Here is a 288,358-nt window from a genome sequence, read left to right as displayed (position 1 = left end):
AAGAGTCAATGAGTGGGTATGTAGTTATTGGTATTGGAGTATCTATGGTTTTGAGAATGGAAGTCTGAAATTTTGATTGAGTATATCAAATGGTGTGAGAAGATGCACTAATTTATCACATGGATGACATCATCAGTGATGTCATCAGTGATGTCATTTCAGATGTCATCAGTGATGTCACTGACCATGTCATGAGTGATGTAATATGTGACGTCATCAGCAGTGCATTGCGGGGGCGCGAGTTATAGTTAGCTGAACTAACTATAACAGGGGAATTTCTAGGGTTTTGTACGAGGGAAATGTCCAGCTAACTATAACGCCCCTGAAACCTATGGTTTTTTCAGTGAATTTCTAAGGTTTTTTAAATGCCAATTCCCAACAATAACGCCCCTGAAACTTATGGTTTTTCAGTGAATTTCAAAGTTTTTTTAAATGCTAATTCCTAACTATATCAGGCCTGAAACCTATGGTTTTTTCAGTGAATTTCAAAGGTTTTCTAAATGACAATTTTGAATGTATTAATTGTTATACTGATTTTTTTGATACTGATTTACTACATTTTTTAAACTATTTATTTTTAGATATATTTTTTTAATTACATTATAATTACATTATACATTACAATACAAAATATACTTTCTAAGAATTTATTTATTTATTTATTAGATTTTTAAAGCGCGACAGCTACCCAAAAAGGGTTTCCCGGCGCTAAAAGATATTAACCACTTGAGCAGATCTAAAAACTCAAAGGACGGGGCTGGAGCAAATTACTGGCAGAAGAGCCAGGTCTTGATGGCTTTGCGGAAGCGGGTATGGCTGATTTCCAGACGTAGAGGCTGAGGAAGTGAGTTCCAAAGCTTGGGACCCAGTAGGGAAAAAGATCTGCCCCCCATCCTCGCAAGGCGAACTTTGTGTACACAGAAAAGACCTTGATATGAAGATCTCAGACAGCGAGCCGGAGTGTAAGCACGCACAAGGGCTTGCAGATAACTGGGGGCATTGCCCCATTTGATTCTGTGCATAAGGCTGAGTGTTTTAAATTTAACCCTATTTGCGATAGGTAGCCAATGGAGAGCCTTAAGATGACCGGACATATGTTCCCTTCTATTGCACTTGCAGAGCAGTCTTGCTGCAGCGTTCTGCACCAATTGCAGGCGACGCATGATTGCTTGTGAAGACCCCAGGTAAAGAACATTTCCGTAGTCTAAACGGGAGGTGATTAATGCATTGACAACGGACTTTTGAGTGTCGTCAGGTAGCATCCAAATGATTTTCCTAAGCCACCTCAAGATGGTGAAACAGGTGGATGTCAGGTTAATGACTTGGGGCTCCATGGTTAGGCCGTTGTCAATGATAATGCCTAGATTGCGAACTTTTTCTGACGGCGTGGGTAGGGAGCCCATTTCGGATGGCCAGTGTCTTAAGTTCCAGAGGTTTTGATTTGGGCCCAAAGTCAAAACCTCCGTTTTGCTACCGTTAAGTTTGAGCATGTTTTTACTCATCCAGGTGGAGATGTTCCTAAGGCCAGACTGCAGAAGGGAGGAGGAGTCATGATCTCCATTTGAGAGTGAAAAAATTATCTGGGAATCGTCAGCATAGGTAAACATGTTTAGACCTGCAGCTTCAGCGATCTGGGCAAGCGGAGTAACGTATAAGTTAAAGAGCAGAGGGCTTAACACCGAGCCCTAAGGGACACCGTGAGGGGATGGGTGGACATTTGAGGTCGCAGTACTGGAGGTGATTTGAAACGTCCTGAGAGTTAGGAAAGATGATATCCAGTCTAATGCTTTGCCCCTAATGCCCATGGTGGAAAGTGAGTTTAACAAAATGTCATGGGAGATGGTATCGAACGCTGCGCTGAGGTCAAGTAAGATCAGCGCAGCGGAGTCACCTCTATCGACTAGGAGGCGAAGATTTTCCATCACACCAAGCAGAGTTGTCTCCGTTGAAAAGCCAGGGCGGAAACCCGATTGGGAGGGATGTAGTATGTTGTTTGCCTCCGAGAACCTAGCAAGGTGTGTGTGGACATGTTTCTCCATAATTTTGGAGAAAGCGGGTAAGAGGGATATTGGGTGGAAATTAGCCAGGATTTTCGGATCCGCCGATGGTTTCTTAAGGAGGGGTGACACCATGGCATGTTTCCACATGGCTGGAACCTTTGCTGTGGAAAGGGATAGATTTAGAGCTTGGCAGATGATGGAAAGTTGAGGGGTGTCAAAAAGTCTAAGTACAGAGATTGGGAGGGGGTCGCTGGGAGAACCAGATTTAACTTTCCCTAAAATGTCTTGGAGACCCTGGTTATTCATCTCAGGCCAGACTGTAAGTGGCTCGTAAGACAAATAAGGCGCAGGAGAGATGACATCCATCTTCGGGTCAAGTTCCCGATCTAACCCTGCTTGGGTCTGATGTTGTTTTACTATGTCCTGGTGAATTGTATCGATCTTATCTGTGAAGAAACGCGCCAATTCTTCACATTGGGCGTTATTTAATGAAGGGGGTTTGGCTGAAGCATTTGAGCCCGCTAATTCTCTTACAAGATTAAACAAAATTTTGGATTTGTTGGTGGCATCTGAAATAGATTTCGCCACGTAGGTAGCTCTAGCCGTGGAACATGCTTTATGATAGAGTTTGAGTTCTTTTCGGTAAGTCATGCAGGCTACAGGGGAGTAGTCTGTCCTCCAAAGGCGTTCCAAGCGTTTACACTTGGATTTAGCTACCTTCAGTTCCTCGTTGTACCAAGGCGCAGGAGCATTGTGAGATGTAAATTTTGTGCATGCCAACGGGAGACAGATGTTTAGAGCTCCAAGTAGCCATTTGTTTATATTTGTGGCTACAATCTCTATGTCCTTAGTGTTAAATAATTCTTCCAAAGGAGCAGAATCTAATACAGACATAAAATTAGTTATGTCCAGTTTCTTCCAGTTCCTTTTGCCGGACTGCCCTATCCTGCCGGAGGGACTGAACGTCAGATGGTCAGACACACTAAAGTAAATAAGAAAGTGATCTGACCAGTGTAGGGGCACGGCTGGATGGCAAAGTGACAGGGAAAAACTGGAAAAAATTGGATCCAATAGGTGACCACCTTTATGTGTAGCTCCAGAGTTCCACAAGGTGAGGTTCATGGCAGCCAGATCGTGAATTAAATTTTTGCCGGATTTATTCAGATAGTCATCTAAGTGTATATTTAGGTCTCCAATAATGGATAAATTACTATAGTTTACTCTGACCGAGGCGACCCAGTCCACCAGTTGCGTGGCCCAGGATTGCAGCGGGCCGGGTGGTCGATAAATCAGGAGACCCGTGAAAGAAAAATTCGGATGAAGTAGAAGTTTAAAAAGAGCCATCTCACAGGCGTTTAGGGAAACGTGTTCAAGGGTGCATTGCAACGATTTTTTAAAAATTACTGCTATGCCGCCCCCTACTCCAGTGGGTCGATCTTGTCTGACAATGGCATAGTTAGGCGGAAGGGCTTCAGCTGTGTCAGGGCCTGAGCTGGCGTGTAGCCACGTCTCAGTGAGAAATAGGGCATCCAGTGAGTTGTCGGACAAAAGGTCGTATATATTTCTTTTATGTTTGCCAAGGGATCTGCAGTTTAGGCTTCCGAGAAGCCACGTATGCTTCGGCTTATGGCCTTGGCAAATGGGCCGACAGGGCTGGGGGACGTCGAGATGGAAATTGCAGTATGAACACGAAATGGAGTTTTGCCTGTCATTTGGTAGGATCTTGCAACTTTGCTTAACAGGGGGTCGCATGGAGAATAATAGATCAGACGAGTAGACCCTTGATCCAGAAGCGTGACCTCCAGGGGTGGAGGGCCCTGGGCCCGACCTGGCGCGGACGGGCGCAGACGGGCTTCCCTTTGGCGCGCCTTCGGCGCGCATACGGCGCGCCCGCTGCGCTCGTCCGCTGCGCGTCCGAGGAAGGCACATTGATATAGGGAGGAGGGGGGCGTGGCCTCAGGAAGTGGGCGTGGCCCGGATGTTTGGCGCGCGATGGCAGCGATGTTTTTCCCTTCCCGAGCAGCGATAAGATCCGCTGTGCAAGGGCGATTCCAGCAGCTTTCGGGGGGTAAAGTGCCACAGGTGAGTGTAACAGTGAGATTTATAAACACAACAATACGAAATAAAATCAAGCTACGTGCGAGACAAACTCTCCCGGCTTCCGCCTCAGGAGTGGTTAGAGTATCTGTAGCGCGCTCGCAAATCAGCGCGACTAAAAAGGTTTGAAGGTCGGAGTGGGCGTGGCCTCAGGAAGTGGGCGTGGCCCGGATGTTTGGCGCGCGATGGCAGCGATGTTTTTCCCTTCCCGAGCAGCGATAAGATCCGCTGTGCAAGGGCGATTCCAGCAGCTTTCGGGGGGTAAAGTGCCACAGGTGAGTGTAACAGTGAGATTTAAAAACACAACAATACGAAATAAAATCAAGCTACGTGCGAGACAAACTCTCCCGGCTTCCGCCTCAGGAGTGGTTAGAGTATCTGTAGCGCGCTCGCAAATCAGCGCGACTAAAAAGGTTTGAAGGTCGGAGTGGGCGTGGCCTCAGGAAGTGGGCGTGGCCCGGATGTTTGGCGCGCGATGGCAGCGATGTTTTTCCCTTCCCGAGCAGCGATAAGATCCGCTGTGCAAGGGCGATTCCAGCAGCTTTCGGGGGGTAAAGTGCCACAGGTGAGTGTAACAGTGAGATTTAAAAACACAACAATACGAACTAAAATCAAGCTACGTGCGAGACAAACTCTCCCGGCTTCCGCCTCAGGAGTGGTTAGAGTATCTGTAGCGCGCTCGCAAATCAGCGCGACTAAAAAGGTTTGAAGGTCGGAGTGGGCGTGGCCTCAGGAAGTGGGCGTGGCCCGGATGTTTGGCGCGCGATGGCAGCGATGTTTTTCCCTTCCCGAGCAGCGATAAGATCCGCTGTGCAAGGGCGATTCCAGCAGCTTTCGGGGGGTAAAGTGCCACAGGTGAGTGTAACAGTGAGATTTAAAAACACAATAATACGAAATAAAATCAAGCTACGTGCGAGACAAACTCTCCCGGCTTCCGCCTCAGGAGTGGTTAGAGTATCTGTAGCGCGCTCGCAAATCAGCGCGACTAAAAAGGTTTGAAGGTCGGAGTGGGCGTGGCCTCAGGAAGTGGGCGTGGCCCGGATGTTTGGCGCGCGATGGCAGCGATGTTTTTCCCTTCCCGAGCAGCGATAAGATCCGCTGTGCAAGGGCGATTCCAGCAGCTTTCGTGGGGTAAAGTGCCACAGGTGAGTGTAACAGTGAGATTTAAAAACACAACAATACGAAATAAAATCAAGCTACGTGCGAGACAAACTCTCCCGGCTTCCGCTTCAGGAGTGGTTAGAGTATCTGAAGAATGAATTACTTTAGTTTAAATACTTGGCAAATAGGCAACAGACTTTTAAGTACAGTAGTTACAGTTGTTGAAATGGGCAACACAATTTCAAACACAAAGCAACATTGAGCTCAATGTGAATTTCTAGTTAAATGCAATTAGTTACTTTAGGGATTACTTTTCTAACCACAAGACTGGATCCTAGATTCAGTCCTTGGACATCTCCTGTAAACAGTTGAGTAAAAGCGCTTTGGTTACAGTAGTGATTTTTAAGGAATATTATTGCATTTTAAAAGTTGACACTTAGAAACTTTTTCCCATAGAAACACCAATGTTATCCTACGGCAGAAAATTCACTTAGCTGGTAAGTAGTGTTATCGTTACTTTTTCTTACTCAGTGGTGGATCCTGGATCCAGCACTGGCCAACCTCCTGTAAACAGTTGAAAGAATGTGTTTAAGTCACACAGACGATTTTTTAGGAATATTTTTAGTTTGTGAAAATAGACACTTATAAACTCTTCTGGTGAAAACCACACAATGGATTCCTATGAAAGGAAATACAAGTTACTGGTAAGTACGCTTAGAATTACTTTTCAGGGTCAGTGCTGGGCTAAAAGATGCAGCACTGGGTTCTCTCCTGATTACAGGTGAGTAAATCAGAATTCGTAGTTCGGCTGATTTTAGAGGAATATTTGTACAATGGTGAAGGAAGGGGAAGGGGCCCGAGGTGACGTGTGCAAACACGCCCTGTGGCGCATTTTAAGTTGGGGAATTAATTCCTATTCAATCCTGTGGTCCCCTGGGGGCCAACTAGCCCACCAGGTACCTCCAGTATGCACCAGGGAGCTGCATTGCATAGAGGTATTCAGAGGCCATGCCCATTTTTACAACACTCTGCAACACAGCTCCGTGGTGCTTACTGAAGGTACCTGGTGGGCTAGTTGGTCCCCAGGGGTGGAGATAGAGTACAAAGACTACGGCGACTGGAATCCCGTTACATAATAGATCTACATACCAAAGCGCCTTATGGTCTTAATAGTGGAGAGGAATTAGCTGTACATCTTGGAAGATAAATCAGGACATATCTAATACGTATCCCCGAGTCATGTGGCTATGTGCCACATTTTCCAACTTTTACATTTCTGCCACTTCTCTAGTTTTGCGGTAATTTAGACTTTCTTTTCCGACAGCGACATGTTTCATTATCACATTTATTCACATTAGTATAGCAATGAAGCATTAAGTCAAATACATGTCGTTATTGAGGGTAATTGAATGCCGATACACGGCGAAATGTGAAAGTATCCTCCTTTTTTGCAGATCAATAGCAATTAATCCCCCAATATCAAATATTAATGAGAGTATAGCAACCAAAAAGGGAGCCAATAGTTGGTGGGATTCTGGACAACCAATTGCCGATACACGGCAGAATTCGATGGGGTTTCTACACTACAATTTGTAGGGCTGCCATGCAATTTAACCAACATGTGTAAATTGGCGCTTATACCCTTATAGAAGGTGATGAGAGCAGAATGCTATACAGTGTTTCTATACTTGCTGTTATGAGGAGCTGGATGTCATTGATGTAAATACGCTGTCTGGACATTGATGAATGCAATACTTTGTTACAATGTAAATAGTTTTCATGTTGTCCACACCGTTGTAAGATGGCCGCCGTAAAATAGCATCTCATTGAGGCATGTATGCCCGTCATTTGTTTTGTTACGGCGGAAGTGATGTCAATGAATTTGATTTTTAAATGTCCGTGCGCGGCATCTGTAATTAGACACTGAAGAAGGAATTTCCGAAACGCGTCTGTTTGCTGTTTTGTTCATCTGCTGATTAAAGATAAACTGATACGGAACCTCCCCGCGAGTGCTGAACTTTGTTGCAAGACAAGGACTTAGTTGGGAAGCGTTGATATCGAAAACGCGGGACACCGCCGCGTGACAGCACCTGCCTGCGAGTGCCTTGGCTCATCTGGTGTAATCTTGGTAGCTGAATCTATATCCAGGGCACTACTCCAGGACACAGCAGTCGCATATGCATGCACGAGTGAGGATTGGAAATCAAGCACGGACCGGCTTTCCTACTGATCTCAGCGGGACCGGGTAAGCCGTGCTACTTAACTCTTTCAATCCTCCTATTAACTGCATTACGAGTCTGGTGTAAGGCGTGTGGGAGGAGGTATTGTGGGAAGAGCGGACGGTCTTCCCTTAGCAGATTACAAACAATGTTCGATGAAACAGATCGCCGCGAGGCAGCGCGCGACATCTTTAAAAAAACTACAACAAAGACAACGGCAGGCTCTGAGGATGTACTAAATGAGCCAAATACCCGCAAAATTCTACGTATATTATTTACCAAACTTGAAAGGCTCTATGAAAGGGAGATGAGAAAGTGGTGGGAAACCCCTCTCTCCAAAATTACATGGATGTGGATAGGGGGCCAAGGGGCCTACGTATCTACACTGTGCCCGCCTATGAGAACCCGGATCCACATCTCTTAGAAGAATGAGCTGAATATACAGCAGCATCCTGCAAAGGCATGCTGGCCATTCTGGTTAAATTTGCATGGAGTGACAGAGAGAAAGCATTGGCGTAGATAGCAAGTTTGGAAAAAGAAATAGCTAGTGACGCCGATAAATCCAAACAAGAAGAACTAAAAGAAGAAATGAGGAAACGGTTACACAAATATGAACTGACGATACGGCAAAGAAAGCAGGATGAATTTGAGCTTGACGAACGAAATTATGCTCAGGGAAGGATTCTGACTTTTGCCAAGAAATTCGATGAACCCCGCAAAGAATTCTATATAAAGAAACCTCCTGCACCCACGGAAAGAATTGAAACCTCCGAATCAGAAATCACGGAGAGTGAATTATCAGGAGAGGAATTGACTGCCCCTCACAGTGATCAAATGAAAACTCCTTTTCATCTGGAGTTCAATCTCATCCGTCAAACTTGGCTCAGAGGTGGGAAGAGCAAGCCACCCGAAAACGAAGACGGACAAGGAGAGGTGGCTGGTGGCGGACGAGGCAGAGGAAGGGGCAAAGCTGCATCTCGAGCAAAACGCAGCAACAGGGGCAAAAGATGGTAGATGTGGACGACCTTACCATCATTAACCTCACATCACGAGTATTGACAGAAGCGGAAAAATCTGCCCTTAAACTGGGACTGTCATTTTGTCCCAACGACCGCATGGAATACACACAGACGAGAATAGATCTGTTCAAATTTATACGTAAAATCAAACTGCATAAATTTTTTAAACTCAAACCATCGATAACCGAAGCAAGGAGACTCAAACAAAAATTCCACCAAAAAGAGACTGATATCCTAACGGTCCAGGATCTGAGCATGCTTGAGATGCTTGAAGAGTTGCGAGTAGAAGAAGAGTGGAGGAGCAGTCAGAGCGGAGATTTAGTTCTGATAGCATGCCGGGTGGGCATCGAACAGGAAACACCAGTTACCACCTTCAAGCCTCCTTCACTCTTCAATCCGCAAATGCCATACGATGCGATTGATTCTTTTTCTGACGCTGTACTACAGGACCTCCTGAAATTTAGAACTAAGGCTATACCATACAAGCCTAAACAGAAAAATCTGACTGATGTCCAAGAAATGATCCTTAGAGATTTCGCAATGGATGACCAAATAATTTGTAAACCTTCAGATAAAGGAGGAAACGTAGTACTACTTACCAGAGAACAATATTGCCGTGAAACCTATCGTCAGTTAAATGACAACAGATACTATGAAAAAACGAACAAGGAACAATATCATCAAAGTATCACCCTGTACCATAACCTCATTTCTAAATGGCGTGACAAAGGGATGTTGGACACTAATGAATTTCACTTTCTGCGCAATAGTGACCCAGTGACACCAACGTTGTACCAACTTCCAAAAATTCATAAGGATAAAGTTGATCCACTTGGGAGGCCGATAGTCTCCTCCAAAGGAGGTCTCACAGAAAACATGTCCACTTACATAGATGGTTTTCTTTTTCAACTGGTTACACAACTTGCATCTTATGTTAAAGACACTAAAGACTTCATCATTCAATTGACTGACATTCAATGGGAACCCACTTTTTTATTAATTGCCCTAGACATTACTAGTCTGTATACCTGTATTGATCACAGTCAGGGTTTAGAGGCAATGAAATATTTCCTTAACAAGAGATCCCTGAAATTCACGGAACACAATAACATGCTGATTGAATTTATTCAATTTTGTTTATTTAATAACATCTTTTTATTTCAGGGTCAGCTATACAGACACATCTCGGGGACAGCTATGGGCACCTGCTTCGCCCCCAGCTATGCAAATCTTTTTGTAGGCTGGTGGGAGGAGCAGGTGGCCCTTAGCAATGAGAGAGAAAATGGGTGGAACATGTAGTTGTCTGGCACCGCTACATTGACAACCTTCTCCTAGTTTGGAGAGGATCGGTCGAGCAGGCGGAGGACTTCATATGTGAACTTAACAGTAATGATCTTAATCTTAGGTTCACATATGAAATGAGTTCTACAGCAGTCAATTATTTAGATCTTAAGGTATACGTGAGAGATGGAAGTCTTGAGACTGAATTATATTGGAAATCAACTGCCGGCAATTTCATCTTGCATGCCGGCAGTAACCATCCTCCCAAACTCATCAGCAGTATACCTTACGGAGAGCTTCTCCGTCTCAAGCGTAATTGCTCTAGAGAGGCTGATTTTAAAACCGCTGCTGCGAACTGTATCACAAGATTTCAAGCAAGGGGCTACAATCAGGAAGTGCTGACATCTGCACTCCAGAAAGTGGAAAGAATCCCTAGAAAAGAACTTTTAACTAAAAAACATGCTAATACAGTTGAGAAAAAGAAAAAAAGCAATGAGGCTAGCAAAATCCGCATGATTACAACTTTTTCGGATGATGCCAATGTCCTCAGGAGAATGCTGCAAAGAAATTGGCATATTCTCCAGACTGATTCTGTGATAGGCAAAGATATTCCAGCGGTGCCACTAATAGCATTTCGTAAATCACGGTCACTCAAAAATAAACTGGTCCAGAGTCATTTGCCATCTATCACACAGACAAGAGGTACACTCAAAGATATGAAAGGCTTTTTTCCATATGGAAAATGTAGGGCCTGTACTAACAGTAAAAAAATTCTGAGTTACAACATCGAGGGAGTGAAAAGACCTAAAAGGATAGATAAATTCATTACATGTTCTACCACACATGTGTTCTACTGTCTGTTATGCCCTTGTGGGCTGAGATATATTGGAAGCACCATCCATAATGTCAAAATGCGCATCCTTGAACATCAGCGCGCCATAATGAACAAAGATGGCAACTACCCAGTGGCTAGACACTTTGCCCTTAAACATCAGAGTAACAGGGAGCTGCTACAATATTTTGGGCTGGACCATGTACCTATAAATCCCAGGGGCGGAGATAGAGTACAAAGACTACGGCGACTGGAATCCCGTTATATAATAGATCTACATACCAAAGCGCCTTATGGTCTTAATAGTGGAGAGGAATTAACTGTACATCTTGGAAGATAAATCAGGACATATCTAATACGTATCCCCGAGTCACGTGGCTATGTGCCACATTTTCCAAATTTTACATTTCTGCCACTTCTCTAGTTTTGCGGTAATTTTGACTTTCTTTTCCGACAGCGACAAGTTTCCTTATCAGATGTATTCACATTAGTAAAGCAATGAAGCATTAAGTCAAATACATGTCGTTATTGAGGGTAATTGAATGCAGATACACGGCGAATTGTGAGAGTATCCTCATTTTTTGCAGATCAATAGCAATTAATCCCCTAATATCAAATATTAATGAGAGTATAGCAACCAAGAAGGGAGCCAATAGTTGGCGGGATTCTGGACAACCAATTGCCGATACACGGCAGAATTCGATGGGGTTTCTACACTACAATTTATAGGGCTGCCATGCAATTTAACCAACATGTGTAAATTGGCGCTTATACCCTTATAGAAGGTGATGAGAGCAGAATGCTATACAGTGTTTCCATACTTGCTGTTATGAGGAGCTGGATGTCATTGCTGTAAATACACTGTCTGGACATTGATGAATGCAATACTTTGTTACAATGTAAATAGTTCTCATGTTGTCCACACCGTTGTAAGATGGCCGCCGTAAAATAGCATCTCATTGAGGCATGTATGCCCGTCATTTGTTTTGTTATGGCGGAAGTGATGTCAAAGAATTTGATTTTTAAATGTCCGTGCGCGGCGTCTGTAATTAGACACTGAAGAAGGAATTTCCGAAACGCGTCTGTTTGCTGTTTTTTTCATCTGCTGATTAAAGATAAATTGATACGGAACCTCCCCGCGAGTGCTGAACTTTGTTGCAAGACAAGGACTTAGTTGGGAAGCGTTGATATATATATGTATATATATATATATTCACTGAAAAAACCATAGGTTTCAGAGGTGTTATAGTTAGCTGGACTTTTCACTTGTACAAAACCATTGAAATTCCCCCGTTATAGTTAGTTCAGCTAACTATAACTCGCGCGCCCGCAATGCACTGCTGATGACGTCACATATTACATCACTCATGACATGGCCAGTGACATCACTCATGACATCACTCATGACCTCTCAAATGACATCACTGATGACATCACTGATGACATCATCCAGTGAATGTCTGTTTTTCTGAAAATTAAATATGTTTTATATATGTATATCTCAAGGTCGATGGAAGAATAAATGGGTATATAAGTGTCTAAATGGATGATTTGTTTTTGAAAAATTGATTGTGTAACTGACTGATTAAGTGTATCATAGTGAATACATGGCTTAGTGAGTAATGTTTAAATATGTAAATATCTGTATCAGTCTCTCACTTTGTGTATAAGTGGCTGCATGGGTTGGTGAGTAGCTACATGGGTGTCAATATAGGCTATTGGTGTATATAAGTGAGTATATGTGAGAGTGAGAGATTGAAAGAGTTCCTGTATGAATAAGTATGTGTTTCTATAAGTGATTGTTTAAAAGACTAAGTATGTGTAAGTTTCCATTGAAGTAAGTGTGGTGGTGTGTGTATAACTGTATATGCAAGTAAATGTATGTTTGATTCATTATTAGCATGAGTGACTATGTGTGTGAGTAACTCTATGGATGAGTGGCGCTGTGTAACAGGATGTATAGGTGTATGAGTACATATGATGAGTGAGTACATGTATGAGTGACTGTATAGGACTGTTGGTGAATGAGTATGTGAATTACTGAAGAGGTTGTTGTAACTGGTATTGGTATGTCCATTGTTTTGAAAATTTTAGTCTCTATTTTTGAATGTGTGTATCAAAGGTTATATTAGGGTGAGAGGAGGTCTGCCACTCTATCACAAGGATGATGTCATCAGTGATGTCATTTGAGATGTCATCAGTGATGTCATGAGTGATGTCACTGACCATGTCATGAGTGATGTAATATGTGACGTCATCAGCAGTGCATTGCGGGCGCGCGAGTTATAGTTAGCTGAACTAACTATAACGGGGGAATTTCAATGGTTTTGTACAAGTGAAAAGTCCAGCTAACTATAACACCCCTGAAACCTATGGTTTTTTCAGTGAATTTCTGAGGTTTTTTAAATGCTAATTCCTAACTATAACGTGCCTGAAACCTATGGTTTTTTCTGTGAATTTCAAAGGTTTTTTAAATGCTAATTTCTAACTATGCCTACAGATAGGACATGTGAAGAAAGAAGAAAAAATGCACAGAAAAAAAAAAAAGATGTGCAGAAAGAAGCAACAGAAGTTCTCAAAGACGAAGAAAAGTGCAGGAAGAAGGATAACGTGCAGAAAGAACAAAAAGAAGAGCAGAAAGAATCCTTGTTGCAAAATCATCCTGTACCCTCAACTTTTTCAGACGGATACTGGTGGTAACTGAGTCTGACTAACCAGTCCTAGAGCCAGTGCAATGTTAAAAGACACTTAGAATACAGTGAAAACACCTACATACACTAGGGAACATTATGCGTTGGGGTCCCCCTGTGATTAGCATGAACGCCTTTGTAAGCCCCTAGTATATAATAGGGCAGGGGGATTAAAACTACCTCTTAAAACAGGCCACAGGGCGTTTTTGCACACGTTAATTCAGGCCCCGTCCCCTCCCTTCACCACTGTGTAAACACGCCCTGTGTCCGTTTTTAGTTGGGAGATTAAGTTCATTTGAATCCTGAGGGTCCCTAGGGTCCAACTAGCCCACTAGGTACCTCCAGTAAGTGCCACAGAGCTGCGTTGCAGAGAGGTGTAAAAAGTGGCACAGCCTGGACCACCTCTCTGCAATGCAGCTCAGTGGCGCTTACTGGAAGCACTTGGTGGGCTAGTTAGCCCCCAGGGGCCCTCAGTATTGAAGGGAAATTATATCCCCAATTTAAAACGTGCCATAATGCGTGTTTGCACACGTCACCTCAGGCCCCGTCCCCTCCCTTCACCACTGTGTAAACGCGCCCTGTGGCTGTTCTAAGTTGAGAGATTAAGTCCCCTTGAATCCTAAGGGTCCCTAGGGTCAAACTAGACCACTAGGTACCTCCAGTAAGTGCCACAGAGCCGCGTTGCAGAGAGGTGTAAAAAGGGGCTTGGCCTCAAAACACCTGTCTGCAGCGCAGCTCCCTGGCGCATACTGGAGATGCCTGTTGGGCTAGTTGGCCCTCAGGGACCCTCAGTATTGAAGAGGAATTAATTCCCCAACTTACAACTCGCCAGGGGGTGCGTTTGCAGAGTGCTGCAAGGAGGGGGCGTGGCCTCCGGCACGATGCCAGTCTTTTATTTATTTTAATTTTTTAAGAAGGGGGGCTGTGTGGTTCCCCTTCTTATTCTAATTTATTGGCCCTGATGACCCCATCCCCCAGGGCCTGTCTCCTAATTATATGTTTTTGACCCCAATCCCCAGGGCCGGCCACTGTTTTTTATTATTTTTAAAAAATAGATATTTATAGACACACCTAGGACATGCTGGACAAACCGTACGTACCTATCACCATGACGATTTGAGTGATATTCATTAAAAGGCGACTATGCATACAATGAATCCACGTGGAATGTATTTACACCACTAGTGAAGCTCTGACATGTCTGATGCCCTACCGTGCCTAATCCCGGTAGACACCCTTGTCGTTTATTTATACAAACATGGGTAGCTATTGACGGGCATATTTAATACAGATGCACACCAAGCCATTCAAAGGGGATTCGACAAAAATTCGACAAAAACTATGTAAGAAACCCCCCTCACGGTTAATAAAACACACATCCACTGCCGGATGTGTAATACTTTTTATTTTACTCTCTGGAAAGGGGACGAACATCACTTCAGAGTCACAGCGCGCTCCTGGCAGAGCCCAATGCTGTGTTACACCCACCATTGCCTGCCGAGTGCCACACACCTCTGTGTTGTATTCCACCAGCTAGTGCATATGCTATGACACTCTCTAGCCCATGTGCACTGTAACACCACCCCGTGAATATGTCATGCCACACTTGTCTTCGCATGGGTTATATTGCCCCATCTATCGTGCCTTCCTCGATGCCTATGTTATAACGCACAGTGCTATGCCATACATATTACAATCTGGGATCCATATCTTTGTCACAGTGCATATGCAACGTTACACTCCCCAGCACATATTTTATATTACAACTTTAGAGACTAGTTAGGTTACACAACACTGCCCTGTGCATATTACACTCCAAGGCGCACATCGCATAGCACGCGCTAGTGCCTGTGCTATCTCGCGCTCTCCAATGAATCTGTCATTGCGCACAATGTATTGCATATTATATTTCACGCCCGGTTCATCCTCTATCACACTTTTTGGTGCATAGTTTATACCATACACTATATCTAGTTTTTATTTTCAATCGTGCTCTCAGGACTATGTTCTATATAACACTGTGTTCACCTACCCTTTTCACGGGCATTACATTTTGCGATAGGGGGTGGAGGGTCAGGGGGTGTTTCTGCCAAGTGAGCCCGGAGTCACAGTCACAAACGTCCTCTTCTTCCTGAATAAAAGTGAGATTATGCTGCATACTTGTTCATATTTTAAGTAGTTCACACAGACACACGTTTTAAAAACAATAAAGTTCCTAATACCCGCCTTCTCTGAACAGTTAGCTTGCTGCCCCATCCCCCTCCTCCCTATCCTCTGTTGTGTGAATCCATGGACTAGCCTCCTCCCTCCTGCCATGCATGGTCTGATGTGCTGCCACTGCCCTCAATTTAGTATGATGTACCAGTCCCCTCCTCCTGCCCTCCATTGCCCAATTCTATGCCCCATCATTGACCTCCTGCTTAAACTCTGTGCTTAGCTTGCTGCCCCTATTCTCCTTCCCCCTGCCCTCCGATGTCTTTGCGCATGCCCCTGCTCCATCCTTTTTGCCCACCATGTTCCATGGACCTGCCACTCCTATCTACTCTGAGTGTTCTGTTGAGCTGCCGCTCCCCTCCCACCTGCCTAGCATTGTCAGATGACTGTAACCTGTCCCTGCCACCTCCACCCTGCCTGTCCACATGCCATGCCCCTATCCTCTTCCTCCTGTCCTACATGATCCATTGTACTGCCACACCCTTCTGCCCTCCCTGGTCTGTTGTGCTGCAACTGCTTCTCCTGCCTGCCCCGTGCGGTCTGTTGTGAGGCCCCTTCCCGTGAACTTTCTTGTCTGTGCACAGGTCCTGGCCCTCCCTTCTATCCTCCATCGTCCTTTGTGCATTCCCCTGCACCCTCCTTCTTGCCCATCATAGCCATTGTGCTGCCACTAACCCTCCCACTTGCCATGCATGGTCTTCTGTGCTGCCATGGCCCCTCCCACCTTCCCTGTGTGGTCAGTTAGCTGCCCCTGACCCCCTCCCACCTTCCCTCCATGGTCTGTGTGTATGCCATCACAGTCTCACTGTTGCTCTTCATGGTGTGTCTTGCTTCTAGTGCCCATCCTGCCTGACCTCCATGGCTATCTTGCTGCTCCTGCCCTGCCCCCTTGCCCCCAGCCCTCTGTTTACATGTGCAGACCCCTACTCCCTCCCTCCTGGCTTTTCTGTTCCATTGTAATGCCCCTGATCCGTCCCTCCTGCCCTTTATGGTCTGTTATGCTGCAGCTTTCTCTCCTGTATGTCCATTATGGTCAGCTAGCTACCATTGCCTCTTGCCCCTCTGTTCTCTGTTGTCCATGTGCATGGTCCTGTCCCCTCCCTCTTGCTTTCTATGGATTGTTGTGCTGCACTCCCGTCCCGCATGCCCTGTGTGGTGTATTGTGCTGCTGCAAACCCTGATGCCTGCCCTGCAGGGTCAGTTTGGTGCACCTCTCCATGTCCCTCCTGTCCTCTGTTATCCAAGTCCATGTCCCTACCCCATTTCCTTCCATGATCCAATGTACCATACTTGCGAACATTTTGAACTTGGTAAGAGGGAGATTTTGAAAAAAAACTGTGGTATTGATTTTCCCCTTTGAGTTACATTGAAAAAGAGGAGATTGTAGACAGGAGACAGATCAAATAAAGCCCATTTGAGCTTAAAAACATTGGACGTTTACTGGCTGAATCGGGTCTGTTGGCATGTATGGTTGTACTACCATTGCCTCTTCCTTCTGCCCACAATGGTCTATTACATTGCCACAGCCTCTCTTGCAAGTCCTGTATTGTTGGTTTGTTGCCCCTGTCCCCCTTTCCACTGCCCTCCATAGTCTGTTGTGCTGCCACGGCCCTTCCTGCCTGCTCAGTGTGGTTAAATTGTTGCCTTTGTACCCTCCTACCTGCCTTCAATTTTCAGAGTCCGTGCCCCTGGCCTCTGCCTCTCAACAGTATCCTAATGAACAACTAGATTGCTAACATTCTATATTTATTACAAAAGTGTGGAACGCCTGACGTCATCTTGATGTAATCAAAACTGTAATACCTAGAGCATTTCCTTTAGAAATTACATATATGAGAGGGTCTTATTGGCATCAAAATTATGGTTAGTGCTCTAAAAGACTAAAATAAGGACATATTTTCTGAGTTTTCAAATAGCGACAAAGCACTTTTAAATTATTTGTTATCTTTATGTTTTTTTATCCAGTTGACCACTTGATTAAATGTTGCACTTAGGGGAGAGGATGTGGTGTTACTTCCAGAACTGCAGACTTTGCAACTGGGGAACCAGGTTGGAGTGTCTGCTTTAGCTCGACATTCTGTGATTTTGGTCAAATCACTTAGTCTCCCCATGTCTACATCCAAAATGAATGTATTCTTGTGTGATGTAACCAATGCTCATGTAAAGCACTCCAATACCTGACAAGTCTGCACTATATAACCCTGCAAAAACACAAAAAAATAAGTGTTTTGCACACTTCTGTCATTGGGCTATATTTGGGCTACATCTGGGTGATTTGGGGCTACATTTGGGCTCTTTTGTCTCCGGTGGCCATCTTGGGAGATTTATTTGTTATGAAGTTTCCTAATGTCCTCATGTACTGCAGTCTCCTCAGTAGGAAATGCTTTCAGTTGTTTACTTTGATTCCATCATGAAGGTATTCAGATATGTCACACATTTGCCATAAATTCTGAAAGTTAGCACTCTAGTTGCTCATTAGATCACTGTAGTAAAACTACTGTTCACCATGGAAGTCTGCTCCTGGTATTAAAAGTGCATGTTTCAGTCTGCATGTCAGAATTTTTTAATGAAATAGAAGAGGATTTGAGAAGTCACTCAAAATGTGCCCTCATTTTCTTTCTTCAGCATTAATCATAATTTCTATGGCAAAATAAACCCCCTCATTGTGTTCCTTTTTAAATTAAATGTTTTAAGTGTTACCAGTTTATTCCAATCAAGATGGCTTCAGGTGTGCCATACTTTTGTCATAATAAAGACAGTAAGCGCTCTAGTTGTTTTTAAGAACACTCTGGGACATTCTGTCATTGGGCTATACTTGGGCTACATCTGGGTGATATTTGGGCTACATTTGGGCTCTTTTGTCTCTGGTGGCCATCTTGGGAGACTTATTTGTTATGAAGTTTCCTAATTTCCTCATTTACTGCACTCTCCTCAGTAGGAAATACTTTCAGTTTTTTACTTTGATTCCATCAAGAAGGCATTCAGATGTGTCACACATTTGCCATAAATTCAGAATGTTAGCACTCTTTTTGCTCATTAGATCACTGTAGTAAAGCTACTGCTCACCAGGGAAAACTGCTGCAGGTATTGAAAGTGCATGTTTCAGTCTGCATGTCAGAATTTTTTAATGAAATAAAAGAGGATTTCAGAAGTCAAAATGTGCCCTAGTTTTTCTTTCTGCAGCACTAATCATACTTGTTATGGAAAAATGAACCCCCTCATTTTCTTCCTTTTTAAATTAAATGTTTTAAGAGTTACCACTTTAATCCAAGCAAGATGGCTTCAGGTGTGACATACGTTTATCATAAGTAGGACTGTTAGCGCTCTAGTTGTTCTTTGGAACACTCTGGGAAGCTGCAGTAGAACACAAAGGAATCAACTGACAGTCTCTGCCCTTGTTGGATGTACATGTTTTACTGAGAATGTCAGACTTCATTCTCACATGACTGAGAAAGATAATGTGAATTTACAGAAAATAAGCTCTCAGTTTAGCTTATAGATCACCTTCCAAACCTCTGTGGGAAAAGCATGAGAAAATATTTTTCTCTCAATCATGATATCCCAGCAGAAGGCTTTTTCACATGGTGAAATCACCTTAGAACATACCACAATTCCTAAAATGAATATGGTACCATCAACAAATGATTTATAATGTAACTAAAGTCTTAAAACCTTCCATTAACTGCAATGCTTTTTAATGAGGTGCTATCATGTATATTGGTCCCAAGATGGCTGCCAACACTTCTTGGATGAAGTGCTGACAGCCAATCCGATCTCAAGATGAGATGTGTGGTTAGGCTCCGCCCACATATATATATGATTTTACTTTTGATTTTCTCAGGAACTACTGAACAGATTGACACTAGACCTGCAAAAGGCACTTCCCTGAGCTGAGGACTACCTCTCTGCCAAATTTCAAGTAATTCTGTTCAGCCGTTCGGGCTGTACCTTGGACTAAAGGTCCCTATGGAAAATTGCATGGGGAAAACGCATTTTGGGACCCCCCTTTTTTCTCAGCCCCCGCTTGACGAATCCCCCCCGAGACTTTCAGGGTAGGAGCGGAGCAGAGCCCCCACCTATTTTGAACATTTTGCGAGGATTCGTCAATCGGCGCTAAAGTTATTCCAAATAGAATGTTGCGAATTTCCTATGGAAACACGGTCCTAACTATAACTATCTACTGGCGACCGCCAGTAGATAATATATATATATATATTACCTACTGGAGTTACCTGGTGGGCTGGTAGGCCCCCAGAGGACCGCAGTATTGAAGAGGAATTAATTCCCCAAACTAAAACGCGCCACAGGGCGTGTTTGCACATGTCAGCTCAGGCCCCGCCCCCTTCCTTCACCATTGTACAAATATTCCTCTAAAATCAGCCGAACTACGAATTCCGATGTACTCACCTGTTATCAGGAGAGAACCCAGGGCTGCATCTTTTAGCCCAGCACGGACCCTGAAAAGTAATTCTAAGCGTACTTACCAGTAACTTGTATTTCCTTCCATAGGAATCCATTGTGTGGTTTTCAGAAGCAAAGTTTCTAAGTGTCTATTTTCACAAACTAAATATATTCCTAAAACATCGTCTGTATGACTTAAACACATTCTTTCAACTGTTTACAGGAGATTCACCAGTGCTGGATCCAGGATCCACCACTGAGTAAGAAAAAGTAACAATAACACTACTTACCTGCTAAGTGAATTTTCTGCCATAGGATAACATTGGTGATTCTATGTGAAAATACTTCTAAGTGTCACCTTTAAAATACAATAATATTCCTTCAAAATCACTACTGTAACCAAAACGCTTTTACTCAACTGTTTACAGGAGATGTCAAAGGACAGAATCTAGGATCCAGTCCTGTGGTTAGAAAAGTAATCCATAAAGTAACTAATTGCATTTGACTAGAAATTCACATTGAGCTCAATGTTGCATTGTGTTTGAAATTGTGTTGCCCATTGCAACAACTGTAACTACTGTACTTAAAAGCCTATTGCCTATTTGCAAAGTATTTAAACTAAAGTAATTCATTCTGAGAAAGTATATTTTGTATTGTAACGTATAATTTAATTATAATGTAAGAAAAAAAAAATATCTAAAAATAAATAGTTTAAAAAATGTAGTAAATCAGTATAAAAAAATCAGTAGAACATTTAATACATTAATAATTGTCATTTACAAAACCTTTGAAATTCACAGAAAAAACCATAGGTTTCAGGCCTGATATACTTAGGAATTAGCATTTAAAAAACCTTTGAAATTCACTGAAAAAACCATAGGTTTCAGGCCTGATATAGTTAGGAATTAGCATTTAAAAAACCTTTGAAATTCACTGGAAAAACCATAGGTTTCAGGCCTGATGTAGTTAGGAATTAGCATTTAAAAAACCTTAGAAATTCACTGAAAAAACAATAGGTTTTAGGGGTGTTATAGTTAGCTGGACATTTCACTCGAACAAAACCATTGAAATTTCTCCGATATAGTTAGTTGTACTAACTACATCTCGCGGGCCCGCAATCCACTGCTGATGATTTCACATATTACATCATTCATGACATGGTCAGTGACATCACTGATGACATCTCAGTTAATTTCTAAGGTTTTTTAAATGCTAATTCCTAACTATATCAGGCCTGACACCTATGATTTTTTCAGTGAATATATATATATATGTGTGTGTGTGTATATATATATATATGTGTGTGTGTGTGTATGTATATATAAATATATCGGTAGTAGGTAGTTACAGTTAGGACCTAGTTTCCATAGGAAAAGAGTTTTCTTTTTTGCCAATATCTTTGGCGCAGTTTGACGAATATTTGAGAAATTTTCAAAACTAGTGGCCCGCTCAGGTCAGCTCCTGTCTTGAAGGTTTTGGGCTGATTCATCAAGCGGAGGCGGAGAAAAAAGGGGGGTCCCAAAACGAGTTTTCTCCATGGTAATTTCCATAGGAAACTTTTGTCGCAGCTATAGCCCGAACTGCTAAACGGAATTACACCACATTTGGCCGAAAGGTAGCTCTTGGTCCAGAGTGCACTCTTTTTGGGTAAAGGTGCAAATCCATTCAGTAGTTCTTGAGAAATTCATATATTTATAAATATCAATATCTGGTGACCACTGTGGATCCGTGAACCCTCCCGATCTCAAGCTTGATTGTGATTGGCTGCCAACAGTTCCAACTAGGAAGTGCTGGCAGCCATCTTGTGACTCGGTTGAACCGAGTCACAAGAAAAATGGTGAAATAACAAGAAATGGGGGCAGGGTAGAAATCCTTCAACCCCCCTGGCCTGCTTTGCCTCAGGGGATCCCACAGGGACCCCATGGGCCAAAAAAAGCATTTTTTTAAAAAGAAATTCAGCTGGAGTCACGTACAATGCGCGAACCCTGTGGAAATAAAAAAAACAAAGCGCGGTCTCCCGCGCCTCATCTTCAAGCCCCTGGGTGGGGCAGGTCCCTGGGGCAATGTTTAATCATAATGCGGGAGCAATGCGGGCCCCCCCCCACCTCCCAAAGATTTTTTAAAAGAAAATAGTGTGGGGGGCTCCTGCCTGTCCCCATTCTGCCCCAGGGACGACCACCTCCCTGGGTTTTATCAATGGGTGGGGGCACCTTGCGGGCCCCCCAAGCCCTAGGGACCGCCACCTGCCCGGGATTACTTTAAAAAAATGAAGTGTAGGTGGGGCTTGAGCCCCCCACACTGCCCCAGGGACCACTACATCCCCAGGGTATACATCAATTAAGTGCGGGGGTCCATTGCAGACCCCTGGGGACTATCACCTCCCTCGAGGCTACTCAGAAGATGTGAGGGAGCCCTCCTTGGCCCTGGGGACCACCACCCCCAGGGACGGCTCCAGCAATGTCACGGGTAGCCCACCCCCGGGACATTGCAGTTTGCTATGTGATCCCAAAGCAAACTCTGTTTTGCTTCATGGAAGCAAGAGCAAGAAAGCTGCTCTCGCTTCCATGAAGTGAAGCAGAATTGCTTTTGGGCAAAGGGAGCTGCATGTTAGCAGCTTCATGTTAGCAGCTCCCTTTATCCAAAAGCAATGCTGTCTCCCTCAGGAGGTGGGGAGCCAGCAGGGACCGCAGGGGCATTGGGGCTCCCCTCACGGTACCCAACCAATGGCCAAAATGGTCCCCGGGGCCCAAAATGGCCCAGGTAGGAAGGCCACGCAGGCCCCCCTATTCATTTAAAAAAAAAAAACATTGGTCAAGCCCAGGGGGATGGCGTCCCTGGGGCCAAAAATGGCCCGGGAGGGGGGGTGACCCAATCTCAGCTCTCAGCACAACCCCCCAGTGTAACGTCACAGTGGATTCGCGGATCCATCTCAAATAAAAAATGTCTTAGTATATAATTCAGAAGGTAGTGTTGCATTTGCGAACTTTTTTATAGAGCTAGTGAGATTGAAGTTAATTATTACATTAAATTTGATAGCGTTAGAAACAATATATAACATACAAATTAAAAGTTACATTTGAAAAGTTACATTCTCTTCTAGTACATTGAATTCATGCTTTTGTTTTGCAAATTTGCGATGGGTTCACAAATCAGGAAAATATTTAAGAGGAGTATGTAAAAAGAGTATGTATGTTAAAAAATAAATAAGATTCAATGAGCTATAGGGTGGCTCTAAAAAGAGCTGCTGTTTTCATTATGACTTTGTTGAAGCTATATATAAGTGTGGATGCACAGCTTAAGGTTGTTGAGAAACACTGTTTCCTTCATCTGTGAAATGAACTCCATCACTTCTGTAGATGTCATGCATATCAAAACGTAGATTGTTGTTATAGATGGAGACCATCCTATGGTCTCTGAGGTAAGCAGAAACAGCTTACTGACATTCTTCCTGGCTTTCTCAATCTGTGAACAGAATGGCTGAATTTCTTTGGTTTTGTATGAGTGAACTGTCAGTCTAACTATAACGTCCCAGAAACTTGTGTTTTTTTCAGTGAATATAAATAAACTGTTCTATTGGGTATTCAGAGCCATTGGTACTAAACCAAAAGAAGGTTGAGCTACTTGAAGCGTACAATGTACTTGGCATAAAAAGGATAAGATGCAGAGTACATTTAATGTTTTTTTCTGCACAGTCTCTTGAGGGTACCACACCTAGGATGTAACAGCAAATATACCCATCATTTTAATTGAAATTTGAAAAACTGCGAATTGGTGGTATAATGTCCCCGTCATTAATTACTCAACGAATGAATTAACTACTGAGTTATAATCAGATAAATTAATTGTTTTTATGCGCAAAACACCTTTGTAGAGAAAAAGTTATGTTTGTTCTGTATAAAAATGCTAATGAAAATGTCATGCTTTTAATAGGATAACATGTGATGTTTTGTTATAAACTACAACTCCCATCATGCATCATAATGAGCAGAGGATGGAGAGAGTATAAATAAAAAATAAGAAAAGACCAACTCACCGTGAAAAGTGAAAAAGACCCATGTGAGGTCAAAACGTGTTGGTGCAGTAGCACTGTTTTGAATTATATCGGTATACAGGAATCACTGAGTGCAGCGTATTTTGTATTTTATATATATAAATATATATATATATATATATATAGACATATATAATCCAAATCTTATACTCCAATAGAATCCAGGAATAAGAAGACAGCACACCAGGAAACCGCACAAATCCTTTATTGTGCGCTAGCTTTAGAAGGACGACGCGTTTTCGGCGTTTGCCTTTGTCAACTTGACAAAGGCAAACGCCGAAACGCGTCGTCCTTCTAAAGCTAGCGCACAATAAAGGATTTGTGCGGTTTCCTGGTGTGCTGTCTTCTTATTCCTGGATTCTATTGGAGTATAAGATTTGGATTATATTACAGTGGCTGCTGCCGCCACTGACAGCACCAACGTTGCAGGCCTGGGGGCTGCTTTTGCAGCGAGCTACGGACATATAGACATATATATACATATATATATTCAAAGAAAAAACCATAGGTTTCAGGGGTGTTATAGTTAGCTGGACTTTTCACTTGTACAAAACCATTGAAATTCCCCCGTTATAGTTAGTTCAGCTTACTATAACTCGCGCGCCCGCAATGCACTGCTGATGACGTCACATATTACATCACTCATGACATGGTCAGTGACATCACTCATGACATCACTGATGACATCTCAAATGACATCACTGATGACATCACTGATGACATCATCCTTGTGATAGAGTGGCAGACCTCCTCTCACCCTAATATAACCTTTGATACACACATTCAAAAATAGAGGTACCACTAGGTACCTCCTGTAAGTGCCACAGAGCTGTGTTGCAGAGAGGTGTAAAAAGTGGCACGGCCTGGACCACCTCTCTGCAATGCAGCTCAGTGGCGCTTACTGGAAGCACTTGGTGGGCTAGTTAGCCCCCAGGGGCCCTCAGTATTGAAGGGAAATTATATCCCCAATTTAAAACGTGCCATAGTGCGTGTTGGCACACGTCACCTCAGGCCCCGTCCCCTCCCTTCACCACTGTGTAAACGCGCCCTGTGGCTGTTCTAGGTTGAGAGATTAAGTCCCCTTGAATCCTAAGGGTCCCTAGGGTAAAACTAGACCACTAGGTACCTCCAGTAAGCGCCACAGAGCTGTGTTGCAGAGAGGTGTAAATAGGGGCTTGGCCTCAGAACACCTGTCTGCAGCGCAGCTCCCTGGCGCATACTGGAGATGCCTGTTGGGCTAGTTGGCCCTCAGGGACCCTCAGTATTGAAGAGGAATTAATTCCCCAACTTACAACTCGCCAGGGGGCGCGTTTGCACAGTCCTGCAAGGAGGGGGCGTCGCCTCCGACACAATGCCAGTCTTTTATTTATTTTAATTTTTTAAGAAGGGGGGCTGTGTGGTTACCCTTCGTATTCTAATTTATTGGCCCTGATGACCCCATCCCCCAGGGCCTGTCTCCTAATTATATTTTTTGACCCCAATCCCCAGGGCCGGCCACTGTTTTTTATTATTTTAAAAAAATATATATTTATAGACACACCTAGGACATGCTAGACAAACCGTACGTACCTATCACCATGACGATTTGCGTGATATTCATTAAAAGGCGACTATCCATACAATGAATCCACGTGGAATGTATTTACACCACTAGTGAAGCTCTGACATGTCTGATGCCCTACCGTGCCTAATCCCGGTAGACACCCTTGTCGTTTATTTATACAAACATGGGTAGCTATTGACGGGCACATTTAATACACATGCACACCAAGCCATTCAAAGGGGATTCGACAAAAATTCGACCAAAACTATGCAAGAAATCCCCTCACGATTAAGAAAAAAACACATCCACTGCCGGATGTGTAATACTTTTTATTTTACTCTCTGGAAAGGGGACGAACATCACTTGAGAGTCACAGCGCGCTCCTGGCAGAGCCCAATGCTGTGTTACACCCACCATTGCCTGCTGAGTGCCACACACCTCTGTGTTGTATTCCACTAGCTAGTGCATATGCTATGACACTCTCTAGCCCATGTGCACTGTAACACCACCCCGTGAATATGTCATGCCACACTTGTCTTCGCACGGGTTATATTGCCCCATCTAACGTGCCTTCCTCGATGCCTATGTTATAACACACAGTGCTATGCCATACATATTACAATCTGGGATCCATATCTTTGTCACAGTGCATATGCAACATTACACTCCCCAGCACATATTTTATATTACAACTTTAGAGACAAGTTAGGTTACACAACACTGCCCTGTGCATATTACACTCCAAGGCGCATATTGCATAGCACGCGCTAGTGCCTGTGCTATCTCGCGCTCTCCAATGAATCTGTCATTGCACACAATGTATTGCATATTATATTTCACGCCCGGTTCATCTTATATCACACTTTTTGGTGCATAGTTTATACCATACACTATATCTAGTTTTCATTTTCAATCGTGCTCTCAGGACTATGTTCTATATAACACTGTGTTCACCTACCCTTTTCACGGGCATTACATTTTGCGATAGGGGGTGGAGGGTCAGGGGGTGTTTCTGCCAAGTGAGCCCGGAGTCATAGTCAGAAACGTCCTCTTCTTCCTGAATAAAAGTGAGATTATGCTGCATACTTGTTCATATTTTAAGTAGTTTGCACAGACACACGTTTTAAAAAGAATAACGTTCCTAATACCCGCCTTCTCTGAACAGTTAGCTTGCTGCCCCATCCCCCTCCTCCCTATCCTCTGTTGTGTGAATCCATGGACTAGCCTCCTCCCTCCTGCCATGCATGGTCTGATGTGCTGCCACTGCCCTCAATTTAGTATGATGTACCAGTCCACTCCTCCTGCCCTCCATTGCCCAATTCTATGTCCCATCATTGACCTCCTGCTTAAACTCTGTGCTTAGCTTGCTGCCCCTATTCTCCTTCCCCCTGCCCTCCGATGTCTTTGTGCATGCCCCTGCTCCATCCTTTTTGCCCACCATGTTCCATGGACCTGCCACTCCTATCCACTCTGAGTGTTCTGTTGAGCTGCCACTCCCCTCCCACCTGCCTAGCATTGTCAGATGACTGTAACCTGTCCCTGCCACCTCCACCCTGCCTGTCCACATGCCATGCCCCTATCCTCTTCCTCCTGTCTACATGGTCCATTGTACTGCCACACCCTTCTGCCCTCCCTGGTCTGTTGTGCTGCAACTGCTCCTCCTGCCTGCCCCGTGCGGTCTGTTGTGAGGCCCCTTCCCCTGTACTTTCTTGTCTGTTAGCTGCCCCTGACCCCCTCTCACCTTCCCTCCATGTTCTGTGTGTATGCCATCACAGTCTCACTGTTGCTCTTCATGGTGTGTCTTGCTTCTAGTGCCCATCCTGCCTGACCTCCATGGCTATCTTGCTGCTCCTGCCCTGCCCCCTTGCCCCCAGCCCTCTGTTTACATGTGCAGACCCCTACTTCCTCCCTCCTGGCTTGTCTGTTCCATTGTAATGCCCCTGATCCGTCCCTCCTGCCCTTTATGGTCTGTTATGCTGCAGCTTTCTCTCCTGTCTGTCCATTGAGTTACATTGAGTTACATTGAAAAAGAGGAGATTGTAGACAGGAGACAGATCAAATAAAGCCCATTTGAGCTTAAAAACATTGGACGTTTCCTGGCTGAATCGGGTCTGTTGGCATGTATGGTTGTACTATCATTGCCTCTTCCTTCTGCCCACAATGGTCGATTACATTGCCACAGCCTCTCTTGCAAGTCCTGTATTGTTGGTTTGTTGCCCCTGCCCCCCTTTCCACTGCCCTCCATAGTCTGTTGTGCTGCCACGGCCCTTCCTGCCTGCTCAGTGTGGTTAAATTGTTGCCTTTGCACCCTCCTACCTGCCTTCAATTTTCAGAGTCCGTGCCCCTGGCCTCTGCCTCTCAACAGTATCCTAATGAACAACTAGATTGCTAACATTCTATATTTATTACAAAAGTGTGGAACGCCTGACGTCATCTTGATGTAATTAAAACTGTAATACCTAGAGCATATCCTTTAGAAATTACATATATGAAAGGGTCTTATTGGCATCAAAATTATGGTTAGTGCTCTAAAAGACTAAAATAAGGACATATTTTCTGAGTTTTCAAATAGCGACAAAGCACTTTTAAATTATTTGTTATCTTTATGTTATCCAGTTGACTACTTGATTAAATGTTGCACTTAGGGGAGAGGATGTGGTGTTACTTCCAGAACTGCAGACTTTGCAACTGGGGACCAGGTTGGAGTTTCTGCTTCAGCTCGACATTCTGTGATTCTGGTCAAATCACTTAATCTCCCCATGTCTACAACCAAAATGAATTTGTTCTTGTGTGATGTAACCAATGCTCATGTAAAGCACTCCAATACCTGACAAGTCTGCACTATATAACACTGCAAAAACACAAAATAATAAGTGTTTTGCCCACTTCTGTCATTGGGCTATATTTGGGCTACATCTGGGTGATTATGGGCTACATTTGGGCTCTTTTGTCTCCGGTGGCCATATTGGGAGATTTATTTGTTATGAAGTTTCCTAATTTCCTCATGTACTGCAGTCTCCTCAGTAGGAAATGCTTTCAGTTTTTTACTTTGATTCCATCATGAAGGTATTCAGATATGTCACACATTTGCCATAAATTCTGAATGTTAGCACTCTAGTTGCTCATTAGATCACTGTAGTAAAACTACTGCTCACCAGGGAAAACTGCTGCTGGTATTGAAAGGTCATGTTTCAGTCTGCATGTTAGAATTGTTTAATGAAATAGAAGAGGATTTGAGAAGTCACTCAAAATGTGCCCTAATTTTTCTTTCTGCAGCACTAATCATACTTTTTATGGAAAAATGAACCCCCTCATTTTGTTCCTTTTTAAATTAAATGTTTTAAGAGTTACCACTTTAATCCATGCAAGATGGCTTCAGGTGTGCCATACGTGTATCATAAGTAGGACTGTTAGCGCTCTAGTTGTTCTTTGGAACACTCTGGGAAGCTGCAGTAGAACACAAAGGAATCAACTGACAGTCTCTGCCCTTGTTGGATGTACATGTTTTACTGAGAATGTCAGACTTCATTCTCACATGACTGAGAAAGATAATGTGAATTTACAGAAAATATGCTCTCAGTTTAGCTTATAGATCACCTTCCAAACCTCTGTGGGAAAAGCATGAGAAAATGTTTTTCTCTCAATCATGATATCCCAGCAGAAGGCTTTTTCACATGGTGAAATCACCTTAGAACATACCACAATCCCTAAAATGAGTATGGTACCATCAACAAATGATTTATAATGTAACTAAAGTCTTAAAACCTTCTATTAACTGCAATGCTTTTTAATGAGGTGCTATGATGTATATTGGTCCCAAGATGGCTGCCAACACTTCTTGGATGAAGTGCTGACAGCCAATCAGATCTCAGGATGAGATGTGTGGTTAGGCTCCGCCCACATATATATATGATTTTACTTTTGATTTTCTCAGGAACTACTGAACAGATTGAGACCAGGCACTTCCCTGACCTGAGGACTACCTCTCTGCCAAATTTCAAGTAATTCTGTTCAGCCGTTCGGGCTGTACCTTGGACTAAAGGTCCCTATGGAAAAATGCATGGGGAAAACGTGTTTTGGGACCCCCGCTTGACGAATCACCCCGAGACTTTCAGGGTAGGAGCGGAGCGGAGCGCCCCACCTATTTTGAAAATATTGCGAGCATTCGTCAACCGGCGCCAAAGTTATTCCAAATAGAATGTTGCGGATTTCCTATGGAAACACGGTCCTAACTATAACTATCTACTGGCAACCGCCAGTAGATAATATATATATATATATATATATATATAAATATTGCCATCCTGACAGTCTTTCAGCAAACAGGCATCAACTACGTGAGTAATTCTGGCACAGAAGGCGATTTATTGAAACATAGTCAGACGCGTTTCGGCAGCAAGACTGGCTTGTTCTTTTTTTTTTTTTTTTTTTAAACCTTTATTTGGAACTTTTTGAGCAAACATACAGCATCAGTCAAAAGGTGCGACAACGAGTACACACAGCCAGCATAGGTAGGACACTGGAAGTAGGGAGAAAAATAGCGAGATCAAACAGGCAGTGTTAAGGTGGTCATTAACATCAAAGCAGTGCAATACAGCAAGCAGTTGGTAGTCAATGGGGTCTAAAGTATTCATTCCGTACCCTATCGGGCCCACCCCATGCACCCTGCACATCACCGCGAAAGTTCAACACTGTAAATCCCAACCGCGTGTGGAGACCCTCAGCGCACAGTGGCTACCCAATAATACCCAGTGGGAATGTCCTCAGGTACCCCTCACTCAACAGTTCTCGAGGGCACCCGCAGAAGGCAGCTATGTGGTCGCCCCGACACCTGCGTGAGTCTCCCCTGCCAGGAGGTAACAACGTAACGGAGCCCAGATATCCGCAGGTCTCGAAGCCATTGGCAAAAGTTCGGAATATATGCTTATTTGGTCTTGGCAGAACGTGAGGTCCCGCATCCAATCCTTGAACTTCGGGGCCCAGCCCCTACCCCAACGACATGCAACTCTTCTCTTAGCGATCAATAAAGCAAGCGCAACGAATTTGCGGTGTACAGCTTGTAGGGGTTCCACATAACCCAGCAGAGCGAGGAGAGGGGAGGGCTCCACCACCGCGTTAATCATTTTAGAGAGTGCTTCAAACACCTGGCACCAATAGCGGTGTACTGCTTTGCACTCCCACGCTAGGTGAAGAAAATCAGCCCCAGGGGCCCGGCACCGGTCGCACCTGTCACTGTCACGGAGCCGATACCTGCACAGTCGGGCAGGGGTATAATATAACCTGTGGATGAACTTGTAGTGTATTATTCTAAATCGACTACTGGAGGAGATGCGTTCCGTTTGTAGCAAGCAGAACTCCCACTGCTTGTCTGTCAGCGGGGGCTGCAGCTCCAGATCCCACTTTGCCCTGGCTGCCAACCGCGGCGCGGTTGCCAGTGAGTGCACCGACTTGTATATTTTAGAGACCAACCGGGCCGGGGTGTCGTCCTGTAGGATGCGTTGCAACGGCGCTATATGCGGGGGCTCCTGCGGAAAGTCGGGTGTGAGCGCCCTCATCCCCTGTCAAAGCCGAGGGTAAAAGAAAAAACATCAAGGGGAGAAGGCTGTAAGCCTGCATATAGGTGGTCCATGGAACGGAACACGCCATTGTAATACAAGTCCCCCCATGTCGAAACATGGATGGCGTGCAGTAGTTTCCGAAAACCCGCTTCCTGCAGTAGGGGCATACTAGGATGGTAAGCAAGGGGCAATAGCGGCGCATACAGCAAGTCAAACCCCAACGTGACCGCCAGTTGGTTCCATGCAGTCACCGTACTAATCACCGTCGTCGGTGTTTTATCTCTTCCCTGCACCGGGATATACAGTGCGCCCTCTATAGGGATCGGGTGCGCCAGTCAGTGCTCGGCCGCCAGTTGGGGCATGTATCTGGGTTGCCGTATCCAGAAATAAGCGTAATGCGCTTGGGCTGCTCGATAGTACAGCTCAAAATGTCCGCCGCTTTCCCGGGTTTAAGGAGCGACGTGATGAGGGCCATGCGCATCGAAGGGGGGAGATGACCCACCTCAAGAGCATCCTCATACACCTCCCGCAAGACCGGCGCCATAAAATCAATGTATGTCTTGTAAAATTCGATCGGAATCCCATCGAGCCCGGCGGCCTTACCTGACCGCATGTGCATATTATCCTCCCGTACCTCGTCTAATTCAAAGGGGGAGCTCAGAAAATCTCTTTGCGTATCGCTGAGCCATCCCAGGGATACATCCTCCAGGTATTCATGCAAGTGCAGTTCCCCTACTCTAGACGACGTATACAAATCTTGATAGTGCGCCACGAACGCGTTGAGAATTTGCATGGTATCTCTGTATAGTGCCCCGTTCCCACCGTCAAGCTCCACGATAGTGTTAGCAGGACGCATCAACCTCATCGTTGCTGCCAGGGCTTTCCCCGGCCGCTCGCCCTCGCCATAACGGCGGGCGATCCAGTATTTGCCTCTAAATTTCGTCTCCCTAGCGGCTTCGTCTGTATATTCGGTGACCTTGTCACGGATGCGCGCAAGTGTAGCTTCGTCAGGGGCGTCAGCCAGTGACGTCTCAAGCGTCATAAGTTCAGATTCCAGAGTGCGTAGCCGCGCTAGTATGCTCTTCAGCACACCCGACCCCTTGGCTATGCATACGCCCCGCAGGGTCACTTTAAATGCGTCCCAAATAGTCTCGACCTCCTTCACAGAGTCCTTGTTACGCTGAAAGAAATCTAAACAGTCTTCTCGTAGCTCCTCCTGAAAAGAAGCATCCAACAGCATCGTGGGCTGCAGGCGCCAGGCAGTCAGTGGGGGGCCAAGGTCCGCCGCCCTCAAGGTAACGCGGACCGGCGATTGATCAGAAAAAGTTCTTGGGAGATGGTGGGCCTGAACAAGCGCCGCGTGGAATCGTGGGGCTAGGAAGACATAGTCCAGCCTTGCCCAGGAACGTGCATGCGCCGTGAAGTGTGTACCTTCCTGCACTACGGCGTGTAGGTGTCTCCATGTGTCGATCAAACGATGTTCCTCTAGTATCTCTAAGAGCGCCTTCCGAGATTTGGTATAATGGTGCGGGGCCGGGTGGGACCTATCCATTGGCGGATCAAGCGTGGTGTTGAAATCACCTCCCCAGATGAGATGTTGTGGGCCTACACCTATTATGAGTGCTCCGAGGTCTGTGAAGAAGTGCGGGTCGTTTATGTTGGGGCCATAGCAACAAACCAGGGCAACCGCCAAGTGCCCAAGTCTACCCCACATCAAACAGTACCTGCCTTGGGCATCGCTTTTACTGCCTGCCATAACGAAGGGGGTCCCCTTTTTTACCAGTATTGCAACTCCTCGAGAGTATGAGGAAAATTAGGAAAAAGCAGTGTATTGAGCCCATCTGCCGGCAAAGGTTGGAATTGTCTGCGCCTGAAAGTGGGTCTCCTGGAGAAAGGCTATGTGTATAGTATGGCGGTCCAGATAAGAGAGGATTTGTCTCCGTTTTCTAGGGTCCCCCAGGCCTCTAACGTTCCATTTAAGTATGTTTAAGTTAGTGTCCCCCATAGACAAGTGGATGATAAGAAAAAAAAACAGTGCACTGGTGAGGGGCCAACGAACCCGCTACCCCTAAGGGTCATGCGCGACGCCCACCCCACCCCTACTGCGCAGAAGCGACGTATTCTGTGCCCCACGACAATATCCAGGAGAAAGCCTCCACGTCCGCCATTGAACGTGTGTACTAAAGGCCCCACGGGGGGACCCCCTCGCAACCTTACAGTATTGTACCATGTCAATTCTGTGAATAGTATCCCAGTGACGTCAGCTGTGCTCAACATTATAACAACATATACAAATATCATTATCCCCCCGCCCCTCACTGCAGGCACCCCCAACAAGCTCCGCATACCATTTGTAATCACAATTCCATCTGAAACTGCAGCATCGACAAACCCATAAAATGTGGAAAAAGGAATTCGATTCATCCAATAATACCCAATGCTCAGGCCTAGTCTCCCCATCCCAGTGCCCGGGGTCATATCCTTGGAGGAAGCAAAGTGCCCAGCATGTACATTCATCATTACGAAATCATAAGGGGTCAGTTCCCCACCCCTCCCCAGGCCAAACGTCCCCCCGCCATAGCTGTCATACACAGCCAATGCGGCAAAGGGCCCCAGCACAAGTCTTGGAGTAGTCTCGCCAACCCCCCTCCCGCGGGCAACCAAGATCAACAAGGCTAAACGGAACTGCACTTTGGCCCAAGACTGAGGCACAAGCTGAGCAGCCCTCCCTAACCCCCGACATAATCCCGCAAAAAATGCCCACATCATACCTCCCAGGCAGATCACTATGCTATTCGTGGGCAATGAGACAGCAGTACCATGAAAGGAAATGGAAGATACCAGAGGCGTCTCGGGACCCCCTACCCCACCCCCAACCCACTGAAGCAGCCCCAACTTGCCAGAAATCTCCTCCCACCCCCCTCCCAAAATAACCACCCAACAGCTCAACAGGAGCAACATAGTCAGTTTAGTTATTGGGGTACACCCTATGGGGGTCATCTAGGGGACACACACATCCATCCTCCACGCCTCGCTCCTCATCACAGACAAGGGAAGGGGTGGGAGAGTGGTGCCTGGAATACGTTACCAGCCACTGTCCAGTACCCGACCAGGGCACTCATGTTCAGCCTCGGTGACGTCCCTCAATTGGGCACGTGCGGTGGGCCTCCAGAATAATGACAGCCAAACCACCACCACGTCCAGAGGCCCAGCCAAAGAAATCAGCAGACTAGCAGTCACTGTTCATCTTCATTTTCAGCTCTGTCCTCTACTCGGTGCTCAGCCCGCGCAGTCCTCAGCGTCTTCAAAAAATCGCCCACTTGCTGCGGGTTCGTAAAGAAGTGTTGCTTAGCTTGATGAGTGACTCTCAACTTCGCCGGATACAGCAATGCATAGTCAATTTGAAGGGCCCTGAGTTTTTTCTTAACTTCAAGGAATTTACGCCTCTGATCTTGGACGACAGGCGTGAAATCCGGATAAACGGCAAAGCTTACACCATCACATGTTAGTTGCTGGTTTGTGCGTGTGGCCCGCAACGCAGCATCTCGATCACGGTAGTTTAGGAGCCTTGCAATGATGGGCCTGGGTGGGGCTCCGGGTCTGGGTCGCAGCCCCAGTGAGCGGTGCGCTCTCTCGACGATGAATTGTTTAGAGAACTTTTCCGATCCAATGGAGGCCAGGAGTATCTTCTCCACATATTCTTCCATGCGACCAGTGTTGGTGGACTCTGGCACACCCACCACTCAAATGTTATTTCGCCGGCTGCGAGCCTCTAACTCCTCGTTCTTGGCCGCGATAACTCTGAGGACATTGTCCATTCTCGACAGTTGCGTAGTATGCGAGGCGGTAGTGCCATCATTATCAGAGATCCGTCTCTCGGCTTCCGTTATACGTTCTTCATGCACATCTATTTTCTGCACTATAGCATCCATGCGCGATGAGAGGCGATCCACCTTGTCAACTATGGTAGCAAAGCCCTGCCGCATCTCCTGCATCAGCTGTTGTAGGTCCGGCGGCGGAGAGCCCAAGCTCGCGTCGGGTGCCGGCTGGCTGTGCGAGCCCCCCGCATCCTGTGCGTTCCGCAGTCCTTTCTTAGCCGCAGGGGCATCAAATGTAAGCTTAGACTGCCTACTGTCCTGTTTCCCCATCGTGGGCCTGCTGTAAGGGAGACCGGTTAGTTATGAGGAGGAGAGGTCCGCGGTCCACGTAGGTAGGGCGAAGCCCAACAAGCCCCGGTGCAGCACAGCACAACCGCACGTGGCCAACGACCGCTCACAGGACGGCCCAAGCCGCTACACGGACGTAGGGCCTGGCCAGCGGGGAGTCAGCCGACCCCAGCATCCCCAGATTAGTGCCAGTCGCCACAGCTCCTCTACCACCGCATCAACCTCACTGGACACGTATTCAGTACTCGTCAGCGCACCTCGGTGCAATAGAAGTGCCTTCGGGGGGACAGATGAGCGATCAGGAGACGAAGCGTGCACCTCCCGCCAAGAATCGTGGACGGCCTGTCTCACTCCAGGCCAAAGGACCAGGGCCAACCATCAACCCGCCGCGGCAGAGGAAGCAAAGCCAGGGCACAGTCGCAGGGAACGGGCGACCCCTACGGGAGCAGCGATGTGGCGAGTCGCGCCAGGAAGCCACACAGGGCGCATCAGTCAGCTGCCAAGTACGCCCGCACTCCTAGATCTGCACCCCTGCGCCATACCCTCATCACGAAGTCCTCGGCGTCGCGCCGCCACCACCAGGCCACCGCACCTCACCTCAGTGCTCCCAGTGTGGGGGGGGGCCACAGCGCATACTGCCCGTGAACACGGGGATCCAGAGGTCCAGGTCCGGGCCGTCCCCAGCACACCGTCGTCCAGATGCCAAACCGGCTCAATCAGCAACGTGCAGCTCAGCAACCGGACTCCAGGCATCCAGCGGCTGTACGATTCGGCTGCGCGATCAAACGGGAAGGTGGGGGGGGGAGCCGGGCACCAAACTATCGGCCCAGTCTCAGTATGCCCTCCAGGCCTCGGGCGCCATGCGGCGGGGGCGGGGGGGGGCAGGAACCCCCCACTGGTATCGCCGCTCACCTCGGTCTCCAGGCCACTCCGACCCCCGGCAGCAACACACTCGCCCCAACGGGGGAACAGCAGGCCCAGGCCGTGACAAAAATCTTTGCGGCCTCCGCCGCTCGCAGCTGCCGCTCAGCTCCCGCTCAGCTCCCGCCCCACAACGGGCTCCACATCAGCGACTCGCCAACCAGGGCCCACCTGCCTCGTGGTGCGCCCCGGTGTTGCGCAGCTTCGGGGCCCGGCCGCACGCTCTGCCTCTCCTCAGTCCAGGACTCGGCAAATGTTACGCCGCCTCTAGTTCCGCAGTGGCCGGGCGTACTGCATCCAAACTTCCACTGAAGCTGCCAGATAAGTTAAGCAGCAGCCGTAGCGGATTTTCATCGGGAGGACAGGCCGGTCAGCAGGATAGATGTAGGATTTTCGTTCCAGGCAGCAGGAGCCTCACATAAGTGCGGCCATACTGCTTGTGCGCCCTCTAGCGCCCCAAGACTGCCTTGTTCACTGCACAAACAGTTCTGTGAATGTCAAACTTAAAGAAAACAACCACCATTATCCCTTGGTTACCATTGCAACCAGAGTTTTTCATAGACATAGAAGCTCCTCAGCGACTATGATACATGACAGTGCATAAATTAAAACACAGTGGGGAAAAGAATATATATACACAAACAACATAATAATGTATAGAACAATAGTGTTCCCCTAACATTGTAAATCGAGTTAAACTAATCACTCATGTTAAATAAAAGGAGATATGTCTATACTATTTCCTAACCTCCATAGTGGATGTGACAACGTGTGTGAAGTAAATAAAATGCCGAACATAGACATAAAAGTTACACAAGTAGTTCATGTGTAGCGCCCCTTCCTCTATTCATATAATTGTTAAATTATCCATCATATCTCCTGCGCACATACTCGGGAACCTATAAATATCAGATGCTACATCAGGAATTGCAAAGAGAGTTTGCTATTGTAATAACGCATAAATGTCGTTCCTGATGCAAAAGAGGCAAAACTCCCTCCCTATTGTTATTATTCCTTTCCCATACTCTGGGATGTGAATCTAGATTGATATCTAAGGATTCCACCTGTCTGCTCCTGGAGTGCGAGTGAGAGACCATAGTGGGAGGGCGGGTTCTGCTCTGAGATGTGCGCATACTGGATTAGAGGGTGAGATGGAGGGTGAGGACATTTTTATACCGCAAGGGCTGTCCTATATATATACAGCATATTTTGCCCAGCAAGTCCAGCTCAACAGGTACAGACTAATACGGACCCAAAAGTTTGTGCAAGGTTAGTTTATTTAGTAACACCCAGCACTACCGCCATGACGCGTTTCGGCCTTCAGGAGACCTTGATCCCATAACCCTGGGCGTAGTTCGCGTAGCCGCGCTTCGCGAAGCTTTGCGAACATGTACTTGCACTACGCGACCTTCGCGTAGCTTCGCGAGCTTGCGTAGTTGCTTGGTGCCCCCGTTCGCGATGGCTTTTTCTTGTTCGGGAGCACGGTGAGCGTGTTCGGGGAGCTGTTTGCATGCTCGGGGGATATATCTCGCGATCTTACCCATGCGGTCGCCAACGGGCGTGGCCATCTTGTTTTTCTATTGTCCCGCCCGCTCGCGATGCCTTATTTCCTGTTCCGGGTCGCGGATAGCGTGTTCGCGATGTGCATTGACGTGTTCGGGAGCGCATTTTACGCGAACTTACCCACGCGGTCGCGAATGGGCGCGGCCATCTTGTTTTTCACTCTATTCTATGGTTCTGGGTAAGCCTGGGCGTTGAACTACGCTCCGTTCGCGGAGCTTGCAAAGTCTAGGCAACTTCGCGATTCGCACAGAGCGCGAAGTTGCAGATTGCTACGCAATCTAGCGCGTAGCGTAGTGGTTTAGCTTCCTCGCGCGCTCAATATTCATTCTCGCGTGTGCGGTAACGTCTTACCGTGATTCTGCGATCGCCAACTTGCTTTTCTGTCCGTTCGCGAGCGCCACGAGATTTGTAATATGGCTGCCCAAGCCCGCGAGAGTGTGCGAACGCGAACACGTCATTCGGGCGCGCGAGCTGACTTCCGGCAGCTGTCTTGGTAAGATCGCGATCCCGAACATGCAAAAACTACAATCTGGCGAAGAATATCTTGCGATCTTCATAAAACCTTCTCTTAAATGATCATTTTGCTCAGAAAAACTCCTCAGATTGTGATTTTGCTGTAGTCTTTTGTGTAAGGAGGAGTCCTTTAATTTTTTTAACTCTTTTTTTCAAGAGGAAGGAAGTGCCCCTGAGTCTACAATTTCCTGTTCCTGTCCAGCAGGCTCCTCCCAGTTCTTTGTGCATGTGCTGTTCACTTTCATTTGGATTTGGAGCTGGAAGGATCACTTTTTGTGTCTGTCTGCTGCATCATACCATTGAATTGGATTTATTTGAGGACTTTTTGATTTGAGATTTAATTTACTACAAGTAAGTTGGAGAATTGGTGTGTTTGTTTCATTGGGGCTTGTATTACCTACATTTTTCTGGGTTTTTCATAGTTTTTTAAAATTATTGTTGTGGCGGGTGGCCTGTGCTTTCAATAGGGGCCTAGTTGTTTTTCTCTGCAATTTCAGCCAGTAGGGTACCCATGGGTCCATGTTTCGTGGTGTCGGTAGAATTTTCAACATCATGTAGGGCATGGATGGCATAGGATTATTTGAAATGCTAAATGTGGTTGTGGTGTATTTCACTGTTGGTGTGTGTGTGTGTGAAATACCTTTGTTGGATGTGTGTGCTTGATGTGTAACTTCTTTCCAATCCTTTCATAGCCCTGTTGATTTTCATTTTTGTATTAAAGCTGTGTTGTTTAGCAGGCCTCCTTTGTCCGGTCATATATTAAAGGCCTGCTTCAGTTCATTGTTTTCCATGGCCTGTTGTGACTGTGAGTGCCCATGTGGCTTGTGGCAATTTTGTGGTGGTAGTTTAGTAGTCTGTGCTTCTTTTTCCATAAAGGCCTGCATTTCTTTTATTTGTTCCCCTTGGCTTATGCTTGTTATTGTTGTGTCCTCCTGGCCATGTATGTGGCGGCCATTTTGTGAAGGCAGGCATTGTGCTTTTGCCATAGGTTTACATTGACTGTTCCAAGCTTGTGGCCTAGTCTGGCAGTAGGCCCAGAGGTAGTCATCCTCAAATCTTTGGTGCGTTATTTAAATTTACAGTTTGTGTTGTCTGTTGATTTTTTGTTTTTACACCATGGATGGCTTTGGATTTTATTGCAAAAGGTGTTTTTTTGGGGTGGAATAGCATTTTTTGGGTGTGTGTTAAATAAATTGGGCTTTTTAGCCAGTAGGTAACCCTAGGGATTCAGCTCGTGTACTTTTGGTAACTCTGCACAGCGCGACAACGCGGACTTACAGTTTTCGTCAATGTTCGCGCTCCCAATATGCGTGTTCGTGCTCGCGATAAAGACTTTTTGTACAGTTCGCGATCCCGAACACGCAGCATTTGCAATCTGGCAAACAATATCTCGCGAGCAACATAAATCCTTCTCGAAAACGCTTTTTTTGTGCATTTTGCTAAAAAAACTCCTCAGGTTGTCATTCAGCTGTAGGTTTGGAGCACGGAGAAGCTTTTATTTTTTGAAAATATTTTTATGAGAGGAAGTAAGTTCCACAGACACTACAACTTCCTGTTCCTGTCCTTTGTAATCACTTTTTGGTTATTTGTGGTGGGTGGCCTGAGCATGTGTGTGGCGACCATTTTAGGAAGGCAGGCATTGTGCTTTTGCCATAGGCGTACATTGACTGTCTTCCATTTCTTGTTGTTGTGGGTGTGTGGCGGCCATTTTGTGGAGCCATCCAAGCAGTGTGCTTGCTTTTGCCATTCTTCTGTTCCAAGCTTGTGGCCTAGTCTGCCAGTAGGCCCAGAGGTAGTCAGCTTAAATCTTTGGTGCATTATTTAAATTAACAGTTTGTGTTGCCTTGTCTGTTGATTTTTTTTTTTTACACCATGGATGGGTTTGGATTTTATTGCAAAAGGTGTTTGGGGTGGAATAGCATTTTTTGGGTGTGTGTTAAATAAATAGGGCTTTTTCGCCAGTAGGTAACCCTAGGGACACAGACACTACAACTTCCTGTTCCTGTCCTTTGTAATCACTTTTTGGTTATTTGTGGTGGGTGGCCTGAGCATGTGTGTGGCCGCCATTTTAGGAAGGCAGGCATTGTGCTTTTGCTATAGGCGTACATTGACTGTCTTCCATTTCTTGTTGTTGTGGGTGTGTGGCGGCCATTTTGTGGAGCCATCCAAGCAGTGTGCTTGCTTTTGCCATCCTGTTCCAAGCTTGTGGCCTAGTCTGCCAGTAAGCCCAGAGGTAGTCATCCTCAAATCTTTTGTGTGTTATTTAAATTTACAGTTTGTGTTGTCTGTTGATTTTTTGTTTTTACACCATGGCTGGCTTTGGATTTTATTGCAAAAGGTGTTTTTTTGAGGTGGAATAGCATTTTTTGGGTGTGTGTTAAATCAAAAGGGCTTTTTAGCCAGTAGGTAACCCTAGGGATTCAGCTCGCGTACTTTTGTTAACTCTGCACAGCGCGACAACGCGGACTTACAGTTTTCGTCATGTTCACGCTCTCAATATGCGTGTTCGCGCTCGCGATAAAGCCTTTTTGTACAGTTCGCGATCCCGAACACGCAGCATGCGCAATCTGGCAAACAATATATCGCGAGCAACATAAATCCTTCTCGAAAACGCTTTTTTTGTTCATTTTGCTAAAAAAACTCCTCAGGTTGTCATTCAGCTGTAGGTTTGGAGCACGGAGAAGCTTTTATTTTTTTGAAAATATTTTTATGAGAGGAAGTAAGTTCCACAGACACTACAACTTCCTGTTCCTGTCCTTTGTAATCACTTTTTGGTTATTTGTGGTGGGTGGCCTGAGCATGTGTGTGGCGGCCATTTTAGGAAGGCAGGCATTGTGCTTTTGCCATAGGCGTACATTGACTGTCTTCCATTTCTTGTTGTTGTGGGTGTTTGGCGGCCATTTTGTGGAGCCATCCAAGCAGTGTGCTTGCTTTTGCCATCCTGTTCCAAGCTTGTGGCCTAGTCTGCCAGTAAGCCCAGAGGTAGTCATCCTCAAATCTTTGGTGTGTTATTTAAATTTACAGTTTGTGTTGTCTGTTGATTTTTTGTTTTTACACCATGGCTGGCTTTGGATTTTATTGCAAAAGGTGTTTTTTTGAGGTGGAATAGCATTTTTTGGGTGTGTGTTAAATCAAAAGGGCTTTTTAGCCAGTAGGTAACCCTAGGGATTCAGCTCGCGTACTTTTGTTAACTCTGCACAGCGCGACAACGCGGACTTACAGTTTTCATCATGTTCGCGCTCTCAATATGCGTGTTCGCGCTCGCGATAAAGCCTTTTTGTACAGTTCGCGATCCCGAACACGCAGCATTTGCAATCTGGCAAACAATATCTCGCGAGCAACATAAATCCTTCTCGAAAACGCTTTTTTTGTGCATTTTGCAAAAAAACTACTCAGGTTGTCATTCAGCTGTAGTTTTGGAGCACGGAGAAGCTTTTATTTAAAAAAAAATAATTTTGAGAGAGGAAGTAAGTCCCACAGACACTACAACTTCCTGTTCCTGTCCTTTGTAATCACTTTTTGATTATTTGTGGTGGGTGGCAGGCATTGTGCACTTTGCATAGGCCTCCAAGCTTGTGGCCTAGTCGTACAGTAGGCCCAGGGGTACTACTCATCAATCATCACGGGTGCATGGAATTTAAACAACAGTTTTTGTGTTGTGCGTTAAATTTCAACATCATGTATGGCTTTGGATTGAATTGTAAAATGTGGCCTTTACTTTTTATAGGGGGTAGATTTCACTTTTTGGGTATTGTAAATAAATGCTTTTAGTTTTTGTGTATATGTTTGTTGTTGTTGCTCCCTGATGCTGCATCCATCCCATAAGACGCACAAATTTTTATTTAGGGCAAACAGGCTAGACTACATTTATGTTTTTGTTCTTTGCTTTTCTTCTTCGTGAGTGTACACAGTACAAATACAACAGGATCCCTGGCCTTGTCAGTCTCTTAATGGCTGGCTATACTGTTGTTGTTCACTGACTTCATAAAATTTAATAATTGTGACCACCCACCAGACACTAGTAAGTTATATATTATATTATGGATCTTTTGACTGATGTTCTTCTGGCTTTTTTGCTTTTGCTTCTGAACTGGGGTGGCAGAGTGGGCTAAAGAACGGTGATGGATCAAACCCAGATCTGTTGACTGGGTGTGAGTGTTTGATTGGTACTGATGCTCTGTCCATCACCACCCCCTTTTGTACCGCTTTTTTGCTTTTAGGTGCACAAAAGACAGAGGAGGTGTGTCATCATCATCCACCGTTGTGGTGCCAGACCGACGTCTTGCTGCTGTACACAACGTGACGTGTCAGTGACCTGACCAGGCATCTCTGCAACTTGTGCAACTGAGTGCTGTTTTGACATCTGTTGAAGATGCCCCCAAAGAAAGCAGGTAGCAGGTCCTCCGGTACCAAGAAAGCTGCCATGGAGAAGAAGGAACAGAAGAAGAAGGAAGTGTTACTTAAGTCTGGTGTGCCTCCCAAAACCTTTTTTGGTACACCAAAAATGACGCCTGCAGCAGCGGTGTCGGGGGGCCAAGCTGGGGGCAGCACCTTCACATCAGTGGGCCCAACCCACTAACCCAGGCCCAAGCAGATGAGTGTGGAAGAGGTAGCCAGCCTTATGGTGGAAAGCAGTGATGCTGAGCCTGAACTAAACTTATCGCTATCTCAAAGTAGTACACAATCAACGCAGGAGGGAACACAGCAGATAATTGGTCAACAGCCGCAGCCACTGCCCGCAATAGCTGTTGTGACTCCCGAAGTAGGGGCAGTTCAGAAAATTGAGCCTCATGCAGAGGAAGAAGAGGAAGCCACTCCTTTAGAAGTTCCATTGGCTTCCAAATCCCCAGCAAGGAAAAGGAGGGTTAGTACATCAAGTTCTTCACCAAGCCCCCCTTCTGATGATCTAGATGCCACTTGGAAGCCACAAACTGAGTCTGAGAGGGAAACATATCACAAGAGCAGGCATGGGAAAAGGATGGTTCCAGAAAGCCTTTCACTTATGGATGTTGATGTAGAAGAGCAGGATGATGATGATGATGATGATGAGCCAGTCATCACAAACATCACTCCCGGGCCTGAGGAGATGGAGACCAACATTTTTACACTATACAAAATGGCTGCGAGGGATGTAGCACGCATACCAACAACACAGGTAACACCAACATGACCTCCAGCTTCCATATTTACATTAGCAAAGGGCCGGCAGCGTCCTACATCCAGCACAAGCACCACCTCAGCAGAAGTAGGTAGTGGTACTGCACAGAGTCAAATTCAACACACACCCTCCAGTTCACCCGCCATTGGAAGTGGGAGTGGCACCTCCAGCAGGAGACAAAAGTTAAGCTCCCCAGTGTGGGACTTCTTTACGGTTAGCGGAAAGGAGGAGAACATTGCTATATGCTCTGTTTGTCATACCTCTGTTAGTCGTGGTAAGCTTGGTACAAACTATGGTATCGGAGGCCAAATGAACCATCTGAAAAAACACCACGCAATCCAGTGGGAGGAGCACCTTAGTCTTATCAAAAGTGGAACCATTGCTGTTTGGCATAAACGAGTAGAAAGTCCGCTCACGGTGGAACAGGAAGAAGAGGGAGACATTCTCTGTGGTAGTGGAACACAAAGTAACCCTGTCCCCAGCACTGCAGTGGTAACGCCCACATCCTCAGCCACATCTCATTGGCACAAGAGTAAGAGTCAGCCTGAGACACCAAGGAGTACTGCTGGCCCAAAAAGTGTGACGTTGACCACAGGAAGGAATACCATGCAGCCTACCATTCTTAGAATGTTTAGTAGGCCGGAGGGGCAGTACGAACGCAACCACCCGATAGCACGTTTGTACAATGCAAAGCTGGCTAAAATGTTAGCACTGGACCTTCTCCGTTTTTCTTTTGTTGAAGGGGTGGGTTTTCTTGAATTTGTGACCACCATCTGCCCAAAATGGAAAGTTCCCAGCCGCTACTATTTCGCAAGAGTTGCTGTTCCAGCACTACAACACGACGTGCTGGAATTGCTTGGAAAAGCCTTAAAACAGAGTGCTGTTCAGAGTATACACCTGACAACAGACATGTGGACCAGTTGCCAAGCCACTGATTACATGTGCATCACGGCACACTGGGTCTCTTTTTCGGGTGTTAAAGATAAGATATCTGACGGTGTTTTTGACACCGCTGAGATTTTTAAAGACACTCGCAAACATGCAACTGTAGCCATGTTTGCTATGGAGAAATCTCATACTGCTGCAAAGATTTTGGATGAGTTTAACAGCAAGGTGTTTGAGTGGCTGCGACCAAGAGGGCTTACCATTGGTTTTGTTGCCACGGACAGTGGCAGTAATGTAGTTAGGGCCATGAAAGATGGTGGCTATTTCAGGGTGCCATGTTTGGCACACTGCATTAACATTGTTGTTCAGGACTTTCTGAAAAATGAAAGCAAAGTCAGCAGCTTACTGACCACCTGCAGAAGAATATGCACACATTTCAATCATTCTTTTAAAGCCCGGAAGCAGCTGAGGGTCATTAAACGTGAGCATAAAATGCCAGTCAAAGCACTCATCCAGGAGGTGCCAACACGTTGGAACTCAACGCTTTTACATGCTTGAGCGTCTGTTTGAGCAGTACATACCACTTAATGCTTATGTCATGAAAAGGTCAGGGGATCCTACTGTGAAAGGCATGAGAGTTGAGATGGCCCAATGGGACCTCGTCAAATGCCTGACAGAGATGCTACTTCCTTTTGAGGTCTTCACACGTGAAGTGAGCAGGGAGGACTGTACTATGGGCCAAGCTATCCCATTGTTGTACATGCTAGAGCAAGAGCTGAAGGAGGTGTTAGAAATGTACGCAGGTGTGGATGACAAAGTAGACGCATATTATTTTGCAGACACCTTAGCCGCTCGCTTATCTGACAATACAAGGATTCAAAATAACATTGTGTCACATCCACATTACATTACTGCCTCAATTTTGCATCCATGTTACAAATTATTGCTGCGCAGTAATGAAGTAATTCCTTTTTCAGAAGTGGATGTTGCCCAGTACAAAACTTTGATAGCTGAGGAAGCCACTGACTTTGAAAACAAAAGGATCTTAATTAGAGGCCCGCCCCCAGGGCAGAAAAAGTACTGCAGGGCACCCACAGTCAAGTTCTACTTCAGAGTCCAAGAGCAGTGCGTTTTTGCCTCCCAGCAGTCAACAACACTGCCAGCAATAACATCAACAGCACCAACAGAGTCATCAGGCACATTTAAAAAAACGGCAGGTGATTGGTTTCTACGGAAAGGGTATTGTACGTCCATGACTGATGCAAAGGCCCAGGAAATCGGAGCACCCCTGAACATTGAGCGGATGGTTCAGGCCTATCTAGATGACACAACAGAGGTCTTCATGGAGCAAAGCCCATTGGTGTATTGGTATGGGAAAAGAAGCCAATGGCCAGTGCTCAGCAGGCTGGCGATAAAGTATGTGGCTTGCCCTGTTGCAAGTGTCTCTTCAGAGCGTGTTTTCAGTGCTGCTGGTGCCATTGTTACTGTCAAAAGGACCAGTCTCTCGCCCAAAAGCGTTGAGAGGTTAACCAGGATCAAAATTAATCAACACTTTATACCACCGGATTACAAAATACGTGAATCACAGCAGGAAGAGGAGAGCGACTTCGATGACATAAGTAGTGGGTTGTTAGACGTACTTCTGTCCGAACCACCAGAGTTTGAGGACGAGCTCCTCTTCCCTGACAACTAGGCTTTCAAATTGTTCTCCCTTCCTTTATTTGTGTGTGACTGTGTATCTGTTTTTCTGGTTCAAAATCTAATCACAACAAATCCATCAACAGTCTCCTCTTTTTATTTCCCTATTGGAGTTGCACGTCTGTGCATAACTGTCCACTCCACTCCTCAGGGTCCTGCTCCATCTTCCTTACTCTCCCTAAGTACATTTCAAGCAAGCCAGACATTGGATGGAGATGGAGAATAGTACAATACATGTTGCCTCTAACAGTCCCTCCATAAGAAGTGAAACGTGACTCCAGCTATATTCCATTTTGTTTCCAAGCCGAAAGAAACTCATCACTGACTGCCAGAAGGCTAGGCAGGCATCAGATCAGACAGCCAAAGAGAACACCAAGACAGGTAATGAGTGATTATTGTGAATGATGGTGGCATGCATTGGGTGTGGTGACCGTTAATCTTTCCTTGTTGTTTAATAATAACCACATTGTACTCCTACCACTGCAGGTGCCGGCCAATATCCGTTGCAATTTTGTAATATGGAATATATTATAAACTTAATCAGTCACTACAGACTGAGTTGGTGTTGGAGAATACGTACCACACGGTCATCATCATGATGCTGCTGAGCATACTATCTTTGCACACAGTCAGTTGGATCAGAGAAAATTGATGGAATAACTGCGTTTCATGGCCTGCCTTAAAAGGTAAACAGTTTGAACAAGAACCACAGCAGACCTAGGCTAGATGTGCGTGTAGTGTGTGGACTGGAGTAGAGTGTAGTGGTATGAGGGACAGTGGCGCATTGATTTAGTCACTTCATTTGGAAAATGCTAGGTTGCTGCAGTGCATATGACATTTCACTGGCTCGGTCAAAATGTAAGCAAGAGGTAGGGTGCCTGGCCTGTGCCGCGGTTCTCCTGTTCTGTGGCTGTGCTGACTCCTGAGTCCTGTCCGGTTGTTGTTGTACCTTAATGCTGTAGAGTAGAGACTATGTATCCTATCCAAGCTGCCTCAGTCTGAAAGTGTTCTCTCCAGAGTGTTGACTTCTCGTCTTGCACTCCACTGTAATTGAGTTTATTGTTTTAAATGCAGTAATTTTTCAATCTCCCGTTTGTTTTTCCGTCTACACTTACAGGCCGGCCTTTCACCTGTGCTATAGTGGGAGAAACGACTCACACTTACCTTACCAATCCGCATCAGGCAGGCTGTGGTACCCAAGATTGATGTGCGGAGTGTCCATGGAAGGGAGGACCAAGAGGAATGACGAGAATGATGCAACTCCACATTTGGACCAGGATAATACAGTAACTTTAGTATCATTCATCATTCGTCTTTAAATTTATTTGATTGCTTTTTTCTCTTCAATCATTACGACTGTGTGTTGTGGTTTGTTTGGTAATTGATCCCTACAACTATTTTTTAATTTCCTTTGCTAGCTTGAAAAATAAAAGTAAGCCCGGTACAGCATGTAATTGGGTTCGGTCTGAGCTCTGAGGGCGGCAGACAGGCAAGGCAAATTTCAATTTCTTCCCTGACTGTACTGTCTCATTGGGTAATAGTAGTTATTGTAAGTACAACTCATTATCACTAACCATCAAGTTCTCTTCCTCAGCATGCATGCATTTGCTTTTTCTCACTTTATACTTTGATTTATTTGATAATGGATCATGGTCGTCTTACAAGATTGTGTTTTACTTTTGTTGTGTCCATGCATACTGTCTGTTTTTCTTTCTCAAACCTTTCCCAAAACCCCACTTCCCATCCATTCATCAATCCCTAACCCTCTTCCCCCGGGCTGTGTGATTTATATTGAGGTGTGATGTCATGCTAAATGTACACCAATTGATCACACGCTTGCTGGGGCAGATGTGGTGAAAGCAACACGAATTGAATTTCCACTAAGGCAGGGCAAGGATCTTCTTCTGCTTGCCCACCCATGCTGTAGTTTACTTTGTGTTCTGTTCTACTACTCCTCCCACAGTCTCTCAGTCAAGTGACTTTCTATTTCTTTTTTCAAATGCTATTAACAGTGTCTACTACTACCACCACAATAATGGCATCTTGTCCGTTAATTTGGGAAACCAACCATGCAGCCATCAGTGTGCCGAACTTCATCATCAATCACAGGTAAGATAAGTTTGGTGGGAGGTATGGACTAGGAGGAGAGACTGACAGTACTATTATGACAATTAAAAATAAGTCAGTGAGGGGTACTGCATCTATCGGTTTGTGTGTTACAAAATCGGCAGATCTTTTAAATCAAACACCTGCTGTGGGCATGCAGCAGCACGGAAACAAAGTAACAAACCATGTAACTTAGATTGAATTCTGAAAACTGTAACCCACCACAAAACATTAACATCGTATAAGTAAATAGAATAACATTTAATCTCCCCTAACAAAAATAAACTATCCCACTCTGACCTAAACCACCCCACTCCCTAACCCCAACCAATGTCCAAAACGAAACGAAACAGACAGTTGAATAGTCCCAAATGTCCAAAAGAATCCCCAACGCCCAAAAACCCACCCACCAACAAAAGGAATTAAAAAAGGGGCAAATGACGAGGTCCTCTATTGTCGGCGGGCCTTAAGGTGTTTGTCGACCAGGATCTTTACCCGCTCCTCCATGTTCTCCTCTAAACGGGCCATCCGGCGGAGCAGCTGGCAGCGAAATGCCCTGCAGTTACATGCAGGGTGGGGGGCAGTAGTGCTTGAGATCGAGGCGCGGCGGCGGGCGGATGCCGGACCACGGCACCATGAAAGTGGAGGCAGGGCCTTACTGGGGCCCGGGGCATTGGAGGAGGCTGCAGCTGCAGCCGCCTCCTCCTCCTCCTCCGCCTGAGCCACCAGCCGGCGATAATGTTCGCAGATGGCCTCCAGTTTCCGGCGCCGGGCCCTAGCGGCCAACTCCTTCCTTGATGGTTTATTGGATGTGGAAGGAGTATCTATATCAAGAAAGAAAAATAACATGTTGTAGCCAATACTTTTAGCAAAACAGAAACACTAAAATCATTCAACACATAGTGTCACAGTATCACTAGCAAGCACAGTTCATAACAATTGTGATTTGGTGGTAAGTATCTCTACTCCTACTTCCTTGGACTCTAACATTTGTGGGAGTTTCCGACATTATAAATATAATCTTACTATGTACTCCGGTACACCAGTTGTGTTGTTCTTATCTGTAGTTTAGCCCAATTACATAACCTTGTTGTAGCCGGCATGCCAGCTCAGTCAGCTAAGCTTGCACCCAAGAGAAACAGATACGAGCCACATGATGCAGACTCACGTTAGTTTTATTTACTACTACTATCTGCAGGTGGGGAAGCTCATATTTTTGTATGCCGCCTTATGGCCGTTGGCACTGGCCATACTCTGTTACATGAGGGCAAATGGCATGCACAATTTCACTTACACCCTGCCATGGGTACTACAAAAAGGCTGATTATGTATCTGATCCAATGATCATTGCTTATATATTCAGATTATAGATGCTAATACTATACGACATCAGGTCAGTAGCGGTCGGTGGTGGGAGTGCTGCCGGGCGGTGAGTCGGTGACGTGGGAAGGTGCAGGGTGGGGATAGTAAACTATGGATTAAGGACAATCACAGGTAATTAAACAATACATTAAAAAAAAAATTGTTGCACGCACTGCATCGCATTCGGCGGTGCAGTGCGCACATTGAAATTAATTTTCTTTATTTTTATGTTGATTATTACCTGTATCTGGCCGTAATGCACAGTTTACTCGCCAGTGCCACCCACCAGTCCCCTCCCCATGTCACCGCCTGCCAACACTCCCACCACCAACCGCTACTGCAGAGGGTACTTTGCTTTCATTGATTGTGTAACCAATAACCATAAACAACAGATAGCCCACCCTTTGCAGGCTGGCTGCCCCAATCGAACATACATTAATAATAATAGGTAGGAAGTGGTCCCCAGAGTGGGAGGAAGGGGCTTCCACTTGATAATAGATAGATATATATATATAAATATATATGACGTGCTTGCAAACTACTGCAAGTGTACTGTGTTCTGATGAATACTACCTATATTCCCCTAGGCTTTGCTATTGTCGCGCAGTTTCTTTTACATTTTCTTCAAAGTAAGAATCTCCAGTGACACTTTCCACCTATACTGTCTATATTGATGATAGTAAATCCAAGCATACATCCATTAAAGTAAATGTTTATCCTTTTTTTTATATCTCTCATACTTAGTTGGTTTCACCAACAACCACCCATGCTTCCGCTCCTTCCTTGCTTGCCTTGGCTTTGAATTTGAACCAAACAACGCTGATTTTTGCTATCTAGCACTATCCACCCATACTGTGTCGCCCACCCAGGCAGGCATTCTTTCACCTCCCACCCATCCTTCAACAACCCATGCATCTGATCTGATTACTATCAGCCACCTATGCATGCTTCCAACATTATATCCTTCTCTGCCAGTTAGTCATATTTATCTCGCCCGTCCTTCCACCCTTAGTTCTAACTTCTTTCCCTCTTTGTTCAACACATCCATCAAGGTCATCTGATCTGAGTTTGTCTTCTCCATAAAACCTTCACAGCTGATTTTGGAGTCAAATAGAAGAGGCCATTGGTTACTCTACTCACGCTGCTAATGCTAAGTAAAGGGTGTCTTCTTCAACCGTTGTATAATAATAAGTCGCACAGTACAGTGAAATAGTGAACACACTTCCATCCAGTAGTAATGTCAAGAAGTAATGAATACTGCTGCTGGATCCCCCCCTGTCTCTCCTGCAGGTGCCGCCAGTTCGCCTGCCCCCTCCGGAATGGTCGCATCGCTGGCCCCGACGGCACTGGTGGATGGTAGTGTGCCTAGAAAAAAACATCACACATTTTTAGATGCCTGGAAACCTCCCCCTATTTTAAGTGTTCACTTGGAACATTAAAAAAAAAGTTAAAACAACATACATCAGCACTAGACAGTAAGTACACTCAGTAGAAATAAAATGCAAAATATAAACTTAGGCAAAGAGAGAGATAGATAATAACTAAAAAAAAGTCAGAATAAATGTTTTAAAGACAAAGGATTGAACAGATAAAGGGAGGATACAAAAGTAGGCCCAGAACCCTGGGCGTACTTCGCATAGCCGCGCTTCGCGAAGCTTCGCGAACATGTACTTGCACTACGCGACCTTCGCGTAGCTTCGCGAGCTTGCGTAGTTGCTTGGTGCGCCCGTTCGCGATGGCTTTTCTTGTTCGGGAGCGCGGTGAGCGTGTTCGGGGAGCTGTTTGCATGCTCGGGGGATATATCTCGCGATCTTACCCATGCGGTCGCCAACGGGCGCGGCCATCTTGTTTTTCTATTGTCCCGCCCGCTCGCGATGCCTTATTACCTGTTCCGGGTCGCAGATAGCGTGTTCGAGATGTTCATTGACGTGTTCGGGAGCGCATTTTACTTGTTCGCGATGAATAGTACATGTTCCGAGAAATATCGCGCAAACTTACCAACGCGGTCGCGAATGGGCGCGTCCATCTTGTTTTTCACTCTATTCTATGGTTCTGGGCCTACTTTTGTATCCTCCCTTTATCTGTTCAATCCTTTGTCTTTAAAACATTTATTCTGACTTTTTTTAGTTATTATCTATCTCTCTCTTTGCCTAAGTTTATATTTTGCATTTTATTTCTTCTTTTACTGTGTTTTTGTTACTTTTATAAAGTTCTTTCTATCTTCTTCCCCCTAACTTTTTTTTCCCCTTCTATCTTTTTTTTTCCGCCTCCCACCCACCCCAGAACCATGGCCAAGGGCAGACCGAGTGGCAAGGGCAAGGGACCTGCAGGAGCAGAGAAGGGCCGCCTGCCTTGCGGCAGAATGCGTCCTGCAGGGGTGCAGGCCCGGCAACTGTTTGGGGAGGAGGAGGTGGCCGCCCTTGTTTTTTTCATCTAGCGCCACCTCCCCTTGACCTTGGCAGCAGGCGGCAGGCCCGGCTCCGGGTACGCTACCCAGGAGTGGCACCGTCGGTGGGCGAAGGTGCGCCGGGCCGTGTTCCGGTGCTCTGGGGTCCGGCGCACCCACAATCAACTAGCCCACCGGTGGTCCGACATCCTGGACCGGGAGCAGGACCTGTTGGACCTGCTAGGTGTCGAGGTCGTCGGACTTGGTGAGTAACTTATTGTGTATATTATTATTAAATTTGATGAACAAGATTACTGCTGCGTGCCAAGCGTTGCTGGTAAATTAAGTTCCAAAAAGCAAAATGTTCTTTGATTTAACTAGGACCCAGGTGCTCGGTGGTACTCTTACTTGTTTGCAACTTAGTTTGCGCTAGCTTGTGCTGATGCTGATTATATAAGAGTTTATTTTACAGACGGGGTCGGAGTCGACGGGGGAACCAGAGGACCGCTCCTCTACCGAGGCTCTTGCTGCTGGCCCCAGTAAGTCCTCCAGTGGTTATATTGACATTTATATTTCCCTAACTTTTACTGCATCTTTTTTTTCCGAACTATAAATTATGGTTCCACTTTCTAATTCTATTTTTTAGAAAAGCTTACTTCTTTGACCTTGACTATCTGTTTCCAAATTCTGTTTATCCCTGCCTCTAACTAAGTTGCTTCTAACTGCCTCTGCTTTGACTCTCTGTACTACTACTACTACTACTACTATTATATTACTCTGTCTGTAGCGAAGCTTGCACAGTTGCCCACTCTTTATAGAAGGTTTTCTTTGGAATAATAAAACTCTGATTGACCAATAGCTCTAGCCACTGTGTCCTGTCCTTTGGGTTGTCCTCTTCAAGTCTTCTCAATGTTGAGGCTTTGACAATTACCACAAACAAAATGGGCAACCAGATATTTGACTAGTATTTTTGATCGAATAGTACATGATACTACTCTTGTCTAGTGATTCTGCAGAGCCACATACAGAACTATGCACAACAAAATAGGATGTTGCTGATGGGAGGTTGGACCTTACTGATCACACCTCAGTCCGAAGAACCCAGGATCCCCTGACCGACTAGCTATAGTGTGAGTGTCTCACATTAGGGTCCCACTCCCGACCCCCCCACGAAGAAGATACACAATGTTGATGATGACTGAGACAGACAACCCAGAACATAATAACACCATTTTGCTCACTCACTTGTGTAAGTCCACCCCACCACACCAAATACCACAGAGTCTATGTGTAAGTTCAAAAGGTTTATTTGAAACAAGTATCAAACTCTGTACATCGTTAATATGAAATTTAATTTACTACAGCCATAGTCAATAAGCCAGCAAAAAGCCAAAGATTAAAACAGTAAACATTTACAAGTGCATGACAACAAGAACAAAAGCCAAGATCTTTAGAATTCTGGAAGACCCCTCACCGTAGAACGTAGAAATACTGGTTACATCATCTTGCATCATAACATGTTCTGTCAATCTCTGGTTTGTAGAAAGGAATCTTCGGCCTATTATATGAGAAAAATGCTGCGAGTTAGCCGTTAGATAGTATACTGGTGAATGCTAGCATTTTGCAGTCATGGCAAAAAGTGTAACATGTATGTGATGGCTAAGCAATATGAACTAAACAAACTCAATAAGTGTTTTTTTTTCCGACCTCTTCACTTGTACGCAACAGTCAAGTGGCCTCAAAGGCATCTACTGCACATGTCAATAAGCTGGCAGGTATAATTAAATATGCGCAAAAAGAGTAGTAGTCGACATGATGAATCTAAAAGGGTTACACATGGCTCAGGCTAACTTTCAAAAGAGTAGAGTAGGACTAGATGACCCTAGGAAGTGGAACCATATCACTACTACTAGTGTCTGTCTACTGACTGTACTTACTGTCTAGTGCTGTGTATTAACTTTTTTTTTAATGTTCCAAGTGAACACTTAAAATAGGGGGAGGTTTCCAGGCATCTAAAAATTTGTGATGTTTTTTTCTAGGCACACTACCATCCACCAGTGCCGTCGGGGCCAGCGATGCGGCCATTCCGGAGGGGGCAGGCAAACTGGCGGCACCTGCAGGAGAGACAGGAGGGGATCCAGCAGCAGTGGCCGGCGGCGGTAAGTTATATTTATTACTTCTTGACATTACTACTGGATGGAAGTGTGTTCACTATTTCACTGTACTGTGCGACTTATTATTATACAACGGTTGAAGAAGACACCCTTTACTTAGCATTAGCAGCGTGAGTAGAGTAACCAATGGACTCTTCTATTTGACTCCAAAATAAGCTGTGAAGGTTTTATGGAGAAGACAAACTCAGATCAGATGACCTTGATGGATGTGTTGAACAAAGAGGGAAAGAAGTTAGAACTAAGGGTGGAAGGACGGGCGAGATAAATAATATGACTAACTGGCAGAGAAGGACATGCAAAGCCTAGGGGAATATAGGTAGTATTTATCAGAATACAGTACACTTGCAGTAGTTTGCAAGCACATCATATATATTTTTATATATATATGTCTATTATCAAGCGGAAGCCCCTTCCTCCCACTCTGGGGACCACTCCCTACCTATTATTAATAATGTATGTTCGATTGGGGCAGCCAGCCTGCAAAGGGTGGACTATCTGTTGTTTATGGTTATTGGTTACACAATCAATGAAAGCAAAGTACCCTCTGCAGTAGCGGTTGGTGGTGGGAGTGTTGGCGGGTGGTGACATGGGGAGGGGATTGGTGGGTGGCACTGGTGAGTAAACTGTGTATTACGGCCAAATACAGGTAATAATCAACATAAAAATAAAGAAAATTATTTTCAATGTGCGCACTGCACCGCCGAATGCGATGCAGTGCGTGCAACAATTTTTTTTATGTATTGTTTAATTACCTGTGATTGTCCTTAATCCATAGTTTACTATCCCCACCCTGCACCTTCCCACGTCACTGACTCACCGCCCGGCAGCACTCCCACCACCGACCGCTACTGACCTGATGTCGTATCGTATTAGCATCTATAATCTGAATATATAAGCAATGATCATTGGATCAGATAAATAATCAGCCTTTTTGTAGTACCCATGGCAGGGTGTAAGTGAAATTGTGCATGCCATTTGCCCTCATGTAACAGAGTATGGCCAGTGCCAACGGCCGTAAGGCGGCATACAAAAATATGAGCTCCCCACCTGCAGACAGTAGTAGTAAATAAAACTAACGTGAGTCTGCATCATGTGGCTCATATCTGATTCTCTTGGGTGCAAGCTTAGCTGACTGAGCTGGCATGCCGGCTACAACAAGGTTATGTAATTGGGCTAAACTACAGATAAGAACAAAACGACTGGTGTACCGGAGTACATAGTACGATTATATTTATAATGTCGGAAACTCTCACAAATGTTAGAGTCCAAGGAAGTAGGAGTAGAGATACTTACCACCAAATCACAAATGTTATGAACTGTGCCTGCTAGTAATACTGTGACACTATGTGTTGAATGATTTTAGTGTTTCTGTTTTGCTAAGAGTTTTGGCTACAACATGTTCTATTTCTTTCTTGATATAGTTACTCCTTCCACATCCACTAAACCATCAAGGAAGGAGTTGGCCGCTAGGGCCCGGTGCCGGAAACTGGAGGCCATCTGCGAACATTATCGCCGGCTGGTGGCTCAGGCGGAGGAGGAGGAGGCGGCTGCAGCTGCAGCCTCCTCCAATGCCCCGGGCCCCAGTCAGGCCCTGCCTCCACTTTCACGGCGCCGTGGTCCGGCATCCGACCGCCGCCGCGCCTCATTCTCAAGCACTGCTGCCCCCCACCCTGCATGTAACTGCAGGGCGTTTCACCGCCAGCTGCTCCGCCGGATGGCCCGCTTAGTTTCGTTTTGGACATTGGTTGGGTTTAGGGAGGGGGGTGGGTTAGGTCAGAGTGGGATAGTTTATTTTTGTTAGGGGAGATTAAATTTTATTCTATTTACTTATACGATGTTAATGTTTTGTGGTGGGTTACAGTTTTCAGAATTCAATCTAAGTTACATGGTTTGTTACTTTGTTTCCGTGCTGCTGCATGCCCACAGCCAGTGTTTGATTTAAAAGATCTGCCGATTTTGTAACACACAAACCGATAGATGCAGTACCCCTCACTGACTTATTTTTAATTGTCATAATAGTACTGTCAGTCTCTCCTCCTAGTCCATACCTCCCACCAAACTTATCTTACCTGTGATTGATGATGAAGTTCGGCACACTGATGGCTGCATGGTTGGTTTCCCAAATTAACGGACAAGATGCCATTATTGTGGTGGTAGTAGTAGACACTGGCAATAGCATTTGAAAAAAGAAATAGAAAGTCACTTGACTGAGAGACTGTGGGAGGAGTAGTAGAACAGAACACAAAGTAAACTACAGCATGGGTGGGCAAGCAGAAGAAGATCCTTGCCCTGCCTTAGTTGAAATTCAATTAGTGTTGCTTTCACCACATCTGCCCCAGCAAGCGTGTGATCAATTGGCGTACATTTAGCATGACATCACACCTCAATATAAATCACACAGCCCGGGGGAAGAGGGTTAGGGATTGATGAATGGATGGGAAGTGGGGTTTTGGGAAAGGTTTGAGAAAGAAAAACAGACAGTATGCATGGACACAACAAAAGTAAAACACAATCTTGTAAGACGACCATGATCCATTATCAAATAAATCAAAGTATAAAGTGAGAAAAAGCAAATGCATGCATGCTGAGGAAGAGAACTTGATGGTTAATGATAATGAGTTGTACTTACAAAAACTACTATTACCCAATGAGACAGTACAGTCAGGGAAGAAATTGAAATTTGCCTTGCCTGTCTGCCGCCCTCAGAGCTCAGACCGAACCCAATTACATGCTGTACCGGGCTTACTTTTATTTTTCAAGCTAGCAAAGGAAATTAAAAAATAGTTGTAGGGATCAATTACCAAACAAACCACAACACACAGTCGTAATGATTGAAGAGAAAAAAGCAATCAAATAAATGTAAAGACGAATGATTAATGATACTAAAGTTACTGTATTATCCTGGTCCAAATGTGGAGTTGCATCATTCTCGTCATTCCTCTTGGTCCTCCCTTCCATGAACACTCTGCACATCAATCTTGGGTACCACTGCCTGCCTGATGCGGATTAGTAAGGTAAGTGTGAGTCGTTTCTCCCACTATAGCACAGGTTAAAGGCCGGCCTGTAAGTGTAGACGGAAAAACAAACGGGAGATTGAAAAATTACTGCATTTAAAACAATAAACTCAATTACAGTGGAGTGCAAGACGAGAAGACAACACTCTGGAGAGAACACTTTCAGACTGAGGCAGCTTGGATAGGATACATAGTCTCTACTCTACAGCATTAAGGTACAACAACAACGGGACAGGACTCAGGAGCCAGCACAGCCACAGAACAGGAGAACCGCGGCACAGGCCAGGCACCCTACCCCTTACTTACATTTTGACCGAGCCAGAGAAATGTCATATGCACTGCAGCAACCTAGCATTTTTCAAATGAAGTGACTAAATCAATGCACCACTGTCCCTCATACCACTACACTCTACTCCAGTCCACACCACTACACGCACATCTAGCCTAGGTCTGCTGTGGTTCTTGTTCAAACTGTTGACCTTTTAAGTCAGACCATGAAACACAGTTATTCCATCAATTTTCTCTGATCCAACTGACTGTGTGCAAAGATAGTATGCTCAGCAGCATCATGATGATGACCGTGTGGTACGTATTCTCCAACACCAACTCAGTCTGTAGTGACTGATTAAGTTTATAATATATTCCATATTACAAAATTGCAACGGATATTGGCCGGCACCTGCAGTGGTAGGAGTACAATGTGGTTATTATTAAACAACAAGGAAACATTAACTGTCACCACACCCAATGCATGCCACCATCATTCACAATAATCACTCATTACCTGTCTTGGTGTTCTCTTTGGCTGTCTGATCTGATGCCTGCCTAGCCTTCTGGCAGTCAGTGATGAGTTTCTTTCGGCTTGGAAACAAAATGGAATATAGCTGGAGTCACGTTTCACTTCTTATGGAGGGACTGTTAGAGGCAACATGTATTGTACTATTCTCCATCTCCATCCAATGTCTGGCTTGCTTGTAATGTACTTAGGGAGAGTAAGGAAGATGGAGCAGGACCCTGAGGAGTGGAGTGGACAGTTATGCACAGACGTGCAACTCCAATAGGGAAATAAACAGAGGAGACTGTTGATGGATTTGTTGTGATTAGATTTTGAACCAGAAAAACAGATACACAGTCACACACAAATAAAGGAAGGGAGAACAATTTGAAAGCCTAGTTGTCAGGGAAGAGGAGCTCGTCCTCAAACTCTGGTGGTTCAGACAGAAGTACGTCTAACAACCCACTACTCATGTCATCGAAGTCGCTCTCCTCTTCCTGCTGTGATTCACGTATTTTGTACTCCGGTGGTATAAAGTGTTGATTCATTTTGATCATGGTTAACCTCTCAACGCTTTTGGGCGAGAGACTGGTCCTTTTGACAGTAACAATGGCACCAGCAGCACTTAAAACACGCTCTGAAGAGACACTTGCAACAGGGCAAGCCACATACTTTATCGCCAGCCTGCTGAGCACTGGCCATTGGCTTCTTTTCCCATACCAATACACCAATGGGCTTTGCTCCATGAAGACCTCTGTTGTGTCATCTAGATAGGCCTGAACCATCCGCTCAATGTTCAGGGGTGCACCGATTTCCTGGGCCTCTTTTGCCTTTGCATCAGTCATGGACGTACAATACCCTTTCCGTAGAAACCAATCACCTGCCGTTTTTTTAAATGTGCCTGATGATCCTGTTGGTGCTGTTGATGTTATTGCTGGCAGTGTTGTTGACTGCTGGGAGGCAAACGCACTGCTCTTGGACTCTGAAATAGAACTTGACTGTGGGTGCCCTGCAGTACTTTTTCTGCCCTGGGGGGCGGGCCTCTAATTAAGATCCTTTCGTTTTCAAAGTCAGTGGCTTCCTCAGCTATCAAAGTTTTGTACTGGGCAACATCCACTTCTGAAAAAGGAATTACTTCATTACTGCGCAGCAATAATTTGTAACGTGGATCCAAAATTGAGGCAGTAATGTAATGTGGATGTGACACAATGTTATTTTGAATCCTTGTATTGTCAGATAAGCGAGCGGCTAAGGTGTCTGCCAAATAATATGCGTCTACTTTGTCATCCACACCTGCGTACATTTCTAACACCTCCTTCAGCTCTTGCTCTAGCATGTACAACAATGGGATAGCTTGGCCCATAGTACAGTCCTCCCTGCTCACTTCACGTGTGAAGACCTCAAAAGGAAGTAGCATCTTTGTCAGGCATTTGACGAGGTCCCATTGGGCCATCTCAACTCTCATGCCTTTCACAGTAGGATCCCCTGACCTTCTCATGACATAAGCATTAAGTGGTATGTACTGCTCAAACAGATGCTCAAGCATGTAATACGTTGAGTTCCAACATGTTGGCACCTCCTGGATGAGTGCTTTGACTGGCATTTTATGCTCACGTTGAATGACCCTCAGCTGCTTCCGGGCTTTAAAAGAATGGTTGAAATGTGTGCATATTCTTCTGCAGGTGGTCAGTAAGCTGCTGACTTTGCTTTCATTTTTCAGAAAGTCCTGAACAACAATGTTAATGCAGTGTGCCAAACATGGCACCCTGAAATAGCCACCATCTTTCATGGCCCTAACTACATTACTGCCATTGTCCGTGGCAACAAAACCAATGGTAAGCCCTCTTGGTCGCAGCCACTCAAACATCTTGCTGTTAAACTCATCCAAAATGTTTGCAGCAGTATGAGATTTCTCCATAGCAAACATGGCTACAGTTGCATGTTTGCGAGTTTCTTTAAAAATCTCAGCGGTGTCAACAACACCGTCAGATATCTTATCTTTAACATCCGAAAGAGAGACCCAGTGTGCCGTGATGCACATGTAATCAGTGGCTTGGCAACTGGTCCACATGTCTGTTGTCAGGTGTATACTCTGAACAGCACTCTGTTTTAAGGCTTTTCCAAGCAATTCCAGCACGTCGTGATGTAGTGCTGGAACAGCAACTCTTGCGAAATAGTAGCGGCTGGGAACTTTCCATTTTGGGCAGATGGTGGTCACAAATTCAAGAAAACCCACCCCTTCAACAAAAGAAAAAGGGAGAAGGTCCAGTGCTAACATTTTAGCCAGCTTTGCATTGTACAAACGTGCTATCGGGTGGTTGCGTTCGTACTGCCCCTCCGGCCTACTAAACATTCTAAGAATGGTAGGCTGCATGGTATTCCTTCCTGTGGTCAACGTCACACTTTTTTGGCCAGCAGTACTCCTTGGTGTCTCAGGCTGACTCTTACTCTTGTGCCAATGAGATGTGGCTGAGGATGTGGGCGTTACCACTGCAGTGCTGGGGACAGGGCTACTTTGTGTACCACTACCACAGAGAATGTCTCCCTCTTCTTCCTGTTCCACCGTGAGCGGACTTTCTACTCGTTTATGCCCAACAGCAATGGTTCCACTTTTGATAAGACTAAGGTGCTCCTCCCACTGGATTGTGTGGTGTTTTTTCAGATGGGTCATTTGGCCTCCGATACCATAGTTTGTACCAAGCTTACCATGACTAACAGAGGTATGACAAACGGAGCATATAGCAATGTTCTCCTCCTTTCCGCTAACCGTAAAGAAGTCCCACACTGGGGAGCTTAACTTTTGTCTCCTGCTGGAGGTGCCACTCCCACTTCCAATGCCGGATGAACTGGAGGGTGTGTGTTAAATTTGACTCTGTGCAGTACCACTACCTACTTCTGCTGAGGTGGTGCTTTTGCTGGATGTAGGACGCTGTCGGCCCTTTGCTAATGTAAATATGGAAGCTGGAGGTCGTGTTGGTGTTACCTGTGTTGGAGGTATGCGTGCTACATCCCTCACAGCCATTTTGGATAGTGTAAAAATGTTGGTCTCCATCTCCTCAGGCCCGGGAGTGACGTTTGTGATGACTGGCTCATCATCATCATCATCCTGCTCTTCTACATCAACACCCATAAGTGTAAGGCTTTGTGGAACCTTCCTTTTCCCATGCCTGCTCTTGTGATGTGTTTCCCTCTCAGACTCAGTTTGTGGCTTCCAAGTGGCATCTAGATCATCAGAAGGGGGGCTTGATGAAGAACTTGATGTACTAACCCTCCTTTTCCTTGCTGGGGATTTGGAAGCCAATGGAACTTCTAAAGGAGTGGCTTCCTCTTCTTCCTCTGCATGAGGCTCAATTTCCTGAACTGCCCCTACTTCGGGAGGAACAACAGCTACTATTGCGGGCGGTGGCTGCAGCTGTTGACCACTTATCTGCTGTGTTCCCTCCTGCGTTGATTGTGTACTACTTTGAGATAGCGATAAGTTTAGTTCAGGCTCAGCATCACTGCTTTCCACCATAAGGCTGGCTACCTCTTCCACACTCATCTGCTTGGGCCTGGGTTGGTGGGTTGGGCCCACTGATGTGGAGGTGCTGTCCCCAGCTTGGCCCCCGACACCGCTGCTGCAGGCGTCATTTTTGGTGTACCAAAAAAGGTTTTGGGAGGCCCACCAGACTTAAGTAACACTTCCTTCTTCTTCTGTTCCTTCTTCTCCATGGCAACTTTCTTGGTACCGGAGGACCTACTACCTGCTTTCTTTGGGGGCATCTTCAACAGATGTCAAAACAGCACTCAGTTGCACAAGTTGCAGAGATGCCTGGTCAGGTCACTGACACGTCACGTTGTGTACAGCAGCAGGACGTCGGTCTGGCACCACAACGGTGGATGATGATGACACACCTCCTCTGTCTTTTGTGCACCTAAAAGCAAAAAAGCCAGAAGGACATCAGTCAAAAGATCCATAATATAATATATAACTTATTAGTGTCTGGTGGGTGGTCACAATTATTACATTTTATGAAGTCAGTGAACAACAACAGTATAGCCAGCCATTAAGAGACTGACAAGGCCAGGGATCCTGTTGTATTTGTACTGTGTACACTCAGGAAGAAGAATAGCAAAGAACTAAAACATAAATGTAGTCTAGCCTGTTTGCCCTAAATAAAAATGTGTGCGTCTTATGGGATGGATGCAGCATCAGGGAGCAACAACAACAAACATATACACAAAAACTAAAAGCATTTATTTACAACACCCAAAAAGTGAAATCTACCCCCGTAAAAAAGTAAAGGCCACATTTTACAATTCAATCCAAAGCCATACCTGATGTTGAAATTTAACGCACAACACAAAAACTGTTGTTTATATTCCATGCACCCGTGATGATTGATGAGTAGTACCCCTGGGCCTACTGTACGACTAGGCCACAAGCATGAAGGCCTATGCAAAAAGCACAATGCCTGCCACCCACCACAAATAACCAAAAAGTGATTACAAAGGACAGGAACAGAAAGTTGTAGTGTCTGTGGAACTTACTTCCTCTCATAAAAATATTTTAAAAAAAATAAAAGCTTCTCCGTGCTCCAAACCTACAGCTGAATGACAACCTGATGAGTGTTTTTTAGCAAAATGCACAAAAAAAGCGTTTTCGAGAAGGATTTATGTTGCTTGCGAGATATTGTTTGCCAGATTGCAAATGCTGCGTGTTCGGGATCGCGAACTGTACGAAAAGGCTTTATCGCGAGCGCGAACATGCATATTGAGAGCGCGAACATGACGAAAACTGAAAGTCCACGTTGTCGCGCTGTGCAGAGTTACCAAAAGTACGCGAGCTGAATCTCTAGGGTTACCTACTGGCTAAAAGCCCTATTTATTTAACACACACCCAAAAAATGCTATTCCACCCCAAAAAAACACCTTTTGCAATAAAATCCAAAGCCATCCATGGTGTAAAAACAAAAAATCAACAGACAACACAAACTGTAAATTTAAATAACGCACCAAAGATTTGAGGATGACTACCTCTGGGCCTACTGGCAGACTAGGCCACAAGCTTGGAACAGTCAATGTAAGCCTATGGCAAAAGCAGAATGCCTGCCTTCACAAAATGGCCGCCACACACATGGCCAGGAGGACACAACAACAACAAGCATAAGCCAAGGGGAACAAAGAAAAGAAATGCAGGCCTTTATGGAAAAAGAAGCACAGACTACTAAACTACCACCACAAAATTGCCACAAGCCACATGGGCACTCACAGTCACAACAGGCCATGGAAAACAATGAACTGAAGCAGGCCTATAATATATGACCGGACAAAGGAGGCCTGCTAAACAACACAGCTTTAATACAAAAATAAAAATCAACAGGGCTACGAAAGGATTGGAAAGAAGTTACACATCAAGCACACACATCCAACAAAGGTATTTCACATACACACACCAACAGTGAAATACACCACAGCCACATTTAGCATTTCAAATAATCCTATGCCATCCATGCCCTACATGATGTTGAAAATTCTACAGACACCACAAAACATAGACCCATGGGTACCCTACTGGATGAAATTGCAGAGAAAAACAACTAGGCCCCTATTGAAAGCACAGGCCACCCGCCACAACAATAATTTTAAAAAACAATGAAAAACCCAGAAAAATGTAGGTAATACAAGCCCCAATGAAACAAACACACCAATTCTCCGACCTACTGGTAGTAAATTAAATCTCAAATCAAAAAGTCCTCAAATAAATCCAATTCAATGGTATGATGCAGCAGACAGACACAAAAAGTGATCCTTCCAGCTCCAAATCCAAATGAAAGTGAACAGCACATGCACAAAGCACTGGGAGGACAGGAACAGGAAGTTGTAGACTCAGGGGCATTTCCTTCCTCTTGAAAAAAAGAGTTAAAAAAATTAAAGGACTCCTCCTTACACAAAAGACTACAGCAAAATCACAATCTGAGGAGTTTTTCTGAGCAAAATGATCATTTTAGAGAAGGTTTATGAAGATCGCGAGATATTCTTCGCCAGATTGTAGTTTTTGCATGTTCGGGATCGCGATCTTACCAAGACAGCCGCCGGAAGTCAGCTCGTGCGCCCGAATGACGTGTTCGCGTTCGCGGGCTTGGGCAGCCATATTACAAATCTCGTGGCGCTCGCGAACGGACAGCAAAGCAAGTTGGCGATCGCAGAATCACGGTAAGACATTACCGCGCGCGCGAGAATGAATATTGAGCGCGCGAGGAAGCTAAACCACTACGCTACGCGCTAGATTGCGTAGCAATCTGCAACTTCGCGCTCTGTGCGAATCGCGAAGTTGCCTAAACTTCGCAAGCTCCGCGAACGGAGGGTAGTTCAACACCCAGGCTTAAGCCAAAGTACTGCATCTTAGAGCACGTAACTAAAAATAAACATTTTAAACTTTTCCGTGTCTTTGATTACTCACATTGTGGACTGATATGAGAATAATAACGAAAAGGTGTTCTTGACTCCCACCATTCCTGAGAGTACTCTAAGTCCCTTGTTCTGGGTTGTCTAATTATTGGTAGTTTCGATATGATACGGAGAACGAATGAGACACTGATGCTAGTCGGATAGGGGTTCTAAGTACTGAGGTGAGTTTTTTGGTACACCACAATTCACTGAGGTCCTGGTTTCCTGCGTATAGTTCTGTGCATATGCAGAATCCCCACAACAGGGTAGTGTTGCTAGGTCGACAGACAGGGACATCCACAGGAGCTGCAGGTTGTGATATATTCAAGTTACTACTATTCATCGATATTCCATTTCCAGCCCCTCCTAATGAAAGACTCCTTTCTGTAAGGGCAATTTATTTTGTAATTACATTTGTAGCCATAGCAAGAAAGGAATCTAAAGTTAAAATATTTACCTCCTCATGCTGGTTACGCTTTCTGTTTCCTATAGTATTCTCCAGTTGCATTCTGTGAAGATCAAGACATTGAGGGGGGGGTCCAGCTACACTCGCCGTGGGTCAGCGTCACGCTTTTAAGCATGTGCAACAGGTAGGCGCTTGATGAGTGCTGTAGTCTCCCAAGCAGTGCTTGGTGGTCCCAGGGCACAACTTCTCCCACTTAGCAGCAGATCTGCCAGGCAGCTGAAGTCAAGACCTGTCGTTCCCACTAGCCAACAGGCCAGGGAGGGATGTGAAGTCCCAACAACTAGGTTGCTACTCTGCGCCAGATGATGGAGGACACTCCAGAGCTGCACTGTAGTGTAAACAGTGAAATGGTGGAGGGCCCCTCTGCTTCACTGCACAGGTAAAGAATCCCACATAGAGGGGGGAGGTGCTCCCAACCAGTCAGAATCCCAGGAAGCGAGAGGGATGGGGCAAATCACAGTGATAAATGGAGGGCCCGTTGTCCCCCCTGAGGCAAAGTAGAAGACAATAACCCTAGGGAGGCACGATAAGCCCCCCGCATCATGAGTGTATCAGGCTTTGAGGCCTCACCTGCATGCCACCAACCACCTCCAGGCAGCTCAGTACGTGGACCAAATTGTGGGCTCTCACTTTTGTCCCTCCTTTGGCCACTCCAGGAAGGCCCCTGTTGCCTCAGTGCCCCTGCACTCCACTTCAGTGAGCGGCTACACACCTCTACGCCGGGGAAGGTAGCTCACCTTCAGCATCACAAGCCAGGCCCTCAGTATTGCAGGTGAATCGCTGCTGATGCAGTCTTTCTTACTGCCCTGGAATGCAGACACACCTCTCCGTCGGGGTGGAGGGCATAGCGCTGCCAGCAGGCGTGGCCCATGCTCCACGCAATGCTGGTCCTCCTCCACCGATGCAGCCTATGCAGTCTGCGGCACTGTCCCGGGGCCTTGAAGAGAGAACCTCTGTCTGGACCCACTGGTGACCATGCCCTGCTAGGCTCCCGCAGTCAGCTGCTCACTTCCCGAGCCTCACGCGGCCTCAGCTCCACGACACAGGCCCAGCAGCTGATTCTTCCTGATGGGTGCCCTTTCACGCATCCCCTGCCATCTCCTCCAGTGCCTGTTTGTTCGATTACGACGGATGCTGGATCTCCTTGCAGGGTCAAATTCTGTTCTCTGTGCGAACATTTATGTACAGAGATCGGAATTACAAGTTGTGTGATAATTAGCACAGACTCACACTTTTTTCCTTGAAAAATTTGAGAGTGAGAAAGGCTCCTAAAAGAGGCACAACATGTGGAATTCGCTGAGTTAAATACCGATTCTGCATGTTAAGCCTCATGTGCAAGTTAACACATCGAAATGGGAGGTACTTACCACATGCGGAAAATACCTCACTCTGGGTTAATGGTATTTACCTAGTCTGGTAAACACCTCATGTAACTTGCAAATAGGGCCTTATTCACTGTGCTGAAATATTGGTCAAGTCCCAGGCTATGGTTATAAATGTTCATAATTGCCAGAGCTGCAGACCATTTAATTCGGGAAAGAGGTTCCAGTCTTGGCATTGGCACAACATCTTGTTATTCTGGGCAAATCCCTTAATCTTCCTGTGCCTTAAAAAACATCTCACCTTCTGTAATATAAGCTGGTGCTCCTGCAAAGTGCTTGAATACCCTTGCCCCAATTTCTCCTCTCACCTGCTCCCTATTTCAAGTGTGGGCATTAACTTTGCTTTCATTTTAATACTAACATGTTTTTGAGCCAGGGATTAAAATCTTACATGAGCTATAACCTGCAGCTTTCTTTAAATAGGGCTAATGCTTGCCATCCACGTTAGTGGGTCTACAAGGTCCTGCAACCTTGTAATGGCAAAGTTTTACTTTGTTAACATCCTGCAAAGTTATTTTTCATAATTGTTTTGTGGCTGCCCCAGCTAGCCTGGCTGATGAAGGGTGTTACCCAGAAACCGGTCCCAGGATCCTTGTTTCCGGTTCAGGGAAGACCTGGCTTGGCAGTTCAGGGTGGACTGTTCCCATGAGGCACAGGGTCAAAACTGATTTGCATATAGCTGGGTCTGAACTGAGGTGGCAAACTGAGTTAAAGAATGATGATGGATTCAACCCAGATCTGTGACTGGGTGTGAGTGTCTGAAAAGTTTCTGCACTCCTTCCATCATCTCCTTGTGTTTGCTTTGTTCACCCTAAGTTGGCAGGGTATGCCCAGACGTAGGTACCTTGCTCACTTTGCCACTGGATTCAAACTAGCCTGGCTGATGAAGGGTGTTTCCCAGAAACTGGTCCCAGGATGTTTGTTTTCGGTTCAGGGAAGATCTGGCTTGGCAGTTCGGGCTGGACTGTTCCCATGAGGCACAGGGTCAAGACTGATTTGCATATAGCTGAGGTGGCGAAGTGAGCTAAAGAATGATGATGGATTCAACCAAGATCTGTGACTGGGTTTGAGTGTCTGAAAAGTTTCAGTGCTCTGTCCATCATCTCCTTGTGTTTGCTTTGTTCGCCCTAAGTTGGCAGGGTATGCCCAGACGTCGGTCCCTTGCTCACTTTGCCACTGGATTCAAGCTAGCCTGGCTGATGAAGTGTGTTAGCCAGAAACCGGTCCCAGGATGCTTGTTTCCGGTTCAGGGAAGACCTGGCTTGGCAGTTCGGGCTGGACTGTGTCCATGAGGCACAGGGTCAAGACTGATTTGCATATAGCTGGGTTTGAACTGAGGTGGCGAAGTGAGCTTAAGAATGATGAGGGATTCAAACCAGATCTGTGACTGGGCATGAGTGTCTGAAAAGTTTCAGCACTTCGTCCATCATCTGCTTTTGTTTGCTTTGTCCCAGCATTATAACTTTGCCGGATGTTACGATTCCGTCCCAAGTCCAATATTCCTCAGGATTCGAGTGATGCTATAGGGTGTCCACCTCTCGACATCCCCAACTCCCGCACTAATGGCACGGAAGGTTGGAGCAATCAAGCAAGGGAAGGGAAGGAAGGGAACAGCGGAGAGTAGAACCTGTAAAAGAAAAGTACACATACACAGACGAAGTACTGAGGCATATAATGCTACGCTCATAAGTTCTCACTAGGGACAACGATACCTTCTGTTTGCTATCAGTCTTGTGATCCGTATCCTATCTTTGTTAGCTCCAATATTACATCTTATTCATACCGACAAATAAACCAGATCCAAGCCCATGCACCTCACATTCATACGTGTAACAAGAACAGCGGGGAAAAAACACCACCCCACCTTTCCTTTTTTCTGTACTCCTTGAAGGAACTGTGAGTATGTTAGGTTCAACAGGAACCCCCCTAATTACGAGTCCCGCAATGGCAAAGTCTGAAGAGTCTCAGCAAAGCATGAGGTGAGTGAATACACGAGTCACTATGGCCAATAGTAGCCACCACGTTAACTGGCTTGACGCAGAGTTCTGATAATGTCTGATAATCCCCTATGGTGTCTCACTGTAGTTTGTAATATTTTTCCACCGTGGTTGCTTCACCGCTCCTTGGATTGAAGCCCACTAAGGAAAAAGGAACACCTTAACCCCCAGCTTCCCCTACTTGTACATCAGAAGGGTGGAAAGTACGAGCTGGGTCACCTATAGAACGCTAAAGGCAACAGCGCTCCCTACGTCGGAGTACGCTATGCAAATGCTGGGAGAGACACACAGTAGAAGGCGTCCGGTCCGGAGAGGAGGCTCCGGTGAGTAAATACCTTGACGGACCTCCCTGTTGGTCCGGAAGCACAAAACACTGCACTGGCCTCCAACGACGATGTCTCCTGGGTAAATATTGGCAGAATGTTTGTAGCAGCTGACAGGCTGCTTCGAAGTGCACGGGAAAGCAGGCAGAGTCCACTATGAGACCGTCGGAGCGAGGTCTCCAACCGGTGGCGGGCAAACTATCCACGGGCTCCTTTCTTCTCGGAAGGGGGTCGGGGACGGACTCGCTCTCGGGAATTGTGCACAGCGTCCTGTGCGCGTCACTTCTCTTTTGTGCTCGCGGCTCCTCCTTCTCGGTCCTCGGGCATTCTGGGGATTGTAGGCAATGCAGGTGCGCGATCCCTGATCCCTGACGCCGGGGTTTGTAATTTGTGAAATCCAATGTGCCACATTTTATTGCTTTCATGGCCTTGATTTAGTTTATGGTGCTTTGTTTCACCTTCACTTCTTAATGTTATTATAACAGAATTTTTGTATTCCAGATTGCGGCCAGTACCTTGGTAAGCGCTACAGTGTATAGTTCCTTCCCAACGCTATATGAGTAATTTGCTAGTTTCAGGTCCTGTCTATATTGTAACACTGGATCAAAAGTAGGAGAATTCTCAAGTTGCTGCAAGTTGGAAATGCATGGACTTGTCAGAAGCATTTGGGTGAACTTTCTTTTTACAGGAGAAATGTTTTTTTCTTTCTCACATTATAATTTAGACTCCCAGTATTTTTACAGATTTTTGCCCTGATAGTACCGGGCAGATCAGTGGCAACTGTATCTGGTCTGGACTTTGAGGATGTTCTTTGTCTGACAGCCTAAGAGTTTCTAAGTGACCTTTCCCGAGGTCCTGGGGGCCTTAGGAGAGTAGGTGGCTGTTCATACACCAGAAAAAAGTGAAAAAAGTTTGGAAATTTTGAAAAATATTTCCTCCGGAATTCCAGAACTGCAGGAGGGCCTGCAGAAAAAATATCCAACTGGCAGTTCCACAATATCAGATTGCATGGCAGCTTTGTCCCGGTAAAGATTCCCAGCAAATACGAAAAAAAGGCTGAGGGATCGATTAGGCTGGTAGAAGGACCGCCACCGCCAGCCATGCGGTGGCGGTCCTTTCGTCCGTGAGTTTCCACCCCACCAAATTAGGATGGCGGGGGGAATTGTTTCCTGACCGCGACGGACGGAAAGATTGTCCACCACTTGTCCGCCAGAAGCAATCATTCAGATTGCCTGGCAGACGGTCCAGGACCATAAAATGATGGCGGTGCCTAGCAGGCACCGTCCACCAAATTATGATGATGGAAATTTCAGGCCTTTCCATGGCGGCAATGCCGCCATGGAAATTCATGTGGGGATTACTTAGGGGAGCCCATTGTGGGCCTCCATGTTTTGGGGGGGAGGTGAGAATGTACTTGGGGGGTAACCATGGTACCCCCCTACATTTCACAGCACTACTTGGCAGGCACCGTGTGGTGCCTGCCATGTAGTGCAGTGAAATGCACAACATGGTTTTTCGCTATGCAGTGGGTGCTGCTGTGAGCAGCATCCGCTGCAATGTTAAAAAACATAATGCCACCGCCATGGTTGTGGTTGCATCCTGATTTGGTATGTGGGACAGCCGCATGTATTGCGGATGGTCCCGGTTTACCACAGGAATCCTCCGCTGTCCTAATGACCCCCTGAGTCCCACTCAGACAGAAATTTCCTAAGCTCGACGGCTCCAATAGTACCAAACTGCTTCAAGTATCTGACCTTTGGTTCCACAGTAGCAGCTACAATTTCAGCAGAATCCCGCTCAGGGAGGATTTTTCTTCTAAAATGTGAGAAAGTTCCTTTCTGCGGTTTAATCCCCTCAGGCTCCGAGAGGCCTTTGTTCACAGCAGCAGCACTGGAATATTGCTCTGCGGGCTTCTACTGGCCCGCAGAAGCCCGGAGCACTCTATTGTATCCAATGGAGTGCTCCACATCCCAATGTTCTAATTTCAATTACATAAAAAAAAATCATTTCTGTGGTTCCCCTTACTGGATTTTTGTTATTCTGGTCTTTTTGACAATATTGTTCACTTTGTTCTAAAACTGGTTGTGGAATTTTAGTCTGTTTTGTGGGACCTTTTCTATTCTGTATGTCCTGCTTAAATAACTTTCACATTGCCTTTGATTTAAGCCTGACTGCTTCATGTCATCTTACCATGAAATACAAAGTGGTTTATTTTATTATATTTATGTGAAATCTAGCAGGTGGTGGCCTAATCCTTTGAGGTGGTCACTGCCCATCCAAAGAGTAATCCACATTCCTACAATTATAATTTGAGAAAGACAAATGTTGCCTCCCGCATTCCAGTATGATAATGCTTTTCACAACTGAACCCTCTTTAAAGCACAGTAAGCAGCTTTTCTTTTCCTCAAATTATGACTAAAATGTATTTCTCGTTTCATGTTTACTTTGGGGGCTATGCATGTATTGTCCTGTTACCCTAAGTGTGCAAGACACAATTGCCCCACTCCCACCCTCCACAATCTGCTGCATTTTTTTAAGGACAGTAGCAGATTTAGGAATTATTTTAAAGTACATTATTTGTTGTTTCTTTCACACGTAGGTGGAGTTTTTTGCCAAAGGAGAATAGATCTTCTTATCGCAAAGCATAGGGAAAAATAAAAAAGTTTACTAACCTTGAAATAAATTAACACAATTTTAATGTTAAATACGATGTAAGATAATGTTATGTAAGTATAAAAAAATAGAAAAAATGTAACAAAATATTAGTCTTTTGTAATACATTTTTTTGGGGAACAGGGTATACATACTGTTAGACAAAATAGCCACACACTCTGTTTCAGAGATGCAAGTACAGAGTTATAGATATTACAGTTACTATGCATTTTTTTGTCTTGACATTGAAGCACCACCATACAACGCCCAGGTAATCTCTTACACTAACATCATCTAAACTTCAATCAATCAGGGAATTGTAAGCGCGCTACTCATCCGAGAAGGTCTCAAGACGCTGAGGGGGGGTCCGCAGATCTGTTTAGCCGAAGAGCCAGGCCTTGAGGGTCTTCTTGAAGGTGTTCAGGGAGGGGGTTTCGTCTGATGTCTGCCGGTAGCTCGTTCCAGGTCTTGGCTACAATGTGAGAGAAGGATCTTCCATCTGCTCTGGCTCTGTGGATGGGGTTTCCGCCAGTGCGAGGTTGGAAGATCGGAGGTTTCTTTTGAGGACGTGGAAGTTGATACTGTCATTGAGGTATTTGGGTCCGTTGTTGGATAGGCATTTGTAGGCGTGAGTGAGGATTTTGAAAGTGACTCTTTTCTCCTCGGGGAGCCAGTGGAGACTTCGTAGGTGTTGACTGATGTGTTTGTGTCGGGGGATGCCGAGGACAAGTCTGGCAGCGTGTATTGTCTGGAGTTTGCGGAGTAGGGACTTGTTGATGCCGGCGTAGAGTGCGTTTCCATAGTCCAGTCTGCTGGTGATGAGTGTATGGGTGACTGTCTTCCTTGACTCAGGGGGGATTTACTTGAAGGTCTTGCGGAGGATGCAGAGGGTTTTGAAGCAGCTGGAGGTGATGGTGTTGACCTACCGGTTCATGGTGAGTGATAAATCGAGTACGATGCCAAAGTTTTTGGCAAGGTCTGAGGGGGTAGGTGGGCTTCCGAGGGCGGTCGGCCACCAGATGCTGTCCAATGCAGAAGGGGTGGTATCGAGGACAAGGACTTCTATCTTCTCAGCGTTGAGATTCAGGCAACTGTTGGTCATCCAGACTGCAACGTCTTGCATTCCTTTCTGCAATTTGAGTTTGGCAGTGGTGGGGTCTTTGGTGGGGGAGAGGAAGAGCTGGGTGTCATCGGCATAGGATACGATGTTGTCGGATGATGACTGCGAGTGGGGCCATGTAGATGTTGAAGAGGGTGGGGCTCAGGAACAAACCCTGTGTGACTCTGCAGGTGATTTTCATGGGGTCGGAGAGGAAGGGTGGGAGTCTGATGCTTTGGCTTCTTCTGGTGAGTAATGGACGGATCCAGTCCAGGGCTGTTCCTTGTATGCCTGCGTCATGTAGTCTGGCGCGCGGTGGGAGATGGTGTTGAATGCCGCTGATAGGTCGAGTAGAATGAGGGCGGCAGAGTGGCCTTGGTCCAGGAGGGTGTGGATGTCATCTGTGGCACCGAGTAGGGCGGTCTCTGTGCTGTGGTTGCTTCGGAATCCGGATTGGGACGGGTCGAGGACGGCGTTCTCTTCAATGAATCTTGCCAGTTTCCTGTTGACTGTTTTCTCTGCAACTTTGGCTGTGAAGGGGAGGAGAGAGATGGGCCGATAGTTCTTGAGGTTGGTAGGGTAAGCTGTGGGCTTCTTGAGCAGGGGTCTGACTTCTGCGCACTTCCAGTCATCTGGGAAGGTGCCTGTTTTGAAGGTGGTGTTGATGGTGCATTGTAGTTTGGGTGCGGTGGCAGCTGTGGCTCTGTGGTAGAGGTGAGGGGGCAGGGGTCGGTTGGGAGCCCCCGAGTGGATGCTTTTCATGCTCGAGGTGGTATCTTCGGTGCCGTGATCGGTATCCAGTTGGAGATGGTGGGCTGGCTGGTGTTTCTGGGGGGCGGGAGGCCATCTGTGGTGCCTGGTGGATGGTCTATGAAGTTGTCACAGAGGTTTTTGATGTTGAAGTGGAAATAGGTTCCAAGCTTGTTGCAGAGGTCTTGGGATGTGGTGATGTCTGTGGCTTTGCTGCGTGGGTTGGTGAATTCTTGAATGACACTGAAAAGTTCCTTGGAGTTGGTGGAGTTGGCCAGGATATTGTTGTGGATGAAGTGTTGTTGTGGATGAAGTTTCTTCTTGGAGGCTGGTATCTGGTTGTGGTAGTCCGTCATGGCATCCTCATAGGTGGTGTCACGGAAATCTGGAACCTACTCGACTATCTCTCACCCGACATCATCTTCTTTACAGAGACCTGGACCAACGCATCCTCCATCCCCGACATTAGCACCGCCATCCCAGACAGATACAAGATCCAGAGGAAAGACTGCCACAACCAATCAACCAGGAGGGGGCCTCGCCATTGCCCACAAGAGCACCCTCTACCTCACCACCGCCAGCGAAACCTTCCCCTCCGCCGAATACCTGCACTTCCAGATCCGGACCATCCCCCAAAGCCACACTCCGAGGGACTCTCATCTACAGACCCCCCGGCCCCCGAACACCCTTCACTACCACCATCGCCAACTTCATCGCACTCCACGCCATCGCCTCAACAAACTACATGCTCATTGGAGACCTGAACTTCCACCTCGACAACCCCAATGACCCCAACTCCACTATCCTTCGTGACAACCTCACCAGCATTGGACTTAAACAACTCGTCAACACACCAACCAACAGAGTAGGACATACCCTCGACCCCATATTTGCGGCAGGAAACAGCGTCCAATTCAGCCACCAACGCATCCGCCATGGATCGACCACCACTGCGTATACTTCGCCATCAACAAACCCAAGGCATCCAAACCAGCCCCACGCCCACCAAAAAGGAACTGGAACAAGGTTACCGACGACCAACTTAACTCCACCCTCACCCGACACAACCACACCTGGGCACCCGACGCAAACGACGCAGCCAGAGAACTCCATACCTGGATCTCTGACTGCGCAGACTATGCAATCCCGACAGAAAACACCCTAGGAAAGCCGCCTGGTTCATCACCGCTCTCCAAGAAGCCAGGCACACCTGCAGACTCCTGGAGAAGAACTGGAGAAACACCAAGACAACCAAAAACCACACCACCTACATATCTAACATCTTGCTCCAATAGTGGGGTCATGGTACAGCTGCTGCATGCAAGGGGTTTTAGATTTGTACCAAGTGCTTGTGTTGTTAGCTAGCCTAGTTCTTGTCTCAGGATTGCTCTCAATGACTATTTATCTGTCCAATGAAGTCTGAATCAAAATCTTGCAATGGCAGCATTCTATTTAACAAACTGTTTCTGCAGGGCAAATTCCAGGTGAATTTGGTCTTGTGAAGTTGAGCATAGAAGACAGAACAGTGTTCTAAAAAAATAATTGCACTGAATGCTTGATCAGTTGAGCAACAAATTGCTAGGGCTATGCATCCAGACAGTATGTTAATGCAGGCAACAATTTGGCTTTTATAAGTTGCAGCAATGGAATAAAAGGGACCTAGGAGGTTTTTTTGAGAGCTTCCTAACAGCCTGTGTTAGTGGGTGAATCATGTTTTCCATATATGCCAATTGTTTACGCATCAAGGACCACGAGCATGTAGGTCTGCTGTTATTTACCAATGTAACCCCTTTCGCTGTGAGGGGTAGTATTCGTCAAGGCAATTTCTGGTGCATTGCAAATCTAGCCTGGTATGGTCCAGCAGACCCGTACTGTGTGCATACCTCACCAGAAAAAGAGGGCGGTGATTGAGTTTTGGCTGGCTCACATGCTGATTTACTATAGCCAGACCGATATCTGAGAAATGAATTGTACAGGAGAGATACAAGGACACATCCTTGAATTGGTCCTTGATTGGTGTAATGTTTCCTGATATGGGCAGGTTAGTTGCTGTTCGATCTTCTTGCTATGATGGTTGGAGTTCATTTGTTTTTTGCATTCTTGTAAATGGTTTATCAACTTACCTTGTTTTTAACATATGGCTGATTAACTGCAGTAAAAATCATTATGATGACTTCACATTCATGAGTCCTATCCCCTGAATTTGTTTGACTACTGTGCTCCTACATGTTCAGCATACATTCACTTCATATTTGTTTACTTCAGCTCTTTGTTACTCAATGATGGGGATTTTTACTTAAAGATCCGATTTGTGACTGGTTAGTGTGTTAATACTTTAGTGGTGGTAACTGGGTGTTATTTTGTTCAATCCACTTTTGTAGAATGCTGCAAATATGATTAATTGTAGTAGTGTACTTGATTCTTTCAGTAGAATTATTGATTCATGCTACTTATTTAATAATTATTTGAGCATTTCCTTACATACTGGTACTGTTTTTTTTAGTTTATAAGGATATTGACTTCTAATCTTTGTGGAATTGTATGTTACTACAGGAACAGGTGAACTCTTTGTACACGCGCCACAGCTTGTCTTACTATCCACTCTTGGGGTTTCCCTGAATGATTTTGACCTTGGATTTTGGTGTTGATTTCCCTGGTTTGTCACAACAGCTGGATCTTTGAACATGGATATTGACATGATTCTGGTCTATGTATACAGTATTATCATAATTATTCTGTAATCAGTCCCTCTTAATCTTGACTTTGCCTCTTTTACACCTAGTTGTAACATTGGTGGTGTTTTTTGTTTGTGAAATTATATATTAGTTCCTAACTTTATTTTGTCTTATGTATTTATTCCAGCCCTGATGAAGTTGAGGCAAATTTGACCAGTGACGAAACATGTGTTAGCTAGAGATGTAATAAACTTGAGTAATAAGACAATAAAGTACAAGAACATTTAATCTAACTTCAAAATGTGGAACTTTTTGGCATGCTCGGGGACCATATGTAGAACATCTAGAAGGGCCATTGCTTGATAGTTTCCAGAATGCATTTTGAACCATTTTGTTGATTAGATGCATTAGTGAGTCTTTCCATGATTCAGGGATTGCTTCATTTATAGAGCTTACTATAAAAATGGCATGCAATATAGATGTCCAGTATTCTGGCTTGATATTGAAGCCTGCTGTTAGAATACCATTAGGGCCTGGAGCCGCATATTTCTTGCTAGACATGATGATCCTTATATTTTTTTCTTGATCTAGTCAGTCTGGGTGATTAGTGCATTATATCTGTGGGCAGGTGATAGGGCCCACACAGTTTAGCAAATCTTTTAGAGTTGAACTCTGACAGTAATACAGGTTTTTGACATACAGTACCAAGTTTGACACATTAATGTTATTATTGGGTATATGCACCTTTGGGCCTTCAATTTGGTTGATGTAATTCAGAACAGTCACTGATTCCTTGGAATGCTGGTCGCATGCAAGTCTCTCCATTGTTTTTCCTCAAGATGCTGCTTTGTGTTCCAGAAAATACATTTAGAATCCTTTCAGAGCAATATAACTTGCTTTATCCCTTCTCCTTGAGTACTTTTTGTATGTTTCTAATGGCTGTATTTAATTCCTGTTAATTCTGTTTTGTCTCCAAGATTAAAAGAGAGCCAAATGCTCATTTTGTGTTTGCCTTTTATACTTTTTGGTGTTTTCATACTAAGTGGTTAGAACTGTATTTCAGTAAGACTCCAAGTTTGTTGCATGTCCACTGTTGGCCTTCAGATTTTGCAATCCTTCATAATCACAGGTAGATTTGATCAAATGTTTCTTATCCACAATTCAAGTTTGTTAGTGTTATGGATAATCCTCTTGATGCGCCTCAGGTTTTAGGTAGTTTCTGGACATCTAACCGCCACAGTTTTTGGGTCCCAGGACTTTGCAGTACTGAAATGTACATTTTGTGGAAAATGGCCATTCTCAACCAGGTGTGAGATTTTAAATTCATGAAACTGGCTGAACAAAGCTACTGATAAAGACATGTAATCAAAGGCTGCAAGTCTTGACTTTTAGGTTTGAATATGTTTTATTGAGTTATCAGATGGAAATTGACTATTTAAGACTCGTAGCCTCATTTTGTGTAGGGCTGATGAAGTAATCTTGCCCTGTTTACTGTTTCATTGGTTGTCGCTGCAGCTTTTAGAATTTTCTATAGATCTTTTTGATTTTTTGATACAGATCAGATAAATCTTTATTCGGTTGACATAAAGTATAACCATAAAAGATAGAATACATTTAAATCGAGTAAAAACAGTATAAAAAGGCAACACAGTAATTGTTTTTATATAGTACGCATATATTCAAATGCCTTTATCATAAAATCCATACTGATATACTGATTTGCAGGGCTTTAACAATTGCTGCTGCCCCGCCGGTGCGATGACATGAAATTCATACACGAAAACTGTACAGACGTATAAAATAGCAAAGGTTTGACAGTTACCACTGCTCAATTGTTGAAAAGCATGCCAGAGCATCTTGCTCACCACCAGCCTATACTAAAAATATATAATTGCAGAATATATCAAGCACAGCCAAAGGCCCAGGTCTCACATTATATTGTGTTTTGTACAAAAGTAGACTATAGATTAATTTATAGAGGGCCTGCGTCTATCGTAATAAAGTGTTTTATGCAAGTGCAAAGACCAATAACATAATATACCTTGTCCATCATAGAGAACTATCTCTAGGCAAAATTGCTGTACTTTCTACCGCATGTAACATTAGGAGTCTTTATTTTCCCACTGGCTTTCTCAAACGAGCAGCAGTAGAAATGTATATGTAGACCATCACCAAATGTATTTTGTTTGAAGGAACTACAAATACAATAGGGCTGGTCTGCATAGTCTAATATTCAGCAACTTCAGTAGTGGTGTTAAAAACTCTTTCCTCTGTACGATATATAACTTACAGAAGAAGAAGAAGTGTAGGAAGGATTGGCTCATGATTGAGTCACATGGGCAGGCTTCTAATAGGGAATCGTGGTATGCAGTGCTGGGATATGAGACCAAATATTGGGCTATATCAAACCTAAATCTGATTTTAAAAAATCTTTGTGAATGGGAGAGTGGCAATATAAGGTACAATTCCATGGAGGTAGTAGTGACAAGAGGGAGATATCCATTTACCCTCTTTTCCCCATCTCTTTCCCTTGTAGGTATTGTGCAAGTACAACTAGGAAGTCTTGTTTTAATAGTTTTTTTGAGATATTAGCCAATAACAATGGATTCTGATAGCAGTCGTCTCTCCCTGACACAGCAAGTTGCTCCTTCATATATCACAGCCAACAAATATTCTGGGTGTTGTCTAAAGACTTACAGTCATTAATTTTAGCCTGATTAGACAGAGTTTCTTGTAAGCCCAGATTGCATTAAGGGTGCTAAATTGATGTAGTCATCTAACAGCACTAAGCCCAGCTCTATGTGACAAAGAGATACACGAAGGCTATTTGGAACTGACAGGGGTCTTCTTAGAAATACATTTTCAGCAACCTGTAAATCAGTTGCATCACGGTATCCCATATCCCCTCTCCATGTGTGACCGTAGAGGAGCATTGTGCAGAATAAATATTAACCATAGCATCCAGTGGTTTAGTGCCCAGATTCCCAGCAAATCTAAAGAGGAACTCAGTAGTTTGGTCAGACCGAAACTCTCTGGTCTTAATCAGGTGTGACCATCTACCTTTTTGATAAAAGGGTATTGCTAGGTAGGAGAAGGTTGGAACGTTAAAGAGTTTATCTCCATTAATGAAGTGAGATTTTATAGTAACGTGGTATTTGGCAGTGTTCGTTTTTAAGCCCCGATCATTGATGACGAGATCAAATCTGTATAGTTGTTTTTGTCAGCTCACGCCCTTTCTTGATATTTGGACACAGTTGTCTGCATACAATAAAGCGGGTAACCTTTGGCGTGTCAGCCGCTTCTAGGATGAAGAATTTCTCTAGGTCTTTTATGTTTAAAGCAGAATGATATGGTGTCAATAAATAACCTTGCCTCATGCCACATTCCATGTAAATTTGGTCAGTACGTTCTCTGTTTATCCCGTACCTTACCCACCATGTCACTTCCTCATGAGCCAGGCTAAAAAATGAACTAATGCGGAGTGAATTCTCATTTGAAGCACCTTAGACCAGTTTCCCTCTATCCTCCCAGTCAAAAGCTGAGATTAGGTCCATAAAACCTAAGTGGATAGTGCCACTCTTAGCCACTGTGTATTTAGATATGACCAGATGGAGATTAAGCCACTGTTGCAGAGTGCAGAGGCCTAGTCTAACCCCGTACTGTACTTCAGAGAAGGACCCCATGTTGTCCCCCACACATCCAGTCTCTCAAGTAGAATTCTACCAATGAGTTTGCTCATGGAGTCAATCAAAGATATTTGGCAGTAGCATCCGTGATCTGAGCTATTCTCTTTTTTAAAAATAGGTATGATATTTGCAGTTAACCACAATTTTCATGATATTAATGAGCAGTGGGGCCCATAAATAGAAATTGTCTAAAATGATGTTGGCTTGTACCCTGTCAGGGCCAGGGGCCTTTTTTTCTCTTCGAACATTTCAGTGCACTGATGACCTCCCTATACGTAGGCAGGTCTATCACCATACTGGCACTGATCTTTTTATTTTGGGGGGGGGAGGTGGGGGGAGGTGGGGGGACCTGGTTCAGAATGACAGTCAATTCTGTTATTACTATTGTATACCCTGGAGAAATGCTAAACCCATTCTTGTGGAGAGATGGTGACATCAGTGTGTGTGCTGTGGTCGTCATTGAAGTATGAGTCATTAACTGTCCTCCAAAACAAATAGGGATCCTTCTTTACTCTTGCATAATGGCCTGTTTGTAATTGCAGTATAAACCAAAGGATATCCCCCACATGTCAGTCTCTAAACCGGATCCACACAATCATACATCAATTCCAACCTCACAAAACTCTGATCTCATAAAACTGAACCCAGATATATGCAAAAATGTCTAATATTTATTGTATTAATCCAATGTACATGTACAAAACAGTTAAAATCCTTAAAAAAACATTTGGTTAATTTTCACTATACACATGATCTCCTATATCCCTTTTATGTCAGTGTACTCGTACAGTCTATAGGAAAAACACCTTTTATTAAAACAATACATTTTCTTTAAAATTAGCTTATTACTTTTCCCATACAATGTGCAAATAAGCAAGATGACATAAACATTTTTTCCTGTACAAATATCACATAAAATTAAAAAATGCTATGCAGCATGTAGTTGTCTAGGCAGAGTTTTGGTGGAAGGAAATCGATATATCACCTTCTTCAGGACTCTAGTTAATGACAACAATCATCTTTCATATGATTGTCCAAGATTAGCACTTAGTTAATTTCATGCTTCTTGTCTAATGTGGGTTCTCCAGACTGGTGCTCATATATTTGACCTTAGTTTTCACAGGCAAAAAGATTCCCTCTGAAATCAGTGTGACCTTTATTTTAAAAGCCTTTTTCACGTTTTCAATTCTTTTGTGGTTGAAAAATGGTAGTTCCTTAAAAATAATTTCAGAAGGAAGTCGCCAACTTTCTTTTCAATTTTGGCAGCGGCACACTTTTTTTAAATCGCGGGCGCTGTTACAACTGGCCGACTGATCTGGCTTCAGCTATTTAACTGAGTTTGGAATTATTTCTGCAGAGTGTCACTAACCCTCTATTCCTAGGAGCCTGCTTTAGGGCACGCATGGGTTTCTTAGGGCCTTTGAACAATTTCTGTAAAAAACCACCTTTGTAACCTAGTTTCTCTTTTCCTACTTTGGGATATCAGGAGGTTGGTAGTTTTATGGCAGATTTCCTCAAATGCCTTCAGCATGCATTTGGGTTTTAAGTACATCATTCAGGCAAGCTAAAACCTGACCCCCACTTTTCTTTAGCACTTACTCTAAAATGGAGGGTGAATCTACAATGACCCTCCTGCGTATAATTCCCTTATTTTTGTTGAATGTTACTTGGTTAATGGGGTCTGCAACTGGATACTGTATTTTTGAGCCTGTCCTATTCTCTGTAGCAGTTGAGCAAAATCAGATTCTAGTCTCATCTTAAGATGAGAGCTGTGTTTTTTAGCTTTGCTTGAAAATAATTTAAGTGTTGATTGAGATACTTAACTCTATTGAGTTAGAGTTCAAGTAGACGATTAATATTCAAATTTGCTTTAAATTAATCAATCTTTTTTAACTTTATATTTGCTTCCAGTATCCAAGGAATTACCAAGTCATCTTTCTTTATTTCAAAGTTGCTCTTAGTTTAAATAAATGCAGCTCTGCCTCCTGCTGGTCTGCCTTTGGTTGTGTGAAGGGTTTTTAAAAGTCTCAAAGCCAGGAGGGTTGATGGGTTCAAGTCTCCACATGTCCTGGATACAAATATCGTCAAATCTAGATAGGTAGTCTAAACACATCCACATAGTAGTTATGTTAGTAGTTTTCCAGCCCATCCTTTTCCATGAGCAATCCCTCATTCTAGTGATTTCTTTAGATTTTTTTGGGTTGCATTACATTTTGGTATGTTGTTTAGTTAGGCTGGTAAGTTTCAAGTTTGAGTCCTTAAGCTGACCTCTTTATTCTTGTGAAGAGTTGTGGAGGGACAGGACCAGAAATTCATCTGACTGAGATAAGGTTTATCAGCAACACTACAATGGTGGAGTCCTTTAGATGTGATTATTGATAAATCTACATTTGCATCAAAGATAGATGATTTAGGCCCTGCGGTTGCTCTCAATGCTGCCATGTGTTCCACCAGGTTTGCTAATTGCAGTGTATTCAGTGGTATTAAATGAACAGGGTACAGGTCAGGCATCAGATTTGCTATTATTATACCCCATTCTGATAATTGGTGCTTGTCACCCAAAAACAATTTTACCTAATTTTTGGTTGCTGAAGTTAATTTGGTGCAGTCATTCTTTTCTCCTGGCATTGGCCTGACAATTGCAACACTAACAAGCAAGGAGATTGTTATTGCAGTTGACCGGGGAATGGCTTTCACCAGAATGTTAGATCTCTTTAGAATTTCTAAGGGGCCTTATGAGGTATGTTGTGGAGAAGATTGGGGTGCCACTCTGTTCTTTGGTGTGTATTGAGGCAATAGGGTTTTGCTGGGGTTTCGATGTCTGAAGTGTGAATTATAAATGGGATAATAGCCATTCGATGTATATGGTTGTCTTACACTATTGTCGCTTGATTGAAAGGTTTTTTTCTGGGCCTTTATTGACAAGTTCCAAATGCTAATTAAATTGAGTTTGTATGACTGCTGCCACCTTCTTCTTTTCAAGTAGGAGATCACTTAGAGTATGGCTTGCACCAGATGGTTAATTCCTGTGAACAGACATCAGTAGTGTAATTGACATTTGTGTTTGCACTTTAGGCATCAAGTGTGTAAGTGTGCATGTTCTTTGTGCTTCTTGCAGGTTACCATCGTAATCAAGTAAGATGGAACTGGTACACTGAGAGCCATACAGGTGGACTATTTTACAACTCTTCATGAGGCATTCAAACGTCGAAGTATTGATGTCTTAAATTTGTTTTAGATTGCCAGTATATATTTGAGTGATTCTATATGTCGCCATCTCCTCCCCCACGGATGATGCCACCATGGCATATGATCTGAAAGTTCAGGTTGTTTGTTCTAGTTTTTGCAACATTTCTTCTATACTTCCAAGCTGGTATGTTTTGTCTCATTGTATCATAGATGGTTCTTTGCTTCCTGCTTAATTTGTTTTATAGCTGCCTCCTTTCTCACTTTATCTTCTCCTGAATGTGGTCTAATTTTATCTTAAGTTCTGTTACAACCAGCGTGATTGAAGACATTTTAATACAATGTGGGCCGGAAGCATTTTCATTAAAAATAGATTAGATTTGCTTGTCTGTTGTTGATTTGAAATTACACTGCAGGGTTCAAAAATAGGGTAAATATAGAGTGTGTTCAATAATTCCGTACTAGAACATGTTTTCTTGGCAACATCCAAAGTGTATGTTCAGTTTTTTCAGTATCTTCATATTTTATTTTTATAGATATGTGGCAAAATTGCAGACATTTTCTTGGTGGATGGCCCAAAGTAGCTACTGATTGCAGTAACTCGCTTTCCTAGTCTGTTAAAGCTATCTTTTCCTTAAGGTGCCTGGGAATTTTTCATGGGAATGTGATAGATTTCTGCACTCACTAGGATGGTTTTGGGGACTTTGGGGGGAAAGTTTGATTCCTCTGATTGGTTTTAAGGGTTTGTTCCATTTTTCTACTTCATTGTTTGATATTTGTTTCCGTGTTTGACTCTCTATTAAGGTATAAATATGTATTTATCGATTTTTAAATTATACAAAGTTTAAATAAATAGATAATGACGTTGTTTGAATTTGTTTACACAAATATGTAGACATACTTTTAATATTACATAAAATTTAATAAGTTAATTTATGTTAATATTATTTTATATGGAGTTTTAAGTCCCTTTCTCCATTATGTTTAAAGTAAGGGTGTTGCTATTCCAGTGGGTGGTCATATTTGTAAATATCAATGGGTTTACTCTTTTTTGGTGGGTTTCTGTCCCTTCCTTAAAAACTCCTTAGCCCCCCTGAAATCCCCTGTTTACTACTCCCTATACTCCTCCCTATACCCCTCCCATTTAGTAGTAGGTATTCCAAATTTTCCTGCAGCTCCCCTATGCTCCACCCACATGTACTACTAAATGTAGGCTCTCCTGTGGGGAGATCTCCACAACCTGAGGGGAGATCTCCTCATGGAAATGATAGGAGCGGTGGAGGCAGAGATCCCTGTATGTAGGTTGGTAAATAGCATTTTGTAGAATGCGAGTAGTTCTATTGTAGTACTACTAAATGGACTACAAAGTGCAGTTTCAGTTTGGTTATAAGCCCCGTATGTCTAACAATGCTCTGGTCAAAGCCCTATGAAGGAACAATGCTCTCTTGTGATTACTGGCCACAGTCGGACAATATTAAATAAAAATCTATATTAACGTTGCAAGTAAAGAGACACGAACACCTCCTAAACACAATCAACAGCAGAAAAGGAATACAATGAGTCACACTGGATTTCATGTTAACATTTTTTGCTTCTGTAGCCTGCTATTAGAATCTCAAGATGGCTTACAAACCAATGGCTATTTTTAAATAGGCGGACGATTTACTGCCGGTGTTTGTTTTCAGGCCCCTGGTATTTGTAATTGCAACCTTGGCTTTTGTTGACATTCAACAAGGTTGTTACAAGCAAATCCTAAACGCTGTGTAGTAGACATATAGCTTTATAAATGGACTAATGTGTGATAAAGCCATGATTGTAAGTGCACCAATTACAGCTATTTAACTACAATACACTAATCATTTGTCTTTCTTTTTATTACTTCCTTAAGGTAGGAAACAGATGGTGAAAGCATTTTGGGAATCTTCAAAAGATTCACAGTTATCATCACAGTGAAGGAAATGAAAACGTTTACAATGCAATAGAGCAGCAGGGCAATGAAAGTTAATTTGTACTTTATTGTTATCTCTAGAACTTGCTTTTCATCTCAGGATGGGTAGGAACCTGATCATGATAAAACACTTTATTATTGTGTCCGTATAGAGCCTTAGTGATAAAGATATATATGTGTGTGTAGATATATATATATATACATTTATATATATATATACAACATCTTTTCCAATTCGAGTAGAACAGGGGACACAGCGGGGATTCAAAAACAATTTATTGAGCGATTTTGGCATGACGCGTTTCGTTGCTAAGCCTTCATCTAATGCCACAGTTCAACCCAGGAACTCTTGTTAGTCCTATTTGTATGCTGCTCCCTCCAAAGTGATGAGGCGCACACCTGGTCCACTTTACCATGCAGAGTAATCCAGCAGTTAGGGATTTTAAACTACCAGTCCCATTATGCAGTGTGTTCAACAGGTAAATGCTGGAATTGTTACGTGGTTCAGGAAGAGTCCTGGTAAAATTTAGAAAATAAAATGTCTTTGCCCCCTACTCCCAGCCTCCCTACTGGCTGAGGCCGAGTTCTGGATACGTCTGTGCAATGACTGCGTATCACCATGCAGTCATGGTCCACCAAATGGCAGCAGATGCTCCGCTTTCAGGGTTCGAGTGGCGGATTGTTGGCGGCCGAAACCTCAGCAAAAAAAGAAAGAGTGAGTGAGTCCACCCGTAGCCAATGTTGTCCACGACCTCCAAGTGGAAGGGTCCCCCTTATGGGCAAGTATTAAAAGAAAACTCTCTTGGATAAGCGTAGAAATCTACCTATAATCAAGTATGCAATCAGCCAAACTCGCGACCAAATATACACTGTTATGTCACACATACAGGTCCACATGAATAGAGACACAAATCTGAAACCAAAAAGCAACTATATATCACACAAAGATAAGAGACTCAAATATATATTAGAATCGGGGTTTATTAAAAATAATTTAAAATAAAAATAAAGAAGTGACACTAACGAAATACATAAATTCGCAATTATTTTTTTTTTTAAAAACATCATAAAATATTTGTGAGAAGGTTATTCCCAACAGGAATCAAATATAATTATAGACACCATCAGTCCATTCGCTCGTGTTTGCATTAGTGGCCTCTCTACCAACCTGCTAAGAACTCGAGAGCGACTCGTGAAGAACTCGAGTTAAATCCGATAAGTGTGACCTCTGAACCCCGCCGTCTCATACATACACCTACTCGCCCTAATGCCCATTGACTATGTAGAGGTTCAATTTTTGCATCTCGATGGCAAAATATTCCCCGATTTATCTTCTCCATGGAGTAAGGCGAACTGTGTTGAAATCCCCTAGCCGTGAAATCTTCCTTGATCAAAGCCGGTGCTTAAAAGTAGGCAGAAAGCGCCTAGAGTCAACATGTGCCCCAATGCGCGCCAAACAAAGCCTTTAATATATTAGTGCCGGGGTGTGCCTAAAGGGGAATGTGCAACACGTTATAGGAAAGGAGATTAGACAAATGGGACAATCCTCATTCTCCTTGCGAATCCCCACTGCCCCCGTGTGCCATCGAAAGAGCAGGGCACCACCAAGGGCTCTGCACCCTTCAAGTAATGCGGCTGCTCTGGTGCCCGCAGGGTGCCCTCAGGAGGGCTGGCCTCTAGTGCCAGCCCACCCCCCTTTTTAGGTCTCGCCTGACCAGCGCTTTAGCGCTGGCTCTGGCGAGACTTATAGTAAGCGCGTTTTGGAAGTGCAAACGAGTGCTTTCAGGCCTCCAACTACAGTGCATGTGCCCCGGGCGCGCGCACCATTTGGCAGCCTGAAAGCACTCGTTTTCTTTCACTTTCGGGGCCCCTTTGATGTCCCGCACCACTGTGCCCGCCCCCACTCCCCCTCCCACTCCCTCCTCGTCAACTTCAGTGCGCGCTTGTCTTTCCGCCCCCACTCCCCCTCCCACTCCCTCCTCGTCAACTTATAGCAGGGTTTTGCATTTTATAACTAGTCATGTAATACCTGATTTAAATCATAAAATAAAGTACATGAAACATTTTTAATACGTTTTAACGAGGTACTGTTAAACTCTATCGAGCATCTCAATAGTGGGTTACTTTTTTCAAAATATAAATGCATTTTAACGGCGTGTGCGTCGCGCAGGCCCCATGTATCTAAAGCATGTAATGGGGAGTTGGAGGTTGGAGTCTGGAGTCTGTCCCTCACGCGAACGTCCCCATGACGTCAGCTTCTTTAGTGGTTCTTACACACCTCTGTAGCCTAGTTGCTGGGTTCTGTGTCCCTTGACCCTTCTTTTGACCTTTCTCTGCAGGAGTGGAGCCTGGCCAGGCGTGCATTATGGCACCTTATTCTAACAGTTTGCCCCCCTCTGCGAGCACACGCCTCACTGTGTGATCACATTTTCCAGTCAGGTCGCCTGCTGCGCCCTTCAGTGTAGAACGCAATCCCGCCATCGTCACCGCCCCTCCCCCCCCGAGTCAGAAATACTTCCCAAAGACAACAAGCATTTGCAATGCATTAGGTCTCGCATTTACGCGAGTTCGTGCTATTGACATTGCAAATAACAATGCCTATTGGCATTGTCATTTACAATGCCAATAGATTTAACTCGTGTAACTGCGAGACCTATTGCATTGCAAATGCTTGTTTCTAATGGTGGGGACCCCTCGGGGAGGAGAACCCCTACTCTGGCAGCCAGGGGCTGTGGCGCGCAGGACGCGTCATTTCCGGGGCGCGAGGAACGGGGGGTGTATAGGCCTCCCCCACTCACTGGCCTTCCTCTTTGGCGCCCTGGACACGCTGTCTGTGTGGTCTGGTTACTGCCTCCCCCTTCTTGTTTTGCAGGCACGATCTCAAAGCTCGGCCATTGCCGTGGCTGCAGTCCGCCAGGGGGGGCAGGGCAACTCCCGGGGTGCGCAGGGCAGCGGCCCCCTCCCCTGGTGGTTGTCAGCATATGGCCAACCGGGGAGGGGGCTAAGGGTGTACGGAGGCCACGTTCGCATTATGTGAAGGGGCGAACCAGTCAGCGCGTAGTCCCCCGGGGGTTTTTGCCCTTCTTTCAAACGTACCTTGCCGGTACCGGGCTGAGCCGCCAGATGCTGTGTGTTAGGACCAACCGTAGATGTGAGGAGCCTTGGCCCACACGATACCTCGCAAGCACCGAGGAGGCGGGAGGGGCCTCAGTGCCCCCGGCAGAAGAGCATTCGCTCCTCTCCCCCTCCTTCTCAGCACGGCCTAAATGCCACTTTCACCTCCCCACCTCTCTCTCTCTGCTCCCGCGCAAGTTTCGGTTTCGGTTGGTGATGAGGGAGTTGGGGGCGGGGCGGGGCAAGCTCCTGCCACATCGATATACGGTTATGGCAATCTGGGGGCAAAAAGAGCACCAGGTATGGGGGCCTGCAGCCTGGGTGTGCCTGGGCCCAGAGGGGTTTTTGGGAGGCCGGGGCAGCCTGCCGTGGGTCAGCCGGGGCCCCGGGATAGTAGCATGGGCTTCTTTGGCTTTCCTTAATGTGGGGGAATGAGGCAATGTGGACAGAAAGGGGGGGCGCGCACGTCATTCCCAGTGCCAGCTGAATAGAGGATGGCCTTCCTCAATGCTGCTTTTTGTGGCTCTTCGTCGTCGCTCTCCCTTGTTCCTCCATGGGATGATGTTACCCAGCGTAGCAGGGGGAAGGGCGCATTGTGGAGAGTACCGGGCTATGGCGCCGCTGTTTTAATGGCAGCGCGGCACACAGTCAGCGGGCAGCTCTGTCTGCTAGCCATCTCGCGGCAGTCAGCTGCTTTCAAGGATCGCAAGGCGCGCACACGTAGGCATAGGGTACCAACATGTGAAACTCACCCCACGGGTTTCGATGCCAGGCTGTAGACCTAGGTAAAATTCGCATTAGTGTCCCACTTGACCAATACTCGGCACCATTAACTACAATTACGTCGCCGCTTAGAATGCCTGCAGTCAGCGTCCCCGGGCCCCAATTTTGGGCTCTTTGAGTCCAATTTTTAAAGCATTTGCTACTGTCAAGACCCATGAACGGCGAGCATTTGCACAGAGGTTCTCCCAACGCCCGATGCCCCGGCGGTGCGTTGCTGCACAGGATGCAAGGGGTCTTGTGGCGGTATGCAGGGTCGGATTTAGGGGAGGTCGCTCATCCAAGCAATTAGGAGTTTGATCAGTGCTGAAGCGCTTAATGTGTAACACCTCGGTAGACCCTCCCTTGGGAGTCAAGCAGATCAACAACTAGTATGTGCGTGCCTGTGAGTATTCTATTAAGATAGGCAGACATTTAGCACAATAACCATACCCGCATAACAAGCAAACTGGTTAGCGTTAACAATGTTTGTCAACAGCAGTAAAAGCATCAACAATTATTATCTATTTTGCTGTGTAATCTCCTTCATCACAGTCTATACTGGCATCCCGACGGGTATAGCAGGGGCATGGGTATTCATTCCTGTGGCAAGCCTCGAGCAAAACATCTTGTGCTTGGGTCATGGTGCCATTGCAGAGCTGATCGGATAGCCATGCTTCGTGTAGCTGTTTATTTTCCCCCTACGCGCTTGGTGAAGCTCATGCGGCCTCAGTCACCCACTTCTCACGGCGACCGTCGGGGCTGATCGCATGTTTTCAAAGAATTGGCTCCGTCGCTGGTTTTACCAACTTCTGAACAGTGTTAATACACTGCCATGTGACGTCTGCCTGATGGCGGGGGGGAGAATTAACTCGTTTCGCGATGGCGCATTGCGCGCTCCAGTTAGGCACAGAGTTCATTGTAATTTTTAAGCATACATGGGGCAGTTATTAAGTTGAGCAGGTGCTTTCCCTTTGCCCTTGGATCGGCACCTACAAGCGAGCGCCAACACTTAGGATTGCTGCGCATGTAAAATGAGCAGAAATTAGTTTTTCGATAGTTCTACACTGTGCGAAACCACTATTACCTGCCACCCAGACAGTTCTTAAAGCCTGGGGAGTTCGACCAGTCTGAATTGATACACTGGTAGCAGTGTGATGGTTTGTAGTTGGGTACGCTCTGTCATTGGCAGCTCTGGAAAATTGCGGTGGCCTTATCAGAAGGGCTTAGGCACTTATTCCTTTACAAATTATGCTCTGATGTGGGGCCGTCGGGTGACTGTGCCACCAGATGACATCGTAGCGCAGCATATGTGGATGGTCGGCTGCCGAAGCAATGTACCTCCTCTCTGGCAATTCTCAGCCTTAGGCAGAATGTGTTGGGGGCCCTGGTGCTTTTGACAAGGCATCCTGAAGGTTGGCGGTCAAGACTGGCCACCCCTTTGCAGTCGGATCGAACTGTAAACCTTGTCAGCGCTCACTTGCTCAGTTAAGATGTCATATTTAGTTGTTGTAAGGCCAGTCTGTGGATCTCTCTTCTCCGCTTGAAACTCAGTATTATTGATGGTCGGACGGGGAAGAGAAGACGTGCTTGAGGTTGCCCGGGCGCACATTGATTCATTAATCCTTTTCTCTGTTGGCAATTCACAGCCTCCTTCAGGATGCGTGGGGCGGCTTTGGCGCGCTTAACACGGCATTTGGAAGGTTTGAGGTCAGGGGGGCATACTTGTGCACGACAGCACATGTGGTAGTATTAGCAGCTGCCCTTGGTAGAAACGTATTTGGGGGCCCACGTTTGGAACCGCCTTGAATGTGAACAGTCCAGCCCTTTCTTGCCCCCTTGGGGTAAGTTACGGTTGGTGCACGGACATACCCTTCCAATTTCTAAATGTGTTTGCATACAATTTTGGGGGATGGTGACGCATTTTAACACAGTAACACAGCAACGGCTCACTAATTTAATATCACTGGAAATAATAGGTGACTCCACTACTTAGCAGATAAGAGGTTCTGTCTCGGATCTAAAAGAAACATTTTAGTGATGTGGTAAGTGTGGAACTCATGGCCCTAGCGGCGCAGGGTGAAGCTTTGCAGGTAGGCACACCGGGGCCGGTAAGCGGAGCGCTGTGGTGCGGTAGTGTGACCATTGGATAGTTTGGCTCTCACACTGAGAAGAATAAAAGGAATTTGCACCTGTGCACTTCACTTAACTGTCACAATGGCACTTGTGACAGCCTGCCATGAGTTGGCACTGTCTGTCTATTTTAGAGATGACCGCAACAGGCATTGTTCAATTCAATTTACATCACTATGGCCTGCTGCCCAAGCCATTCTTATAGCTTTGAGGGCCTTGGAATAGGCGGACTTGTCACGCTTGCACGGGTGTCAGGGTTAGTAGTTGTGGTGATAATAGGAGGGGCAGCACGGCAGGAGCAAGGTATGGTGCAGAGGAAGTGGCCGCCTGACGTGAGTCATGGCATATTGTGGCACTAGTGTCAGGTTGTCTGTTGCACTGCCTTGCGGTAAGGTAGCGCAAGAGTATGCTGATTCTAGTTTCGCGCAATATTGGACGTCTATGTAGGCATCAACGCGAGCAGCTCTAGGCCAGAACTTGCTATGCTGCCTTCAGTTGGCGTTGCGGTGCGACCAAGGACATCTTAAGGATGTTGGGGGCCCTGGGCCAAACATATTTTGGGGGCCCGTGTTCGGAACAGCTCTGAATTGATCATCCATGCCCCCTGCGTCCATTACCCTGTCAGTGCACAGGCACACTTGTACAAATTCCTAATGTGTCTACAGCTAATATCCAGGCATAGTGAGGTATGTTTTCAATTTGGAAACACCAGCAGCACCCCAATATTACTGCAAAAAAAAAAATTCTTTGACACCCTCCAAATTTTCAAATGTGAGGTTCTGTTTTGACCAAAAAAATAAGAGGTTTTATGGAGGTTACATGAAGCAAACACATTTCACTGATTAAAGTCTAAGTCTGCCTTCAATTGGAGTTGCGGTGCGCCTTCCTTAGTGGTAATTGGACAGAGTGCCCGGGGTGGGGCTAATTCATATATTTAGCTTTCAGGGCTGCAGTCCAGAGTTTTTTCATTTTCCGTTAGGTTCACAGATGATGCAAAGGCAGGTAAAGAAAGCGCCTTATTGGAGGTTCCCTCTGATAGCATGAGCCTTTGCACAGTGGGGAGCTGTCACAGTGATATGCCTTTTCTAGGTCACCAGGCATGTTAATGATTATCGATTATCCGATGGAAGGGACAGGTTGCCTGGTATCGGTTACGTCTCTACACTGCCCCAGACAAACTACGTCTATGGTTTCGCCTGGCCATGGCTGGGTTTCACACATATTTTACCTGTTTTACAGGGGGGTATGGTTGATTTCTGTCGATTGGTGGTGTTGCTTAGTTTAATGGTCCCATTTGCGATTGAGATTGACATTCATCGAAGGCATTGTTCAGGGGTGGATCCTTCAGCGGTGCCTCGGTGAGTGACTCGTGCTGGGGTTTGGGGTGCCTTTTCTCTGGAGTTGGGATGTTAGGTGTAAACCTCGGTGTCCTCCTTGGCGCCTGGGTGGCATGCGCTGTGAGAAGTCTGTTTCGTATTGTTGCATTGAACAAAGATTTCGCCGCTTGGCCAGCAAGGTCCTTTGGCCACCAGGAGTTATGCATGTGGCCCATCTCAATGTCCTATTGATGAATGTGCTACTGATGACAAATGGTAAAATGGTTTTCGGTTCTCGCCGGAGCTCAGCAAGTATGGTTTCATCTTCACGGGGCTCTGGTCACACCTAAGTGGGCCAAGATCACACAAAGCATAGGCTGAGAGTGCGGTGTCAGTCATATATGGCGAATTGAGAAACATGCCAGAGGTAGCGAAGAGGACATCACAGACTTGGTCAGTGATAATAGCATGGTTCATCTTTTGTCCCGATACAGGCAAAAGATACGGACAGGCTCTGTTTTGCTAAGAATAGTTATTTTGTCTCCGCATGTGGCATGTGGCTCGTTCGCAGTACAACAAGGTCAATTTTTGTCTCCAACGTGGGATTGTGCGCCGCTATTCCGTTTCCAAAGGGCTCCTGCTTTCGGTACCTGGCTTACGTGCAGGTGACCTGTCTGGCTGTTGCAGAAGTTGATTAGGGGAATGGTCCCAATTGTGGTTAAGCTCACTACTCTTCCTAGGGAGACAATTCATGCTATGTTCAACACGTTAAGGTGACAGTGCCACCAGTTCTGAATGGAGGCATGTTCAATATGCTACGCAGCGATGCCGGAATTGTGACTTCAGTTATCTTATGCAACTAACAAGCATTGTCAAGCCAATGGTATTGGCATGTTGTAGGTGTACTGTGGTTTTGTAGTAGTTACACAGCGGCCATGTCAGAAGCCACAAATTAACAGTCTGCCTTTGCCACCGGTTTCCTGCCCAATGGTGGGAAAGTATAATTTTATACTTACTTAGGAAATTTCAACGCAGTTACAAATAATGACTGCATTGTACAATTGGCTACGAGGGCCTCCATGGAGAACACCTGCGGGCACCTCATAGAATCGGGTACCATGTTCACGGGGTGGCATTCGTCTGCAGCTAAGGGCAGGTATCAGGTCCCTTCAGTTAAGATATATTCACCCACACGTTAACCAGGGCAGAAGGCAGGTGGTAGTAGTTGTTAGCAAACAAGTGTGCTGTGGCACAGTAAAGTTTGGTTAACACTGAATTAGTGCCATAGGGCATCAAGGTATCATATCCCTTTTGGTGTCCCAAGGTTCAGGAGAGGGCAGGTTTTTGCACAGTTGTCCCTCCCTGGTTCCCACAGACTTGTCCGCTCCCTGGTTATCCTTCTATGGGCTAGAACCTGAGACTAGAAGGGGCATCTTCTGCGACCAGTGTCCCAAATATGTTGATAGACATTGCTGGGGTAAGTGCACCTTGAAGGGCGTGATTACTTCGTGGCCTGTCCCAAGTTTTGGGGCATACTGGGTTGGAGTATTAAGTCCACAGTCCTTAGGAATCATCCAGCTTTCCTTCAGTCCAAATAAGGGCAGTTAGCGATTCATCAGCGAGTGGGTAACATACCCGGTTATCAGCGACTTCATGTCCCGGGGGCATGCGCGCTTCACATAAACACAGAGCCGCAACCAGTAGGGAACCAAGTGGCAGAATCCAGTATATCGGTTGAATATTGTGTCCCTCTGGCCAACAGCTGTGTGGAGCCGGTCCCATTGAGGGGTACGCCCAGGTGGTAATTGTGTGCTTCTTAAGGTTCTTATTACCAATACGGCTTGTGGCAGCACACCACGTGGATTGTTTAAGGGTCATCCTGGGACGCATTTACTCAGCCCAGTAGGAGCGTTACAGCTGGGTGGAGCCAGTCCCATTTAGTGGTACGCCCGGGGGAAATTGGTGTGCTCCTTAGGTTCCCATGACCTAGGCAGTGTGTGGCATCTCCCACATCAAGTGTTAGGCACTGGATTACAGACAGTGCGCCCTGTATCGTATCGGACAGATTCTCTGAGCGGGTATGCCTAGTGAGCTTCACCGAAGGGAGCTGAGCGTTTGAAATTCCCATAAGGAATAAGGGATGCAGGGCAAGTGCTGGAGGGCAGCTGTGCTCATTGTCTCATACGCCTGTTATGGACATCCCTGTGCGCATGGATTTAGCAAGTAAAGGGACCGTGCCAGGGTTAAGCATAATCCCCCTCGCCCGCATTGCCTAAGCTGGCAAGCGGGGGTTGGGGCGGTCTCCTAACATGTGAGCTGCTGTCCCAGAGATGCGAGACACATGTGTCCAGCCACACACAGTACTAGATGGGCGGCTGACAGTGTGATCAGCAAATAGGTAGGGCATGTGGTGGGGAGTGTTGCCTACTGCTGGTGCTAACATTAACAGCTCAACTATCCCAGAACCGCGTTCATGTCTGAGGGGCATTTTATCTTGTTTGTTTTTATTGTTTTGTTTTGCTCTAGGTGATGGAGGTAGCTCCCCCTCCTGCCAGACTCGCGGTTCGTGGAAGAGAGATCGGCCCCACCGCGCCTTCTCACTCTCCAAACTGCTACATGTTTAATGTTTCTTTCTGCGAAGAATCGATCGGCTTTTGAAGTGAGAAACGAGAGCTTCCCCCTTACTGCCCCCTCTTAATCCCAGGCTGCCCCAGTTTTCTGCTGGTTTCCGCGCAGCCCGAGCTGCCCCCTCCCCCTCCGGCCCCATTCACTGCCAACACGTGGGCAGGAAAGTGACCTGAACTTCCCACCCAATGGGAAACCGTCTGCATTCTTCTGTTGTGAAGCCTATAGGCGCTTAAAAAAAATCGTAGTATTGTCCCCATTTTGGGTGTGTGCAAACCTGCATTTTTCATCAACCTTTATGCGCCAGTGATTCAAGGTCGGCAGCTACAGTCACTAGATTTACTGGCCCACACTGGTGTGGGAAGTGTGTCCCCCTTTCTTGAACTATGGCCGCTCTCGTATTGGGGAGGAAAATAAATCCAGACTTCCGTCTCCACAAGTCTTTGAAGGGCAGCATCGTAGCAGGCAGCGTTTTATTTTCGGCTGCCCCTTCAGAGTTCCCTTGACGTTTTAGCTCCCGTGGTTTGCTGGAGGTTTCTGATCCTTGCATCTGCATCTCCAGCAGGTCACACGGGCACTGTTCAGGCGAGGTCATTGCTCCAGCCCACCCCAAAGGAGGCTAGGCTGCGGTAGACTATTGCAAGCCGACTCAGCAGACGAACGCTGTGGTGAAGGTGGAAGGACGCAGAGACATAACTTTGGAAGTGCAATAGGATTAGCAAAGTGAGCAGAAATTAATTTACAGCGAGGCTGGGATTCTAATAACACTGATCACGCACAGGGGATCAGGAGGTTTATTGAAAACGCGATACTGAATTTCAGCTCATTAAAGCTAACTGAGTTTTAATCAGAGGTGGAAGAAACGAAAAGCATGGGACCTGTGATACTAGCTGCAAAGGGGACAGTGTTAGATATATGGCTGAAAGCAACAACATATTCTGTAACTTCTTTTGATAGCCTTTCACCTACAGGTAACTGATATGAAATATAATGCACACATCTTAAATGAACAAGCATTGGCATAGCCAATAGGTCTCGCCTTTGGGACCTTATAAGTGTTTAGCCATGCAACAGTTGATGTTCTTGCACCAAGGATATTGTGCTGCATAACTAAACACTTATAAGGTCCCAAAGGCGAGACCTATTGGCTATGCCAATCAGGCGCGCAACACCCATTGGGCTCACCGGGCTTCAGCCCCCCCCCCCCGTCGTGTGTGTCAGCCCGGCTGAGACAGCCTCGCGGGCTGGTGTCCGTGTAATTGCAGCCGGACCCGAGTACTTCACGGGTCTTTAAAAGACCATTTACTCGTTAATGAGGCTTTTGTTGTGGTTTCACTCCTTCTTACAGCCACTCTGCCTATGGCTCAAAGACTTAGCCCCCTCTCGAAATCTTTTTCAGCCCCCCCCGAAATCTTTTTCAGCCCCCCCCCCCCCCGAAATTTTGCTCTAGTTGCCCGCCTGATGCCAATGCTTGTTTTTTTCTGGCAACTGTCTCTATTTAACTTTCTTGATAGAAAACGACCAGCAAAGGTCAGTAAAATACCAGAATCACTTTAGCATTCTCTAGATTCCAGTCCATAGAAATGGTCTTTAAAAAGCACCCATAGACAATAATATTTTTTTCAAATCTTGTATTTTCAGTGATATGACCACCGAAGGCCCTGATTTTATATTAAAAGCAGAGCTTTGGACTAAAGCGTTTCCCGCTGAAAGGCAATTTTTCTCTCCATGTGTTTTCATACCTGGTGTGTCATGCAGTTTGGTGCTTACCTTCCATCCCTGTTAAAGGATAGTAGCTGTGTCAGCACCCAGGCTAATGTGCTGCATAGATAAATACATATAAGGTCCCAAAGTCGAGACCGATTGCATTGCAAATGCTTGTTTAAATTTCAAGCTGGAACTAACGCGCCCTCTCTCCCTGCCTTTTTCTCTGCCTAACAATACCCAGCCCCTTCGGAGCCGGCACTCTCTCCACCCCACCAAAAAACCACAACTGGCATAAATTACTCCGCCGGTGTGACCAGGAGCATGGTGGGCGCTGAGGCAGGGGGGGGAGGGGGCTCGGTGCCCAGACAGCCTCGTGCCCACATTGCTAATTATGCACCCATTTGAATCAGAAGCCACAGTCATGCTAACGGCATATCTCTCGTTTTTTTATTTCTCCTTTCGGAGTCAATTACCCGAGTGCTTGCCCAAATTTCTCCCCCGCTACGAATTGCAAAGCAGCTGCCAGCCTGAGCAGAGGTAGCAGGCAGCTTGCCGAACACAATCACATTTCCTCATATAAATGCAGGCATCCTTTATATGCACGTTTTACACCCCACTTTTTACAGCCTTTACTGCTAGGTATGGCGAATCCCTTCACATATTCAGACTTGCTTAACTCATAAAAGATGCATATTCTCGTCTCCGCTGCCCTGTGTGGCAAAAATAAAGAAGACGCAGGCACACGTGTGCGCACAAACAGGCAGGCAGATTCACAGACATGTCTGTAGGGGCGCGCCTTACAGACCTGCCAGGGAGGTGTTCTGAATTCCTTGCACCCTTGGACTGCTGGCTGCCGGGTAAGTGTATCTAAATTGCCTTTATTCTGCTTTTAAAACGCACATGTTGTCTCTCGGCGATCTGTCCCTGGGCTTAACTTAAAGCACACATATTTTAAATCTAGTTTCTGCAGCCACATCGACCTCTGATCATTTGACAGAAGTCCGCTCAGACAGGGGATGTCGTTACCAAATGCTTGCTGTTGTAGTTTGCAAAAAAAGGTTTCTTTGTATGTGTTTTCTTATTTAAAAAATGTTTTGTTTTGGTTCAGCTTAATGTTGTATTCGGGTGGGACCGGGGACCTTGAGAGATTCAGTTGAAACATCAGTGAGCTCAGCTGTCAGGGGGGTAAAGGAAGGGGTTGGGGCCGCCTAGCCAGGGACATGTTTGGCATTTATTTCAGTGTTAGGCCCAACCAGGTGTGCATACATAAAATAGAAGAAATAATAAAAGCAACGGTCGCAAAACGCACAGAGCGTCATTTGTGAGTGGTTTTCTAGGCATACAAATATTCAGTGCTTAATTTGTATAATATTAAGTGCAGGTGCTCAGATTTATTTTTAGGAGACCACCCCCACTTCCCCGGGCTCTGCCCACTTTCTCCAATGGCTCCACCCACTTCCTTTATTGGCTTCACCCACAAGCCACAAAACATCAGAGCCTCCTCCTCACTTCTTGAGTTTCGTAAGATGCTGAATACCTAGCTCTTTTCATATGCACCACGGGGACCTCACACTTACACACCTGCCCAAGTGCCTGGATACCCTCTCAGGTGATTAGTGCACTATATAAATCAATATAACATAACATATGGAAAGCCTATGAAAACAACTCTAAAGTGAAATCAAATTTGAGAATGTGTGTACATCTCAAAATGCAGCTTCAGGAAAGGTTCATTTGAGGACTTGAGACAACTTGGCACATTGAAGAGAATAGGCTTGTACAGTGCTGTTTAAAAGAAAGGAAAAGATGAAGGAAGGAATACATTAAAGAAGGCAGCATCAAATGCAGGCAGGAAGGGGAGTAAAGGAGTGAAGAAATAAATAAGTAACGGATGAAAGATGGAGGAAATAACAACAGAATGTGAAAGGCAGAAATGAAGGGATAGAAGGAGAAAGGAAATGAACGATGTGTGATGGAAGAATAGAAAGAAGAAAGGATTACAGGAAGACAAGCACAAGGAAGGGTGAGGATAAGAGAGGAAGAAGTTAAAGAAGGGATGAAGGAAGGATCAAGAAAAAAAAGTAAGGAACAAATGGAGGAAGGAAGAAGATATGCACCAAAGGAGGAAGGGTGGGGAATGAATGACGATGTAAGGAAGAAAGAATGAAAAGAAAAAAGGAGGCATGGCTTGAGGTGCTGAGGAAGAGAAAAATAGAAAGAAAGGAGGTCTGGGGAATGGATACAAGCATGAAATGTACTGGGTCTAGGAGGGACAGAGGAAATAATGAGTAATATTGCATATAAATTGAGAGTAAAAATAAATTAAAGTACATTTCTGTGTCCTTAACACACCATGTATGTTTGTAAGTCATACATACGCCAGAGGAGGCCTTGCAACCGAGTTCAAATTGCTGTTATCCAACTCAAAGGCACTCATTTTATCCACCTCAGAAAGATGAAAGGCTGAGTGGCCACACCAAGATTTAAATTTATGACCCAGAGATCAAACATTTCACCAAGAATTGTTACATACACCCAGACAAAAACGCACACACACTCTCTCCCTCTCTCTGTTTTGAAACTCTTCAAAAATATTGAGTATTTTACAAATTATTGTAATTTATCTCAATTAGAACCCCTACCAGTCCATATTCCTTTTTTTCACCACTGACTCTTAGACCCTCTCATGCACCCTGTTTTCCGTATATTGTGTCTTAACATTATAGGCCAGTGTGATTGTTGGGAAACCTGAAGCTCACTCTGCAATCTTACTGACCAACTACTCCCCTGGTTCATGCGTACCATGAGCTGCACGTCCAACAGGCGATGGCGTTCAAGCCAGTGGCCAAATTAATGTATGCAGGGTAGAGGAATGAGAAGGGAAATAAGGGAGTAAAACAGGGCAAAAGGGGGTCCACTACTTCAAACGTGAAAAAAACAATTGTAACAATTGGTAAATATTTTGATGGTCAGTAACATTTGATGGAATCTTTCAGCTTTGGTGTGATCTAAAACTCTTGGACCTAAACCTTTTATATCAATAGAGCATCATGCCTTCTTCACCTGTGACTTTCAGCACTCTGTTGTTTTAAGGCTTGGTCACCTTTTGAAACATTCACTTTTGGGACCCCAGGGGCATGGGCTGTCATTTGTGCAGCCAATGCAGTGGCTGTGAGGGCCCCTCTGAACTCCAACTATTGATGTTTTTACTGCCCAACAGGAACATTTAGGCCCCAATTTCTTTGCTAGCATTAGGGTCCATGGGAGCCTTGCTATGCCACTACCCACCCCCTCTTCGTTTTTGTACCCTTTTCCTGTAAATTTGGGCCTGTGTGATGTACTCCCTCTGTGTACACCGGTCTCTGTAAAGCGCCTTGTTCATTTCTGTTCACTTTGCGCTAGATAAATACCCCACAGACATGCACATGCGTAGAATATAAATCTGAAACGTATAAGTCCACTGTGTTTTAATGTATGAGATAGGAGAGCAATGTTTTTCATCTTCCCTCGAGTCGGACCTACAGCAAACTGAGTGTCAAAGTCAAAGAGCAGGGCCTCCAACCACATCCAACAGCGGGATTGCTGAGATGTGGTTGGAGGCCCTACCCCCTTTCTCAACCACTCGGCACAGAGGCCTCCTGGTGCACTACTGGTTGCCTCCTAGTGCACTACTGGTTGGGTTATAAATAGGGGTGGGCGGAATTTGCGAAAGTGACTTTCGCAAATTATCGCGAAAATGTTAAAAATCTCCGCAAACACGTGGAAATATCGCGAAGATGCGGAAGTTTTTTTCCTGCCCGTTCGCGGTATTTTTTGTGTGGTCGTGGCTCGCCAACTTACCCATGCGGATGCTCGCGGGCGCGGCCATCTTGTTTTCACTCTTCTCGCGGTGCATGATCGCGAGAAGAAAGACGTGATCGCGCGACCAATGAAATTACTGCGGGCGCAAACTGTCGCGAGACAGCGCGAATGGCTACCAACAATCCAACATCTCGTGGAGTACGTGACCGGATCGGGAAAACTTGTCGGCGAACGCAGGGATTCAGGTAAGGCGATCGCGCGCGCGAGAATGTATTATTTTACAGCGCGAGCAAGAAACAAATTATCGCTAAGCTGCGGAATGCGGAAATTTTGACATTTTCGCTCTCTCCGCGGAACGCGAAAATGTCAAATAATCGCAATTTCCGCGAGCGGAACGGAAATTTAGCCCAGGCCTAGTTATAAATTCCTTTTGACTGCTGAGGGTCGTTGGGGGCCAATAACCCCTATTGTCGTCACAAGTAGGTTCCCCACAGTATGATTACTGAGACAACATTGGAGGCCTACCCCCCTTTCTCAATCACTCTGGAAAGGAGCCCCCTGGTGTACTACTGGTTGGAGGTTGAAGTTCCATTGTCTGCTGTGGGTCATTGGGGGCGAAGAACCCCTATTGTCACTACAAGTAAGTCTCCCACTGCGGGATTGCTGAGATGTGGTTGGAGGCCCTACCCCCTTTCTCAACCACTCTGCACAAGGGCATCCTAGTGCACTACTGATTGGGTTATAAATTACTCTTCGCTGCTGAGGGTCGTTGGGGGTCACAGAACCCCTATTCTTGCCACAAGTAAGTTCCTCACAGTGAGATTGCTGGGACGCCATTGGAAGCCCCAGCCCCTTTCTGAACCACTCTGCACAGGGGCCTCCTTGCACACTACTGGTTGGGGAGGAAGCCCCCATTGCTGCTGCGGGTCATTGGGGTCAAGAGATCCTGTTGTTGTGACAAGTAAGTCCCCCACAGCAAGATTGCTGAGACCTAGTCAGAGAACCCACCCTGTTTCTCAACCACTCTGCAAAGGGGTCTCCTGGCGCACTACTGGTTGGGAAATGAAGTCCCCTTGACTGCTGAGAGTAGTTGGGGGCCAAGAACCCCTATTGTTGCCACAAGTAAGTCCCCAGCGGGACTGCTGAGACTAGAGGTGAGTGCACTGGTAAACTCCCCTCCACAGTTGGGTTGGTGGAGATTTTGCTGAACTCTTTCTGCAAATTCTGCGAACTCTGCCAGTGGAGCAGAGGTTACCACACACCCCTAGTTGTAATTCACAGATACATTCAGAGACTCATGCACCCACTCCCTGACCCACTCAGACATTTATTGACCCTTTCAGAGACTCACACAATCACTCATGGACCCACTCAGACATTCATGCACCCACTCTCTTACCCACTCAAAGACTCACACATCTACTAAACAACATATGCAGCAACTCACACACCCACTTTCAAAGGTTACAGTTTGGAAATAAAATGTAAATGAATGTCAATATTCACTGAAAAAAACAAAGGTTACAGGAACATTATAGTTAGGAAATAAAATAAAATAAAGGTAGAAATTCATTGAAAAAAACAAAGGTTGCAGTGACGTTACAGTTAGGATATTATGTTTTTAAAAAACCTCAGAAATCGATTGTAAAAAACAAAGAATACAGGGACGTTATATTTAGACTTTCATTTCACTCATACAAAACTAGGAGATTCAGCAGGTAAGTTACCAGAGCTAACTATAACTGACACCCCTGCAATGCACTGCTTATGAACTCACATATTACATCACTTATGACATGTTCATCCCTAATGTTATCACTGATGACATATATACCTATAAATGCACATGCATATATATATATATATATATATATATATATATATATATATATATATATATTTCCAAAGAAGTCGTTATCCCAACTCCAGAATAACTTCCAGCGGCACACCAGAGGACGAGTTCAATATAGGTTTATTGACTCAAAAACAAAACAGTACGACGCGTTTCGGCGAAGCCTTTGTCAAGCAATTTGACCTGTGCCCAATTCCCCATAGAAATAGGGGTTACCATTAGTAAACAGAAAAACAATACTTCCCACAGATCAACATGATTAGAAAACAGACTAAAAAATGCATTTCATGAACTTAATAAGTAAAGAAATCAAAGGACAATATCCTATAATACGTTAGCACTGCATCTTAAAGCGCCAATGTTTTTCAAGACGAAATTATACTCTGAAAACACAATGCGTTGGAAAATATATCCCACGGAGCTCTCAGCTATTCAGTACTGTTCAGCTGTGGGTCGCAAATGTCGACATAAAATTAAAATTAAATCAAATGTTTGCAACCCTCTCCCACGTGCCTAAAATAAACGTAGATAAATGCATCGGGGTCGAGTCGAGCTCCTGTAATGGTAATGTACCCATTATGTAGTGTGAGTTGTCAATAGCGACATTGCAAGGGGTAGTGTACCCAGCGCATGGCGTGCAGTGACAAGATGTATCTCATACAATAAAATCTGCAGTTGATGGGGGAAGCGTTATAACCTTGCATATATGGCAGGATATGCATAGAACAAACATACAAAATAGTGGACCAGAGATTACCAGGGGTAATGTACCCTGTACTTAACCAATAACATATTATTATGAGGCATGACCACTTCTGTTGCATTCCACTGCCATTCACATAGACATGTATGTTTTTCTGTATGGGCAAAGGTGTACATTTGTTCGTGATGAGAATATATACAGTGATACTACGATATGTGAAGCGTTGAGTGATAAGTGTGTAATAAGTATAAAAAAGAGATAAGATAAAAGGGTAAGGAGGAATGTGATCGCAGTAAGGCCGAATAACCAAATTACCGGTATACATGCCTGTTGCACTCATCATGGTGCATAGGGCACAGAATCTGGGTCACTATATAGGACTAATCCGAAACTGCCCCATAGTGCGATCACTGTCAAAACTACCCCTCATAAAAGTGCAATCAAGTGACGTGTAGCAGCGAAAGTGCTGACACATACAGAAATGGAGAACGAGAAAAATGAGGGAAAAATTATTTATGACCTATGTGGGTTGCCAGTTCTTCCCCGTAATTCATGCCATGTGGAATTTTTGTATTCAGATCTATGATATACTTGGATTCCATGATACGTAGGAGTTTCTCCCGGTCCCCCCCTCTAGGGTGAGACAGGGTCCTGTCAATGCCGAAGAATTGGAGAAGATTTGAATTACCCTGATGTTTTTCATGAAAATGTCTCGCGACAGGATAATTCAAATCGGCATTGGTTACTGCCCTCATGTGTTGTAACACACGTAATTTGAGTTGAAGTTTTGTGCTTCCTACTTATCGTAGGCCGCAAGGACATTCCAGGATATAGACACAGAACTCACTAGTGCAAGTTATGAATTTGTTGATTACTCTTTTCTTCTTTTTTCTACCCTGTCCGGTGAAATAACTGTCTCTGTTGGTACTATTCCTGCAAGCCTTGCAAGAATTGCATTTTTTGAAGCCCTTGGCCGTTCCCAGCCAAGTGGGGGGGGCAGGTATTTGCTGGTAGCTGTGGACCAAACAATCTCGGAGTGATTGGGATTTCCTATAGGTTATAGCTGGAACTTTACCTACATGTTGCCCAATAATAGGATCCATCTCTAGGAGTCCCCAGTGCTTTTTCATAATTGTCCTTAACTGATTGGATCTGCCATTGAAAGTGGTAATGAATCTCGGTGGTCCACTGCTGTCTTTCGACTTATCTTTGGTTGAGAAAAGTGCCTCATTCCGGGTAATTGCTTTAACTTTTTTGCTAGCGGCTTCAATGATCCCATCCTTGTAACCTCTCTGCCTAAATCTGTCCATCATGATGGTATGTTCTCTTTCAAAATTACTGTCAGTGCTGCAATTCCTTCGAGCCCGAAGGAATTCCCCATAGGGAATACTGTTTTTTAGTGGGGCCGGATGGTTGCTATGGGCGTGCAGCAAGGTATTGCCAGCCGTTTTTTACGGAAGAGGTTCGTGGTCATTTTCCCTCTATCAATGGTAATGGCAACGTCGAGAAATTCGCAATATGACTGACTGATGGACTCAGTGAACTGGAGATTAAGGTCATTGTTGCCTAATTCCCGTATGAACTCCAATGCCAGATCCACCGGACCATCCCAAATCAGGAACAGGTCGTCGATATACCTGATCCAGATGGGCATGTGTTCGGTGTATCTGTCATTGACCTCAACCCAGACTATCTGCTCCTCCCACCAGCCTAGGAAGAGATTGGCCAGACTGGGGGCAAAACAAGTACCCATGGCAGTCCCTGCCTTCTGGCGGTAAAGTGTCTTATCAAAGAGAAAGATATTTTCGTTTAGGCAGTACAACATCATTGTTTTTAACATTTGTGTGTGGTCCCATAGAGATATGTGTCTCTCCCTAAGGAAATACATGCACACTTCTACTCCCTTCGATTGTTCAATACAGGTGTAGAGTGAGCACACATCAAGTGCTATCATATGATAGCTCTCCTCCCATGTTATGTCGTGAATACGACGTAGAAAATCAGTACTGTCGCGACAGTAGGATCTCAATCTGGTTACGAATGGTGACAGAAAATAATCCAGGAAAATTGAGGTGTTTTCTAGCAAGCCTCCATTAGAGGATACTATAGGTCTACCTGGTGGTCTAGTGGGATGTTTGTGTATCTTAGGGAGTAAATAAAAACAGGGAATTCGTGGGTTATCAGTTTTTAAAAAAAGATATTCAGCCCTGTCTAGCATCCCTATTTCCCACCAGGATTTTAACATGTCATGATATCTTGAAATCGATGTTCTATATGTGTCCCAACTGATTTCTTCATAGCAAAGGGTGTCTGATAGTTGTCTGCATGCTTCTTGATTATATTGTTCCACATTCATGATGACAACATTTCCACCCTTGTCAGAGGGTTTGATGATGATACTCTTATCGTCCATGAGCGTCTTTAGTGCATCCCTCTGAGGGCCAGATAGGTTATCAAATTGTGATCTTGGTTGTTGATCTCTCATTTTCTTGATTTCCTGTATTATCACATTGCTGAAGGCCTCGATGTTATCATAGGGCACATTTGGGTTGAAAGTCGATTTGGGTCTCATTCCTGTATGATAGTAAGAACCTGGTTGTAGACCTAGTGTCGTTAATGTGTTGGTCTTTTCCCTGTGAGAGCAGTCATTGATATCTTCTTCCATCTGATGCAGTTCCAGTAGAAGATTGGCATCTTCCAAGTTCAAGTTAGATGTTTGCTCGGTGAGATCACAGCCTAGTCTTGGCATATTCGTTTTAGTAGCGGTCTTATATAATTTCAATAATTTGAGCTTTCGAATGTACAGAAACAGATCAATACGTGTTGAGACAAAGTCCATGTCTTTTTTGGGGCAGAATGATAGGCCTAATTGCAACAAGGTCTTTTCTTGTTTCGTGATTTCCCTAGATGAGAGGTTGATGACCGACAGATTGGTCGCAATGGAGGATAAGGCTGATGTTCCGTTTGAGACGGTTCTGCCTCCCCTCCTATTTCTTACTCGTCGTTTTTTCTGAATGCTCCTCTTCCTCTTCCTCTTCTTGTTCCTCTGCCTCTTCCCCTCTTTCCCTGTGGTTTCTCTTCCTGATCCTTCTTCTGTTTCAATAGATGGAACTCGTGAAGGAAGGTGAGGGGCCTTGTGCCTAAAGGGATACTTCGGGCTTCTGTATCTGAGCTCAGTTCGGAACTTGAATCAGTTGATGTAACTGTTTGCTCTCTTTGTTTTTGTATTACATGTAGGTTTCTTTGAGCCCAATCGAATTTCTTGGCATACGTTAGAATACGCCCTTCGGCATAGTCTCTCTTGTCGCGTAGAAATTTACGTTGTTTTTTTGCTTTTATCGCATCCTCATAGTTTTTTAATTTCGTTTCTAGATGTTTCTCAAAGTCAATGACGGTTTTGTCGTTTTTGAATTTGCCCAATTCCTGTCTTAATTCTGCCAAGTCCTTTCTGGTGTTCTCCAAATCGATCTGAGCATACTTAACCAACATTTCTAGCATGCCCCTGCATGTTTTGGCCATAAACGACGACCACTCCTTCAATAGGTCAGGGTTCGGATTTTCGTAGGTGGGGATAATTGAGATTCGAAGTCCCCGTGGTACCCTATTGACCTCGATGTAATTGGTTAGCGACGTAATTTCCCACCATTTATTGATTTCTCTTTTTGTTAATTTCTCGAGCAGAAACAATTTTTGCTTCAATGATGGTTCCGTCGTGCTACTTCCATTACTTAATAGCGGTTCAGTTTGCTCCGTTCCCAGACTCTCATCGAAGAGTGAAAGAGCCTCAACTTTTCTCGTAGTCTCCCAATCACTCATATCAATGTGGAAGATGAATGTAGCTAATAGCGTGTCCTGGGGCACCCTCGCCGGAATCTTGGCGTGGGCGCTGCGTCTGCCCCTGATCTCTCAACAATATGCGTATGATTCCGAAAGGCAGCTGCAGCACTCATGAGAGCATGACTAGTGGCCCCATCAAGGAAAACCCCCACCCTCCGGTGCGATCTCCCGATAAGGCCCCCAATCCGCCCCCAGTGCCCGCAGGGGCAGACGCAGCGCCCACGCCAAGATTCCGGCGAGGGTGCCCCAGGACACGCTATTAGCTACATTCATCTTCCACATTGATATGAGTGATTGGGAGACTACGAGAAAAGTTGAGGCTCTTTCACTCTTCGATGAGAGTCTGGGAACGGAGCAAACTGAACCGCTATTAAGTAATGGAAGTAGCACGACGGAACCATCATTGAAGCAAAAATTGTTTCTGCTCGAGAAATTAACAAAAAGAGAAATCAATAAATGGTGGGAAATTACGTCGCTAACCAATTACATCGAGGTCAATAGGGTACCACGGGGACTTCGAATCTCAATTATCCCCACCTACGAAAATCCGAACCCTGACCTATTGAAGGAGTGGTCGTCGTTTATGGCCAAAACATGCAGGGGCATGCTAGAAATGTTGGTTAAGTATGCTCAGATCGATTTGGAGAACACCAGAAAGGACTTGGCAGAATTAAGACAGGAATTGGGCAAATTCAAAAACGACAAAACCGTCATTGACTTTGAGAAACATCTAGAAACTAAATTAAAAAACTATGAGGATGCGATAAAAGCAAAAAAACAACGTAAATTTCTACGCGACAAGAGAGACTATGCCGAAGGGCGTATTCTAACGTATGCCAAGAAATTCGATTGGGCTCAAAGAAACCTACATGTAATACAAAAACAAAGAGAGCAAACAGTTACATCAACTGATTCAAGTTCCGAACTGAGCTCAGATACAGAAGCCCGAAGTATCCCTTTAGGCACGAGACCCCTCACCTTCCTTCACGAGTTCCATCTATTGAAACAGAAGAAGGATCAGGAAGAGAAACCACAGGGAAAGAGCGGAAGAGGCAGAGGAACAAGAAGAGGAAGAGGAAGAGGAGCATTCAGAAAAAACGACGAGTAAGAAATAGGAGGGGAGGCAGAACCGTCTCAAACGGAACATCAGCCTTATCCTCCATTGCGACCAATCTGTCGGTCATCAAACTCTCATCTAGGGAAATCACGAAACAAGAAAAGACCTTGTTGCAATTAGGCCTATCATTCTGCCCCAAAAAAGACATGGACTTTGTCTCAACACGTATTGATCTGTTTCTGTACATTCGAAAGCTCAAATTATTGAAATTATATAAGACCGCTACTAAAACAAATATGCCAAGACTAGGCTGTGATCTCACCGAGCAAACATCTAACTTGAACTTGGAAGATGCCAATCTTCTACTGGAACTGCATCAGATGGAAGAAGATATCAATGACTGCTCTCACAGGGAAAAGACCAACACATTAACGACACTAGGTCTACAACCAGGTTCTTACTATCATACAGGAATGAGACCCAAATCGACTTTCAACCCAAATGTGCCCTATGATAACATCGAGGCCTTCAGCAATGTGATAATACAGGAAATCAAGAAAATGAGAGATCAACAACCAAGATCACAATTTGATAACCTATCTGGCCCTCAGAGGGATGCACTAAAGACGCTCATGGACGATAAGAGTATCATCATCAAACCCTCTGACAAGGGTGGAAATGTTGTCATCATGAATGTGGAACAATATAATCAAGAAGCATGCAGACAACTATCAGACACCCTTTGCTATGAAGAAATCAGTTGGGACACATATAGAACATCGATTTCAAGATATCATGACATGTTAAAATCCTGGTGGGAAATAGGGATGCTAGACAGGGCTGAATATCTTTTTTTAAAAACTGATAACCCACGAATTCCCTGTTTTTATTTACTCCCTAAGATACACAAACATCCCACTAGACCACCAGGTAGACCTATAGTATCCTCTAATGGAGGCTTGCTAGAAAACACCTCAATTTTCCTGGATTATTTTCTGTCACCATTCGTAACCAGATTGAGATCCTACTGTCGCGACAGTACTGATTTTCTACGTCGTATTCACGACATAACATGGGAGGAGAGCTATCATATGATAGCACTTGATGTGTGCTCACTCTACACCTGTATTGAACAATCGAAGGGAGTAGAAGCGTGCATGTATTTCCTTAGGGAGAGACACATATCTCTATGGGACCACACACAAATGTTAAAAACAATGATGTTGTACTGCCTAAACGAAAATATCTTTCTCTTTGATAAGACACTTTACCGCCAGAAGGCAGGGACTGCCATGGGTACTTGTTTTGCCCCCAGTCTGGCCAATCTCTTCCTAGGCTGGTGGGAGGAGCAGATAGTCTGGGTTGAGGCCAATGACAGATACACCGAACACATCCCCATCTGGATCAGGTATATCGACGACCTGTTCCTGATTTGGGATGGTCCGGTGGATCTGGCATTGGAGTTCATACGGGAATTAGGCAACAATGACCTTAATCTCCAGTTCACTGAGTCCATCAGTCAGTCATATTGCGAATTTCTCGACGTTGCCATTACCATTGATAGAGGGAAAATGACCACGAACCTCTTCCGTAAAAAAACGGCTGGCAATACCTTGCTGCACGCCCATAGCAACCATCCGGCCCCACTAAAAAACAGTATTCCCTATGGGGAATTCCTTCGGGCTCGAAGGAATTGCAGCACTGACAGTAATTTTGAAAGAGAACATACCATCATGATGGACAGATTTAGGCAGAGAGGTTACAAGGATGGGATCATTGAAGCCGCTAGCAAAAAAGTTAAAGCAATTACCCGGAATGAGGCACTTTTCTCAACCAAAGATAAGTCGAAAGACAGCAGTGGACCACCGAGATTCATTACCACTTTCAATGGCAGATCCAATCAGTTAAGGACAATTATGAAAAAGCACTGGGGACTCCTAGAGATGGATCCTATTATTGGGCAACATGTAGGTAAAGTTCCAGCTATAACCTATAGGAAATCCCAATCACTCCGAGATTGTTTGGTCCACAGCTACCAGCAAATACCTGCCACCTCCACTTGGCTGGGAACGGCCAAGGGCTTCAAAAAATGCAATTCTTGCAAGGCTTGCAGGAATAGTACCAACAGAGACAGTTATTTCACCGGACAGGGTAGAAAAAAGAAGAAAAGAGTAATCAACAAATTCATAACTTGCACTAGTGAGTTCTGTGTCTATATCCTGGAATGTCCTTGCGGCCTACGATACGTAGGAAGCACAAAACTTCAACTCAAATTACGTGTGTTACAACACATGAGGGCAGTAACCAATGCCGATTTGAATTATCCTGTCGCGAGACATTTTCATGAAAAACATCAGGGTAATTCAAATCTTCTCCAATTCTTCGGCATTGACAGGACCCTGTCTCACCCTAGAGGGGGGGACCGGGAGAAACTCCTACGTATCATGGAATCCAAGTATATCATAGATCTGAATACAAAAATTCCACATGGCATGAATTACGGGGAAGAACTGGCAACCCACATAGGTCATAAATAATTTTTCCCTCATTTTTCTCGTTCTCCATTTCTGTATGTGTCAGCACTTTCGCTGCTACACGTCACTTGATTGCACTTTTATGAGGGGTAGTTTTGACAGTGATCGCACTATGGGGCAGTTTCGGATTAGTCCTATATAGTGACCCAGATTCTGTGCCCTATGCACCATGATGAGTGCAACAGGCATGTATACCGGTAATTTGGTTATTCGGCCTTACTGCGATCACATTCCTACTTACCCTTTTATCTTATCTCTTTTTTATACTTATTACACACTTATCACTCAACGCTTCACATATCGTAGTATCACTGTATATATTCTCATCACGAACAAATGTACACCTTTGCCCATACAGAAAAACATACATGTCTATGTGAATGGCAGTGGAATGCAACAGAAGTGGTCATGCCTCATAATAATATGTTATTGGTTAAGTACAGGGTACATTACCCCTGGTAATCTCTGGTCCACTATTTTGTATGTTTGTTCTATGCATATCCTGCCATATATGCAAGGTTATAACGCTTCCCCCATCAACTGCAGATTTTATTGTATGAGATACATCTTGTCACTGCACGCCATGCGCTGGGTACACTACCCCTTGCAATGTCGCTATTGACAACTCACACTACATAATGGGTACATTACCATTACAGGAGCTCGACTCGACCCCGATGCATTTATCTACGTTTATTTTAGGCACGTGGGAGAGGGTTGCAAACATTTGATTTAATTTTAATTTTATGTCGACATTTGCGACCCACAGCTGAACAGTACTGAATAGCTGCGAGCTCCGTGGGATATATTTTCCAACGCATTGTGTTTTCAGAGTATAATTTCATCTTGAAAAACATTGGCGCTTTAAGATGCAGTGCTAACGTATTATAGGATATTGTCCTTTGATTTCTTTACTTATTAAGTTCATGAAATGCATTTTTTAGTCTGTTTTCTAATCATGTTGATCTGTGGGAAGTATTGTTTTTCTGTTTACTAACGGTAACCCCTATTTCTATGGGGAATTGGGCACAGGTCAAATTGCTTGACAAAGGCTTCGCCGAAACGCGTCGTACTGTTTTGTTTTTGAGTCAATAAACCTATATTGAACTCGTCCTCTGGTGTGCCGCTGGAAGTTATTCTGGAGTTGGGATAACGACTTCTTTGGAAATATACATAGCGGGACTGTGCTCGCTGCTGGCACCGGCGTCGTCAGGAGGGTGAGCGGCTCTTCACAGTGACCTTTGAAAACCCATATATATATATATATATATATATATATATATATATATATATATATATATATATATATATATATATATATATATAGAACCTTCTGGCGGTCGCCAGTAGGTAGTTATAGTTAGGACCAAGTTTCCATAGGAAGAGCATTTTTTGTTTTGCTTATAACTTTTGCGTTGTTTGATGAATCTTCATGAAATTTTCAAAAACTAATTCTTTGTTCATATCAGCTCCTATGTTGAAAGTTTGGGATTGATTCGTCAAGAAAAAAGGGGGTCCCAAAACGTGTTTTCTCCATGTTAATTTCTAAAGGAAACTTCAGACAAGGCTACAGGTCGAATGGGTGAACGGAATTACCCCAAATTTGGCAGGGAGAAGGGTCTTGGTCTAGAAAGCACGCTTTTGTTTATTTGGTGTACATCCGTTCAGTAGTTTTGGAGAAATATTGAAATTTACAGATATCGATATTTGGGAATTCTGCCATCTGATTGGCTGAGGCAATATGAGCACGAGCTTACTGCTTATTGGCTGTGAGCGGTGCAACTAGGAAGTGTTGGCAGCCATTTTGTGATTCCGTTGAAATGAGAAAGGGGGAAAAAGGGTGCAAAGAGTAGGAAAGAGGAGGATAGGAGCACTGAAACCTCTGTGGGGGATTGTGAAGCGAAGTAGTCACTCCTACCGGACTGAAAGTGCGGTGTTGCTCAGAGTGACATGGTGCTGAGATGAGATACTGCTACACTTGGGTATGAAACCGAGAGCCTAAAACGTGAGGTCAGTGCTGTGAAGTGATGTGTTCTGGTGTTTGTAGCATACCTGTGGAAGTAGTGTTAGTAGGCGTTTATACCATACAGGGAGTTGGAAGCGAACTACTGACCTCTACCATGCGTTTATACTATACCGGAAGTGGGAAGCGAAGTACTCATGCCTACCGGTGTGAAGACTCGGGGATCAAACCAAGCTGAATGTTGTAAAGTGATGGGCTGTGGGCGCTGTAGCATACTGGCCGCTGTAGTATAATTGTGCAAGTAGTGTTAGTATGCGAGTATACTATACAGGGAGTGGGAAGCGAACTACTCACACCTACTGGTCTGAAGACTCGGGGACTAAACCGTGAGTTCCTGTAGCATACCTGTGGAAGTAGTGATAGTTTGCGTTTACACAATACAGGGAGTGGGAAGCAAACTACTCACCCCTACCGGTCTCAAGACTCATGGATGAAACCATGAGCTCATTGCTGTAAAGTCATGTGCTCTGAGTAGTATTCCAATGTAAGTCATAGTAGAATGTTAGTATGTAATGCTACTATAATGTAAGTATGTAATGTTAGAATGTAGGGCTGTCATGAGGGGAATCTTGGGGAGTTTGTACACGGTGCTGGAGAAGACGGTTGCCTTGCTGTCTGGTCCGGTTGGTGGCTGTTTAAGCTGTTTTCTTTTCCTGCAATAAATCTACTTATTGGATCCATTGCTGTCTTCCTCTTCACTACATAAATTTGGCAACGAGCGGGAGAAGGTAAAAAGAAGGCAGCACTCACCAAGATTTTGACGTTGCTTGCGTTCCGCTGAAGACCCGTTTTCTTGGTGAAGCTGTTTCTACTCATCCCAGGGTCGTCGGTTGATCGAACTATGTGATCCTACCTCTGGTAGTTCCAATTCTGTAGTTATGCATTAACCAATGCATCATGGCCCTATGGAGCGCCACCTCCCAGGCGCAGGTCATACAATGTCCCAGGGTGTGCATACGCAGGACATTTATGTTTGCTATTACAGGGCGGGAGCATTGCTTCCACCCTGTGATAGTAAATTCTTGTTTGCCTCGTTGAAGCGAGAGGAGGAAAACCTGGTATCGCTTCAATAAAGCGGATCCGGAAGGTAAAAATTGAGAAAAAAAAAATGAAGCGGGGTCTCACCCGTTCATTTAAATGAGCCCACTGGTGAGTTATGTCCCGGGGCCAATCCTATTATTATATTGCGGCGTCTCTGCCGCACTGGGGACCTTAATTTCACATGTAAATTAGGCGCGGAAGGGCACAGAGACATTTCGCAGACTAGGGGATTGACACCTCCCCGGGTATTGTTTACAAATTGTTCGGGGGGCTTCGAGGCCAACTCAAGACCGGGGATCGGCAACCTCCGGGGCTTTACTTAAATGTGCAGGGTGGGCCTCCCCAGTCCTTGAAGCCTCGGTGGCCCTAGGCAGTGCCTTATTGGTTCTGAAATCACACGGGCAGTACTCATGGTGTTATAAAATGATACACTCACAGAACCCTTGCCATTGGAGAATTACCCAGGCTTCATTTATGTAATAGTCTGTTGTCGATATTTGGTAGGTGCACCGCAAAATTAAAAATGCTTTCCCTCATAACCTACTATCAACTGCCGATTTTCACAATAAACTACAGACAAGTGTTGTCAGAAAAAGAAGACCCATACACTCACTTATTTATTGGTAACAAAGATAACTTTTATTAAAACAACATAAATAAATGGAAACGTAACTTCATTCGAACAACAGTAAAACATGAAAGAAGTGGGTGGGACTCCTCCGGAAGCAGCGTACAAAACCTGCAAGAGAAAAAAGAAACATAAGTGTGTGTGCCATGTCCAAGAGAACAAGCATTTGCAATGCAATAGGTCTCGCATTAACACAAGTTTAAGCTATTAGCATTGTAAATGACAATGCCTTTTATTGATGTTTTAAAAACAAAAACAAAAATAAAAGGCATTGTTATTTGCATTGTCAATAGCTCAAACTCGTGTAAATGCGAGACCTATTGCATTGCAAATGCTTGTTAATTGCTGGCAGGTCTACGACCAGGATGGACCCGGCCCACTTAAAGCTCTGTGCACTGTACGTTTCAAGCAAGCGCCCTCTGCACAAGACTAAAGGCTCCTTCCTTTTGACACTGGCTCCTGCTCACAGTATGAGGTTCCTATCCCTAAAACTCACCACCATTGGCTCACCGTATGAGAGCAGAGGCAGCCTTAAGCCACGCTCATGAGCTAGCATCAGACAAGAGGCAATACCAGCACGCGCCTTGAAGTTCTCGTAAGGCGCCACTTAGTTGCTCTAAAACCGTCAAAATAAATACAATGAAATAACAAACCCCGGAGTTCTGTGCGCGCGCTAAAAGAAAATTAAAAAAAGCACACGAGTGGTGGTCAGAGGCACTTAAGTGAGTGCACTGGCGATGAGCGGTTGCGTGATCTCACATTCTGCTCTTTTTCAAGGCACATACTCATGCTTGTTGCGCATGGCTGCGTACTCTCGCAAGCCGTATGCCGCCACAAGCAGAAGTATGTGCTTTGTAAAAAGAGCTGCACGACGACTAAAGGTCTCCTATGCAGTGCATGCGCACTGCGTAGGCGAGACCTAAAAAGAAAGGTAGTCAGAATGAAAAGAAGAAAGTGAGAATGGGACAGAGAGTGAGTGAGTGGGTGAAAGGGAGAAGGGGAGGGAGAGTCAAAAGAACAGAGGGAGTAGGAGACAGAGAGTAGGCCTACTGCACCCAGCCCTCACTGTTCACCTCTCGTCACCTGTGTGTCTGGGATGCAGAGGTCGGCGAGAAACAGTGCGGTCCAGCAAGTCTTTAAAATTAAACAGAGATATGAATGAGGCCAGAGATTATATTATTATCTATGGCAACATCGCTTGTCTGAACCTGTGCACCCAGGCTGCTGCACCCCAGCCCCTTCCCCCACACTGTGCTCAAATGCAGCTCCTGCGCACCAAGGCATCACTGCTCACCTGCCACAACCGGTGTGCCCAACGACAGCAGAAGAGGTGTCTCTCATCAAACGCTGTAGAGAGAATGACTAAAATGGGTGGGGTCCTCCAACTGTTACAATGGGAAATGTATGAACCAATCAAAAGCTTTTTTTTAAGGTCACATGGCAAGCGCACACCGAGCGCGCAAGGAGGCCATACCCGACACGATTTTGAGAAAATATATTTACTATAATATAAGTTTATTACAGTTAGAAATATATAAATGTGGAAAATATTTTAGATTATCGCTTGCTCTCATATACACTTTCAACTTATTTAGATATAGTTTTGAGACATAAAAAAATAAATGAGGGAATTGCGTACCCGGCGCGATATCATACGTCTATGACGTAACACAGGGCCTGCCAGCGTGCACTCGTTGCATACGGAATGCGCAGCCGGCTCGACCCTATACGTAGATGACATAACGCGCGTATTTGTACCGCGCAGCTGTCGCATACCAAACTAGGAGCTGGCGCGACCTTATGTGTATATGATGTTAGGTGGGACATGGTGCTACGAAGCCGTCGGATACGAAATGCGCATCTTTATTGAGTTTCGCAATATCACGGATAGGATTCTCGTGGTGATGGAGCTTGGTATACTACCGGTACGGGAGTCTAGTTTTCTAAAAAAAAAAATATATATACATACTTTTTGGGGAAGATATAAAAAATTACATAATTTTACAATGTTAAAAAAAGGATAATATGGTTGCAAAATATTACAAAAACAATAGAAAAAATATAGGTTTTTATAAATATTAAAATATGAAATTAACATGTAAAAAAACCTTTGAAATTCACTGAAAAAAACATAGGTTTTACAGACGTTATAGTTAGGAATTAGCATTTAAAAAACCTTAGAAATTCACTGAAAAAAACATAGGTTTCAGGGACGTTATAGTTAGTTGGACATTTGACTCATATAAAACCAGAGAAATTTGCCTGTAATAGTTAGTTGACCTAGCTATAACTCGCGCGCCCGCAATGCACTGGTAATGACACTGACAATGTCATGAATGATGTAATATGTGATGTCATCAGCAATGAATTGCGGGGGCGTGAGGTATAGTTAAAACAACTAACTATAACGGCCACATTTCTCTAGTTTTGTTTGAGTGAATTTCCAACTAACTATAACGTCTGTGAAACCTATTGTTTATTCAGTGAATTTTCAAGGTTTTTTAAATGCTCATTTCTAACTATAACGTCCCTGATACCTGTTGTTTTTTCAGTGAATTTCAATGTTTTTTTAAATGCTAATTTCTAACTAAAACGTCCCTAAAACCTAGGTTTTTTTCAAAGAATTTTTAAGGTTTTTTAAATGCTAATTTCTAACTATGCCTACAGAGGTAGGACATGTACAGAAAGAGGAAGAAAGGCGCAAAAAGAAGCCAGAGAAATGAAGAAAGAGGTAACAGAAAAAGGGACGCAGGTGATGCTGCTAGCGGTGTGAAACGCGCCTCAAGTACTGTATAAACTGCACCTTTGCACATGATTTCTTTTTAAATCACTTTTAACTGGTTTTAATGCTGGTTTTAACACTGTGATTATCGTAAAACTCTTGAAACCTTACTTGCTAATTGTTGGAGCTGCCCTGCACCCCGGTCCGTTGCGGCAAGTGCCGATCATACGGAGGGTGGACCTCGGGCTCAACTCCTCCCCCTCCCCCCACCACTTCCGGGGCACTGGGGTTAAAAGCAATGTTTTGGCGAGCGCGCAGCGGACGCAGGTGATGCTGCTAGCGGTGTGAAACGCGCCTCAAGTACTGTATAAACTGCACCTTTGCACATGATTTCTTTTTAAATCACTTTTAACTGGTTTTAATGCTGGTTTTAACACTGTGATTATCGTAAAACTCTTGAAACCTTACTTGCTAATTGTTGGAGCTGCCCTGCACCCCGGTCCGTTGCGGCAAGTGCCGATCATACGGAGGGTGGACCTCGGGCTCAACTCCTCCCCCTCCCCCCACCACTTCCGGGGCACTGGGGTTAAAAGCAATGTTTTGGCGAGCGCGCAGCCAAAGGCAAGCCCGTCTGCGCCCGTCCGCGACCGGCCGGGGCCAGGGGCTATGCCCCCTACAGGAGTTAAGCAAATTTTCTCCCAATCTATCCATTATTCAAAACAGGATTTACTGGCACTTGCAGGCAAAGGGGGCAATGCTAGTGAGCCCTGTTGCAGAGTGGAACCAGGCCTAGCATACGGGCCCTTTTCCTGCCTTGCCTGCCATTGGTCGAGCATGGATATCTCTCAACTGAGTAACCACTCAATCCACGCTAAGAGCAACATGACGCTAAACTGCCTATATCTTAATGCCAGATCCTTACCCAAACATGCTTTAGACATCTGGGACCTGCTTACTTCAAAAACCCCAGATCTACTCTTTATTACGGAAACATGGCTGTCCGACCATAATGCCCCGGACTTAGCTAATGCTCTCCCCGTCAATTACAAAATCATAACAAAAGATAGATCTGGGAAAAAAGGAGGAGGAGTGGCTGTGATATTTAAAGAGCAGCTAACATGTTTAGTGGAACCAATTATCCCTTATTGCGAACATCAGACCTTATCCTTCAGAATCCTCCATGAGGGCATCAACATACTGGCTGGAGCTGTAATATACAATCCCCCAGGTCAACAAATTAACCTTGGAGCCAAACTACTCAATCAACTCTTACCCCTTTGCCTGAAATTTCAGAACTACATCATTGTGGGAGATTTCAACACCCACTATGAAATAGCAGAAGCCTCGGGCACCTCACAACTAAAACAGGACATGGAGATACTTAATTTGAAGCAATGGATCACAGGCCCCACTCATATTGCTGGTCATACACTGGATCTACTATTTACAAATATTGCATCCACTCATGTAAAGGAAATTCAGCCATTATCCTGGTCTGACCACTTTCTCATATCTTTTTCACTTAATGTCCCCTGCAAACCCCAGAAACCCAAAAACGATCAAACAATTGCCAAACGAGCTTGGAGACTAGTCGAGGATTTAAACTTCAACACATATTTCCAGGTGGCTGACCTCGAATTACCTACCAACGCTTCCGTATGTAAGGACGTTGCATCCCTCGATGCTGCCATTCTGCAAACCTTAGATAAAATAGCCCCCATACGGACAATTAAGGAAAAGGCTCCTACAGAAAAATGGTACACACTCTATCTCAAAAATCTAAAAAGAGAATGCCAAAAGCTCGAACATCTATGGAGGCAATCCAAGGACAAAATAGCTAAACCCAAACTCAAACTTAATTACACCAACAATCGTAAAAAGTACACCCTAGCTATCAAGCAGGCTAAGAAAGACTACCTCACTCAGCGTATAGAGGAGAATAGTAACTCCACGAAAGAGCTATACAAAATAGTGAAAGAACTGAGTAAACCTGCTACCATTTCCCAAACACTTAAACCCTCGACTGAGGCTTGTAACCGCATCAGCACCTTTTTTTCAGAAAAAATTAAGAAAATCTATTCTGATTTCTCTCCCCAAACTGATGATACAAACGCAAAAAAACCCATTGGATCCGACTCACTTTCTTCAGATATCCCTCGTCTATTGGATTTTGAACCCCTATTAGTAGCCGATGTCCTAACAGCAATGCAATCAGTTAAGTCAGGCTCCCCCTTGGACCCTTGCCCCCATTTCGTGTTCTCCAAGATTGCACCTACACTCTGCTCCTTAGTCACTCGAATCTTCAATAAATCGCTTAAAACTGCCACATTCCCTAATGCCTGGAAACACGCAGCTGTTATTCCCCTTCTGAAGAAGGCAGGCTCCGATATCGCTAATCCTGAGAATTACAGACCCATTTCTCAACTTCCATACCTCTCCAAAGTCCTGGAAAAACTGGTCAAATATCTGGAAACCAACTCCCTTTTGGACCCCACCCAGACAGGCTTTAGAGCCAATAATAGCACTGAGGCCACGTTGCTGGCAGTCTCGGACAGTATTAGGTCTCACACTGACCAAGGAGGATCGGTGGCACTAATACTGCTCGACCTGTCAGCGGCATTTGATACGGTCTCCCATCAATGCCTGTTGAATATACTTCAACATAAAGGAATACAGTCCAATGCCTTAAACTGATTACACTCCTTCCTGAGTGCCCGCTCCCAGACTGTACACATGGGTCAATTTCAGTCTAACACCACCTCCATTGACTGCGGGGTCCCCCAGGGCGCATCGCTGAGCCCCACACTTTTCAATGTTTATATGTCCTCTCTGGCTGACATTGGAAGGAAATGGGGTATCGGCATGTGCTCGTATGCGGATGACACGCAGCTAGTAGTGGCCTTAAATGAAAAACCAGCAATCACCAAAACCAAACTACAAGGCTGTTTGGCTGAAATGGCTCAATGGATGCATGCCCACTGCCTGAAGCTAAATGCTGGAAAATCGGAGATCCTGCTATTTGGGGGAGCCAAACGAATCTGAGATGCCTCATGGTGGCCTTCAGCTCTGGGTCAGGCTCCCACCCCTAAACAACATGCCAGAAATCTGGGAATTACTATGGATGATGAGTTATCCATGAAAGACCATGTACAATCTCTTTGTGGCAAAGGCTTCGCCATCTTGAAGCTCCTAGCGAGACTATTCCCATGGATACCACTGAACTGTAGACGCTCAGTTACCCAAGCCCTATTGGTCAGCCGTCTTGACTACGGGAATGCATTATTTGTGGGGATGAACGAACACCTCTTCTCTCGCCTACAAGTACTGCAAAATGCAGCCGCCAAACTGATCTGTGATATGGGCAAATTAGACTCGGCATCGGAATGCCTGAGAACCCTTCACTGGCTCCCTGTGCGCCAGAGGGCTGCCTTCAAGCTGCTCTATCACGCCCATAGAGCCCTGTATAGGACGGGTCCTACCATACTCCAGGATAGAATGGAATTCTATGTTCCTACCAGGAACCTACGTTCCACTAATTCAGCATTGGCAAGGACTAAACGCATATATAAAGTAAGAACGGGCGGCCGCTCTTTCTCTTACCTAGCGGCCAAGAGATGGAACGAGCTGGCCAACGATCCCAGACATACAACCAACTATCTGTTGTTTCGAAAAAAGCTTAAGACTTACCTGTTTCCTTTCCATCATTAAAAAACCCTTTCTAACCGCCCGCTGTTTTCATCTGGTCTTAGCGCCGTGATATCCCTTGGGATGAGTGTTGCGCTTTACAAATACCATAAATAAATAAAGAAATCCAGAAAGACAAAGAAAGATACGGAAAGAAGCAAGAAATATGCAGAAAGAACCAACAGAGGTGCAGAAAGAGGCCCTGCTTCAAAGTCATCCTGTGCCCCCAACTTTTTGATGACTGGTACTGGTGGTAACCTACTCTGATTAACCAGGCCCGTACCCAATGCTATGCTGACAGACACATAGAATACAGTGAAAACACTTACATACACTAGGGTTCACTATGGGTTGGGGTATCCCTGTGATTGGCATGACCTCCCCTTTAAAGCCCTAGTACATACTAGGGCAGGGGGATTAAAACTAACTCTAACTCAGAGGTGCAGAAAGATGCAAGAGTGGTGCAGAAAGAGGGAAGAGAGGTGTAGAAAGAGGCAAGTGAGTTGCACAAAGAGGGAAGAGGGGTACAGAAAGAGGCAAGAGGGGTGCATAAAGAATTAACTGAGGTTCCGAAAGAGGCAAGAGAGGTGCAGAAAGAAGCAAGTGAAATGCAGAATGAGGCAACAGAGGTGCAGAAAGACACAAGAGAGGTGCAGAAACAAGCAAGAGAAGTGCAGAAAGAGCTAAGAGAATTGCTGAAAGAAGCAACAGAGGTTTCGAAAAAAGCAAGAGAAGTGCAGAAAGAGTCACGTGAGGGCAGAAAGAAGCAAGAGCAGTGCAAAAAGAACCAACAGAGGTGCAAAAAGAGGCAAGAGGGATGCAGAAAGAGGTAGGAGAGGTGCACAAAGAGGCAACAGAGGTACAGAAACAGGCCGGAAGGGTGCAGAAAGAAGGAAGAGAAGTGCTGAAAGAGGCAAGAGAATTGCTGGAAGAAGCAACAGAGGTGTAGAAAGAAGCAAGAGAAGTGTAGAAAGAGTAAAGTGAGGTACAGAAAAAAGCAAGAGCAGTGCAGAAAGAACCAACAGAGGTGCTGAAAGAGGTGTGAAGGGTGGAAAAAGAGCAAGTGAAGTGCAGAAAGAGGCAACAGAGGTGCAGAAAGACACAAGAGAGGTGCAGAAACAAGCAAGAGAAATCAGAAAGGGGAAAGAGAATTGCTGACAGAAGCAACAGAGGTTTCGAAAGAAGCAAGAGAAGTGCAGAAAGAGGCGCGTGAGGTGCAGAAAGAAGCAAGAGCAGTGCAGAAAGAACCAACAGAGGTGCAAAAAGAGGCAAGAGTGGAGTAGAAAAAGGTAGGAGGGGTGCACAAAGAAGTAAGAAAAGTACAGAAAGAGGCAATAGAATTACTGAGAGAAGAAACAGAGGTGTAGAAAGAAGCAAGAGAAGTACAGAAAGAGGCAAGTGATGCGCAGAAAGAAGCAAGGGCAGTGCAGAAAGATCCAACAGAGGTGCTGGAATAGGCAAGTGAGGTTACGAAAAAGGCAAGATATCTACAGAAAAAACAGCAGATATACTAAAAGAGGCAAGTGGGGTGCAGAAAGAAGCAAGAGAGGTGCAGAAAGAAGGAAGAGAAGTGCAGAAAGAAGTAACAGGTGCAGAAAAAGGAAAAAAGGGGTACAGAAAGACGTAAGAGGGATACAGAAAAAGGCTAGAGAGGTGCAGAAAGAGGGAAGAAGGGTGCAGAAAGAGGCAAGGAGGATACAGAAAAAGCAAATGAGGTGCAGAAAGAGGCAAGAGAGGTGCATAAAGAGGAAAGAGATTTGTAGAAAGAGGCAAGAGAAGTGCAGAAAAAAAAATGTGCAGCTAGAAGCAACAGAAATGCAGAAAGAGGCAAGAGAGGCACAGAAGGAAGTAAAAGGGGCTTGCACACCATTAGTACCAATTTAACACCCACATTTAGCATTAAGTTACAGGTGACCATTCTAGGTTTGCAGAGGGCCTTCCACCACGCTGCAACACTTGTCGCCGTATTTTTGGTAACGTTTAAGCTGTTGGAGCTAGAAACAAGGCTTTTTTTGTTCAAATCTGCAGATTAGGGAGCAGATGATGAATTATGCGGCTATTGCAGAAAATGTATAATTGTGTGAAAGTTGGTGCAGCCAAACAGTCACATAATTCCAGTGGCCCTGTTCATACCTCTGAATAGGTCCACAAGTGCTCCTCAGTGATTCCTTCTTTTTTTGTCTCACTGAGTTCATAGTTGAGCTTCTATGGAAATGAGGAAGACAAAACCTGAGGTTACCACTCCACAACACAGACTCCCATACCACATAATTACTCTCCATGACACATAATACCACTGTACATAATTCCTATACACTAAATACCAAATACTTTCTAGCCACATAATTTCACTGCACAACATACCACATAATTCCACTACACACAATGTACATCCACTCCACTCTAAAAAACATTAGTAAACAACTTTTACATTTACAACACCAATAGCTCAAACTATTGCAAATGTGAAACCTATTACATTACAAACACTTCTTTCACTAGTAGTCGCATTTGCAGAGTGGTGGAGAAAGGGTGCTTGGCCTTCACCCAGTGCTCAGGAATTCCGCTGCGTAGGATTTACAGGAGGTACCAGAAGGGTCACTTGGTCCCCAAATTCCCTCAGGAGTAAAGTGGACTTCATCCCCCATCCCGTAGTCTGCCAGGAGGCACGTTTGCAGAGTGGTGGAGAAAGGGGGCATGGCCTCTGAAGACGTCTTAGCAATCCAACTGTGTGGGACTTACTGGAGGTAACAAGAGGGGTACTTGGCCCCCAAGGACATCCTTGGCGGCCAACTACCCCTCCTATTACTTCCAATAAGTACCACACAGCAGGATTGCTAAGTTCTCATAACAGGCCATGCCCCATTTGCCCACCACTCTGCAAACGCGCTCCCTGGCACGCTCTTGGATGGGGATTGAAGTCCCCTCCGCTGCTGGGGGTCCTTTAGGGGACAACTAGCCTACATCTTACCTCCAGTAAGCCCCACACAGTGGGATTATTGAGAGATGGACACAGGCCACACCCCCTTTCTCCACTACTCTGCAAACACGCCTCTTGGCGTACTGCTGCTCGGGAGATGAAGTCCACTTGTGTCCGGTGGTCATCACGGTACAAGAGAACCTCATCGCCCCACCAGCAGTGTGCCAAGAGGCGTATTTGCAGATAGGTGTAAAAAGGGGCGTGGCCTCGGACCACCTCTCTGCAATCCAGCTGAGTGGTGCTTACTGGAGGTACCTAGTGGGCTAGTTGGCCACCACAGACCCTCAATATTCAAGAAGACTTAATTCCCCAACTTAGAACGAGCCAGAGGACGCATTTGCAGAGTCATGCAGGGAGGTGCCGTGGCCTCCGGCGAGTTGCCGGTTTCTTTTTCTTACATTTTTTATTTTATGGGAGGGGGCCCCCTTTCCCTGGCCACTTTTGGCCCCGGGGACCCCATCCCCGTGGCCTGGTAGCCTTTTTAAAAAACATTTTTTAAAGAGGGGATCCACGTGGCCCCCCTCCAGAGGCCAATTATGACCCTGGGGACCCCATCCCCCGGGGCCTGGCCAGACTTCTTTTTTTTAATTGTATTTTTGGGAGAGGGGCCACGTGGCCCCCATGCTCAGGCAAATTATTGCCCTGGGGACCCCATCCCCGGGGACGGCCTTTCCGTTTTTTACTTTTTTAAATTATTTTTAATTACAGGGGAGGGGGCCGCATAGCACCCTCCCCACCCACATCTGGCCCCAGGGACCCCGTCCCCCAGATCCTGGCCTCACCATTGGGGACTGTGGAGGTAGCCCAATGCCCCCACGGTCCCAGCCGGCTCCCCACCTCAAGCGGGGCCGGCATTGCTTTTGCACAAGGGGAGCTGCTGACATGCAGCTCCTCTTGTGCAAAAGCAATCTGCTTTTGTTTTTCATCCAAAAACCAAAGCAGAGTTTGCTATGACAGGGCGGGAGCCATGCTCCCACCCTGCCTTAGCAAACAGCAATGTCTAGGGGGTGGGCACCCCGGGACATTGCAGGAGCTGGCCCTGAGGGGTGGAGGTCCCCAGGGCCATCAAGGGCTCCTGGAGGGGGGCCATGAGACCCCCTACCATAATTTTTAAAGCCTGGGGAGGTGGTGGTCCCCAGAGCTGAGAGTCCATAATGGACAACCGCATTTGAATATTTAGTGCCTCAGGGAGGTGGTGGTCCCCGGGACAGTGTGGGGGGCTTGAGCCCCCCAAACTAATTATTAATTATAGCCATGAGGAGGTTGCAGTCCACGGGGCTTGGGAGGGCCCACGCTCTTACTTAATTAAAGCCCTGGGAGGAGGTGGTCCCAGGGCTGTGGGGGCCCTCATGGGCCCCCACACCTTAATTTAGAATTGCCCCAGGGACCTGGTCCACCCAGGGGCTTTTTAACAAACAAAGAGCGGGAGACCGCGCTTCGCTTTTTAAAATAATTTCAGCTGGATTTGTGCACCCAGCTCGAATATGGCCGAAATTATTTTGTAAAAAATTCTTTTTTGGACCTGGGGGACCTTGTGGGACCCCCTGAGCAGGCCTTGAGGTCAGGGTGTTTCTACCCTGTCCCCTTTTCTTATTTTTCAACCTTTTTTCCACTGTTTTCTTGTGACTCGGTTACCGAGTCACAAGATGGCTGCCAACACTTCCTGGTTTGGAGTGTTGACAGCCAATCAGAAGTCGCGACTCCTCCGCGGTGCTCAGATATTGTTATTTTTCTTTTTTTAATTTCTTAGGAACTCCTGAACGGATCTACATCATTTAAAAAAAGGTCGCTTTCTGAACCAAGAGCTACCTTTTTGTCAAATTTGGTGTAATTCCGTTCAGTAGCTTGGGATGTAGCCTGTTCCAAAATTCCTATGGAAATAAACATGGGGAAAACTTGTTTGGGACCCCCCTTTTTTCTCTGCCCCCGCTTGACCAATCACCCCCAAACTTTCAAGACAGGAGCTGAACTGAGTGCACCATAATTTTTAAAGATTTGTCGAAGATACATCAAATGGCGCCAAAGATATTGGTAAAAGAAAAAACAAATTTTGAATAGAAACTAGGTCCTAACTATAACTACCTACTGGCTATATATGTAAATATATAAATATATATTTTACCTACTGGCAGTTGCCAGTAGGTAGTTAAAGTCAGGACCAAAGCTTCCATAGGAAAAGCGTTTTTTGTTTGGAAATAACTTTGTGGCCCCGCTTGACGAATATATATATATATATATATATATATATATATATATATATATATATATATATATATATATTCACTGAAAAAAACTTAGGTTTCAGACATGTTATAGTTAGGAATTAGCATTTAAAAAACCTTAGAAATTAATTGAAAAAACCATAGGTTTCAGGGCTGTTATAGTTAGCTGGATATTTCACTAGTACAAAACCATTGAAATTCTTCCGCTATAGTTAGTTGTACTCACTTTAACTCGCGCGCCCGCAATCCACTGCTGATGATGTCACATATTACATCATTCATGACATGGTCAGTGACATCACTGATGACATCACTGATGACATCTCAAATGACATCACTGATGACATCATCCACTTGACAATCCAGTGTATGTGGTTTGGTTCGTTAGTTAAATATGTATGATAAATATAGCAATCTGCATTGAAGAATGAGTGGATATATAAATATAAATATCTGGATGGAGGATTTAGTAGCAGTGTGATTGACTGTTTACCTGACTATTTTATAGTGTCTCACTAAATATATTGGATAGTGACTAAACTGTGTGAATATCTGTATCACTTTGTCAGTTGTTGTGTAAACTGCTTTACCAGTTGGTTACTAGCTATGTGAAAGTCTATATTAGTTGTTGATTAGTTAACTGAGTATTTGTATGGGAGAGTAAATGTGTGTGTGGTTCGGTGGGGGGTGTGTGACTGCCGAAAGATGTGTGAATAGTTGATTCAGTAGGTATATGAGGTTAAGACTACTTGTTATAACAGTTGTTTGGGTGAGTGAATATCTTTATGGGTGTGCTGATGAGCAAATATATCTCCTAATGGTACATGTCCAACAAACTAGAAAAATAAAAGGCAGTGTATGTGACAGTTGTTGTATATAAATAAGTATACATAGGACTCAGTGATTGTATGAGTGACTGTATGGATAACTGTATACTTGTAATAGTGATTTTATAACACACTAAGTATGAGTTGCTATCTATGTGAATAAATGAAGTGTTGTTTGTATATGTGTGTAGCTGAGTAAATGTAAGTAGGATTTGTTGTTTGCATAAATGAGTAGGATGACTGCATTAGTGAATAGGATGTGTGCTGGTGTGTAATGTCGATATAGGTGTATAAGTATATTTGATAGTGTTCTATTGATCATTGAGAGCATGTATGAGTGAATCTACAGGTAAGTGATTAGATGTGTGTGTAGATCTAGGAATCACTGAGTGGGTTTTTAGAAATTTGTATTGGTGTGTCAATGGATTCAAATATGGTACTCTGTATTTTGCAGTGAGTGATGAAAGGTTATACTAGTGTATGATGAGGTGTATCTGATTGTCACGTGGATGATGTCATCAGTGATGTCATCAGTGATGTCATTTGAGATGTCATCAGTGATGTCATCAGTGATGTCACTGAACATGTCATGAATGTTGTAATATGTGACATCATCAGCAGAGGATTGCGGGCGCACGAGTTATAGTGAGTACAACTAACTATAATGGAGGAATTTCAATGGTTTTGTACGAGTGCAATGTCCAGCTAACTAAAACAGCCCTGCAACCTATGGTTTTTTCAATGAATTTCTAAGGTTTTTTAAATGCTAATTCCTAACTATAACATGTCTGAAACCTATGTTTTTTTCAGTGAATTTCGAAGGTTTTTTAAATGATAATTTTTAAATGTAATAATAGTTATATATATTTTTTTTTATACTGATTTTTACAGTTTTTTTATCTCTTTATTTTTACATATTTTATTTTTTAAATTACAATATATATTTTTAATATAAATGGAAATAAAAATGTTTTTTAAAATATTGAAACTGAAATATTGTTTTTTTGTTGAATGTATAAGTGCAGAACTATAAGTGTGTTGTTTAGTAAGGATACTGCATGCATAGTGGATAGGGGTTTGAGCCAGTCCATGTGCTAATGCCTGGCTCGCTGCATGAGTACTTGGATACAGAGTGAATGATTAGAGTACTGCAAGGAGAGTGCCTGGGTGAACTTATAAGTGTTAGAATTACTTTTCAGAATCAGTACTGGGCGGAAAGATGCAGCACTGAGGTCTCTCCTCATAACAGGTGAGTAAATCACAATTTGTAGTGCGGCTGATTTTAGATGAATATTTTAAAGTTCCAAAACTGCACACTTAGAAAAATTTCAAAGTTAAACCAGTCAATGTTAGCCTATGGAAGGAAATTCAAGTTACTGGTAAGTACGTTTAGAAATACTTTTCAGGATCAGTACTGGGCTCAAAGATGCAGCACTGAGGTCTCTCCATGTTCACGGGAGTACTATTAAACAGGAACAGGGGTGGGAGCACACCTCTTCAAATCCCAGCAAGGTTCGCCTCTGGCATTGTAGTAAATGCAGTTTCAGTTACTTGCTTGCTTCAAGACTGTTCGAGTGTTTCGCCACAGTTGGCGCAAATAGTGCTGATCTTTAGACACATGGTTCTGGTTCTTTAACCGTCATCAGTAGAGATTACAGTCTTTCAAATGTGGAGTTTGCTGAGTAGGCTGCCAAAATCTTTCTCAGGTCAGGTATCTCTCACAGGCATGCGGGTGCTTCATGCACGAGCTCGTCGGCTCACTGACTCACAGGAATACTATTAAACAGGAAGAGGGGTGGTAGCACACCGCTTCACCTCCCAGCAAGGTTCTCCCCTGGCATTGTGGTAAATGCAGTTTCGGTTACTTGCTTGCTTCAAGAGTGTTTGAGTGTTTCGCCACAGTTGGCACAGATTGTGCTGATCTCTAGTCACGTATTTCTGGTTCTTTAACCGTCATCAGTGGAGGTTACAGTCTTTCAAATGTAGGGTTTGCTGAGTAGGCTGCCAACATCTTTCTCAGGTCAGGTACCTCTCCCAGGCATGCGGGTGCTTCATCCACGAGCTTGTCAGCTCAATGGCTCACGGGAGTGCTCTTAAACAGGAACAGGGGTGGGAGCACACCGCTTCACCTCCCAGCAAGGTTCGCCCCAGGCATTGTGGTAAATGCAGTTTCAGTTACTTGCCTGCTTCAAGAGTGTTCGAGTGTTTCGCCACAGTTGGCACAGATAGTGCTGATCTCTAGACACGTGTTTCTGGTTCTTTAACCGTCATCAGTAGAGATTACGGTCTTACAAATGTGGGGTTTGCTGAGTAGGCTGCCAACATCTTTCTCAGGTCAGGTACCTCTCACAGGCATGCGGGTACTTCATCCACGAGCTTGTCAGCTCAATGACTCACGGGAGTACTATTAAACAGGAACAGGGGTGGGAGCACACCGCTTCACCTCCCAGCAAGGTTCGCCCCTGGCATTGTGGTAAATGCAGTTTCAGTTACTTGCTTGCTTCAAGAGTGTTTGAGTGTTTCGCCACAGTTGGCGCAGATAGTGCTGATCTCTAGACACGTGTTTCTGGTTCTTTAACCGTCATCAGTAGAGATTACAGTCTTTCAAATGTGGGGTTTGCTGAGTAGGCTGCCAACATCTTTCTCAGGTCAGGTACCTTTCACAGGTATGCGGGTGTTTCTTCCACGAGCTCGTCAGCTCAATAACTAACGGGAGTACTATTAAACAGGAACAGGGTTTGGGAGCACACCGCTTCACCTCCCAGCAAGGTTCGCCCCTGACATTGTGGTAATTGCAGTTTCAGTTACTTGCCTGCTTCAAGAGTGTTTGAGTGTTTCGCCACATTTGGCGCAGATAGTGCTGATCTCTAGACACGTGTTTCTGGTTCTTTAACCGTCATCAGTAGAGATTACAGTCTTTGAAATCTGGGGTTTGCTGAGTAGGCTGCCAACATCTTTCTCAGGTCAGGTACCTCTCACAGGCATGCGGGTGCTTCATCCACCAGCTCGTCAGCTCAATGACTCATGGGAGTACTATTAAACAGGAACAGGGGTTGGAGCACAACGCTTCACCTCCCAGCAAGGTTCGCCCCTGGCATTGTGGTAAATGCAGTTTCAGTCAGTTGCTTGCTTCAAGAGCGTTCGAGTGTTTCGCCATAGTTGGCGCCGATAGTGCTGATCTCTAGACACGTGTTTCTGGTTCTTTAACCGTCATCAGTAGAGATTACAGTCTTTCAAATGTGGGGTTTGCTGAGTAGGCTGCCAACATCTTTCTCAGGTCAGGTACCTCTCACAGGTATGCAGGTTTCATCCACGAGCTCGTCAGCTCAATAACTCACGGGAGTACTATTAAACAGGAACAGGGTTTGGGAGCACACCGCTTCACCTCCCAGCAAGGTTCGCCCCTGACATTGTGGTAATTGCAGTTTCAGTTACTTGCCTGCTTCAAGAGTGTTTGAGTGTTTCGCCACATTTGGCGCAGATAGTGCTGATCTCTAGACACGTGTTTCTGGTTCTTTAACCGTCATCAGTAGAGATTACAGTCTTTGAAATCTGGGGTTTGCTGAGTAGGCTGCCAACATCTTTCTCAGGTCAGGTACCTCTCACAGGCATGCAGGTGCTTCATCCACCAGCTCGTCAGCTCAATGACTCATGGGAGTACTATTAAACAGGAACAGGGGTTGGAGCACAACGCTTCACCTCCCAGCAAGGTTCGCCCCTGGCATTGTGGTAAATGCAGTTTCAGTTACTTGCTTGCTTCAAGAGCGTTCGAGTGTTTCGCCATAATTGGCGCCGATAGTGCTGATCTCTAGACACGTGTTTCTGGTTCTTTAACCGTCATCAGTAGAGATTACAGTCTTTCAAATGTGGAGTTTGCTGAGTAGGCTGCCAAAATCTTTCTCAGGTCAGGTATCTCTCACAGGCATGCGGGTGCTTCATGCACGAGCTCGTCGGCTCACTGACTCACAGGAATACTATTAAACAGGAAGAGGGGTGGTAGCACACCGCTTCACCTCCCAGCAAGGTTCTCCCCTGGCATTGTGGTAAATGCAGTTTCGGTTACTTGCTTGCTTCAAGAGTGTTTGAGTGTTTCGCCACAGTTGGCACAGATTGTGCTGATCTCTAGTCACGTATTTCTGGTTCTTTAACCGTCATCAGTGGAGATTACAGTCTTTCAAATGTGGGGTTTGCTGAGTAGGCTGCCAACATCTTTCTCAGGTCAGGTACCTCTCCCAGGCATGCGGGTGCTTCATCCACGAGCTTGTCAGCTCAATGACTCACGGGAGTGCTCTTAAACAGGAACAGGGGTGGGAGCACACCGCTTCACCTCCCAGCAAGGTTCGCCCCAGGCATTGTGGTAAATGCAGTTTCAGTTACTTGCCTGCTTCAAGAGTGTTCGAGTGTTTCGCCACAGTTGGCACAGATAGTGCTGATCTCTAGACACGTGTTTCTGGTTCTTTAACCGTCATCAGTAGAGATTACGGTCTTACAAATGTGGGGTTTGCTGAGTAGGCTGCCAACATCTTTCTCAGGTCAGGTACCTCTCACAGGCATGCGGGTACTTCATCCACGAGCTTGTCAGCTCAATGACTCACGGGAGTACTATTAAACAGGAACAGGGGTGGGAGCACACCGCTTCACCTCCCAGCAAGGTTCGCCCCTGGCATTGTGGTAAATGCAGTTTCAGTTACTTGCTTGCTTCAAGAGTGTTTGAGTGTTTCGCCACAGTTGGCGCAGATAGTGCTGATCTCTAGACACGTGTTTCTGGTTCTTTAACCGTCATCAGTAGAGATTACAGTCTTTCAAATGTGGGGTTTGCTGAGTAGGCTGCCAACATCTTTCTCAGGTCAGGTACCTTTCACAGGTATGCGGGTGTTTCTTCCACGAGCTCGTCAGCTCAATAACTAACGGGAGTACTATTAAACAGGAACAGGGTTTGGGAGCACACCGCTTCACCTCCCAGCAAGGTTCGCCCCTGACATTGTGGTAATTGCAGTTTCAGTTACTTGCCTGCTTCAAGAGTGTTTGAGTGTTTCGCCACATTTGGCGCAGATAGTGCTGATCTCTAGACACGTGTTTCTGGTTCTTTAACCGTCATCAGTAGAGATTACAGTCTTTGAAATCTGGGGTTTGCTGAGTAGGCTGCCAACATCTTTCTCAGGTCAGGTACCTCTCACAGGCATGCGGGTGCTTCATCCACCAGCTCGTCAGCTCAATGACTCATGGGAGTACTATTAAACAGGAACAGGGGTTGGAGCACAACGCTTCACCTCCCAGCAAGGTTCGCCCCTGGCATTGTGGTAAATGCAGTTTCAGTCAGTTGCTTGCTTCAAGAGCGTTCGAGTGTTTCGCCATAGTTGGCGCCGATAGTGCTGATCTCTAGACACCTGTTTCTGGTTCTTTAACCGTCATCAGTAGAGATTACAGTCTTTCAAATGTGGGGTTTGCTGAGTAGGCTGCCAACATCTTTCTCAGGTCAGGTACCTCTCACAGGTATGCAGGTTTCATCCACGAGCTCGTCAGCTCAATAACTCACGGGAGTACTATTAAACAGGAACAGGGTTTGGGAGCACACCGCTTCACCTCCCAGCAAGGTTCGCCCCTGACATTGTGGTAATTGCAGTTTCAGTTACTTGCCTGCTTCAAGAGTGTTTGAGTGTTTCGCCACATTTGGCGCAGATAGTGCTGATCTCTAGACACGTGTTTCTGGTTCTTTAACCGTCATCAGTAGAGATTACAGTCTTTGAAATCTGGGGTTTGCTGAGTAGGCTGCCAACATCTTTCTCAGGTCAGGTACCTCTCACAGGCATGCAGGTGCTTCATCCACCAGCTCGTCAGCTCAATGACTCATGGGAGTACTATTAAACAGGAACAGGGGTTGGAGCACAACGCTTCACCTCCCAGCAAGGTTCGCCCCTGGCATTGTGGTAAATGCAGTTTCAGTTACTTGCTTGCTTCAAGAGCGTTCGAGTGTTTCGCCATAATTGGCGCCGATAGTGCTGATCTCTAGACACGTGTTTCTGGTTCTTTAACCGTCATCAGTAGAGATTACAGTCTTTCAAATGTGGAGTTTGCTAAGTAGGCTGCCAACATCTTTCTCAGGTCAGGTAACTCTCACAGGCATGCGGGTGCTTCATCTACGAGCTGGTCAGCTCAATGACTCACGGGAGAACTATTAAACAGGAACAGGGGTGGGGGCACACCGCTTCACCTCCAAGCAAGGTTCGCCCCTGGCATTGTGGTAAATGCAGTTTCGGTTACATGCTTGCTTCAAGAGTGTTCGAGTGTTTCGCCACAGTTGGCGCAGATAGTGCTGATCTCTAGACACGTGTTTATGGTTCTTTAACCGTCATCAGTAGAGATTACAGTCTTTGGAATTTGGGGTTTGCTGAATAGGCTGCCAACATCTTTCTCAAGTCTGGTACCTCTCAGAGGCATGCGGGTGCTTCATCCACGAGCTCGTCAGCTCAATGACTCACGAGAGTACTATTAAACAGGAACAGGGGTGGGAGCACAGCGCTTCACCTCCCAGCAAGGTTCGCCCCTGGCATTGTGGTAAATGCAGTTTCGGTTACTTGCTTGCTTCAAGTGTGTTCGATTGTTTCGCCACAGTTGGTGCAGATAGTGCTGATCTCTAGACACGTGTTTCTGGTTCTTTAACCGTCATCAGTAGAGATTACAGTCTTTCAAATCTGGGGCTTGCTGAGTAGGCTGCCAACATCTTTCTCAGGTCAGGTACCTCTCACAGTCATGCGGGTGCTTCATCCACGAGCTCGTCAGCTCAATGACTCACAGGAGTACTATTAAACAGGAATAGGGGTTGGGAGCACACCGCTTCACCTCCCAGCACGGTTCGCCCCTGACATTGTGGTAATTGCAGTTTCAGTTACTTGCTTGCTTCAAGAGTGTTCAAGTGTTTCGCCACAGTTGGCACAGATAGTGCTGATCTCTAGACACGTGTTTCTGGTTCTTTAACCGTCATCAGTAGAGCTTACAGTCTTTCAAATGTGGGGTTTGCTGAGTAGGCTCCCAACATCTTTCTCAGGTCATGGTACCTCTCACAGGCATGCGGGTGCTTCATGCATGAGCTTGTCAGCTCAATGACTCATGGGAGTACTATTAAACAGGAACAGGGGTGAGAGCACACCGCTTCACCTCCCAGCAAGGTTCGCCCCTGGCATTGTGGTAAATGCAGTTTCAGTTACTTGCTTGCTTCAAGAGTGTTCGAGTGTTTCGCCACAGTTGGCGCTGATAGTGCTGATCTCTAGACCTGTGGTTCTGGTTCTTTAACTATCATAGGTAGAGATTACAATCTTTCAAATGTGGGGTTTGCTGAGTAGGCTGCCAACATCTTTCTCAGGTCAGGTACCTCTCACAGGCATGCGGGTGCTTCATCCACGAGCTTGTCAGCTCAATGACTCATGGGAGTACTATTAAACAGGAACAGGGGTGGGAGCACACCGCTTCACATCCCAGCAAGGTTCGCCCCTGGCATTGTAATTAATGCAGTTTCAGTTCCATGCTTGCTTCAAGAGTGTTCGAGTGTTTCGCCACAGTTGGCGCAGATAGTGGAGATCTCTAGACACGTGTTTCTGGTTCTTTAACCGTCATCAGTAAAGATTGCAGTCTTTAAAATTTGGGGTTTGCTGAGTAGGCTGCCAGCATCTTTCTCAGGTCAGGTACCTCTCACAGGCATGCGGGTGCTTCATCCACGAGCTTGACAGCTCAAAGACTCACGGAAGTACTATTAAACAGGAACAGGGGTGGGAGGCAATGATATCCTGTGGAAGGAAATTCAAGTTACTGGTAAGTGCGGTTAGAATTACTTTTCAAGATCAGTACTGGGCTCAAAGATGCAGCACTGAGGTCTGTCCTGATAACATGTGAGTAAATTGGAATTCATAGTTCGGCTGATTTTAGAGGAATATTTGTAAGTTCCAAAACTCCACACTTAGAAGAATTTCAAAGTGAAACCAGTCAATGTTAGCCTATGGAAGGAAATTCAAGTTATTGGTAAGTACGTTTAGAATTACTTTTCAGGATCAGTCCTGGGCTCAAAGATGCAGCACTGAGGTCTCTCCATGTTCACGGGAGTATTATTAAACAGGAACAGGGGTGGGAGCACACCTCTTCAAATCCCAGCAAGGTTCGCCTCTGGCATTGTAGTAAATGCAGTTTCAGTTACTTGCTTGCTTCAAGACTGTTCGAGTGTTTCGCCACAGTTGGCGCAGATAGTGCTGATCTTTAGACACATGGTTCTGGTTCTTTAACCGTCATCAGTAGAGATTACAGTCTTTCAAATGTGGAGTTTGCTGAGTAGGCTGCCAAAATCTTTCTCAGGTCAGGTACCTCTCACAGGCATGCAGGTGCTTCATGCCTGAGCTTGTCGGCTCACTGACTCACAGGAATACTATTAAACAGGAAGAGGGGTGGTAGCACACCGCTTCACCTCCCAGCAAGGTTCGCCCCTGGCATTGTGGTAAATGCAGTTTCGGTTACTTGCTTGCTTCAAGAGTGTTCGAGTGTTCGAGTGTTTCGCCACAGTTGGCACAGATAGTGCTGATCTCTAGACACGAATTTCTGGTTCTTCAACCGTCATCAGTGGAGATTACAGTCTTTCAAATGTGGGGTTTGCTGAGTAGGCTGCCATCATCTTTCTCAGGTCAGGTACCTCTCACAGGCATGCGGGTGCTTCATCCACGAGCTTGTCAGCTCAAAGACTCACGGAAGTACTATTAAACAGGAACAGGGGTGGGAGGCAATGATATCCTGTGGAAGGAAATTCAAGTTACTGGTAAGTGCGGTTAGAATTACTTTTCAAGATCAGTACTGGGCTCAAAGATGCAGCACTGAGGTCTGTCCTGATAACATGTGAGTAAATTGGAATTCGTAGTTCGGCTGATTTTAGAGGAATATTTGTAAGTTCCAAAACTCCACACTTAGAAGAATTTCAAAGTGAAACCAGTCAATGTTAGCCTATGGAAGGACATTCAAGCTACTGGTAAGTACAGTTAGAATTACTTTTCAGGATCAGTACTGGGCTTAAACATGCAGCACTGAGGTCTCTCCTGATAACAGGTGAGTAAATCGGAATTCGTAGTTCGGCTGATTTTAGAGGAATATTTGTAAGTTCCAAAACTCCACACTTAGGAGAATTTCCAAGTGAAACCAGTCAATGTTAGCCTATCGAATGAAATTCAAGTTACTGGTAAGTATGGTTAGAATTACTTTTCAGGATCAGTGCTGGGCTTAAAGATGCAGCCCTGAGGTCTCTCCTGATAACAGGTGAGTAAATCGTAATTCGTAGTTCGGCTGATTTTAGAGGAATATTTGTAAGTTCCAAAACTCCACACTTAGAAGAATTTCAAAGTGAAACCAGTCAATGTTAGCCTATGGAAGGAAATTCAAGCTACTGGTAAGTACAGTTAGAATTACTTTTCAGGATCAGTACTGGGCTTAAACATGCAGCACTGAGGTCTCTCCTGATAACAGGTGAGTAAATCGGAATTCGTAGTTCGGCTGATTTTAGAGGAATATTTGTAAGTTCCAAAACTCCACACTTAGGAGAATTTCCAAGTGAAACCAGTCAATGTTAGCCTATCGAATGAAATTCAAGTTACTGGTAAGTATGGTTAGAATTACTTTTCAGGATCAGTGCTGGGCTTAAAGATGCAGCACTGAGGTCTCTCCTGATAACAGGTGAGTAAATCGGAATTCGTAGTTCGGCTGATTTTAGAGGAATTTTTGTACGTTCTAAAAATCGACACAGAAACTTTTCTGCTGAAAATCACACAATGGATTCCTATGGAAGGATATACAAGTTACTGTTAAGTACTCTTAGAATTACTTTTCAGGGTCAGTGCTGGGCTAAAAGATGCAGCACTGGGTTCTCTCCTGATAACAGATGAGTAAATCGGAATTTGTAGCTCGGCTGATTTAAGATGAATATTTGTAAGTTCCAAAACTCCACACTTAGAAACTTTTCTGCTGAAAACCACACAATGGATTCCTATGGAAGGAAATACAAGTTACTGGTAAGTACGCTTAGAATTACTTTTCAGGGTCAGTGCTGGGCTAAAAGATGCAGCACTGGGTTTTCTCTTGCTAACAGGTGAGTAAATCGGAATTCGTAGTTTGGCTGATTTTAGAGGAATAATTGTAAGTTCCAAAACTCCACACTTAGAAACTTTTCTGCTGAAAACCACACAATGGATTCCTATGGAAGGAAATACAAGTTACTGGTAAGTATGCTTAGAATTACTTTTCAGGGTCAGTGCTGGGCTAAAAGATGCAGCACTGGGTTTTCTCTTGCTAACAGGTGAGTAAATCGGAATTCGTAGTTTGGCTGATTTTAGAGGAATAATTGTAAGTTCCAAAACTCCACTCTTAGAAACTTTTCTGCTGAAAACCGCACAATGGATTCCTATGGAAGGAAATACAAGTTACTGGTAAGTACGCTTAGAATTACTTTTCAGGGTCAGTGCTGGGCTAAAAGATTCAGCACTGAGTTCTCTCCTGATAACAGGTGAGTAAATCGGAATTCATAGCTCGGCTGATTTTAGAGGAATATTTGTAAGTTCCAAAACTCCACACTTTGAAGAATTTCCAAGTGAAACCAGTCAATGTTAACCTATGGAAGGAAATTCAAGTTACAGGTAAGTAAGGTTAGAATTACTCTTCAGGATCAGTACTGGCCTTAAAGTTTCAGCACTGTGGTCTCTCCTGATAACAGGTGAGTAAATCGGAATTCGTAGTTCGGCTGATTTTAGAGGAATTTTTGTATGTTCCAAAAATCGACACTTAGAAACTTTTCTGCTGAAAACCACACAATGGATTCCTATGGAAGGAAATACAAGTTACTGGTAAGTACGCTTAGAATTACTTTTCAGGGTCAGTGCTGGGCTAAAAGATGCCGCACTGGGTTTTCTCTTGATAACAGGTGAGTAAACCAGAATTCGTAGTTTGGCTGATTTTAGAGGAATATTTGTAAGTTCCAAAACTCCACACTTAGAAACTTTTCTGCTGAAAACCACACAATGGATTCCTATGGAAGGAAATACAAGTTACTGGTAAGTACGCTTAGAATTACTTTTCAGGGTCAGTGCTGGGCTAAAAGATTCAGCACTGAGGTCTCTCCTGATAACAGGTGAGTACATGGGAATTCGTAGTTCAGCTGATTTTAGAGGAATATTTGTAAGTTTCAAAAATCGACACTTTGAAACTTTTTCAGCAAAAAGCAGGCAATGATATCATATGGAAGGAAATTGAAGTTACTGGTAAGTACGGTTAGAATTACTTTTCAGGATCAGTACTGGGCTCAAACATGCAGCACTGAGGTCTCTCCTGATTACAGGTGAGTAAATCGGAATTCGTAGTTCGGCTGATTTTACTTCGGTCCAGTAAATATAGAGCCACTTTCCTACACCATACCCTCCCTTCACCACTGTGCAAACACGCCCTCTGGCGCATTTTAAGTTGTGGAAAAATTTCTCCTTCAATCTTGAGGGTCCGTAGAGTCCAACTAGCCCACTAGGTACATCCAGTAAGCGCCACAGAGCTGCGTAGCAGAGAGATGTAAAAAGGCACACGGCCTGCACCACCTCTCTGCAACGCAGCGCAGTGGCACTTCCTGGAAGCACCTGGTGGTCTACTTGGCCCCCAGGGTCCCTCAGGATTGAAGAGGATTTTTTTCCCCAACTTAAAACGCACCACAGGGAGTGTTTGCACACGTCACCTCGTGCCCCATCTCCTCCCTTCACCAGTGTGTAAACGTGCCCCATGGCGCATTTTGAGTTGGGAGTCCCCTTGAATCCTGAGGGTCCCTAGGGTCAAACTAGCCCACTAGGTAACTCCAGTAAGCGCCACTGATCTACGTTGCAGAGAGGTGTAAAAAGGGGTGTGGCCTCTTAACACCTCTCTGCAACGCAGCTCCCTGGCGCATACTGGAGGTACCTGGTGGGCTAGTTGGCCCCCAGGGACCCTCAAGATTGAAGGGGAATTAATTCCTCAACTTAAAACGCGCCACAGGGCGCGTTTGCACAATGGTGAAGGAAGGGGGCGGGACCTGAGGTGACATGTCTGCAAACATGCCCTGTGGCACGTTTTAAGTTGGGGAATTAATTCCTCTTCAATCTTGAGGTCCCCTGGGGGCAAACTAGCCCACCAGGTACCTCCAGTATGCGCCAGGGAGCGGCATTGCAGAGAGGTGTTCAGAGGCCATGCACCTTTTTACAACACTCTGCAACGCAGCTCCGTGGCGCTTACTGGAGGTACCTGGTGGGCTAGTTGGCCCCCAGGGGACCTTAGGATTGAAGAGGAATTAATTCCCCAACTTAAAACGCACCACAGGGCGTGTTTGCACACATATCACCTCAGGCCCCGCCCCCTACCTTCACCAGGGTTCAAACGCGCCCCGTGGCGCGTTTTAAGTTGGGGGATTAAGTCCCTTTGAATCCTGAGGGTCCCTGGGGTCCAAATAGCCCACCAGGTACCTCCATTAAGCGCCACAGAGCTGCGTTGCAGAGAGGTGTAAAAAGGGGCGTGGCCTCAGAACACCTCTCTGCAACGCAGCCACCTGGCGCATACTGGAGGTTCCTGGTGGGCTAGTTGGCCCCCAAGGATCCCGCAGTATTGAAGGGGAATTCATTCCCCCTCTGCAAACGCGCCAGGGGGAGCGTTTGCAGAGTGATGAAAGGAGGGGGCGTGGCCTCCAGGGCATACAGGTCTTTTTTTTTTTTGTTAAGAAGGGGGGCTCTCTAGCCCCCCTTCTTTTTCTATTTTTTTGGCCCTTGGGACCCCATTCCCCAGGGCCTGCCCGCAATTTTTTGTTATAAAAAAAAATCAGGAAGGGTGCTGTGTGGCCCCCCTCCTGAGGCCATAATTTGCCCCAGGAACCCCATCCCCCGGGGCATGGCCCTTTTAAAAAAAATAATTTTTTATTATGGAGGGGGGCAGCGTAGCCCCTCTCCTGTGGCCACTTAAGGCCCAGGGGACCCCATCCCCCGGGGCCGGCCATTGCTTTATTTTTTTTAATGGGGAGGGGGGCCGCGTGGCCCCCTTCCCAGGCCACTTATGGCCCCGGGGACCCCATCCCCTGGGGCCTGTCCTCCGTTGGGGGCCGTGGGGGGGTCCCCAATCCCCCCACGGTCCCAGCCGGCATTGCTTTTCGACATGGGGAGCCGCGAGGCTCCCGCCCTGCCATTGCAAACAGCAGTGTCCCGGGGGTGGGCACCCCGGGACACTGAAGGAGCCGGCCCTGGGGGGTGGCGGTTCACAGGCCCATCGAGGGCTCCAGGAGGGGGGCTGCGCGGCCCCCCTCCCACTTAATTTAAAGCCCCAGGGGGTGGTGGTCCCCAGGGCTTGGGGGTTCGTAACGGACCCCCTATGTTATTAGTGCCCCAGGGAGGTGGCGGTCCCTGGGGCATTTGGGGGGGCTCGTGCCCCCCCACACAGGGTTCTTTATTTACTAAGTAAGCCCCGGGGGTGGCGGTCCCCGGGGCTTGGGGGGGCCTTTGAGCCCCCCACCCAGATATTTCACAAAAGCCCCGGGGGGGTGGTGGTCCCCCGGGCTGGGGGACCCCTCTGGGCCCCCCATTACTATAAAAAATTGCCCCTGGGACTTGGCCCCCCGGGGGTTAATTGTAAACGAAGCACGGGAGTCCGCGCTTCGGTTTTTTTCCGGAGCGGGATGCGGGATCCTAAGCGCATCCCGCGATTTAAAAAAAAAAAATAATAATTTTTGGGCCATGGGGGTCCTTGTGGGACCCCCTGAGCAGGCCTAGGGGGTCAGGGTGTTTCTACCCTGCCCCCTTTTTGCGTTTTTTGCGGTGGTTTTTGTGCTTTCTTGTGCCTCGGTTCTACCGAGGCACAAGATGGCTGCCAAAACTTCCTGATTCAGAGTGTCGGCAGCCAATTAGCATAAAACTCGTGCTCGGGAGGATCCGCGGCCCTAGATATATATATCTTTTTACTTTTGAATATCTCAGGAACTACTGAACGGATTTACACAATTTAAGCAAAAGGCATGAGTCTGAACTGAGGACTACCTCTTTGCCAAATTTGATGTAATTCCGTTCAGCAGTTTGGGCTGTGGCTGCATCAACAGGTCCTATGGGAAATTGCATGGGGAAAACGTGTTTTGGGACACCCCTTTTTTCTCGGCCCCCGCTTGACAAATCACCACGAAACTTTCAGGATACGAGCGGACCGGAGCTGGCCAAAAGTTTGGAAAATTTCGTGAAGATTCGTCAACCAGCGCCAAAGTTATTCCCAATAGAATGTTGGGGATTTCCTATGGAATATAGGTGCTAACTATAACTATCTACTGGCGACTGCCAGTAGATAATAAATATAATGATTTTTCAATCTATTGTGGATAATGATTTTTCAATCTATTGTGGATTATGTTTAGCCTAGTTATGTGGTATCAGCTTTACGCAAATGTATTAGAGTAAATGGCCCTTTAATTATATATGCACTGTGTCCGTATTAACCAATTGGAACAGCAGTAACATGTGCCTGTTTTGTTTTTCACTATATATTTGCACTGATAGGTCCTGCACGTCATGTGATCAAGACTGCCATGGGGCAGTCGAAACGCGTCAGGCTGGGCACTTGCTTGTAACAGCAACGTTTTTATCTGCAAACAATAAATGAAAAAACCTTTTTCTCTCAGTGTGTGGTCCGTACCTGTCTTCGCGCCCGTGACTGGGATTGTTTCAGGATTGTGGATCTCATATATATATATATATGAAATCCAACAGGCTGTCTCCCACCTCCAAACGGCGAGGAAGAAGCACACGGACACCAACTCGTGCTTCATAGGTTTTTAATGACAATCAGCACCCACACAGCACGCCATTACGTGTTTCGGCCACCAGATGGCCTTGATCACATGAAGTAACTGCTGATTCATTAGCTTTTATATTTTGAGAGCACTCTATAATCTCGTGATGCTTGTGACGATAGACATAGAAAAAATAAATTGGTCTACATAACAAACAAGATAATTTTTTGGTGATGAAGAACATATAACATATACAAATACATTAGTAATTGTAACAGCATGGGTCTGGGACATTTCATAGTTATATCATTAGATATACCTGATTATAACTACCTTTCCTTGTTCACGGAAAAATCCCAACCTTGTGAATACATGGTGGTTTTCAAAGGTTTAAGGTGCAATTGTAGATTGTGCAAATACGCAAATTGTAGGTGCAAATCCTGATATATAAAGTGCAAATAGTGCTACCAAGGTGCAACAAAATGCAAATGTGCAAAATACGCAATAATAGTGCAAAGTGCATGCAAATGCATATGTATACATATGGTAATTGTGTTACTGACCATAATTTATGTCCTTAAATAGTGCACAATCAGAATTCATTGCAACATTTCAACAGATGTTAAAATAGTATCTAATGATAAAACCTATATGTAAGACCCGACATTGCTGTTAAAGCCAATAGCCTATGTAAAAGATCCTAAAGCTAATCAAGAAGAGAGAAAAGTGCAAATAGTAAAATATTGATAAAATACGGCGGGGGTCAAGCAAGGAAGAGGATAGGAGGAACACTCTAAAATGCTAATCAAATGTATGGGGTTCCATATTAACAAATACATATTGAAAACAACCAAACACCTGATCTTTGGCGAAAGTAGGTCCAAAGTTAGAGCGTGTCCCCAAAGCTGCTTGCACCTAAATTGTATTACACCTAAGGGTAAAAGGAGCTTAGCTGAGAGATTCCTCATATATGGAGAACTGGAACACACCATTATATGGAGAAAGCGTTTGATTTTCATTATTTTCTTGTCTTTGGCCTTACCCCTTTAGAATCAAAAGACAAAAATAGAAAAGATATAGAAGGAACAGATTAGTCCAAACGACTGGCTAACAGTTCTACTCTCAATGCAATTAGAAAATAGTATTCATAAAATTGATGAGGATACAGGTAAAACAGGTAAGTGAACAGATAAATTGATCAGTAAGATAGCTTCGGACATAAGAATTTGACACTTTATACGCTGCAGATGTCAGTCAAGTAAGTAAAAAGCGAGTCTAAAAAGAGCATGATTAATCCCGTGTAGTCTGTCAATACTCAAATAAAATTGTGTAGGTCTTCAGTGGTGTTTAAGCCCGTGGGTGTTTTGCTATCGAACTCGAGTATATATTTGGTTTCGAGTTGTCTAAGGGCTTTTTCCCTGTTGCCCCCTCTTCGCTGTGCGGGGACACCGTCGACAATAAAGTATTTCAGGCAACTGAGTTCATTATTATGTCGTGTTCTGAAGTGACATGCTACAGGGTAGCTGGAGTCATTATTCACAATTGCCCTTAAATGTTGTAAAATTCTGACATGGGCTTGTAACTTGGTGCTCCCAATGTAATTCAAACCACATGTACAGGAAAGGACATACACCACAAATTCAGATCTACATGTAAAATGGCCCTTAATTTGTCTGGGGTTGTCACTGAACGGGACTGAATACTGAGTGGTATTTTGACCAAATTTACATGCTCTGCAATTGGTGCATTTGAAAAAACCTCTTTTAGGTTTTAGCCACGAACTGCTAGTCGGGATTGGAATATTTGGTCTCATGAGCTCCTCTCTCATGGTTCTGGCCCTTCTAAACGTCAGTACAGGTTTGGAAGGTAACATGGGGGCCAGGACACCATCAGTCAATACAATTGGCCAGTTTTTATTTACCATGGCTCTGATTTTACGGTGCTGTTTGTTAAATGTTGTGATCAAAAGTGGTACATTGGAGTTTGCATTGTCAGATGTATCCACTGAGCTATGTTCACTCGTATTGACCGATTTGTCTATGAGTAGGGAGTTCCTGGGAGTGGATTCCACTTTGTTGTAGGCTTCCCTAAGGATCCCCTCAGAGTAACCCCTTTGCCTCATCCTGTTCATTGCTTCTTCTGAACATTGATCCCTCTCCTCCGGTATACTACAAATACGTTTAATACGGAGGAGTTCCCCATAGGGGATGCTTTTTATGAGGTGTGGTGGATGGGCGCTGCTGGCGTGTAAGATAGAGTTGCCAGCGGTGGATTTCCTATACAGACATGTTTCTACATGGTTCTCAACAATCGTGACTGTAGTGTCTAAAAATTCAACTGATGTGTTGTCCACCTTAAAAGTGAATTTGAGATTAAAAACGTTGTTATTTAAAACCTCAATAAAATCAATCACACTTTCACGATCGCCTTTCCAAACCACAAAAACATCGTCAATGTATCTGTACCACTCTACAATCTTGGATCCAAACACCTTAGCATGGGTTCCCATGAGAACCTGCTCCTCCCACCAGCCAACATACAAGCAGGCATAGCTGGGGGAGAAGCAAGCTCCCATGGCGACTCCCCTCTTTTGAGAGTACAGTTCATTTTCAAACATAAAATAGTTATTGTTCAATGCCCAGTGAATAAGTTCTAAAAGCATAATGTTGTGATTATAAAATTTGATTGGTCTACAGTCCAGATAGTGTTTAGTGGCGGAAATCCCTGTATTGTGTTCTATGCTTGTATACAAGGACTCTATGTCAAGAGTGACCAACAAGAAATCCTCATGCCATTGAATTCTGGCTAGTTTCCTGATAAAGTCACCAGTGTCCTTGATGTACGTTGGTAAAGCACGGACTAGTGGCTGTAAAAAGTAATCCACATACTTACTCGCATTTTCACTGATGCTCCCAATAGATGAAATGATGGGTCTGCCTGGTACCGGTCTCACACCTTTGTGGATTTTTGGTATCAGGCGGAGCGTTGGGATGATCGGAAACTCATTAAACAAAAAATTGAATTCTTGGCTTGAAATTAATCCCTGCCTTTTGTAAGCATGTAACATTTTCTTCAGGGATTCCTTAGATGTATTGTAAATTTTTAAGCTAATTTTTTCATAACACTCAATGTCCGAAAGCTGCCTTTTTACTTCAGTTCTGTATTCCTCCTTGGGCCAGATGACCACATTGCCCCCCTTGTCAGGCATACAAATTATTAGGCCAGGGTTGCTGTTCAATTTGTGGATCAAGTTCTTGTATTGTAAATCTTGTTGTTTTATTCTCCTGCTGTTAGAACTTGTGGCCCGATAGAGATTCTTTAAATCATTAGTTACCATCTCTTGAAAAATATCAATCGCGTCCTTGGGCATCATGTGGGTGAAGTTAAATTTGCCTCTAAAAGGACTTAGCCCGGCACATGATTCTGTGCCAATGATGGAGGCAAGTCTGTCTTGGGAGGGCCGTGTGTCGACTGACTGGCTAAGGGAATCAGGGTTCATTTTATTCAAATCCGCCAGGGTGAGAAGTAACTGTGCATCGGCAGATTCCAAATTGTGTTCATTGGAAGTTGCGCTGTTGTCCTGAGGACCCGTGTTCGTTTTGCTGCCAGATTTGATGGTGAAAAACTTCTTTAATTTCAACTTTCTTGTAAAATTAAATAAATCCGCTCTGGTTTTGCAGTAGTTGAAATTATTGCCATATATATTCAAGCTCACACCTTCAGGTTCGGGGAGCACTCTAGGACCAAAAATGCCATGCAGACTTCAATAGTTCAGACGTCGCGGCCTGACGCATTTCGCTTGCGCTTTTTCAAAGGCCGTTCTCTTCTTTCACTCGGCAATGCGCGTCCCACATAAATGCAAAAATGCCGCCTGCTGATAGGTTGCAAGTTCCCACAGGATTGTGGTATTTGTAGTGAGTCGCTAATTCACCCTGAATGGGTGCCAGGTTCAGAAGGTCCCTAATGCCTGCCCTGGATGGGCCCCCTGAGCTGAAGAGTCATGATTTCGGCGTCGTTCCTCCCGAAATGAGCTGGGCGATTTCCCAACTCGTCGGCCCGCTCTGATTTCAGCGGTGGTGCTTCCCCCGCGGCAAGGCATGCCGCGTTGTAAATTCAAGCTCACAGGTTGCCCTTCAGGTTCGGGAGCACTCTAGGAACAACAATGCCATGCAGACTTCAATAGTTCAAACGTCGCGGCCTGACGCGTTTCGCTTGCGCTTTTTCAAAGGCAATGCGCGTCCCACATAAATGCAAAAATGTCGCCTGCTGATAGGTTGCAAGTTCCCACAGGATTGTGGTATTTGTAGTAAGTCGCTAATTCACCCTGAATGGGTGCCAGGTTCAGAAGGTCCCTAATGCCTGCCCTGGATGGGCCCCCTGAGCTGAAGAGCCGAGTGAAAGAAGAGAACGGCCTTTGAAAAAGCGCAAGCGAAACGCGTCAGGCCGCGACATCGGAACTTCTGAACTATTGAAGTCTGCATGGCATTGTTGTTCCTAGAGTGCTCCCCGAAACTGAAGGGCAACCTGTGTATATATATATATATATATATATATGTGTTAGAACGTGGTTCTGACACTATGGGCCACCCGGATTTTTCGCTTTTTGAGCACCTAATTGTTGAGCTTTTACTGTGGGGGAGCATCATAAGTTGGGACTCACCCACAGTGAACTCATAATGAAAGAGACTGCATGGGTATTTTACTGGCGTCCCCCTGGCTTGACCAGGCCACTGTGCAGCAGCTGGAGCAAGGGACACCGGGCTGGTTACATGCAGACACATATGTACATCCATGTGCACATGTGTAGGGGCTGCATAGGGGAGATTCCTAGCATGCGCAGCCAAGGAGCAGGTGCAGATAGACTGGTGTGGCAGGACTAATGCAGAGTGGGGTGGTGACACAGAATAGGCTTTATACACTGGGAAGAAACACACCAGGGAAAGTCAGTATGTTTTACTGTGTTTTTCACTTCATTATTCCCTTATGGGGATGTGGAGCTCATGGGCTAGATTAACTTTCTTAAGGCCTACAGATTCCAGACACGCACTAGAGTCCACTGTAACGGGTGTGAGAAGAAGTATTCTGCAGAGTCCAAAGTCATATTTGTACTGCTTGTGGGTCATCCAGAAATGTCATATTTCTCTGAGTCAGCCATAACCAGGGACTGGCTGAGGGCTGATCTCAGCAGGCTGGATTGATAACCTTTCTTCCACGAGCTAAGGCCTCCTCTCCACGAAGAGAAGATGGGTGGGGCTACAGGCTCATCCATCAGAAGCTATCACTGGGTGCCAGGCACCAGGCTGCACCAGGGAGGGAAGGAGGCGAGGGGGAAAGGGGCTTTCAGAGACCATGTGGCAGGAGACCCTGGACGACGCCATCTTAAACTAACCCAGAGGCCTGGGCAGGAAGGAGGGAGCAGGGGCAGAGAAGTGATGTGACGCTGTGTGATAGGGCAAACATAGACCTCCTGCCAGCCCCCTCCCCAACTTCTTAAAATAACTTGCACAGGAAGAGAAGCTCTCTCTGGGGTGTGGTCTGCTGAGGCAGAGGGTGCTGGAGCCTGGCGCAAAGGGCACTTGGAAAGAGGAACCCCCTGACTGCACCAGAATCCTGAACAGCACCAGGAGAAGAGTCCAGGACCAGTGCGCAGAAGCAGGGGCCTCTGCATAGGGAGAAGAGAAGCCCAGGAGGAGAGCCAGGCGAAAGGCTGGCGCAGGGAGCCAGTAAAGACAGCTCCCTGCTGAATCCCCTCTCTCAGAGACCCAGAGGGCGAAAGAGAGTGCTCCCAGTGGCTGGGGAGTGCCACCAGGAGCAAGAAGAGGCCACAATCGACAAGATTGGTACCCTGGGGGCTGAGATCGGGCCCCCAGAAGGTAGGCGACCTTTAACCTTTGGCTGACCGATGACGAAGCGTGTGGGGCTCCACCGCCAGTCTAGAAGATGCCCCCGGGGTGGGTCAGGTCCCGGGGGCTGCCCCCAACACAAAGTTAAGTCAGGGAGCACCGTCGTGCTCCCCTTGAAGTGTCCACCAGAACGGGTGGCCATGAGCCCACCCTGTCCTCTGGCAAAAGCAGAGGAGGTGGGAAGTGCTGTCGTGCCCCCTGCGAAGAAGACTCTGGGGCCCGGGACCCCATCTCTGGGTCCTGTGTGAGGAGGTGGAGGCGGGAGCGTCGTCAAGCCCCCGCAGATGAGCCCAAGCTGGGGAGTGCCGTCGCGCTCCCAGTGAAGAAGGAGAAGGGGCCTGGGATCCCAACTCCGGGCCCCGGCAGAGAAGAAGGCAAGCCGTGGTTCTATGAAGTTGAGCCGTTCTGTGGAGTGTTTGCCAGGAATTTAAAGTGGATATTTCCTGCAGTGACCCATCTGTGGGTTTGAAAGGGTGACATAAATTAGTGCACCATCAGTGGGGTTATCAGCCAGGACTTCATCATCCATAATGCTGTGGGGTTCATGGACCCACCCATCTTGGGGCCTAATATACACATTATGTTTGGAAGCCGGCACACGCATTTATTACAGCGACTGCCTCTGATGAAGAAAGAGTGACTTTCGAAACGCGTAAGGCTATTGCAACTGGCTATCTGATTGAAGCTGTAGTGGGATGTCCACTTGTACTGTTCATTAAAGGTTTGCCACCTTCCACAAACACTCGAGTGCTACTCAAGTTTTGGGCAAATGGAGCAATCATTTAAGGCGGCGGTCCAGCCGCCGAGTCTGCACCACACCACGAAGTGAGGAAGCCACGCGGTTCTATGAAATTGAGCCGTTCTGTGGAGTGTTTGCCAGAAATTTAAAGTGGATATTTCCTGCGGTGACCCATCTGTGGGTTTGAAAAGGTGACAGAAATTAGTGCACCATCAGTGGGGTTATCTGCCAGGATTTCATCATCCATAATGCTGTGGGGTTCATGGACCCGCCTGTCTGGGGGCGTAATATACATATTATGTTTGGAAGCCGGCGGCCGCATTCATTACAGCGACTGCCTCTGATAAAGAAAGAGTGACTTTCGAAACACGTAAGGCTATCGCAACTGGCTGTCTGATTGAAGCTGTAGTGGGATGTCCGCTTGTACTGTTCATTAAAGGTTTGCCACCTTCAACAAACACTCGAGTGCTACTCAAGTTTTGGGCAAATGGAGCAATCATTTAAGGTGGCGGTCCATCGGCCGAGTCTGCACCACCCCGCGAAGTGAGGGGGCCACGCGGTTCTTTGAAGTTGAGCTGTTCTGTGGAGTGTTTGCCAGGAATTTAAAGTGGATATTTCCTGCAGTGACCCATCTGTAGCTTTGAAAAGGTGACAGAAATGAGTGCACCATCATTGGGGTTATCTGCCAGGACTTCATCATCCATAATGCTGTGGGGTTCATGGACCCGCCTATCTGGGGGCGTAATATACACATTATGTTTGGAAGCCGGCGTATGCATTCATTACAGCGACTCCCTCTGATGAAGAAAGAGTGACTTTCCAAACGCGTAAGGTTATCGCAACTGGCAGCCTGATTAAAGCTGTAGTGGGATATCTGCTTGTACTGTTCACTAAAGGTTTGCCACTTTTAACAAACACTCGAGTGCTACTCAATTTTTGGGCAAATGGAGCAATTATTTAGGGCGGCAGTCCAGCCGCCGAGTCTGCACCACCCCGCGAAGTGAGGGGGCCACACGGTTCTATGAAGTTGAACTGTTCTGTGGAGTGTTTGCCAGGAATTTAAAGTGGATATTTCCTGCGGTGACCCATCTGTGGGTTTGAAAAGGTGACAGAAATTAGTGCACCATTAGTGGGGTTATCTGCCAGGACTTCATCATCCATAATGCTGTGGGGTTCATAGGCCTGCCCATCTGGGGGTGTAATATACACATTATGTTTGAAAGCTGGCGCACGCATTCATTACAGCAACTGCCTCTGATGAAGAAAGAGTGACTTTCGGACCGCGTAAGGCTATCGCAACTGGCTGTCTGATTGAAGCTGTAGTGTGATGTCGGCTTGTACTGTTCATTAAAGGTTTGCCACCTTCAACAAACACTCGGGTGCCACTCAAGTTTTGGGCAAATGGAACAATTATATATTATATATATATATATATATTCACAGAAAACCCCATAGGTTTCAGGGGTGTTATAGTTAGCTGCCCATTTCACTCATAAAAAACCATAGAAATTCCTCCGTTATAGTTAGTTCTGCTAACTATAACTCACGTGCCCGCAATGCACTGCTGATGATGTCACATATTGATCATTCATGACATGGTCAGTGACATCACTGATGACATCACTGATGACATCTCAAATGACATCACTGATGACATCATCCACTGAATGTGGTTTAGTTTGAAATGTAAATATGTATTATATATATACCAATCTGTATTGAAGATTGAGTGGATATATAACTGTCTGAATGGAGGATTTAGTAGCTGTCTGACTGTCTTTTTAAGTGAGTAATTAAAAGTGTCTCACTTAATAGATGGATTAGTAACTAAACTATGTGAATGTGTGCAGCACTGTCTCTGTTGTTGTATAACATGCTGCATCAGTTGGTCACTAACTACATGAGTGTGTATATTAGTTATTGATTAGTTGGGTGAGTATGTGTATGGGACACTGAGTTTGTGTGTGGTTGGATGGGGTGTGTGTAACTCTATGCATAGATGTGTGAATGGTTGATTGACTAGGTGTATGGGTTTAAGAGTGCATGTGGAAACAGTTCTTTGGGTGACTGAGTGTATTTATTTGTGTGTTGGTGAGCGAATATATGTTTTAGTTGTACATCTTCAACAAAGTAAAAAAATAAAAGGCATTGCATGTGAGAGTTGGTGTATATAAATAAGTATGTGTAAGAGTCAGTGATTGTGAGAGTAACTATATGAATGAGTGTATAATTGTAATTGTGCTTTTTTAACATATTAACGATGAGTTACTGTGTTTGAATAAATGAGGTGTTGTTGGTTAATTGTGTAAGTGAGTAAATTTAAGTGTGATACATTTTTTTCATGAGTGAGTAGGATGACTGTATAACCGACTAAGATGACGGCTGATGTGTCAATGTCTATATATGTGTATAAGTGCATTTGATAGTGTTCTATTAACTATTGACTGCATGTATAGATGATTCTGTTGTTGAATGGGTAGTTGTGTGTGTAGACTTAGGAATCAGTGAGTGGGTATGTAGTAACTGGTATTGGTGTGTCAATGGTTTCAAATATGGTACTCTGTATTTTACAGTGAGTGATTAAATGTTATACTAGTGTATGATGAGGTGTATCAGATTGTCAAGTGGATGATGTCATCAGTGATGTCATTTGAGATGTCATCAGTGATGTCACTGACCATGTCATGAATGATGCAATATGTGACATCATCAGCAGTGCATTGCGGGCGCGTGTGCTATAGTTAGCAGAACTAACTATACCGGAGGAATTTCCATGGTTTTGTATGAGTGAAATGGGCAGCTAACTATAACACCCCTGAAACCTATGGTTTTTTTCTGTGAATTTCTAAGGTTTTTTAAATGCTAATTTCTAACTATAACGTCTCTGAAACCTATGTTTTTTTCTAGTGAATTTCAAAGGTTTTTTAAATGCTAACTTTTAAGTGTGATAGTACTTATATCTGTTTTTTGTACTGATTTTCTACAGTGTTTTAACTGTTTACTTATAAATATTTTATTCATTAAATAACATTATATATTTTTCTGAAAATTGCAACAAAATTTTTTTTTTTATTAAAACTGAAATATTGATTCATTTTCTTGTTTTTTTATTTTTTATTTTAATATATTTATATTATTTTCTTTAAAAAAAATTCCAATTTTTTTCGGAGTCGCGCACTCAAAGTGTACACATCATGGTGGGTGTGCGCATTCTAGCTGCCATTTTAGGTCAAGTCATGAAGGATCCGCGTATGGTGTGCGACGGCTGCGTGTTTTTCAGTTACATCATATACATTTAATATCACGTGATATGCGCGATTGGTATGCGACCAGTCTGCGACTCCTGCTCCCGCACATTCGCGACACATGCGCATTACGGTACGAGATGTTTGCGCGGTTGCGGGTCCCGCGTGACATCATATACGTGCCGGAGCGCGCTGGGTGCGCGACTCCCGCAAAAAAAAATTATGTTCCAAAATGATATGTATGTTTCTTTTTAGGCAAGAGATTATGTAAGATATTCATCAAAATAATATATTTGTACTTATAATAAACTTATATTATTTTTAAATATATTTTGCCGAGGTCGGGTGAGTGCATCGTGAGTGCAGAAAACCAGGTCAGCAGAGCTGCTGTAGAGCCAGAGAACCAGGTCAGCAGAGCTGCTCTAGAGCCTAAGAACTAGGTCAGAAGAGCTGCTCTAGAGCCAGAGAACCAGGTCAGCAGAGCTGCTGTAGAGCCAGAGAAACCAGGTCAGCAAAGCTGCTTTAGAGGGAGAGAACCAGGTCAGCAGAGCTGCTTGAGAGCCAGAGAACCAGGTCAGCAGAGCTACTCTAGAGCCAGAGAACCAAATCAGCAGAGCTGCTTTAGAGCCATAGAACCAGGTCAGCAGTGCTGCTTTAGAGCCAGAGAACCAGGTCAGTAGAGCTGCTCTAGAGCCTAAGAACCAGGTCAACAGAGCTGCTCTAGAGCCAGAGAACCAGGTCTGCAGAGCTGCTGCAGAGCCAGAGAAACCAGGTCAGTAGAGCTACTTTAGAGGGAGAGAACCAGGTCAGCAGAGCTGCTCTAGAGCCAGAGAACCATGTCAGCAGAACTGCTTCAGAGCCATAGAACTGGGTCAGCGGAGCTGCTTTAGAGCCAGAGAACCAGGTCAGCAGAGCTGTTTTAGAGCCAGAGAACTAGATCAGCAGAGCTGCTCTGTAGCATAAGAACTAGGTCAGCAGAGCTGCTCTAGAGCCAGAGAACCAGGTCAGCGGACCTGCTGTAGAGCCAGAGAAACCAGGTCAGCAGAGCTGCTTTAGAGGGAGAGAACCAAGTCAGCAGAGCTGCTCTCGCTGACACTGACTGACTGACACTGACTTACTGACACTGACCTATTGACATTGACTGACACTGATTGACACTGACTGACACTGATTGACTGACACTGACTGACTGACACTGATTGACTGACACTGATTGACTGACACTGACTGACACTGATTGACTGACACTGACTGACTGACTGACTGACACTGACTGACACTGACTGACTACTCTCTACTACTCTACTACTGACTCTCTACTACTCTCTACTACTCTCTCTCTACTACTCACTCTCTACTACTCACTCTCTACTACTCTCTACTACTCACTCTCTACTACTCTCTACTACTGACTCTCTACTACTCTCAACTACTCACACTCTACTACTCACTCTCTACTAGTCACTCACTACTACTCTCTACTACTCACTCTCTACTACTCACGCTCTACTACTCTCTACTACTCACTGTCTACTACTACTCTCTCTACTACGCGCCCTCTCTACTACTCTCTACTATTCACTCTCTACTACTCACTCTCTACTACTCACTCTACTGCTTTCTACTACTCTCTACCACTCACTCTCTACTACTCTACTACTCACTCTCTACTACTCACTCGCTACTACTCTCTACCTCTCTACTACTCACTCTCTACTACATTCTCTACTACTCTCTCTCTCTACTACTCTCTACTACTACTCTCTACTATTCACTCTCTACTACTCACTCTCTACTACTCTCTACTACTCTCTGCTGCTCTCTACCACTCATTCTCTACTACTCTACTACTTTCTCTCTACCACTCACTCTCTACTACTCTCTCTCTACTACTCTCTACTACTCACTCTCTACTACTCACTCTACTACTCTCTACTACTCACTCTCTACTACTCTCTCTCTCTACTACTCACTCTCTACTATTCACTCTCTACTACTCACTCTCTACTACTTGCTCTCTACTACTCTACTACTCTCTACTACTCGCTCTACCACTCACTCTCTACTATTCTCTGCTACTCACTCTCTACTACTCACTCTCTACTTCTCTACTACTCTCTACTACTCGCTCTACTACTCACTCTCTACTATTCTCTACTACTCACTCTACTACTCTCTCCTACTCTCTACCACTCACTCTCTACTACTCTACTACTCACTCTCTACTACTCTCTCTCTACTACTCACTCTCTACTACTCACTTTCCTACTCTCTACTACTCACTCTCTTTTACTCTCTACTACTCACTCTGTACTACTTACTCTCTACTACTCACTCTCTACTACTCTCTACTGTTCACTCTCCACTACTCATTCTCCACTACTCGCTCTCAACTACTCTCTACTACTCACTCTACTACTCACTCTCTACTACTCTACTACTCTCTCTACTTCTCACTCTCTACTACTCTCTCTCTACTACTCACTCTCTACTACTCTCTACTTGCGAAGTCAAAATGTGCCCTAATCTTTCTTTCTGCAGCACTAATCATAATTTCTATGGCAAAATGAACCCCCTAATTATGTTCCTTTGCAAATTAAATGTTTTAAGTGCCATACTTTTGTGATAAGTAAGACTGTTGGCACTCTAGTTGTTCTTTTAAAAACACTCTGGGACATTCTGTCATTGGGCTATACTTGGGCTACATCTCGGTGATATTTGTGCTACATTTGGGCTCTTTTGTCTCTGGTGGCCATCTTGGGAGACTTATTTGTTTTGAAGTTTCCTAATTTCCTCATTTACAACAGTCTCCTCAGTAGGAAATACTTTCAGGTTTTTTACTTTCATTCCATCAAGACGGCATTCAGACGTGTCACACATTTGCCATAAATTCGGAATGTTAGCACTCTAGTTGCTTATTAGATCACTGTAGTAAAGCTACTGCTCACCAGGGAAGTCTGCTGCTGGTATTGAAAGTGCATGTTTCAGTCTGCATGTCAGATTTTTTTTTATGAAATAGAAGAGGATTTGAGAAGTCACTCAAAATGTGCCCTAATTTTCTTTTTTCCGCACTAATCATAATTTCTATGGCAAAATGAACCTCCTCATTGTGTTCCTTTTAAATTAAACTACTCACTCTCTACTACTCACTCGCTACTTCTTTCTACTACTCACTCTCTACTACTCTCTCTCTACTTCTCTACTACTCTCTACTACTCGCTCTACTAATCACTCTCTACTATTCTCTACTACTCACTCTACTACTCTCTCCTACTCTCTACCACTCACTCTCTACTACTCTACTACTCACTCTCTACTACTCACTTTCCTACTTTCTACTACTCACTCTCTTTTACTCTCTACTACTCACTCTGTACTACTCACTCTCTACTACTCACTCTCTACTACTCTCTACTGTTCACTCTCCACTACTCATTCTCCACTACTCGCTCTCAACTACTCTCTACTACTCACTCTACTACTCACTCTCTACTACTCTACTACTCTCTCTACTTCTCACTCTCTACTACTCTCTCTCTACTACTCACTCTCTACTACTCTCTACTACTCACTCTCTACTACACACTCTCTACTACTTGCTCTCTGCTACTTGCTCTCTACTACTCTCTAGTACTCACTCTACTACTCACTCTCTACTACTCTCTACTACTCACTCTCTACTACTCTACTACTCTCTACTACTCTCTCTCTACAACTCACTCTCTACTACTCACTCTCTACTACTCACTCTCTACTACTCTCTACTACTCACTCTCTACTACTCTCTCTCTCTACTACTCTCTATTACTCACTCTCTACTACTCACTCTGCTACTCACTCTCTACTACTCTCTACTACTCACTCTCTACTACTCACTCTACTACTCTCTACTACTCACTCTCTGATACTTTCTCTATTACTCTCTACTACTCTCTACTACTCACTCTCTACTCTCTATTACTCGCTCTCTACTCTCTACCTCTCTACCTCTCTCTACCTCTCTCTTTACTACTCTCTACCTCTCTACCTCTACCTCTCTACCTCTACACCTCTACCTATACACCTCTACCTCTCTACCTCTCTGTACATGCACACATATGCACATATATATATATGCATATATATGCATATGCATTTATATATATGTATGTGTATATATATATACATATATAAACATATAAATATAATCTGCATATCTATATAAATATAAATGCATGCAAACATATACATATACATATATGCATACATATGCATGGTATGTACACGAAAGTTTGAAAAACTCTAATACAAGCAAAGCACAAAAGCCACCTAATTACAAACAGAATTGCTTTAACTTAAACGGGGGCGAGACCTATTGCATTTTCAAAGCTTGTTTACTTTGATTCCATCAAGAAGGCATTCAGATGTGTCACACATTTTCCATAAATTCTGAATGGTAGCACTTTAGTTGCTCATTAGATCACTGTAGTAAAGCTACTGCTCACCAGGGAAGGCTGCTGCTGGTATTCAAAGTGCATGTTTCTGTCTGCATGTCAGAATTTTTTAATGAAATAGAAGAGGATTTGAGAAGTCAAAATGTGCCCTAATCTTTCTTTCTGCAGCACTAATCATAATTTCTATGGCAAAATGAACCCCCTAATTATGTTCCTTTGCAAATTAAATGTTTTAAGTGCCATACTTTTGTGATAAGTAAGACTGTTAGCACTCTAGTTGTTCTTTTAAAAACACTCTGGGACATTCTGTCATTGGGCTATACTTGGGCTCCATGTCGGTGATATTTGTGCTACATTTGGGCTCTTTTGTCTCTGGTGGCCATCTTGGGAGACTTATTTGTTTTGAAGTTTCCTAATTTCCTCATTTACAAGTCTCCTCAGTAGGAAATACTTTCAGGTTTTTTACTTTCATTCCATCAAGAAGGCATTCAGATGTGTCACACATTTGCCATAAATTCGGAATGTTAGCACTCTAGTTGCTTATTAGATCACTGTAGTAAAGCTACTGCTCACCAGGGAAGTCTGCTGCTGGTATTGAAAGTGCATGTTTCAGTCTGCATGTCAGATTTTTTTTATGAAATAGAAGAGGATTTGAGAAGTCATTCAAAATGTGCCCTAATTTTCTTTTTTCCGCACTAATCATAATTTCTATGGCAAAATGAACCTCCTCATTGTGTTCCTCTCTAATACTAACACTCTACTACTCTCTACTACTCACTCTCTACTACTCTCTACTACTCACTCTACTACTCACTCTTTACTACTCTCTACTACTCTCTACTTCTCACTTTCTACTACGCTCTACTACTCACTCTACTACTCTCTCCTCCTAAATTCGGAATGTTAGCACTCTAGTTGCTTATTAGATCACTGTAGTAAAGCTACTGCTCACCAGGGAAGTCTGCCGCTGGTATTGAAAGTGTATGTTTCAGTCTGCATGTCAGAATTTTTTAATGAAATAGAAGAGGATTTGAGAAGTCACTCAAAATGTGCCTTAATTTTCTTTTTTCCGCACTAATCATAATTTCTATGGCAAAATGAACCTCCTCATTGTGTTCCTTTTAAATTAAACTACTCACTCTCTACTACTCACTCGCTGCTACTTTCTACTACTAACTCTCTACTACTCTCTCTCTACTACTCTCTACTACTACTCTCTACTACTCACTCTCTACTACTCACTCTCTACTAGTCACTCTCTACTACTCTCTACTACTCACTCTACTGCTCTCTACTACTCTCTACCACTCACTCTCTACTACTCTACTACTCACTCTCTACTACTCTCTACTACTCTCTCTCTACTACTCCCTCTCTACTACTCACTCTACTACTCTCTACTACTCACTCTCTACTACTCACTCTCTACTACTCTACTACTCTCTACTACTCACTCTCACCTACTCACTTTCTACTACTCTCTCTATAACTCACTCTCTACTACTCACTCTACTACTCTCTTCTACTCTCTACCACTCACTCTCTACTACTCTACTACTCACTCTCTACTACTCCCTACTACTCTCTCTCTACTACTCACTCTCTACTACTCACTCTACTATTCTCTACTACTCTCTCTCTACTACTCACTCTCTACTACTCTCTCTCTACTACTCTCTACTACTCACTCTACTACTCATTCCCTGCTACTCATTCTCTACTACTCTCTCTCTGCTACTCAGTCTCCACTACTCACTCTCTACTACTCTCTACTACTCACTCTCTAATACTCACTCTCTACTACTCTCTACTACTCTCTCTCTACTACTCACTCTCTACTACTCACTCTACTACTCACTACTACTCTCTCTCTACTACTCACTCTCTACTACTCACTCTCTACTACTCACTCTCTACTACTCTAGTACTCACTCTCCACTACTCACTCTCTACTTCTCGCTCTCTACTACTCTCTACTCCTCACTCTACTACTCACTCTCTACTACTCTACTACTCTCTACTATTTTCTCTGTTACTCACTCTCTACTACTCTATACTACTCACTCTCTAGTACTCACTCTCTACTACTCTACTACTCTCTCTAATACTCACTCTCTACTACTCACTCTCTACTACTCTCTACTACTCTCTACTACTCTCTCTCTACTACACACTCTCTACTACTCACTCTACTACTCACTCTACTACTCACTCTACTACGCACTCTACTACTCACTCTCTACTACTCCCTACTACTCACTCTACTACTCACTCTCTACTACTCTCTACTACTCACTCTCTACTACTCCACTACTCTCCACTAATCACTCTCTACTACTCACTCTGTACTACTCTCTACTACTCACTCTGTACTACTCTCTACTACTCTCTACTACTACTCTCTCCCTACTACTCACTCTCTACTACTCACTCTCTACTACTCTCTCTCTACTGCTCTCTACTACTCACTCTCTACTACTCACTCTCTACTACTCTCTCTCTCTACTACTCTCTACTACTCACTCTACTACTCATTTTCTGCTACTCATTCTCTACTACTCTCTCTCTGCTACTCAGTCTCCACTACTCACTCTCTACTACTCTCTACTACTCACTCTCTAATACTAACACTCTACTACTCCCTACTACTCACTCTCTACTACTCTCTACTACTCACTCTACTACTCACTCTTTACTACTCTCTACTACTCTCTACTTCTCACTTTCTACTACGCTCTACTACTCACTCTCTACTACTCACTCTACTACTCTCTCCTCCTAAATTCGGAATGTTAGCCCTCTAGTTGCTTATTAGATCACTGTAGTAAAGCTACTGCTCACCAGGGAAGTCTGCCGCTGGTATTGAAAGTGTATGTTTCAGTCTGCATGTCAGAATTTTTTAATGAAATAGAAGAGGATTTGAGAAGTCACTCAAAATGTGCCTTAATTTTCTTTTTTCCGCACTAATTATAATTTCTATGGCAAAATGAACCTCCTCATTGTGTTCCTTTTAAATTAAACTACTCACTCTCTACTACTCACTCGCTGCTACTTTCTACTACTAACTCTCTACTACTCTCTCTCTACTACTCTCTACTACTACTCTCTACTACTCACTCTCTACTACTCACTCTCTACTAGTCACTCTCTACTACTCTCTACTACTCACTCTACTGCTCTCTACTACTCTCTACCACTCACTCTCTACTACTCTACTACTCACTCTCTACTGCTCTCTACTACTCTCTCTCTACTACTCCCTCTCTACTACTCACTCTACTACTCTCTACTACTCACTCTCTACTACTCACTCTCTACTACTCTACTACTCTCTACTACTCTCTACTACTCACTCTCAACTACTCACTTTCTACTATTCTCTCTACTACTCACTCTCTACTACTCACTCTACTACTCTATTCTACTCTCTACCACTCACTCTCTACTACTCTACTACTCACTCTCTACTACTCTCTACTACTCTCTCTCTCTACTACTCACTCTCTACTACTCACTCTACTACTCTCTACTACTCTCTCTCTACTACTCACTCTCTACTACTCACTCTCTACTACTCTACTACTCACTCTCCACTACTCACTCTCTACTGCTCGCTCTCTACTACTCTCTACTACTCACTCTACTACTCACTCTCTACTACTTTACTACTCTCTACTACTCTCTCTGCTACTCACTCTCTACTACTCTATACTACTCACTCTCTACTACTCACTCTCTACTACTCTACTACTCTCTACTACTCTCTCTAATTCTCACTCTCTACTACTCACTCTCTACTACTCTCTACTACACTCTCTCTACTACACACTCTCTACTACTCACTCTACTACTCACTCTACCACTCACTCTACTACTCACTCTCTACTACTCCCTACTACTCACTCTACTACTCACTCTCTACTACTCTCTACTACTCACTCTCTACTACTCCACTACTCTATACTAATCACTCTCTACTACTCACTCTGTACTACTCTCTACTACTCACTCTCTACTACTCTCTACTACTCACTCTCTACTACTCTCTCTCTACTACTCACTCTCTACTACCCACTCTTTACTACTCTCTCTCTACTAATCACTCTCTACTACTCACTCTCTACTACTCTCTCTCTACTACTCTCTACTACTCACTCTACTACTCTCTCCTCCTAAATTCGGAATGTTAGCACTCTAGTTGCTTATTAGATCACTGTAGTAAAGCTACTGCTCACCAGGGAAGTCTGCTGCAGGTATTGAAAGTGCATGTTTCAGTCTGCATGTCAGAATTTTTTAATGAAATAGAAGAGGATTTGAGAAGTCACTCAAAATGTGCCTTAATTTTCTTTTTTCCGCACTAATCATAATTTCTATGGCAAAATGAACCTCCTCATTGTGTTCCTTTTAAATTAAACTACTCACTCTCTACTACTCACTCGCTACTACTTTCTACTACTCACTCTCTACTATTCTCTCTCTACTACTCACTCTCTACTACTCACTCTCTACTAGTCACTCTCTACTACTCACTCTACTGCTCTCTACTACTCTCTACCACTCACTCTCTACTACTCTACTACTCACTCTCTACTACTCTCTCTCTACTACTCCCTCTCTACTACTCACTCTACTACTCTCTACTACTCACTCTCTACTACTCACTCTCAACTACTCACTTTCTACTACTCTCTCTACTACTCGCTCTCTACTACTCACTCTACTACTCTCTTCTACTCTCTACCACTCACTCTCTACTACTCTACTACTCACTCTCTACTACTCTCTACTACTCTCTCTCTACTATTCACTCTCTACTACTCACTCTACTACTCTCTTCTACTCTCTCTTTACTACTCACTCTCTACTATTCACTCTCTACTACTCTACTACTCACTCTCCACTACTCACTCTCTACTACTCGCTCTCTACTACTCTCTACTACTCACTCTACTACTCACTCTCTACTACTCTACTACTCTCTACTACTCTCTCTGCTACTCACTCTCTACTACTCTATACTAATCACTCTCTACTAGTCACTCTCTACTACTCTACTACTCTCTACTACTCTCTCTAAAACTTACTCTCTACTACTCTCTACTACTCTCTCTCTACTACACACTCTCTACTACTCACTCTACTACTCACTCTACTACTCACTCTACTACTCACTCTCTACTACTCCCTACTACTCACTCTACTACTCACGCTCTACTACTCTCTACTACTCACTCTCTACTACTCCACTACTCTCTACTAATCACTCTCTACTACTCACTCTGTACTACTCTCTACTACTCACTCTCTACTACTCTCTACTACTCACTCTCTACTACTCTCTCTCTACTACTCACTCTCTACTACTCACTCTCTACTACTCTCTCTCTACTAATCACTCTCTACTACTCACTCTCTACTACTCTATCTCTAATACTCTCTACTACTCACTCTACAACTCATTCTCTACTACTCATTCTCTACTACTCTCTCTCTGCTACTCAGTCTCCACTACTCACTCTCTACTACTCACTCTCTAATACTCACTCTCTACTACTCACTCTCTACTACTCTCTACTACTCACTCTACTACTCACTCTTTACTACTCTCTACTACTCTCTACTTCTCACTCTCTACTACTCACTCTACTACTCTCTCCTACTCACTCTCTGCTACTCTCTCTACTACTCTCTACTACTCTCTACTCTCTACTCTCTATTACTCATCCTCTACTCTCTACCTCTGTACCTCTCTCTACCTCTCTCTCTACTACTCTCTACCTCTACCTCTCTACCTCTACGTCTCTACCTCTACCTCTCTACCTCTCTCTACACGCACATATATGCACATATATGCATATGCATTTATATATATGTATGTGTGTATATATATATATGTATGTGTATTATGTATGTGTATATATATATACATACATATATAAACATATATATAATCTGCATATCTATATAAATACAAATATAAATGCATGCATACATATACATATATGCATGTTATGTACATGAAAGTTTGAAAAACACTAATAAAAGCAAAGCTAAAAAGCCACCTAATTACAAACAGAATTGCTTTAACTTAAACGAGGGCGAGACCTATTGCATTTTCAATGCTTGTTTACTTTGGTTCCATGAAGAAGGCATTCAGATGTGACACATTTGCCATAAATTCTGAATGGTAGCACTCTAGTTCCTCATTAGATCACTGTAGTAAAGCTACTGCTCACCAGGGAAGTCTGCTGCTGGTATTCAAACTGCATGTTTCAGTCTGCATGTCAGAACTTTTTAATGAAATAGAAGAGGATTTGAGAAGTCAAAATGTGCCCTAATTTTTCTTTCTGCTGCACTAATCATAATTTCTATGGCAAAATGAACCCCCTCATTTTGTTCTGTTGCAAATTAAATGTTTTAAGTGTTACCACTTTATTCCAATCAGATTCAAGATGGCTTCAGGTGTGCCATACTTTTGTCATAAGTAAGAGTGTTAGCGCTCTAGTTGTTCTTTAAAACACTCTGGGATTTCTGTCATTGGGCTATACTTGGGCTACATCTCGGTGATATTTGTGCTACATTTGGGCTCTTTTGTCTCTGGTGGCCATCTTGGGAGACTTGTTATGAAGTTTCCTAATTTCCTCATTTACTACAGTCTCCTCAGTAGGCATACTGTCAGTTTTTTACTTTGATTCAATGAAGAAGGCATTCAGATGTGTCACACATTGGCCATAAATTCAGAATGTTAGCACTCTAGTTGCTCATTAGATCACTGTAGTAAAGCTACTGCTCACCAGGGAAGTCTTCTGCTGGTATTGAAAGTGCATGTTTCAGTCTGCATGTCAGAATTCTTTAATGAAATAGAAGAGGATTTGAGAAGTCACTCAAAATGTGCCCTAATTTTTCTTTCTGCAGCACTAATCATACATTCTATGGCAAAATGAACACCCTCATTTTGTTCCTTTTTAAATTAAATGTTTTAAGAGTTAACACTTTATTCCAATCAAGATGGCTTCAGGTGTGCCACACGTTTATCATAAGTAGGAGTGTTAGCGCTCTAGTTGTTCTTTGGAACACTCTGGGAAGCTGCAGTAGAACACAAAGGAATCAACTGACAGGCTCTGCCCTTGTTGGATATACATGTTTTACTGAGAATGTCAGACTTCATTCTCACATGACTAAGAAAGAGAATGTGAATTTACAGAAAATATGCTCTCAGTTTAGCTTATAGATCACCTTCCAAACCTCTGTGGGAAAAGCATGTGAAAATAGTTTTCTCTCAAACATGATTCATGATATCCCAGCAGAAGGCTTTTTCACATGGTAAAATCACCTTAGAACATACCACAATTCCTGAAATGAGTATGGTACCATCAACAAATGATTTATAATGTAACTAAAGTCTTAAAACCTTCTATTAACTGCAATGCTTTTTAATGAGGTGCTATCATGTATATTGGTCCCAAGATGGCTGCCAACACTTCTTGGATGAAGTGCTGACAGCCAATCAGGTCTCGCGATGAGATGTGTGGTTAGGATCCGCCCAGATATATATGTGATTTTACTTTTGATTTTCTCAGGAACTACTGAACGGATTTACACCATTTAAGCAAAAGGCACGACTCTGAACCAAGGTCTACCTTTCTGCCAAATTTGGTGTAATTGCGTTCAGCAGTTCGGGCTGTAGCTGCGTCAACAGGTCCTATGGGAAATTACATTGGGAAAACGCGTTTTGGGATCCCCTTTTTTTCTCAGCACCCGCTTGACGAATCACCATGAAACTTTCAGGATAGGAGCGGACCGGAGCTGGCCAACAGTTTGGAAAATTTTGCGAAGATTCATCAACCGGCGCCAGACTTATTGGGAATAGAATGTTGCGGATTTCCTATGGAAAATAAGTCCTAACTATAACTACCTACTGGCGACCGCCAGTAGGTAATATATATATATATATATATTCACTTAAAAAACCATAGGTTTCACGCATGTTATAGCTAGCTGGACATTTCCCTCGTAAAAAAACAATGAAATTCCCCCGTTATAGTTAGTGCAGGCAACTATAACTCACGCGACCGCAATCCTCTGCTGATGACGTCAGATATTACATCACTGTATTTAGACACCTATTTACCCATGTCTTCTTCCATTAATCTTTAGCTATACATATATTACAAATATTTATTTTTCAGAAAGACACATATGTAATCAGTGATGTAATATCTGACGTCATCAGCAGAGGATTGCGGTCGCGGGAGTTATAGTTGCCTGCACTAACTATAACGGGGGAATTTCATTGGTTTTTTTACGAGGGAAATGTCCAGCTAACTATAACATGTGTGAAACCTATGGTTTTTTAAGTGAATTTGCAAGGTGTTTTAAATGCTAATTCCTAACTATAACGTGTGTGAAACCTATGGTTTTTTAAGTGAATTTGTAGGTTTTTTTCAATGCTAAGTTATGTATTTATTAATTATTTTTTTTGAGGTTTTTCACCGTGCACGCACCGTGCATGCTCTGTGGGCACTCGGAGCGCCCACGATGCATTGTGCGCGCCGTGCGCGCACGGTGCGCGCACCCAGCGCTTTTTCAAAAAAAAAAAAAAATGTTTTTTTCACCCTTGGGGGTCCTTCAGTGACCCGCTGACAAAGGCTAGGGGGTCAGGAACTGTCCACCCTGCCCCCTTTTCACGTTCTCCACCTTTGTTTTTCACTGCCTCAGACTGCGAGAGACAAAATGGCGGCCGACACTTCCTGATTTTGACCGATTCGAATGTTTACTGACATCTAACAACCAATCAGAATTGCACTCGCGCACGTCACCGTGCGCGCACCGTGTGCCCACGGTGCGAGGCTATAGATATGTATGTACTTTTAACTGCAATTTTCTCAGGAACTAATGAACAGATTGACTCCAGATATGCAAAAGGCACATCCCTGACCTTAGGACTACCTCTTTGCCAAATTTAAAGTAATTCTGTTCAGCCGTTTGGGCTGTACCTTGGACTAAAGGTCCCTATGGAAAATTGCATGGGAAAAATGCGTTTTGGGACCCCCCTTTTTTCTCAGCCCTCGCTTGACGAATCCCCCCGAGACTTTCAGGGTAGGAGCGGAGCGGAGCGCCCCACCTATTTTGAAAATTTTGTGAGGATTCATCAATCGGCGCCAAAGTTATTCCAAATAGAATGTTGCGGATTTCCTATGGAAACACGGTCCTAACTATAACTATCTACTGGCGACCGCCAGTAGATTATAATATATATATATATAAGAAAACGAAGAAGAACGAGACGATCGCAGGGGGGCTGGAAGAGGAAAATCAAGGGCCTGGAGAGGCCGATCCAAGAAATCGGGCAAAAGACAGTAGAGGCAATTAATCTAACAGTGGTGAATTTGACCAACAAGAGCCTCACAAATGATGAAAAGGAAGTATTAAGCCTGGGTCTAACCTTCTGTCCTAGCAGTCATCTTGAATATACTCAGACAAGAATAGATCTCTTCAGCTTTATTCGCAAGCTGAAACTGCATAAATATTTTAAATTGAGATCTAACACCAGAGATCCAAAAATTGGAGCAAGACTTACAATCACGGATATTCTAACGGGGAAAGATCTACCGGCAATTGAACTCCTGGAAGACTTACGTAGGGAAGAATCATCTAATTTGGACATCAACAAAAGTATGGCAGAAAGAGCAATAGAAATGGGGATTGAGCAAGAAAGAGAGGAAAGTCCATTCAAACCTACCTCCTTATTTAATCCCCAAATGCCATTTGATGCAATTGATGTTTTCTCAGAGGCTGTGGTAAAAGACCTCCTGAAATTTAGATCAAACAAAAACACTAATAAACATCAAAAAAGAAGTAACATTTCAATTGGACAGAAGAAGGCGTTACAAGATTTAATGAAGGACACATCAATCATAATAAAATCCTCCGACAAAGGAGGTAATGTGGTTCTACAGACAAGGGATAATTACAGAAAAGAGGCACTACGACAGTTGTCAGACCATAAATATTATGAAAAAACAACGAATGAGGCATATCAACAGAGTATCATGAAATATGACGAACTCATTAGAAAATGGTATGACAAGTCAATGCTAGGAACAGAAGAGCACATGTTCCTGCGCAGTAACAACCCAACAACACCTACTTTCTACCATATCCCTAAACTACACAAGGACAAAGTAACTCCTCATGGTAGACCTATCGTGTCCTCTCTAAACAGCTTAACTGAACATTTATCAATGTTCATCAATCATTTTTTGTTTTTCTTTGTAACGCAACTTAAGTCATATGTGAAAGACACTAAGGACTTCCTAAACAAAGTATCAGTTATGAAATGGGACTCATCCTATCTACTGATGGTATTGGACATCACAAGCCTATACACGATCATTGAGCATGAACATGGTGTAAATGCTATCAAGTGTTATCTTGAAAGACGACAACTTCGCTTTGCGGAGCACAACCAAATGTTAATTGAATTTTTGGAGTTTTGCCTACAAAATAACATCTTCTTATTTGAAGATCAACACTATAGGCAAACATCTGGTACAGCTATGGGCACCTGCTTTGCTCCCAGCTACGCTAACTTATTCGTAGGCTGGTGGGAGGAGCAGGTGCCCAGGGCATATACCGGTATGAATGGAGGTAGAGTTGTGGAATGGCATCGATACATCGATGACCTGTTCATAGTATGGCAAGGGTCAATTGAGTCAGCCTATGGGTACATAGATGTCCTCAATGATAACCATCTGAATTTACACTTTTCTGGAACAGTTAGTCCGGTGGCAATAGACTATCTGGACCTACGGGTGTTTATTGAGGATGGAAAGATCCAGACAGCATTATTTTGCAAAGCGACAGCTGGCAATTCGACCCTTTATGCTACCAGCAACCATCCTCCTAGATTGATTCAAAGCATTCCATATGGGGAGCTCCTTAGATTGAAGAGAAATAGCACCATGAACAAAGATTTTGAGGCAGCAGCAGTGCAATGCATAGACAGGTTCACTGTGAGGGGATACAATCCTGATTCTCTGGTAACTACATTAAACAAGGTTAGAAAGATCCCTAGGGAAAAATTACTGGCAGAGAAGTCACAACATCTTGTGAATGTTGGTAATGAGAAATTTCGGATGATTACGACTTATTCTTCCGAGGCCAATCATTTGAAATATTTGCTAAAGAAAAACTGGCATATTTTGAAAACCGACAGTATAATCAGTGATGATATTCCTAACTCTCCCCTAGTTTCCTTTAGAAAGGCTAAGTCCCTAAAAGACATGCTTGTGAAAAGTCATCTCGAAAGAATACCAGAGCGTTGTCATACCCTGAAAGAAATGAAGGGGTTCTTTCCATGTAAACGCTGCAAAGCGTGTTCCACCAGTAAGAAGGTTTTGTCCTACAACATACCAGATACTATGATAATTAGACCTATCAACAAATTCTTAACCTGTAGTACTCCTTTTGCAGTTTACTGCCTGGTGTGTCCATGTGGACTGCGCTATATAGGCAGTACTATACACCAACTCAAAATTAGGATCTTAGAACATCTACGAGCCATAGATAAATCAGATGCAGCCTATCCAGTTGCACGTCATTTTGCAGAATGCCATCAGAGTAACAGGAATTTGCTACAATATTTTGGCCTAGATTCTGTTCCGGCAAATGTAAGAGGAGGCAATAGAACACGCAAGTTGAGAAAACTTGAGTCGAGATTTATTATAGATCTTCAGACCAAGTACCCACGAGGATTAAATAGTGGGGAGGAATTAGTGGTTCACTTAGGTCGATAAACCAACACTCATGAATTGGGCTTCTATGTGTTTTACTGTTTTCCCCATAGCCATTTGATTAAGTGTCTTATGTAGACTTACCTCTCTCCTAGTTTTTGAATTTGAATTTACGCTTTGTTACTGTGTAGAAAGCAACATAATAAGGTGTGCTGATATCAAAGTTATGGCCGATCCACGGCTAAAATTGTGCATTTACAATTGATGAGTAATATTCATAGTTTGTTGAGAATAGTGCTTCATGAAAGGACGTACGCCGATACACGGCAAGATCACTCACGCAAATGCCACGGTATGGTTAAAAGTATTATTGACGTGGTATTTACTTTGAATAATGTAATGATACTTTGAATTGCCTTAGGGTTAAGCCGATACACGGCGGAAAACAACGATTGTAACCATCACAATATGGCACTGACATTTGCGTATAAAATGTTTGTCCTTTCTTTATGTTGGGAGCACTATGTAAACCTTTTTAAACATGCCGACACAAATGTGTAATGAACACAGAAGAAGGCTGACGCCGAAACGAGTTTGTTCTGTTTGCAGTTACCGTTGATTAAACAACAACTGTGATGGTCCCCCCCGGAGTGCGTTATTTCTTGAAAAACAAGGGAAATTGGAGCTTTGATATTTAGCGGTGTCCACTACCGCGAACTGCACCCGTCCACGAGTGCTCCGCTAAGAGGTGAAAGTGGAGAAAAGGAGTGTGATATATATATATATATCCAACTTTTTTCCAAATATACACACTCTCAAAGTATATAGTCTTCCAAAGAAGACTCTTTATTGCTCGTTTCGACAAATTAATGTCTTGATCACACAAACAGAATAGCAGCATGAGCGTGCATATGTAAACAAGAACAGCGACGAAGGACTACATTCGTTTGAACTCAAAACCTGTCCCAAAATTTCGGCTATCTTGTAACATACAAGTAATGCTTATTAATATAAGCGTGTTACTGTCATATTGCATTTAAACAAGAAATTAAGATCAAATGCAGACTTATTCACATATCATTGAGTATGAAAATAAAGATAGAAAGTATCATGGTCGCTAAGAATGGTTATGCGAACATGGACTATTTAAATTAAGTAATGTGTACGCTCTTGTGTAATTTTCTCGAAAAGATAAAAAAGAAAAAAGAAAATGTAATCTATTATTTTGCTAACTACACTTATACGTCGACATTTTAGCCACTAGTGCGATATAAATGTAAAGTATTTATTTTCATACTCAATGATATCGCTACTTGTGTAATGTATTTTATGCAATGTATTTTGTGTACTAATCTGGAAGGTATTGACATCAGGTCGTGACTTACACATTGCTTTTAGGTGGTTTTTTGCACATTTAGGTGGTTCATGCATCAGCGGTAACTGACATCATGTCGCAACTGATTGTGAGACGAACCCGTGAGGTGTATTCGGTGTATTCATTCTGATGACATCGACACTAGGTTGTGAATGACTATATGTATATGTCATACAATCACCTTGCAATCAGGCTGTTTCAAACGTTAGCGGTAAATTACACTATGTCACTATAGTCTATGAGATGCACCCAAGAGGTGTCCACCTGGCAACCCCTAACAGCGCGGCCTGTGCAGCATACACTCCTTTCCTCATACCAAATCTACCCAGGCACGAGGATCATTCACAGCAGTCATTATTGTGTATTGTTGTCTGACTTGGATTACGCTGTATCGTATTCACTACAAAATGGCGACTGAATTGATTTGGTAATCCTCTGTCTATGTCACTTACGACATCAAGTTCTATTGCAGTGTTTACATCCTGTATGCAATGAGGCTCCATTTGTTTTAAACTTTGTGTGATGAAGGCGACCGACGGCCGAAACGCATCTCGTTGCGATTTATGATGCAATGAATCAACAGTTTCTGACATCTCTGTCTGAAAGGAGGTATCATTTCCTCTCATTGTGTGTGTATATATACATATATATTTTCCCCAATTCGTTCGTGATGACGTGCTCTCTCCCACAGTGGGTGCCGGTGTCAAGGGCAAACTGCTCCTTGTAATTATGTATCACCAAATATCCATCAAGGATTCCACTGCACACCAAGGAACTCTTCAATAAGATTTTATTTTAAACGTGCAAACTAACCCATGACCACCACCTACGCATTTCAACCCTGCCGGGTCTTCTTCACAGTAACTGTGAGTCCATCTTTAGTTTCTATTTATAGTCTGTACCCATGTTAGCACATTATGATGCATTATGGGATGTGTAGTTTTTTAATACAAGTTTCAAGTTTGTTGAGAGTTACATCTTCGCTTTGCTGGGTTTTTAAAAATGGTTTCATATCGCCTCGTTATTCCTTTGCAATATATTTTTTTGTTATTGACAGCTATTCAGTTCCTCATTGTGACATTCAGATCCCAATTGGAGTGTGCACATTCAGTTTCCGTTTCATATCATTATTTTTTATTTTTTCTGTCTCTTTTATGGGAATTCTGTACATCATCTCGCCTCACATTTAATTCTAGTTTAGTACTGATTGGGATATTGTGTGTTTCTTTTTTTGTGGGGATTGGTATGCATCTTTTTACCTCAAATTTCTTGCACATCCAGGTTCGTACTGAATGGGATATCATATGTTCATTTTCTGATTTTTTGATTCCCCTTTAACAGCTAAGTGCCTATAACTTTTTCAGTTTGGTGCTGTTGGGGATATTGTCATTTATTTCTTGGTCCCCTTTGTCATGGCTAAGTGCCTGTAATCCCTCTGATTATTAAAACAATGTATTGTACTTTCCTTTTTACAATATCTCTCTAATGGTTGTCTTCAATTTTTGAGGATCCTCCTTTGGTCACTCACTTGATTTTTTGCGCATTACTTTCCGTGGTCTCTATGGCACAGTTATATTTTTTCTGCTTGTCTTTTGATGTGTATTATTAACGTAATCTCTATTTGTCCATCAGGTTGTATAGATGTGTATGCATTTCTTCATCCCCGTTCTGTCCATGTGGGGTCTTTGTCCTGAATCTAATAATCATTCTTGACTCTAACCTTCTCAATGCGATGCTCCTGTTTCCTCCTCTCTCATGTTTTGGAACAGTAACTAGTCCAAAGTACTTAATCTTCTGTCGATCTTCCTTCTTGTGATTTGCCATGTGTTTAGCAATTGCATATGTCAGATCCACATTTTGAATAGCTGGTAGATGTTCCAGAATTCTTTTTTTCAGGGGCCAAGTTGTGTTGCCTATGTATTTCATTCCGCAGTGGCATTCGATCACATATACCACATACGTGGATTCACATGTTTTTTTTTCATCAATTTTCAAGACATTCCCTCTGAAGTCTACCATTTCTTTGACATTCTTGCCAATTTTACACATTTTACACTTCCTGCAGTGTATGAAGCCATTTTGTTGATCCATGAGCCAGTTCTTTTTCGCATTGGCAGTGAAGTGTCTTTTCACTAATATGTCTCTCAGTGATGGAACTTTTCTGTATGTGATGTTAGGTCTCTCTCCAATTTTGTTACCAATATCCAGGTCTTTTTTGAGAATGTTCCAATGTCTATTCACAATCTCTATTATTTTATGATTTTCTTTGCCGTGCGTCATAATTAATCGGATGGTTTCGTCTTCACTCTCCTGATTTTTTGTTTTTTCTTTACCCATAAGTAGAGTTCTGCTGGATAATTGTTTGGCTTTCTCTTTTCCATTTGCCACATCTCTGAATTTGTATCCTCTTTGGAGAAATCTGTTCTCCATTTCCTGTAAGGTTTTCTCCATTTCTAGATCATTTGAACAGTTTAGTTTTGTTCTTATAAATTCCCCATAGGGGATGCTTCTCTTCATATGGTGTGGATGAATGCTTAAAGAATGCTTAAAGAAGCATTCAGTGAATACATGAACATTTTAAACAACAACACTGTGGGCCTACATTTCAAATACCATATCAGCAACAAAGAAGTACAGTTCCTAGATGTAACAGTGTATATCAAAAACAACAAAATTGAAACCAAGATATAGAGGAAGTCTACTTCAACAAACAGTATCCTCCATGGGGAAAGTTCTCATGTCATGAGTGATGTCACTGACCGTGTCATGAGTGATGCAATATGTGACGTCATCAGCAGTGCATTGCAGGTGTGCGAGTTATAGTTAGCTGAACTAACTATAACGGGGGAATTTCTATGGTTGTGTACGAGTGAAATGTCCAACTAACTATAACGCCCCTGAAACCTGTTTTTTTCAGTGAATTTCTAATATTTTTTAAATGCTAATTTCTAACTATAACGTGCCTGAAACCTATGGTTTTTTCAGTGAATATATATATATCTATTATACTATGTATACATGTGAAAATGTCTTGGTCCGCCTGTTTGCCTCGGTGGCTCAGAAAAAATGGGTGGAACTGACCTCAGCACGCCAACGAGGTCCTCTTATGGCTCCGATGACGTCATACGGTGTCACGAGCGGAGCCGTGCTATTATGACGTCATCGTCAACGTGGGAGAGCTAAGAAAGAATTTCCGTGGAATGCTGGTGCAGGGGATATTCACCTAAGTGTTCAGGCTAGTCCTTTGGGAGCAACTCTTTATGTTGCCACTCCATAAACCGAAACCAGTGATCCGAGGGCAGAGGCCCTGCAGATGGCACACGAGGTGAGGTGCCCAGTCGTGTGCACCGGCGGGGCAGCGAAGTGACAAGCACCACAACCCACAGAAAAGGTAACGAGGGAACTGAATAACACAGGATCTTCTCTTTGTGTCTGGGAGGAATAACAAAGTTAAAATGCCCTAGTACCAAAATAGAGAATTAGTGCTACAACGGTCTTCAAGAGGACCTGCGATGCCGCTTCTGCCTCCCGTACCCTGGAGGCAGCACATGGGACACGCGGTATGGTCATACTGCAGTGGAACGCACACTCGTTGACCTCTCATGGCACTGCTCCATACTTCAGGGAGGACGCTTTCCACAGATCTGAGTCACTGAACACCCCAGGGATGCTTTTCGCCAGCATATCAACCTGATCCCTAAGAGGAGCCAGCGCCCTAGAAATAGCCAGAGAGAGGGCTTGGTCCACTGCTGGAGGAAGAAGTTGGGGGGCCATTCCTCCTCCACTTCCTGGTAGGAGGAGTAAAAAATGGTCTTCTGGAGAAGACATGATAGCAGAGGGTGTGAGCACAGAACAAATGCCCTAAAATCCTTAATGCAGCCCCCTCGCTGGTGCTCCAACAGCTGGGCTTTCCCCGAAGCTGTTATAAGAATAGACTGAGGCGAAGTACCGATTACCACCACCAGGTGGCGCTGGTCACTAACGTGGCCGTGTGGGGAAATCACCGCGTAGCGGTGTCAAAATTAGGCGTGGGTTGGTTGGGAATCAAGCGGACACTAAAGGAGTGACCAGATTCCCAAACGCGCGTAAAGAACAGTGGGAGCGCTCGACTTAGCTGCCTCGCTCGGACCAGACACGCCTGACAGGATTTCAGCGCGCGCAGAGCACACAGCAGGAGAAACTGCGAGGGGGAGAATGCTCTCGGACAAGAGCCTGCTGCGCACGGAATATGAAACAATAGTTTTGAAAATTTCGTGAAGATTCGTCAACCGACGCCAAAGTTATTGGGAAAAGAATGTTACGATTTTTCTATGGATAATAGGTCCTAACTATAACTACCTACTGGCGACAGCCAGTAGGTAATATATATATATATATTACATATATATTACCTACTGGCGGTCGCCAGTAGGTAGTTATAGTTAGGACCACGTTTCCATAGGAAATCCGCAACATTCTATTTTGAATAACTTTGGCGCCGGTCGACGAATCCTCGCGAATTTTTCAAAATAGGTGGGGCGCTATGCTCCGCTCCTACCCTGAAAGTCTCGGGGGGATTCGTCAAGCGGGGGCTGAGATAAAAGGGGGGTCCCAAAACGCGTTTTTCCCATGCATTTTTCCATTGGACCTTTAGACAGGGCTACAGCCCGAACGGCTGAACAGAATTACTAGAAATTTGGCAGAGAGGTAGTCCTCAGGTCAAGGAAGTGCCTTTTGTAGGTTTGGTGTAAATCTGTTCAGTAGATTCTGAGAAAATAGCCTTTAAATCAATATATATATCTGAGCCAGCTTACGGCGCGCTTACGGTACGCTTACCGTACGCGTACGGTGGCGTGCGCGAGCGCGATTCTGATTGGCTCTTAGATCTTAGTAAACATTCGAATCGGCCGAAACCAGGAAGCGGCGGCCGACATTTTCTCTCTCGCACTGAGAATGATGTTTTAAATATAAAGCACAAAAACATGTAAAGGGGCTGTTTAGACAGCTCCCACACACATAGCCATGTTGAGGGAGTCACCAATGTTCCCCCAAGCCCAAAAACGGAATATTTTTTTTTTCGCTAATTTCGCCGATTACGCTTACCGTACGCGTACGGCAAAAAATTATAAAAAAAAAAGCAATTATCCACACTCTCCCCACCCCGTGTGCAATTGGTGCCCGAAGGGCACCAATTGTGCATGACTTATTTGATATGAGATAAACTAAAATATTAAAAAAAATAATAATAAAAAAATAAATTATCCACACTCTCTCCACCCCGTGTGCAAATGGTGCCCGAAGGGCACCATTTGTGCATGGCTTATAACATATACGAAAAATTAAAATATTACCTTTCAAAACGAAGTGCATCATATGTCCTCCATGTGCGCACGGTGCGCGAAGCGCATCGTGCGTACATGGCCCATCTAGCGTAACGTGGGAACGCGGTGCGCGTAGCGCACCGTGTGCCCACCGTGCGTGCACGGCACTAACTGCGTAAAGTGGGCGCGCGGTGCGCGAAGCGCACCGCGTGCTCACTGTGCGCGCACGGTGCGCGAAGCGCACCGTGCGCGCACGGAACGAACTGCGTTAAGTGGGCGCGCACGCCACGAATGGCGTAAAGTAACTTAGCATTTAAAAAACCGTACAAATTCACTGAAAAAACCATAGGTTTCACACACGTTATAGTTAGGAATTAGCATTTAAAAAACCTTGCAAATTCACTGAAAAAACCATAGGTTTCACACATGTTATAGTTAGCGGAAATTTTACTGATAAAAAACCAATGAAATTCCCCCGTTATAGTTAGTGCAGGCAACTATAACTCACGCGACCGCAATCTTCTGCTGATGACATATGTGTCTTTATGAAAAAAAAATATTTGTAATATATGTATAGCTAAAAATGTATGGAAGAAGACATGGGCAAATAAGTGTCTAAATACAGTATTAGCATCAGCAGAGGATTGCGGTCGCGTGAGTTATAGTTGCCTGCACTAACTATAACGGGGGAATTTCATTGGTTTTTTATCAGTAAAATTTCCGCTAACTATAACATGTGTGAAACCTATGGTTTTTTCAGTGAATATATATATATTTATATATATATATATATACACATCTGAGACTCTAAATACAGAATTCTTTTATTTATTCAGGCTTAGGGTAAATCATAGTACCAACACATTTCAACATTTCAAACTCTTTGTCTTTTTCATGGCTGATTTTTATTTATACTCTCCTGCTCACGCTACTGTGCTGCATTTTGGGAGATGTAGTCCAAAGTTGTGTACACAAAACAACGTGAAAATAATTGATATAATGGAAACTCATTTTAAACTTGTTTAGAAATGTCTGAAATTCATGAATCAACTCGATTCTGAGGGTAATTGATTGGTATAGTACCCACCTATTATTCAGTCAATTATTTAAGTGGCACATATTTATCATTAGCCTGTTCATTCACCGCTTCATTGGCTTTGTCATTAGATTCTTAAGTTATGTGAAAGCCAAACACATTGGGAGTTATAATGAACTGATCAAAACAAACAAGACATTAAAACAATAATAAAATACATATAAGACGCAGACAATCTGTTGTGATAGTGACAATTCATATACCGTTATATCAACAAATAATTCTTCCTGATTTCTTTTTTCTGGAACCAGTTATCACTTCAGTGGTCCACTTTGCCCTTGTTGTTATATAGCGATCCATATATTTCTATAAATAGCAAGAAGCTATCCAAAATCCAACTCAGAGTTCAAGGAGCATCATTCCACTCCAATAATTAAAGAAACTTTTTTAGAGGTGATGCAATTAATGCACATCAATCTAGAAGTCAGAGAACGGGGTTGAAGAAGAGGACATAGAGAAAGAGGCAGAGGATCATTAGAAGAAGCACAGAACATTATCCATTGATAAATCGAAAGAAATAGAAAAACATCAGAGAGGGAGACATAATTACTAACTCATGGAATCACATAGTAATAGAAGATAAAAATTAAAGTTCTTAATAAGGGCCTCACATTCTGCCTGGAGACACATTTCGACTCGGAAGCTCGGATTGATACCTATATATTCATATGCAAATTAAAAGTATACTGTCCACCATACTCTAAACAACTCCCACCGTTTCCTTACTTTGTGCTCTTTTCGGGTTGCACTGTCCAAACCTGTTACCCAGAAAGATGTGCTCACTATGCCACTTATTAAGTCTAATGTTGAAATTTGGAATGTTAGTTATGTGGCCATCACAAGAAATAGACCCACAATTGTCCTCAGTTGAAATGGCGTGGGAACCACACTTAATTGTAGCAATGTGAACCAGTCCAAGCCCTACTCAAGGGAGGTGGTGTGGGATAGTAATCAGCTATCAGTGGCACGCCATAAAAGCACTCAATAACTGATTGTCCAGTCAGTACTTTTTCTTTAAAAAAAAAAGGAGGAGTACATTTATCACGCACACACCATGAAATACTATGCAGTAATTTAGAAATATACATTGAAAAACCATAGATAACATTGTGTAATCACTGGTGACCCCCTAGAGGGGACACCCAAACATATCAAGTGAGTTTCAACAGTCATTATGTAATAATTACATTGCTTTGGCATAGGTCATGGTTATTATTGCGGTAATGAGGAACCAATAAAACATGTGTAATCATTATGAAAACCCAACAACACATTTACCAAGGATAAACTTTGTGTTTATGCATTCTTTCATATACTTGGCATTTAACTGTATCGCTCACAACAACCCCTAGAGAACATCACAGCGAAACAGCATTGTTAAAAAGCATTGACTTGTAATCATAAAATCACCCCCAAGAGGACATAGTCAAATAAACTGTACATTATATATTTTAGGCCTTCCAGGCCTTCTGACATGTTATCATACACAAGGCCTCTAGAGAGTGAAACACTTGAGCTGGAGAGCAAAAGCTCCAGCCATGGGAAAGCTTGAAGTTGCACTGAAAAGCAAGAACGGTGATGATTTTGGAGTCTCCCCAACTCAGGATGAGGACCTAGAAGATGACATGAAAAGCAAGGCCACGTTGTGCTGAACAATTTAGTGGTAGCCCTGTCATCCTGGGTCAACCATAGGCAGAGATATAGGCAAGAATGCTTTTTAAATAAAAGGCCGGGCAAAGCATTACGGGGCACGTTCTCTAGAATCAGTGCACATTGTAGCAGTGGCTCGCCAGCTGTGCCAGTGAAATCCGTGTAATGTTTTCCTTTTCATTTTTTGGTTTACAAGCGGCCTCATGCTGTGTTTTTCCTTTTTATCGAGGTGCCTGATCCCACCCCAGGCACCCACGGCTGCCCCTGCTGGTTCCCATGCCAGCAGCATGATTGCGTGCCACCGTGAGAACCAGTGTCATTAGACCGCACTGCCTCCTGGGTTGTACACTGAACCAAAAGACCACAAGATTCTCATTTCAATGGATCAGTAATCATCCTTTTCTGATAGATCCAAGTCAACATTGAGTGTGCCAGGAAAAACAATTACAATTGCTGCTCAAATACATCAATCACAATCATCTCCTTTTCTGAACCTCACCAGGGCCATAGCCCTAGATTCTCCAAAAGCCCCTAGCGAATAAGAGCTGGGGGACCTATCATTATCGTTTCTACAAAATATAGAAACCAAAATTGTACAAACATTGGAGTTCACCCCAGAGCTCTTTGTATCACTCAGCGGGACCAACCATTTCCACTCCGACACCCAAAACACAGATAACTCACATAGAATGGCAGCCTCTGAAACTCAGCTATACACAATATATAATGGCCACAGACTTATTACGGCAATCTTCCAAAAAGGAACTCCAAATGGATTTACTACAATCAATAGCCCTGTGCCTGGCAGATCTGAACAAAAATGTATCATACAGAGAACATGTATCTTACCTCGCAATGTTGTTGCAGGGATTCTGCCCCAAACCAGAACTATGTGCAGGATTATAGGACCTTGGTGTATAGGGACTGAGTTATCCTACCACCTAGGTACCCATGAGCCCAGGACTGACTAGCTATAGTGTCTCACTTGCTCTCCTACTTACTCACAGAGAAACAAGTGATTAGATACCCCAGAACACAACACTCTCAGATCTCTCAGGAATCGTGGTAACATGACACACATGACACACCCTTTCGCTCGCACTCTTGTACTTATCTACAGTTAGATCTGACAGAGACACAAAACATTTAAACATTTCAAAATATTTATTTTAACTAACCTGCCCTAACATGCAGTATACGAGCCACAAGTAGAAAAATGCGTAGTATAAATACAGTCAGCATACCAGCTAGTCCATATATCATGAAGGGAGATTTCATCATGAGAAGAGAATAGAGAAAAGATAATAGACCCTAACCTCCCTCCCCTTGCTAAGAAGCAGTAATAATAAATATTAGAAGATCTCTGGGCTTTGTCAGCAGAGCGCATACCATAGCCTATACAGAACAGATCTACATCATAGGTGCTGTCTCGCTCTTCTCCCTGGAAAGGTCCCTCTCTAAGTGTGTGCTACCTATTTGTGTATTCCAATAAGACCAAATTGTTTTGTCCTAAATAACAGCTGCATCGGTATTTTTTGTCTAGGTGCTAAGGCCTGATCAGGTCAAAATTACAAAGGGCATTGTTTCTTCAGACTAAATACCAGGAACCTGCAGGGAGTGAACACAGCGATGAGTTCTCATGTGAAAGCAGCCATAGAAATTGTTACAAAAACAAAGTTGTGTAGTAACGTGCGCAAAGCAGCCGGCATGCTGCAGCGTGCTCATGCTAACTTAGAGAAAACTACAATGTCCGCATGGGCCATGTGACACTCTCCCCTTGGTCAGGCCGGTAGCTTCGGGCTAAACAGAAGTCAGAGGTAAGCAGAGGCAAAGCGTCTTGGTGGTAGGCCAAAGAGCCTCTTAAAACTCAATTAGCAAAAGGTTTTGGCATTGGAAAAATGTAATACATAAATTAAAAAGCAGCAACAGGATATCCAAAAACGATATCCATTCACTGGGAATCTTCAGAGCTAAAAACGTGGCGGGAAAAGTGGAATGTCATAAACTCCAGTAGGTTGTCTGAATCTTTCATTGTAAAAAAGTATGCCATCCAATTAAGTAAGTGGAGTGAACACACATGCTCCTCATATCCAGAGGCCACTAGGAGCATACCAGGGCAACCTGCATTAACTTTGATGAAACTTTGATCCAAGAGGCGCTGTGCACGGGCACAGGTACCTAAGTCTGCCCGTGATGGAATTATAGGATTGCACACCAGGCGCCTACCCACCGAACGGTCCTGGTCATGGGCCTTCAATTGACCCATTAACAGTTCATAATCCAGGGCAGCATGTGACGTATTGGAGAGGCAGTCATCCAGGGCCCATTGAAATGGACACCAGAGGCAATGGAACACAGGTTGCACGCAGGTAAAGTAGGCATAACGGAAGGTCAGCCAATAGTCGATGTCAAGAGCTTGTAACGGCATAGAACCAAAAAAGCTTGCGCGTCCGATCACGTACAAGTACACCACTAATCAGCAGGAGCAATAGGGAAAACCCCCTGAAGGCACTGGAAAAACAGAATGGATAAAAGTTGGTATTATTCCAAAAATAGTCTGAAAGAAGGTGACAGGCTGGATCCCACAAGTTTAAAAAAGTGGGCAAGGCCCTCAGTATCAGACGTATTAAATATTTGCTGAATCAATTCTCCAAAATGTAGTGGGATATTCGTGTTTAGTAGTGACTGAATCTCAATTCCGGTTCTTGCCACCTGCAATACAAAGGTCTCACGAGCTGGAGTGAGAGCCAGTTCTTGTTGAAAGAATAGCGCTTTGAGTCTTCTTAGCTTATTGAAATCTGTTTTCAAAGTTGGAATGGAAAACCACAGCAAACTATCTACAATCCCTTGCGGGGGTGGAAACAGGACATTGCTGCAACGGGCAAAACACTCTTTGAAATGGCTACTATATATGGGATGCCTGCCCATAAGCCGCAGCAGTTGTGGTTAATTAGGATAAGATAACTGCAGTTTGAAAGCAAAGTCAGAGTGGGAAAAATAGCTGGGACCGGGGTCCCCTTTAAAAAACAAGCAAAATTAGGGGCCGAACCGTTGCAGGCACTGTGAAGTTTTACGTGTTTACTGACTAGGGAGTGTCCTACTGTAGAATCACAATCTTCCCTGGTAATGAAGACCTCCTTATCTGCTCGTTGACACTGAAATTTGAAAGGCAATGACCATAATTCATGAATGTAGCTACTCCCGAGGGGCTCATATCTACCTACTGGATAGTGTTTCATGCAGTGAGATAGGCAATGAAATAACCCCGTGTATCAACCACATAGCAAAATCTATTTCTGCCACAGAAAATGGCAACTGTTCTAGTTTTTCAATAAGGAACATCGTATATGTTGCATCTTTCATTGACATCAATTTCTGTTTATCTGGTAAATTAAATAGTAAAAACAGTGTGGAAGCATTCAGGTAATCCCATGGTACTTTCCCACTTTTGAGCATTTGCAAGGTCCAATCAAATTGCATTACAGAACGTAACTGATTCTGACCATGATACAAAACAGACACTTCACTTTGAACAATGTCAATGACGGATGATACAATATTATCCAAAGTATATATGCAAGAAGACATTGTGTTAATGTTGTTATCTACTACAGCTAGAACCTTTTCTAAATTATGTTGGTCAATTTGGCGCAGGCGTACCGCAGCTTCCATCTGCGATAGCTTCCAAAATTCATGGTATGCTGCATAAACAAAACATTTGGACTTGAGGGGACTTTGGACCCAAAAGAAAATCAGAAAGATCTATGTCACCTGTCAAAAGGGAAAGATGTTGTTTCACAGATGACAATGTGGAATGTTCCAACCATTGTTGACATAATTTGCCAACAGAATATGTGGTAACCATATGTGAATGTGGAAAACGAGGTTCAGGTCTACTTTGTGTAAACCCTTTCGTGGTATTTAAAAAACGTAATTGGCAAGTATTTGAGCTTGTTGGCCACAACAACTAACCTGACGGATCAACATTGGAAGAATTTAGTGTACCGTTCTGAAACATGACAGTCAAATCCTCAATTGTGTAGTTTGTATGTGTATGCCATGAGTCATAAGCAGCTAATAAAGGAATGGAGGGATCATTTACATTTTTAGCTGTGGCCAAACCAAAACAAGTAGTTTGCTGCACTGTCTGCTTTAAAAATATGAGCTGAGATGGTATCAAGCATGCGCGATGTAATGATTCAATGCCCTGCGCTTGCCAATCTTTGGTACCCCAGATAGATTTTAAATCAACTGTATCCTTCCAATAATCATAACCCTTCATGGACAACTCAGTTATGAAGGACGAGGAATAGACCAATTTAACATGGGGCAGCATAAATTTGGTGAGGGCAGGCATCTACAATTAATACAAATAGGACTCAGGGTCTGAGAGATTCTAACCAGTAAAGTACAAGAATTTACTCTGTTGGGTCTTAGAGCTGCCCTGTACCGGGGTTGGGCAATGTTCCCACTGGGTATAATTAACAATGGTCTCTGCGTATTGGTTTTGTGCAAAAAATGATGGCCATAATGTTGGTAACAGAATAAATCAGCATAGTGTGCGGAACTTAAATACAAATCTTCAGTGTCAAAAGCAGTATAATACTTCAAATCAGAAAATAATGAATAAACAGCGTTTACATCCCAGTCATCAGAGTGAATCCCAGGCAAGACCACATCTCCTAAAGAAACGCGGAATACGTATGGAATTTGTAAAGTTTTGGTCAGGCCGTGGATATCCCATACGATACCATCAACAATTGGGAAGTCTGAAATGTTTACTAAAGTTTGATCTCTTTTCAACTTATGAGATGGAGTATGAGGTGCCAAAACTCCAAACAACCAACTGTTCATTGGAGTGTTCAGATAAATAATGGCCATTACCCAACAGGAAAACACAGTCAAAAACCCAATCCACATGAAAAGGAACACCATCGTCAGCGGGAAACATCCTTTACAACGTATGTGTTACAACGCATGTCATTACCCCGCATTTTCTCTCTGCAAAAACTTTTACAATGCAGGGCTTTAAACCGCAAACCATTACAACATATTCCCAATCACAAAACCCTGCTGGAGTTAAAATATTAAATTGCGTTGTAATGGACAATGTGCTGCAATGGATTGTGTTGTAAAGCTCTACGTTTTAAAAGTTTTTGCGGAGACAAAAATGCGCGGTAATGGCACACGTGGTAAATGCGTGCAGAGTAAAGTGTCCTATTCTCATCAGTACTAGCCAGATGTATATCCAAGGAAGAGCAAGGTAAGTCCTTTTAAACCAGGAGCTAAAAACATAAACTCGTGTTGGGGCTCTGCCTCAGAGGAAGATGAAGAAGATGAATTAGAAGGAAAGTTATCTCTGTTCATATAGTAATCACTGGAACCCAGACGAAATAATGGGGCTTGCTCTTCATTGGAAGTTGAATGAATTGCAGTTTCAGTTATGTCAACTACCATTTCAACAGGTGGAGAGGCATACTCATTTGCCTCAGCGGTGGAAGTCGACGGTAAAACAGGCAATAAATCAATTGAAGTCTCCATCTCCCCTTCCTGTAGCTGTTGAGTTGTCGGGGAGACAGAAGTCATTGGACAAAGTAAAACATCCCGTCGGGGAATGGTTGTAGGCATACTATTGATTATTTGCCATATGGTGTAACGTGACATGTTCGATGGAAATACATTTTTCTCCTTGCAGCCAGGTAGCGGAGGTAAAATCACAGTATGAGTACCCTTCAATCCAAGGACCGGGACCGGTGCACGCTATGAGGGACCAAATTATTTTTTGCTCTCCACTTTCTCTTTTGGACCAAATCTCCAACTTTAGTAAGCCAGCCAGTAACAGGAATCAGCACAGCAGCTTCTGTGTATTACAGTAAATGATCTTTCACCAGTGTGTCATGAGTCTTTTGTAGATCCTGTAACATATCACAACAGTTATCTACGTCTAACATTGCGGCAGCCGCCACAACGTTTAGACCATCTAGGTTTGGCACAAACATGTTAATGCCAAAGAGCAATTCGTATGGGGTCCACCCACCCAGAGATCTTCATGGGAGATTATTTAGTGCACGTTGAACTCCAAATAGATGAGTCAACCAGCACTGCCCAGTACCTAACACCCTCACTGTTAAAGATTGTTTTAAGTCACGGTTCATCCGCTCCACAACAGAATTGCCCTCAGGCCGAAATGGAGATGAGAATTGCACCTGCACCCCCAGAGACTTCATCGCATCACAGTAAACCTTTGAGGCAAAAGCCAGACCTTTGGTCTGAATGGAAGGTGTCACAGGCAAAGGTCCCTCCAAAGCTGATTAGAAATGTAAAGTTGAGTATGAGGTGGGCGTGACACACTAAAAGGTTTAATTTGTTGACAAATGTCACAAGAAAGCACATATTTACGCGCTTGCTGATATAACCCACGCCACCAAAAATGTTACTGTAAAAGCAAAATTGTCTCAATCACGCCAGCATGGGCAGAAGTCACGCCTTTATGTGCGGTAATGATTAAAGAATGTCTGCGGTCCTCCTTGGGAACCAGCCAATCCCTAACGGATGGAATAGTTTCAAATGGAATTTGATCAGACGTCAAGTGATATGTATAACGTAAAGGGAAACCTTGGGGAACCTCCGTTCCATCCTTCGTCACAGCTATAGCCGCCAGAATGTCATCATCAATTTTAGTCATAGACCTAGAGACTGCTGCTACTGAACAAGTGGCTACTGTAGATTTGTCTGCCTCATCAGCCAATGAATTACCAACAGCGTGCACTCCCACACGCTGATGCCCTAATGTATAAATAACGTGTGTGAGTGGCAAACGTTCCTTAAGAGCGGCCACTCAAACCCAAAAGTGTTTTATGTTTGATTGCACTACCTTTGGAATCAGGAAATCATTTTGTGTCCAGAAGAACAAATTATCATTATAGGATTGTACAAAGTAAAAAGAATCACACACTACTAGTGTAGGAACATCAGGATCAGCAAACTCATGAGCCAGAAACCAAACGCACGCAACTAGGCCAATTGTGCTGTGCAATCCCCAAGGGATTGTGTGCACCAAGAAAGATTTGAAATCACCATCTACTATTGTGCCTGCCACAATTGCGCAGGCTGCTGAATAAGCATGTTTAGGACAAATGGCCGGCTGTGCAGACCTGTCACTGTAAATGATGCATTTGTACTGATCAATACAGAGCAATGATAAAGGAGGAGGATGACCATGTTCATATTGTAAAAACTCATTTGTCTACAAAGAAGGGTCAAAGATAAAATTGACATCAGCTGATGTCAATGAACTATCCTATTGTATCCAACGTGGATGTAAAGCCTTAGACTTTGGGACACTCACCTTTGTGACAGCTTCTAAAGCAGGCACTGGCGAGACCATAAAAATGCATTTTCCCTGAGCTAGAGAGCATTCTTTAAGGATCGCCATCCGTACAGCGGTCAACAGTTTTTCTGTAGAAGAAAAACACAACTCCGCTGAAGTATACAAATTTGATTTATAAGCAATGGGGACTGTGTCCCCCTCATTAAAAGTCACGTAGGTAAAACCAAATGCACCTGGTACAATCTGTATGACCAAATTTGTGGCATTGTCTCTTGTTAACAAGAACTGGGTCGCAAGCAGATCACACTGCAAAGACTTGAGTATTGCGGTATGTTCTGGAAGCCAGAATGAAGAAAACGAGGGTTGTATCAATGAATAAAGCAGTTTGATACACTGGGCATAATCAGGAATGTAAGTCCTCCAGATATTTTAAAAAACCCAGCAAAGATTGCAATTTTTTAGGAGTAGTTGGAGTTTGCAATTGAGCAAATTTCTTCAAAAAATCGGTGGACAACCCCCTTCCTTGGTTATTGCATTCATAACCAGGGAAAAGAACTGCCAAAAAGGCAATATGAGACTTGGCAAAATATAATTTGTAGCCTAACTTCGCGAAATGTGGGACAATGCGATCAACGCACATAAGATGAGGATTTATCTCATAATCAGTCAAATAAATGTCATCCACGTACGAAAAGGCATCAGGGGTCAATCTCATGTAAAATTGAAACAATGCGTGCCGCAAACACGCCAGGGCTATTCTTATATCCTACAGGCAATCTCGCATATCGTCTCTGATTGCCTAGGGCATTGAATGCTGTCAAACCACGGCTCTCAAGAGCCAAAGAATGGCTGAAAAAGCTGTTGTAAATATCCAAAGTGGTATTATATTTCTTTCGAACAATGTTATTCACTAACGCAGAGGTACTTGGGTTCTGAACCGCAAAGGTTCCGGCATGACTGTTCAAATATCGGTAGTCTAAAACTATACGATATGAACCATCCGGTTTTAATATCAGAAAAAGAGGATTATTCATTGAATAAACACAGGGTTCAATCACACCCTGATATTCCAAGTGAGTCAAAATGTCACCTACGGATGCGTTCGCGTTACGTTTAATCAGATACTGCTGTTGGGGCTGTGGTGTGGAAAACAAAGGAATCACATGCACTGGGAAATCCTTGCCCCAACCTGCCTGATTGCGACATAATGCTGGAGCTAGGGACAATGCCCCTTCCGAAGCATAAACAATTTTATTGTCATTAGGGACATATTGCGAAAAACTAAGTATAATAATATCCTCCTCTCTGGAGGAAGCAAGGACAAAAGGTGGAGCCCAATCAACCTCAATCAATAAAATATCATAAGAAGATGTGAGATTTTCCGAAAAGACATATTTAACTGGGCGTTTAATATCACCTTCAATTTGGAGGCTCACTTCATGAAGCCTATCAGGAGGTGCAACTCGAGTATCAGCTGTTTCTACGGTAATGAAAGTGTCAGATGCTTTTGCCTCCAGACACTGGTGGAATGTCTGCCACACTATGGTAACCTCTGCCACTCTGTTGAGGAGGGTTATCACCTAACTCCTGTTGAAGAGGAGGGTTCACACTGTCCGAGGCAAACTTTGCTGTCAAAATATTTTTCTTCTGAAAGGGGGCTCAATATTGAGGTGGATCCCCCGGCTTGACTTTCACGTCAAACTGGCGCTGCGGGTCACGTCTTACTTGGTAGACTCGCCTTGTCTGTGATTCTGAGGCCCTCTTCTGCCAAATTGTTGATCCGACGATTCCTGAAAAGATGAATGAGAACGAGGATCAGGAACCTGGAACCTCTCTGGTGTTTTAATTTTTGAGCGGTCATGCAAATCATATCTGCGTTCAGAAGCGTCAGGTGGAGGGGAACCTGCCCGTGAACCCGGCTTCTGTTGTTGCTGCCGCTGGTTCTTGTTCCAAGCCTTTTTAAGAAAGACTGGATGACCCTCCTTATCAGGAGGGAATTTACTCTGTGCCTGTGTAAATGGTCGTATTCACAAGCTATTGTGTCTCAAAGATGTATAAACATCCACAATAATTCGTTGCTGATCCACATCTGCCACAGCTGCTAGGCGTTGACGCTCTTGCAAGCAAACTGCCTAACCTTTAATGTTGGCCAGAATCATATCGGAGACAATAGGGAACATTCCGACTAATTTCATCCCCAAATCCAGGGCTGAACCAGTCCCATGTTCGTCCTTTATCCTCTTCAGAACGCTCGGCAGGACGCTCATGGAGGAGTGCCAAAGCACAGTGTATACACTGAAGCAAACACCGTCCCCCAGGCGGTGCAGTCAGCTAAAGAAGGAATCAGACCACTCAGCAAACTCATCATAAGGATCCTGTTTTTTTCAACAGGAGCTGTATGCGGAAAAACAGCCTCAAGCTGCTCAAATGTTTGTGCAAGCCAAAATGGCAAGTCAACCCAATTTTGAGGATGTTTGCCCATTACAGATTTAATCATAACAGGACTAATCACAAGTCCTCCGCCATGACCTGGTGGCAGAGGAGCAGCTCCAGCCGGAGCTTCCTGTAGGGCACGCGCCATAAACTGTTGACATGTCTATGAAGAAGAACCAATTGTGTGTACAAATGATGCAGCTCTGCAATAGTAACATTGATATAATTTGGGTTAACTTTCTTGAGGACTTGCACAGGGCCATGAAGGCCAATGTTAGATTCTCCCAGGATCTTTGTGTTTCTAAGGATTTTGACATTAAGGGAGGTGTACGGCAAGGCTGTATATTGGCCACATTTTTGTTCAACCTTTATATCAATGATTTAGACAGAGTATTAATAGAAACATGGGTAGATTATCCGCATGTAGTGTGCAGGGGGCTTCCCGTCCTACTATATGTGGATGATGCTGTTCTCTTAGCCAGAACTGCCAGGGATCTACAAGCTTTATTAGACGCCTTTTTAACTTTCATGGCGGATCGTGATCTGTCAATTAATAACTCTAACCTTGCTGCTCTTGCTATTTGCACACGGCCCCTGGTCCCCACGACGCACTGTACTTTCCAGTTAGTCCCTGGAGGGACGCGAAAACCGGGAGAGAGGTCCCGCAGCGCGGGAGACCAACCTTGCTGCTCTTGCTATTTGCACACGGCCCCTGGCCCCCACGACGCACCACACTTTCCAGTTAGTCCCTGGAGGGACGGGAAAACCGGGAGAGAGGTCCCGCAGCGCGGGAGACCAACCTTGCTGCTCTTGCTATTTGCACACGGCCCCTGGCCCCCACGACACACCGCACTTTCCAGTTAGTCCCTGGAGGGATGAGAAAACCGGGAGAGAGGTCCCGCAGCGCGGGAGACCAACCTTGCTGCTCTTGCTATTTGCACACGGCCCCTGGCCCCCACGACGCACCGCACTTTCCAGTTAGTCCCTGGAGGGACGAGAAAACCGGGAGAGAGGTCCCGCAGCGCGGGAGACCAACCTTGCTGCTCTTGCTATTTGCACACGCCCCTGGCCCCCACGACGCACCGCACTTTCCAGTTAGTCCCTGGAGGGACGAGAAAACCAGGAGAGAGGTCCCGCAGTGTGGGACGCGCGCGGGGCGTGCCCGGGTGCGGCCCAGGCGAAGACCGGGCCAAGACGGGCCTGTCTTAGCCCGTCATAGGCCGACATAGGCTGGGCTGGGCCACAGCTCCTGGGTGTATCGTGGAGGAGCATTGAGACTTATGAAGGCATCGCAACATTTATAAGGGAGCGGGTACGTTTTGAAGCACCTGGCCTTCAGTCTACTCAAACTTCCAATAACTTGACTGATATTGATCCCTCTGGCTGTACATTTCGAGATATGGGGAAGAGGAAAACCATGTGACCCAAAGACCCCCATAAGGAAGGCGGGGGGGGGGAGCCATCAGACTCTCTTAAAATATCTGTCCAGAGCGATGGGGGCCATAGAACAGCAGATATCATCTGTAGAGGAGGCCATAAATATCGAAAGATCTGGGCTGGCAGTGGTGGGAGGCATGGTGGAGGAGCTTTCCATTCCTCCATTAGTTATTTCTGAAACTCTGGAACCTAGTGTAACCATCAATGGGTGCATCGCTAACTCCCCTTAGCATATTACTATACATGACTCAGAATTAGACAGTGGTCCCCAACCTCCAACCAAACGAATGCGGAACACCAACAATCATGAAACCAATTTAATTAATACCCCCACAAACAACAAGATGATAGAGCTGCCGCTAACAACAACCCTTCTAGTAACACGGGGGTCAGAAACTCTAAAAAGATTAAATCAGTAACAGATCTGCGGACTCGTAGGAAGAACACCAATAAACAAACACTTCAAAGGACTTGGCAGCCTTAAATAACAAATTTGACACTCTGAATTCCTACTTGAGAGAAACATTATCAGACCTTGCTAAAAGAGTGGCCACCATGGAAGCTATACTATTAAGTCATCCAGAAGTTTGCCAATCGACTATTCTGAGACCTAAAGTACCCCTCTGCGCGGTTCCTGCTTTGGGGGGACAAAAAAACAACATTCTGGTAAACGCAACTTGCACACCTAGCACTAGTGTTATTCCAAGAAGACAATTCCAGCCAATTACTAATACTGAGGCTGGCCCCGAGGTTGGTACTAATCCAACGGTCCCGCCCGCAGTTTCTCCAGAGAGGTCCTTATTTCAAGCGCCAAATCTAACAAACACTGGCACCCTCCTCTGCCCTGATGTCGCCCCTAGGTCAGACCAGCAACAGAAATATCACCAAGGAACATATAAACGTCCTGTGCCAAATGTCTCAGCACCCAATTACAACGCCTGCGCAGAATCTAATACAGTCTTGGACCTCCCTCCGGTGGTGGCTCCATATACCGTGATCCTGGCTAATGTCCCGCAGTTATGTGCTGGGACCACAGAACATTGGGACACATTAAGGAACAAATCACTGTTTTGGCTGGGTTCCAAAATCGGCTCCTCAGACAATCTGTATTGTAATTTTAAAATGGTTAGAAGAGTTCGCTGGCTAGGGAAGGGTAAGAAGTCTATGCCAGGGGACTGCGTCATATTAACTTTCAAATCAATAGAGTTGGTCCATCACATTTTGTCAAGGGCGGGCTCGTTTTCTACTTCTTTGCATGATATGAATGTGGTTCCGCTGGGCTTTTTTTATCAGCCTTTGAATATTGCACATTCATATAGACAGGAAAGGGAATATCCTATAAGGAATACATTTTATAACATTCCAGTCCAGAATCGCTATGACCTTTTCTCTCACCTGGACCAGGTGGACTGACGCCCTAAGAAAAGAGAGAGGTTGAATCTGCTGAACTTCGTTATCACCACAGACATGAGCCAGTTTGCACAGGGACAAAATGCTTTGGGTTCTACTAACGACATGGCAAATGCATATACAATTACAGATTTAGCTATTCAGAAGAATGTCAATGAAGTACCCCTCCACAGTCCTAATTAAAACAGCCATGGATACAGTTGATAACGACCCTAGTATGGTGGTTAACCCTGTTCCTAGTTCGGAAAATGGTTTAATAGTATCCCCTATTATGGGTCATGTCACCACAGCAGAACCAAGTAAAAGCATGGCAAAGGAGAAACTTGCAGACTACATCTGCAATATATTGTTTTGGAACATTGCAGGCCTGAAACCTAAGATTGCGAATCCTCAGTGGATAGATTTTGTATTTAGGTATGACATACTCTGTTTTCAGGAAACATGGTCTAAAGACGCGATTCATCTAAATGGGTTTAAGACATTTTATTCTCCCGCAGTTGCACCAACGCGTGGAAGAGCAATGGGAGGACTCTCCACCCATATAGCCTACCATACAAATTTGTCAAATATAGTAACATTGGTTACTGATTGTCACTTTTTAATTATAGGGGCCGACCTGGATAGATCTACTAGCATATTGATTGTGAATTTTTATAATAATGCTTTGCGTAAAGATCAGGCTGAAATGCTGAGGGTAATATCCTTACACGTCAATAAGTCCCAGGAGGCCTCTTGTATAGATCTCCTTATAATTTGGGGTGGAGACTTTAATATTAGTCTCTGTGAGCATTGGGATACCGGAGTTTGCGGCCTTGGATATAATGGCGAGTCTAGCCTCCCCCATTTTAATCATCTCGGTCCAGGCGAGACCCTAAACGATATTATGCTCACTGGCGACTTGGGATTTGCAAACACTCTATACAGTTCCTCTGCCCCTTTCAGCCCGACTTTTAACGGTCGTGGACTTTCCTCTACCATTGATTTTATTTTAATCTCCGCAAGACATGCCTCCAGACTTACTAATTTTCAAACTCATGACATCGCCATCAGTGATCATTTCCCACAAAGTATTGGATTCAAGCTAAATCATAAATTAGTCACAGGCAAGGATTCTTTTACATATAGTGTAAAAGATATCACCATGACGAGACAAAATGGCTATTCATTGAGCTGGAAAAAAATCGATCCAGACTCACTTATGAATATGATTTTATGTGATTGTAGTGAATCCATCAATAAATGCACTGGGGACAGTCACATAGCCTCCGAGATAGTGGAGGGGTTTCTTGATCTATCTAAATCTATAGGAAACTATTTATATGTAAACTCCAATAGGAAACCCACTGTAAAGAATGGATGGTTTGACCACAGTTGTAGTAAAGCGCACTCTAATCTTAAACTTGCCCTTCACTGTAGGCCGCCAAATAATAATAGAATAAAAGAAGCAAGAAGGGCATACCGAAATACCCTGAAAGCAAGAAAAAATAGTCTTAGGGAGGAGGCATGGAACAATCTTAGAACCGCATCCGAACTGAAAGATTCTTCAGCTTACTGGAAAGTGGTTAATGCCCCGTTTTTAGCCGATACAGGGAGAGCAAGTATATGGATAGCTGTAACTGGAAAGGAATGGGTGGACCATTATTCTAAACTATATTCTACTCCTTCCCCTGAACCAAGTAGTAGCGACTTGGAGGGTGACAGGATAGAATTTCAGACTGCTAATCTCCACTAACAGCTTAAATTGGAACTGAAAGAGATGAGGTGGCAATCAGTTCAAGCAAGAGCGGCAAACCCCGGGGCCAGACGGCATCCCCGTGGATCTTTTTAAATATAACATAGCCTTCTGGGGACCTATTTTAACCTATGTCATCAATGCCTGCATATCGTCCGGTCTCATTGCTACTTGGAGAGAATCGATCCTGGCCCCGATTTTTAAAAGGGGGATAGGCATAAACCTGCATGCTATCGTCCTATCTCGCTCTTGGAATCCACGGTCAAAATAATCGGGAGAGTAATCTTATCCAGAATACAGCTGTGGGCAGACGAGCATTACATTATTAGCAACATTCAATATGGCTTCCGGCAGGGCCTGGGTACAATAGACCAGTGCCTAAATTTGGAATTAATTATTAATAAATATAGTAAGGCCAAAAGGGGTGCTCTTTATTTAGCCTTCGTGGACTTGTCCGTGGCTTTCACAACAAATTATGGTTGATTTTAGAGAAGTTAGGACTAGAATTACCTTTGATCTCCTTAATGCGTGAATTTTATATTGATGCGACTGCCAGGGTGCGCTTTGGAACAGAGGGAGAGTGCTCTGATCGTTTTACTGTGGGGAAAGGAATGAGGCAGGGCTGTGTCCTGGCACCCCTCCTTTTTATTTTATATATTAACAACTTAAATTTGACTTTGCAAAAGGAGTGCAAGGACCTGCCGGGGTTAGGGAATAGCCCTCTCCCCGTGTTAATGTATGCGGATGACGCGGTGCTCATGGCTCGCACCCCGAACAGTCTCCAGAACGTTTTAAATAGTTTTGTAAATTTTATGTCTGATTTGGGACTCACAGTCAATTAGTCAAAAACCTTTATTTTAAAATGCGGCCAGAGGAGCAGCAGGAGCCGGTCTTTTTTTCTTGATGAAAACTGTCTAACCTGTACAAATACCTTCTCGTATTTGGGGGTCCTTTTTGACCGTACCGGTCTATGGAAAAAGGCGGTAAACTCTCAAAGATTGTTGTTCCATAAGGCCTTAACTGCTTTGAGTAATTTTAGCAAAAAATTAGGCAGACATCCCCCTGTTGAATTACTCCACATCTATAAAGCCAAGTGCTTACCAATTGCGACTTATGGAGCAGGTATCTGGGGTTACGTAGACGTAACCTCAATGCAAAAGTCTGAAAACAGATTTATTAGAAATTTGCTCGCTCTTCCAGTAAGCACTTCTATTTTTAATTGTCATTCTGAGTTGGGATTACCATATATAGAAGATGTTATTGGGATTCAACCACTTCTCCTCTGGCATCACATTTGGACCACAGAACAGACTAGTTTAAATCGCCAAGTGATCAGAGATTGCTGTGCGTTAGATAGGGCTTCTCGCATAGGTTGGCTTATGCATATTAAAGATTTCTCACGAAAAGTAGGCCACCCAGAATATTTTGACAAACCTAGCACTTTGCTTAAAGTAAATAGGAAAATATTAAAACTAAGTTGCCTGCACCATTTTGAAAATATCAGATTAAATAGGGAAATTCATAAAATTTCGGTCCGGGCACATCAAAATACGCTTACTACTTTCAAGATACAGCCCTATTTAACATATGTACTTTCTGATTTTGACAGATTTTTATTGACACGGTTTAGGATATCCATTGTGCATAGGTTACTTAGTTTTCCTACAAATAATGACTGGTCCAAACAACTGGATAATTGCCCCTGCGACGGTATGTCCGTACAATCTACCATGCATGTTTTATTTTTCTGTAAATTTTATAATTATCAGAGGAAACGGTGGATAGTCCCAGTGCTTAGAACATTAGGGATGAAACAGTGCCGTCCAGCCTTTTTAATTATGCAATCTTTGGGGGAAAAGGTTATAACTTTATCGGTCTCATCGTTCTTAAAGGCTGTTTTTAAATGTAGGAAGACTATTACTATGTAAGAAACTGCACTGTAAAAACCTATCCAGATCTCCGGGGCCAGTCCTCCTTACCTTTTAGATTTTTATGCTTTTTATCTCTGATTTTAATGAACTGAATTTGTGCTTTTGTGATTATTTTTTAATCGAATAAAGCTTTGTTGATTGATTGATTGAACTCAAAATCTTACATAATGCAGGTCAGGACACGGCCCCAAAAAAGTTTTCAATTTAAAGTAGGTACCGAAATAGTTCCCCGGACAACTGTTTTTTCATATTTTGGGGTTTTAATGGACGATCGATTAAAATGGGGGCCACTACTTCGGAGGAAAAAGGGGGACCTGGGCCGAGTAAATACTACTATCTTTAACTTTGCTGCTAATTTGGGCAAGCGTCGAATTGTAGCTATGCTGAAAGTTTATCAGGCAAAAAGCATAGCTACGGCAGCGAAATTTGGGGGCATACCGTCACTGATGCACTGTAGGTAGTGGAGAATACTTTTTTGAAGGGCATGTGGGCGCCCCGAGTGGTCTGTCGAACCTGGTGGCTCATGAGGAATTGAGGGTGCCCTATTTAAGTGATTTCCTGGCTCTGCGCCCTCTCGTCTTCTGGCTTAATTGCTGGTTGAACAAAGATTTAGCTCTTAGCCATCTGATTTTAACCGAATGTAAGAATCTTGATAACATGTCCCGTATACAGTGGCTTAAATATATCAAAGCTAACTTTGAAGAGCTAGGGCGTCCTGACTTATTTTCTAATCCTGAATCTATTGTAAAACAGTATGTGAAGTTTGTTAGGGATGCCTTCAGTAGTTTAAGGAAATTAGAAAGGGATGAGCGAGAAGTGCGGAAACAAAGTGTCCGGAAATGTATAATGTTAAAAACAAATCCATCTGCTGAGCCATTTCTCCTGGGGTCTCTATCAATTTATGAGCGTTTTTTATTGTCCAGGTTTCGCCTGGACCTTTTTCACCTCTTTCTAGCTGTTCCAAAAGGGTGCAGTAGAGGTCATGTGTTAGCAGCCTGCGGCTGCGACGGTGAGTCTCCGCAGGACCTGCTACATTTTATGTTTTTTTGCAAGTTTTATGTGGTACCCTGGAGATACTTTTTAGTCCCTTAACTAAAGAAGTTGGGGGCATATCAACAAGGCGGCGCTATAAAATTATCGCCGCTTTTGTGTCGATAATTTTATCGCTTCATCAGCAAGGCCACGCTATCACATGAATCCTTGCCTTAGCGCCCTTTCCCGTAACACCCACATTTGCATTTCTAATGAGATGCAAAGTGGGCGTTCTGTCCCAAAATAACTGGAGAAATGTCGCTAACCGACATTTCTCCAATTATCAAGGGAATCGCTAACCTGCTTAGCGATTGGAAAAGAAGCTCTAACCGCGCTTAACGCAGGTTTCTTTATGCCTGCTTTCGATCTGACTTAGCCATGTAATCCAATGGGAGGTGGATTACATGCCTAAATCCACCTTGCCCTATCAGCAAGGTATCACCTGTCACAGTGCGATTATCGCTGGATTTCCAGTGATAATGGCACTGTTTTGTGGCTAAAGCATGGATTTCTATCGCTTGGGAGAAAAGCGTTGCTGATAGCACGCTATCTCCGCGATAGAATCCAGCGTTAGCCTGCGATAATTATCCTCGCTCTAAGAACGCTGAGCGATAATTATCGCAGGCCCTGGCTGATATGCCCCATGAATTTTAATCAGCGCTCCTGTACCTGCAATTATTGAAGGCTGATAGTATTTTTTTTTATTGTTGTCTATTTGAAATCCAAGGTGAGAACCAGGACCTGCATGGATAACTAGTTACCCACTTATGGAATAAATTCAGAGAACAGATTCATGATGGCTAGGTTATCAGTGTAGGTTAGTGCAAATTTAAGGGGTGTTGATTTTATCATCAACTTGTGCACTTCATTGTCAGAGTGTCACATGGGTACCATTTTATTGGTTTCCCGTTTTAAGTGCCATGATTTTGTACATGAATTGTAATCTTATTGTAGCATGTTTTTAGTGAAATCTGGATGTGTTGTAACTTTTATGGTTTTCGCACATGTGAAACTGAATAAAGTTTATTTGATTTGGTTTGATATAATTTGGATGCAGTATAAAACCAGCCATAACAGGCCAGGTGGCCCCATCCATAGACAATGGGCCCATTCGAAAAAAGAAACAGGGTGAGTAAGGGTACCATTAAACCAAATAGTATGCTTCCATGATGTCAACGGAACTTCAATTAATGCATAAGGATGATACGCTGCTGGAGGAGGAGCGGAGGTATATTCATGAAACAAATTATCATTTCCATCTACTGCTGGAAACGTACCCCAAGAATAAAATACTTCAAAGCGAAATGCGGAATCAGCCTCAACCCCAAAAGTAATATTTGGCCCTGCATTGAGTTAAGAAAGCAATAACCGCAGTGTGGTTATGTGCCGCAATTGCGACAGCTTGTGCCATGGTTGTAAAGTATAAACAATCAAAGGGGTGGTTGAATGAATTACGCACTTTTTTACTAAAGGACAAGATATTTAATAAACTTGACCAGTGTTTACATTACACACTTCTTCGGTTACAATGTTTACATCACACTCGGACTAGAACAAGGATAACCACTCTTCTTTTACATAAATGAAAAGCATTTCCAAAGCTCGAAAATATAGCAATCATGCAACATTAGAATAGTTGACAAAAAGAAAACAAAAATGACCAACATTTAAAAAAATGGTGCACTAATAGACATACAAAAGGAAATACATTGTATTGTAAACCAGTCCAAATGATTTAATTTGAAGGGATTAGTTCAGAACAGCTCAAAGGAGGCTGAAACCCTTTCAGTGTTCAACATGGGTTAAAATATCATCTAATATGGAAAAGTTTATTGTTCATATAATTTCTTCAAACATTTCATATTGGTGAGCACTATTGATAAATGCCCAGAAGGTTCACGCCAACGCCTTTTGAACCCACGACTGACTGGGGATTCTCTTCGGGCTGTGGGCTGGTGAACGCTTGTGTGTATCTAAAGAATATGTGAAAAACACGAGGTTAATAAAAAAGTGACTCCCTCTCCTAGAAATCTGTAAGTGAACTGCGCTGCAGTGTTAAATACCTTATTTCTTCAAAGCTTCGAAGCAGGAAAGCTTCTTTGCAGCTTAATTCAGCAATTTAGTTGAGGTTAAACCACATTAACTGCATTGAGATGTGTGAGCAATTTCAGAATCCATGCCTTGGGGAAAAGAACAGAAAAATGGCTAAGTATTCCAATTAGAAAATGCCTGTCAAAACGTAAATTCATGACTCTTTCATAAAAGGTTCTTCTATTCAGCTCAAAATTATGAGACAAGCAATGTGGTAGCACTTACTTGAAATGCTACGGACAACAACACTTTCTCTGCCATCATGCTCAAGTCATTGGGGGCCTTGCTCAGTTTCTAGAGCTTAAAAAAGTAGACCAAAGCAGTTGATTAACATTGATTGAAAGTGCATGGAATTCTGGTACATGTAGTCCATAAGAAACTGAGCTGGAATCGTGGCAAAGACGTTACAGTGAGAATGTTATAATTTATTGATTTCTGACAGATCATTCAGACCATGTATCACTGTATTAAACTTTAAAATTGTCACTGTATTAAACTTTAAAATTAAATATGCCTCTTTTTAAATCAACTGAGCTTCCAAATCGCCTCCTCTGGGATGTGGTTGAATGACACTGAGTACTTTCCAATGGAAATCCTTTTTACAATGTTTGAATTCACAAAAATGATTAACCATAGAGACACTGATGGGTCTATTAGGATGGTGGTCGGAAAACCACCCCGACTGGCATGGAAGCGGAAAACAACAGCCCGCAGGCACCGTTGAAAAAACGGCAGGGAAATTAGGATCAACCACCCAAAAACACCGACCGTGGCGGTACGGGGCCAAGAAAAAACGCCCGTAGCGGGCGGAGATGGACAAAATCCATCCACGGTGGTCCCATTCACGGCGGAAAAAGGCCAACCCGCCGCAAGTATAGCAGAGACACCGCACGGGAAATTAGGATATCCCCGATGGTCCCACGGTATGTTCCGCTGTTTCTGACCGCCGCGGTCGCAAACAGTGCTGAATGGGAGAGCCGGCAGAAGAGCTGCAGCATAGCTACCGCTGCGGACGATCCTTGAAAAATATGATGGACGAATGAAAAAAACCCACAATAAGGCCAAAAAGTGCACACAGCAAACTAGACATGCACCCCCAAAACACAAAACACACCCCAATGACACAACCACATGGCAAAATGAAAAATACAGGTCCCAGGACAACACACACAACACACCTGACAGCAATACCCCATTTGGACACACCCCCATAGCTGAGTATAAAACCAGCCTCTTCCCTGACCACAATCCTTTGCAATACTCCAGAAGTGAAGGGACATACACCCCAGCTTAAAGGAGAGGCAAAGAACACAACATCACTAGCCAAACCACACACAACACCAGCACCACTTCCACACCTGCACTACTATCCCCCTGCACATCACACACCATACACATCACAACCACACCCACCACTCACACCCCGGCACCCACAACCACTTTGCACACCACACACCATGGCAACACATAAAATGCCCAAATTCACACAGAGTGAGTTGACAGTCATGGTAGATGAGATAGTCAGAGTGGAACCACAACTGTTTGGTAGCCTGGTCCAATAGACACCATTAGCCACAAGAACACAAATGTGGGCAAGGATAGTGGAGAAGGTCAATGCAGTAGGGACCACCCCGCGATGAAAAAAGGAAATCATGAAGCAGTGGCATGACTTGAAGAGGGTTGTCAAAAAGAGGAGGAGCAAGAACCGTGAGCTGGCTCAGAGGACTGGCGGTGGCCCTCCCATTCCACCAAAGCCATACACACCATGGGAGGAGAAGGTGCTTGCCATACTGCATCCAAAGAGTCTCACAGGAGTGCCCGGGGGAGTGGAGGCTGGTAAGTACAAACAAATGACTACCACTACACTGCTATGTACTGTCTTGCACAACTACAAAGCTACACCACCTAGGACAAATTCCATTCATCTGCACCACGCACTCACAAAAACATGTCTCACAGTTTCAACATCCACTCACTCCCATACATCCCACATGTAGCTAGCAACATTACGATGAGGGCATGTGTACAGGCAGACAGCACTACAACTCCCACCAGGCCCCCTTGTCCCACTGCATCAGCAAGATGGAGCCCTCCCCCACCCCACCCAGAAGCATGTGTCAGTCATTACATAACCCACATCAAACTTACAAGTAGGTAGCCATCTTCCCTGGGAGGGTGTTTGTGGGTGGGAGGCCTGTACCATTACTCCCACCATGCCCCCTGTCCCACACCTCAGCAGGATGGAGCACTCCTCCACCCAGAAGCAGTTGGAAGCCATTGCAGTACACCAAACAAACTTACAGGTAGGTAGCCATCTTCCATGAGAGGGTGTTTGGGGGTGGGAGGCCTGATCAACAACTCACCCCAGGCCAACTCGTCCCCCAGACCATCACGTTGGAGCCTCCCCTCCCACCCAGATGCATGTGTCAGCCATTTTATCACCACAAACAAAATAACAGGTAGGTAGACATATCATGCTTGCTAGTCACACCCCTGAGCAGTATGCAAGCCCCCATCACACACACACAGATGTGTCAAGTCAAAGCCAAATGGGAAAACAGAACAGGTAAGTAGCCAGTATGTGCACACAGCCAGTGTCCGCAAAAAACATTGTGACACATGACAACACCAGCCCCCTTATTGCACACACATACACAGAGATCATATTGCCACTCACAGTGTGCACACAGCTAAGCCAATGAGACTGTCACAGCAACCAAAGTGTGACACACAAATGCACATGTAGGAGAAAGTCTGGGCACAATCATGCACAGCACTGAATTCCATGTCTAGGTGCCATGGGGCTAGAGCAGCAAGGACCAAATGTGAAACTAGAAAGCATGGCTTGTGGCATGAATCCAGATATGCACATGACAAGACAAAGGTATGCAGGAGATGACAATGGCCTGTTCATGGCCAGATGTAACGTCTGACAGGGATGAGTGAGCAAAAACGAGTCCTCACAGATATTTTTCCATGCGCTAGTCCCTAGATGGCAGCATGTCCCTGTACTCAGAAATCATGCACGTAGCACATGGTAGGTATTGACAACTCAGACCATGGACAAGTAATGCATGTACCACAGCACCATATCAGGAGGTACAGTAGTGCACATACAACAAAATGTGATGATCAGTCAACTGTGTGGTGTACAAACAGTGAATGACATACAGCTAACACAAAGCTTTCGGTGTGCACTGCAATGACCATCTCCCATCTGACCCGCAGGTGACCAAGAACTCACTGCAGAGGACAACACCAGCAACCTGCACAGCCAGTCCACCCCCCGGTACATGGACTCTCGGATGTTGAATCCCGGGTTTCTCTGGACGATGAGCTCGAAGCCGGCCCATCTGGTGTGCCAGGGAGCAACCTGTCCCAGGACCCCATCGTCCCCCCACCACATCTGCTGCACCAACAACGTCACTGCAGAGCCCTGCTGTTACGGCCTGTGCGTCCACCGCCACCACCACCAGTGCTGCCTGCAACACCCTCCCTGTCCCAGAGGATGACCACCCCACACCACCGACTGAGGAGGGCAGGGAGAGGACACGGGGGCCTACAGTGGTGAGCCAACAGGTTCGTGGCAGCAGGGAAGGTGGGAGGAGCAGGGTCACCCACAGACAACAAGAGGCTGGGACCCAATCTCTGGACAACGTCACTGCAGAGCCCTGCTGTTACGGCCTGTTCGTCCACTGCCACCACCACCAGTGCTGCCTGCAACACCCTCCCTGTCCCAGAGGAGGACCACCCCACACCACCGACTGAGGAGGGCAGGGAGAGGACACGGGTGCCTACAGTGGTGAGCCAACAGGTTTGTGGCAGCAGGGAAGGTGGGAGGAGCAGGGTCACCCACAGACAACATGAGGCTGGGACCCAATCTCTGGACCACATCACCAGATTCCTTGGGGCATATGAACGGGCCCAGGGATGAACGGGCTGGTCGGACAAACTCTTCCACGAGCTCATCCTGCTGATCAACACCTGCATGGGACAAATTGTGGACCTCTTGGGCCAGCAAGTGGCAGTACTGAAGGACAGGCCTGCACCACAACCAACACCTCCACCCCCCTCTGGTGGTCTGCAGAATGACAGTTCACCATCCTCCCCTGCGGCCACAGAGAGGGGTGAGTCCTCAGACCCCACTGGCCCTACAGCAGGGGCCCCCCCTGCCAAGCGAAGAAGGGGCCATCCAAAGAAAACCCTGGGAGTAACAGGAGGCAAAGCACCTGCCAAACGCCAGTCACGGAGCCAGGCATGATGGCAACCCTCTTCACCACTGCATTGACTTCATTGACTGTCCTTCCCCACACTGCCTTGTGAATGGCATCTGTCTGTTGGACAGGGTCACCACATCAATGTTGTGACTACTCGACTATCTTATTTACCACAACTGTCAACTCACTGCTCCACTAATCACCTCAATGTGAATGTTCACCCCCTCACATGTCACCATTGTAAATAAAAAATCCTTACGCACAAGTTGTTGTGTCTGCTCCGTCTTTATTCCAGGATGTACAGTCTTCACCATGATTACAAAGTACCAGGAGACTGCAGTGTGTATATAGGCAAGGAGAGGTTGAAGGCACCTAGGAAAACACAACAGAACAACATTCACTAGTCTGAGTGTAGCATCACAGACATCACACAACACTTTACAACAAGAGAATCCCACATGCACACATCACAATGGGCAACAAGTGTCAACATACACATCCCGTAGATGTTCCTAAATCAACTGTCCCAGAAACATTGTCAGCCACCGCTGAGTCTGCAACCGGCTGCTGTCACTAATCTCACAAACACCTTCACAACAACTGCAACATCATTAGACAATGGGTATGTTGTACATTGTCACCCACCCTCAAGTGAAGCAGCGGGTGATGAGCTGTTGATGCAAGTTAACACCTTCCTCCTCTCCACTGTCCTCATCACTGGACACGGGTTGGTTTGCAGGGTCCTCATCATCATCCAGAATCTGGGGAATCTCCTTGCGAATGGCTAGGTTGTGGAGCATGCAGCATGCCACTACAATCTGACACACCTTCCCGGGCGAGTACATCAGTGCACCTCCGGTCTTGTCCAGGCAGCGGAAACGTGACTTCAGCAGACCAAAAGTACGCTCCACCACACAACGTGTTCTCCCATGGGCATTATTGTAACGGACTTCAGCCAGGGTCCTGGGATTCTGCAGTGGGCTCAGCAACCAGGGACGGTTGGGATTTGCAGAGTCACCTAGGTGTGACAAACACAAATAAACAGTGCTGAGGCAGAGGGCAGCAGGACACACACCCAGCACGCCATATGACCAGGCATATTCATCCACAATCCATGCACGCTCGGGAGGCAGAATAGCCATCAGCTGGGGTACAATGCTGGTCCGCAGGATGTATGAGTCATGGGCTGAGCCTGGGACTTTGGCACACACGTGGAAGATGATCATATCTGCCAGGCACACCACTTGCACATTTATGGAGTGATAATGTTTACGATTCCTGTAGATGTGCTCAAGTGTCTTTGGTGGCACAAGCCCAACATGGGTGCAATCAATGGCACCAACAACATGGGGGATGTGTCCGAGGGGATAGAAATCTCCCTTAACAGCTGCAAATTCAAACCCCCTGGGGAAATGGATATATCTGTCCTTGTAGATCATCATGGCGGACAGTACATCATGCAGCACCATGCTGAACATCGGTTGTGACATCCCACCTGGGCTGGCCACCGTCTGATGGAACGATCCAGTGGCAAAAAAATGCAGGGCCGCCATCACCTTATACATTGGGGTGAAAGCTGTTGGATATGTTCTGCGAGGCTGCAGATGGGGCTCCAACACATCACAAAGGGTCTTTAGGGTGGCTTTATCCAGATGGCATTTGCGGATGATCGCCTCATCCTCCATGTCTTCCAGCACTGTCAAGTGACAAAGCAGATTTGGTCTCCTCCTAGTTGAGATGAAAGTGGACACATGTCAATGCAATACATCATAAGATGGGCACAGCATCTCACGTTCTGAATGACACAACGACAACAATGACTGTCATCAAAATTGAGTTACAGATCAGCCTATATGTAGGGACACCTTCAGCTACACAAATGGCACACTTGTAAACTTACACAAAACAAGTCCCTCAAACACCACCTCGGTCAATGTGAATGCACATAGGGATATGACCACAATTACCATGGGCACACCTGGGAGTATAGCATCCATCATATGTGTAACAAATCAACCCCACTGTCTCATACCTAGCTGCTGTACCTGACACACCTCGCACACATCAACAACACAATGACCACAGTCTGAGCAGAAATGACGATTGTGTGCATGATCAGACATGAGAGGACATGCAAAAAAGAACATCATTAATTGAGACAAAAATTGCTGTGATTGTCACAGCACCTCAACACATTGACATGTGTACACATTGTAGGTACATAACAACACTGTCCTGTGTACAGGACCATCAATATCACAAGTAACATGTGAGGGAGTACATGCCAATCTATGAAATCACATACACAAACATGGCGTGTGTAGTCACCAGTGGAGTAAATGGAACATTGGCATTGTGTGCACAATGATGTGCCATTTACCATGTGGCCACTGTGCACTGTTGATGTTTGCCAGATGGCCATTGCCATTGTATGGCACCCAAATCGTGATAGCTACCACCTGGCCCCAGCGGTGTGTCACCAGCACTCCCCATATACACAAGTGCGGTAGTGATACATATCCATGTATTGCCAAATGGCGGTTGGCATGCCCCGCCACCCAAATCACGGTAGCTACCGCCTGTCCCCAGCAGTGTGTCACCAGCACTCCCCATATACATAAGTGCGGCAGTGATAGCCATGGAGACATGCCCAAATGGCAGTTGGCATGCTCCGCCACCCAAATCGCAGAGCCTCATGTGAATGTATGGCATCCAAATCGCGGTAGCTACCGCCTGGCCCCAGCGGTGTGTCACCAGCACTCCCCATATACACAAGTGTGGTAGTGATACATATCCATGTATTGCCAAATGGCGGTTGACATGCCCTGCCACCCTAATCGCTGTAGCTACCGCCTGTCCTCAGCGTTGTGTCACCAGCACTCCCCATATACACAAGTGCAGTAATGATAACCATGGAGACATGGCCAAATGGCGGTTGGCATGCTCCGCCACCCAAATCGCGATAGCTACCGCATGTCCCCAGCCGTGTGTCACCAGCACTCCCCATATACACAAGTGCGGTAGTGATAGACATGGAGACATGCCCAAATGGCGGTTGGCATGATCCGCCACCCAAATCGCGGAGCCTCATGTGAATGTATGGCACCCAAATCGCAGTAGCTACCGCCTGGCCCCAGCAGTGTGTCACCGCCATGGAACATGACCTTACAGCCAATGGGAACCATGACTGCGGTGGCATGATGCAATTTTGAAAATCGCGGTAGGGGTGCTCCACCACCGCGGAGCCGGTCATTGGATGCAATTGAAAGATGCACCATCGTGGTAGCGCACGCCGGGCCCATGCGGTGTGTCACCGCCATGGAGCATGCCCTTACAGCCAATGGGAACCATGATTGCAGTGGCATGATGCAATTTTGAAAATCGCAGTAGGCGTGCTCCGCCACCGCGGAGCCGGTCATTGGATGCAATCGAAAGATGCACCATTGCAGTAGCACACGCCGGGCCCCTGCGGTGTGTCACCGCCATGGAGCATGCCCTTACAGCCAATGGGAACCATGAAAATCACGGTGGCGGTCATTGGATGCATTTGAAAAAGGCAGACCTGCACCACCAATTGCTGCAGCTTGGCAACTTTGAAATGACCCCAGGGGGCTATATATGTGTGGGAGGGAGCCTCACATTTCCACTGCTCCCAGAGCCTGCTGCCAGAGACCCCTCACCTGCTGCTGTCTCCAGGGACTGCTGCCAGAGACCCCTCATCTGCTGCTGCCTCCAGGGACTGCTGCCAGAGACCCCTCACCTCGGACTGCTGCCAGAGTCCCCTCACCTGCTGCTGCCTCCAGGGACTGCGGCCAGAGACCCCTCACCTGCTGCTGCCTCCAGGGACTGCTGCCAGAGACCACCCACCTGCTGCTTCCTCCAGGGACTGCTGCTAGAGACCCCTCACCACTCAATTCTGCTGCTGTTGTCTCATGTCCACAGTGATGGTAAGGACAGAGAAGATCCGTGCCAGTCCCTTCACAAGCAAGGAGCTGGAGGTCCTGGTGGACGAGGTGCTCACACAGTACCCATGGCTATATGGTGCCCCAAATATCATGGTAAGTCCTCAACAGGGGGGGAGGGCAGGGGGGGCACACATGTAGTTGGACTGATACAGTATGTGCCTGAGAGTGTGTGGTTGTGTCATGCACTGCCTAACATGCTGTCTCCAGGGGAAAGGTGTGTGTACCCAATGCCACAGGTTTCCCTGCCTGCACATGTATGTGTGAGTGACCTGTGTTGTGTTGTCAGCCATACAGTGACGAAGAAAGTTGTTCATGTAGGAGTCAGAAAAGAGATTGCTTGGCTGAATGGCTGTGTATGCCCCTGTTGTCCATCTCAGTGTGAGCCCAGCTGGCCTGCACAGTCCCCGCACAAAAAGACAAGGACACATCACTTCACTTACAGAGTATTACTTCATCTATTCTCATTGCACTCCAGCTATGAGCCATCTCTGCACTGTAGATTGCACACGACCGGCCTTGTGAAGAGGATTTTGAATTTGTGAGATCATGTCCCTCAATGTGACATCCATGACACAGTTATCTATTCACAGGGCAGGGACATTGAGGGCTGCGCAGTCTTGGACACAGTGGGTCTACCCCAAAACACAGGTTGATATGGGATTTATGTGTTGCTCAACCTAAAAATGGACTGGAGATGTGGGTAGGCTACACAGGGGTTTCAGTGCTGGCATCCTGCATGTGTGTGAGATGTGCAGGGACTGTGTTCTCCCTCACACATGCATGCATTTACATCAGCTTTTCCCATGCAGATGTACCATGTGAGATGTATTCTTGTCTCTGTTAGACATATGTTTGGATGTGTGATGAGTTTGTATCTTGCTGCTGTACTGAGAGATGTAGGTACATAACACTGTGTCACTGATCATTTCCCCCTCTTGTCTCCCATGCCTGCAGCTCATCGTACACCACCGTAACGCCATTTGGAGGGCCATTGTGACCAAGGTGCAGGCTCTGGGTGTCTCAAACCGACGGCGCACCCACTGCCACAAGAGGTGGGACGACATCAGCCGGCTGGCAAAGAACGCGGCAGAGATGACCTTGGGGCTGCTTCCTCGCACTGGGCGTTTGGCACAGCGCAGCATGACACCACTAATGAGCCGCATCTTGGTGGTGACACAGCCTGAGCTGGATGCATGTTTGAAGGAGCATCACCAGCAAGCCAGGGGTGAGCATTCTGGGAAGGGTGACTTTTGCTGGGAGTGGCTGCAGGTGTACAGGGCCTGTGCCAGCGCTGGCCTATGTGATGTTGGTAGTGTGATGCAGTGGCATGTAAGTGGCTGCTGGGCTGGGTGCAGGTGTTATGCATTTGCCCTACCTGTACTTTCAAAGGTAATTTGAGTACTGTGCATTTCCATTGCATTCTGAGTCGTGGTCTTCCGGTATCGTCTGCATTGGGGTAGTCTGGGGAATCCTATGGAAGGGAACAGCAGTGTGCCCGATCTGAGTGTGCCTTCATCAATGCGTCCATTGCGTGCACTCAGATTTGGGAGGTCTAGACTCGGGCTGGGCGGTAAATTTCGTTCCGCTTGCGGAATTTGCGATATTTTGACATTTTCACGTTCCGAGGAGCGCGCGAAAATGTCAAAACTTTTCGCAACCTGCCGCAAAACGGAAGTATTTTTCTTGTTCGACTTTTAAAAATGCATTCTAGTGCGTGCGATCGCGACTTACCGGGTCCCTGCGTTCGCCGACGAGTTTTCCTATCAGTTCGCGAGCACCACAAGATGTTGGATTGTTGGTAGCCGGTCGTGCTATCCCGCGAGAGTTTGCGATCACGAACACGTCACTGCGATCGCGAACAGGAAATAAGCATCGCGAGCAAGGTGGCCGCGCCCATTAACGACCACATGGGCAAGTTGGAGATATATTTCCCCGTGAGCATGCAAAAACACATCGCGAACAGGCGGGAAAAGCAATCTCTGCATCTTCGCGAAAGTTAACATGCTCGCGGAGATTTTGCGCAATTTCGTGATAATTTGCGAAAGTCAATTTAGCAAATTCCGCCAAACCTTAGTCTAGACATCTGACAACAATGTGCACCAGTCTTAGGGCCCCAAAGTACAACATGGTGGGTGGCATGGGCTCATGGCCATTGTGGAATGTCATGTTGTAGTCTGTGTCTGTGTTGTCCACTCCTGTTCCATCCAGATCTGTCAGTGGCAACAAGTAGTGTGCCCCCATCATGTCTCTAGGTGTGCTCAGAGCTATTTGTGTGTCTGGTTGGACGGAGCCACTAGCAGGGTGTTGTGCTGTTTGGTCATCACATCGCTCACTTATGCCTGAATTTCCAGTTTCCACGCACTGTTTGAGTCAATATAGTGGGTTAGCACAATGTGATTGCACCGGGTGGTGTGAAACATGTAGATTTAGTCCTCTTTTGTTATGCATTGCTTGCATAAGTTTGTTCTGTTGCTGCCACTGAACTGACCCTACATCTATTTCTCTCATGCAGAATCTCCTGTGGTCACGGAGGGACAGGAGACGGACACCAGTGAGGTGAAACAAGCGCAACAGCTGCACAGGAGCCCAGAGGGGGACAGGAGTCTGCTGGAGCAATCACAGCCTGAGACGCAAAGTACCACATCATCTGATGCCAGCGGGGATGCATCCATGTTGGCGGGCACAGGGAATGGGAACTCTGCATTATCTTCCACCACACAGCGGCCAGTGTCCACCCTCCCAGCCACTTCCTCTGGTGCTGCCCATGTTCGCCAAAGTAAGTGGGGAAGAGTGTCTTTCACCCAGGGCACCACTGCCCCTGCCCCTGTCCCCCCTGCTGCCATCAGTGCTGAGTCTGTGGACCTTTTGCGCCAGCTGTGTTTAGACCAGACAGCTCTCATCAATGCCTTCATTGACCATGACAAACAATTGGCACAGGTGGTTGCTTTCATGAAGGGCATACATTCAGGCATGGGTGGGCTGCACCGGACTGTCCAGGCTTTGTCCTCCACGGTGACGTCAGCACTTCAACAGGCACATGCTCACAATCCAGCTCCGGTCCCTTTGTCCACCCCCCTGGCATTGGCCACGTCTTACGATAGTGACCACGGTCCACATACCTCAAAGTCATGATACAGCACACGAAGTACACAGCAGCAACAACCCAAGCAGTCACGGGCACAGACACCATCCCCACAGGAGACCAAAGTCACCCCAGAGCGCAAAGACAAAAGCCCGTCTGGCGACCCCAAGGGGCCAAAATGCAAAGAAGCAGATCTCAGGCTCACATGCCTCAGAGGCATCCCCATCCAAGGACTCTCCTGTCCCTAAAGCATCTCGCAAAGAGAAGCATACAGTTTCTGTGCCCATCGAGGTGGTGCATGCCAAGGGTACACCTAGGAAGGGCTCCAAGGCAGATTCACCCACCACCTCCACTCCCATTACAAGCTCAGTGAAGCAGGGGAAGGAGGGCACTAAAGGGGTAACACCTAGTAAACAGGGGATAGAGGGGCAAAGGCAAAGCCAGGCAAAGCGTTCCGCTGGATCCAGCACATCACCAGAGGGAGTGCCAGTGTCTGCATCTGCACCTGACGCAGCTTTGGTGGTGAGTGTGCCTGCTGTGTCCACACCACTTCCCGTTGATCCAAAGTCAGACAAGCCAGTTAGGATCCCCAAGAAGTGCAAAGGCACCCCTGTACAATCTCCCAGCCACACCGTGTCTCCTGTCTGCATGACTCTGCCTCCACGTGCCACTACACCACCTGGTTCAACCAGCCAAGCCACTGATAGCTCTACCTCAGCTGGTCCGCTCTCTCCCCGATCAAGTGCCCCAGCAGTCCCTGAGACACAGCCAGATCCCAGTCCACCTGACAGCCAAGTCTGAGTGGTAGTCACCCTCTCACACCTGTCTCTCACACAGGTGGGCCTGTACTGCACATTGTTACCCCCTGACCGTTTTGCTGACCATGGAAAGGTACAGTCGCACACATTCCCTGTGTAGCTTCTCCTGGACATACTCTGCACTTAGTTTTTGCCACTGGCCTTGTTGCTCTTTGCTGTGCTCAACTATTCCCTGCGCAGCTTCTCCTGGACATACTCTGCACTTCGTTTTTGCCACTGGCCTTGTTGCTCTTTGCTGTGTTCAACTATTCCATGTGCAGCTTCTCCTGGACATACTCTGCACCCTTAACTGGCCACTGGCCTTGCTGCTTTGCCCTTACCTGTGCAGCTTCTCATGGACCTACTCTGCACTTTGCCCTGCCCACTGGCCTTGTCATTCACTGCTGTGTGTCCCCTGCCTGTGCAGCTGCTCATGGACATACTCTGCACCCTGAACTGGCCACTGGCCTTGGTGTTCTTTGCTGTGTTCAACTATTCCCTGTGCAGCTTCTCATGCACATACTCTGCACTTCATTTTTGCCACTGGCCTTGTTGCTCTTTGCTGTGTTCAACTATTCCCTGTGCAGCTTCTCCTGGACATACTCTGCACCCTGAACTGGCCACTGGCCTTGCTGTTTTGCCCTTGCCTGTGCATCTTGTCATGGACATACTCTGCACTTTGCCCTGCCCATTGGCCTTGCTGTTTTGCCCTTGCCTGTGCAGCTTCTCATGGACATACTCTGCATTTTGTGCCTTGCTCTTCTCTACTCATGGTGCCTATCTGTGCAATATGTGAATAAAGACCATTGCTCCTGTTGTCTGTTTTGTCAGTGCCCTTGCTGAATAAAGTTATTTTGCTGTGTGTATATGGTTTACTGTGCCACATGCTCTGTGTGCCACTTCAACATAGCCAATGTCTTCGCTCACTTACTCTATCTATTTTTTACAGGGGTGACAGGGACTTCAATTCTTCCTGACCCTGATACTTGTGGGGGCAATGATGTCAATTTTAAATGGAAAGCAGTTGTCAGTTTCTTAATTTGTTCATGTTGGCTATATTGTACACATGTCAGGTTGGGGGGCACTGCCAGCACAGAGTGTGATTCTATCCTCAGTATTTCAGGCAGGCTGGCCAGGGTCATCATGTATGTGTATTCTTCCTTTATGTGTGCCCAGTGGTGTATGTATGTGGTCATCTTATGATGGCTAGTCATCCTAGTCCCATGGCTTTCTTTCAATGTATGCTCTTGGGTGGTCAGGAAGTGTGCAGTGTGAAGGGGGTGACTTTTTATGAGTGTTGATGTGTGTATGCCCCTGCATTGTCAACTACACACATGTGTCACCTAGGAGTTGTTTGCCTGTTGTTTGGATTGTTCAGCCCTGTGGATGTGGTTGTATGCACATGTGTGAGTTGTATGTTGTGCACTGTGCAGTGTGTTGGTGTGTCCTTGCAGTTCTGGCTGACTACTACTTGCTGTTTTTCTCACTTGTGAGTATGCAGAGTATGTGACTGGCAAGTCAGTGTTGTGTTTTGTTGATCATCCATGTGTCTTGTTACTGTTTGTGGAGACTGTGCAGACCTGCTGCTCCACATTGCCATTGTGGGTGTGTTTTCTCATGCATTGCTGTCACATGATACCTTTTTGCCTCCAGTATGGTATGTTGTGTGTGGTGTCATACCATCCCCTAGCTGTGTTTCAGATGTCTACCCCATTGTGTGTCTGCACTCCCTCTATTTGTGTATGGTACACTCCTGCCATGTCCACTACTGACATGCAGTACACTTCATTTTGATACCAGCTGTCCCCTTGGTTTACATGTGTGTGTGCCTCCCCATCACTTCATTTGGGACACTGTGCTTTGTGGTGCAGTTCTTTGGCCAGGAGCAATGTGTCACTCAGGGCATTTCCCCAATGGGTTATATGTGGTGTTCTTGTGCTGTTTGGCAGTCATGGTTGCTCAAATGCAGTTCAACTGTGTGTGCTGCCCAGTCCTCTGGTCAAGTTGTTTCCACCTTTCTGTCCCAGACTTGTACATCTGTTGGTGTTTTGTTGGATGTATGTGTGTTGGCTGTGGTACTGCTTCACTTCCTGGGTGTGCTGTTGTCTTTGTGCTGTGCTGATTGGTGTTATGTGGGTTAATGTTCTGTCACTCATGTCTGTGTGGGGCTGGTATGCTTGGTGTGCACACACTGCTTGTTGTGCATGCAATGCTGTGGGTATATGTTGCCTTGTCATTGCCTGGTGTACATTCTCTGATGTCCTGCTGTGTTTGCTATGTGATTTTTTAGCCTGTGCATCTGTTGTTTGTTTGATGTGGCTGGGCTTTTCTGTGATGGTGCACCTCTTGTCTGTGTTGTGGTATGTTGTATGTGCATTGTTCCTGAGCGATAAGGTTGTGCACTCCTGTTGTGTCTGTTCTCCCATTGCCTTACCACAGTTTATTTGCACAGGGCATGCCTGTCCTTGTTGTGGTTCTGTGTGTGTTTCTGTTGAGTTATGTGTTTGTGTGTTGTTTTTGTGCAGACATTTGTTCTGGCATCCATGTATGTGTGTGATGTTTGTGGCTACCCCCAGGGTGTGTGATTGTTTGTCTGTGTATTGACTGGCAAGTATTGCCACCCTTCAGTGTGTTTGACACTGGTGTTGTATTCTGCTGGTGTGAGGGGGGTTATATGTGTAGATTCCTACTAGTGTTTGGCAGTCATGGAGTGTGTCAATGGGCCTTGTGTGTTGTGCTGCTGGCATACTCCTGTGAAATAGTTGTATACATGTGTGGCTGTTCACAGTTTGACTTCAGGGCCTTCCTTTCATCCTTGTGCCTATACATGGTTTGCCTTGCTGTCTCCCTGTGTTGTTGCACTGAGCTGTCTGTGGATTGACTTCACTAACTGTGTCAGCCAGGTGTGCTTTTATGGGCTGAGGGTGTTGTTCTCTGTTCCTTGTCTTGCATGTGATGTACACATGCGTGTTGGTTGTTTCCATGGCCTTTCATTTGTGTGCACCCCACTTTGGCTTTCCTATTTGTTGTGCTCCTTTGCTGTTGGCATGTGGTGTGTGTATGTGTCTGTGTGTCAGTATGGGGTATGTCTGTGTGACTTGGCAGGCTGTATGTCCAGTAGGATGTTTATTCCTTGTATGTGTGTGTGTTCATTTGGTGCTTGTACTCATTTTTATTGCCATGAGTTTGGTGGTGTTGTGGTTAGGTGTGTTTCCCTGACCCTGTGCTTCTGTGCTGTGTGTTCCTCTTCAGCCACTCCTGCTGTGGCTGTCTCCCTGGTTGTTTGGTGTGTGGTGCAGGGTGTGGATTTACCTGGCTTGTTGTGCATGGGGGTGCACAGGAGGGGCGCATGAAATGTGCCTACAGGGGGGGTGCTAGTGTGTGGAGGGTGGAGGTGTGGTCCTGTGCTCTTTGTGCCCTGCCCATGCCTGGCGCTGGCCCTGCCTTCTACATTGTGTGCATGTATTCCCTTGTCTTCACTGATGTGGTGACGTGACCGGACATTGCTGCATGATCGCGGAAAGTGTGTGTCCAGGATGCTGAGGGGTGACTTGGTGGCAGGTGACTCATGTGTGGGTGCACTTGTGGATGTGTTCCTGTCCCCACCAGGGTGTCTGATGTGGATTTGGACCCTGTATCAGGCCATGAATTGTGTGTTGTGGTTGTGTTATTGCGTACCTGCGGCGCCGTCCGCAGCGGTCCATTAGTTGCTGGTGATGTATCAGGTACAGCACCGGGAAAACGTGTAGAGCTGGATCCATGGCAGTCGGGACCGATTGGAAGGGACCGGGACTCTGGTTTCGCACTCCGCTGTCAAGCTTCCGCCATCTCTGGTTGGGCGGTTTCTCCGCTGCGGTGTGACTGGTTGTTTGGGGCATCCTAATTTGTGGAGCGGGCGGACGTCATTCCGCACGGCGGTGAGTCTCCATTGGCTCACACTGGCGCGGTGCCGGGCGCACTTTGATGGCGTTTTGCGTTGCATCACGGCGGACAGGAAATGGGCTATGTTTGGCCATACTAATATGGCGGGCGTGGGGTCTGCTGTTCGCGGTCGGTAAAATGCATTTTTCCACACCGCCAGCACCACAGTGGTGCCACCGCCCGCCATCCTAATCGGCCCCTTAGTATTTTGGTCTTAATCATCGATTTGTGTTGTACTATGTGTTGTTTAATTTCTTGATTAGTTTTCCCAATATACATTTTTTTCACCAGGGGCAAATCACAGCGCAAACAACATTTTTGGTTTTGCTGTTGTGAAATTTGATGTGTTTCCAACTACTTTTTCCCTGAGTGAATGTAGTGTCTTCAATTGTTCGGGAGCATGCAACACAATTCCAACATTTATGATGGCCTTGGAGTGGCTTGAGATTCCATCTTGCCACTAGATCAGCTTTTTTAGATGGCTGATTGCAGGTTGCCTTCACAATCTGAGAGCCAATACTAGCATTTTTCTTCAAAGCAAACAGAGGGTAATCAAATACACATTCGGAGTTCCTAATGAGGTGCCAGTTGTTACAGATTATCTTTTTGAAGTTGTTGGTTTGGGAACAAAACATACTGACACAGACCAATTTTGACTTTGGTGTCTTCTGCTTTTTTGAGTTAAAAGAAAGTTTTATTAAAGAGATAGAAGATGTCTGTATACAGTACAGAGTATTAAGGTTACAATAGAAAGATATGAATCGGACTTATCAATAAGAGCGGAAAAATCAAACAAACTAAATGAAATATAAACATCATTAGATTACAAGCATAATAGGAACATGTTAGAGGAATCAAGGTGGTTTCAGAAATTCCTGTTGGGATGGCAGAGGTTTAGAAGATTTTTTGGCACATGTATCAATATACATTATAACTGGTGACCACAGGTCCGAACGTTTCATTGCCATACGTAGGGTGTAAACAAAAGTGGTATCCAATCTATGATTATGGCAGACAGCATACCACCAAGTTTTATAGGAGATTTTTTAGAAATCTTTCCCATTAATAGTGATTTGCTGAAAAGCAATTGCTAGCAATAAATCAATAATCTTAACATTGAATGCAACATTCTCCCAAACAGAAGAAACATGAGTAAAGGAAAAAGGAAACTTAGTATCGAAAATCAGGTAATTTGAGACCATACTTGTTGCCAAAAGGTACAAACAGGTGGACAAGAAAATAACATGTGAAATAGATCAGCCTTTGATGTCATACACGTCCAACACGTATCTGGTGTATTCTGAAATCTTTTGTTCAAAGTAGCCGGTGTTGGTAGGAGCCTATTATAGACAAAAAACAATGTTTGCGTTGTGTTGGCTGCCCTGGATGACCTGCGTAGTTTAATCCATATGTTTTTTCAAAGGGATAATGGCCAGTCAGTTGCAAAGTCACGTTCCCAAGCCTCTTCTATTTTGGATTTTTGTCTATCCGCAGCTGCATCTTGCAAATATCTATAGATAGTGGATGCTTTAGGTGTTGTTTTTAATAAAGTACAGAGTCATGAAGAGGGATCCACAATTGGCGGGAGTGGCGTGTGCAGTGGGAAGTTGAATGAATACATCCATAACCGTTGTCATGAGCAGGGATATATTTGTGAATAAATGAGGAAGGCAAACTAAATGATTGGCTAAGTATGTTAAAAGGTATAAAATTCAAATTAAAAAACAGCTGATGAATCCATATTTATCCCTTCTGTCGCCATGTCTTCCAATAAAAAGGTTTACCTCGAATGGTTAAATTTTTATTATGCCAAATCGTTGATTCAAGGAAAGAGTCCCTAGTAAGGTGGGTAGAAGGGGGTACAAAGTCAAGGAGTTTGGAAGTATGTTTTATTATAGGGGTAGAGAGAGATTGTGGCTTACATGAGAAGGAAAGGTATTCATGAAAGGAAAAGGGGGATAAAAAGAGTTGTTCAATAGAGGTCCATAGAGGGCATTCGTCCGTGGAGTCATGCAACCAAAGTGAAGCTTGGTGCAAAAGGAAAGCTTTCTGTCAGGATAATTAACTCCTCCATCTATCTTGGGATGTGATAATTTAAAAATAGACGTTCAAGGTTTCTTATTACTCCACAAAAAGGAGGAGAGGATGGAGTTAACCTTCTTGAAAAGTTTAGTGGTGACAGGAATTGGAATATTGGAAATCGTATACAATATTATGGGTGCAAGCATCATCTTTATAGTGTCTAATCGACCCCACCAGGATAAATATAAGGGGTGGCATTTAGCAGTTAATTCTGAGATTTTTTTAATACATTTGCTCATGCATATTGTTATTGTAGCCGACATTGAGGAGGTAAAATATAGACCCAGATACTTAATATGATGGGAACTCCATGTGAATTTAGAAGCACTAAATTCCGTTTTAAAAGTGTATTTGATCAGGGGGAGAATTTTGCATTTGTCATTATTCAATTTGTAACCAGATATGAGGGAATAAGACTGCACTTCTGCTAAAAAAGCAGGAATTGAGTAATCCAGATTTGACAAGAAGAGTAAAGTATCATCAGCATAGGCTGCGAGTTTAATATGGGCATTCGAAGTTTGAAAACCATATCTGTTAGGGTTTTGACGTAATTTAGACAAAAACGGTTCTAATGCCAGATTGAATCAAAAAGGGGGCACCCTTGGCGCACACCTCTTCCTAATTTGAAAAAGGGGGTGTTAGAAATGGGGGTCTCTAGTTGGCAATGGCTGGCCACTGTCCAAGTAGGGACCCTTCTTCCTAAGTCAGAGTAAGCGGGCTACACCCTTCGATAACCCATGCTCAACCCTGTGGTAACGTAGCACGAGCAGCTAGGCTTATCTCAGAGGCAGTGTGTGAAGCATTTATGACCATACACAGTAACACAGTGAAGAACACTACAAAGGGACACCACACCAGTAATTATAGAAAAATAAGTACCTTTATATATAGACTTAACACAAGACCAATAACGGTAAAAAGCCACAATACTGTAAAATAGGATTATTCTTGAAATGCTGCAAAAATAGTTCAAAGTGTGCAAAGAGGAGTTCAGTTCAAAGCAGTGGTCTCTGCGACCCTTTTACTTACAAAGTACTTGGATTCTGTAGCAAAACAACCAAAATGTCGCAAGGTAGCTGTAGCGAGGATTTTCCCCACGCGAGACCAGCGATGCGTTGAATCCTTGCCGCAAGGGAGGATGGTGCGCTGATCTGCAGAAGCGTGCGGGACAAAGTGACAAATTTCTCCACGCTAAGCCGGCGATGCGTTGAAATCCTTGCCGTGAGGGAGGATGATGCGCCGAGCCTGTTGCGTGTGCGATCTTGTTGCGATGAAAAGAAATGGCACTCTGCGAGGGAGCGACGATCCTGATGCAATGCGATGAAAATGGCGGACGCACAGCGTCAGTGCTGCAATGTCGCGAAGCGATGAACTCGATGCGATGACCTTTGGTTAGCAAGCACTTGGAGGCCCGCAAACGTGCAATGCGATGATCTTCCGGTTGGCGAGCCTTTGGCAGCCCGCAAACGTGCGTTGCGATGATTTCCGGTAGTGAGCTCTCAGCGGCAGCAGCCCGATGATTTTTCGGACGTGCTTCAGCTGCGGCGGCTCGCAAACGGGCGTTAGCGCCGATTTTCAGCACTCTCTTCTCTGTAGTAGAATTAGAGGCCCTGGAACTCACAGGAGCCTCACCTGCAGATAGAAATCCTCGCTGGGAGGAAACAGGAGGCTGGTGTTGGAGTCTGATGTGCCTGAGACTCCAGCAGGAGGCTAGCTCTCTTCTAGCCCTTGGGTGATTGCTGTAGCTAGGTAAAATAAAAGTTCCTTCAAAGTCCTTTTCCTCTTCTTCAAGTCCAGTAGTAACCACTGCAGGCCAATCCAAGAAACTGCACACAAGCACAAGGACAGTCCTCTCCTGCAGATTCCTTCAGTTACACGGACAGAGGTTCTTCTTGTTGTCCAGGAGCAATACAAATTGTAGGGGTTTCAGCACAGATATTTATACCCCAAAAGTCTTTGTTCTCAGAAGCTACAAGTCACTGAACCCAGCCAGAACCAGTTCTGCCCAGTCCTGGAGCACTTTGTTTACCAGGCTGCATTCTTCCTTTCAGAAAGAGGGGGTCTGCCATCAGACACACAGTGGGAGGTGGAGCAAGCATTCACCTTTCCAGGCACAGCCGTATTCAGGTCAAGGAGCTACCCCTCCCCATACTCCAATGCAAATCCCTCTATTCAACCCAGGTCTGACTCAGCCTGCCCTGTCCCTTCAAAACCAGACAGCCAATACACATAACAACAGAGCACACTGGAAGGCTTAGGCAAGAAAATACCTACTTTCTAAAAGTGGTATTTTGAAACACAGAATATAAAAATAAACTTCACTAAAAGATGTATTTTAATATTCTGAGCTCAGGCATAGTAAATTCGTTTTTCTACCATGTTCTTTGGGTCAGTTAGGACTATAGAATGTAATAGTCAAACCTCCCATTCTGGCCTAAGGAGAACAGGTAGCCTTACAGTAGTTAAAAACTAAATTGGGTGTAATTCACTACCAGGACATTCTACACACATCAGGGCATGTCCTACCTTACACATACAATGCACCCTACCATAGGGGTGACTCACATGATGCCAAGGGAAGGTTCAGGGGCTGGGAAGTGGGTGCACTTCACAGTCAAGATGGCAGTTCTGTACTGCACACAGACTCTGCAGTGGCAGGTCTGAGACACACTTTACAAGCTGCTTTTGTGGGTGGCGCAAACCAGCGCTGCAAGCCCACCAGCAGCATTTGGTTTACCAGCCCTGGGCACACACAGGCCACGCTACTAGGGACTAACAGGCAAACCAAATAAGCCAATCATGGATATACCAATTCACATGTCATATTTACACAGTGTGCATTCGCGCTGTGGCACTGAATGGCAGTGGCACAGCACCCAGAGCATCTAACACCAGCAAAAACAGAGGAGACAACAGCAAAAAATGGAAGGTAGACCCACGCCAATGGTGCCAGGTCTAACGGGGAAATCAGGCCATTCGCACAAACTGCAGCGCAAGGATTGGTGTAAAGGAGAACTACTAAAGTTATAAAATTCGGGCCAAAACCAAACCATCTAAGGGTATAGAATAAATATTTCCATTCAACTCCATCAAAAGCTTTTTCTGTATCCAATGTTATTGCTGCTAGAGAGTGTTTTAGAAGGGAAGACTTGGATAAGACATTGAAGAACAATCATGTATTGTCTGTTACAACCCGCCCCTTAACAAAACCAGACTTCTCTCTCCCCAACTGTCAGGTTACAAGCAATCTTACCTGTTTGTTTGTTGTTGGTTGATTTCGCCAAGACGTTATGGACCAACTTCCCGTTATTCTAACTAAGTCCCTATGATGTATTTATAAACACTAAGGCTGATCAGTTAGAATTTAGGGAGGAGGGCCGGATCGGGGACGCTACCTGTTCCTGGTTGTCGACCTGCGAGGCAACAAGGAAAGCTGATTTTAGTAAAACTCCTCCTGTCTTATAGTTTTTCCTATACCACTTTTTAGTACAATTATAATGTATTCGATTTTTACGAATCCCTACCTGCGATCTAGGAAGAATTGGCGTTGCGTTCGTGTTGTCGTAGTGAAGTGGAGATTGTCGTCTCTTGGTCAAAGGAGAAGTTGTTGATAGAGAAATATCGTGTTCACCTACATGAAAGTTAAAAGGTAAATAAGTTACTGATTTTTTCCTTTTAATTTCAGTGCCCTAGAAATCTTTTGCGTATTAACTCTGCTTTCACATACTCCTTGTTAATCATCGTCTTTCTTATCTTCACTACCCATATGTAATAAGGAATAATAAGAATATACACCCTAAACAATGTTGACTGAGCTAAAGCCTAACCGATTATCTAAATGAGCTGACAATAATGTTTGTCCCAAAAAATATCAAATACAATAATCTTATGTTCACATATAATGTCTTTTCTCTTTCAGGTTCCGAGTTCTAAAAGATTGCCTTCATAACAATGTCAGGTAAGTATTCTCAATTCGTACTTGCTGCTTGCTTGTGATGGACGCCGGAATTCTAAGAAGGAGAAAAATGTTCACTTAGCTTTTGTTTGTTTTGTAGACTCCAGCGTTGCCGGTTCGTGCTTCGGCTGAAATCCTTTGTAAATGAAACGAATTCTCTGCCTCCGACGAGAAGCGCGTTGCAGAAATCTTCAGGTAAGCACTGCAGGAATCTTCGAGTAAGTGCGCCAAATGCGCAAAGGAAGGCAAAGCATCTTAGAGTTGTTGGGTGTGGCTATTTATACCCTTGCCACACCCGAGCACGGCTACTGATGCATCGTGCACGTTTCTAAACGCGCGCCTAGCGTCTGGGTGTCATTCTGCCTGTCACTATGCTAGCGAAAGGAGCTCCTTGCCAACAAGCTTTGAAATGATACCAATAACAAAATATACATTTCGTGAAAGTCAAATATGAGCAACAAAACATACTTGAGTCCTTTAACAACGTTTCACAACACATTATTCAACTTGCCTCATACAGCGTTAGTTCCAAAAAAAAAATACATGTGTATTGCACTAAGTACCCTTATGATTATTAAGCACAAATATATCGGTGTGCAGGATGCACGGGTCAGGGGTGGGTTTTTTATACTAAATGACGCTCGTTTTTAGACCACAATGTCTACTCTATGTGGTGTTGCCAATGGTGTCATGACACCAACAAAGATGGTAAATGGGAGTCCAAGCGTATGGCTAGTGCTTTAGAATTATTTTTGTAATCAATGTTAACCAGGGAGATGGGTCTATTATTCTTACAGTGTTTAGAATCTTTACCTTCCTTGGGAATAAGGCAAATGTGTGCTTCTGAGAAGGAGCCTATGGACCTATTCGCAGAGTGAAAAAAGCATAATAAGGTGTGTAATTTAGGTAAGAGAAGTTTAGAAAAATGAAGATAGAACTCAACAGTTAAACCATCTGGGCCAGGTGCTTTTTCTTTTTTAAGGGTTTGAAGAGCCTTTAGGAGATCTTGTTGTGTTCATTCTGTTTCTAAGGAAGAAAAATCTGATGGATCATGATGGGGGTTCTGAATAGCTGAGAAGAACTGTGACAGTGAGTGATCGGATGGTTGTGTTTCAGAGGTGTATAATGACTGGTAAAAGAGAGAGAATTCAATTAAAATGTCAGTATCCTTAAGTTTTAAAACAGATTGATTATCATAAACAGACTCATTATTTAATTTGTTTTGCCTGACTTTTAAATAATTAGCTAATATGTTTCCTGCCTTGTTTCTGCCGCCATAGAATTTTGCGCTAGATTTTAAAAGATACAAAGAGGCATCATCAGTTGAGCTTTTGTTAAATTGTAATTTAGCCTTTATAAGAGCTGTAAGACTTCCTGCAAATTTGAGGCATAATAGGAGTGCTACAGTTTCTTAATGTCATTGAGGAGATCGTTAGTAAGTTTACGCGCATTTTCCCGTTTCTCTGCAACAAAGCTAATGATAAAGTCTCCAGCTGGGGCTTTGAAAGCATCCCAAATATTGGAAAAAGATAAGGACTCATTTTGATTTATCTCAAAGTAATCGTCAAAAAAGGCGGTAAAGTAGGTGGTAAACTTTGGGTCTAAGAGGAGTGCATTATTAAATCGTCACCTTTTAGGAGCATTAACCCTGGGTAATAAATCCAGGCCAATTGAAACAGGGGCATGATCAGATAAAAGAATGTGGCCAATATCAGCGTACGAAAGGGACTGTGAGATATTGTGAGAGACAAATATATAATCAATCCTTGATTGAGTTTGATGGACTGGAGAATAATAGTATATTCCCTAGTGATCGGATTGCACAGACATCAAGCATCTATAAGTTTATGTTGGGTGATAGTGTGAACGAAGGATTTGTGGGGTTTGTTTGGGAAAAAAGACACTTTGGAGCGTCTTTCTATAAAAGGGTCTAACACTTGTTTACAGTCGCCTGCTAGTATAAAATTATCCTCAATGCATTGAGAAATTTGTTTAGCTAAAGTAGGCCAAAAAGAAGCATCTCCTCCAGTAGGGGCATAGACATTAAGAAAAGAAAGTGGAACACCCCTCAGTAACAATTTAACAATTAACCATCTGCCATCCACGTCTGAGTTTTGTGAACTAAGCGTAATTGGGAGGGATTTACAAAACAATATCATAACACCATTTCACTTATCATCCCCTTGAGAAAAGAAGATTTCCCCTACCCACCCTTTTTTAATTTCAAGGATTCAGCCTCCATAAGATGTGTTTCTTGAAGAAAAACAATATCAGCATTCAATTTGGCAAGGTGAGTCAAGACTCTCTGTCTCTTTATAGGAGAATTTAATCCCCTCACATTACAAGAGACTAATTTTAGTGCCATGGTGATTCAAACATGAATTGACAGAGAGAACCGCAACAAAAGTCCGATTCAATAAGAGCAAGTATAAGAATGCATAGATGGAAAAGAAAAAGATAGATGGGTGAGTAAATCCCAAGCCAGAACATATTAGTAAAAGCAGATGGCTGAAGCCGGAAATAAGACTTAGGCAAAGCAATGAAAAGAAAGAAAAAGTTCACAAGCAAATAGTAGGGAAATATCGATGAAGGAGAAAAGAGAAAACAGACATCCGGAAAGAGAGAAATAGAAACGTAAAGTACAGAACAAAAGACCACAGACAAAACAGATAACATACCTACATAAAGGGAACACGGATGTGGGGGTGGGTGGAACCACATGGAGTAGACGAACTGTCTGGGGAAGAGTGGACAGAGCCGAGGAAGCAACACACCAAACCGTGGACATGACTATAAGAAGAAAAAAGAGTACCAAATGTAATACTATAGTAAGTACAGAATGAGGAACATGTAATAATAGAGCTAGAACAACATAAGGTCATAACGACATAGACCGCCATAAACTTTAACACTTGTTTAGATGTAAACTAGCAAAACATAAATATAAATCGAGTAGCAAAGAACAATCTTCAATGTAAGGAACGATGACATATCAGGAGTGCGTGCCAGAAAAATCATGTAATACTTGAGGAAGGAGAGGCAGAAGAAACCATATGAACCGTCTTATGTGAATTAATGAAGCTTTGTAGACGAATTGGATCCTCGTAAAAAGTAGTTTTATTGTTGTAGGTGACTTTGAATAAACATGGGTGATAAAGACCATATCTGGCACCCATAGAACGGAGGTCGGGCCTCATATTCAGGAAAGCCTTGCGTCTGGCAGCTGTAGCCCTGGAATAATCTTGTGCAAAGAATAACGTGGAGCCAGACCATAAAATACGTTGAATGGCTTTGGCAGCAGACAATACTTTCAATAAATCTGTGTACTCAAGAAAGTGCAGGATGACTCCTCTTGGTCGTTGAGAAGAAGAATTGTTGATGGGAGGTCGACCCAGTCTATGGGCACATTGTATATTTAGCACAACATCCTCTGGCATGTGAAGGATTTTGGGGAGGAAAGATTTGAAAAAGCCGATAGGGTCTGTCCCCTCTGCACCTTCCACCAAACCATATATACGTATGTTATACGTATGTTATTTCTCCTATTACGATTTTCAAGATCCTCGACCTGCTTTTGTAATGACGATACTTGGGCCTGCATGAAGGTCACACATTTCAAAGTTTCAGGGAAGGAGGAGACACTTTGTTCCATCGTTGTGAGTCTAGTATCGAGTAAAGACCAATTATCAGAGAAAATTTGTAATTTGGAGTTAGTTTCTTCAACAAAAGGTCTGAGAGCTCTTATCTCCTGTAGCAATAATTCCATGGAATCTGGAGAGGATGGTTTTGGTGGTGAGGGAGGATCCTTCTTTAAACATTTTACGTTTGATTTACCTGATGGAGCTGGTAAGGAATCCATTGTTGAGGGAGTATCCTCTGTTTGAAGCACACCTGAATCTTCAAGTCTAGAAAGTTCTGTAAATAGTTTTGAGTTTTTAATAAAAGAGCGTTTAGGCTTAGAGATATTGCAGAGATTACCTTTTATCTTACCCATCAATTTGTGTAATGGATGAGAAGCGAACACAGGTTATCCAGCACAAAGCATATAATAACGAGGTAAATAGCATGCAACGAAGATTCACATTACCAGGATATACGATCTTCATTAACTTCTACATTCACTCCTCGGAATGACAGGAAACGCAAAGGTGAAAGAATCCATGTGATTGTCATCTGCGCACTAGTCTACATATAAGATAATAACCCAGCTTTTGAAAACGGTATGATCCTCATCAAAAATGTAAAATATTTGCAGAAAAGACCACAGCAATAATCGCTTATGTAGATATTATTATCATGTTCAATAGATATCACCATCTGTACGTGAGGAAATCAGCAGTTCATGTTTGAAGAATGCTTCACAAAATGGTGGCTGCGCTATACTACCACAGAAGCTGTACCAAGTGAAGTAAAGTGAAGTTGCTGTGCGTTAATCCATTTTACTGGCAAGGAATAACATAGAGCTTAAGAGAACTCGTAACAAGGAACACACGCCAAAAAGAAAAGCACTTTCTGCCGTGTTGGAGACCTCTATAATCAGAGGAAAACTGGCTGCAGCACAACGAGCGAATTCAAAATGGCGGTCGCTGTACAATCAGCCTCGCTGCCGGAGCATTAATGCCAAATAAGCCACCTTACTGCTATGAAGCGGCAAACGAGGGCCTCTGGAGATGAGCTGCATATTACAAAAGCATTCTGTAGTTCAGGTCCGCGCTGACGGTACTCAGAGCGCGTCTAACCTCTGCCGGTCTCCGGAGCTCTACACAGACGCCGCCATACTTGCTGGGCGCTAGCCACGCCCCCCCCCTCCCCCCGGCACCGTCTTTTGCTTTTTAACCAGCAATTCCTCTCATGGTGTGAACCAGGCACGTTTCATGAAGTGCATAAGCAACTTGTGTGGATACCCTCTATGTTTCATTTTATCCACTAGGATTTCAGCATGGAAAAAATAATCCTCTTTTCTGACGCAGTTCCTTTGGATTTTTAAGAACTGCCCAAATGATAGATTATCACAAAGGTTCCTGGGATGACAACTTTTGTAGTGAAGGGCATTATTTTTTCAGTCGGTTTGCGATGCAATGTTGTCAAGAGGGTGTCTTCGGAATGTGTAATTAAAACATCAAGGAATATCAAACTGAGTTTGTGCTTTGTCATGCTGAATTGAATATCAGGCTGTCTCAAATTTAGCCAGTTGAAAAAATCAATCAGTTTTTCCTCTTTGCCATGCAACAGGCACCAGCTATCATCAATGTATTGAAGCCATTGAACAACATACCCTATAAAAGGATTATTGGTATGAATATATTTAATCTCAAAGAGTGCAATGAAGAGTACAGCCATTTATGGCTAAAAGAGTCAACCAATGGCAGTGCCTTTGACTTGGGGGAAAAATTTGTCTTCGAATTTGAAATAGTTATTTTTCAGAGCAAGAGCAGCTGTTATGTTATGTTATGTTATTTATTCTTTTGTATAGCGCAACGGTTACTCAAAAAGAGTGTCCCGGCGCTTTTTAGGTAAGGGAAACAGATTTCAGAATAACACAACACAACTAAAAACAGGTTAAAAGATAAACAAAAAGAAAACAAACAGCTGGGAGACCTATTGAGAAAACAGCCAGGTTTTGAGACCTCTTCTAAAATCAAGGAGAGTAAACGCCCCCCTCAAAGGGAGCGGTAGTGCGTTCCACATCTGTGGGGCCAACAGACTGAAAGAGCGGCCCCCCAGGCGAGCCCTCTTCACACGCGGAACAGCCGCCAAAAGTAGAGATTCTGACCGCAACGAGCGAGCCCCCGGAATCCAACACCCCTTTAATGGTTTCAGAAACCTCAAGGAGCGCGGTCTCGGTGCTGCGATGAGAACGGAAGCCCGACTGGGAGTCATGTAATAACTCATGAGACTCCAGAAAATTGGAAAGCACCGACTGAACGTGCTTCTCCAAAATTTTTACAAGGGCCGGCAGCAACGAGATTGGCCTATAATTGGCTGGGGCTTTCGGGTCAAGTCCCGGCTTTTTAAGCAGCGGGATGACCATTGCCTGCTTCCATACTGGCGGCACCTCTCCCAGACTCAACGACAGGTTGAGAAGAGGGTGCGCCAGCGGATTAACCACCTCCGCCAGTTTACCCAGGAGCTTAGCAGGGCAGGGGTCAAGCGGAGACCCAGATTTTAAGTTGCCCATTAGCGCTAAAGAAGCTGAGGCTGGCAGAGAAGGAAACTCAGCCAATAAGGCACCCTGCGCAACTGAAGGAGGCGAGCCCGCCTCGGGTAGCGGCAATATAACCAGTTCACTCGATAGAAAGGAGTCCTGGATAAGTTTGATCTTGCCAGTAAAAAAACATGCAAGATCCGCCGCCCAAGATTCTGCGGGCCCCTCTTCCGAAGCAGTAGTCCGAGGGGAGATGAATTCTCGAACGATGGTAAAGATCTCCTTACTGGAGTTCGAAGCTGCTTCGATTCTCCCCGCAGCTAACTTCAGTATGACATCCGTCAGTACTCTATGGGGGCATGGTCTTTCATTGAGGAAGAATTCAATCGCTTCCAACCCTTCGTTTTGGGGAATTTGTTTGTAAAGAGACACAACATCGAATGGCACCATCAGGTGAATATCTGGATCAAACGTCTGCCCTTCAACTTTATTAATAAAGTCCATGGTGTCTCAAAGATAAGAAGGAACATCTTGAAGATATGGTTTAAGAAAAATGTCCACCTACTGAGAGATAGGTTCAAAACTAGAGTCACACCCAGAAACTAAGGGTCGGCCAGGAGGGGTTTCCAAATCCTTATGTCGTTTGGGAAGACAAGCTATCACTGGGATCATTGGAGTCTGTTTGTTAAGATACTCAGAGGCATATGTACAAGGAGTTAACGCCACCGTAGCAGCACTTTTTTGATGGTACGGCGGCAATTTTTTTATCGCCGTACGTACAAGCTTTCCATAACCTCAGTTAGCAGAAGGTTTACCGTGAAAACGTGCAGTTTAAAGAAAATAAGATGCAAAGTAGACGTTCCTGTGCAAAAACGGCCGCTAACCCCACTTCGCGATATTTACAAGGAATTCCTTGTACGGAGCAAGACCAAAAAAACTGTCTATAACTATAGTTAGAGGCAGTTTTTTAAGACCAGAAAATAGCTGGTCTTAAAAATGGTGCAAAGACTTGGGGCCTCATTTCAGCAGGTTTTGAGGCTGGACAGCGCTGGAAGGAATGTTGCTGCGCTGTCCTGCGACAAAACTACAGGGCAGGAATGCACACCATCAATAAGATAGGGTGCATTCCTGGGCCTCATTCATGAAAAGTGTTGCAGCGCTGCGACAAAACAGCAATGCAACACTTTTCACTATGCCCTTCTTGCGACACCATGGATGCGCTGCATTCACTGTACAGCACTCCATGTCGCAATAAATGACAGACACGTCTGGAATCCTGATGTATCTGTCAGCGCTAAAGTCATGCATTGCTGCAGTTGTGTCACTAGCATGACACAAGTCCAGCAATGCATGAGGCCAACCTATCCCTGTGGCACTGAGCCACCCTCACGCCTGCCATGAGGCAGGCATAAGATACTGACATAGTGCCGTCCTACAATTGTCGCAGTGAAATCTGATGGATTTCACTGTGCCACTCTTATGAGGCTTTGTTGCGTGGGAATGCAAACCTGCATACATCATACCTGATGCTGGCATAATGTGGCACAGGGCTTCACAAGTTCATGCATATGCCTACATGTGTCACTTTGCAAATACGACGCAAAATGGTGCAAGAATCACGCTACAAGTACGTCAAGAAACTGACACACTGTCGGGGTGAAACTGTCAGAAGGGGCTTATGAATAAGCCCCCTGTCTTTTTTACCTATATTGGTGAACAATGGCTGCCATGCGCCAACGCAGGCACCCTTGCACCATGGTGCAAGGGTGACTGTGTTGCGGAGTTGATTGATGTTGTGGCTCCATCACTTCTCGAGACGTCTGAAGGGTCTCTGGACTAATGGAGGGCAGGAGTGAACCAGTTGGACTTCTTGGAGTTTTGTTTGCGTCGTCTTTTCTTGAAGGGTGCCAGGGTGTCGGCGCAGTTGGCGATCCATCAGTGGCGGTTGCGCGCTGTGGTGTTATCGTCTGTAAGCGTTGGTGGAGTGGTGGTGCTGAGGGAGTTGACAAGAAGTTCTTCAGTGGCCTTGATCCAGCAGCGTGGGCGGGTGATGATGGCGGTGGTGTACGGTGGGCATGATGAAGACGTGATGTATACAATGATAGTCAGTCCAGGAGAGTCCGGTGGTGTGGCTGTAGTTGCAGTTCCCCCTGGTGGAGGAGACATGCTTGCGCGTGTGTCCTGCTATGTGGGTTGGTGCGGTGACTAGCTGCTTGAGTATATGTTGGGGAACGTCCCCAGGAGGGGGTGGTGTTCTAGTCACTTGGATTGTCCAGGTACAACTTGAGGTCTCTGAGTAGGATGGGAGAGCCTTGGATGCAATAAGGTCTACAATGGTATCGGTGAATGGGGGTCCATGGCCTGGGGGGCCTACAGATGAGGGTGCCGCAGAGGATGGTGTTGGGGTTGGTCTGGATCTGGAAGTGGAGGTGTTCCATGGTCACCGTTGGGTCATTAGAGTGCGTGGTCAGTCGAAGTGTGCTTTTGTAGGAGATGGCAATGCCTCCTGCTGGACGATCAGGGTGGTCCTTATGGTTGATTTTAGTAGCCGTCAGGGATGGCTATGGCGATGTCTGGTCCGGAGAAGAGATTGGTCCAGGTTTCCTTGAAGAAGGCAATGTCTGAAGAGGTTGTGTTGAGGAGGTCCTAGATTTCTGTTGCGTGTTTGTGGAGTGACCACATGTTGAGGAGGATGCAGTTGAGCCGGTTGGGTGCACTGTTGGTCGCCTGGGCGGCACGAGGCACTGGTGTGCTGATGTGGCAGAAGGTGCATTTGTAGTTTTGACAGGCGCAGGGTTCAAGAGAATTCCACTGTGTTGCTAGATGGCAGGCCATGTGGTGTCCATGGTTGATGGGCAGGAGGGTGCTGGTGTCGTAGCGGTGGAGTGTCCGAGAGGAGGGGTCCTTGGTGCTGGGCGTGGTCCAGGGGCGGACGGACACAGATGGGCTTGCCTTTGGCTTGCCTTTGGCTTGCCTTTGGCAAAGGGGACTTCCATTACAATGCAGGCATTACATCATAATGCCTTTACAACTAACTTTTAAAATGCATTGTAAGGTTAGTAATGGATAATTTTAAGTTTTAGGGTGGGTATGGGTTTTGGGTTGCCAGGGGTAATTTTAGGGTTCAGGGTGGCTATGGGTTTTAGTGGGCAAACATGAATGTTAGGGTCCAGGGTGTGTTTGGGTTTTGGGGTTCAAAGGTTAGTCTTAGGGTTGCATTCACTGGAGTGGGAATAGTCAGTTTTACCCCTCTGCTATCCAGCACTTTCCCTACTGTTGCAATATGCGTAGTATTAGTATGCATTGTAATGGAATGCGATGTTATGGTATGCGTTGTAACATCATATATACCTTTGGCACACCAGTGGTACGCATGATTCACATGGGCGCACAGCTGCCGCCATTGAGAAGTGTTGCGGGGGGGACTGGATAGCTAGGAGGCGGGAAACGTGGGAAAGGACACTGGAGGGGGCGGGGACGTGGGGCAGTGTGAGTGGAGGTTGTAAATATCATTTTCAAATGAATTCTTACATCGAGGCTGGGTCCTGTGTCTTCTGTGCTCCTGCTCTCCTGAGTCTGCTCTCAGGAACAGGAAGCAGGCAGCCAGGCTCCCTCCCCTAAGCCAATCCCAATGCTGTAAAGCGGCGTTGTGATTGTTCTTGAGTGCCGTGACACGGAATGCGGCCAGGGGCTGGAGGGTTGGGCATGTTCTCTATGCCGGCTGTAATGCAAGGAAGTGCACATGACTGCTTTGGGCGGCCTGGGAGGGCCGCTCAGTCATTGTGCACTTGAGTGGGCATACCACTCCACCCCTGCTCTGTGAGTGGAGCAGCCCTACCCACCCTCCTGCCCGCAAAGGAAACATATCAAGACACGGGGGAGCCGGTTAGGGTTCCACCAAGCTGCACAGCCCAAACACTGTATGAATCCAATGAGTTAAACACCAAACCTTGTTTTAAACTATTAACCTTATTTTCATCATTTCTTTTTTCTTTTTCTTCTCCTCCTTACTTGACTGTTATTCAATTCACTTTATCCATCTCACATATTTAACATTGATATTAAGAGAAAGGCTCAGGAACAAAAGAGGTTCCCACATGTCATGATTTTATTTCATCAACCCAATGCATTTCGGGAACTGAATTCCTTTCATCAGGGGCATCTGGAAAATACAAAACGCATGAACTTAAACTATCTTAATCAGAATAAATAATATCTTTTTGCTGAAAACCATTTAAATACAACTGTTCTCTTCTAATATCGCATTGCGCGCTAATCAGGCTTTTTCCCAGCACATTTAGGTTAGCATACATATGTCTATTCCTTCCTCATCACCAGCATGTTATTTAAAGTTCCTAATATTGCATCCATACCCAAGTCTTAACAGAAATGTAGACGCTCTTGATAAACTTCTAACCCCTTTACTTCAAAAGTTGGTGCCGCCCGTTCTTTAGCTCAAAGACTAAGCATGAAAAACGGTTTTCACTCACCATGACACGCAGGCAGTTGCATATTTAAGAACTACATTACCAAAGGTTCCAACTTGTTTTAAGTCGACTCATGAAAGGTTTGCTCAGATGCGTTTTGTATTTTTCAGATGCCCCTGACGAAGGGAATTCAGTTCCTGATATGCATTGGGTTGATGAAATAAAATCATGACATGTGGAAACCTCTTTTGCTCCTGAGTGTGTATGTAATATGGATAAAATGAATTGAACAACAGTCAAGTAAGGAGGAGAAGAAAAAGAAATAAGAAATGATGAAAATAAGGTCAATAGTTTAAAACAAGGTTTGGTGTTTAACTCATTGGATTCATAAAGTGTTTGGGCTGTGCAGCTTGGTGGAACCCCACTGGGGGTGCATCACCCACAGGTGCTAGGCCTTGGCGACGCGTCCCACCTTCTCCTTATCTGGATATTGACACCGTGGTGCAATCCACTGTGTTCTCTCCAAATCTGTGACTCAGCCAGCAGGAGCCTCAGCCAGGTAGGATTTCACAAGCCTGGGTACAGCAGTCGCTGCCAAGTCTGCTGGGGATCCTCCCGATGCAAGTGATGCAACAGGGCCCCCTTAAGCGTGAAGTTGCAGCCCTCCCACCACACAAGTTCAGCGCAGCTCAGAGGCCTCAACCTCCACAGCATCCGGCCAGTGGAACATAGTCTGTCTTGTGACAAACAGAGGCGCCACCCACCATTGGTAGTCTCTTCCCTGCACCACGGTGTAGTGGTGAATCGTAGTATGCAATGCAAACCTCCCTACGTTGGTGCACAAGAGAGCCTCTACCATTCACAGCTCCAAGGGGCTCAAGGCGGTCTTTTCCACAGGTCAGCAACGTGTCTCCATGAGACCTGCCAGACTTCACCACCAGGTAAGGGTGATCAACGCACCTCAATGTCTACCGCCACGGCCCAGAGACTCCACAGCACCTCCGCATCTCACTCCGGATCCCAGATAAGGGCCAGAAGGCTCATCAATTCCTAACTGGATGGAAGGGTCCCTCTTTAGGAAGGCAAAAAAAAACCCAGAGAAAACTTCAAAAAAGAGCAAAAGCAAAAAAAATGAACGGTGTCCCTCACTAACCGAACACATACAACAGAAACAATATCTGGTCATTCCAGTTCTACCCAAATTTTACTTCAAAGCCCAATGACAAAAAGCCTCAGGTTATAATAACATCCAAGGAATTATGCTCCAACAAACAAATTCCAGTCAAGAGAGCACCAGATGAACCAGGTGGAAGGACAAGTCCAGCCCAGTACATTCTCTTGCCACTCCCTTGTAAGGAGAAGGTGGTCACTTGTTTCCAAGCTACTCAGACCACCCCCCCTGACGACACAGATGCAAGGATAACTCCAGTTGCTGGGACTACAACCACCTCTCCAAAATAAGGGGAAAGATGGACACCAGCCTCTCTTATTATGGAACACAAAACTAGTAAAGGAGAGAGCGTTAGCTGGGGACCTCAAAACCAGAACTGCCTGTCGCCACATGCCTCCTCAGCCACCTCAGCACATGGATTGCCTCTTAAACTCCGAGTCCCAGTGGCTTTCGAAGGTCACGTCAAAGTCGCCAACCCACTGAGCAGCAGCCCCTGAAGCCTGAACATGGCACAGTTGAGGTGGCTCTCACACCAAGATATCACGCCAAAGGCCACCATGATATTTTGAATAGGAGCAATATACTTCATCTAATGACACATATATCATCGCTGGCCCACATAAGATTGTCCGATCTCGCCTGGGTCAAATTTCAGTGCCTACCCGGGGATAACCATGGTGAGGCTACACTGGTCAGGTTGTGTCAGCAGTCACATCAGATGGCAATGCCATGTGAAGTCAATCAACTGGCTGTTTGGGGGATTGAGAACAAGCACAAGCTTCAAGACAGATATCCGCATGTCCTAAACATTGTAGCTCAAAAGCCGCTGACTTACTCCGTCCTAAATTGCGTTGATGACATGTACAGGCAACCATCTCTCCGATAAGCTTTTACAACATGATGCCTTGAGTATTACATGCTCTTTAGATCAAAGGTCATTCTCCTCCGTCTAACCTGATATTCACAGTTAATTTGGACTCCAAGCCCGCCTTGGCAAGCATCTTTCCCGACAGCATCCTTAAATTGCCCATATATATCTCTGGCAGCCCCCTGAATGTCCCAAACACATATTTAACCATTATCTCCTGGAACATGGAAGGCATTCAGAAACTTACCAAGGCAAACTCAGCACTTGAGTACCTTTATAGTAGCAAAATTATCTGCCTGCAGGAGACCTAGGTAATGAATGCAACACTACCAGGGTACTTTGAAATACATACCCCTGCCACCCGGTGTAACATTTTTGGGTGCCCAACCAGGGGCCTCTCAATTTTCAACAAAAATGCTTGTAGAGTGGACATCAGAGCAATCGCAATCCCCTCACTTGGAATACTAGCTCTACTCATCAGTGGAATAAAAAAAAAAATCCAGTTGCTTCCACTGCTTCTACTCAATTGCTATGTTAACCCTGTACCACACCAGAAGAACCAGGCACTAAAACGACCTAGTCAACACCATTGGAGACTTCCTCATCAAATAACCCCATCGCATATCAGTCATAGTTGGGGACTTCAACAAGAGATCACTCGTCAAGTCAACAAAAGATAACATTTTACCAAAATTGGTCGTTCAATTGCAAACTCTTTTAGACAATCATTCTTAACACTCCGCTCACAAGGTCAAACAGACCCAATATCGATCATGGCTCCCGCTCCCCACATTTAACAACACCTCAACAATTGACTACATATTTATTAGCGATCAGCTAGCATTAGACCTCTTCGATTTTGACATTGATGACCAGGAAGAGAGTGACCAGAGACCCCTCAGAGGGTCCTTCAGGCTCTCCAAGAAAGCAGCAAGAGAGCTCATATCAATTGAAAGACCTACGGGGGAGGAACGCAATAAAGTATTAAGCAGAATAAAATGGTCTGCAAACCTAAGCCATAAACTAACCGCTTGGTTAACTCTTAACTAACAACTGAACCTTACACAGAGCCCGAAGGCCCTTTTAGAACATTAGGCTGATCTCCTAGATGACCTACATCTGTCGTTGATGGGAACTTCGGCCGCCCATTAACGGCAAAGGCAAATCCAACCCAGCCCCTGTATTATGAAGCAAAGGAGACAATGGCAAATAAGCAGAAGCTTCGAAAGGCCCTAACGGCAAAATGGAGATGTGGCAACGCATCTCAGGGCCAAGTTCTTAGAGTCTTTCGAGTCGCTTACAAGAAAAGAGTTTGTGAGCAACAAACCAAACGGATAGAGGTAGAATGGCTAAAAATCTTTTCCCTCCTTAAAGCGAAAAACATAGCCCTCTTTTGGAAGCACATCAACCAACTCAGCAACCAATGCCAGTCTAAGGAGAATGGAGTAGCAGAGAGCATTTGGGTCAAATATGCTATACAGCTCTACAGTGGAGTGGAGTGTAGTTCCTATTTCCCTTATAGGCTCTGCGCATTGGAATAATATACACTATAGTTGTGGCATAGGACTGAGGTCAGTATGTCTCTATCGAGTACATTAAACTTAATTACTTTGTGTGCCAGCTAACTCAGAGGCCACTAGAAACCCCTTGAATAAACAAGAAGGGAGTAGTTTCTGGCAACCGCATAAACATGCCAACTTTGTTTCCCTTTAGAATCGGACCATGTCTCAGAATCGTGGAAACAACAGATAACAGTTTCACTCAATCAATCGTGCATGCTTAGCTTCTTCAGAGTTACACAGAAATAGTCAGGCGTTTCAATAAAAAGGATTTATTGAACAGTCTTGTTTCACGTGTAAGAGATATGTGCTGTTACAATTGCAAGACGGTATGCGAGATATAATACGTACAGGGTAAGCATTAAGAAGAAATAATACTGCAATAGCATTGTCTTCTAGCTATGACATATATTCATATACACATACATAAATAACATAGGCTAAAAAGTGGATACTCGTCTGATGCTTCTAACTAGTTCTACCCCAGTGTACTTAACCTACGTGTAGTACAAGGTAAGAAGTAGGTGATGTTAAATCTGGTATGCCAAGAGTCCCTCTAGGTTCTAGTCAGCTCCATACCTTAGAATGAGAGAGGTGGGAATCTCTTTCCGGGTCTCAAACTCTAACACTCCGCAAAGGGAGTCAGAACACTGGAAGCTGGATTCTCTGTGAGCAGGGATGACAGCGTCTGGTCACTGCGTCAGGCGGGGACTCGAATTCCTTCCGAACTTGCCGTGGCGAGCCGTATCGAGCTGTGCAGCCGAGCCGTGGTTTGCCATGGTAAGGGACGGTATATTTATACCTGGAAAGTGCTTAGGAATGTTAGCATTGACGTAAAGTCGGACAGAGGAAGACGTCTTGGATGAACCCCTAAGGAATAGTAGTTCATGCATAATAGATGAGTTCTTGGAGAAATCAATAATCCTAGCTAGGGAAAGTCCTACAGGCTAAAGGGTCTGGTTTCTAAAAACTCGTTGTGACGTTGGGATGAATGGATGTAGGTTACCATGCCTGTATTTGGATAGCATGGCTAATGCCTAAATAAGGACTGGGATTCTATGCCTAAAGAAGGGCAATACGAATTGTGCCTATATAAGAACATGATTTAGGAAAACCTATATACGGACATCTAAATCGAAACACAACACCCACTCCACTTTCAAATGAATGATAATACCAAATTCTAAACATGAAATGCTAAACATTCTAAAAATTGATTACCACATGTTGCTAAAAACATTTGTAAAAGCATACTAAAATAAGTCTTTTGCTAGACATGAAATGCAAAGGTGCTGTACACATTAAAACAATGTTTCATTTTAAGCATATGTTTACAGTGAATGCTAAATGAATGAACATAAATATATACATATGATGAAATGGTTCATGATTATATGAGAAAAGTTCAAAAGCCATCTCATGTCATTGTACATAAATGAAATTGTTGTGAATAAAGGTGACAATGTGTCCCTGGAAGTGTTCAAAGAAGTCTGTTCTCTATGAATAATTCTACTTTAAGCATACTACTTTTCCATAAAAAGAAAAAATTCAAATTTAGAAGAGAAGAAGAAAAAGTTCCAAGGTTTGTCTTTATTTTGAAAAATGAAGGCCAAATTCATAGCTTTCCCGGTACACTGTGAGCCGAATCAAAAGTCAGTGTAAGGGGCTGGTGAAAACATGAAATCCTCTATTCCTGTAGACAGAAGATCATCTACCGATGTCGGTGATAGTTGGGATACCTCGTTTAGAAGATTAACTGCACATAGATGTGAAGCATCGCCAGTAGCAATGTTCGCTTCCGATGTTACCTGTGTGCCTGTTGATCCATCTCGTACCTCAGCAGTAGCATGTTGCGTCTGTGAGATCTCAATGAATGCCGTCATCAGGATTGGTAGCCTCTTGGGACAACACAGAGCATGGGCCGTTATCGGGTCTACTAGAGTATTGATATCTGTTGGCATGACTGATGGGAGCGTTAGACAGATGTCAAGCACGTATTCTTCACAGCAAAGCAGGCAGCGTAGAACAGGTAAGATGCAATCTTGCCAGATTGGTCTGAATGACAGAAACCATGTGGTATTTAATTCTTGTAGATGAGGTAAGCCCAAAAGATGTACTATGTGCTCACAACACTTCCTTTCCAGGAGAGCTTTCTCCAAAGAGCTGGGAGTGATGCTGGTGGATTGGCTTGCCATAGCGTAGTAGTAGGAATAAAAACAGGATTCCTGCAACGAGTGCTAGAATTAGCGAAAGACCACCAAACACCGAGTGCACGAAGTGTGGAATGATTCCGAGGACTGCTTGAAAAGATGTTAAAAGTCCTGAACATATGGTCTTAAATACATGCACAATATCGTTAGTATGAGACATGTTTAAGATACGTCCCAACATTTCTGTGAAATGTGTAGGGCAGTTTGTACGTAACAGAGCCTGCATCTCAGCCGAAGTCCTTGCAACTTGTAGATCATAGGTTTCTTTGGCCAAGGTCAAAGGCATGGTTTGTTGTAAAAGATTGGCTTTCATTCTGCTTAAAGTATCAATTCGTATAGAAGAGATGTTCAGTGAAGGCCCTAAAGGCAACTCCCTGACTGTGTCTATTTGGGGGAACAAAACTTGCATACAGCAAGTGACCCTGGAGCCAACCGTTACTTGGTATGGGATACCTGGCAACATGCCACAACAGATCTGATCACTTAACATGAGGTAACTTCCATTTGAAAGTTGGCCAAACGTTGGATTAATAACAGCGGCTGGTGCACCTTGCAGGTGGCAGGATAAATTTGCAGTAGAACCGCTACAGGCTCCGTGTAAACTAATATCCCGACATATGAGTGAACCGCTCAGTGCATTTTCATAGTGTGTACTGCTAAGAAACACGTCATGCCCCCCACCTCCAACATCTGTGTGTGTAAGGTAAATCCCAGGATGTCTTGATGTATTCTTTACCTAACGTTTCATATTTGCCTGCTTGCATTCATTTGAGGCAATACTGAAAATGGAAAGTTGTAACAGGCAAAGTTATTTTGCCATGAATGATCCATTCTGTAGCTGGTTTTTCTGCTACTGTTAATGGCAATTTTTCCAGTTTTTTAGTGCCCAGCACTGTATACGTTTCTCCCCTTTGTGCCAGTTTGATCTGTTTATCAGTGAGATTTTATTCTGAAACCAGAGACGACGTGTTGATGAAACGCCAAGGCATATAGCCTGCATGCAAGTTTTGTAGCGTCCAGCCTAATAACAGAATAGAACGTAATTGAGACTGGCCTTGTCGCAGCAGGACCAAATCTTTGTTCCATAATGTCTATAGCAGAGGATACAATGTTGCCCAGTGAATATATCCTGGATGACAGAGTCGTTAACCCATTGTCGACCACAGCAAGAGATTTCTCTAAATTAATACGATCAATTTCTTGTATTCTTTCTGCGTTGTCTGCTTTGGTAACCTTCCATACTTCATTATAAGCAGCATAGATGCCGGCATATATGAAACGTTTTTGACGCGGTTTTCTTGGACCTAGCAAGAAATCCCTAAGGTCTGCCCCTTCTTTAAGTAAAGATAAGTGTTGTTTCACATCCTTAAGTGTAGATTTCTGTAGCCAATCAAGGCATAATTTTCCTACACTGTATGTTGTTACAAACCCCTGGATGCTGTCTTTGAACATAACGTGGGTCTGGCCTACTGATTGTAAAATTCTGTATTCTGTTCATGAATCTTTCTTGACAGATGTTTGTGTCTGTTGGCCAGGGCAACCATTTTTCCCATTCAGGATCTGATCTGTTGTTTTGTAAAATAGCATATACGTCGACCTCCCCTTCAGTAGTGCTATTACTTGCAGGTGCAGGTATGGACGGTGTGTTCATGTCTTTGATCTTGGCTAACCCAAGGCAAGACGATTGTTGGAGAGTGTCATTAAAAAACATTATCTGCTGTGGGATGATGCAGGCTCTAAGCAAAGCTTCTAACCCCTACACTTGCCAATCTTGTGTACCCCAGACAGATTTTGTGTCAATTGTGTCTTTCCAAAAGTTGAAACTCTGCCTAGACAGTTGGGCAATAAAGGCTGTAGAATAAATCTGTTTTGTACTGGTTAACATATTGTTTGTTCCTGTTTTGTTTACAATTTTAAAGTAAAACGTTTCCGGATTGGATGTATTGTACCCTGAAAAATATGGAAATTGCATTGCAAATGTTTTTGAGCTACCCCTCGATGGTGTAGGACAATGTTCCCATTGGTTATACATAAATACATTTCTAGGTGATGCAGATCTATGCAAAAAATGATGACCATAGTGGTTATAACAATAAAGCTGTTCATAGTCTGTTGAACCCTCTAAGTATTCATGGTTAGAGAATGCAGCAGACCTTTCTAGATCAGACATCATGTTATTAACAGTCTCAAAGTCCCAATCATCAGAATAGGTACTGGAGGTAATAAAGTCACTTAATGAAATTTTAAATAAGTGTGGAATCCTCAAAAGTTACGACGGGCCGAATATATCATAATCCGTTTTGTACCAAATTATACCATCTTGTATAGAAACGGCTGTGATGTTCACTGCTGAAAAGTCTCTCGCTTCACGATGGGATGAATTGTGCGGTTTCAAAAGTAAGTTCACATTTTTACTTTCTGTGTCCAAGTGAATATATCTTCCATTTATCAGCATGCTCAGAGTCATTACTAAAGCTAGCCAAAGCAAAAAGAAAAATATTCCAGAAATAATCCATAGTTCAATCCATGGTGATACCAGATAAGTATTTTTCAGGAGAGGAAAAAAATCTTGTGCTCGTTCTTTGAAAATTCTTTTGGCTGGCGTTATTTCCGGATTGCTTGGATCCTCAGAAAACTTATCAAAGTTAATGAAATAGCCAGAGGCAGTTCCGTCAATGGTAGAAATTGCATCAGGATTCATTGAAATCGCTGGTACCAGTTGATCGCATGTTACGTTGGTGTAAACAGGTGTATCAGTACGAACTGTTATTTGGGTTTCAAGAGGAATGAGTTCCATAGCATTGTTGCTTAGTCCTTCATTTCTTACTGCTGAATCCTCGATGGTGATGAGTCTTTCAGTTTGAACCTCTTGGATAGTAGCTAGAGGAGTGCGTCTGCTACTTGATCGGAGTCCACAAGGCCTACTGCTTAGTATTGGCCATATAGTGTGGTTTGATGAGGTCGATTGACGCAAATCTTTTCTCCTTTTTTCCAGCAAGGGGCGGCAGAAGTACTGCTCTTGTTCTGTGGATGGCTAGGACAGGTACTGGTTGTCTGTAAGGAGGCCCAAATTCCTTCTTGTCCGCGATCTTCTCTCTGACTAGATCCCCAAGCTTTGGGAGCCAGACAGGCCTTGCTAGGATGGCTAGAATTTTCCCAGTGGTTTTTGACTTCAGGAACACGTTGCTTTGTTTCTATCTTAGTTCATTTAAGTCCTGTAAAACAGCTAAACGATCTTTGATATCAAATGGTTTATTTTCCACCACTGTGCCTTTACATTCCAGAACAGGAACACACATTCTTGTCCCAAATAGGACCTCATATGGAGTGACCCCCCATCCCCTAGAGAACTTCTTGTCAAATTATTTAATGAGCGTTGGACCCCATAAAGATGTTTGACCCACCCATCACCCGAGCCTAATACCCTAGCTGTTATAGACTGCTTTATGTCCCGGTTTTTCCTTTCCACAACAGAATTTCCCTCAGGATGAAACGGAGAGGAGTACCGCAATGCCCAAACTGGCCATGGCTTCTTTGTAAGCTCGTGGGCTAAATACAGGGCCCTGGACAGAATGTAGCGTGCCAATTGCGTATGTGCCGATAAAGACTTGCAAATCTTTTAGAACAGTTTGAGCGTCAGCCGAGCGCTGAGGCCACATCCATAGGAACCTTGAACTAGTGTTTGTGGGATTGCATTTGTCCAAAAAGACGCATGCGCGTAGATAGTCTAATGTTGTCTAACAATGGTGTCTGTACTGGGCAGGCTACTTCGTAGTCTGGTGTCTGGTGGCATTCTATACTACGATCTATTATGCAGTCTATGCAGTTATTGATGAAGATGTGCATCAGTATATTCATTCCAGGCCAACAGTATATCTCTTTTAATGTTTTTAGAGATCCCCTGATGTGACAGACCCTCTCCCAGATGTGCTTCATAAATCAAAGCTGCTCTACGTTCCTTGTTTGATATTACCCTATCCCCCACTCCAGGGATTCGAGCAAACGGAACGTTGTTCGCATCAATTACATACGAGTAGTTGAGTGGAAATGTTTTAGGTAACATTGCACCACTACCTTTGCTTGAAGCATTGACAGCCAACAATATCTCACTGTCTATTCTCGTTTTTGAATGAGTGATCGCAGCTATGAAAGCCGTTTGCACAGCCCCCTTCGCGACTTCGTCAGCCAATGAATTCCCTGCAAAGTGAACGCCATCACGTTGATGACTCAGCGTGTGTATCACTTGAGTGTTTTGTAGTCCGTTTTGCAACTGAACTACTTGTTCCCAAAGCGTTTTATGCTTGATTGTGCCACCTTTTGCATCTTTGAAACCATTTTGAAGCCAATTCTGTAAATATTCATTGTATGATTGAACACAGTAAAAAGACACACACTATAAGTGTGGGGAACTCGCGATCCATATTTTCAAGTGCCAATTTGAATGCTTGTAGCTCAGCTTGCTGAGCTGTACAATCTCCTAGAGATTGTGTTTCAGTGACCATTGGTCGGAATTTACCATCGCGCATGCAACCTTTAACGATTGCGCATGCTACACTGTAAGCTTGCTTACTTCTCATAGCGGGTTGTGCTGATCCGTCAGTATAAATTATAAATTCGTACTGATCAAGAGGGAGAATCTCAATAGGCAGAGTACATTCATATTGCAGGAATGCTTGTGTTTTTAAATAAGGATCAAAACCATATTCAACATCCGGTGCAGCAAGAGAATTAACCCATTGTATCCATCTTGGATGTAAAGCTTTTGCATTTGGAATGCTCGCTTTTGTAACTGCCTCTAAGGCTGGTACTGGAGTCACGACAATAATGTGTTTTCCCTGAGCTAGAGCTCTTTTTTTTGCTACTGCGGTTTGAACTGCTGTCAGAATTTTTTCCGTTGAAGTGAAGCGCATTTCCGCTTGTGTATACAAATTTGATTTGTATGCAATTGGTATTTTTTCACCTTCATGAAAAGTTAAGTAGGTGAATCCTCATTGACCCAAAATTATTCGGATCACTAAATTGCATGTATTTACGCATGTTTGTAAGTGATTTGTTGCTAACATGTCAGCTTGAAGTGAACGCAGGATATCTGTGTGTTCCTGTGTCCAAATTTTGATTTTGAAATCAGGTTTGATCAGTTCGTAGAGAGGTTTAACCCTTTCTGCGTAATTTAGAATGTAAGTTCTTCCAAAATTCAGGAAGCCTAGAATCGACTGTAAGTTTTTCAATGTTTTTGTAGGTTGGAGTAGTGCACACTTTTCCAAAAAGTTTGCTGCCAGGCTTTTGCCTTCACTTGAAAGCTCATATCCTAGGAAAAGGACATTGAGATGGGCAATTCTGGATTTTTTTTAATTGAATTTATAGCCCTCAGAGGCAAAGCTAAGTATAATGGTATTCACCCTGTTCAAGTGCCTATCCAGGTCATCGTCTGTCAGATAGATATCATCGACATATGACAATGCCTCGTCACCATAAATTTGTAGGCACTCTGTTACTCTTGCTGAGAATAAGCCCAGGCTGTTCTTGAACCCTTGTGGGAGTTGACAAAAAAGACTCTGGGTCTCCATTATTGAGAAAGCTGTCAAGTACCTACTTTCAGGTTCTATGTTTTGACAAAAGAAACCATTTGAAATGTCGAATGTGGTTTTATATTTTTTACGCACAATGTTATTCATTAATGCTATACTGTGTGCATTTTGCAATGTAAATGTCTTAGAACAAGTGTTCAGGTGTCTGTAATCCAAAACTAGACGATATGTATTGTCTGATTTAGAAACAGTAAACAATGGATTGTTCATTGATGAGGTGCATGTTTCAATCACCCCTTGGTATTCAAGTTGATCTAAGATCTCCCTGACCTGTTTTTTAACTTCTTGCTTAATTGAGTACTGCCTTTGTGCAGTAGGTTGATTTTGTAACTATATCTTGTGGTGAGGTGAGTCCTCATCCCATCCTACATGATTTTGGATAATGCTGGGGCCTGGGCAACTGCCCATTTCCTGGCATATGTATATTTTAGTTGTATTGGATCATGGTTGGAGAAGGCTGGCATAATGATGTCTTCGTCATGTGGGCACTCCCTGACAAATTCTGGTGGCCAGTCCTGTTCTGCTAGAAGTATATCATAACCCCTTGAAAGTTTCTCCGAAAAGAGTGCTCTCACTTTTCTTGGTATGTCTCCCTCCATCCGGAGTGTTATTTCATACAACCTTTCTGGAGGACTAACCCTGGTGTCTACAGTCTCAACTGTGATGTACTCATTCAAGTCCACTATCTCCAGAAGTTCCTTCAGGTTCTGGCGAGCTATTGTTTCTTCTGCTGTACTGTCCAGCATTGTCTGAGCCCATTCTCTGTTCTTGAGTTGTGTTCTCAGAATTCTTGGCATGTCTGATCTTCAGACCTGCTATCTTCTTCTTAGTGAATTGAGGATTTGGTTTGTTTTTCTGAACGTATTGATCGTCTTTGGACTTTACGCGTTGTTCTTTGTGATCTAACCATCCTCTTCTTTTGGATATCTGTGATTATATCTGAAAGGTACACGAGGAACGTGTATCAGTATCCTGATACCTGTCAGGTTTTCTCAAAATATCCCTAATCCTGAGGTTATACCTCCTTTCAGAGGGCTCCTTTTGAGGAGACCTACCTCGGGATTGAGAACGAATGCAGTTTGTTATGTTCCCCCTTCTTTTTAGAAGATGTAGGATTGTGTTTAATAGAGTCCTTCTCAGGACCTTCACACAGTTGTGGTCAGAGCCTGGTAATGTGATTGTAATGTTTTAGGACGTCTTTAAACCAGAGATTATGCTCCTGGTATGTGAGTGGAATTTCAATATCCTCGAAAGGAATATATTCCTCGGGTGGTTCATCTTCTTTATAGAAGTGAGACACTTTTGTTACTGGATTTGATTCTGGGAATACTATCCATGAATAGAATACCTCTGTCTGAAAAGATTCATGTGCCTCTATCACAAAAACTACTCTACCACCTCTTGATGTTAGGCCATGTTTTATAAGTTTTAGAGTGATGGCTCTCCTTAAATTTGGATGGATGTTTATAACACCCTCATCGATTTCATTTAAACCTGTAAGGTTAAAAGCTGTTGCAACTTGGTCAGTCGTAGCCTCACCGGTCACGGTATTATTATCCCCGTTTTGGGACATTGTTTTTGAAAAATGTAGAACAAGTTTCAAGGAAACAAAGATAAGGTGCACAATATTTTGGAACACTGTATCCTTTAGCGTTGAAGAAACCAAACAGCTAATACATAGGATTTTCGTCCTAGTCAGCTATGGCGGATATTAACCCTACCCACTCCAGACGTCTTATGGAGTATTATGAGTAGGGTCTCTGAGAAAAGCACGACTTAGTTACTGCAGTATCTGGCATTAAATTACTGCCTTACTAAACACGTTGGGAGCCATGTAGTGTAGTTCCTATTTCCCTTGTAGGCTCTGCGCATTGGAATAATATACACTATAGCTGTGGCATAGGACTGAGGTCCGTATGCCTCTATCGAGTACATTAAACTTAATCACTTTGTGTGCCAGCTAACTCAGGGGCCACTAGAAACTCCTTGAATAAACAAGAAGGGAGTAGTTTCTGGCAACCGCATAAACATGACAACTTTGTTTCCCTTTACAATCGGAACATGTCTTAGAATCGTGGAAACAACAGATAACAGTTTCACTCAGTCAATCGTGCATGCTTAGTTTCTTCAGAGTTACACCGAAACAGATAAACGGGCGTTTCAATAAAAAGGATTTATTGAACAGTCATGTTTTTTGTGTCAGAGATATGGGCTGTTACAATCGCAAAACAGTATGCGAGATATAATACGTACAGCATAAGCAGTAAGAAGAAATAATACTGCAATAGCATTGTCGTCTAGCTATGACATATATTCATATACACATACATAAATAAAATAGGTTAAAAAGTGGATACTCGTCTGATGCTTCTAACTAGTTCTACCCCAGTGTACTTAACCTACGTGTAGTACAAGGTAAGAAGTAGGTGATGTTAAATATGGAATGCCAAGAGTCCCTCTAGGTTCTAGTCAGCTCCATACCTTAGAATGAGAAAGGTGGGAATCTCTTTCCGGGTCTCAAACTCTAACACCCCGCAAAGGGAGTCAGAACACTGGAAGCTGGATTCTCTGTGAGCAGGGATGACAGCGTCTGGTCAGTGCGTCAGGCGGGGACTCAAATTCCTTCCGAACTTGCAGTGGCGAGCTGTGCAGCCGAGCCGTAGTTTGCCATGGTAAGGGAAGGTATATTTATACCTGGAAAGTGATAAGGAATGTTAGAATTGATGTAAAGTCGGGCACAGGAAGACGTCATGGATGAACCCCTAAGGAATAGTAGTTCATGCATAATAGATGAGTTCTTGGAGAAATCAATAATCCTAGCTAGGGAAAGTCCTACAGGCTAAAGGGTCTGGTTTCTAAAAACTCATTGTGACGTTGGGATGAATGGATGTAGGTTACCATGCCTGTATTTGGATAGCATGGCTAATGCCTAAATAAGGACTGGGATTCTATGCCTAAAGAAGGGCAATACGAATTGTGCCTATATAAGAACATGATTTAGAAAAACCTATATATGGACATCTAAATCGAAACACAACAGGAGAGCCGGGTGAGACACAAGCAAAATACCCCACACTGTCATTAAATCGCCTGGACATGCAGGGCTTAGTAATTTCAGAAGCTGAAGTAATTAACCCAATTAAACAAATGAGAAGTGAGGGAGCACCGGGACTCAACTGAATACCAGTAGCAGTTATCAAATCAGCCCCAAACCTTTTGGGCCGGTCTCCTGATGCCACTTTTTAATTACGCCTTCCTCACAGCCACAATTCCACCAACATGGCAGGGATCAATATTACATCCAATCCACAGAAAGGGAGATCGAACAAATCTTACCAACTATCAGCTAATAGTTCTACTGGATATTGAAGCGGAAGCTTTCCACAGCATCTTATTGGGCGAACTGGAAACCTGGGTAGCAGAAAATAGCATCCATCCCAACACCCAGTCAGGATTAGACCAGACTGAGCAACAACTGATAATATATTAGCTCTGGCCTATCTCGTGGAGAGCCACACAGGATAAGCAACTACCTCTATTCTGCTGCTTGGTGGACTACAGTGTGGCATTTGATAGAGTTGACCAGGAAACATTATGGTACAGACTAAATTCTTGGGGGAGAAACCCCAAACTCCTCACAGCAATAATGTTACTGCATCAGGGGACATGGATTAGGATCAAAACCAATGCCACAACAGTGTCTGCAAAAATTCCATCAAATATTGGCCTACAACAAGGCTGTGTATTAGCCCTGCTACTTTTCAAACTTTATGCCGCTGATTGGGCAAACTTTTTGGAAGGCGCAAGTCGAATCATGCCAAGACTAGGGAGCGTACGCCTTCAGACTCTGCAATATGCTGATGACATCATCATCATAGACTAAAAAAGAACTGGAATACAAATGGCCCTCAACACCCTCAACTTGTAAAATACAAGAAACAAACTCCTGGTGAATCAGTCTAAACACAAAGTATTATCTTTGGTAAACATCCCAGAAAGAAATCTATGCATTGGCAGATAAGCGAACAGCGAACATCCACCTGCACTAGCTACAACTTCCTGGGTGTCTGGTTCAATGAAAGGGAAATCCCTGCGTTCCACCTCAAACATCACAGGTCAAAGGAAGCTGGGGTCATAAAAAGTCTAAGACACTTAAATCACCAACTACATAGCCCATCAGCAGAGCCAGTACTAAACATTCTACGAGCCAGGCTGGTGCCAGCATTGTCCCACGGTCATTTCGCTTTTCCAGGGAAATTGGGCCCATGTCTCATGAACTACCAAACAACGGCATAGAAAAATTATTTTCCTATCCCCGGCACACAAGGAGGACTAGGATGAGGTAGGAGCTGGGCCTCGCAAGGCTAGACCTCCATTGCCTAGGAGATCTAATAAAATACTAAATTTGTACATTGCAGTCCAGCCCTATCCCTGAAAGCCCAAATACAAGCCATATTTGCAGACGTGCACTGCCCATGGCACTCACAGCTCCATCTAGCCATTAGCACTCTGAAGATCGAAACAACAAATTTGCCTGATCCATCTATTCTCCTGCAAACATGGAAGAAGACAGTAAATGCGCAAATCACCCAAGCTTCATATGAAAGAAACATTGAAAGTTTTAACACGAGAGTCTTTTTAAAGCTCTGGATGCTTCTTACATCAAGGGGAAAGCTCAACCCTACTTCAAATCTCCCCTACGTCCTCAGTCTTGTAATAAAATCCCATACATGAGGCTGCTAGCCCTTCCAATCTTCGATTTTAATCCGCCAGGGGCACACAGGGATGACCAATCACGTTGCAGATTGTGTGAATGTCACCTTGAGTCTTTGCTACACTTGCTGTGTTGCTGTCCCCACTTTCCCAATGATCAACGCGCCTTTTAACTCCTCTTTGCCGAAGTAATGATCTCAGAAGCTGCAGGTAAGTATCCGACTTGTACTTTGCCAATAATACTGCACAAACTCTTGCAAGGTTAGGGAAATTCACAAACATCATCCAAGCCGTACTGCACAAAGCCCATCCCTGCGAGTAGAAAATGGGCTGGAATGGTGACGTTCTTGGAAAGATGATCCAAGTCTTTACCAACAGACCCTGAGAGACGGCCACTGCAGAGTCAATCCACTAATTCAGCTAGCAGGAATACTGGGATGCACACAGCTCAGGTCAGCGAGCAGAAAATTAACAGGAACTTGACACCTTAGGTGAGAACACCAAAGCACCGAGAATGGAAATCTTCACTGAATGAGACTCATGTGAACTTCCGCCAGCCTTACACAATATGGCTTTATAACAAGATTGCTTCAAAATACCTTTCACCCTTATTCATATTTGCAGCGGTGTCAAGTCACCGGTTCACTCGAGATCCATTTCCTGGTGTATTTTTTCTGGTGAACATCTCAAGTGTCATTATTAAACAGGGACTGCCCAGTCTGCACTTTGAGCTTTCCATTTTATCCCTCTATTGATCTTATTTTCTTTTTTTTTAGCACAAGCCTGTTAACTTCTTATGTTTTTAATTTTATTCTATTACCTTACAAAAATTACTTTTTGCCATTGGGCGTTGCGCTTCCTTACAACAACAAAAGGAATTAATGATTGATTGTTATATTTTTAAAGGAAGATTTTATCATATACATTGGCAATTTGTACCAATGGGTAACAGTCTAATCCGGCCGTCCACATGTAATGATTTTAATTAACTGAACATGAATAAACAACTGCAACTAATCCTGCAGAGTCCCCATTGCACCAGGCTACCTGTGTGCTGTTACTGATATGTGCAAGATGGTAGGCTCATACGCACAGGCCGTACATGTGCGCATATGCGTGTGCACAGTACATGTGCGCATATGCGTGTGCACGCATGTTCATGTGTAACCAGCCAAGTGCCTCTTACCCTTGCTGTGCCGCAGCTGCCATATCTTAAAATGCAAAAGAACAATTGATGGACAGAATGCAGCACAATGTCATACATTCACCCAGTACAGAGATCTGGGCCTATATCCATCGTTTTTTAGCTCACCATGCCATTCCAGTTTGGACCCAGCCATATGCAAATCAGGCTTGACCCTGCACCCAATGGGAACAGTCCAGCCTCAACTGCCAGGCCAGGTCCTCCCTGGACTGGAAACAAGCATCCTAGGACCGGTTTCGGGCTTTCAGTCCTCATCAGCCAGGATAGCTTGACTCCAGTGGCATGGAGAGCACGGGACCCACGTCTGGGCATACCCGTCCCACTCGGGGTGACAAATTCAAAACAACAATTGATAGACAGAATGCAGCACAATGTCAAATATTCACCCCAGTACAGAGATCTGGGCCTATATCCATTGATCTTTTGCTCACCATGCCATTCCATTTTGAACACAGCCATATGCAAATCAGTCTTGACCCTGCACCCAATGGGAACAGTCCAGTTCGAACTGCCTTATCTTAAAAGGCAGACACTTGTGGTAAACATATAAAGTCCATTTGCCATGAGATTACAGTGGGTGAGACACCGGTAGTGAGGCTCACCCTCAGTAAAAGTAAAAAAAACAGGCGATTAGAAAAGAAAAATATCTGGGTGTACTGAAGGGGATAGAACTCAGTGCAACATCTGAGAACTAAGGGGGCCATTACGATTGCAGTGAATCTGCCACCGGCAGCCTGCCAGTGGCAGAATCACCACAATCGTGCAGCCAAATCCCACCAGCCACATTGTGATGGCAGGCAGTGTGCGTGGCGGACGGAAAGTCTGTCCGCCACGGGTCTGACAGCAGCAATCGTAACGATTGCCTGTCGGACTGCCTTGCATCAATAGAATGGTTGCAGTGCCTAGCAGGCACCGTCCGCCATATTATGATGCTGCATCACCACAAGAGTTTCCATGGCAGTGAAACCGCCATGGAAAGGCTGGCGGGGATGTACTTTGGGGGCTCGTTGTGGCCCCCCTTGTGCTAGAGGAGTTTGGCTTTGCACTGGGGGGAATCTATGGTACCTCCCATACATTTCCCTGCACCAGGTGGCAGACACCGCATGATGCCTGCCATGTAGTGCAGGGAAATGCAAACAGTGCATTTTGAACATTGCGGCAGGTGCTGCAGCCAGCAGCACCCACCGCAATGTTGAAGATAGACGATGCGACCGCCATGTATATATCATGTGCGGGACCGCAGCCTTACAGGCGGCCAGTTTAATCCCCCCAACGATGGCTGATGGACTTAAGTCCGTCCGCCATCGTAATCACCCTCTAAGTTATAGAATTATAGCCTGCTGCTGATTGCTATACCAGTTGTTAAAGACTCTGAATCCTGGTTATATGCCCAAGCCACAGCAACCATGAGATACGAACAGTAGAGTGTAAGATTTTCTGCTCAAACCAGTATCCTGATGGTATCTTACACAAGTTTTTTATAGCAGGTGTGTGCTCCTATAAAAAGTAAGCAAAGTGAGATGCCAGCACATTTCATTACCAAAGCGTTGTTTTTTGCAAATCTTTATGGATTTTTAAGAAATTTACAAAAATAAATTACGCAAGTTCACCCAGATACAGTAATAATTAGGCACAGAGGTGTTCCACCCAAGGATACTGCTCCACCAAACTTGAAATGGGGGTCTCAGAGCTAAACTGCAATATAAAACATGTCAGATAAATTGAGGGCTTGACCTTGATTCGAAAGCCAGGATCTCACACCCAAAACAAAAATTATGTATTTTGACCAATTAACTAGCCAGAGTGATCCTCTCAGGTCCAAGAGCTGTCACGTCAGCAGTGTCGATGCATGTTCGAGTCCCAAAAATAAATAAAGCATGCAATGGGGGCTTCTATGTTTGTGTAAAACAAAACCATTGATTTCCTTAATGATCCTTATGTGATTGAACGTAAGGGAGTAGTTGTAAAAAACAGGGTCCAACGGTTCCTTATATTGGACAGAGGTGGAACCTTTACTGAAGTTATATAATGCATGTGACTAGTGTGTGTTTGCTACGAGAATGTCTAATGGATCACTGGGCATTGTGTCAAGAACTTTCATTTTGATGATACAACAAGAAGATCAAGGACTCCCTCAGAAAGAGGACATTTAAGACTAAACCTAAATAAGGCCCTGGAAGCAATATTTAGATTTAATTGTTAATGGGGTTTGAAACAGTTTTCTCTAGAGTTGTAATTTCAAAGTTATTTCGTATTAATTGACTAACATAGATTTTGTAAAGCAGTTGTGTATTTTCAACACTTTTCCTCTTTTATTTGTACATTTTAAAATTTTTACATGACAAAATTGTTATTCCTCTTAAAAAAGAGATAAGCACAATATTGAAATAGCTAGGACTGTTCTGGAATACTATGCTTTCTTTTTTATAAAACCATTTTTATCGATACAGACTCATGGGATATAATACTATCAATGTACAGTTAAAGTATATGACTTTTACAAAAGCATGACATTGACTTATTTCGCCATTATCATGAATAGTCAGTACCAGCAATAGGGAATTCATAAGATGTGTGAAATGTAGATAGATGCCCCTAGGTCCTGTTCTATGGGGTGGGCAGCCTTTGTGTATCTGGCTTAAATGGAATGTTGGGGTTGGAGATTAGTCGCTTGTCACATTTCCTCATCTGTATTGTCTGTCCCTGAGGCGGAGGACATTTCGTTCTTTGTGTTGAAGAATGGATTGTCTGCTCCTGGGGCACCCCTTATATCTCTTTCCCGTTTTCAAATTGGAATGGATCAGAGCCCACATTTTCTCGAATTTGAATGGAGTATCATGTATTAGTGCCATAAGTTTTTATGTGTGTAAACTAACCATACCTTAGACCACCAGATATGAAATGGGGTTAGGGTCCTGTTGGGAATGGCCCTTTTTGCAGAGTTATCCCCATACATTTTGCTTTTTCCTCCTACTTTTCCTGACCTGTTTTTGTTGGCTACAGGACTCAGAGCACTTTACCCTGCTGATCAGTGCTAAATTGCATATGCTCTCTGTGTAAATTGTCATTATAATTGGATCTCCCTGATTGGCATATTTGATTTATTTGTAATTCCCTAGTACAGTGCACTGTGTGTGCCCAGGGCCTGTAAATCAAATACTACTAGTGGGCCTGCAGCACTGATTTTGCCACCCACATGAGTAGCCCTGAAAGGGTATCCCAGACCTGCCACTGCAGTGTCTGTGAGTGTAGTTCTTAACTGCCATGTCAACCTGGCAAGTGCACCCACTTGCCAAGCCCTAACCTTCCCTTTTCTTATATGTATGACACCCCTCAGGGTGCAGTGTACATGAAAGGTAGGACATGTACTGGTGTGTGTGACATGTTCTGATGGTGAAATACAATGTATTTTGGTTTTCACCAGGGGAAGGCTATCTGTCCTAAAGGGTAGCATGGGAGATAATTTGTAACATCTTATAAGCATAACTTCCCATTGGGACAAGATGGAGAAATAAAGTTTAGGCTCTCTGAACACAGAATTTAATAACATCTTTTAGTGAAGATGGCTTTTAAATTGAGTATTTGAAAATGACACTTTTAGAAAGTAGGATTTTTTTTAACCATTCTGTGTGTCTCTGCCTGTTTGTGGATAGACTGTCTAGTTTTGGAGTGACAGGGGCTGGGGATATGCATTCATTGTAGACAGCCACTGGGGGGTTGAGGTGTGTCTGGCCCTTTCTTGATGACTTAGAGCTGAGCTGACTGGAGCTTAGCTGCATTTGGAGTAGTAGTAGGAGTGTTCATTGCACCTGAATAGGACCTGTTTCACTTGGACAATGCTGTCTCCACCCCCTCTGCTCATATTGCACTAGTGAGGACAGAACTGGTTTGGACTGTGCTCAGAGACCCTTGCACAAAGAAGAACAAAGACACAATGGGGTATAAGTAGTGGACCTTAAACCCCAGAACTTTAGATTACTTCTGGAATCAAGAGGAACCTTTGCCAAGGAGACGAGATGCAGAGCTGTAAGGAGGAGTACTGCCCCTTTGCTGTGTGCTGTGTGGGGTTGGCCTACAGTTGTGGCTTCTGCCAAGGAAAGGACAAAGGTCTTGGACTTTGCTGTGTATCCTGCTTGTGAAGTTTTCAAGGGCTTGTGTGTGCTTGCCTCCTGTTAAGAAGTCTCAGGGACACAGACTACTTCCCTCAAATCTGCTTGTGCTGCCGGAGATGCCTCCTTCCAGTTACAGGGCCACAGAGGTGGGTTTTGCAGATAAACCCTGCATCGCAAAACCATGCAAAGCCTCTTGGAACCAATGCCGGGCAACCCGAAGCCTAGCCGATTCCGCCAAACAGCTGCCAGCCTCTCGGAACTGATCACGGACAACGCAAAGCCTCGCCGAGTCCCGCCGAACAGCTGCCAGACTCTTGTAACTGTCGCCAGGCAATGTGAAGCCTTGCCAAGCCCCACCCGGCAACGCAAGCTGTGCAGTGCAGCCCTAAGTACTGGCGCTGAACGGCGCAAAGCCTCACAAAGCGAAGCAGCGCCTCCGGTGTGACATGCATCGCACCTGTTCCCAAGTTTCTCCAAACATCACCTGCAGACCAGAATTGGCTTGGATTTCAACACCTCACTTCCCCCTACAGTCCGGATTTGACATATCAATTTTCCTGTGTGCAGCAGAACTGCTGCCTTGCCTTCCCAAGGACTCGGGAACAGATGCATCACTGTGTTTTCCAACACTTCTTTTCTCTGCAGCTGTTTTGCCTTGTGAACTTTAACGCATCTGCAGTCACCTTGGTGTAAAACCCCACATCCATAGTTTTCTATGGAATAAGTTACTTGAAAACTTTTAAAGTCATATTTTGAATTATGCATGTTGGATTTTTGTTGTTTTCATCTTGTTTGGTTTAGATAAAGATACTTTATTTTTCTAAACTGATGTGGTGTCCATTTGTGCTATTTTTCTTTTTAGGTTTACATTTCTTTTATTGGTTTATACGCAAGAAGAACGAACGAGCCAATGTGCTCCACAGTCATCGGGTAGCAACCCGGCATATCACTGTCGCAAATATCAGACAGGAACAAACAGCAAAAAAGAGAACAAACCCCCCCTCCCCCTCCTCCCTTCCTCCTTCTCAAAGAAAAGACAACACACCAAAAGGAAGGGCAGTATGTCGGGCCAGTGGGCAAGCCCCGTAGCTTAGTGGGGAACAGATGCAGCAGAGGCAGGTGTGCAAGGAGAATCCGCCAATCTCAGCAGTCTAAGGTATTTGGGACAGGTGAGTTCCGTAAATTTGGATGTTAATAGGGCAATGAAGGGTGCGCACAGGTCGTGGAAGCAAGCCCCAGGGTTGGTTAAAGAGAGAGCGATCTTCTCCATCCCTAGGATGGACCATAGTTTATGTAGCCAGCCTAAGCGCGTGGGGACTGTCGGAGAACCCCAGTGTGTCAGGATATTCTGGACTGCCGCGCCGATCGTTAGAGCTATTTATTTACCTCTGCTAGGTGTAAGTGGGAAAGTGATGGCATTGGGGAGCCCCAGGAGGATGTATACCGGGAATCTGGGGACCTGAGTATCGAAGTGGGAGTCAACCTCATCTAGTATTTGATGCCAGTAAGTCCCTAGGGTGGGGCAATCCCAGAGTAAGTGTGTGAGGGTGCCCGGCAAGCCACAGGCTCGCCAGCACAGTGGGCTGCCTGAAGGAGTTAAATACCAGTAGGTGGCCAACTTAGTGGCTGTTTCGATAGATGCAACATTGCGGGCCGTGTGACAGGCCCGGTGATAGATATCCGTCCATTATTTCGGTGTGAGGACCCTGCCAAACTCCCCCTTCCAGCGGAGCTGGCACGGGGATTTCCCAGTGTGTAAGGTGTTGCGAGTGAATTTGTATAAGTCTGAGGTCAGTCATGCATCGTTATGTCGAGTGAGTAACCATTTCTCAAACGGTGTAAGTAGCCTCTCTGCACCCCCTTTCACCTCCTTATGGAGTACCCAATGTCTGATTTGTAGGTACCGGTAGCGCTCTGTCTCAGGAAGTCCATGGTCTGTACGGAACTCGATGAAAGGGTGCGGACCAGACAGGTCAAAGAAATGGCCTATGGAGCGGCTGCCCTCGGTCATCCAGTGGTGAAATTCCCCATAATCTAGACCCGGGGAGAAGTCTGGGTTCTGGACAATGGGCGTCATAGGAGATGGGAACGTCGTGAGCCCCCTGGAGATGGCCGTCCTGTCCCAAGCCGACAGTATGGGCCGGGTTACCTCTGAGAGATATAGGTTGCGAGGGCGTCCTTTGCGTGAAAGAAAGGGGACTCCCCACAATGGCTGGGCCGCTAGGGACCTGTCCATGAACAACCAGTGCTTCTTGGACTCGGGACGTGACCACTCCACCAGTGCTCTCAGCTGAGCTGCCCGCCAATACGTCAAGATGTCAGCAACCCCCAGACGCTCATCCGCCAGGTCCCTGTACGTGAGTTTGCGACGCATCCGAGCCCTCTGGTCCCGCCAGATGCAGCGCTCCATATCCCTTTGCAATACCCGTAAAACTCCAGCTGGGGGCATTAGCGGAAGGGTGTGAAATTGATAGAGAAGCTGGTGTAGGAGCACCATTTTCACTGCTGCGATCCGGCCCAGCCACGAAAGTGAGTGGGGTCTCCATCTTCGCAAAGAATCGCGGACATGTTTCAAAAGTGCTGTGTAGTTCAACTGTCTAGTGGCAGAGATAGTGGAAGCCACCCCGAGGCCTAGGTAAGTAATGGAGTCATGGACCCATTGGATCTGAAAATTGCACTGTAGGAGTTCCAGCGTCTCGGGTTCTAACAACACATTAAGAGCTTGGGACTTGTGCACATTAATATGGAAGTCGGAGGCAAGTGCAAACCAGGCCAGTTTGTCCAAAAACGCCAGAAGAGATTCCCGGGGGTGTTCCAAGGTCGCCACTACGTCATCGGCATATAGCCAGAGTTTATGTTCCGAGTTCCCAAAGCGTGCACCTTTAATGCTTGGGTCATCACGGACACTTTGAGCTAGAGGCTCCATATAGAGAGCGAAGAGGAGCAGTGACAGCGGGCACCCCTGCCTGGTTCCCCTGCTAATTGAGATCGCCGCTGACGCCACACCATTTACCCAGACCGTAGCTGTTGGGTTCACTTAGCTTTGGAAGATCCAATCAATAAAGCGATCTGGCATGCCAAAATGTACCAGCGTCGCCCGGAGATACGGCCAATGAACTCTGTCAAACGCCTTTTCGGCGTCGACCGAAAAGATCATGCGTTCTGCCGGAAAGCGCTTCGAGCGGTCCATCAAGTGGAAGAGGCTCTTAGTATTATCGGAGCATTGTCGCCCAGGGCCAAAGCCTGATTGGTCCGGGTCTATCAGACCTGGGAGATGACGAGAGAGTCTGGCAGCTAAAATCCCTGTAAAGATCTTTAGGTCTACGTTGAGTAGGGATATGGGGTGGTAAGAACCGCAGAGACGAGTGTCTTTCCCTGGTTTCGGGATCACTGCTATTAAGGTCTCCAGCATCAAGGGTGGAAAGGAGGAGGTCTGTGGTGGCCCGACCGAATTAAAAACGCGTGCCAAAAGCGGGGCAAGTGTCCCACAGAACATTTTATAAAAATAGGATGTGAACCCATCGGGCCGGGCGATTTGTTAAGTTTCAGATGAGCGATCGCTGAAATGACCTCCTCCAATCGGATGAGGGCATCCAGGTCGGCTGTCTGGGTTGGGAGTAGTCTGGCTGTGGCCACCCCATGAAGTTATCGAGACGGCTGAGTCTAAGGTAGATCTTGAGCCAAGTACAGCATTGTGTAAAAGTGTCTGAAGGCTTCAGCAATCGCGGCGTCCTCCCCACAAACGCCCCCCGGGGATCCTGTACCTCGGCAACTCTATGAGCCTGTCTTTGCGCTTGAAGGCGGTTTGCGAGTAGGCATCCACAGCGGTCTCCACCTACGTAGAATGCATGTTTAAGGCGTAGGGCCGCATATTCAGCTTGGTCTACATCCAACCCAGCTAACTGTGCTTGGGCCGCCTTTAGGATCTTCCAAACTCTGGGAGTGCCAGTCCGCTGGTGGATGCGTTCCAGCTCAGTCACCTCGCTCATCAAGCGGTCTCGCTTTTCACGTCTGTCCCTGTTATCGGCTGACGCTATGCCAATGAAGACTACTTGAATCACCGCCTTCATCGCCTCCCAGAGGGTCAACAGGGATATGTCTGGTGTATCATTTGTGGCTAAGAAGTCTGCGATGCTCTCCTGAATTTGTTGCACTACGGAGGGACTCTGAAGCATAGTTTCCCGGAGATGCCAAAAATGGCAAATAGGACACCTCGGAGGCAGGGTCAGCGAGAGTCGCAGAGCGGAGTGGTCAGACAAAGGGCAGGGAAGGATCTCCACGTCGTGGACCTGTTGTGTGAGTGGGTCAGAAGTAAAGATATAATCAATTCTATTGTACGTTTTATGGGGGTGAGAATAAAATGTGTATGCCCTAGTGTTGGGATGTCGGTGTCTCCAGATGTCAGTAAGGCCAGCCTCTGCCAGTAATCATTTCTCCGTGTCGGACAGGGTCCCCGTTTGGCCTCATCGGTGCCCAGAGCGATCCATGTCACCATCGAGCACCATATTAAAGTTCCCTCCCTACACAACCATTTTGTCTAACAGACTCGTAAGCTCCTGGAAGACCGTCTTGATAAAGCCCTCCTGCCCACTGTTGGGAACATAAACCGGGCATGGGATGGCATGGCATGGCTTGGCAGTTCGGGCTGGACTGTTCCCATGAGGCACAGGGTCAGACTGATTTGCATATGGCCATGTCTGAACTGGGGTGGCAGAGTGAGCTAAAGAACGGTGATGGATCAAACCCAGATCTGTTGACTGGGTGTGAGTGTTTGATTGGTTCTGATGCTCTGTCCATCACCACCCCCTTTTGTACCGCTTTGTTCGCCATAAGTTGGCAGGGTATGCTCAGACGTGAGTCCCTTGCTCACTTTGCCACTGGATTCAAGCAAGCCTGGCTGAAGACGGCTGAAATGCCAGGAACCGGTCCTAGGAAGCTTGTTTTCAGTCCAGGGAAGGCATGGCTTGGCAGTTCGGGCTGGACTGTTCCCATGAGGCACAGGGTCAGACTGATTTGCATATGGCCATGTCTGAACTGGGGTGGCAGAGTGGGCTAAAGAACGGTGATGGATCAATCCCAGATCTGTTGACTGGGTGTGAGTGTTTGATTGGTTCTGATGCTCCGTCCATCACCACCCCCTTTTGTACCGCTTTGTTCGCCATAAGTTGGCAGGGTATGCTCAGACGGGAGTCCCTTGCTCACTTTGCCACTGGATTCAAGCAAGCCTGGCTGCAGACGGCTGAAATGCCAGAAACAGGTCCTAGGAAGCTTGTTTCTGGTCCAGGGAAGGCATGGCTTGGCAGTTCGGGCTGGACTGTTCCCATGAGGCACAGGGTCAGACTGATTTGCATATGGCCATGTCTGAACTGGGGTGGCAGAGTGGGTTAAAGAACGGTGATGGATCAAACCCAGATCTGTTGACTGGGTGTGAGTGTTTGATTGGTTCTGATGCTCCGTCCATCACCACCCCCTTTTGTACCGCTTTGTTCGCCATAAGTTGGCAGGGTATGCTCAGACGTGAGTCCCTTGCTCACTTTGCCACTGGATTCAAGCAAGCCTGGCTGAAGACGGCTGAAATGCCAGAAACCGGCCCTAGGAAGCTTGTTTCCGGTCCAGGGAAGGCATGGCTTGGCAGTTCGGGCTGGACTGTTCCCATGAGGCACAGGGTCAGACTGATTTGCAAATGGCCTTGTCTGAACTGGGGTGGCAGAGTGGGCTAAAGAACGGTGATGGATCAAACCCAGATCTGTTGACTGGGTGTGAGTGTTTGATTGGTTCTGATGCTCTGTCCATCACCACCCCCTTTTGTACCGCTTTGTTCGCCATAAGTTGGCAGGGTATGCTCAGACGTGAGTCCCTTGCTCACTTTGCCTCTGGATTGAAGCAAGCCTGGCTGAAGACGGCTGAAATGCCAGAAACCGGTCCTAGGAAGCTTGTTTCCGGTCCAGGGAAGGCATGGCTTGGCAGTTCGGGCTGGACTGTTCCCATGAGGCACAGGGTCAGACTGATTTGCATATGGCCATGTCTGAACTGGGGTGGCAGAGTGGGCTAAAGAACGGTGATGGATCAAACCCAGATCTGTTGACTGGGTGTGAGTGTTTGATTGGTTCTGATGCTCCGTCCATCACCACCCCCTTTTGTACCGCTTTGTTGAACATAAACCGAGGCCACCGAAAATGTTTGTGTGTCTAAAGTAAAGGCGTAAGCCAAGAACCTCCCCTTTATTTCAGCTTGTTTACTGCCAACACGCCCCGGGAACTTAGACGATACCAGGCAGGCCACCCCAGCAGTTTTGGAAGAGGCGGAGGAGAACATCTGATGGGGGAACGCTTTCGACCTCAGTAGGTGGGTGTCAGCAGGCAGTAAATGTGTCACCTGGAGGAGGCAAATATGGGCATCAGAGCACTCAAGGTAGGACAGAAGGGCCGGGTGCTTCATGGGACTATTCAGTCCGTTCACATTCAATGACACAATATGGAATTCAGGAGCCATGGGAGTGTGGACTCAGACTCTCTAAGCTGAATGGCGCTACTTCTGTCAGGGATGAAGACGTGGTGGGGTAACAGGATGCAGCCCTTAACAAAGAACTGAGGAAGAGGAGGGATCCCAAGAAAAAATAACCCCAAACAAAGAACATAGAAAAGGAACCGCTATGTAGAAAGTCCACAAGTGTCCCAGGCGAAACACCTGTGGTTAGACGTGGGATGGATAGCAGGAACCCCTGCCGCCCCATCCTGCACCGGACCCGGCCATAACAGCCGGTTCAACCCATCTAGAAAGTAAAGTCGGCACCTCAAGAGTTGGGGCTCAGACTGCAGTGTTGGAGTTCTCTGATAAGGTCTGAAGAACTGCCAAGCGCGCTTTGTCTATCACTTCTGGATCTGGGCGCGAGCTGCCAACTATCTGCCAGCAGTTGTTGTCAGCGCAGCGGCTGGAGGCAGCAGGTTTCTCTGGTCCGGTATGGTCAGCCTCCGGCAGTCGAAGAAGAGGTATCCCCACTTTCAGGGAGCACAACTGGAGGAGTCTAACTTCCCATTTGAAGATGAGACTAAATGGATACCCCCAGGAGTAAGCGACATCATTGGAGCGGAGAAATGCGGTAATGGGGTAAAGTCGCGTAATTTCTGTAGAGTGGAATTCGCCAAATTTTGGAAGAGAAGAGGCCTACAAGAGCAAAACTCAATGGGCGGTTGGACCGAGCTTCACGCAGGATGTGCCCCTTGAGCTTGAAATCATGGACACATGTCAAGATGTCAGGCGGAGGGACCGTTGGTGATCGTTTGAGGCCCACCCGATGCGTCCGGTCAAGTCTGATCTCCTGGTCTATGGGAGCTCCCAGGATGTGGCGGAACAAATCCACAACAAAAGCTTCAATATCCTGCTCCTCCACCCCCTGAGGGACCGCCCGAATCCGTATATTATTGTGATGAGAGCGATTCTCCAGATCCTCCGCATGTGATTGAAGGTCTAGTTGCTGATCTCATAGCTGGAGCACCTCCTGCTGGAGCTGGGACACCTCTTCATCTCTGGCCGACGTCTGGTTCACTAGGTCATCCACACGCTCCCCCACTGAGTCAATGCCCTTGCGCATCTCGCGGATTTCGGCAGTAAGATCTTTCTTCATAGTGTGGAACTCTTTAGCGAAGTCTGAAAAGAGCGATTCCAAGACCCTGCGGGTGACAGGCCCATCATGGTCCTCCAACCCCCCCCATCGCTCGGTGGCCCCTCCGGTATGTGGCATCGTCTCTGGGCAACCAGTCCCAGACTTAAGCAGCAAGTCTTTCACCGATCTATCTTTGTGGGCTCTGGCCGTGGCCATTTATAAGCACCTGCACCCTCGGCCTGCAGCTAGGGGGCCGTGCGCAGGGACAGTGCGCGGTGAGCCGTTCTGTGTGGTAGACCTCAAAGCTCAGCCCGCCAAAGAGTACTCTCCTGTGCCAGGGCCTTGGTGCGGTGAGGAGCGAGGTGCAGGCTGCAGGCTGTACTCCCTAGGTGTACCGTCGCACATGGTGCAGCTCGCTGTGGGGCGCTCCTCTCACCCAGCGCCCACGGCTGAAGCCCTGAGGGTGGGGTAGGTCTATGTCCATGGTGGAATCCTCAGGGGCGTTGAGAGAGCGTCAAGGTCGCGATCTCTATGCTGCAGTTATGCCTACTGGTAATCGACCCCCTCCTTGGCCAATGTTAGTGGGGACCTCAAGGCGTGAGGGGGCAGAATGCCGTGGCCGCACTTCTCTTAGTCCTTCAGGCCCACACTCACCGCTTATCAAGCGCCGTCATTGGGTGATGCAACATGTTCTCCCAGGGCGTTGTACAGCTCTATGGCTCCCCCAGCTGCCCTCTCACAGTCCACAAGGCCTCCCATGCCGCAGGGACACGATCGGCCCGGTCTGCTCGGGCTCACTGCATGCGTGGGCTGGCTCCTCAGCCGTGGCCGCGCAAAGCTTGACCGACCTCCAGTTAGGAGGCCGGGGCCCGGGATGCTGCGGTGAGCCACCGCAGCCGCGATGGTAGCTGTAGCTCGGGGGTAGCCGGCCGTGGCTCAAACTGCCGCTTTCGAGTCCCCAAATCCGCCGAAGTCTCTGTCACCTCAATCAATCAGGCGGGCTGCCCCTCTGTAAGTGGCACCGCTGGGCTCCGGTCTCGCTATGGCTCCAGCGCCGCAAGCACTCCGGAGGCAAGCCCCGCCAACCGTACTACACTGTGCGGCCTGCGGTCGCAGTCGTGGCAGCACTGCCAGGCCTTCGATGCTGCCGTTTCGGGTCTCTGTCGCGTCTAGGAGTGTCCAATAGTGCCTGGGCGACGTCCGGACCTCAGGTAGGTCTGTAAATGCGTATCGGGTCCTGCTAATCAACGCTATGCGGGCCGGGCACCGACAGCATGACGGAGCGGCGAGTAGATGCATCCTACTTGGCCACCATCTTGGCCACGCCCCCCGTTTTCACTTTTTCACTATGTGTTTGGGTACAAATACTTTACACATTGCCTTTTGGATGAGCCTGAATGCTCGTGCCAAGCTACCAAGGGGGTGAGCAGCGGTTATCCAAAGTATGAAATCCCCTTATCCTGACTAGAAGCAAGGGTCCCTACTTGGACAAAGGTGCCTACCTCTGCCAATTAGAGACACCCAGTTCTAACAGGGCCTGTTTCCAGAATTGAGCCAGTGTTAATTGAGCTGCTAAGAGCAAGTTAGTTATGAGTTTGCCAGCTGTTGTTGACAATGGGTATACAGAGTTGTCCCCTACAACCCCTAGCAAGAGAAAAGGGGATCCACTGGGAGTTTCACCTTTGTGATCACCTCTACTTCTTCTATTATCTTCTCTCAAAAAGTGTGGGCCCTGAAACATGACCACCACATGTGTATCAGCTCCCCTTATTTCCCCACATCCCCTCCAGCATATATCCGATCCGCCCATAATTGCTTTAAATCTAACATTAATGAAATACCACCTCACTAAAAGTTTGTAGGAGCTTTCCCTTCGTTACACACATATCGATGATTTCTTCAGATATTTTATAACCTAGGTCTCTATTCCACATGGAAGGGTAGGTTGGGAGTTGTGTCATAGAAAGTTGGTTCAACGCCATATATAGAAGTATGGTCCTTTTTTCTTTTTTTTATTGTGAAGCAACTGTTCAAGCTGGGTCTTCTCTCTAGGAGCTTTGTTTCAGACTTCCCCAACCCACATTGAGTTCATCTATATTCATCATGTGATTGGAGTTGACATTTTTCCATACACTTGGGCCTATCAATCAGGCGTGCAACGCCCATTGGGCTGAAAGGGCTTCAGCCCCCCCAACCCCCGTCGTGTGCCTCAGCCCAGGATGCTGCAGCTTGAGCTGCTTGGGCTCGGCTGGGCAGTGTCTAGAGTCTTATCTCCGGCACCCCTGAGTTTTTTACAGGTCATTTGCATATTTACATACCTTTGTAAACTGGTTACCGAGGATTCGGTTTTTTTCTGTTTCCAGGACATACCCCCCTCCACCCGGGCCCAACTCCACCTATTCCTTACATTTGTATTTTATATTTACTGCCATAGTGTGAGAATGCATTTCATGAAAAGTAATATAAAGTAGGGTTTCCAAAAGAAAAATTCCAGCCATGTGTTGTTTAAAGAGCCTGCAAAGACCTCTTCTTGACACTAAAGAGAGTTATAAATCAAAACGTATCTATTCATTTGTAGCCTAACGGCTAGGACAGTCGACCCTGGAGCTGGGTGACTGGGTTCGAGTCTCGGCAGGGACGCTGAACAGTCTGTGATTCTGGGCAAATCACTTAATCTCCCTGTGCCTAGCAACAATGAATGTAATGTAACTGGTGCTCATTTAAAGCGCACAGATAACTCCAGGTCAAGTTCGCGCTATATAAAACTTCACAAAAAAAATTGTAATGTGACTTTTCTGTCTTTGTTCTCTTTAATTATCAGTCATGGATCATTCAGGCAGCCCTAGAACACAATTAAAGGTGTTTTCTATTTATATTTGCTGTTCAAAGTATGCACAAGTAATTGCTGAAATTACAGCTTTAGGTGACTGCTTATTTTTGTACCGTCTGGGACATCAAAATAATGATCTGGCAACCCTAATCATAAGACTGGAAGTTTGTTGCAGGATCAGCACATTATTTATTATACCACAATGCACACAATACTTCAGTAATAGAACAGGTTAGTAGCACAAATACACAGTGGTCCTTAGGAGGAGACCAACCCATATACTAAAATAGTGGAATGCGGACCACGGCGTAAGTCAAGACTGGACCCAGAGGACTTAGAAAAGTGGGGACCCAAGGAACCACCCAAGGTGTGTATCTAGGAACCCCTCGGAGGTCGTGTGCAGAGTGAGAGCACGACTACGTGCCCTATACAAGTCAATGGGTAAGTCGCAGTTGCAATTTTAAAGAAGAAGGACCCTTTCCAGCAGACCCTGAAGAAACCCTGTGGAAGACAGAAGTTTGGAGAGCCACCCCACCTGTGGATAATCTAGGAACCAGGATACCTACACAAGGGAAGCGGGGTGCATAGGTGGGAAGTGACCTCGGAAACCGCCGTAGACCACATTGGAGGAGTTCAGTAAAGAACCCGCTGGCGAAGAAGGTGAAAGTGTCAGGTGAAATCCAAAGGTGGATTCAAGGTGATAAGAATCTGCAAGCTAAGGGACAGAGTCTATGCCACTCCGGAGTGACCAGGAGGTATGGAAGACAAATGCTCACCGATGTTGATAGATGCAGGAGAGTTGGGGGTGCCCTTGAAGTTACAGCTATGCAGACCAGGCGATGTTGAGGACAACCAGGAGCCATTTATGAGCTGTCCCACATTGGGTGTCGAGAGCCAGGAGGTCAGTGTCCATCAGGGGCACCATCAAGCCTTGGAAACAGCAACAGGCGCAGTTAAAAAAAAAGGTGCAATGTCAGTACCAGCAAGGTCTAAGTGACTCACCATGATCAGGTAAGTCAGAGCAGGCCCTGAGCAAGCATTGCACCTCACTGGAGCCAAAGAAGACCCTTGAGAGGACCCACAGGCCAGAGGCACATTAGTCTCAAGTGGACCTCGAACAGCTCGCCAGGGATGATGGGCCACAGTGCAGAAGATGTGGTGAGGAAAAAGATCTTGGCTGCAGGAGATGCTTGAGGCTGGAGCTTTTTGGAGCCCGAAGATCTCTGTAAGAGAGAGTCGACAAGCCTTGGCAGCAGCAAGTCGACACAGGGCACAGGGGTACTGTTCCAGCGCTTTCGATGAGGGATAATGGCTCTTCAAACTTCCTGTGAAGGCAGGTCAGGCCTCGAGGGAGTTGCAGAACCACCACCTGTGTTGCTGACCCTTTTGGAGTCTGAAGTAGCCCAGGATAAGCAGACAGGTCAGCTTCATTGCGGTGTCTGCAGATGCAGGGGAGTGACTCCTTCACTCCAAGGAAGATTCCTTCTGGTGTCTTGGATGTCCACAGGCCCTGTGAAGGACCTCTATGATGCACATTGCAGAAGACTTGCAGAAGGACAAGACCAGGAGCAGAAGGAGTCTTCCGAGTTGCAATCTCGGTTCCCAATGTGAAGTCCAGAGTGCCCAGAAAGTCGAAGATGAAGTGGAGTTTGATCTGAATCTTGTCCCACTATGAATCTAGGGACCCACCCACAGGTAAGCACTTAATACCCTAAGGAAAAGTTTGGGACGATTCAGGGGTCCCTCTCAGAGGAGGGGCTGGACAGTGGGGAAGATACTCCCATGTCCTTTGTCCAGTTTCACGCCAGAGCGAGAGACAACAGCTCCCGGAGCTGGTTTGAACTGGAGTATGCAAGCAGGGCACCAAATGTGCCCTTCAAGCAGTCTCAGTGGTGTTGGCAAGTGCCCCAACCCTGTCCCAATACACTAAATCCTGTCTGGGATGTGGTTACACCTCCTTGTGACAGGAAACCTATTGTCCTGCCTCCCCTGCCCTGCCTGGCTCAACAGCAGGGGGGCAGAATTGTGTCTCTGGACAGCAGCAGCCATAGCTTGCGGTCCAGGTCTAGAAGACTGGTACCAGGAGCACTAAGGGCCTCCCGGAGGAGCTTTCCAGTGCATGGAATCATACCCCCACCCCAACACCATTTACAGTGTTGGGGTATGAGTCCAACATGTTTGATGCCAAACACGACACAGTTCGTTATAGCCAGTTTAGAGATGGCCATTGCGTAATGACACATGGCCACTCTATGTATCGTAATGGCTGATGCACTCACCACCCAGGAGAATGGACTCCGAAGGTTGTAGGGTGCCCTGCTCATGCAAGGGCACCCTCACACTTAGAACCGAGCACCCTGTCTTCAGGATTGAAAGGCCTGCCTTAGGGGTGACTTATAGGTTTTAAGTGCAGTGACCTCAGATATAGGCAAACCTATATCTGTCTTAAATGGCGCTAGCACCAGCTTACACAGGCTGGAATTGCAGGTCTGTAGTCACAATCTGAGTGGTCCCTCATGGGTGGCATAATACATGCTTCAGCCCATGGGGGACCCCAGGTGTATCTATGCCCTGGGTACCTTAGTACCATATACTAGGGACTTACATGGGTACAGCAGTAGCCAATCTGGGGTGTACCTAAGTTCTCACCATGTCCAATTTAGGGAGGAAGCACAGAGACTGGGGTCCTGATTAGCAGAATCCCAGTCAGACTAGTCATAAAAACATAATGACACCAACAAAAAGCGGGGGTGACCATGAAAGCAGATCCTACTTTCCTACAGTACTATAGATAGTTGAGGTGCATTGTTGGTAAGTGGTAGTGAGGGAATACATGGAGAAGGAGGAAATGGGGGAGGGGTGCCAAAAAAGACTGTTGCACCGTGAGAGACCAGTGCTAGGGCCAGCCCTGGCTAGGACTCTTAGCCACCCGCCGCGAAGTTTGGGTCTAGTTGTGCCCATGCTATCAACTAAGGTCCTATCTATGCAAAAGTCTCCTAGTTGTGGCCGGTTCCCTTCATTCCATTGCAAAAAGCAAGGATCCAGTTGTTGTTATGGGAACTCAGGTTTGTGGGTTAACTGGGACATGGGAGACGGGAAGTAGGTCACCACGTGATTCCCAATGGTTTAGAAGGATCGTTGTAGAGCGGATGATAGTGTCCTAACTCCGTCTATGTTTACGTGGTAGCCACAGGATGTTAGCCAATTGGATCTTAATGTAGTATTGTTCTACAGCTAAACTGATTGGTGTATAGGGAGCTCAATGAAAATCCAAAGCGGGGCGCATTTGTGCTGCCCATAATCAAAGTAAGAAGTAAGTTTATGACAACTTTTAGTCTGAAAGTTTGTCCTTTAGGAAATATTTTGCTGTTGTTTGTTCAAAATTATAGAAGAAATTGCGCGTACACCCATTATCTGGAGAAGAAAAACAGAGGGGGAGATTTACAAGCCCCTTCCGCTGCCAATACGTCACTTTTTGTGACACACTGCCAGCGCATTTCGCTGCCTCATATTTACAAGGACAGGAAAAGCCATCCTGCGTGGCTTTTCCTGTCCTTGTTAATACGCCCCCTTTACATGAAGCACTTTGCGTGAAAGGGGCGTTCCATGGGTGTTGCTGTGAATGTTCCCACACAACACCCATGAAACCTGACACATTTCCAGATTTAGGAGGAATCATAAATCTGGAAATGTGTCAGTATGCTAAGCCACCTTAGGGGTGGCGTAGCGAGGCGCAAAGAGGAGAAATGTTTTAATTTCTTCTTGTTTTTTTCCTCTTTCAATGCGTGCTGCATTCTACAGCACATATTGAAAGAGGGAAATGCCTGAAGTGATTGTTTTTGTGCAGGAAGGTGCCCCTTCCTGCACAAAAACAATGTCCCCATGACGCAGGCATCCTTGCACCATGGTGCAAGGGTGCCTGCACCCGCGCATGGCAGCTGTTTGTGAACCAACGCAGGGGAGAGCACAGGAATGCGACCTATATTTGTAAAAATGTCGGATTCACGTGCTCTAAAAGTGCTGCAGTGTGGCGCAGCCAAATGGCTTGCGGTGCCACGCAGTGGCACTTTCTTGTAAATCTGCCCCAGAATTCTGTAAAGAAATGCAGGGCCAGTGGAAGCCAGTGGAGAGGCTGATAGATAAATTGCAAAAAGAAGGAAAAAGAGAAACTTCAGATCATGCATTTACCTGCTTAATGTGACTTTACAACAGAACATACCACCATCACAAACCCCCGGGAAAGAAAGAAGTCGCGAAGTGGTATTGGTCCCTGGTAGAGAAGGAAAAATCGGATTACGACTTTCCGGATTATAAATGGAAGAAGATCTTTCCGGCTGAAGACCTACAACAGGCCTGGCAAATATCTTATACTTACTTGTGGTACACTACTATTTCTGCACCATTGAGGAAAAATCATTTGTTCACCCTACATAGGTCGTATTGGACCCCGGGGAAGCTTTCCAAAATGAGTATCCAGGTAAAGAAAAAATGTCGAAAATGCGAAAATGCGGTGAGAAAGAAGCAAATGACATCCATATGTTTTACTCTTGCCCTCAACTTGGCCAGTTCTGAAATGAAGTAGGCAAGCTTATTGGTAAATGCTTAAACCTGGCCTTTAAGGTAAGACCTTTCTCTGTTATATTTGGTATTTTGGGTATCCTAGACTGTGGTAAAATTAATTTAACAAAAAATCAGAAACATCTTTTATTTATACTTATACTGATAGCAAGACGTGAAATTTGTCTAAAATGGATACTTCCCGTCCCTCCAAGGATTCATGAATGGGTGGGGTCGGTACATAAATTTAGGTCTTTGGATAAATCTAGAGGAGTATGCAAACGTACCGAGCATTGGGATCTATGGGACAATCTTAGATGGTAGGGTAGGAAGGGCCGTCCAATGATTCAACACCGCGATCAAAACCGTTGGCTCATAGATGCAGGAACCAACATTTTTGATCTATGGAATCGGTGGTATTGAAGCAAGGCCTCTAATTCTACTCCAAGGGTGCCTAAACTCAAGAGGACCTGATTGCACTTTATTTACCAAGATCGCATAAATGAGGACAAAAAAAACCACAAAAAAAACAGAACATACCACAGCTCATTCAATAAGCAACATGCAACAAAAGCCACAAAGCTGAGCTCCAACTTTTCCAACTTTGATCATTTCTGCATTTTGGGGTAACATGTTCTTTACAAGTGACAACTGCGCGACCGCCGCAATGACTCCGCCGACATTGTCCTAGAGTACTGATTTTACTCATGTCGGTCTCATCCCCGCAATTGCAAGGGAATACATTTTCTGCCACTGCAAAATTATTGACCTGCTCATTGATTTTGCAAATAGTTTGCAATTTTGACCTCATCTTTAAACATTTCTGTGTTAATTAACTTGGATCCGAGCATGATGACTTGGTAATGCCTGGTAGCACGCTAGGGATAAAGCAGTGTGAGTGCATCTAGATGTTGGCTAGGTGTCACTCAGAAACCCTGCCATGTTATGCTACATGTTATTGTGAAGGAACAGAAAAGAGGCGCCCTGACCTTGACCTAATTTTGTGACACCCTCCCACCTTTCTCCATTATTTCATGACAGACCAGGAAGTTGTGGTTGCACGCCCTTGGGTAGAGACTAGATCGCACCTTTTCATTCCAGCAAGGCTGAATTGATTTAAGTTGTGTTTTTTTTTTATCTTAGTGACTATGTGAACAGCTGTATAATCTAGCCCCACATCCTTTTTTGTTTTTGTTTATACATTTGGGAAACAATCTGTACATCGGGCGATCTTATATGTCAACAATGTATGTGCTATTACATACCTGGCAGGCCATTCAGTGTGGCAGCATCATATAGTTCGGTTGAATGAAACCTGGGAATTTTCCCAGTACTCATGCTCGTCAATTATAGAAAGCTAAGAAATTAATCCAACAAATATCTTTAACAGCAACATAACAATCAAAGAGAGAGATTTGCTCAGTGAAGGCAGCCACAGTTACCAGCAATCCTATCAGATGCAATAGTGTCATATGTCCCTCTTTCATCATGGCAGGATGAGGCGGTGCGAAGGGATGCTGAGGTGCCCCAGAAAGAGAAAGAGAGGGAGCTCACCGCAGTTCTCGCGCATATGTACACCTTGCAACACCCCTTTCTTTTGCATTCTAGTGGGCATGCTCTCAAAACTAGCCACCAACTCCTGTCATAAGCCCTCAATTCGTGCACAATTCTCTAGCTTCTTCAGCCCCTATCGCCACTCCTTCTACTAAGACACACGTTTCTACCTGTGCCCTCCCCTGCTATGCAGGGGCCATGGGGTGATTTACAATGAAGCGCTATGTCTCTACGGGCTATCCCTAAGGTCAGGTCCAGTAACCTCTTGTTCACATTTTTCTCTGGTCGACTTCTGTACAGAACAGGAAGTCATATCTTCGCTGTACAGAGCTGGCAACAACTCAAGGTGTGCTTCAGGTCTAGCACCACCTGAATCTAAAACTGCTGCAATAGCCAATGCTCTATGGGTCAAAAATTGGGCACCTGGTAAGCCACTGTCGATCTCCAGTTGCCCTAATCGAGTAGCAGTTCCCAAGGGTCTCCACATCTGCTGCCATCCACATAGTCACCAGGCAGTAAAATATAAATCTTTGGCTCAAGGAATCCCACCAGCTGTATTGCCGGGGCATACAATGGAAAATCACCTCACATAGTTGCTGGCCCTTCTCCAGCATATTAGAGCCACACACTAACCAAGGTCTGGAGTTCTGGGGCAAGCCCGACTTTGAGTATCATGGCCATCAATGCCCCCTCTTTATGGGCTCTCCCGTAATCTCCTGGCTTTGCCACATGAGGCCATCCAAACAGCGAGCAACCCACTGGAATTGCGCCACTAAATAATAGAGGTCAAAGTCTTGGACCTCAAAGTCCCCCTACCAGTCGTTCTCTGAAGCATACACAGGTACACCAGTGTACCCTGCCTGTCCCACACCAGCTCCTGAAGCAAGCCATTAATGGCTTTAAATCATGCTTTTGGTACCCAACTAGCTTGGTTTACAAAGTCATAAAGGACTCTTGGCAACATGACCATTGTAGACAAGGCCACATGAGCCATGATGGGAAGTTTTAGCATCCTCCAGAATGCTGCGGTGCCACGAAGAACATGGAGCGCTCTCCCAAGGTTACCTTCTCTAATGTCAATGACAGTATTGTAAATTCTCACCCTCAAATATTTAAGTATTCTTGGTTCCCACAGAGGCCCAGCATTTCACACTGCCTCTGGGGGCTCCACAAGTTCAGGGGACATGGGGAAAGCACACAAGATCTGCCAGTTTGGTTACAGACCAAAGACTTATCCGAACTCCTCGAGTAGAGCCATGATCCACTGCATGCCCATACTTGTATCTCTCAGGAAGAGAAACATGTCATCTGCATACAACGAGACCACGTTTTCCCTGTCATGCAGGGGGATTCCTCTCCCACGACCCTACACCCTTGCCTAGCACACAAATGGCTCTCTCACCAGTGCAAACAGCTTCCGGAAAGAGGGCACCCTTGGAGTGCTCCGCGGTGGATCCCAAATGGGTCTGAGATACTCCGGCCAATGCACACACGGGCTCTTGCACAAGCCTATAATAATGCAACCCATCGAGTCCATCCCTCACCCAGAGACATCCAAGTCATGACCTCTTGAAGGTAGTCACACTGCAACGAGTCAAAAGCCTATCTTACATCTACGGAAATACCTATGACTCTGGGTACTATTCATAAAGTGTTTCATCTTTGAACTCAGTACAGACACCTGATTTTGTAGGAGGTGTTGTGGTTAAGGATAAATCCATAATGGTCCCCAGGCCCCATGGCAGCAATGGCCTTGCTAAGGATCTTATAATCCAGGTTGAGCATTATTAAAGGATGACATGTTATCGCATCCAGGGCATCCCCCGCTGGTTTGGGAAAGAGACAATATGAATCTCTCTAGTTCGGTCCGTTCTAATGCTGCAGCATTCATTTCAACCAACCACTGAACCAATTGGATGGTATAAGCCTAATAAAATTCAGCTGAACGTAAATCCATCTCAGGTAGTTTACCACATGTTGAGCCATTTATGGCATCCCTGATTTCAGGTTCCGAATGAGGGCACCAGATCGCCAGCCCCGTAGTGTTTCCCAATAATGTTCTGAAAAAATAGCAGAATTTCAGGTTGGGAGTATACTCATTTCCCTGTCGAAGCATTCAGATGTATAATGGGTCTCCCCATCCTCAATCTGAAGGAGCCACACCAGTAGTCGCCTGGCCCAAAAAAACACCACATGCCAAGTCCTGTGCATCAATCTCCGAAGTCTGAGATCACCGCACTGATGCAGCCCCTGCTTTGCGGCTAAAAGATTCATCCATAGTTAGATCGCGGCTGAAGAAATCGATGCAGCGCCTCTGTGACTGCTGCTGCATTGACCTCAAGTGCAACCGGATGTCCACGCATCGCACCTGTGCGCCAAATCTACATCAACCCTTGGACTGCAGTAAGGAACCAACGCATCACCTCCCCTGCGTGGCACTAAGAAACTGACGCATCACCTTCCCTGGAGCAAGGAAGCGATGCGTCACCTTCCTTGCCCCTGTCTTTTTTGTGATTTTGACGCATCTCAGGTACTTTGCAACAAAAGTGACGAATCCAGCGTTATCGACGGACAGAGCTGTTTTTACATTTGAAAAGTCATATTTTTATATCTGTCTGTTGGATCTTTGTTGTTTTGGTCTTTTTTGGTTTGATTAACGATACTTTATTCTTCTGAAGTGGTGTGGTGTTCTTTGTAGTGTTTTCATTATTTTACTGTGTGCTATGTGCAAAAGCTTTACACATTGCCTCTGAGACAAGCCTAACTGCTTGTGCCAGGCTACCAAGGGGTTATTTAATTGGCAGGATGTATAGAGATAGTCTGGGGTGGAGCCTTTTTCCTAAAACTAAACACATGTTTCCCACCGGATCACTGAATGATACTAACTTGATCGTCCAGTTAAACTAACTGCTGTGCACTGCACCGTACACTTTCGTGCCCCAGGTAACTTCCTGGGCTGTGGTATGACTTTGCCCATATAACTCAGACCCATTTACTATACTTGTATATCTTGGTAGCACAGCAGTGCTCGATGGAGAGCATGCTTTATATATATCTGGTATGACCCTAGACAGTCCATGCCATGGTTGCTTAAGAGTGCACACTGGTTGTTAGGCAACTCTTATTTCTGGCTGGAACCCATACAAACCATTTCCTGTTTGCTTAAGAGTGCATAAGGGCAGTTGTGTTTCTACTACGAGTGGGGGAACCCCACATAGTACATGCCCAGGTTGCCTAACAGTGCGTACTAGGAGTGGGCTTCTGTCCCTTCTGAGCAGATCTCAGCAGATACATGACATGATTGCCAAACAGTGTATGATGAGGTTCAGGGTGGACCCCTGTGTCATATACCTCCGTAAACCCAATTGAGCCACACACTGAGCAATTTATTGTGGCCTCAACTATAGAATACTGACCACTCTTAAAAATGGTAGGTATGGGCAGCTTCATTTATTTCAACACTTTTCAACATCTCATGTTTATTGTTCCGCGACATTTGCTGCACCATGTTTGTAGCATGTCTTTGAATCTCATAAACCTCACACAACACCTGCCATATAGGTCATACTTCATCAAACACCAGACCAACCCTGAAGTCCCAAAGGTACACTGTTGGAAATTGCCCTTTTTACAGGGTTATCCCTAAACTTTTTGCTTCTTCCTACTATTTTTTCCTAACCTGTGTTTGTTGGCTATAGGACTTTGGGCACTTTACCACTGCTGATTTGTGCTAAAGTTATGTTAATTGCATTTCTTGAGCGCACGGTTACCTGAGGATGTCCTGGCGCTGGCTACTATCTGTCCAATATCCAGAGTATGTATTGCCCTCTGTGTAAGTTGATATTGTGATTGGTTCTCCCTGATTGGCATATTTGATTTACTGGCCAGTCCCTAGTAAAGTGCACTGAATGTGCCAGGGCTGGTAAATCAAATGTTACCAGTGGGCTTGCAGAGCTGATTGTGCCACCCACATAAGTAGCCCTGAAAAGAGGTCTCAGGCCTGCCACCGCAGTGCCTGTGTGCAGTTTGTTAACTGCCATGTCGAGTTGGCAAGTGCAATCACTTGCCAGGCCCTACCCTTTCCTTTTCTTACACATAGGACACCCCTATGGTAGGCTCAAGGTATCCCCCTGGGCAGGGTGCAGAGTATGTGAAAGGTAGGACATGTACTGGTGTGTGTAACATGTCCTGATAGCGAATACTGCCAATTTCATTTTTCACTATTGAAAGGCTATCTTGCCCCATAGGACAGAATGGGGAATGCTTTGTAACATTTTACAAGCATATCTTCTCATAGGGATAAGATCGAAAAATGGAGTTTAGTATCCCTGAACTCAGGATTTAATAATACATCTTTTAGTAAAGATGATTTTTAAATTGTGTGTTTGAAAATACCACTTTTTAGAAAGTGGCTATTTCTTGTTCAACCATCCTGTGTGCCTCTGCCTGTTTGTGGATTGACTGTCTGGCTTTGGAGTGACAGGGGCTGGGGAGGTGCAGTGGCTCCAGGAGTCTGGATGACTCAGCACTAGGCTGAATAGGCCTGATCTGCATTTGGTGTGGTGGGAGGAGTAGCACCTGTACCTGAATAGGGCTGTGCCTGCCTTCCACAATGCTGGGATGCAAAGACTTCACCCCCAGTTCCCCTGAACTCTGCTGTTGTGAGTTCTGACCTGCCTTGAAGTGTCTGTGCTAGTTTTGGGCCTCTGGCGGTTGTTGCTGCTGTTCGGGAGCTGGAATTGAGAAGAAACTCAAAGAACTACAGAAAACGACGCACCGCTCTTCTTGCGGCTGGTTTTCCGACGCATCTTTACGGCGTGAGAAGAATTTGCACGGATCACCGCGCCACTGCGAAAACCATTGCGGAACCTGTCATTGCTGCAAGAATCGACGCATCGAGGGATCGCAGCTGAAGAGGACCGACGCAGCACCGCTCAACACCGTCGAATCATTCGCCGACGCATCCCGAAGACCCACACATCGTAACTGTGCGACATGCTTTCCCAGCGCATCACCTGCGGATTGGAACCGGCCTGAAGAATCGACGCATCAATCCCTCTACATGCAGCAGGGCTGTTGCATCACCTCCTCAGGGTCTACGAAGTGTTGCATTCCTTTGTTTTCTAGCGCTGCGGCGAATTGGCTTGGTGAACTTTCTTTTTTTTAACACAAACTTTATTAAGCTTTTTAATCATAAAAGAAAATCATATTCCATAATCACAGTAAATCACAATGCAGATCGTGTGGCATGTCATCGCACACTCAGCGAACACGTACATTAACATGGTGCCAGTGCAACATTACAATGTGCGTAATTTGTCGACAACAATACATCATTATTTGTACAACACTTGATAGACGGTATTCCAGTCTATATCTTTGCCTTACATTGTGAGAGTGTAATCATGCCTGATAAAACAATAGAACTACCTTGGATCCCTCCCTCCACCCCCCACCTGCAGTTATCTAACTGGGGGCACTGTCTATATCCATCTCATTGGCAGAGTAAAATAGTAACATTATGCGTAAAGACCTTTACAAGACCTAGGATTCGGAACATAATCTTTCCCAATCTGGGGCGCTCAGGGATATCTAATGAGCAGCATTTATCCCCGTCACAGTATCGCTCAGCTACAGCCACGCTCATGTTACACCAACCTGCGTTGGTTCCTCCCAGCTTTTAAACGCCTCACACAACACATCCCATGCCATTGCTATTGGAATTTTTTGCAGTCCTCTCTGTTCTTCTCTGCGTATCGCAGCACTTTCAGCGAGACTCCATTTGATCACTTCCTCCCTCCAGGACTCTAAGCTGGGCAGCCTGACCGCCTTCCATCGACTAGTTATGTGTCTCTTCGCTAGTAGGAGCGCTAGGTTGGCAAAACGTGTCTGCACCTTGTACCCCTTGGGTTGGCGGTATAACCCCAGCAAACAGCTCCTCGCCATATTCCAAGTATTGTCCCCTATAATTTCTGTAAGCACCCGTGCAATCTGCCCACAATAATGGGATAGAGCTGGACAGGACCATAGCATATGCACAAACCCAGCATCTGTCTAAACGCAGCGCGGGCAATCGACTGGGACAGCTGGGAACAGTTTGTGAAGCCTATGTGGAGTGAGGTATGCTCTCTGAAGAATCAGGTATTGTATAAATTTGAACCGCTCATTGCGGGACACTATCTTTGGGTATGCTAGTGTTCTCACCCAGTCTTTGTCTGTCAGTCCCTCCGTTACATCTGCTTCCCATTTTACCCACAATGCCCCAAGGGGTGATGTTACTGTCCCTCTTATATCCACATAAAGCCATTTTGTTAAATGTCTACCATTTCCCATTAAATGGAGCATGTGAACTAATTCATTCACAGATGGCTCCTGTCCAGTTGGGGCACATAATTGTTTCAAACAAAGTGACACTCCAGCGTGTAAGAGGAACAAGGTATCCGTCATGCCGTTAGCATTTGTGAAATCAGCGTGTGACATTAATGTATCCTCTTGGAATAGTGTTCCCACCATTGCTACTCCCTCTGTCTCCCAGCTTGCTATCTGTCTCTGCGTAACTATTCCTGTTGGGATAGGTAGTCCTACAAAAGGGATATTTGGAGCATATGGTACACAGAAGCGAGTGTACCATTTGGCATAAGTCCAGTATTTTAACGCTATTTGTAGTAGCGGTGAGTCCTTAGTATCAATTGGGCGCTCGCTATGTAGTTTCACATGCAATTTACCTTGCGGCCACATTCTAGTCGTGTACTCAATCTCCTGCAGGTTGCATACCGCAAGCCAGAATGAAAGCCATTGTAGCTGGCTCACCATGCAATAAGCCTTAATGTCAGGCGCACCCTACCCTCCAGCAGTGGTGGGTAATTTTAGCTTCTTAAGTGCCACTCTTCTCCTACCCGTGCCCCATACTAGTTCTACCAGTAAGGAGTCTAGTACCCTAAATATTTTCGCAGGGAGGAAGATCGGGATTGTTGTGAAATAGTACAGTACTCTAGGTAGCATTACCATCTTAGCGATGGCTAGACGTCCCATGACTCATAATGGCAATGTGGTGCAGAACGCTATCTGAGAACGCAGTGCATTTATTGCCCTCTGCACATTGCCATCGACTATGTCTTGTTGTGTTCTATATATGTGTACACCCAGATATTTAAACGTAACCGGGGCCACCTGTACCTCGTCATCCCTGAATCCTACTCTACATGGGGCATCCAGGTGGTGGAAGAAATATGCCACTGATTTATCAAAGTTTATGTGGGGCCCAGACACCTGCTCGAACTCCTTAAAGGTCACTGACGCATCAGGAAGTCCACTGTATAAATCTCTGGAATACAGTATGATGTCATCAGCATATAGCGATGCAGCGTGTATCACCGGGCCGACTGGTATGCCCCAATCGGGGGGTGATATGCGCAGTTTGTGTGCAAGTGGTTCGAGTATAAAGAGCATGGGGGACAGGGGGCAACCTTGTCTCGTACCCCTTTGAACCCGATATGCCTGCGATATGTTGCCTCCAGTCCTAACTCGAGCCATCGGAGCAGCGTACAATAACCTAACCTAATTGCTGTATTCAGCAGGTATCCCATATAGGCCCATGGTGTGCAGCATGTGTTCCCAACTCAGCGTGTCGAACGCCTGTCGCATATCTAAGGAGAGGCAGCCCGCCTTTGAGAAACGCTCCAAGGGGGCCCACATTATTTGATAAAGCCGCCTCACATTTTGCGCAGTACTTCTTCATGGTACAAAACCACATTGGTCTACATGTATTAGCTTATTAAGATAGGGCAGTAATCGTGTCACTAAAATCTTACTTAAAATCTTATACTCTGTGCTGAGGAGCGACAAGGGGTGGTACGCTGAGATGTCAGCCGCATCTCGCCCAGGCTTGGGCAGTGAAACCACTAGTGCCTGGTTTGTGGTCTGGGGAAGAGCGCCTTCCTAAGCAGACACTGTGTACAGCACCTGCAAGTGGGGGGCAATTCCCTGGCATAGGTTGAATAAAACTCTGCTAGTAGGCCGTCCAGCCCCGGGATTTTATTTCACGGCAGGGCCCGGAAGGCGGTCACTATTTCCTCAATTGTGATGGGGGACCTTAGTTCGTCTTGGTCTGTTGCAGACAGCTGCAGCAGCCTCACTCCCTGTAGAAACTCCCGGATTTCTGGCCCCTGCGAGCCTCGAGGGGCGCTGTACAAACTGCTATAATATTTCCGGAATGCCTCATTCATTGATAATTGAGTATCAGCCACTTCGCCTGACGGTGAATGGATTTGCGTTATAGGGGGTCACTTGAGGCTGGTCCCTAATAATGCGTGCCAATAGGGTACCTGCCTTATGAGCCTCCATGTGAGTTCTCTGGACATACGCTTCTATAATCAATTACTCGCAGCCGCTCCAGCAAATCAGCATGCTCAACTCGCATCTTCTGCAGACTATCCCCTTGAGCTGGAGACTCCGCAGCTGCTGCTTCCAGAGGCCCCAATTGACCCTCAACTTCCGTCAACATACGTACTATCTCCTGCCGCGCTCCAACCACTGCTCCTATAGAGGCCCCCCTTACCACCACCTTGAACGCGAAATAGTCTGTTACAGTGGCAGTCATTCGTGCCCGAAAAGCCCCGTCCTCAAGCACGGTGGGGTTAAACCTCCATGACGGCACCGGTGTCGGGATGTTTCCCCACTCTATTGTCATCTCTGGAGGACAGTGGTCAGAGAGCATCTTACCTAAATGTGTTATGCACAACACTCTCGAAGAATGGGGGGAACAGAAGATATGATCTATTTTAGCGTGTACTGCATGTACATGGGAGTAAAAGGAGTATTCCCGTGTCGTTGCATGTTTAACGGGCCAAACATCTTTGAGGTCCCACCCGTCTTCACAGACACCTAATGCCCTGGCTTGTTGTGTTGCCAATGCGTCTCACAGTGGTGGGTGTGATCTATCCACACGCATGTTCAGCACTGCATGATAGTCCCCCCCAAGAATCCAAGGGTAAGGTACCGAGTCTGCCAATTCGGTGCTCAATCGTTGGAGGAACCCTTCTTGTTCTGAGTTTGGTGCATAAATACTCCCAATCACCAGCATCTGTCCATCCAGCTTACCCCTCAGTAGTACATATCTGACCTCAACGTCCACCCTTTGCTCCAGCAATCTGTAAGGGACCCCGGCCCGTATCCATACAGCCACTCCTCTTGCAAAAGCCGAGTAATTTGTATTATATAACTGGCCTCTCCACTTTTTATGCAATTTATTCGCTTCACTGGCGTTTAGATGTGTCTCCTGTAGGAGGACAATTTGTGCTTTCAGTCTACCAAGCTGTGCATGAATGCGGTATCGTTTATTCCACATAATAAGGTTATACTACGCCCTTGACTCCATCTATAGCAGGTATATCACACTCCACCAGCCCTTGTCCCATGTGCCTGGTCGCAGTGTCAGTCTTCCGCATGGTCAATCGTGCTCCCTTGTAACTGCTACATTGAATTCCCAAACTACCCCAATTTGAAGGTCCAACCCCAGAACTGTGTTTGACCAATCAGCTGGTACATGCAATAACAGCTCAATCTCGTCTATTGCCTCTGCAAGGGAGGAAGATGAAACGCCAACCGCAGACCATTTTACCACATGCACGCACAACACGCTGTGCCAAAAGTGCCCCTTACCACTGTTGTACTACAGTAATTGAGCTTGGTAAATTAAACAGTACATTCTCTGCAAAGAAAGAAACTTAAGATAAGAAAACAAGAAAAAATAACAGTTAGGGGAGAAAAAGAGATTGCTTTCCGGGCCTGGGACACCACTCATCATGAACACACATTATATATGAAGAATAATTCTTATCGATACAGTTACCAACTGGTGCCAGCTTGCAGACTTCATCACCATCTATCTATGTCATGTAGGGTCTCTGGACTTTGGGCAGGGGGGAGCCTCCACCATCACCACCAGTGTCTTACAATTCAGCACCAGTTCCATTGGCTTGGTGAACTTTGACGCAACTACAGGTACTTTGGTGAAAAGTCACGCATCCATAGTTTTCTATGGTACAAGTTCTTGAAACTTTTCTAAAAGTCATATTTTTAACTGTGTATGTTGGATTTTTGTTGTTTTGGTCTTGTTTAGTTTAGATAAAGATAGTTTATTTTTCTAAACTGGTGTGGTGTCCTTTTGTGGTGTTGTCATTATGTTACTGTGTGTGTTGGTACAAATACTTTACACATTGCCTTTGGGATGAGCCTGTCTTCTCGTGCCAAGCTTCCAAGGGATTGAGCAGGGGTTATCTAAAGTGTGTATCCCCCTTACCCTGACTAGAAGCAAGGGTCCCTATTTGGACAAAGGCACCTACATCTGCCAACTAGAGATCCCAATTTCTAACATTGGTGGCAGCCATGGGATTTGAACCTGTATTTGTACTTGACCCACAGTGATTGGTGTACATCACTAGTTTAGTGCAGACCACTATGCAACCACATACTGTGTTTTGTTTTTGGTTCTATTTTTGAGTGACTCTTAAAGTATCCACGCATTATGTCTCAGAAGGTTAAACCAGCAAGTGATGTTGCAGAACTGGAGTTTGATATCGAAATGTTAAGTAGTTACAAAGTAGGTCAACTCAAGCAGTTCTACAGGAACTTTGGATATCCCACAAAGAGCAGCTCCAGGTAGGAGGAGCTACAGAAGGCCTTAAGGGCCTGGTGGGAGGTCAGAGAGGCTGGGGAGACAGAGGATGCAAAGGTGGAGGAGGATGCTCAAGGGGATGGTTTCAGATCACAGGTTCTGCCTGTGGGAAGAGCAGTCTCTAGGGATAGCAGCAATCATTCATCTAGCAGTTTTCCCCAGAGGAACTGGAGGAGAACCAAAGGGTCAGGGAGCAGGAGCTAGAAGTCCTGAGGATCAAAACAAAGCAGATGGAAATGGAAATTCAGCCCAAGGCAGAGGAGAGCAGGAGAGTTTATGCCTTGAAAGAAAAGAAATTGATCTTGGCAAATGAGCTGAGAATGAGAGAGCTCGGTGAGGAATTTGCGAGGCTTGAGACCCTGAGTGTCTCAACTAAGCAAAAAGAAATGTGTGCAGCTCATGAAGTGAGCTTGGCTGTGTTGGAGGTAGAGTCCAGCTCAGTGTCGTGATTCCCCGTCCCAACTCCCATAAATCCCTAAAAATGTACATGCAGGACTAAAAGGTGGTTCATAACGCTTCCAGAGAAGCGCAATATTCCCAGAATAAAACCCACCCCTGTCCCGTGCTTCCAACACACCTTGGTCTGAGTATGTTAATGCTTATATAACTGTTTAGGAATATGCAGTGCTTATGTAATGCGTTTCATATCAAAAGCCCTGTGTTGCTTTTGTATTTCGTTTTTTATGTACGTTGTAATGTGTAAAATATGTACTTTTTCCACCGTTTTTATATACATAAGTTCAATGCGTTCTACATCAACGAAAGATCACTCATTGTGGCACAACCGGACTGAAGTAAAAGTAAAAAGCATTACGCATCTTGCATCAATGCAGTCTTCCGATATGCGCACGTTACGTAGAACGTGCACAACGTCATCATTCTTCTTGGGTGTGGCAAGACTATTTATTGCCGCACCCATCTATCTTCCAGAAGGCACTTTGCCTTCTGCTTCTGGAGCGAGAAAACACCCCGGTTCACCTGCTGCTCGAAAGAAGGGATTCCAGCCTCCAGTAGCGCTCCGTTTTCTTCACTGCCGGTCTTGTGGCTGCTAACAGCATTTCCGGAGCTACAAGAAAGAAGAAACATGAGCTAAGTGAAAGTTTTCTGATGCTAATTCTGGCGCCCTACGCAAGAAAGCAGAAAGCAAAAACTCCATACTTACCTTGATTTATTCTTGGAACAATTTTTAGAACATTTATCTGAAAATATAGAGACAATCGTTAGCATTGAAAAAACGAACTTGTACAAAGTATTTGCGCATTTTAATAATCTGAAAAAGCACTTTTATAGGATTTGCTGTGTGTTAGGCAATGTTATTTATTTATTTCTCCTTATACAGTTCGTGAAGAATATTATGCTTGGAATACTAGAGAGAGTGAGTGAAGTACTAGAATAAAATCAGAAATCCTTTTTTAAAAACAAGATTGCATAATAAGAAAACCAATAACTTATTTCTCCATGTTTATTTATAAACTCAGGTACCAGCTTACAATCATCTTCTACATCACTCCCTACAATAGTCTTCCAATTTGAATATTTCACCAACCGTCACAACAACCTACCCCTGAACACTTCACGATGACTACAAGGATGCGACGTATAACACTCCTAGATCGCAGGTAGGAAATTCTAGAGTAATTTCTATGGTTTTAGTGAGGATAGTGTATGTTAAGGTTTAGTTTAAGTTTGTAGTTAATTATACTTGTCCTAGTTGCCTCGCAGGCCGACAACTAGGAGCACCTAGCGTCCCGGATCCGGCCCTCCTCCCTGAATCCCAACTGTGTTGCCTTAGTGTTCTACCTACAGGGTTATTAGTTAGGGTACTGGGAAGTTGGTCCATAACGTCTCTGCGAAATCATCTTACAAGCAACTGGCAGGTAATATTGCTTGTAATCCTAACAGAAGGCAAAGCCCATGAATAATATTTCGCCCAGACGTTATGGATGCGACTACTTCAGTGTCACTGAAAGATATTGCAACAATATTGGCTGATATAAAATCTGAAAATGCAGCTCTTAGAAGAGATATTTCTGCTTTACAGTCGAGCATGCACGCTCCAAACAATTCAGGTCCAGCCACTTGGAGTTTTCCAACTACTCAAAAACCTGTACAAAAACCACCTACATTTCAGCCTGGGATGCAGACTTTACACAGTAGTACCTCCTCTACACCCACTCAGAGTCAAGTAGTGACTCCTGTCACTATCCCTTTAGCACCTCCAGAAAGGTTTTATGGAGATAGTAATAAATACACTATCTTTTTAAATCAATGCCACTTACATTTCATTGCAAGACCTACAGCTTTCCCAGATGATTCATCTAAGATAGCATTCATATTATCTTATTTAGGAGGTGATGCAGCTTTATGGTCGGTACCTTTTCTGGAAAGTTGTTGATCCGATTTTACATGATCTCAGACAATTTAAAGAAACGATGAAAAAGTTATTTGCTAAACATGTATTTGTGCAATCTGCTGATCATGAGCTATTGCACTTAAAGCAAGGAACTTCAGATTTGTTACATTATATCTCACAGTTCAATAGGCTAGTAATTGAAGCAGAATGGCGGGAAGAAAAAGGAGTTACTCTTTTTTATAAGGGTTTACGTGAAGAATTAAAGGACATGGTTACACAAATTTTGGCTCCTCTAGATGATATAGAAGAATTCATAGATTTAATTGTGAAACTTAACCATCGTTTAACTGAACGTAAAGGAGAAAAAGGATGTTCATATCAAAAAGTGTTTCCTTTCAAAGAAAGGGCTCACTTGAAAACCGATGTAGCTCTGAAGTTAGATTTAGGAGAACCTATGCAAATAGGTACTATTAAAGGACCCCTCTCTAAGAAAGAAAAAGAGAAACGGAGAAAATTAAACCAATGTCTTTACTGTTGTAAAGCTGGACACTTTGAAAAAGAGTGTCCGACTCGTCCAAATAAACCAAAGAATAAGACTAGCGATGCAGGAATTATACAACAGTCGGAAAACTAAAAGGCTCGACTTATCAAGAGGTCAGTTTTTCGAGTGAGGTAACTAGGTTGGCCTCCATGGCTTCTGGAGTATCATACCAGCATCTTAGTATAAAAGTAGCTTTACAATCTCAATCCAATAAAGACAACATTTGGTCAGTTGATGTCTTGATTGATTCAGGAGCAACTGGCAATTTTATTGATCCTAGCTTCCTACAAGAACTAGGCCTCAAATCCATGCCTAAACTTCATCCGGAAATAGTCAGAGCAGTGGACGGTAAAGAACTGACATCAGGACTTATACAAAATCACACTGAAAATCTCATCATGACATGTTCCACTAATCTTAGTGAATGCATCACATTCGACATAATTGACGCTCCTCAATTTAGACTCATTTTAGGGATTCCTTGGTTAGTGGTACATAATCCCAAAATCGATTGGTTAAAAAAGACAAGTTTATTCAATTCTGAACATTGTCACTCTAGTTGTTTATCACATCTAGTATCTGAACACCTTGTACAAGGTTATGACTTCCCTAAAGAGCCCAAAAGTGTTTTAGTGTTAGAAGGAGTGCCAATGGAATATTCAGATCTCACAGATGTATTTGATAAGAAAAAGGCCAATACTTTACCTCCACACAGAGACTTCGATTGTCGAATAGATTTAATGCATGGAGCTACTCTACCCTGCTGTAGAATTTACACTCCTACTGAGAAAGAAAATGAACATTTAAGAGAATACCTTGATGAATATCTTGCAAACGGATTTATTCGACATCCTAAATCTGCCGTGTCTTCTCCTCTTTTTTTTATTCCGAAGAAAGGGGAAGATTTGCTCACATGCATCGATTATCGCACTTTAAATAATGTTACCATTAAGAACAGGTATACGCTTCCATTAATACCAACACTATTGGATCAAATAAAAGATGCTACCATTTACACTAAATTGGATTTGTGCGGAGCATACCATCTTGTAAGAGTTTGCGAAGGCGATGAATGGAAGACAGCCTTCCGTACATAATTTGGCTTGTACGAATATCAAGTCATGCCTTTCGGACTCTGCAATGCTCCTGCAGCATTTCAATTTTTTATAAATGAGGTGTTAAGAGATTTCTTAGATTTATGTTGTGTTGTATATATTGATGATATCTTGATTTACTCTAAAAACACAACAGAACATGTAAAACAAGTAAGGGCAATTCTTCGACAGCTATTGCAGAACTCTCTATTCGTCAAATTGGAAAAAAGCATATTTCACACCACTAAAGTGGAGTTTTTAGGCTATGTTCTTAGTCCTAAAGGAATTGAGATGGATCCCAACAAGATACAGGCAGTCCTTAATTGGCCAAGTCCCTCTACTGTAAAACAAGTGCAAAGTTTTTTGGGATTCGCCAATTTTTATAGGCGCTTCATTTGTAATTTCTCTCAAATTATCACGGCAATTACTCGGCTTTTACAAAAAAAATTGAAATTTGAATGGACCCAAGAAGCAGAAAATGCTTTTCAGAGTTTAAAAACTCAATTCACTTCTGCTCTCATTTTAATGCACCCCGATCCTTCGAATCCTTTCATTGTAGAGGCAGATGCCTCTCAATTTGCTACTGGAGGAATATTATCTCAAAGACATAAAGACACAGGTCAAATGCATCCAATCGCTTAGTATTTTAGGAAACTCACACCAACAGAACAAAATTGCGCTATTGTGGATAGAGAGTTACTAGCGATAAAAGCTGTATTCGAAGAATGGCATCATTATTTGTTGGGAGCTAGACATCCCATAACGATTTATACCGATCATCAAAATCTACAGATTTTACATTCCATCAAAGCTCTCACGGCCCGACAACTTCGCTGGACTCTCTTTTTTAATGATTATAATTTTATCATCACCTATCGTCCAGGAAAAAAAAAAAAGAAAGCTAAAGCTGTATCTCGTATTGGAATTTCAGATTATATGTACCCTACATTAGACTGTATGCAACCTGTATTGCCTGCACAATGTTTTCAAGTGGGAGCAATATATTCAGATGTAATTCAAGACATTAAAAAAGAATTCCTAGATCAAAGAGTGTTAAATTAGCAGAAAAATATCCTTTGTTACATTTGAGAAATGATCTCTTATTCGTGAATAATCAGCTATTTGTACCAACTACAGGTATGCAAACACAAGTTATTCGATTACATCACGGTACTGTCATGTCAGCTCCTTCAGGAGTAACAAAAACTTATCAATCAATCAAACAAGGTTTTTGGTGGCCCTCCATGTTTAAAGATGTGCAAAAGTATGTTGAAACCTGTACCATTTGTATACAGAATAAATCACAACATCAAGCTCCTAGTGGTCTTGTACATCCTTTACCGATACCACCACAACCCTGGCACACAATATCGTCAGACTGTATTGTAGAACTTCCCCACACACACAACAGTTTTACTACCAATTTAACTGTGGTTGATCATTTCTCCCGAATGGCTCATTTCATTCCTCTAAAAAAATGACCTTCTGCACAAGAACTAGCTTCCATATTTGCGAAAGAAGTAATCAGATTACATGGAATTCCATCAGTGGTCATTTCCGATAGAGGCCCTCAATTTTTCTCTCATTTTTGGCAACATTTGGGCAAATCTTTAAACATGGACGTTCGCACATCTTCTAGTTATCATCCTCAAACTGATGGTCTTACTGAACATACAAATCAGACTATTGAACAGTTGTTACGCTGTATGTTAACAGAATATGAGGTTGAATGGTCAGATATATTATGGGTTCTTGAGTTTGCCTATAATAACATGGATCACTCCTCTACTGATATGTCTCCATTCTTTTGTAATTATGGCTTTCACCCAAAAAATATGCGTGGTTCAGTTATATCTTCCTCTACTATAGCATCGGTCAAGGAAAATATCGAAAACCTAGTTGCAATCCAATCACATGCCCAATACCACTTAGCGCAAGCAAAGGAAAGTCAAAAGCGTATTTCTGATTCTCATCGATCTGTACAACCTAGTTATGTTACAAGGTATGGTTATCCACGAGACATTTAAACATCAAGACACATAAGAAATTCTGTCCCCGATTTATAGGACCATTTGTCATAGAAAAGGTTATAAATCCGGTCAGTGTTAAGTTAGCTCTCCCTTCTAAAATTTGGATTCACCCGGTATTTCATGTCTCTTTGTTGAAACCATTTAATCCTATGACCCGAACAACAACAGTGCCCTCAGCGGTAGACGTTGATGGTACCCCCGAATTTGAAGGGCAATCCATCATAGATTCCAAACGAATCAGAGGAACATTATTCTATTTGATTCACTGGAAGGGTTATGGACCCGAGGACCGCTCTTGGGAGCCTCTAGCCAATGTCCAAAACGCTCCACGGTTAGTTAAAGCATTTCATTCTCGCTATCCTGACAAACCAAAACCTGTGCCTCAAGTCTTAGGGGGGATTTTGCGGGGGGGGGGGGTACTGTCATGATTCCCCGTCCCAACTCCCATAAATCCCTACAAATGTACATGCACAACTAAAAATGTGGTTCATAACGCTTCCAGAGAAGCGCAATATTCCCCCAAAAAAACCACCCCTGTCCTGTGCTTCCAGCACACCTTGCTTTGAGTATGTTAATGCTTATATAACTGTTTAGGAATATGCAGTGCTTATGTAATGTGTTTCATATCAAAAGCCCTGTGTTGCTTTTGTATTTCATTTTTTATGTGCGTTGTAATGTGTAACATATGTACTTTTGGCACCGTTTTTATATACATCAGTGCAATGCGTTCTATATCAACGAAAGATCACTCATTGTGGCACAACCGGACTGAAGTAAAAGTAAAAAGCATCGAGCATCCTGCATCAATGCAGTCTTCCGATATGCGCACGTTACGTAGAACATGCACAACGTCATCATTCTTCTTGGGTGTGGCGAGATTATTTATTGCCACACCCATCTTCCAGAAGGCGCTTTGCCTTCTGCTTCTGGAGCGAGAAAACACCCCGGCTCACCTGCTGCTCGAACGAAGGGATTCCAGCCTCCAGTAGCGCTCCGTTTTCTTCACCACCGGTCTTGTGGCTGCTGACAGCATTTCCGGAGCTACAAGAAAGAAGAAACACGAGCTAAGTGAAAGTTTTCTAATGCTAATTCTGGCGCCCTACGCAAGAAAGCAGGAAGCAAAAACTCCATATTTACCTTGATTTATTCTTGGAACAATTTTTGGAACATTTATCTGAAAAGATAGAGACAATTGTTAGCATTGAAAAAACGAACTTGTACAAAGTATTTGCACATTTTAATAATCTGAAAAAGCACTTTTATAGGATTTGCTGTGTGTTAGGCAATGTTATTTATTTATTTCTCCTTATACAGTTCGTGAAGAATATTATGCTTGGAATACTAAAGAGAGTAAGTGAAGTACTAGAATAAAATCAGAAATCCTTGTTTAAAAACAAGATTGCATAATAAGAAAACCAATAACTTGTTTCTCCATGTTTATTTATAAACTCAGGTACCAGCTTACAATCATCTTCTACATCACTCCCTACAATAGTCTTCCAATTTGAATATTTCACCAACCGTCACAACAACCTACCCCTGAACACTTCACGATGACTACAAGGACGCGACGTATAACACTCCTAGATCGCAGGTAGGAAATTCTAGAGTAATTTGTATGGTTTTAGTGAGGATAGTGTATGTTAAGGTTTAGTTTAAGTTTGTAGTTAATTATACTTGTCCTTGTTGCCTCGCAGGCCGACAACTAGGAGCACCTAGCGTCCCGGATCCGGCCCTCCTCTCTGAATCTCAACTGTGTAGCCTTAGTGTTCTACCTACAATGTTATTAGTTAGGGTACTGGGAAGTTGGTCCATAACGTCTCTGCGAAATCATCTTACAAGCAACTGACGGGTAAGATTGCTTGTAATCCTAACAGAAGGCAAAGCCCACGAATAATATTTCGCCCAGATGTTATGGATGCGACCACTTCAGTGTCACTGAAAGATATTGCAACAATATTGGCTGATATAAAATCTGAAAATGCAGCTCTTAGAAGAGATATTTCTGCTTTACAGTCGAGCATGCACGCTCCAAACATTTCAGGTCCAGCCACTTGGAGTTTTCCAACTACTCAAAAAGCTGTACAAAAACCACCTACATTTCAGCCTGGGATGCAGACTTTACACAGTAGTACCTCCTCTACACCCACTCAGATTCAAGTAGTGACTCCTGTCACTATCCCTTTAGCACCTCCAGAGAGGTTTTATTGAGATAGTAATAAATACACTATCTTTTTAAATCAATGCCACTTACATTTCATTGCAAGACCTACAGCTTTCCCAGATGATTCATCTAAGATAGCATTCATATTATCTTATTTAGGAGGTGATGCAGCTTTATGGTGGTACCTTTTGTGGAACGTGACGATCCGATTTTATATGATCTCAGACAATTTAAAGAAACAATGAAAAAGTTATTTGCTAAACATGTATTTGTGCAATCTGCTGATCATGAGCTATTGCACTTAAAGAAAGGAACTTCAGATTTGTTACATTATATCTCACAGTTCAATAGGCTAGTAATTGAAGCAGAATGGCCGGAAGACAAAAGAGTTTCTCTTTTTTATAAGGGTTTACGTGAAGAATTAAAGAATATGGTTACACACATTTTGGCTCCCCAGATGATATAGAAGAATTCATAGATTTAATTGTGACACTTAACCATCATTTAACTGAACGTAAAGGAGCAAAAGGACGTTCTGATCAAAAAGTGTTTCCTATCAAAGAAAAGGCTCACTTGAAAACCGATGTAGCTCTGAAGTTAGATTTAGGAGAACCTATGCAAATATGTACTATTAAAGGACCCCTCTCTAAGGAAGAAAAAGAGAAACGAAGAAAATTAAACCAATGTCTTTACTGTTGTAAAGCTGGACACTTTGTAAAAGAGTGTCCGACTCGTCCAAATAAACCAAAGAATAAGACTAGCGATGCAGGAATTATACAACAGTCGGAAAACTAAAAGGCTCGACTTATCAAGAGGTCAGTTTGTCGAGTGAGGTAACTCGGTTGGCCTCCATGGCTTCTGGAGTATCATACCAGCATCTTAGTATAAAAGTAAAATTACAATCTCAATCCAATAAAGACAACATTTGGTCAGTTGATGTCTTGATTGATTCAGGAGCAACTGGCAATGTTATTGATACTAGCTTCCTACAAGAACTAGGCCTCAAATCCATGCCTAAACTTCATCCGGAAATAGTCAGAGCAGTGGACGGTAAAGAACTGACATCAGGACTTATACAAAATCACACTGAAAATCTCATCATGACATGTTCCACTAATCTTAGTGAATGTATCACATTCGACATAATTGACGCTCCTCAATTTAGACTCATTTTAGGGATTCCTTGGTTAGTGGTACATAATCCCAAAATCGATTGGTTAAAAAAGACAATTTTATTCAATTCTGAACATTGTCACTCTAGTTGTTTATCACATCTAGTATCTGAATACCTTGTACAAGGTTATGACTTCCCTAAAGAGTCCAAAAGTGTTTTAGTGTTAGAAGGAGTGCCAATGGAATATTCAGATCTCACAGATGTATTTGATAAGAAAAAGGCCATACTTTACCTCCACACAGAGACTTCGATTGTCGAATAGATTTAATGCATGGAGCTACTCTACCCTGCAGTAGAATTTACACTCCTACTGAGAAAGAAAATGAACATTCAAGAGAATACCTTGATGAATATGTTGCAAACAGATTTATTCGACATCCTAAATCTCCTGTGTCTTCTCCTCTTTTTTTTATTCCGAAGAAAGGGGAAGATTTGCTCACATGCATCGATTATCGCACTTTAAATAATGCTGCCATTAAGAACAGGTATCCGCTTCCATTAATACCAACACTATTGGACCAAATTAAAGATGCTACCATTTACACCAAATTGGATTTGTGCGGAGCATACCATCTTGTAAGAGTTTGCGAAGGCGATGAATGGAAGACAGCCTTCCGTACAAAATTTGGCTTGTACGAATATCAAGTCATGCCTTTCGGACTCTGCAATGCTCCTGCAGCATTTCAATTTTTTATAAATGAGGTGTTAAGAGATTTCTTAGATTTATGTTGTGTTGTATACATTGATGATATCTTCATTTACTCTAAAAACACAACAGAACATGTAAAACAAGTAAGGGCAATTCTTCAACAGCTATTGCAGAACTCTCTATTCGTCAAATTGGAAAAAAGCATATTTCACACCACTAAAGTGGAGTTTTTAGGCTATGTTCTTAGTCCTAAAGGAATTGAGATGGATCCCAACAAGATACAGGCAGTATAATTGGCCAAGTCCCTCTACTGTAAAACAAGTGCAAAGTTTTTTGGGATTCGCCAATTTTTATAGGCGCTTCATTTGTAATTTCTCTCAAATTATCACGCCAATTACTCGTCTTTTACAGAAAAATTTGAAATTTGAATGGACCCAAGAAGCAGAAAATGCTTTTCAGAGTTTAAAAACTCAATTCACTTCTGCTGTCATTTTAATGCACCCCGATCCTTCGAATCCTTTCATTGTAGAGGCAGATGCCTCTCAATTTGCTACTGGAGGAATATTATCTCAAAGCTATAAAGACACAGGTCAAATGCATCCAATCGCTTAGTATTCTAGGAAACTCACACCCACAGAACAAAATTGCGCTATTGTGGATAGAGAGTTACTAGCGATAAAAGCTGTATTCGAAGAATGGCATCATTATTTGTTGGGAGCTAGACATCCCATAACGATTTATACCGATCATCAAAATCTACAGATTTTACCTTCCATAAAAGCTCTCACGGCCCGACAACTTCGCTGGACTCTCTTTTTTAATGATTATAATTTTATCATCACCTATCGTCCAGGAAAAGAAAATCAGAAAGCTAAAGCTGTATCTCGTATTGGAATTTCAGATTATATGTACCCTACATTAGACTGTATGCAACCTGTATTGCCTGCACAATGTTTTCAAGTGGGAGCAATATATGCAGATGTAATTCAAGACATTAAAAAAGAATTCCTAGATCAAAGAGTTTTAAATTAGCAGAATAAATATCCTTTGTTACATTTGAGAAAAGATCTCTTATTCATGAATAATCAGCTATTTGTACCAACTACAGGTATGCAAACACAAGTTATTCGATTACATCACGATACTGTCATGTCAGCTCCTTCAGGAGTAACAAAAACTTATCAATCAATCAAACGAGGTTATTGGTGGCCCTCCATGTTTAAAGATGTGCAAAAGTATGTTGAAACCTGTACCGTTTGTATTCAGAATAAATCACAACATCAAGCTCCTAGTGGTCTTTTACATCCTTTACCGATACCACCACAACCCTGGCACACAATATCGTTAGACTGTATTGTAGAACTTCCCCGCACACACAACAGTTTTACTACCAATTTAACTGTGGTTGATCATTTCTCCCGAATGGCTCATTTCATTCCTCTAAAAAATTACCTTCTGCACAAGAACTAGCTTCCATATTTGCGAATGAAGTAATCAGATTACATGGAATTCCATCAGTGGTCATTTCCGATAGAGGCCCTCAATTTATCTCTCATTTTTGGCAACATTTGGGCAA

At 44.7% G+C, this 288,358-nt stretch overlaps 1 protein-coding gene across 6 annotated transcripts; it reads left to right on the top strand.

The window, feature by feature from the left end:
- The first annotated feature begins 87,461 nt into the window (after positions 1–87,461).
- Positions 87,462–284,389, top strand: LOC146772870 (uncharacterized). Of its 6 annotated transcripts, none has more exons than XM_085637918.1 (6): positions 87,462–87,734; positions 206,237–206,500; positions 217,526–217,564; positions 217,662–217,756; positions 278,256–278,396; positions 284,249–284,389. In XM_085637918.1, the coding sequence occupies exons 1-3, from the start codon at positions 87,587–87,589 to the stop codon at positions 217,537–217,539; spliced, it is 426 nt and encodes a 141-aa protein (XP_085494044.1). In that variant the 5' UTR covers positions 87,462–87,586; the 3' UTR covers positions 217,540–217,564; positions 217,662–217,756; positions 278,256–278,396; positions 284,249–284,389. The 6 variants fall into 6 exon arrangements, 4 of the variants coding, with proteins under 4 accessions (XP_085494044.1, XP_085494045.1, XP_085494047.1 ...); XM_085637919.1 differs by having other exon boundaries at positions 217,644–217,756; XR_014972069.1 differs by lacking the exon at positions 206,237–206,500 and having other exon boundaries at positions 87,605–87,734; positions 217,644–217,756.
- Positions 284,390–288,358: the final 3,969 nt, after the last annotated feature.

This window comes from Triturus cristatus, chromosome 12 (assembly GCF_964204655.1).
Source record: "Triturus cristatus chromosome 12, aTriCri1.1, whole genome shotgun sequence".
NCBI classification, from domain to species: Eukaryota; Metazoa; Chordata; class Amphibia; order Caudata; family Salamandridae; genus Triturus; species Triturus cristatus.
This window is presented reverse-complemented; position numbering and strand designations above follow the sequence as displayed.

Bases quoted from the DNA above. Each gene is read 5' to 3' on its own strand.
- LOC146772870 (XM_085637918.1), top strand. From the start codon at position 87,587: ATGCCACTTTCACCTCCCCACCTCTCTCTCTCTGCTCCCGCGCAAGTT. The intron at 87,735-206,236 runs GTATGGGGGCCT...TCTCTCATGCAG, and splicing joins GGGGGCAAAAAGAGCACCAG to AATCTCCTGTGGTCACGGAG.